The 247,638-nt window shown below is 45.8% G+C and overlaps 4 protein-coding genes across 13 annotated transcripts; 2 read left to right on the top strand and 2 right to left on the bottom strand.

The window, feature by feature from the left end:
- Positions 1–13,083: 13,083 nt before the first annotated feature.
- On the bottom strand, positions 13,084–14,520 carry LOC128833807 (helicase ARIP4-like). The gene is made up of 3 exons (XM_054022001.1): positions 14,133–14,520; positions 13,239–13,489; positions 13,084–13,119 (listed from the first exon to the last, which is right to left on the bottom strand). The coding sequence occupies exons 1-3, from the start codon at positions 14,518–14,520 to the stop codon at positions 13,084–13,086; spliced, it is 675 nt and encodes a 224-aa protein (XP_053877976.1).
- A 12,887-nt stretch (positions 14,521–27,407) lies between these two features.
- Positions 27,408–67,669, bottom strand: FBXO40 (F-box protein 40). Of its 6 annotated transcripts, XM_054042244.1 has the most exons (5): positions 67,555–67,669; positions 41,115–41,216; positions 40,292–40,321; positions 37,307–39,202; positions 32,057–32,209 (listed from the first exon to the last, which is right to left on the bottom strand). In XM_054042244.1, exons 3-5 carry the CDS (start codon positions 40,292–40,294, stop codon positions 32,057–32,059), a joined length of 2,052 nt encoding a protein of 683 aa, XP_053898219.1. In that variant the 5' UTR covers positions 40,295–40,321; positions 41,115–41,216; positions 67,555–67,669. The 6 variants fall into 6 exon arrangements, with proteins under 6 accessions (XP_053898224.1, XP_053898219.1, XP_053898194.1 ...); XM_054042249.1 differs by lacking the exons at positions 32,057–32,209; positions 41,115–41,216; positions 67,555–67,669 and adding exons at positions 27,408–30,764; positions 40,957–41,034; XM_054042219.1 differs by lacking the exon at positions 41,115–41,216.
- Positions 67,670–77,828: 10,159 nt separating this feature from the next.
- Positions 77,829–222,669, top strand: KPNA1 (karyopherin subunit alpha 1). 5 transcript variants are annotated; one of them, XM_054042296.1, is made up of 14 exons: positions 77,829–78,054; positions 89,211–89,352; positions 99,089–99,196; positions 102,423–102,522; positions 111,978–112,072; positions 128,705–128,836; positions 146,728–146,816; positions 158,682–158,781; positions 160,213–160,376; positions 163,412–163,490; positions 171,325–171,450; positions 203,665–203,792; positions 204,428–204,606; positions 218,785–222,669. In XM_054042296.1, exons 2-14 carry the CDS (start codon positions 89,224–89,226, stop codon positions 218,970–218,972), a joined length of 1,617 nt encoding a protein of 538 aa, XP_053898271.1. In that variant the 5' UTR covers positions 77,829–78,054; positions 89,211–89,223; the 3' UTR covers positions 218,973–222,669. The 5 variants fall into 5 exon arrangements, with proteins under 5 accessions (XP_053898271.1, XP_053898238.1, XP_053898254.1 ...); XM_054042263.1 differs by lacking the exon at positions 77,829–78,054 and adding an exon at positions 81,412–81,571; XM_054042279.1 differs by lacking the exons at positions 77,829–78,054; positions 218,785–222,669 and adding exons at positions 81,412–81,571; positions 208,882–209,069.
- A 12,619-nt stretch (positions 222,670–235,288) lies between these two features.
- On the top strand, positions 235,289–237,574 carry LOC128830535 (general transcription factor II-I repeat domain-containing protein 2A-like). The gene has a single exon (XM_054016382.1). The coding sequence runs from the start codon at positions 235,503–235,505 to the stop codon at positions 237,309–237,311; it is 1,809 nt and encodes a 602-aa protein (XP_053872357.1). The 5' UTR covers positions 235,289–235,502; the 3' UTR covers positions 237,312–237,574.
- Positions 237,575–247,638: the final 10,064 nt, after the last annotated feature.

Genomic DNA, 247,638 nt, shown 5'->3' on the forward strand with positions numbered 1-247,638 from the left:
CAATGGTTAATCACCCTCGCTGTTAACAATTTGTGCCTTATTTCTAATTTGAATTTTTCTGGCTTCAGTTTCCACCCATAAGTTCCTGTTCTGCTTTTCTCTGCTAGATTAAATAGCCCTTTAGCACTGAGTATTTTCTCCCTGTGAAAGTACTTAACCAAGCCACATCGATATTCTTTCTGATAAACCAATTGAGCTCTTGAAGGGAATGTCTACACTGCAGTTGGAAGGTTGCTTCCCATTGTGGGTAGACAGACACGTGTTAGCTCTGCTCAAGCTGGTGCACTGAAAATAGCAGTATGGTGGCTACAGAAACACAGGTTAGCCCCCTAAGCACATAACCAGGGGGCTTGGGGTGATTCTATGTGGGCAGCTAGCCCAAGCCACCACCTGAGTGGCTGCAGCTGTACTGCTATTTTTAGCATACTAGCATGAGCAGAGCTAGCCTGTCTGTCTACCCACACTGGAAGCATATGCTCACCCAGCTGCACTGTAATCATACCCACGCTCTCTCACAGTACGGCATTTTTTACAACCTGCAAATCATTTTTGTAGCTCTTCTCTGTACCCTCTTCAGTTTTTCAACATCCTTTTTGAAATACAGACACCAGAACTGGATGCAGCATTCCACTATCGGACTCTCCAATCCCATATACAGAGGTAAAATCACCTTCCTACTCCTATACACTACTCCCCTGTTTGTACATCCAAGAATGTCATTAGTTCTTTTTGCTACAGCATCACACTGGGAGATCGTGTTCCATTGTTTGTCCCCTATGACTTTCTCAGTCACTGCTGTCCAGGATACAGTCCCCCTCTCCATAAGTATGGCCTGCATTTTTTCTTCCTACAGATATAACTTTTTATTTGGCTGTATTAAAACGCATTTTGTTTGAATGGGTCCATCTTACCAAGTGATCCAGGTTGCTCTGCGTGACTGTCCTGTCCTCATAATTTACCACTCTGGCAATGTGTAGGTGCAAATTATATCAGTGGTGAATTTATATTTACTTCCAGATCATTGATGAAAATATTGAACAGCATCAAGCTTAATATTGATCCCAGTGGAACTCAGTAGAAGCATTTCAATTCAATGACGATTTCCCATTGAAAACTACTTTTTGAGATCTGTCAGCTAGTTCTTAATCCATTAAATGTGTGCTCTATTGATATTGTATAGTACTAATTTTTTAATCAGAATGCCATGCAGTACTAAGTAAAATGCCTTACAAAAGTCTAAATCTGTTACATCAGGGGTCGGCAACCTACGGCACGCGTGCCAAACACAGCACGCGAGCCAATTTTGAGTGGTACGCAGCTCCCTGCCATGGTCCTGGCCCCACTCAGCCCCCCCGCCCACCGCTCTCCCCTGCGGGGGCAGGAGGCAGAAGCTTGGTTCTGCGGCAGCCAAGCTTCCCTCCTCCCCTGCTTCTTCCCCCAGTGTGGTGCTTTCCTGCCCCGCCTCCTCTCCGTCCCTGTGCCAATCAGCTGATGGCCCTAGCGAGGGGGAGGGGGATGAGCGTCAGCATGCACACAGCTCCATAGAAGACAGAGAGAGAGGTAGGGACGGAGCCTGGGGGAAGGGGGTGGAACAGGGCATATCCCTTCCAGCCCCCTGCCATGAGCCGCTCAGGGCAGAGGGCTGGGAGCACCCCCACGAGTCGAGCACCCCAGCCTTCTGCCCTGAAACCCCCCACCCCTCTGCCCTGAAACCCCCCACCCCAAGACACACCCAGCCTTCTGCCCTGCACCCCCCACATCCTCCAGCCCTGTGCCCTGAACCCCCCACCCCAACACACACCCATCCCTCTGCCCTGAACCCCCCCACCCCAACACACACCCATCCCTCTGCCCTGAACCCCCCACTCAGCCTTTTGCCCTGCACCCCCCATGCCCCCAGCCTTCTTGACACAAGGAAGAAAGGAGAGCAGCAGAATACGGACCCTGGACTTCAGAAAAGCAGACTTTGACTCCCTCAGGGAACAGATGGGCAGGATCCCCTGGGAGAATAACATGAAGGGCAAAGGGGTCCAGGAGAGCTGGCTGTATTTTAAAGAATCCTTATTGAGGTTGCAGGAACAAATCATCCCGATGTGTAGAAAGAATAGTAAATATGGCAGGCGACCAGCTTGGCTAAACAGTGAAATCCTTGCTGATCTTAAACGCAAAAAAGAGGCTTATAAAAAGTGGAAGATTGGACAAATGACCAGGGAGGAGTATAAAATTATTGCTCAGGCGTGCAGGAGTGAAATCAGGAAGGCCAAATCACACTTGGAGTTGCAGTTAGCAAGAGATGTTAAGAGTAACAAGAAGGGTTTCTTCAGGTATGTTAGCAACAAGAAGAAAATCAAGGAAAGTGTGGGCCCCTTACTGAATGAGGGAGGCAACCTAGTGACCGAGGATGTGGAAAAAGCTAATGTACTCAATGATTTTTTTGCCTCTGTCTTCACGCACAAGGTCAGCTCCCAGATTGCTGCACTGGGCAGTACAGCATGGGGAGAAGGTGACCAACCCTCTGTGGAGAAAGAAGTGGTTCGGGACTATTTAGAAAAACTGGACGTGCACAAGTCCATGGGGCCGGATGCGCTGCATCCGAGGGTGCTAAAGGAGTTGGCGGGTGAGATTGCAGAGCCATTAGCCATTATTTTTGAAAACTCATGGCGATCGGGGGAGGTCCCAGATGACTGGAAAAAGGCTAATGTAGTGCCCATCTTTAAAAAAGGGAAGAAGGAGGATCCGGGGAACTACAGGCCAGTCAGCCTCACCTCAGTCCCTGGAAAAATCATGGAGCAGGTCCTCAAGGAATCAATTATGAAACATTTAGAGGAGAGGAAAGTGATCAGGAACAGTCAGCATGGATTCACGAAGGGGAAGTCGTGCCTGACTAACCTAATTGCCTTCTATGATGAGATAACTGTCTCTGTGGATGAGGGGAAAGCAGTGGATGTGTTATTTCTTGACTTTAGCAAAGCTTTTGATACTGTCTCCCACAGTATTCTTGCCACCAAGTTAAAGAAGTATGGGCTGGATGAATGGACTGTAAGGTGGATAGAAAGCTGGCTAGATTGTCGGGCTCAACGGGTAGTGATCAATGGCTCCATGTCTAGTTGGCAGCCGGTTTCAAGTGGAGTGCCCCAAGGGTCGGTCCTGGGGCCGGTTTTGTTTAATATCTTTATTAATGATCTGGAGGATGGTGTGGACTGCACTCTCAGCAAGTTTGCAGATGACACTAAACTAGGAGGCGTGGTAGATACACTAGAGGGTAGGGATCGGATACAGAGGGACCTAGACAAATTAGAGGATTGGGCAGAAAAAAACCTGATGAGGTTCAACAAGGACAAGTGCAGAGTCCTGCACTTAGGACAGAAGAATCCCATGCACTGCTACAGACTAGGGACTGAATGGCTAGGTAGCAGTTCTGCAGAAAAGGACCTAGGGGTCACAGTGGACGAGAAGCTGGATATGAGTCAACAGTGTGCTCTTGTTGCCAAGAAGGCTAATGGCATTTTGGGCTGTATAAGTAGGGGCATTGCCAGCAGATCGAGGAACGTGATCGTTCCCCTTTATTCGACATTGGTGAGGCCTCATCTGGAATACTGTGTCCAGTTTTGGGCCCCACACTACAAGAAGGATGTGGAAAAATTGGAAAGAGTCCAGCGGAGGGCAACAAAAATGATTAGGGGTCTGGAGCACATGACTTATGAGGAGAGGCTGAGAGAACTGGGATTGTTTAGTCTCCAGAAGAGAAGAATGAGGGGGGATTTGATAGCAGCCTTCAACTACCTGAAGGGGGGTTCCAAAGAGGATGGAGCTCGGCTGTTCTCAGTGGTGGCAGATGACAGAACAAGGAGCAATGGTCTCAAGTTGCAGTGGGGGAGGTCCAGGTTGGATATCAAGAAAAACTATTTCACTAGGAGGGTGGTGAAACACTGGAATGCGTTACCTAGGGAGGTGGTGGAGTCTCCTTCCTTGGAGGTTTTTAAGGCCCGGCTTGACAAAGCCCTGGCTGGGATGATTTAGCTGGGAATTGGTCCTACTTTGAGCAGGGGGTTGGACTAGATGACCTCTTGAGGTCCCTTCCAACTCTGATATTCTATGATTCTATGATTCTTCCCTGCACCCCCACACCCCTCAGCCCTGAACCCCCACACCCCAACACACACCCAGCCTTCTGCCCAGCACCCCCACACCTCCCAGCCCTCTGCCCTGAACCCCCCACACCCCAACACACACCCAGCCTTCTGCCCTGCACCCCCACACACCCCCAGCCCTCTGCCCTGAACCCCCCCACCCCAACACACAGCCAGCCTTCTGCTCTGCACCCCCCACATCCCCCAGCCCTGTGCCCTGAACCCCCCCACCCCAACACACACCCATCCCTCTGCCCTGAACCCCCCACACACTCAGCCTTTTGCCCTGCACCCCCCCATGCCCCCAGCCTTCTTCCCTGCACCCCCCACACCCCTCAGCCCTGAACCCCCACACCCCAACACACACCCAGCCTTCTGCCCTGCACCCCCCAGCCCCCAGCCCTCTGCCCTGATCTCTGAACCCCCCCCCCACACACACACACCCCAGCCTTCTGCCCTGACCCCTGAAACACCACCCCCCCAGGTCTGGGGTCCCGGCCACAGGCCCTGATCAGCCCTCTGCTGGCCTAGATGAACAGAACCCCAGGCTGGCAGTGAGCTGAGCAGGCTGGTGGCGTAAGATCAGCATTTTAATTTAATTTGAAATGACGCTTCTTAAACATTTTGAAAACCTTGTTTACTTTACATACAATAGTTTAGTTATATAATATAGACTTAGAGAAAGAGACCTTCTAAAAATGTTAAAATGTATTACCGGCACGTGAAACCTTAAATTAGAGTGAATAAATGAAGACTCAGCACACCACTTTTGAAAGGTTGCCGACCCCTGTGTTACATCTACATAGTTTCCTTTCTCAATCAAACTTGCAATCTGATGAAAGAATGAAATTAGGTTTGTCAGACAAGATCTTTTTTCCAGTAAAGCCATCTTGACTGACATTAATTATAGTCCTATCCTTTAGTTCTTTACCAACTGAATTCCATATCAACTTTTCCATTATTTTGACCAGAATTGATGTCAGGCTAGCCCGTGTCATAGGGTGCTGCCCTCCAGCATGCCACCCTGTTACCCCTCGTGGTTCTGCAACTGGGGTAATTGAAAGAACCTCTCATCATCATTCTTGGGTTCTTTCAATTACCCCAACTATCCTTGTTCAAAACATGCAACCCCTTTGTGGCATCTGAATTATTAAGACTTTCTACAAAGTGTAACTCACTTCATTTGTTCCCCCAGTTCTCGCCCTCTCTGGGTTGACATAAGAGTCCAGGTCGGTTTTCTTGCCCCTGTTCAAGAGATACCCAGCTCCCTTGGGCTGTACCTTCAAATGGTCACTCTATGAAAACAGGAGTCCCCAGCTCTCCTCATTGGAATTGCACAGGACCTTAGCCAGCTTCTTCTTCAGGTGGCTCTGTGACAATCAGGCTTCAAGCACCCTGAGGTTTAAACCCCCAAAATGAGCAGTTGAACCAACTGATTGCATACTGTATTATTGCACTATAAAGTATATTGAGTAAGGTCTTTTATGAAAGCTTGTAATATTATAAACTTGATGGTCATTATGAGCTATGCATATAGACTATGGTTATGAATTTGTCTTTATGCATACAGAAAATTGTGCTTATAACCTTTACTGCAACTTCAACTACACTTTACAGCAGAGAGGAACATCTCCCAAGCCCAGTGTGTAAACAGAACTGGCTCCAATTAACTATCCGTTGTGTAGTCCAGGAAAAGACAGTAAAGTTAATTGGAAAACATTGAGCCATCAAGTCAAAAGGGAATTTCTCCCACTCTGAATAATGAATGGTCATCATGCAGCAGCGGAGAAATGGGGTGGGGGGGAAAGCCTTTTTAAAAAGAGGCTTGAAACTGGGGTTTTCACCCAGAAACTTAGGGACAGTCTCTGGGTAAGAAGCTGCCTATGAATGCTGGGTCCACCCGTGTGGCTAGGTGGTACGCTGGGAAACTGTTCAAAGGCAAGAAGTAACTTGTGTTAGACAAGGGATTTTTATCTAATATGGAAGTGTAAAGCCTGAGGTTGTGTCTTTATGTTTATTTTCTGTGTAACTTGTAGGGATTTGCTTTCCCTTCCTATGTCATCTTTGAATCTGTGGGTTTTCTATTAAATAAACCTTTTTTATTATATAAACCTTTTTAATTTTTATCCCAAGCAGGTCTCCGGTATACAGTCTGTGAATGGCAAAGTGAACTGAATTCTGGGTGCCTGGGTTCACAGCATTGGGGATGACAGACCTGATGGGAACAGTCCAAGTATCTGATAATTAAGAACTCAGGGAGGACAGATTTGGGGAGACTTGGAACTGAAGGGGCTGTTGGTGTCACAAGTAGTGACTCAGCTGGTGAGAACCAAGATGAGAACTTATACTTGTGGGCTGGCTGCTGGTGTGAGGGATCTGAACTATAGCTGCCCAGCACCAAGACACCCCAAAGTTACAGGTTGCCAACTGTCTAATTGAGCAAACCCCAAAACCCCTGTCTCGCCACCTTCACTGACTTTCACCAGGCTGCGGCAGGGGGTTGGGGTATAGGAGGGGGTGTGGGATCAGGCTCTGGGAGGGAGTTTGGGTGAGGGCTCTAGGCTGGGGCAGAGGTTGGGGTGCAGGCTCTGGGAGGGAGTTTGGGTGCAGGCTCTAGGCTAGGGGGCAGGCGGTTGGGGAGCAGGAGGGGATCAGGGGTCAGAACTTACCTTGGGTAGCTCCCAAAAGCTACTTGGACATCCCTCTGGCAGCAGCTCCTAGGTGGGGAGGCCAGGGGGTCTCTGGTCACCGCTCACCACAGGCACCACCCCCACAGCTCCCATTGGCCACAGTTCCCAGCCAATGAGAGCTTTAGAGTCAGTGTTCCAGGTGGGGGCAGTATGCAGAGACCCTCTGTCCCCGCCCCCAGGGACAGTGCTGGCTGCTTCTGGGAGCAGCACAGAGCCAAGGCATGTAAGGGAGCCTGCCTTAGCTCTGCTGCTGCATCAGACTGTTAGCGCCAAAAATCTCCTGGTTTGGCTGAAGTAGCCTCTGCAAGATTGAGCATGATTCCAAGAGACTCCCAGCAAACACAGGAGGGTTGGCAACCCTAGTTAAAGGGTAGTTGGTGACAGAAGCCCTTAGTCTCCCAAAGATCACACAGGCTCCTTTTCTCCAGTTAGTCCTCAGAGGGTTCAGCAGGCAGCTTCTCCTGCTGTGGTGGGCATCTGCCCCTGGTATGAGGGAGGAGGCAGCATATATGCTGATCCCCTTCCTTAAACCTCCTCCCAATTGGTTGGGTGAGGAGAACCTTGCCATGTCCTCTCTGCAAGGCTCCTGGCCTCAGGCTTTAAAGAAACAGTGGTGGGATTTCTCCCCAGCACCATAAGGGATTTTTAGTTTTCATCTCTTTTTCCCATTCTAGTACTTAGTGACCTGGTGTTTCTGCACTTACTGTCACACAGCTCTTATCCTCAGCTGACTGACATATCCCCAACAGTTGGATATGGGACATTAGATGAGGAGGGTTAGGACTGGGGCAGGTAGGGCTCCCTTTGCTAGGGTTGGGGTTGTAGCAGGTAGGGTACCCTAATTTAGGGCTAGGTTTAGGGGAGAAAGAGCAACCAGTGCTAGGCTTAGGGTTGGGGCAGGTGGGGCCCTCTTAGGATTCAGGTTAGGAGAGGTGGAGCACCCTTGTTCATGTTAGTTTTGTAGCAGATATGTCCCACTAATGGTTAGGATTGGGGTACCTAGAGCTCCCTTGTTAGGGTTAAGGTTGTTGCAGGAAGGCCTGCTGATTTTGGGTTAGGATGATAGGATGTAGGGTACCCTGTGCTAGGGTTAGGATTCTGGGAGTTGGGGCCCAATGACTTAGCATTAGAGTTAGGGGAGGTAGGGCACCTGGTGCTAGGGTAAGGATTGTGGGAGTTAGCCACTCTTTGTCATGGATCCACATGTCCAGTGCTCTGGAACAGCTCTGCAACAGTCCCGGGGAGGACCTCCTCAGCGTGCCACACCCTGTTAGGGTCTTACTCTTTCACTCAGCTTCACCACCTCCTTGGATCAAACCTTGGAGCCTTTGGCATCCCTGCTTCACAACCTGAGCTCCCTTCAGCAAGTCCCCCTAAGATGGGCACCTGAGGGAGACTAATACCCCCAAAGAAAGCAGTGCACCCCCATATTCAGCATCTGCGGCAACTCTCAGCCAGCATTGTAATAACATGAGGATTTATCAGATGTCTGGAAAACAGCATAGAAAGTCCTTGGTGAGCAATGAGAAAAGAAAGTGACAGCATGGTCCATTCTGGTTAGTCAGAGCCCCAGCCAAGCTGTGTGTCCCCCACTTAACTCTCACTCGGTCTCTGAGTCCTCTTCGTTCAACTTCCTGGGCCAGTTCCACTTGGCCCCTCCTCAGTCCTTTGTTGTCTAGCTGGTCAAACGCACCTGGCTGCCTGTGGTGGGGTGGGCCATTCATGATTGTTAGTTGCTAGGTACTGAATGTTCCAGTGATTGGATTTGCCATTGTCTCAGGGGCTCACCATTGACCTGGGCCCCAAACCCAAGACAGCTCACTCCTGTATCTCTGGGCCTTTGCAGAGAGTTAACAGCCCTTTTCCACCCCTAGGTGACAATGCAATATATGGGGAAACTGAGGCACACACAGTATTCATACAAAATATTTACAGAAAATTCCCATTCCATCACACACTCTTGCTAAGGTTAGGATTATGGCAGGTAGAGCCCCCTGACTTTGGGTTTGGTATCTGGGCAGGGGTGCTGGAACTGGGAGGGTTGGGGTATTCTGGCCCCCCTCCACTTTTAAAAGTGGCTCACCGACTTTTTAACATGGGTATAGTTTGGTGGGCAGGGAACCGCATTCCCCCCCAAAACTGCAAGCCTGTAATATTTTGTATGAATACTGTGTGTGCCTCAGTTTCCCCTATGTGCTGCATTGTTAACTAGATGGTGAGGAAAGGTTGTTTGCTCTTGGGCAGGCTATGACAAAGGTGTGAATGGCACCCAGTTGCCTTGGCTTTGGGGCCCAGGTCAATGGAGGGTCCATGAAGTCAATGTCAAATCCAGTCACCAGGACATTTGGTACCTACCAACTAATGACCATGAGTAGCCCACCCAGCCAAGTTTGACCAGCTGGGAACAAAGGACTGAGGAGGGACCAGTGTCACTCACCTGGAAATTTGAACAAAGGGGCACAGAGGGATAGAGGAGGGAGCCAAAGAGGGACACCACTTGGCTGGAGTTCTGGACTAACCAGAATGGACCATGTTGTAACTTCCTTTTCTCTATGCTAACCAAGGACTTTTTACGCTGTGTTCCAGACATTTAATAAGCCCTTCTGCTTTTACAACGCTGGCTGAGACTGACTGCAGATGGTGAAGGTTGCGGGGGTGCATTGCTCCCTTAGGTGCCCATTTCGGGTGGACTTACTGAAGGGAGCTCAGGGTGTGTAGCAGAGTTGCTGGTGGTTTAGAGGTTCAGTGAGAGGAGGTGGTGAAGCTGAATGGCTTTCCCTAGTGAAAGAATGTGACCTTACCGGCTCTGGCACACTGAAGGAATCCTCCCAAGAACTGTTCGTAAGCTGTTCTAGAGCATCGGACCAGTGGATCCATGACACATGGTAGCTGAGGATGGTTCCTGAATGCACCAAGAGGATGGTTGGCTGCTGAATGTACCATGAGTATTTCGCAGTAAGTGACTGGCAGCGGTAAAACTAGGGTAGTTAAAGGAAGCAGCAAGAACATGGCATGTAACCAATTTCCTATGAAGCACATTGCAATCCTGTGCAGAGAAGAAGGGCTAAGCATTGTGAAGCTTAACAAAGAGCAACTCATTACCCAGCTGGACAGAGATGACTAGTCCAAGAAGCAGGTTTTAACCCCAAATGGGGAGTCAAGAAGGTTCGAGAGCAGCAGAGGCAGCAGCAGGGCGTCCACAAGACCCTGTTCCCCATCCAGCAGGGGGGTCTTCACGACCTGGCTCCCTATCAACAGATTTGAAGCAATGGGACTTGGAGATGAAAGCGAAGGAGCTAGAGGACTATGAAAAGCAGCAAAAACACATGGAAGAATAGCAGGAGAAGCAGAAAAAGCATGAACTAGAGATGGAGAAGCTATGGGGCAAGAGGACCCACCAAGGCGTAAGTGGGGAAAGACCAAGCATGCTAATTCCACAGGGAACCTAAATACCAAATTGCTACCCTAGTTTATGGAGGGGGGATATAGATGCTTACCTCACTACCTTTGACAAGGCTTGCAATTTGAACTAGGTTGACCTTGTAGACCAGCTCCTCTGTCTCACCCCCTTACGTGATCTCAAAGCCAGAGGCTTACAGCCAGATGAATGAAATTGATAGCAGAGACTATGAGCTATTCAAAAAGGCTTTACTGCTTACATTGGAGCTGACCCCTGAGGCTTATAGGAAAAGTTTTCAGGGGGTGCAAAAGACTTGGGTTGTGACCTACATGGAACTCACCATGGTGATAGACGAATATTTCCACAGATGGTGTAAGGGAGCAAGGGTCACTACCCTGGAGGATTTGTATAACCAGGTTGGGTTGGAGAAACTTTATTAAATCTGTCCTCGGGACCTTAAAATGTGGTTAGTGGACAGGAAGCCTGTGGATTTGCATAATGCAGACTGGTTGGCAGATGAATTTGTGGACAGCAGGTTCTGGTATGAAAAGAGACCCAAAGGGGACTGGCCTAAGCATGGGGCCAGGGAAAGAGACCCACTTTATGGTGGTATCCCAGAAGTGGAACTTAGGGAAACCTAAAGCTGTTCAATGGGACTCAGAGACCCGAGATGTAATATCTGCAGATGGACAGAATGTAAGTGAGCAGAATGCCCAAGGCTTGCTGAAATAAGGTTTGTCCGGGACAGAGAGGCTGTGTCATACACTGTCCAATCAGGAAGGCAGCCTGTAACTCAGGCTCCAGAGTGAACTGCATGACTGAACTTTCAGAGGAAAGCAGTCACACAGCCAGCTGCTCGGGGACACCAGTGCTAGTGACTAAGGGCATGGCTACACTTGCAAATGTAGAGTGCTTTGAGTTAAACCAGCCTTCAGAAAGCGCAGTAGGGAAAGCGCTGCAGTCTGTCCACACTGACAGCTGCAAGCGCACTGGCGTGGCCACATTTGCGGCACTTGCCGCTGCATTGGGAGCGGTGCATTATGGGCAGCTATCCCACAGAGCACCTTTTCCCATTCTGGCGCTGTGGCTTGTAGGAAGAAGCCGGAGGGTGTGAGGCATTCTGGGTCCTGTCCCAACACCCCGTGATGCATCACTTCGCATTCCAGCAATTCCTCTGCTTCCATCCATATTTGGCGCCATCTTTCAGTGTTTTTTGTGCTGCGCGCTCTGTCTTCCCTTTTCGATCTGCAGGAATGGAGCCCGAACTGCTGAGGAATATGCTGATGAGTCTTGCCAGCACGTCACATTTGGCAGTCAAGTTACTCCTTAACATCCAAACCGACAGTGAGGACTCCAACGATGATATCGACTCGAGTAATGCATATGACACAAGATTGCTTGTGGAACGCTGCTTTTGGGCTCGGGAAACAAGCATTGAGTGGTGGGATCACATCGTCCTGCAAGTCTGGGATGATGAGCAGTGGCTGCAGAACTTTCGGGTGAGAAAAGCCACTTTCATGGGACTGTGTGAGGAGCTCGCCCCCACCCTGCGCTGCAAGGACATGAGATTGAGAGCTGCCCTGACGGTAGAGAAGCGGGTGGCTATTGCAATCTGGAAGCTGGCAACTCCAGGCAGCTACCGATTGTTCGCTAACCTGTTTAGAGTGGGAAAGTCGACCGTTGGAATCATGTTGATGCAAGTTTGGAGGGCCATTAATCACATCCTGCTCAGAAGAACCATGACTCTGGATAGCATGCATGACATTGTGGGTGGTTTTGCACAAATGGGTTTCCCTAACTGTGGAGGGGCGATAGATGGGATGCATATTCCAATTCTGACACCGGCCCATCTAGCCTCTGAGTACGTTAATCAGAAGGGGTATTTCTCTATGGTTCTTCAGGTGCTTGTGGATCACTGTGGGCGTTTCATTGACATTAATGCAGGCTGGCCCGGAAAGGTGCATGACGCACGCATCTTTCGAAACACTGGCCTGTTCAGGAAGCTGCAAGCCTGGACGTTTTTCACAGACCAAAAGATCATCGTAGGGAATGTCGAAATGCTCATTGTGATCCTTGGAGACCCCGCTTACCCTTTAATGCCGAGGCTCATGAAACCCTACACAGGGAGCCTTGACAGCAGCAAGGAGCGGTTCAACAACAGGCTGAGCCAGTGCCGAATGACTGTGGAGTGTGCTTTTGGGCGTTTAAAGGGTCACTGGTGCTCTCTGTATGGGAAGCTGGACTTGGCTGATGACAGCATCCCCGCGGTTATATCCACGTGCTGTACCCTCCACAACATTTGTGAAGGGAAGGGTGAAAGATTCACTCAGGCATGGAACTCAGAGGTTCAACACCGGGAGGCTGAATTTGAACATCCAGAGAGCAAGGCTATTAGAGGGGCCCAGTGCAAGGCTGCAAGGATTAGGGATGCCTTGAGGGAGCAATTTGAGGCTGAAAACCACCAGTAATGTTTGGTGCCCTGCACGGGAATGAGGAGGAGTGGTTCCAATGTTAGTAGGAATTTGTGTTTGCTACACAGACTTGCAGTGCCTGTTGCTTTCCTGGGCTAAGGTATCTTTTACTTTATGCAATAATAAAGAATGTTTTCAAAGCCAAATAATCCATTTATTGAAAAGAAAATTCATTTATTGAAAAGAAACACAACTGCTTGGGAAACAGAAAGGGCAAGGGGGTGGGGTGGGGAACGGTACAATCACAGATTTGCATATGTCCTGTTATCATACTCAGCCTTCCTGTCTGGAGTGCTATGCAATGAGTTCTGCACTTCAGGATGACTACTGCATGGTGATAGCAGCTGAGTGCAGTGGGTAAGGATCGTAGTTTTCAGGGCTGGGTGGTGAAGCTACAGGTGTTGGAAGCAGCTGGTGGCAGTAAGAACCTGGATGTTGGGGAAAGTGGGTTGGAGGTGACATGGGGGCACAAGAGAAAGAGTTTTGGGACAAGGGCTGCAGGGGGGGGGAAGGGGCGGGCATGGTAGTGCTCCGCCTTCATGGCTACGAGTGCCTGGATAGAGTCTGCTTGGCGCTCCATGATGCTTATCAGCTGCTCCGTGCTTTGCCAGTGCTCCTCATTCTGCTGGCGGATTCTCCTTTCTCTCTCCCTCCACTCCTGCACTTTTAGATTTTCATTAAGTGACTGCAGCATTACTTCATGCAGCATGTCTTCTTTGCTTCTACGCGGTCTTTTCCTGATTCTTTGCAGCCTCTCGGCCGGTGATAAGACAGACGGCTGAGATCTCAAGGTTGCATCTGTAAAGGCAAAATGCAACACTTAACAGAGGCAGCATTGTTCACATTAGACAGAGCAATGATTCCCCCGTTCTTAAGGAGGGCAAACACAGTCAACACAATAGCATAATTTGCCCATCCCAAAGCAAGCGCACATAACCTATGGGAGCCCCAAAATGGTGAGTAAGCACAGGGGCAAGGGGGACTGATTGTTTCAGGGCTGTACTGTCCTCTGGGTTTCTGTGCCTTGGGGAGAGCCAACAGCTTCAGGGGGTACCTATACTGAACACTGTCCTCACATCTTCAACAGGAGTTCATCCTGGAAGATATCTCGCTGCTGAGGGTGACCTGGGAAGCAAGGGAGGGCCTTCTACTACAATGCGGCTTCTGCCCTGGCCCATATGCAGCTTGCCTGTGTGCAGCAATGGTCCCCCCACCCCTCACGGCACAGTGGCACGGATATGTTAGCCTGACTGGGACAAGAACCACAAGCTTTGCCCAAGTTCTGGATGAGACTTTTGAAGAGATCACTGAGGCCGATTACCGCGATGTGAGAGAGCACATCAATGCCCTATTCCGTATCTAGGCATGCATGCAGCCCTAACCCTCCTCGCCCCAAGAGCCCACACCAAATAACTTCCTTCCCAAAATAAAAACCGCTTACCGGGAACCTCCTCTGGTGTTTGTCCTTCCTCAAGCACTGGCTGCCATGACTGGCTACCTTCCTCCTGGCTTGAAAACAGCTCCTGGCTGCCTGCATCTAGGGATTCCAGGGTGTCTTCCTCCTCCTCAGCACCCTCACTCCCACTTTCCTCCTCCTCCTCCTGCCTTGTTGAACTGGGTTCTGAAGTGTCCATGGAGGTACTCGGAGTGGAGGTGGGGTCACCCCCAAGTATCGTGTCCAGCTCTTTGTAGAAACGGCAGGTCGGGGAGGCAGCACCAGAGTGGCTGTTTGCCTCGTGGGCTTTGCGGTAAGCATTCCTTTCTCTCTCCCTCCACTCCTGCACTTTTAGATTCTCATTAAGTGACTGCTGCATTACTTCATGCAGCATGTCTTCTTTGCTTCTACGCGGTCTTTTCCTGATTCTTTGCAGCCTCTCGGCCGGTGATAAGACAGATCTCAAGGTTGCATCTGTAAAGGCAAAATGCAACACTTAACAGAGGCAGCATTGTTCACATTAGACAGAGCAATGATTCCCCCGTACTTAAGGAGGGCAAGCACAGTCTACACAATAGCATAATTTGCCCATCCCAAAGCAAGTGCACATAACCTATGGGAGCCCCAAAATGGTGAGTAAGCACAGGGGCAAGGGGGACTGATTGTTTCAGGGCTATACTGTCTTCTGGGTTTCTGTGCCTTGGGGAGAGCCAACAGCTTCAGGGGGTACCTATACTGAACACTGTCCCCAGTCAGAGCGCTCTACATGCCTTGCCAATGTGGATGCATCGTGAGTTAGAGCGCACTGCGCTGCTTTAATGCGCTCTAACTTGTAAGTGTAGCCAAGCCCTAAGGGTATGTCTACACAGCAAAGAAAAACCCTTGGCTGGCCCATGCCTGCCGACTCCTGCTTGTGAGGCTTGGGCTGTGGGCTATTGCACTGCTGTGTATATTGGGCTCAAGCTGGAGCTTGAGCTCTGGCACCCTCCCACCCCACAGGGTTCTAGAGCCTGGGCTCCACCCCACATTCGGAAGTCTACACAGCAATGAAACAGCCCCACAGCCTGAGCCTCACGGGCATGAGTAAGCTGGCCCAGGCCAGCCGTGGGTGTCTAGCCCAGAGGGGCTCCCACTCAAGGCATCAATATACATGTCCTGTTGAACTCTGCTGGGCTCAGATACATCTGATCCCCAGTGGAGTGGAAGGTTAATGGGAAGACATTCATGGGGTGGAGAGATTCTGGTAGAGAGAGAATCCTTGTCAGGTCTTGTGTGGTACAACCCCATCAAATGCTGAAGGGCTGTGTAGTTCGGGTAAAAGTTCCAAATGTGAAGCCATTTGCCCTGCTTATGGCTCAGATCCCTGTGCAGAGACAGGAGGGAGAAGGGTGGCTGGTAGTTGGGGTTCTCCAGGACATTATCTTTGATGTCCTTTTGGGAAATGGCTGCATCACATTAAAGAGACAAGGTGGGTGAGGTGATATCTTTTATTGGAACAACTTCTGTTGGTGAGGGTCCCACCTTGTCTGTCTAATACAGAGGTTCCCAAAGTGGGCGATACCGCCCCCTGGGGGGCGCTGGAACGATCCAAGGGGGCAGTAGTGGCCTCGGGTGCAATTGGGGGGCGTTGAATAAAAATAAGGGGGCGGTGGAAGCATAAAGAAAGAATATAAGAAAATTTTGAAAAACCGTTCGTACATGTTTCATCTGTTGTGTAACATAGAGTTAAAGTTGTAGTGATTACTTTATTTTCCAAATAAATTCACAAATTATAACCGATCAGGTGTCAAGTCCGCCAACAATTCTTAACAAGCAAGTGTTGACAGGCGAGTGTGTCGCGCATTGTCGGGAAGTCCAGCATGCATCGGCAGGAATATGTGCGTGTAATGACTTGTTTACAATACGATACTATAAATAGGCGACATGTATGAAATCTAATTTAGATTGTTTCTTAATTGTGTAAAAAGCAGTTAACAATAGTGCAATAAGTATTTAAAATTTTTTATTCATATTCAATACCTTCGATCTTTACGGATTACGGATCACATACAAAGCAAATTGTATTATTGTTGTTTCAATAAAACAGCAATTTACACGTGAGTATGTTTATACATTTTCTTACATATCTACCGTACGTTTCTGTGTCTCTAGTGCTTACTAATAATAAAATCGTAGCAGGCTTGTGTCAGTACAGTACTATTTGAAGTGTACAGTCAATATATTTGTCATATTTTTTATTACAATATTAACGAAAACGGGAATGAAATCGTAAAAAAACTTAACTATTAACATTTATTTATATCTATCGAATCATCTGTGTTAATTGGTAAATAAGGCGTGTGTTAATAAGGAACAATTATTTAAATAAGGGCAAACTAAATTAAAACTATTAACTGATTTTTAATTGCATATTGATTATTTTTAATTAATTATTTCTTGATAAATTTAGTTTGATATTTGACAATTTAATATCAAATACATATATCTAATGCTGAGCAAAGAACAAAACCCAGTTTATTAGTTTCATTAGTATTTTAGTTTGGTTGTCTTTTGCCATCTTATGCAAAAACCACTGTATACCTGATGTCATGGGCGATATTCTAATAACACATCTTTCTTTACTATATTGTAGGACGTAGGTAGAAATATAGATACATAAAAGAACACAAATTTGTCACTGCATCTTTCTGTTTGTTCGCTTAAAGAAGGTAGATTTCCAGGGGGGCGCTGAGTAATTTTTTTTCTGAAAAGGGGACGGTAGGCCAAATAAGTTTGGGAACCTCTGGTCTAATATCTTGGGACTGACATGGTTACAAGTGCACTCCATGTGTCACTTTAAGACAGGATCCAGTCCCTGGGCCTGTAACAGCCAAGGATTTGAATCCAGGAAACTAGCAGGCTGAGAATGCAGGTGTCAGTGAACATGCAAATAGGCAGTCTGGCAGGGAGGAGGGGGGTTTCCTGTGGCTAGTAACAAGGCTGGTAACAGCACAGGACACCTGTCTGTAACCAGACACTTGTAGCTGAATGGGACAGAGGGATGGTCCCCGCCCATCTCCACACAGGAGATGACTCACACTGGCTTTGATGCTGTCATCAAGGCAGCCAGTGCTCACTGCCTACACCCTCACTGGGAAAGCAAAGGCAGAACTGAGCACAGTGGTAACTGACCCTAGCTGAGCACTGGGAGACAGTGACACTGGCAGGACAGGACGATTGCCAAAAATGCTTGTCTTGTCCAGTGGTGATATAGGCCCAGGGAAGGGGGAAACAGCTGGAAGGTTGCTGCTTGTAACAGACACACCTGCTCAGAGTGGTATGGTGTGTTTTCTTCACGAGACCACCAATCACAACCCTCTAGGAAGGGGGTCTGGGAGATGACTCTGTCCTAGGGTGAGGGCAACAGGTTGACCTCAGGATGGGAGATGGGCTCCTTGCATGTACACAGCACTGGGGTTGGGACACAACTCCAGAGGGGACCTGCCAATGTGCAGGAGCACCCTGCATCCCTCGCCAGGTGCTGGGATACCAGAGCACCAGAGATGTGACTGGGTTAAGAACCAATGCTCACAGGACCACTCCCTGTTCCAACCAATCATAGAATCATAGAATATCAGGGTTGGAAGGGACCTCAGGAGGTCATCTAGTCCAATCCCCTGCTCAAAGCAGGACCAATTCCCAACTAAATCATCTCAGCCAGGGCTTTGTCAAGCCGGGCCTTAAAAACCTCCAAGGAAAGAGATTCCACCACCTCCCTAGGTAACACATTCCAGTGCTTCACCACCCTCCTAGTGAAATAGTGTTTCCTAATATCCAACCTAGACCTCCCCCACTGCAACTTGAGACCATTGCTCCTTGTTCTGTCATCTGCCACCACTGAGAACAGCCGAGCTCCATCCTCTTTGGAACCCCCCTTCAGGTAGTTGAAGGCTGCTATCAAATCCCGCCTCATTCTTCTCTTCTGGAGACTAAACAATCCCAGTTCCCTCAGCCTCTCCTCATAAGTCATGTGCTCCAGACCCCTAATCATTTTTGTTGCCCTCCGCTGGACTCTTTCCAATTTTTCCACATCCTTCTTGTAGTGTGGGGCCCAAAACTGGACACAGTACTCCAGGTGAGGCCTCACCAATCTCAAATAGAAGGCAACTATCACATCCCTCGATCTGCTGGCAATGCCCCTACTTATACAGCCCAAAATGCCATTAGCCTTCTTGGCAACAAGAGCACACTGTTGACTCATATCCAGCTTCTCGTCCACTGTGACCCCTAGGTCCTTTTCTGCAGAACTGCTACCTAACCATTCGGTCCCTAGTCTGTAGCTGTGCATGGGATTCTTCCGTCCTAAGTGCAGGACTCTGCACTTGTCCTTGTTGAACCTCATCAGGTTTTTTTTTGGCCCAATCCTCTAATTTGTCTAGGTCCCTCTGTATCCAATCCCTACCCTCTAGTGTATCTACCACGCCTCCCAGTTTAGTGTCATCTGCAAACTTGCTGAGAGTGCAGTCCACACCATCCTCCAGATCATTAATAAAGACATTAAACAAAACCGGCCCCAGGACCGACCCTTGGGGCACTCTGCTTGAAACCGGCTGCTTGAAACCGGCTGCCAACTAGACATGGAGCCATTGATCACTACCCGTTGAGCCCGACGATCTAGCCAGCTTTCTATCCACCTTACAGTCCATTCATCCAGCCCATACTTCTTTAACTTTCCGGCAAGAATACTGTGGGAGACTGTATCAAAAGCTTTGCTAAAGACAAGGAATAACACATCCACTGCTTTCCCCTCATCCACAGAGCCAGTTATCTCATCATAGAAGGCAATTAGGTTAGTCAGGCACGACTTGCCCTTGGTGACTCCATGCTGAGTGTTCCTGATCACTTTCCTCTCCTCTAAGTGTTTCATAATTGATTCCTTGAGGACCTGCTCCATGATTTTTCCAGGTACTGAGGTGAGGCTGACTGGCCTGTAGTTCCCCAGATCCTCCTTCCCTTTTTTAAAGATGGGCACTACATTAGCCTTTTTCCAGTCATCCGGGACCTCCCCTGGTCGCCATGAGTTTTCAGAAATAATGGCTAAAGGCTCTGCAATCTCATCCGCCAACTTCTTTAGCACCCTCGGATGCTAACCAAGGGTAAGGACACCCCAGGCTGCAGCCAAGATGGCTGACACATGGCGGAATGTGGGGTCACTGTGCTCCTCACTCCTTGGCACACAAGGCGGGAGGAGGCAGTGGCAGGACTCCAGCCCAGTTTCAAACCCAAAGGTTTTGGGGTGGCAAAAGAGCTGAGGGCCACATGAGAGCTCCTCTGCTCTGAGCTGGGGATTGGAAACAGTTAGTGCCCTGGATTAGTCGGGTGCTAAAAGGATCATGGACATGCCTGATAGAACAACCGCCAAGGAACTGGGAAAGATGCCGTAACACCTATGGGTAATATTGGTGTGTTCAAACTTCCCCAGGTCACTGGGTAAAGTGACCCCTCTCAGTTCAGTCTCAAGGGGGAAGAGATGTGATGTGGGAAGTGATGTGATGTAGTGGGAATTTTCTGTAGTACTTTATGAATACTGTGGGTACCTCAGTTTCCCCTATGTGTTGCATGGTTAGCTAGGTGATTGGAAAAGGCTGTTTATGCTTGGGCAGGCTATGACAAAGGAGTGAATGGCACCTAGTTGCCTCAGGTTTGGGGCACAGGTCAATGGAGGTTCCATGAAGACAATGGCAAATAAATCACTGGGGCATTTGGTACCTAGCAACTGATGACATGAATGGCCACCCCTCTGCAGGAAGCCAGCCGAGTTTGACCAGCTAGACACAAAAGACTGAGGAGGGGCCAGGTGTGACTCACCTGGAAATTGGGATAGAGGGGCACAGAGGGACAGAGGGGGAGCCAAGGGGGGGCTAATCAGAGGGGCTCTGGACTAATCAGAATGGACCATGCTATAACTTTCTGGTATTTATGCTAACTAAGGACTTCCTATGCTACGTTCCAGACATCTAATAAACCCTACTGCTTTTACAACACTGGCTGAGAGTCATTGCAGATTGAGAAGGTTGGGGTATGCATGTATTGCTCCCTTTGGGGGTACTGGTCTCCCTCAGATGTCCATCTCAGGTGGACTCACTGAAGGAAACTTAGGATGTGAAGCAGGGGTGCTGGAGTTCCGGTCCAAGGAGGTGGTGAAGCTGAGTGGCTTACTTAGTGAAAGGGTGAGACCTAAGGGGGTCTGGCACACTGAAAGGGTCCTCCCAGGGACTGTTCCAAACTTGTTGTAGAGCACTGGACCTGTGGATCCCGTGACAAGGGTCCCCTGACCAAGGGCTAGGGTTGTCGCAGGTAGGGTTGCCTAACTTAGGGTTAGGGGAGGTAGTGAATCCATTACTATGATGGGGACTGTGGCAGGTAGGGTGCCCTCAATTAGGGATAAGGTTGGGTTACGAAGAGCCCTCTGTGCTAGGGTTACAGTTGGGGAAGGTAAGGCCCCATCACATAAGGTTGGGGTTAGGAGAGGTAGAGCATCTGGTGCTAGCGTGAGGGTTGTGGCAAAAAGGGCCCCATACTTAAGTTTAGGAAGGATCTGCTGTTCTGGGGTTAGGGTTGAGGGCAGGTAGGGCCCCTTGACTTAAGGTTAGGGGAGGTAAGGTACCTGGTACTAGGGTTAATGTTGTGGGAGATATGGCACCTGGACATAGGGTTATGGTTTTGACAGCTAGGGACCCGCTTGCTAGGTTTAGTGTTGTGGGTGGTAGGGCTCCCTAAGCTAGGGTTAGGACTGGAGTAGGTAGGGATGCCCTTGCCAGTGTTAGGGTCGTGGCAGGTGCAGCTCCCTGATTTCAGGATAAGGATAAGGGAAGTAGGGCACCAGTGCTAGGGTTAGGGTTGTACCAGATAGGGTCCGCTGACATAGGGTGATGGTTGTGGCAGGTAGGGCCCCCCTTGCTAGGGTTAGAGTTGGGGAAGCTAGGGACCCCTTTGTAGAGTTAGGTTAGGACTTAGGCTGGCTGACTTAGGGTTAGGGTAAGGGAAGGTAGGGTGCCCCATGCTAGGCTTCAGGCTGTGGGAGATAGGGCAACCTGAACTAGGCTTAGCACTGGGGCAGACATTTCCCCCTTTTGCTAGGCTTAGGGTGGTGTCAGGTGGGCCACCTAACTTAGGGTTAGGAGAGGTGAGGTAAGGTATCTGGTGCTAATGTTAGCGTTGTTGCAGATATCGCCCCCTGACCTAGGGTTTAGGTTGTTGCAGTTAGGTCTTCTCATCCAAACATTAAGATACACAGAGAATACCCAGTGGCCTCATTTCATGTACAGTTGTAAGCATGCACAAGATGGCTAACATGCTGAGTCCATCTAGAGTTCTTTTTGAGATTTAAGGTTGCCAACATTATTAAGCAGGGTCCAATTCAAATATTCAGGCCATGGATCTCCCTGTGGATGATAGGGTATTGTCCTAGATTTTTTTTTTTTTTTTTTTTACACCTACCATAGTTACAAGTTCCTGAATTAATTGTCTCTTGAAGTCCTGTCTTTCAGTGGAGTGCATCCACTTGGGTTACCCATAATGCGCACAGTAGTTTTCCCGAAGAGTTTTAGCAACAGTAGCAGGCTTTTTGGTCTGTAGTGGGAAAAGCCTGTGCCTACCTTGTGAAATGATCAACTAACTAATACAAGTATTTCTGCTATTGGATTCAATTGTGAGAAAATCCATACCAACTAAATCCACAGGGCCTTCACTGTGAAGATGAAACAGTGGAGCAGCTCTTGTGGGTAGAGTCTTTCAGTGTGTACACTGGGCACAGGTCTTACAATACTGATCCCCATCAATCTTCATCTATAGCCAGCAGAATCTGGCTCATACATGCCCATAGGTCTTATCCAACCCAAGATGCCTGAGGTCGTCATGTTTCATTTTAATACAACATTGTGAAATTGTTGAGGTAAAATGAATTGCTTTTTGATGTATTGTTTGGGCTGGTACTAATTCTGTACAAAAGTCAGTACTCCAGGGAAAGTCGTCAAGATTAATTTCCTTATAAGGCTGCGAGGTGGCTTAGGATTCTGACCTATCCAACATTAGCATTGGGATACTGAGGATCTCCTTTACTGTCGACAACATCAGGTGCCTGGGACACCCGGTGAATGTTGCTTCCTCCCGAGTAGCTCAGGAAGGAAAGGGGAGGGGGATTACATTTTGGAGGCACCACTGGACTCCCTCTGCTACCCCAACTTCTGAAGCAAGAAAGCAATCATATCTAATTTTGATGTTATTGAAGTTCTGATTATTTGTCTGAGCCCTGCTGGACTTTAAAGGAGCATTGTGAGCTAATTGTTCTATGTAAACCCAACCAAACCCTTATACCAGCTAAGGTGCCCATAGACACTGAGGATGCTACTATCTATCTGGAGTTGGGAATCATGAAAATCTTCAGGAATACCATAATTTACAGTCGGTGAGGTGACCCCCCCAACAAACAGAGTGTCTATATTTGTGAGAGCAGCTAAGGACTTTGATGCACAATGCATTCCCAAGGAAGTTGGTACTCTGGGTGAAGTTGGCTGCTGGCATGTGTTTCTGGCTGGCAGTTACCCAAAGGAGGAGACTACACTAGCTGGGACCCCGACTTTACAGCTAAATTGAATGCTTTGTTGAAACAGAAGGCAAGACACTACTAGATGATATGAAAGCCATTGTTACACTAACATCTACTCCCTCAACTGCTACCAATGAGGTCTGATAACTGCACGAGGACAATTGGTAGAATGCGGTAATTGGTCACCCTATGAGAGAGTTGTGTACCATAAACTCTTCTCTGGGATTCTTCTCTGGGATAAAACCTACCCCTTTTGGGCGTGACTGGGATCCACTCCAACATCCGTGAGGCTTAGAAACACTTTTAGGGAGAAGCAGCCCCACCTCTGATGAAGATGCTGATAGACATGGCACTGTATGGTATACACAGAGAAGGACCATCACTTTACTCCTTGGAGGTGATTGTCAAGTAACTTGGATCCCGAAGTTCTCCCTTTGCCCTATAAATCAGCTGTTCCTAGGAGATAGCCCTAAAGGAAATCTATTTCTGCATAAAAAAAAATAGGACAAATATTTTTTTGAAAAAAGTCAATATGTACACAATCAAAAATTAAAAAAGAAAAAGATAACTGATTTTTTTTTTTTTTGCAAAAGATAGAAAAATAGGGTCTTTTTGCAAAAACTCTTTGAAAAAAATAATTTTTGGAATAAAAATAAATACATATATATTTAGATATAAAGTTGATTTCTGTTAGAAGCCATAGGACAAAAGTACGTTAAAAAAATACAAAAAGAAATTCTTTATAAAAACTGAAAAACAAATAAATTTTTTTTGAAACAATACTTTCTGCATTAAAACAAATTTTATTTTTCAAAAAACTGTGCAAAAAATAAGATTAATTTATATTTTATTCATGTAAAAGAAAAAATATTTTCTACCATGTTAAAAATATTTTTTCCATCATATAAAAAATTCCATCATATAAAACACATTTTTTTGGTGTATTAAAAAAAATTCCCCCCATGTTAAAAATGTTTTCTTGCTCATGTTAAAAATAATATTCTGTCATGCTAAAAAAATCTTCCAGAGTTAAACAATTTTTTCTCCATAATTTTTCTTTTACATAATATTTTCCCCTCATGTAAAGGAAAAAGATATTTTTTCTCTTAGTCTAAAAAAAAAAAAGTTTCTCCCTCATGCAGAAATATTTTTTACTTCATGTACAAGGTGAACAACATTTTCCTTCATATTAAAAAATATATATTTTTCTCTCTCTCAAGTTAAAATAATTAAATGTCCATCCAAAAAAATTACACTCCTCTGCCCCCCTCTCCCCATTCGCGTTCGGCCCCAGTCCCCCCTCTCTGCTCAGCCTCCCTCCTGCTTGCTCCATGCGTTTCCTCCTTGCGCCTCTCTCCCCCCCTCGCTTGTTCCCCCAGCTGAGCTGCTGCTCGTGGGGAGGGGCAGAGCGCGAGCGGTGGTGGCCTCAGGGGAGAGGAGTGTGGAAGGAAGAGCCGGGGCAGGGGAGGAGGGACGCAGTGGTGGAGAGGAGACGAGACATTATAGAATAAGAGACTCAACTGTTTTCAGTGGATGGGGGATTGCATCTGCCTGGTGACCAATTTCTCACAAGAATGTGGCTACCTGGGTATTTGGTTCCTTCATGCCTGGGGATATAGAGTCTGGTACATAAAGCTGGCACCACCATGCTGCCTCAGTGGGACTTTTTGTTTTCTTGGTTCTGTGAGTGGGTATTATTGTTGTTAAAGTACCAGCCAGCCTTTATTTTACTGCCAGGATTAATGTCTAGTTGCAGCAGCCACTCCTCTTGGCAGTTCTTATTTATTGCCTGAGGTGCGTATTGCTGTTGAAACAATGAACATAGGAAGCTCAAGCTTTGTTTGTGTGAAGAAGTGAAAATGAGATGACAGCTTTTGCAGTCTGATTCCAGCCATTTTCTTCCTGTCAGGGTGCAAATGCCAGCTGAGAGTGAGGCCTGACATCTTGTTTTCTTGTGTGAAGAAAGGAGGACAGAGATTTCTCAATTAGCTTTAACTGCTGCTTGCCATTATATGTTCCCCAGGATCAATGAGATGGGGGTGGGGCACTTGAAAAGGCCATTTTGCAGGATGCCTGCATATCAGCTATCAGGGTATCAAAAAAATCTGTGACTGACATAACTTATTCCCAAATTTAGTGGTTTTAATTAGGTACTTTCTGCATGTCCAGTCTTCACAAACACAATCTGGCACACAGTGGAAAACATGCTCCATTTTCTTTAGAAAGAAATTGCAGAAAAGTGGAGTTTTCTTCAAATATCATTTGCTTGATTTCAGGGATTTGGCTGGAAGGGGGTGCGCACACGGTGAGTTGGGAGAGTGAGCAGGGAGGGGGAGGAAAGCGAGGAGGGAGACATGCATGGCGGGCAAGTGGACCAATTGGGGAGGGGGCAGGGCCTGGGCAGAGTGGGGGCGGGACCTGTGGCGGAGCAGGGGAGGAGTGTGGGCAGGGCCACAGGCAGAAGAGGCAAGGCGGGGAGCTAGCCTCCCCAAGTGAAAGCTTCACCCACCGCCCATGCATGGGAGTGAGGCCCTGGGGATAATTGCTGATGAGTGAGATCACAAGGACAGTGCAGAGGAGAAACATGAGGCCAGACTGCTGATTCAAGATTTGTTTGGCACTCTAGACCATGACCAGGAGACCCTGAAGGATTCAAACGTAGAGTTGTACAGAGACTAATCACAGATAAGTTGTATGTAAGAATGTTTAAGGGATTGGAGTAAAAGCAGTAGAAGAACACCAGCACCATAAATGTGCATGTGGTCAAAAATGATCTCTAAGAGTCCTGGAAAGGGTGGGAGGGAACTTCCTGAGGGATGCAGACTGCTCATTGGAGAAATTAGGAGGGGGGACTAAAGGAGAGTCACTAACATGGGTTCTCTCTTGACTACGGGGCATGGTGGGGGTTTGGAAACCTGTCAAAATTATATGGTGATGGAAGGTGTCGAGCCTATACTATTCACTCACTCCTGACCTCATCTCCATTCAAATTACCTCTCCCAAGCCCTCCTACTCACACACCTCTTTCCTGAAATCTGTCACCACCTGCTTCTCTCCAGTCCATCCTCACCTATTCAGCTTTTCTGTACCCAGTCACTTACCTTTCCTGACTTCAGTCCCCTCCACCTTTCCTGATCCTCCCCATCTCCTCCCTGACCTCTCTAACTTCTGTCCTTTCACCTTTCCTAAATCCCATTACTTCACATCTACCAATTCCCATTCCCCAATGAGAAGAAACTTCTGTCAAAGTTTCATGGTAACTATTTCTGTCTCCCCTCCCCTCCATGGAAAACTTCAAGAGTTCCCAGTCAGGTCTCAAGTCTCCAGTCATTACGTGTCTCTGGGTAAAGACCCTTGTCCCACTCCCTTCTGACAGGGGGTTTTAAGGCTTCACAGCTCCCTGCCTTACATTGTGATATCCCCAGCAAGTCAGTCTGCCTAAAAGTCAGTGTTTGTGCTTTGCTTTCTCTCTAAGGGCTATGAATAGTGTGGCTTTGTCTATACCTAAAACTTAAGTAGACCTTGCTACATCACTCAGGGGTGTGAATTTTTCATAACTACATAACTCAGAGATGTAGTTAAGCTGATCAAAGCCCTATTGACTTAGCTACCACCCTGCTGAGAAGTGGATTTACTACAGCAAAGGAAAAAACCTGTCCGTCGCTGCAGTGAGTATCTACACTAGATGTCACTGTGGCACAGCTGCAGCACCATAGCAGTAGCTGCTGTAGCATCTGTAATGTAGGTATAGTCTACATTGCAGTGGTTCCCAAACTGTGGGTCACAGTGGAGTAGTGCTATCAGCAGATGGGGTTGTGGCAGTCCTGAGTGTGCAGAGGATGCCATTTTACAAAATGAGATCCTCCACACAGCATGACATCTCACACACCATATGTGTGAGGTCAAGCCACACAGAGGATGCTATTTTGCTCTACAAAATGATGCCATCCATACAGTGTGACCTTGCATGCACCATACATGTGCGAGTTCATGCTGCAAAGAGGATGCCATTTTGCTTGACATCTTCTGTGTGATGTAACCTTGCACATATGGTGCATGCAAGGTCACATAAAATGGAGGATACCATTTTTAAATGGCATCCTCCATGCTATCTGGGATCATGGGAAACAATACATCTGAAGATCTGAAGATGGGGTCACGCAGGGAAAATGTTTCCAGCACTTATAGAGAAAACATACATAAAACAATAAAAGAACTTACATACATACTAAAAGCTTACCAGAGGTCATCCTCAGGGCTCTGGTGAAGGTCAGTCTATCAAGCCCCATAGCTGGGTTTGCCCCCTTGATTACAAGTTCATGTCAATTTTTAGATCAGGCACCAGAACCCCACTTGGACAGTTCAGCTGTTTCGTTATACAGGTTGGGCCTCTGATCACCAGTCTCCAGGAACAGGTAATCACAAGTTGATGGCCCTCTCCTCAGGGCGTAGCTTGAAAAGGCAGAATTTTTGCAAAACTGTGGTAGTTGAATTTACATTAACCATTTCTAGCTAACACCTTTCGGAGAAATGGGTTTGTTACAGCAACGGAAAAAATCCTCTTCTATTGCTGTAGTAAATATCTATACTAGACACTACAGTGGCACAGATGCTGCGCCGTGGCTGTGCCGCTGTAGCGCCTGAACCATAGACAAAGCCTGCATTGCCAGTAGTTACAAGTCACCACACAGCTCTTTCTAAGCAAGCACATTTATTGTTAAGGTAAAAAGCATTACAGAGAAAACATATTCAAAAGAATAAAAGTACCTGCATGCATATAAATAACTTATTAATGGTCACCCTAATTCCAATTTAGGGTTCTGGTAGGGGTCAGTCTTGCAAACCTTACAGCTGGATTTGCCCCCTTGGTTACATGTTCATGTCAGTTTTTAGATCAGGCACTAGAACCCCAACTGGAAGGTTCAGCTGCTTCTTTATACAGCTTGGGCCTTTGATCTCCAGTCTCTGAGAATGGGCAATCACCAATTGATGGCCCACTCCTCAGGACATAGTTTAAAAGGACTAGATTTTTGCATAACTGGTGTAGTGGAATTTACATTAACCACTCCCCAGGGATTCCTCAGGAAACCCACTTAACACTTATTGTTCCAAAAGCCAATGCTTGTTTCATGTGTTTAAATATATTCCTTATACTTCCCAGGTCTCATCTATGCCATAACTTCAGTGTAGGGTACTGGGACTGACACATAGTCTGTCAGTCAAGACCCAGAGTAGAATGTGATGTTTACTCTTTGAAAATAATACAGGCAACTAAAATGGGGCCAGGCCATGAAATTCAAGTATGAGATCTGAATCCAAATGTCCTCAGTATTAGAGAAGGTTTGGATTCAGTCTTCCAATTTGAGCCCCTCTATAGCAGACAAGTTGTTTTACAAAAGCAACAGGTGCCCAGCTTCTCCTAGCCAACCCTCCTTGATATTTGTCTTTAAAATGTATCCATGTTGTGCTCACTAAGATAAACAGGGCAGGTTCTAGCTCAGACGAGTTCAGTGAAGCTCTTATCAGATCAGCTAAAGCAAGGAGGCTTCCAGGTTAGACCAGCTCAGCATACCTCTCCTGATTAATTAAATCCCAGCTAGTGCCTGACAGGGCCGGCTCTACTGTTTTTGCCGCCCCAAGCAGCGCGCCGAATTGCCGCTGCGGACGGCGGGGGCAGTCAGTGTGCCGTTAGGGCGGCACGTGTGTTTCTGTGGCGGCGGCAATTCGGCGGCAGCTTCTGTCTTCAGCTGGAGGCGGCCGCCGCGGGCAGCTGAAGACAGAAGCTGCCTCCGAATTGCTGCCACCGCGGAAACACACGTGCCGCCCTAACGGCACACTGACTGCCCCCGCCGTCCGCAGCAGCAATTCGGTGTGCTGCTTGGGGGGGCAAAAACACACGGACTGCCGCCCCTTGCAGATTGCTGACCCAAGCACCTGCTTGGAATGCTGGTGCCTGGAGCCGGCCCTGGTGCTTGGCCACCAGTTAACAAGGACAACATCCTGCAGCATCAAATGAAGGGAAGGGAAAAAGACCACTGTCAAGATGTTCTCTTCTCTAATTCATACTCTGAAGTGCCAAAATTAAAAATGTTGCCCTTTCTCTCCAGTCTGACTCCAGGACCTGCTTTTACAGACAGAATAAAGGAAGAGTCAAGATGACAGGTATGGAATGGGGGGGTGAAACTTGTCGGGGACTCAGAACCCAGACGGCAAGGTTCGTTGTCTGACTGCAGAGAGACAGGCAACACCAGGAAGGTCCAGTGACAAGCTCTTTATTGGGGAGTGCACACAACAATAGAGAGCGGCCCGTCTCCAGAGAGAACCACCCACGGTTTTAACAACTAGTAGGGTTATATAGACAGTTCCATTGCGTCATAGTTAAAACAACCCAACCCCCCTTTATTAGTTAGAAAGCTTCTAATATTTATGCATTTTTTTGACACTACAAACAATTCGTGATGCCTCAGCAACTTCTTATCAGCTTTGTTGTCATGCACTAGAAACTAGGAGAAAGGAGGGAGTTAAGAACAGATGAAGAACAGAAACAGGGAGTGGAGACTGCAAGTCTTCATATGTCCAAACAAACTGTTCCTAGCACATTTGGTACAAGAATGCAGCCCCCCCCTCTTATCTCGTTCTCTGCAGCTCAAGCAAGCATGTCCTCAGGTTTTACAGAGAGACAGGAATGGCCCAGCAACTACTGTTAGCCTAACTTTGGCTAAGCTGGCCAAACAACCTGTTCTATACTTCATTTTTTTGGGCCTAACAAACTGATGTCATAATCTCTCTCACTATAAAGAGAGCTAGAAGAGCAATTTTCTCTGGACTTGACGCAAGCAGACCAGAGCTAGAATAATACCAACACCATTGGGACAGGTACTAATTGTAAAATGGGCCAGATCCTCAACTGGTATAAACTGACTTTCATGGTGCTATTCCACTTTGCATCAGCTGGCCAAATGAGAATTGTTTAGAAGTTTGAGCACAGAAGCCAGGAATTTCTGTTTCTAATGCTGCTGACTCACTGCATGACATTGAAAACAGTATGTCATTTAGGGCGAATTTGTCAAAAAACTGTCTTTAATTTTGGCTGTCATTTTTGACAAAGAATTTTTTTATTTGAACCGTTTCAACCATCTCTACTTTAAGCATGCACTTAAATGTGGTCCAGAATAGGGATATTTTCATGAATCAGGGCCTTAAGTCCTTTTCCCTCAAATATCAGTTTGTTACTGTTTGATGCATTCCTGTCTCCTTGATAAAACATCTACACAGCTGTAACTCATCCACCAATTTGGGGCTTGTTCTCCTGTGCCTATGCACACCAGTACCTTTGCTATCTCCACATCTGTCAGTTTTTAAGTAATCTAGCAAATGTACACTCTAGGAATTTCTCTGTATGCTAGTAGTTGTGGATGATTCTGCTTACTGACAGGGATAAGATTCATCCAAACTAGGTACTCTAGCTGCTCTTTCCTCTCTCAGGGAAAAAGTATGGTGACAGTAGCTTTTCCCTGATTTCCAGACTGCCAACTATAAACCAGTACTCTTATCATTGCTTTTTCCAGGTGGCTGTATTTATGAGCAAGCATGAAACACAAAAAATAAACAGAAAGCCTGTGATATCAGCAATCAGCTGAATGAAGTACTGATTTTTTTTTTTTTTTTTTTTTTTTTTAGTATTGCTAAAATACTGAAGGGAAATGATGCAACATATTCCAAACAGAACTGCAAAAGGTTGATTTTGTGTTTCCAAAGGGAATTTTCTTATGGGGTGTCCACATAATAACCTCTACAACCCAGATCCCAATACTCCTCTGAGAGACCTGGGGGAGGAAGCTGGGAGGATGTATTCAGGATCCATTCCTGAAGGTTGAGACCAAGCTATCTTGAGCCCGCTTTTGGGGTCCACACATGCTGGCCAGCAAGAATGGATTCTTCTTGTGCTCCACATCATAGAATGGACAAATCTTCAGGTGTTCAGACATGGAGGGAATGTCACTGAACTGCCAGTTGTTAACAGGGGAGAACAGGCTGCTAAACTGCCAGATCTAGTATGTGGGAATAAAGGAGAAAAGACCGGAACGTTAATTAAAATGCAAAGAGGTTTTACAAACACATATTATTACAATGGACTGTCATTACTCTTAATCGATTGGACTAACTAGTGGAGTCATGATAGCATAGGATTGGTGTAACAGTGGACAATCAGGTCCTATGTCTTTATATACACTGTCTTATAACATCTCTCTTTGTGTAAATACATACCTGTGTATCCCAAACAAAAAGTAAAGTAAGGTTGAGAATGTACATGAATAACTTATAGGTAAAAAACAATAGATCAATGTTATAATTATTCCAAAACCAAGCATTATAAATCTAAGAACTTCAGAGTTAAAGTTATGTGTAACAGAAATCCAAATAGGTGAAGTATTAGCCAATACATATATGATAGTAGTAGTATACACCATATTACTAGGTATTATACATAGGGCTCCATGTTTGTCACAGAGGCCACAGAAGTCACTGATTCTGTGACTTCCTGCGACCTCCAGGACTTTTCTGCAGTGGCTAGTGTGGCTGATCCCAGAGCCGCCCAAGCAGCTGGCCCCAGGGACTGCCTGAGCAGCGGCCAGTGCAGCTGGCCCTGGAAACCGCCTGAGCAGCAGTCCTGGGGGTGCTGGGAGCAGCCGCAGCTCGGTGGATCCTGGCAGTGGTCCCGAGGCGGCCGGAGCAGAGTCACAACACAGCAGTATGGAAATTCTGGGACAGTGCTAAATTCTTAGCTGTCCATAGGAAGCACCAGAGAATGAATTGTAATTAAAAGCAGGTTCCTGCCTGCCTAAATTATAGTAGGGCTGTTTTGGCCCCTGATCAGCTTAGAACTGGAAGGGAGGAAAGGTGGTTTAAAAGTTCACCCTCTTTCCCTGTATTTGTTAGTGAAGTGCTGGTGAAATGTGCCAGACTGACAACTCTGTAAACTTATGTCCTCTGTCAATAGTCCAAGAGCAGCAGAACAGCAGCAGTGTGAGGTCCCATCCCCAACCTTGCACTCCTTCACCAATCTCCCTCACTTCTCACCTGGAGGAGTGAGAGAGGAATTCCATTAATAGATTCACAGATTTTAAATCCAAAAGGGACCACTGTGATAATCTATCAGAGGGGTAGCCGTGTTAGTCTGAATCTGTAAAAAGCAACAGAAGGTCCTGTGGCACCTTTAACACTAACAGAAGTATTGGGAGCATAAGCTTTCGTAGGTAAGAACCTCACTTCTTCAGATGCAAGTAATGGAAATCTCCAGATGCAGGTATAAATCAGTATGGAGATAACGAGGTTAGTTCAATCAGGGAGGGTGAGATGCTCTGCTAGCAGTTGAGGTGTGAACACCAAGGGAGGAGAAACTGCTTCTGTAGTTGGATAGCCATTCAGACATGGAGGGAATGTCACTGAACTGCCAGTTGTTAACAGGGGAGAACAGGCTGCTAAACTGCCAGATCTAGTATGTGGGAATAAAGGAGAAAAGACTGGAACGTTAATTAAAATGCAAAGAGGTTTTACAAACACATATTATTACAATGGACTGTCATTACTCTTAATTGATTGGACTGACTAGTGTAGTCATGATAGCATAGGATTGGTAACAGTGGACAATCAGGTCCTATGTCTTTATATACACTGTCTTATAACATCTCTCTTTGTGTAAATACATACCTGTGTATCCCACACAAGGAAATAAAGAAACAAATCAACAGAGCCAGACGTGTACCCAGAAGCCTCCTGCTACAAGACAGGCCCAAAAAAGAAACCAACAGAATTCCACTGGCCATCACCTACAGTCCTCAGCTTAAACCTCTCCAACACATCATCAGTGATCTACAACCCATCCTGGACAATGATCCCTCACTTTCACAGACCTTGGGAGGCAGGCCAGTCCTTGCCCACAGACAACCCGCCAACCTTAAGCATATTCTCACCAGCAACCACGCACCGCATCATAACAACTCTAACTCAGGAACCAACCCATGCAACAAACTTCGATGCCAACTCTGCCCACATATCTACACCAGCAACACCATCACAGGACCTAACCAGATCAGCTACAACATCACCGGCTCATTCACCTGCACGTCCACCAATATTATATATGCCATCATATGCCAGCAATGCCCCTCTGCTATGTACATTGGCCAAACTGGACAGTCACTACGCAAGAGGATAAATGGACACAAGTCAGATATCAGGAATGGCAATATACAAAAACCTGTAGGAGAACACTTCAACCTCCCTGGCCACACAATAGCAGATGTAAAGGTAGCCATCTTACAGCAAAAAAACTTCAGGACCAGACTCCAAAGAGAAACTGCTGAGCTTCAGTTCATTTGCAAATTTGACACCATCAGATCAGGATTAAACATAGACTGTGAATGGCTATCCAACTACAGAAGCAGTTTCTCCTCCCTTGGTATTCACACCTCACCTGCTAGCAGAGCACCTCACCCTCCCTGATTGAACTAACCTCATTATCTCCATACTGATTTATACCTGCATCTGGAGATTTCCATTACTTGCATCTGAAGAAGTGAGGTTCTTACCCACGAAAGCTTATGCTCCCAATACTTCTGTTAGTCTTAAAGGTGCCACAGGACCCTCTGTGATCATCTACTCTGCCCTGCATTGCCATAAAATTTAACACAGTAATTTCTGCATGAAGCTCATAAACTTGTGACTTGTGATTTAAAGATTTCAAATGATCAAGCAGAATCCACCACATCACTTGGTAAGTTCTTCCACTGGTTGATTCCCAGCTCTTAAAATATTGTAACTTATTCCTAATCTAATTCCAATTTGCATTTGGCTAGCTTCAACTTCCAGCTGTTCGATTTCATTATGCTAGGTTAAAAAGCCCTCAGCTCTTACCTATCTTCTCCCCATACAGATACTTGTTATAGACAATGATCAGGTCACCTCTTAACCTTAACAGACTGAGCTCCCTACGCCTCTCACTGAAAGTCAGATCTTAAAACCTTTTTGTGGTTCTTCGCTAAACCCTCACCCATTTTTGAAGTCCTTTTTGAAGCACAGACATCAGCCATGGACACAGTGCTACTGGAAACAATGTGGTGGTAGTCCTCTGCTTACCATATACATAGGTAACACTGGTCTACAATTTTTGAGAAGTCGTCTGCTTCAGAGATAAAATGTGCTATTTATTATGTATTTTGATGTGCTGAATTCAAATATGACAATTAAAACAACTGATTGGCTACTGTTTCTAAGATATTTAAGTTTTTACATTTTATGTCTATGTATATTGTGTAGATAGTAGAATTTTAATCATAAATTGTAAACCTAGGTCTTTTCATGTGTTTATGGTTGCTTTACATGATAATATTTCACCTGTCCTGTTTATGTAATACTTTAAAAATCAGCAAAAGGGTTATATAAATAAAATGTATTATGAAACAAAAGGCAAAAAACTATTGTGTACATAGTTTAGTCCTATTCAGTGTCTACTCGGCGCTTCTTGGCTTGTCTCTTGTATTCATTAAATGGAGCATCTCTTGTCACTGTCCACCAATAGTCTGCAAGCATTCGTGGGCTCCATTTGCCCTGATAGCATTTCTCCATTGTTGCAATGTCCTGGTGAAATCACTCGCCGTGCTCGTCGCTCACTGCTCCGCAGTTCGGTGGAAAAAAATCTAGATGAGAGTGCAAAAAAATGTATCTTTAGTGACATGTTGCAACCAAGGCTTTTGTATGCCTTGAGGAGGTTTTCCACCAACAACCTGTAGTTATCTGCCTTGTTGTTTCCGAGAAAATTTATTGCCACTAACTGGAAGGCTTGCCATGCCGTCTTTTCCTTGCCACGCAGTGCATGGTCAAATGCATCATCTCGAAGAAGTTCACGAATATGAGGACCAACAAAGACACCTTCCTTTATCTTAGCTTCACTTAACCTTGGAAATTTTCCACGGAGGTACTTGAAAGCTGCTTGTGTTTTGTCAATGGCCTTGACAAAGTTCTTCATCAGACCCAGCTTGATGTGTAAGGGTGGTAACAAAATCTGCCTTGATCCAACAAGTGGTGGATGCTGAACACTTTTCCTCCCAGGCTCCAATGACTGTCGGAGTGGCCGATCTTTCTTGATGTAGTGGGAATCTCTTGCACGACTATCCCATTCGCAGAGAAAACAGCAGTACTTTGTGTATCCAGTCTGCAGACCAAGCAAGAGAGCAACAACCTTCAAATCGCCACAAAGCTGCCACTGATGTTGGTCATAGTTTATGCACCTCAAAAGTTGTTTCATGTTGTCATAGGTTTCCTTCATATGGACTGCATGACCAACTGGAATTGATGGCAAAACATCCCCATTATGCAGTAAAACTGCTTTAAGACTCGTCTTTGATGAATCAATGAACAGTCTCCACTCATCTGGATTGTGAACGATGTTGAGGGCAGCCATCACACCATCGATGTTTTTGCAGGCTACCTTCCATGAAGAAGAATGGGACAAGATCCTTTTGACGGTCACGGAACATGGAAACCCTAACATCACCTGCCAGGAGATTCCACTGCTGTAGTCTGGAGCCCAACAGCTCTGCCTTACTCTTGGGTAGTTCCAAATCCCTGACAAGGTCATTCAGTTCACCTTGTGTTATGAGGTGTGGTTCAGAGGAGGAGGATGGGAGAAAATGTGGGTCCTGTGACATTGATGGTTCAGGACCAGAAGTTTCATCCTCTTCCTCGTCTGACTTAAGTGAGAATGATTCTGGTGCATCAGGAATCGGCAGACCTTCTCCGTGGGGTACTGGGCGTATAGCTGATGGAATGTTTGGATAATGCACAGTCCACTTTTTCTTCTTTGACACACCTTTCCCAACTGGAGGCACCATGCAGAAGTAACAATTGCTGGTAAGATCTGTTGGCTCTCTCCAAATCATTGGCACTGCAAAAGGCATAGATTTCCTTTTCCTGTTCAATCACTGGCGAAGATTTGTTGCACAAGTGTTGTAGCATATGTGTGGGGCCCACCTCTTGTCCTGATCTCCAATTTTGCAGCCAAAATGAAGGTGATAGGCTTTCTTAACCATAGTGGTTATACTGCGCTTTTGTGATACAAAAGTCACTTCACCACAAACATAGCAGAAGTTATCTGCACTGTTCACACAAGTACGAGGCATCTCTGCTCACTTTGGCTAAACAGAAATGTGTCCCTTTGCAAAATCAAACACTGACAAATAAGAGAGCATGACACTGTATGATTTCTAGAGCTGATATAGGGCAATTTGTTCAGCAGAATTTGTTCAGCAGAGTGATGTTTGTTATGATTGCATCATCCATGACTTCTAGGAATAACATGATGCAATTCATATCATGTATGACGCAATACCAGCTTCAGATTGCATCATTCATTGTTTTGCCTAAAAAGCAAGTACTGTCCAAACCCAGTCATAGATTTATTCATAGATTCAGTCAAAGATGTATTTTAGTCATTTCTGGTTTAAATTGAGATCCCTTCCCTTTATAACTCACTTATCCTCCACCATTCCCAAGTCAAGGGTCGTATATACTGACCCAATAGCATATCTTGAAAACTAGAGCCAATCAACAATTTTAAGCATCATTTTCATTCTCAGTGACCCAGAATTAGTAAAGTTTGACTACATTTATTTCAGAAGCATTTTGGCTGTAAAGCAGTGTAAACATCCCTATTTCTACTCGAGATTTCCTTTTTTATACATCCAAAGTTCATATTAGCTTTTTGGACACAGTTTTAAACTGAGAGCTCATGTTCATTTGGTTATCTACTTTTACGCCTAAGTCCTTTGCAGAGTCACTGCTTTTCAACATGCAGTCCTCCATCCTGTGTGACCCACACTCTTTGTCTCTTCTTGTATGACCTTGTATATACAGTCATATTAAAGGGTTTGTCTGCACAATGTGTTAATGTGCACCAGAGGGGCATAAATTCTAATGCGCACCAGCATGTTTGCACACTAACTGGCTCATGTGACCATGCTGGGACACATTAAAGTTCCCTTGGGCACTCTGATGTAATCCCATTTCAAACACTAATACATTAACACACATGAGAGAACTTTTAGTGCACACCAGCAGGTTTCACACTGGCCAGTTAGTGTGCAACAAGCTGGTGTCCATTAGTATTTACATCCCAGCTGGTGCACACTAACATACCATGTAGACAAGCCCAAAGTTTTAAACTTAGACATGAAGGGCTTCCTATCCCATGCTTGATACCTTATGCAGCCAAGTCCCAACAAAGCAAATTTTCATGAAAACCCTGTAAATTACCAATCAGTGAAAACATTAGGAGTTGATGTGAAAATCTGGGCTCCCTTCACAGTCACAGTTACTTGCAAGTATTTCACTTTTGCCTTACGAAATAGGATGTGGTCGTTTCAGGCTATCTTTAAACACTGTACACAACCCAAAAGAGATACAAGTCTAATTTCTAAAAAGTTCTGTGCATGACCTTTAAGTGTCACATCAAACAGAGTCACATCTTGTGTTATATTTTTAATTAGACAATCCTGCAAATATCTTTTGTTTCCCAAACACCACCTTCACTTGCCTTTTTGCGAGCTCTCCATGAAGTTCCTCTATGGGAATATCTTTTTTTCTCCCACAGCAGGAGGACCATCCCTCTCTCTTGAAGTAGAGTGGCACAGATATCCCTCATCAATACAGACACTTGGGACAGCTGAGACAAGCTGAAGCTGTCCAAGAACCCAGCAATATATTGTAAAAGTTCCAATGGAAGGCTGCTCAGGGATTCTTTATTTTTTCCTTGATTACTTGTTGTAAAATTGCATTTCTGTATTTCAGAGGGCACAGGGTCAACTTCTGGTTTAATAGCAAATGTATCAAGATGCTGGCTGTAGATAATCTTTGCTTTATGACTAGCAGGGTAGAAGCGGTTTTGAACAAAAGTACATCCCAAGTAGGCAAGTGGACAACGATGTTGGAACCATCCGTTTAGACAGGACTGGATATCAGCATGAACATTCTTGAAATGTGAAGGAAACTCATCCCTCCTGAAGAAGTGATTGCAAGTGAATGTGAAGGCTGAGCAGCTTTTGTTATGTCTTCTAGTAACACACTCAGTATGAAGCTCTACATGGAGTTCTGGTGGGCTTTTTATATCCAGAACATCTGCTAGAACAGCTCTAGAGGAGAAGGGTTCCACCTGAAAGCTGTATGTCTGTGTCCCAAAATCCATGAACAGTCCATCAATATTCTTTGCTTCCGAGATCTCATGACCTTTCAGTTCCTTTTCCAATGCACACAATAGTGTACTTCTGGCTGTATCTGATTTAGGAAATTCCTCAAGGCTTATTTGCAAATCTGAAGTATCCACTGACTTGTCCATCGTTGCTATCTTGTATGCCAAGGCATCTCCAAGTCGTGCTCTTTTGCCACGATAGCTAACTGGCACTCTGAAGGTGCACACAGTCTTCACTTCATGAGCCTCTAAGTTCCCATACACAAAGTCTTTCTCTCTTGGTGTGCAAGCAGCAAGCTGACCAAAATGGATGAGCATTCTCCCATGATGCACCAGGTACATGTTATAATCCCCTATGTTAACTTCTTTTTTCAACCTCTCCAGGATCCCATCTTGCCAAGGAGCCAGACCTGTCTTTTCTGCACCTGTAATCACTTGATTATTTTTGTTTTCTTTTGGTTCTTCCACAATAGCTGCTTCCTTTATCTTCTCTTTGGGGTTGCCATCACAAAGAATCTGTCGTGTTTTCTTGTAGCTATCCCCTTCCTTTTTTCCCGAGTTCGCTGAAAAGTCTGTTGCCTTCAATGCTGAAAGCTCTTTGCTAAACATATTCTCCCAGGCTTTGTAACTTACTAGATCCATCCCCTTCTTATCCTTTGCCAAATCCTCACGCTCCTGTTGGGTAAGCTCAACAACTTGGCCATCAGCTTCTTTAGAATCACATGCTATTCCTCCAACGGCTCCTTCTTCCAAACCTGCAGTTCCAGCTATTGGTTCTTCCATTTTATCATCTTCTCTCCATTCTGGAAACAGCTCGATCATTTTCAGAGTCCTAAAAAGAATCTTCTGATCTCTGAGGGCTAGAGCTGTATCCAGACACTGTTCATTATGTGGCTCCTTCATAATGTTCTTATGTAGAATGGTTTCTGAGTCTACATTTGGCCAGCGATTCCATTCCATAGAGCAGTGGACAACACTGGCTGGACAGACCTGAAGGTGCTTTGCCAGCTTAAAACGGGCCATTGAGAAAGGGCAGCCATAAACTGCGTTGAGGCATGAGACCTGCTCTAGGGGACACAGGAGTTGGTGTTCTTCCTGTTTACACATATGAAAGACAGCCCCACAGCGTGAATGGCAGTTGATCACTAAGCAGGAGATGGTGAGCTCGATTGGGACTTGGCATTGCCGGTTGAAACATTTCTCACAGTGCTTGTGCTGTCCAGGACTGGTTTTCTGAGCCCTGCCCTATGAACATCATAGATAAGAGAAGACAAAAAGAAAACACAGTTATTGCCTAAAGAAGCATATTGACCACAGACCGAAGTTGCTTGACTCTTACATGCCAAGTCTAAAATGTTGTTCTAGTCTGAAAAGTGATTACAGAAAAATGACACCTGCTTACATATCAGATCTGGTCCTTGTGTGTATCAGAGTCATATCGGTTAATAATGGTGATGTAAATAAGCCATTACTGCTCTTTACTCTTGTTAGTCCAGCAGAGCAGCACTGCTCTGAAAGAGTGAGCTGGATTCTAGTCCTCCTTGTGCATCAGTAACAGAGCTGTTTATTAAATTCCAATCAGTTGGAGGTAAGGTATGAGAAAGTTCACAGTATACATTTGAGCTCTACAATAAATCTTCCAGCGAAACCAAGGAAGGCCATATTTGACATTTCTGATATGCCTAATCATGGCTGCTTTTGCTCAGGCTTGCTTTATTTTTTTAGAACTTACAAAAAACAAGCAGGTTACTAGGCTACTAGTTTTGTATGAAATGAACTGCTTATCTACCTTTCTTTTATGATAGTGCTTTCAATTAATCTCACAGCTGTAAATTAAATGAGTTTAGTCATATAAAATTAATTATTTGTATTTGTGTAAGACCTTTCCAGGACATTTTTCAAAGTGCCTTGCAAACATTAATGGAGCATGAAAATAATTCTGGGAGTCACCTATTATTATGCCCTTATATAGATGGGGCAACTGAAACACAAAGATTAATGCCAAGCACAAACAGGCCCCATTGATGTCAATGACTTGTCCCAAGGAAGTTGCTGAGACAGGAAGAGAATGCAGGACTTCCCCTGCTCTAGCCACAAGACTACATTTCAATCTGGTTCAGCCCCATATTTCATTTGAGGAGGGAAAAAGCCAATGATCAGGAGGCACTGTAGTTAAATCTATAAACAGTTCCCTTCTCCTTTTCCTTCGATACACAACAAAAAAGATACAAAGTGGGGGGACCTTTTATGTTGTCAGGATGAAGAAAAGGATATGGACAATTTTACTGGTAGTGTCTTACAAGGAAATCACACTTCCTTCTCAAAAGCACCTACCATAATTCCAGCAGACTGTCTTGTTTGTCTCTGAGGAAAAAATGCGAATAATTAGTCAAATAATTAAGACTTCTGGGTTTCAGTAAACTAAACAAATACAATGGTGACAGTGCCTCTCAAGTGTAGTGCTAGCCTTTTGGCTGTCCAAGGTGGAAAATGTTTTCAGCATCCCTTCTGCCCCCAGAAACTGAGCCATAATAAACAAACAAATAAATAAAATAAAAATAATAATAAATAAAAATTATGAAAACTGAGCAGCACAGCGGTCCAATGTCCCCTGGAAATTGGGGCTCAGGGCAACCATTGTGGTTGATCACGCATACAACCAGTGCTGGTGCTGAGATGTTAGTGTTTTGCATTGCTATGCAAGAAACTCAGGTTCTACCATCCTATCCCCAGAACAGCAGATCATAGAATCATAGACTATCAGGGTTGGAAGGGACCTCAGGAGGTCATCTAGTCCAACCCCCTGCTCAAAGCAGGACCAATTCCCAACTAAATCATCCCAGCCAGGGCTTTGTCAAGCCTGACCTTAAAAACCTCTAAGGAAGGAGATTCCACCACTTTCCTAGGTAACCCATTCCAGTGCTTCATCACCCTCCTAGTGAAAAAGTTTTTCCTAATATCCAACCTAAACCTTCCCCACTGCAACTTGAGACCATTACTCCTTGTTCTGTCATCTGGTACCACTGAGAACAGTCTGGATCCATCCTCTTTGGAACCCTCTTTCAGGTAGATGAAAGCCCCCTACTCATTCTTCTCTTCTGCAGACTAAACAGTCCCAGTTCCCTCAGCGTCTCCTCATAAGTCATGTGCTCCAGACCTCTAATCATTTTTGTTGCCCTCCACTCGACTCTTTCCAATTTTTCCACATCCTTCTTGTAGTGCTTTCTTGTAGATGCCTCACAGAAAGTAAGCTCAGGCCCTGTGGGAAGAAATGATACATAATGCTGCCTCACCCACATTCTTTGAATCCTGTGGTTTGTGTCCTTCTCCACAAAGAAGTAGCATTTTCACAATTAGCAAGAGGGAATCAATAATAATACTAAGGGAAGGAAATTGATCTAGATAGGACACTGCTTGGTGGGATCTGTAGTCACTACAGTACATACAACTACAGTAAAATTTGGCCCTCAATACCTCTTCAGCTTAGATTCTCAACTCTCATGGGCTCTGCAGCACTGAACTAGTCCATTGTTGTCTCTGGCAGTGACCAATACCTGTTGATTCAGAGAGGTGAAACCAACACTGCATGCTAGGAGAAAAAATTCATGCCTGACCCTCGGCCTTGTGATCAACTTACATTCTGAATCATTAGTCTTGTTTACCCAATCTGTGTCGGCACATAGGGAAACAGCCAGTTTTAGCAGATTTATAAAAAATTAGGTGTAGTTTATTAATATCTTTTCATTCCTACAAAAGTGAAGACGAAATATTTCCCTCATTGGCAGATGTCACGGGGCCAATGGCCCTTCAGGAGAACTAGGGCCTAACTGGCCCATGACAACCCTGTGGGCTACAACTGGAAGCCATCAGGTGCTCCAGGTGGTGCCCTTTTAGCTAATTAGTAATGGAGCAGCTGAGCTAGATGCCGAGGCAGTTAGAACAGTATAAAGGAAAGGTTGCTGAGAAGGAAGGGGGGAGAGAAAGGCGTTCTGTTAGGAGAAGTGATGCAGCTACTGCAGGCTGGAAGTGAGCCATTATGTAAGCAGGGGAATGGTCCCACTATTGTGGGGAACTTTCCTGGTTCATACACTACCCTGGTGAAATGGGCTAGCAAAAGGATCTCAGTCCACGCTCCCACTCCCTTTACTCAGAGGTCTGCCTGACCTCAAGGGCTACCCTTCCACTCTCCTGTGTGGCAGAGTCTTCATAACCCCAACAACGCTGGGCTCAGGATTCCCGGGGGGGCTTGACCCCCAACCTTGTTGTGATCACTTAGGACAGGGCTAGGATGTTCCCATTCCGAGGTGCTCTCTCTGCTGGATGCTTCCCTGACCCACTGATCATTACATACCGTTCAAAGCAAATACAATTTATTAAACAGCAACTAGTTTAAAAAAAATAAGGAAAAAATGGGAAAGGTTAAAGGAAAACATGTAACCCTGCCATAGGTGCTGGAACTAGGAGTGAGGGGCTGCTGCAGCACTCCCTGGCTGGAAGTGGTTTCCATTACATACAGAGTTTACAGTTTGGTTCAGTGGCTCTCAGCACCCCCCCTCGGTGGGCACAGGGGAACCACAAACAGCGTTGCAGGAATGTAAGGGAAGTTCACGGTCTGTTCCTCACATGTCCCAGGGCTCCTTTTCAGGCCCCGGCTGTGCTGCAGGGATGCTGTGGGTCAGACACCTGCAAGGCCTCTTGGCTGGGGGCATCTCCCTGCACTGGGCCCGCTGCCCAGGGTCCCCACCTCAGTGCTCCCCAACTGCTCACTGCACTGGCTCCGGACTGCTCCAGCTCCTGTCTCAGCCCCAGGCCCAACCTGCCTCAGCCCTGCTGCTGCTCTGCCTTCAGCACAGCTCCCTGGGCTGCTTCTGGCCCCTTTAGCTCTGGTTGCTACAGCTCCCCTCCCAGCACTGAACTACTCCCTGGGCTGCTTCTCTGGCTCTGCTCTCCAGCTCAGCTCGGGCTCCTGCTCTCTCCTTAGCTCAGCCCACTCTGTTGCAGGCAATTCCAGCTCACACAGAGGACAGGACCCCCCTGGGCTCCTGACTCCCTCATTAGCCTGCCCACCCTATCAGTCAGGCTGATCTGGAGCATTGGCCTCCACCATTGGTACTGATTTCCCATCAACCCTTCCCCTTTCTTTTGGTACTGGGAGCTAGCCAACCAACCTGCCCCCCCACCGCCACTGAATTTTAGTAAGGGGCCAAGAGTCCCCTTACACATAGGAAGCAGGGTAGGCCGCTGTAGAGCCAAGCCCTGAAGGAGGGCTTGGAGCTGACAGTGAGAACCCCAAGAGAATTGTCAAGATCTCTGGAGAATGGAGACAGTGGCAGAGCTCTTCTCACTAGCCTCTGGGAAGAGAGCTGGGGTAAATCTCCAGACCAGAGTCCTACAGGTAGAAACTGGCTTTGGGGAAGGGAGCAAGATGGAGAGAGAGAGCTCTGGTAAAGAAACCCCATGGGAGCAGAGTAGACTCCTGTGGAGGAAGCCCTGAGTTAGGCCCATGATGGATAGAAGAAACCCACAGGGAGCAGGTTAGTCTCCTGGGGGAGAAGTCCTGGGATAGGGCTTGTAAGTGGGAACAAGGAGACCCCCAGAGGTAAACTGCCAGAGTTCCTGGAGGAGGGAGGCAGTATGGGGAATCCTGCTGTGAAAGAACTAGCCATTAGTTTGGCTGGAGAGGGGCTGAAAAAGAATTATTACTTTGGATTGTTAGGATTTTTGTTTGGACCTTTTTGTTACTCTGGAAGGGGACTGAACTTGGCTGGAGGGCTGAGCCCCAGAAGACCTGGTGAGAGAGAGATGGCCTCCAGGAGGTGCCAGAGACAAGGGCTCCTTGCAACATCACAGCCTGACACAAGAGGGTGCTACAGGTGGTACGCAGACCACTTTACAGCAGATTATTCTGTAATTGTCCATTATGGAGTCTTCTCCATCTTCCTTGGAAGCGTCTGGTACTGGAACAGGTGGACCACTGGTCTGATCCAGTTTGGCAGTTCCTATATTCACATACTATAGAAGATGAGATGTTTCTTTCTTGGAATTTAGTTTTATCTATATTTGAAGTGCTTACAGGAGCGAGAGACACCAACCCATTTATTTCTCACTGGCAGCAGCACTGCTATGCTAATTCTTGTCATATTTTGCTGCAACTGTAATCTCTGAAAATAGTCTCAGCCATGACTTGCATATGGTCACAGGAGGACTGGTGTTATACACCAATAAAAACAAACATATGAACAATGCTTTCCACTGGGAGACTAAATCCAGGACAGGAATTATTGATAGATACATATATATCTGAATGGGAACCAAAGCACATAAGCATCTATGTCAGTAATAACCTATGCAGGCCTCATCCTGTCCCCCACCAACACAGAAAGTTGTTTTTGGAACATTTCTGGGCCTGATCTTGCTCTCACTTATACTAGGGCAAATCAGAACTCTATCAAAGACACTGGAGTGAAAAATTGGTGTAAGATAGGGTTACCATACGTCCGGTTTTTCCCGGACATGTCCGGCTTTTCGGCAATCAAACCCCCGTCCGGGGGGAATTGCCAAAAAGCCGAACATGTCCGGGAAAAATACCGGCCGGGCACTTCCTCTCCCGTGGCTGCTCTGCTCCTCCCCTGACTCAGACTTCGGCTCTGTTTAAGAGCCAAGCTGTCCGATCCAGCGCTACTGGCTTCGGGCAGCCCCCGTGCCTCCGGACCCCAGCCGCCGGCCGGGCACTTCCCCTCCCGGGCTCCAGCTGCTCTGCTCCTCCCCTGACTCTTCGGCTCTGTTTAAGAGCCAAGCTGCCCGAGCTAGCGCTACTGGCTTCGGGCAGCCCCCTGCCTCCGGACCCCGAGCCGCCGGCCAGGCACTTCCCTTCCCGGGCTCCAGTTGCTCTGCTCCGGCGGCGCAGGGTCCGGAGGCAAGGGGGCTGCCCGAAGCCAATAGCGCTGGCTCGGGCAGCTTGGCTCTTAAACAGAGCCGAAGTCTGAGTCAGGGGAGGAGCAGAGCAGCTGGAGCCGGGGAGGAGAAGTCCCCGGCCGGCGGCTGGGGTCCGGAGGCAAGGGGGGCTGCCCGAAGCCCGAGCGCTACCGGCTTCATGGTTTGCCAGGCAGCCTCCAGACCCTGCGTCCCCGGCTGGGCGCTTCCCCTCCCGGGCTCCAGCTACGCTGGGGAAGTGCCGGCCGGGGACGCAGGGTCTGGAGGCTGCCCGGCAAACCGTGAAGCCGGTAGCGCTCGGGCAGCCCTTTTCGCGTGGCTGGGAGGGAGGAGGGGGAGTTAGGGCGGAGACTTTGGGGAAGGGGCGGGGCCGGGGTGGGAAAGGGCGGGGCCAGGGCCCGTGGAGTGTCCTCTTTTTTTATTTTTTAAATATGGTAACCCTATGTAAGATGAAGAACAGGAGTACTTGTGGCACCTTAGAGACTAACAAATTTATTAGAGCATAAGCTTTCGTGGACTACAGCCCACTTCTTCGGATGCATATGCAGATGCATATGTGGATACAGACTAACACGGCTGTTACTCTGAAACCTATGTAAGATGTTTTCATTAGAAGAAATGGAACTGAATCAGATCTGTGTTTTAATTTGGGCCCATCCCTAATCTTTGTGCTTTTCTATCATAACAATTATTTTATATATCTTTCAGTGAATATCAATTTTTTTTCAATTTACAAGACAAAAGAGGATTTTTTTTATAATTTAGCCGCAAACTCCACCAGGGACTTTCAAGGTGTTTTTTTCCCCCGTCCTTGGACATCATTTTATTAGTAATAAGAAGCTCCATATTCAGATGTTAGCTGATGATGTTGTTGCTGATACCCACGGCACAATAGATCTCAGCACATTCTCCAGTAGCTATATCAGCTCTGAAATGCTAATAGGATATAAAACTTTTTTTGTCAGTAAAGTCTGAAGATAAAATTCTAAGGCACACACAAAGCAATTTTGTTAAATAAGGACACAGTTTTCTAAACCTAACCATACTTAAAATGTAAAATGAGCTTTATTTCCCAGGTTCCCTCCAACTGGCAAATAATTACAGAAGAATGGAATAAAAAATTATAAGTTTACTTGAACCATGCTCAAACTAAAATGGAGTGAGAGGATGTGTGTCAGTGGCCATGTTCTGTCCACTTTGGTAAATAATGTTTATTTCTAGATTGTCATGACAGTAAACCAAGAAGGGTTGAAAAATATACAGCTGCTATTTTAGCAGCAGAGTTGCCTGTCTCTGGGACAAGTCTATTTGGTGTCAATAACACATAGTTTATAAATGAATTATAATTTATTTTTACTGCGTTTATCCTAAATTAAATCAGCTTTAGTTGATGGACCAAAAGTGGTACATTTGTTAGCTATGTGTGGATCACTGATAACTTAAGACATTGAGCTCATATGTCAAATCCAAGATCTTACTGTAAAATCTTATGCAAATTCTCTTCTGAATAAAAGTGTAGCACTATCATCTGAAATCTGATGGCAAATTAAGAGAAAATGATCTTTCAAAAAACGTATAGCATGATCATCAATTCTGAACAGTCAAAAGAAAGTTTGTATGACAGGGTGTACGAGGCACTTTGAGGCCCTCTGCTGGAAGCCTCTTGGTTCAACCACACCTCACCCCAGAAAAGGAGCAGTGAAGATGGGTCCTCCAGGCCTGTCTGGAGAGGCTGCAGGGAGGCAGCCAATCAGAGTGCAGCAGGCTCAGTTAAAAGGGGCTGCAGGGCCCAAGCAGATGCAGCTCAGTTGCTGGCTGATATCAGGAGAGGGAGAGGGAGAGGGAGAGGGACAAGGACAAGGACAAGGACAAGGACTGGAAGGCAGTGAAACGCCGCAAGAAAAGTGGTATGGGGAGAGGTCCTGAGGGAATGGTGAAAAGGAAGGGGCTACATGGGAAATGGAAACAGCTTGGGGCTATTTGTAGGGTCCCTGGTTGGGGACCCTGAGTAGTGGGTGGGCCTGGGTCTCCTCATCAGCCTCTGGCAAAGTGGCCAAAGCCCTGAGAAGGGGATCAGGGTAGGGATAGCTCAGTGATTTGAGCATTGGCCTGCTAAACCCAGGGTTGTGAGTTCAATCCTTGAGGGGGCCATTTAGGGATCTGGGGCAAAAATCTGTCTGGGGATTGGTCCTGCTTTGAGCAGGGTCTTGAACTAAATGACCTCCTGAGATCCCAGGATAGAGGGGGGCAGATGGCTCTGCTGTGCGCTGCCCTGCCTGTGGGTACCACCCCCAAAGCTCCCATTGGCTGTGGTTCCCTGTTCCCAGCTAATGGGAGCTGCAGGGGGTGGTGCCTACAGGTGAGGGCAGGGCATGGAGCTCTCTGCCCCCACCCCCTCCCAGGGGCCACAGGGATATGGTGCCAGCCACTTCCGGGAGCAGCGCGGGGTCAGGGCAGACATGGAGCCTGCCTCTGCCCTGCTGCGCCATGGGGCTGCCAATCCTGTGGCCCAGATTGAAATCCCTGATCTGCTGGATTCTCTCTCTTCCTCCCCCCCCCCCCCCCCCCACCCAGGCCATAGTTTGCCCTCCCCTGGTATAAAGGGTCAGCCTAAACTAGCTAAGAAGTCCCTCATTTTGAACCAAAAACTGACACAAGGCAATATGCAAAAGGCAAACCTTGCTGGAAGGATTAAAAGGAGACTGGAACCTGCCAGGATCTCCATCTGGAAGACATTAGCAGGGAGGAATCTACAGACAGAGCAAGAGAAGCTGCAACTAGTGAGGGTAGACATCATTTTATGATGTTTTGTCTGTAATGCTTTTTCCTAAAATGAATGTACTGTGCTCTGTGAAAGCTGGCTGGTCACTGGTAACCCTGAGAGAGAACAAATAGCCAGGGCTGGACTAACGTTAAACCTGCTAGAACAATCATTGTGAAGTAGAGGCACTGCGAGCCTCAGCTGCTGGTTTGGAGGGAGAGTGTTCTGATACCTGCCCATACAGAAGTGAAGGCTGGAGGTGTGAGACCTAAGGGGGCACCCTTGAGGAGACCACAAAGGAGCAGCTAACTCCAGAACTGAGACAGTAATTTCTAAGTAAGTTGTTTTTTAAAATGAAAAACAAATTCCATTCCTTTCCTTAGACCCAAAGCACAGACCTCACCACATGACAAACGGAGTAAATGAGAACAATAGCAGGCTATTTAACCTCTGTGTGAACCAGGCACAAAAAGGATGAGACAGATTTTGTCAGTAGGAGTCAGAGCTAGCTATTTGCTAGACAGCAAAGGAATGCAATGATTCAGAAATTCTGGGTTCAGTTAGAGGTTCTGGAGAGGAGTGTTCTCCTGAATGTTATAGACCCTTTTGCCCCTTTACCCCAGCTTCCATCCCTGTTTCTAGTTGTCTTTATTCTCTCCTTTGACTCCTGTTCTTCCTTGGTTCCCATTTCCTATCCCCAGCTTTTGTCCACGTTACCATAGCCCCTATTATCCCTTCCCCTCAGCCAGCGGCGGCTCCAGGCACCAGTGCTCCAAGCGCGTGCCTGGGGTGGCAAGCCGTGGGGGGTGCCCTGCCGGTCCCTGCGCCAGAGAGAAAAGAAAATCAGTTTACCCCTTTAGCTGCTCCTAGTCAAATGCTAGTAATTTCAGGACAGTCAGCCTTGGACAAGCCACACCTCTTGCTTGAGTCAATCAGAAGCTATTCTTTACACATGTTCTAAAACTGTATTTTTCTGAACCAATTACTGCACCAAGGGGTGTGGTTATGGACCATTGGCCTGTTTAAAAAAAAAAAAAAAAAACCTTCTTTAAACAAATGAGTGAAAAGACTGACGCTGTACATAAAAGTTTTTGTAGAAATATACTAGCTTTTTTGTTTGTTTGTTTGTTTAGTGTTTACTTGCTTTTTAAAATTTTGCCTAAAGGAAAACTGCTCTAAAACTTATTACTTGTAAACTGTAAAGAAAGCATTAGATACTTTATAGAATATGTACACCCAGGCTAACTTAAAAAAAAAACTGCTTATGTGAAACAGTTGATAACACTTTTTTTAACAGAGATAAGAAGGCTATTTCTTCCCCACATCCCTTCTTTCTGAAATTTTTAAAAATCTAAATGCTGTTAAACCATGTAAACTTTTAACAAACTTTTAAAAGTTTAACATGGGCGAAAAAAACGCATTGGTCATTTTTGACTGAGATGAAAAACCCTGCGACAGGGCATAAAGATCTGCCTTTGTAATCTAAGGGATGTTTTGTGGAGATTTCAGCAGGAAAAAATGTTTGATACACTACCCTAGCCTTTCAAAAATAGTGTTTGCTTATTTTTAAAGTGATGCATCTTAATTGTAGGACTGGAAGAGATCTCAAGTAGATCTCATCTACTCCAGTCCCCTGCACTCATGGCAGGACTAAGTATTATCTAGAACATCCCTGACAGGTGTTTGTCTAACCTGCTCTTAAAAATCTCCAACAATGGCAATTCCACAACCTCCCTAGGTAATTTATTCAAGAGCTTAACCACCCTGACAGTTAGGAAGTTTTTCTTGATGTCCAACTTAAACTGCCCTTGTTGCAATTTAAGCTTATTGCTTCTTGTCCTACTCTGAGGTAGACCAAATGCTATCTGTCTGTATTACAAACTGCAGCCCAGGAAGCAAATTAATTACTATGATTTTACTAGCTTCTGCCCTTTTGTTAACAATACTAATGTAACCCTTCTGTCCATCTAAGTTGGCAGCAACAAGGGCCGGGTTCTGAATCTAGGGGTTCCGTTTCAATAACGCAATGCAAAACCGTCTTGAGCCCCCACCCAGTGACCTGGGACAATTACATACCACCCCCTGGGTGCCTCTAAGAGGCAATACTTCCCCTCTCGCAAGCACGGAGTCTGAGTGTAACAGAAAATGTTTAATAACATGAGGTAAACGACATCAGCATTAAATTGGAAAAACACCACAAACAGGATTCATAACACAAACCATGAGCAAAAAAACCCACCCCAGCAAGTTGGGCTGTGTCCTTTCCCTTGGGTTCTTGAAACCAGCAACCCAAGGATCACCAAAGTCCCAAAAGTCCAACAACCCCTCAAAGTCTCTGTCCCTGGTCAGTGCAGCCCCAGAGTTCTGGGGGGGGGGGGGACACGCAGGGTGTTAAGGGGCACCTTACGTGATCCGAGGCAGACGGGGTTGCACTGCAGCCTTCACCACGAGCCACTCCACTCCACCAGCTGTCCTGTGAGCTGCTCCTGCCGTCCCACGAACTGCTCTGGCAGCTGCTCCACTCTGCTCACTGACCTGTGAGCCGCTCAGCTCTGCTCCACTTCAGCCGTCCCTTGGGTCGGTCCCACAAGGCTCCGCTCTGCTAGCTGCTCCTCCGGCCGCTCCGCTCACCGACCTGTGAGTCGCTCAGCTCCACTCCAACCATCCCCGCAAGGCTCCACTCTGTTAGCTGCTCCGCCAGCCGCTTAGCAATATAGCTTCAGGCTCCCCCACTAGTTAACACGGCCTCAGTGATCTCAGCTCTTAATAATTTTAGCTCTTTTGTGATTTCAGCTCTTAGCAATTTCAGCTCATAGTAGAGGAGCCCCAGTGCTAGTGCACCATTGGCCCAAAGTGAATTCAGCTCAGCAGTCTGTAACTAGACTTCTAATGGAATCAAAGTTAACTCTGATATTCAACAGTGGAGAGAGGAGGTAGTCCAATTGGTGTTTCAACCCCTCAGAGAGGGCCCATACTATCAGGTACAAATACCTGTCCCCATCCTCTGTCCCTTCACTGGGAGTTGTAACCCATGCCCCTTGTCAAGCAAGTGCTACTTAGGTAATGGTGAAGGACTCACTCAGTCCTTCTGTCATACAACAGTTTCACTGGCCTTGATTCACGGAATCAGGGTAACAAAACTTTATTCTTCCTGCCCCAATAACAGAGAAAACTGGGGATCCCACACCAGCCAAAGTAACCACTTTGAGTTGCTGTTGTTTCATGCCAGGCGAGTGGGTGTGCCTATGCAAACAAGATCAGCCCCTGGAGTTCTTTTCCACACTCGCCATAATTCACCACCAGATGTCAGGGTAGAGCTCATCCTGACTCCGCTTACACTAAGAAGTACCCCCTGGGGCATCCTGTCATCGTGTGGGAGGATTTTGGAGATCTCAGACAGTCTATTGGTGTGATGTTCCCCTCTGGTGTTATCTGGACCGGTGATTTGCTAGGTCACTCCAATCCTTGACTCTGGGAGCCAGCCTTACCCTGCTGTGCTGTGAGAACCCCCACTCCTGGGCTGTTCATGCACAGACTCTGGAATGTAAGCTGCTCCTTGGATTGTGCAACCGAATGACCCTAGCCAATATCTCCGGTCCCAGACACAACCCTAGGAACCTCCGTCTTGCAGTGTCTAGTTATGCCCGCTGGACGCGGCAAGCTTATATGAGTTAATCAATTTAACAAATAAATTGATATGTACCAGGCTTGTTATCCCAAGGGAAGTCTCTGACACACTTCAAACCAAACACACTGTTTCAGGTAGAACAAATAAACAGATTTATTAACTATAAATGTAGATTTTAAGTGATTATAAGTCAAAACATAACAAGTTAGATTTGGTCAAATGAAATAAAAGCAAAATGCATTCTAAGCTGATCTTAACACTTTCAGTGCCCTTACAAACTTAGATGCTTCTCACCGCTGGCTGGCTGGTTGCTCTTCAGCTAGGCTTTCCCTTTGATCAGCGCTTCAGTTGCTTAGTGTGGTGTCTATAGATGTAGGTGGAAGAGAGAGGAAAAGCGTGGCAAACGACTCTCCCTTTTATCATGTTCTTTCTCCCCTCTTGGCTTTGCCCCTCCCCTTCAAAGTCTGGTGAGCATTACCTCATCGCAATCCCAAGCTGACCAGAGGAAGGGGGGCAACTCACTCGAGAGTCCAGTAGATCCTTTTGTTGCTGCCTAGGCCAGCGTCCTTTGTTCCTGTAAGGCTGGGCTGGGTTTGTCCCATACATGCCCTGATAAGGTGTGAACTGCCCCTCTGCTCTTGGAGTTTTTGCTTGGGCTTATTTTAAGCCATGAAGACACATTTTTAGCCTCATAACTATATACATGATATTATAACCTATAACATTGCTGCAATAACAATTACTATAACATCACTATAACAACAATATTCAGTGCATCATGAGCCTTCCGAAGACACCCAACATGACAAACTTTGCATTGGATACCACACAATCATTTTACAAGGATGAACATGGGGGTGCTGGATGGTCCCCTGAGGTCAGAGCATCACAATTGGTATTACCAAAGTTAAAGTGTACCTTCCAAGAAGCCTGCAGTTCCTTGTTCTACCATATAGGGTTGATGGTAAAACAGTATTCCCCCATGTGCCTGTTGTGCAGAAACTAGGCGAAAGGAACCCTGCACGCACAGTCAGGAGGAGAGGGCTGTAACAGGGACATGGTGCACGATAGAACTGCTGGAGGCTTTAGACAAAGGGTATAAGATCACTGAAATGTATGAAGTCTGGCACTTTAACTGGTCTTCTGACACATTGTTTTCAAACTACATTAAAATGCACCTCAAACAGAAACAAGAGGATTTTGGTTTTCTTCACTGGCATTCAGATGAGTTGAAAAACCCCCAGTATGTTACAGAGTACTATGAAAAAGAAGGTATGCGTTTACATCTAAGGCTAGGTCCACACTACCCGCCCGATTCGGTGGGTAGAGATCGATCTTCTGGGATTGATTTATCGCGTCTCATCTGGACACGATAAATCGATCCCAGAAGTGCTCCCCTGTCGACTGCAGAACTCCTGCTCGCCGAGAGGAGGAAGCACTGTCGATGGGGGAGCTTGCCTGCGCCGCGTGAACCCGCAGTAAGTAAAACTAGGAAACGTCTACTTCAGCTACGCTATTCTCGTAGCTGAAGTTGCGTTTTCTAGATCGATCCCCCGCCCCAGTGTGAACCAGCCCTAAGTAAGATTAAAGAGAACCCTGCAAAAAGACAAATCTCAAAGCTGTTTTTAAATTCCTTGTAGGGAAAATTTGGCCAGCGAACAAAACTAACACTAGTATACTGACAGACCCCGACAAACTCTTCAGGTACATCTTTGCGTCTTATTATGAAGAGTCATCATGCAAGTTTATCGATGATGATATGGCCATAGTGTGCTGGAAGTATGCAACAGAACGGTGCACGCATTCCAGCAACACTCATGTGTTCATAGTGTGCTTTACCTCCACTTATGCCAGGCTAGAGCTCTACAGGCTGTTAGATAGTTTACAGGAGTGTTGTCTGTATTATGATACTGATTCTGTGATTTTTTTTGTGAGTAAAGAAGGGGAGTGGAACCCATGACTAGGGGATTATTTAGGTAATCTGACTGGCAAGATACCACCAGATGAACATTGTGGAGTCTGTATCTGCAGGGCCTACAACATACAGGTATACACTAGCCGGAGGTAAGGCCTGTTCAAAAGTAAAAAGGAGCATGCTGAACTTGGGAAATACTGAGAATTAATTTTGGGAATTTAAAGCTCTCATCCAGGACTATTGTTTGAACCCTGAAGGGGAGGACCTAAAAGAGATTGTGATACAGCAGCATGGGATTCTGCGAGTGAAAAAACCCTGGTTGATAGAGACAAGAATGCTTTAAAATACCCAGAAAGTCATTTACAATAAAAACTCGCAAGGCAGATTTTACAGCCTTGCCATAAAGGTATTGATTATTATGCAGAATCACATCTAATTTGTCCATCCTTTTTCCTATTTGCTTTGTGGCCCTTCAAATTCAGGAAAATTCTTAAAACAACAACAACAAAAAAATGGTTAGAAAATAGTAATAGACAGTTTTGCATGCCTGAAATATTGGGAAGTGTTAGTTATTGGCAACAGTTGTATAAAGAGTTGTTACATGTCTTTCCATATATCACATTTTTGTAAGGTTTACCTGGTACTTTTAAGAATGAATAAAACAATAGAGTCCGGTGGCACCTTAAAGACTAACAGATTTATTTGGGCATAAGCTTTCGTGGATAATAAACCTCACAGACTAACACAACTACTCCCTGATACTTAAGAATGAATGTTTATTTCCTACTAATAAAGTGAATATGGTGATTATAGATGTCCTGTTGGAATCTGCTTCTGAAAGCAATGAAATCAAGAAAGCCTTTACAAAATACACTCCTCAGGAACCTAAATATTATGTACATTGTGCAAAATATGTGTTTTTTCCAGGGAAAAGAGAGCCATACAATTAATTGAAATATAAAATACATGAGTCTCTTAAAAAACCCACTAAATAAACAGCAAATTGCCATGTTGGCATGTCAAATGTACCCTGGGTAAGACACAATTCTTTTTGAAGGCTTTTAAGGATGCTACTAAAAAAGCCTATGGGCACCTATTGGTGGATTTAAATGCTTCAACCTCCAAATCCTACAGGTTGAAAATAGGCCTTCCCCCTCCTGAGTAGTCCTATGTAAACATTTTGAAAACAGCACATAAAAAGTAGTATTTTTTACCAAGCCCCTACCATTTTAAGAGGCGATACCCCTTAGAAATATGTTTAGCCATGTGCGGAGAAAGCTGGCGCTTTTAAAACTGCTTATCAAAGCCAGACTGTAAATCTTCAAACTCACAACATGAAAGACAGGTCTGGTCATGTTGAAATGTGGTTGGGACACCTCTGGACATGCCTGATTTTTTTTTTTTTTTTTTTTTCTTCCTTTTACAAACTGCACCACCCTGTGGTCATTTTCTGCTAAGTCATCTGTATAAAATTTTAAAATCTGATCAACAGATAACCCCTTATTATATTTCTTTATATGTATATATGTATATATGTATATATATGTGTGTATATGTATTGTAGTAGGTCCTAGCCGGGGCTCGACCCTTCCGGACAGGAGGGGAGCCACACCGACTCACTACGGTGGGAACAAGTAGTCAGTTAGTCCCGAAACTCCGGCTCTTTAGTGCAGAGTCGGAGCAACCACAGTTAAAGCTCAGGCCCTTGACTGCAGGGGCTGAGCGAGCAAATAGTTCAAAGCCCAGGCCCTGGATCAGGGCGGGGCAAACACAGTTAGGCTCAGGCCCTTGTTGCAGGGGCTGAGCGAGTGAATAGTTCAAAGCCCAGGCCCTGGATCAGGGCGGGGCAAACACAGTTAGGCTCAGGCCCTTGTTGCAGGGGCTGAGCGAGTGAATAGTTCAAAGCCCAGGCCCTGGATCAGGGCGGGGCAAACACAGTTAGGCTCAGGCCCTTGTTGCAGGGGCTGAGCGAGCAAATAGTTCAAAGGTACGCCTAGGCTTGCTGTAGCCGAGCGTTGGGTGAGGGGGAAGCCTGCCACCCGTGCAGGGGGTGGCAGGGGGGAACACAGGCCCACCCACTCCACTGCGTTCCAGCCCGGGGCCCTAACAGCGGTTGCTGCCGCTGCTGGTCAGTGGGGTATCCAGGCCGCAACACACTGACATAGGCTCACACTCAGTTGCAGCCGGACCGGGGTCGGCTATCCCCGGGCTACTTCCGTGATCCCCCTCACAGCCTACCTCGTTCGTTACGCCGGGATCAGGCCAGTCCATCTCCATGGGCTCCTCTCTGCCCGGGCTCGGCGGCAAGTCTGGTAGCTCTGCCGGGAAGTCCGGCCAATGGTCCTCAGGCGGCTCCTCTGGATAGCAGCAGGGGCGAAGGGGTTCGGGTCCAGTCTCACCCTCAGGGTTAGTGGGGTCCGGTTCCCAGGGGTTCTCCCAGTGGCGGGCGTGAACGGGCTCCGGCGGCTCCTCCTCGTAGCGGGCCCGGGGTAGCTCAGGCCAGCCAGGGTCCAAGCCCCGGTCTTCGACGGTCTCCTGGCCAAGAGCTACCGGCCGCACGTCTGCTCCCTGTGGTGGCTGGGCCACAACTGAGCTCTGGCGGCCGGCCTTTATACTTCCTGTCCCGCCCCTTGACTTCCGGGGGGCGGGGACAGGCGGTGGTGGTCCCACCCACTCTGGTGCCGGCACGTGGGCTCCCTCTTCTGGACAGGAGGGGAGCCACACCGACTCACTACACACACCCCCCCTTAAGACTGGCTCCCGCCTGTCGGGGCCAGGTCCTGCCATCTCCCCCATGCGGGATAGGAAGTCCGCATTCGTATGGTCCTTACCAGCTCGATGCTGGACCGTAAATGCGTAGGGTTGTAAGGCGAGGTACCACCGCATAATGCGGGCATTATTATCTTTCATCCGCATTAGCCACCGGAGGGGGGCGTGGTCTGTGACGAGGGTGAACGGGGCCCCGAGGAGGTAGAAGCGCAGGGCATCGCAGGCCCACTTCACCGCGAGGGCCTCTTTTTCCACCACTGCGTAATTCCTCTCACGGGGGAACAGCTTCCGGCTGAGATATACTACGGGGTGGTCCTTTCCCTCCACTTCTTGGGACAGGACTGCCCCTAATCCTACGCCGGAGGCGTCGGTCTGCAAGATGAATGGGCGTTTAAAGTCCGGGCTATAGAGAACCGGCTCCTGGCAGAGGCACTTCTGCAGTGTCCGGAAGGCCGCCTCACATTCGGGGGACCATCGTACCTGCCGGGGGCTGTCCTTCGTCAGAAGCCCAGTTAAAGGTGCTGCGATGGTCGCGAACTGGGGGATGAACCGTCTGTAATACCCAACGAGGCCCAGGAACTGCCGAACGTGCCGTTTGGTCGATGGGGTGGGACAGTCCAGGAGGGCCTGGACTTTCCCGACGAGGGGCTTGACCCGCCCGCCCCCGACGGTATAGCCAAGATAGTTGGTCTCTTGCCAGGCAATCCGGCACTTTTTGGGGTTGGCGGTCAGGCCCGCCTGTCGTAGGGACCTTAGGACTGCCGCAACCCGGGGCAGATGATCCTCCCAGCCGCGGCTATAGATGACCACGTCGTCTAGGTACGCCGCCGCATAGTCCTGATGGGGCTGCAGAAGTTGGTCCATCAGTCGCTGGAAGGTGGCCGGGGCTCCATGGAGACCGAATGGCATCCGTGTGAATTGGTACAGCCCCGTTGGAGTGGCAAAGGCGGTCTTCTCTTTTGAGGTCTCCTCGAGGGGGATCTGCCAGTAGCCTTTGCTCAGATCCAAGGTGGTGATATACTGGGCCTCCCCCAGGCGGCCCAGTAACTCGTCTACACGGGGCATCGGGTAGGCATCGAAGCGCGAGATGGCGTTTACCCTCCGAAAGTCGATGCAGAAGCGGCGGGTACCGTCCGGCTTGGGCACCAGGACCACCGGACTACGCCACTCGCTCTGGGATGGTTCGATGACGCCCAGAGCCAGCATGGCTCTTACTTCCTCCTCGACCGCACCCCGCATCCGATAGGGCAGGGGCCGGGTCGTCTCTCGAACCACCTTTCCCGGCTCGGTCTGGATGGAGTGTTTGACCAGGGACGTGTGGCCCGGTACGGCCGTGAAGGTTCGCTTGAAGGTTTGTAGCAGGCAGTTAGTCTGTTTACATTGCTCTTCTGTGAGCGATTGTCCTAATTGGGGTGCCGGGGGGTCATCCGTCGAGGGTACCTGGGGTCCCAATTCCGGCTCGGGCGGGCATGGGTTGATCAAGAGGCCCTCCCGGTCCTGCCACCGTTTCAGCAGGTTGACGTGATACCGCTGGGTTCCCTTCCGCTTGTCCGGTTGCCGCACCTCATAGGTGACGGGACCGACCTTACGCACGACTTCGTAAGGTCCCTGCCACCGAGCTAACAATTTTGACTCACTAGACGGGAGGAGGAGTAGGACACGGTCTCCTGGTTGGAACTCCCGGACTTGGGCTCCCTGATCGTAGGTCCGTTTCTGCCGTTCCTGCGCCGTCTTCAAATTTTCGCGGGCCAGGGCACCGGCCTGGGCAAGGTACTCCTGTAACTGGATGACATATTTCAGGAGGCCCTGGGCTGGGGACGCTGACTGTTCCCAGGTCTCTCTCATCAGGTCTAAGAGGCCCCGCGGTCTGCGTCCATACAGCAGCTCGAAAGGGGAAAATTTTGTTGAGGTCTGCGGGACTTCTCGGATGGCTAGCAGCAAGGGTGGAAGGAATTGGTCCCAGTGGCGGAGGTCCTCTGCGGGGAATTTCCGCAACATGCTTTTCAAAGTGCGGTTAAACCGCTCCACCAACCCGTCCGTCTGCGGGTGGTACACGGACGTCCGGAGTTGTTTGATGCCTAAGAGGGCACAGACCTGTCGCAACAATTGGGACGTGAAGTTCGTTCCTTGGTCGGTCAGTATCTCTCTAGGCAGTCCTACTCGGGCGAAGATTTTCAGCAATTCCCCCGCGATAGACCGGGCGGAAATACTTCGCAGGGGGATGGCTTCGGGGAACCGAGAGGCATAGTCCACCAAGACCAGGATGTATTGAAACCCCGCGGCACTTTTCGGGAGGGGGCCCACGAGGTCCATGGCGACCCGTTCAAAGGGCGTCTCCATCACTGGCATGGGGACCAGGGGTGCCTTGGGGATCCCGGGCGGGGCGACCCTCTGACACTCTGGGCAGGAGGCGCAATATTCTTTCACCTCCTGAGAGATTCCTGGCCAAAAGAAGCGCGCCAGGATTCGAGCGAGGGTCTTCTCTCGCCCCAGGTGCCCGGCGGCTGGCACATCGTGGGCCAACTTCATTACCGCCCTCCGGTGACACAGGGGCACTAACAGTTGGGTTTGTGGTTCCTGGGTGCGGGGGTCACGGTCCAGGCGGTAGAGCCGGTCCCGGCGCAGCTCAAAATGGGGCCACAGGGTGGCCCGCTGGGGGTCCACAACACTCCCATCTACTGCGAGCTGCTCGTAGAAGCGGCTAAGGGTGGGATCCTCTCGCTGGTCCCGACAGAAATCGGTATCGAAGCGGGGCTAAGGGGCCGGCTCCGGTGGCGGTCCCGCTGCGTCCGTGTCGTCTATCTCGGTCGCCGGACCCTGCTCGGGGGTCTCGGAGGAGGACCCCAACCGATCAGCCCCCAGGGCCGGCGTGGACCGTAGGACTTCCTCAAAGGCCGGCCAGTCCCGACCGAGGATCACAGGGTATGCAAGATGGGGAGCTACCCCAACCACCAGGTGTCGGGTGATCCCCGCGATGGTTAGGGGGACCCGGGCGCTGGGGTACGGTCGGACGTCCCCATGGATGCATTGCAGATGAATACATCCGAGGCGGGTATCACCCGGCGGTACCAGGTCCTTACGGACCAACGTCTGACCACAACCCGAGTCGATCAAGGCCCGCGTAGTCCGCCCTCCGACGGCCGCCGGGACGGTCAGCTTGGGGTTCATGGCTGGCCTGGCTCGAGTGTGGCCCGCCCACACTTGCCCATAGCTGCAATCCATCTCCGGACAGTCTCGCCGGAGGTGCCCCATCTTCCCACAACTGAAGCAGGGTCCGAGTTCAGGTCGTCTGCTCCGGGGGCCTTCTCGGCTTGGGCTCCGGGGGGGGCTTCGCCGAGCCCTTGGGGGCCCCTGGCCCGGGGCCACTGGTCCGGTCCAAGGAGTCGGGTCCGCGTGCCGGGTCCGGATCTCGCGGCGGGGGTCGGGCCTCGGTGCGGGGTGTCGTGGTCCGCTCGGGGTTTCCCCTTTCTTTTCGCCGCGGACTGGTTCGGGCCCGGGGCGGCGGAAGGTGGGCCCTACTGCATCTTCGGCGGCCAGGAAGTCCTCCATTAGCGACACTGCCTGGGCCAGCGTCGTCGGCCGGTGGCGAAGCACCCAGGCGCGCCCTCGGGAGGGTAGGGTGTGCACGAACTGTTCCAACACCACCTGCTCGGTTACCTCCTCCGCCGTCCGGGTGCCGGGCTGTAGCCACCGTCGGCAAGCTTCTTTTAAGGTTTGGGCCACTACCCGCGGTCGGGCCCCGGTGGGGTAAGTCTGGCCCCGAAACCTTTGTCGGAAAGTCTCGGGACTGACGTCGAGGGCGTCCAATATCGCGGCCTTCACCAGGTCGTAGTCCCGTGCTTCCTCAGCCGCCAATCCACGATAGGCCACCTGGGCCGCCCCCGTCAGGTAGGGGGCTAAGAGGGTAGCCCACTGGTCCCTGGGCCACCCGGCGACGAGGGCTACCCGCTCGAACGTGACCAGGAATGCCTCCGGGTCGTCGTCTGGGCTCATCTTAGTCAAGCGAAGGGGGGCAGCTAACCGCGGCATCTCCGCAGCCTCCCCTGCCGGCCCCGGTGCGGGGCGAGGGAGCGTGACCAGCAGCTGCTGCAGCTGGACTCCCAACTGCCGCACCAGCTGTTGCTGTTGCTCGAGCTGGGCTGTGTGCTGCTCCTGCTGCAACTGGAGTTGGGCGGCATCTCGCTGCTGTTGCTGTGCGAGCTGAGCGGCCTGCTGTTGCTGTTGCTGCTGCAGCTGGGCCATCTGCTGCCGCTCCTGGCTCTCCGTGAGCAGCTGAAACAGCCGCTCCATATCCATCCTTAGAACGGGGGGGGGGGCAACTGCCACTCCCCCTCTAGCCCCTTCTCACAGGGGCAGGGGCTCGTGCCCCACGTTGGGCGCCAAATGTAGTAGGTCCTAGCCGGGGCTCGACCCTTCCGGACAGGAGGGGAGCCACACCGACTCACTACGGTGGGAACAAGTAGTCAGTTAGTCCCGAAACTCCGGCTCTTTAGTGCAGAGTCGGAGCAACCACAGTTAAAGCTCAGGCCCTTGACTGCAGGGGCTGAGCGAGCAAAGAGTTCAAAGCCCAGGCCCTGGATCAGGGCGGGGCAAACACAGTTAGGCTCAGGCCCTTGTTGCAGGGGCTGAGCGAGCAAATAGTTCAAAGCCCAGGCCCTGGATCAGGGCGGGGCAAACACAGTTAGGCTCAGGCCCTTGTTGCAGGGGCTGAGCGAGCGAATAGTTCAAAGCCCAGGCCCTGGATCAGGGCGGGGCAAACACAGTTAGGCTCAGGCCCTTGTTGCAGGGGCTGAGCGAGCAAATAGTTCAAAGCCCAGGCCCTGGATCAGGGCGGGGCAAACACAGTTAGGCTCAGGCCCTTGTTGCAGGGGCTGAGCGAGTGAATAGTTCAAAGCCCAGGCCCTGGATCAGGGCGGGGCAAACACAGTTAGGCTCAGGCCCTTGTTGCAGGGGCTGAGCGAGCAAATAGTTCAAAGGTACGCCTAGGCTTGCTGTAGCCGAGCGTTGGGTGAGGGGGAAGCCTGCCACCCGTGCAGGGGGTGGCAGGGGGGAACACAGGCCCACCCACTCCACTGCGTTCCAGCCCGGGGCCCTAACAGCGGTTGCTGCCGCTGCTGGTCAGTGGGGTATCCAGGCCGCAACACACTGACATAGGCTCACACTCAGTTGCAGCCGGACCGGGGTCGGCTATCCCCGGGCTACTTCCGTGATCCCCCTCACAGCCTACCTCGTTCGTTACGCCGGGATCGGGCCAGTCCATCTCCATGGGCTCCTCTCTGCCCGGGCTCGGCGGCAAGTCTGGTAGCTCTGCCGGGAAGTCCGGCCAATGGTCCTCAGGCGGCTCCTCTGGATAGCAGCAGGGGCGAAGGGGTTCGGGTCCAGTCTCACCCTCAGGGTTAGTGGGGTCCGGTTCCCAGGGGTTCTCCCAGTGGCGGGCGTGAACGGGCTCCGGCGGCTCCTCCTCGTAGCGGGCCCGGGGTAGCTCAGGCCAGCCAGGGTCCAAGCCCCGGTCTTCGACGGTCTCCTGGCCAGGAGCTACCGGCCACACGTCTGCTCCCTGTGGTGGCTGGGCCACAACTGAGCTCTGGCGGCCGGCCTTTATACTTCCTGTCCCGCCCCTTGACTTCCGGGGGGCGGGGACAGGCGGTGGTGGTCCCACCCACTCTGGTGCCGGCACGTGGGCTCCCTCTTCTGGACAGGAGGGGAGCCACACCGACTCACTACAGTATGTATATATGTATATGTGTGTATATGTATATATGTATGTATATGTATATATGTATATATATACACACTGACAACCACCAGTTACCATGAGGAGGTCTTGTAGGTGTTTCTGGTGAAACACAGTATTATCAGAGTTATGATTCTAAAAAAAGTAATGGTAGTTTTAGGAATCCATAGGAGTCAAAAAAAGCTTGCCTGGCCCGTGTTTCTTCTGACCACATGCTAGTGCACCCAAAGGCAATTCAGGCTTCTTGGAGTCTGTAGGTCTCTTGCAAAAGGTCATGATCACAACCTATAGGCTCCCAGTTTAAAAGCTCTTGCAAAAAAGTATGTTTTTAAAAATGGTTCAGGAAAATGCAATTCTAGGACATGTCTAAAGAATAGCTTCTGATTGGCTCAGGCAAGAGGTGTGGCTTGTTCAACACTGACTGTCCTGGAATTACTGGCATTTGGCTAGTGACAGCTGAAGGCATAAGCTACTTTTCTCTTCTCTCTGCCGCTTGGTCAGTGACACAGGCTTTTCTTCCTTTCCTGTTTTAAACTTTCTCTGCAGCCTCTCTCTCTCTCTCGTAATAGGCTGGAAGGCTTTTGGTTTTCTCGCTGTTCTACAGCCTCTCTTACTTTGTGTCTTGTTTAATCCAACCCCACTTTATTTTCTCTACAAACGCATGTTCTGATACTAATATTTAATGTCTTTATTTCAAAAACATACCATTATTTTTCAGACTTTATTTCAAAATAACCTAAATCCATAACAATTATTATTTCTAAAAATACAAGTTTTATTACTAATATTTAATATCTTTACTTCAAAACTGCATTGCAAGTATTTTTTCTGTAAAAACGCCTATTGACATATTTATGTCTTAACACTTTAAATAAAGTTTAGTAAACAGGAATAAAGTGTGCAAAACCTTTTCTTCTAACCTTTAAAATATCTCTAAATGTGAAAAAACCCACATTCAAGCAGTTCTAATGTTCTCTATAAAAAAGCTTCAAAATGGCCACTGCATCAAATGTGTACATGTCCAAAAATGAGACCAGAGGGTGAGACATAACCCAAAAAGCGAACCTGTCAAAATGTATATAGTGATGAAAGGTATAGAGGTCTTTACTACTTGTCTGGCACCACAATAGCCCCCGCCCCAGCCTGCAAGGACAGTTGCAGAAAAAGTCCTGGTCAGCCCCAGTAATCCATAGGATACAACATGCTCAGTTGCTGTGTGGGACTACCACATGTGTGGCACATTAGGAGCTTTGTGGGGATAAAGCATGCTCAGTGTAGATAGAATCTTTGGCAAATAATGCTCCCAAACTCTAATAAACCCCTGAGGCCTGGTCTACATTACAAAGTTAGGTTGACTTAACTACATTACTCAGGACTGTGAAAAAATTTGTTCTGTGCTACGTAGTTAAACCAACTTAATTTCCAGTGTAGACACTGCTAGATTTATCGAAGAATTGTTCTGTTGACCTACTGCCTCTTGGACAGGTGGATTTGCTCTAGCAATGGAAGACACCCTTCTGTCTCTATAGTACGTGTCTACACTACAGTAACACAGCTGCCGCACTGCATCTGTGCCACTGTAGCGTTTCTAGTGTGGACATGCCCCCAATGTGTGCAAACTGCTTTTTTTTCCAGAGGCTTATAACTTGATCAAATTTTGGCAGATTATATAGGGATGACAGAAGGGACACCTCTGATACCAGGGTGACCCCCCTCTGTCAAATTTAAAATTCCTGTTCTACAGCATTCAGGGGCTTGAGCTTCTCAATAAAACAGCAATAAGAATTTTTTTTTTACATTTATATGAATCTAACAAGAATATTACCAAGATTTTTTTAACCTTCTTTCTAGGGAAGGGGCTGACTGGTTTTGACTGAAACAAAAAAACAAAACAAAACAAAACAAAAAAAACCCTTAGTCTAAGCCAGATACCAGCATGGAAAAGTTTGATCCAAACAGTTAAAGTTTGGCAAAATTATTAATTGAAAATGCACTCTTAACCAACCCTAACTATAGGTGGTGCTACTGGCTTTGCCTATATTTATTATGTTACTTTTAGAATCTAAATTGGGCTAAAAATGTGAGGCTTTGCATTATGGATTTAGAAATGTTTCCCAAACAAAAATAACTAAAATGGATAAATCATGTGAACAGCTTGCTCCAGGGCACCACAAAGCTACTCCTACAAAGGAGCCAGCCAGAGTCTCTACCTGATGGGACTAGAAGCAGCCAAAGCCGGGATTGCTGCTCTGTGAGGAAGGGGTAAAATGGGCCCAGCCAGTGCCATCCATCCCCAAAACACCCTCCTAGATTCAGAAGTGTGCAGGGTAGACCTTCCTTTCCACTGTGGGGGCACTAGGACCCAAGCAGTTCCTCCCTTCCCCAGCACCATGTGAGCTGCAAAGAGGAGTCAACCAAAGCAGAGACTTTTGGTCCCCTGGACATTCCAGTCAAAACTGCAGAATGTTCTGACTTTCTCTGTCCTGTGCTGATTGGCTGTTTGCTCCAACCCTCCCCTGGGGTCTGTTCACCTCAGCTTCACTCCACATCTTTCCCTCCCTTTCCTTTCAGCTGATGCCTTCCTAAGTAAAATCACCCCATCTCCCTAAAAAATCATGGAAGTTACATGATTTTTGCTGCCATCACATTGCTCACTCTGCTTGTGTGTTATACCCTTCTTCCATCCTATGTCTGCCTGGTCTATTTAAATACTATTGTCTCATTGTTTCTTTGTACTCCACCATCAGTCAGTATCCATCTGTTTTCTCTTGTCTTAGACTTTAAGTGCTTTGGGACAGGGTCTGTCTTTTTGTTCTGTATGAACAGAGCATAGCACAATGGGGTACTGGTCCACTCTTAGACACTCCAAAGGGCCCTTCACCTGTCTGTTTCTGCAACCTCATATGAAAATTCCAGTTTAGAGAGGGTTTGAGGATTTTTTTAATCTCAATTAGTGTTGTAACTCTACTGATTTAAACTGAGCTAATCTCAATTTACATCAAGGTAATTGAATTCAGAATCTGACCCTTTAGAAAGGAAAAGTGTTTTGCCATACACACATCACCTATCCAGCACTGTTCAAGAAATGGTGCAATTGTTCTGATCCTTTAAAAATATTCAAATTTTGTACAGATCATGAGAAAAAAAACCAATAAAGTTTAAGACCAATATTTTCAGAAGTGTTCACTGATGCAGGGTGTCTCTGTAATGTAGAATCCAACTTGAGACATCTTATACCTGATTTTCAGAGGTGATAAGAAATCAAGCACAAGGGGCTAGATTCACAAAGGGATGCCTAAACCCAACATTTAGGCACCACTGAGATCCTTAACCCCCCTGCTCAGCTGCCACCTAAACTTGGAGGCACCTAACTTCCCTAGGTGTCACTATTTCTGTGGTATAGTCCCCTAGGTGCCTACATTTCCACAGGTGGTTCTCGGAACATGCTTACTGGTTCAGGCCCCACACTAAAGATGGCTTAAGGCAGCCAGAGCAGGAATACTGGCAAAAAATGTGTGTGTCCCAGAATACCCAAAAGCTCAGGCTTACAGCGCTCACCCAGGACATGGGAGACCTGTTTTCAAATCCCTACTCTGCCTGGTTTGGAGCAGAGACTTAATGGGTCTCCCACCAACCAGGTGAGTGCCCCCAGACACCAGGCTACTGGGTATTCTGGGGGTAGGTCTCTCTCCCCTGTTTCAAATGTTCCACTTTGTGTTAAACAGTTAAATATTACTTGGGCCAAAGATAAAAAGAAAGAGACTGACTCGATAGCCGGGTGGCTAAGGCACTCAGCTGGGCCATGGGAGACTTAAGTCCCTGCACCAATGAATTATTTAATTATTTATACAAAGTGGAGCAGCTTGAACAGGAGAAATTGAGAATAACCTGGTGGCTAGGGCACTCACTGGGGATATAGGAGACCCAAGTTCAAGTCTCTGCTCCAAATCAGGTAAAGCAAGTATATGAAAACAGGTTTCCTGCATCCCAGGTGAGTACTCTAACCACCAGGCTATTGGCTACGATAGCATGGAGGTCTCTCTCTGTTTATTCTTGAGAAAGAGATGATCTGGCTTAGGTGCCTATCTCCATGGCTGTGAATCCTGAGCAGAGATAGGCACCCAAAAAGCTATGTTCAGTGATGAGCTGCCAAAATCTTAACAACCAGTTCCCTTTAAAAAGTTCTGATTTAAGGGATGTTCCACAGTGTGTATTTTTTGTACCTTTCTCCATAAGAAATGGCAATGCATTGAGTCATTATTGGGAGTCAAACATGTAAAAATGGTTTTTTTTATTGTTAAGTATATCAGGTATCGGTGAAGAATAGTTCAGTGATTGATACAAAGGAGAAAAATAATCTTATAATTTATGTTTTAAAATGGCCCACTGGACGAAACAAAACTCTACACGTTCACACTGAGTTTAGGTTTTGATGTAAGTTCTTCTAGAGCTTTTTCTAAGTAGGTGAAACAGGGCTGCAGCTGCAGGATAGGGGAGGGACAGTCCCCCTCCGCCCTTCTTCTGAATAGTGTTGTTAGTTTATGAAATAGAAACACTAGTAATACAGGACTGTAGTACAGGGTAACAGCCACCGGGATAGAAAAAAGCAAGTGCCCTATTATTTTTTAGTAAAGCACTGACCACAGTTTTCCTTGTAACATATAATTATTAAAATACTCACGACCAACAATTCTAAAACATTGTCCTTATAATGGAAATTATATTGTTTTAAATTGCAAAAATATACAACTTTCTCCCAACGGCTGCCTACTTCCCAAGTAACCAATGGAGGGAAGTGACACTATTTAATTAGAAAGCTTACAAGCATATTTGGCTCTTTAGGCTGCCTCTCTGTCCCCCCTAGCTTTCTTCCTCCATCCCCCACAATAATTGTGAGATAGCTGTGGATGTTTTTCTTACACCCGACAAAACGTTGGAGGGTTGCTGAGCAACTGCCGTTTGGCCCGCCAGCTCTCAGCGGGAGGAGCTCAATCCTAGAGACATCCTTGTGGGGCCGGGGGCCCCTACAGGGCCCGGGGCAAATTGCCCCACTTGCCCCACCCCCTCCGGGCGGCCCTGGAGCTCGCAGCCCCACCCTTACCTTGCCAGCAGCTGCTCAAAGAGGCAGGACTCGGGAGCTGAGCTGCCCAGCTGCTGGCGGCTCTGCATGCTGCGGCTCTGCAGGGGGCGGGGGAAACAGGGGAGGGGCCAGGGGAGCCTCGGCCTCCCCAGCTGGGACTCCTGGGAGCTCAGGTGGGGGACAGGACGGTCCGCCTGCGGACCAGAGTTGTTTGCCCACCCGCCCGCCACTTAACAGCCGGTTCTATACCAGTGTCTAATTTTAACAACCGGTTCAGTGGGAACCGGCTCCAGCTCACCACTGCCTATGTTGTATCTAACACTGGTTAGGCCTAACCCCTCTCCTCAGCATTTTCTACTGGCTGTCTGAGGTAGCTATCCACTCACCTTGCTGGCTGCTGTGAACCCCATTCTTAAGCACATAACTCTTCTCATACACTGTGTAGGGAGTCTGCACCCCTCATGCAGAGTGAGAAGACCACTGGCCAGCAAGTTACCTAAAAATTAGGCACTGCACCACTGAGCTTTGCAGTGCCTAAGTCTTTGTGGATCTAGGCCAAGGTACCTCACATTAAGAATCCAAAAGCAGGGCCACCTAGCATGAGTGAACACTTTTGAAAAATTTGGCTGCAAGGTTTTTTTTTGTTTTTTTTTTTTTACTCTAGCCACTGAGATTGTTTTGTAGGTTTCAACCTTGTTTTAGGCTTGGCTGTATAGTATTAGCATAAGCTTTGATTAATAAAAAAAACAAGACTGTTTCCTATTTGTAAAGCCTTACCTTGATCATACAGTCGCTGTGATTGTATCCAAGACACTTGTTCTCTTGGTTTTTCTCAGCTGGGCTGAAGTAAGGTGATTAGGGATAAGTAGACGGTGAGAATGGGGAGCGAAAGAGCAAGCCCAAGTTGAAAGGTATATCAAGTGATTTTGGATGTTAAAAATAAAACTAGCACACTGAGCAACGTGACCACATGGCTCAGCTTACAGCGCTGTCCTTCCACTGTATTTATTAACAGTGTCATTGCTGGAGTGATATTTAGTAAAAAAAACAGGAGAAGAGCTGACTCATTTCTTTGGTACTGGGTGCTTAGAGAAATGGACAATAACATTTCTCAGAGTTTCCTAAAGTACTGTACTGTAACTTTTTCATGTTTCCTGGAATTCTCCAATGAAGATCCTTACTCCTTCACCTTTAGAACTTGATTTCTTATTGCCCATATCATACTGTGCCTTTTACTGGCCTAGTTATCACTATATCCTCTGATCCTATTGCCGTGAACTCCAGTAATAGACACTAAGGGCTTGTCTAGATTACACGTTTTGTCGATGCAAGTTACGCCTACAATCAAAAACCGGTATAATTACATCCCTTGTGCATGTTCACACAACGATCCTTCTGTCAGCAGAGCACATCCACAGTTAGGCTCTAGCATCAACAGTGAGTGCAGTGCATTGTGGGTAGCTATCCCAGAGTGCTACTTGCCACCTTCTGCCGCTAGGAGTTGTGGGAAGGCGGAGTGGATGGCAGTGCATCATGGGTGCAGGATCAATGTCCCATGATGTAGTTTTTTCCATCCCATCATTCCATGGGCTTCTGGCTGTGTTTCATGGCATTTTTCAGAAGCCATTTCTGTCTGAAAGGATGGATCCCACACGGCTCTCTATTGTTGTGGTCACTGTTATGAACACATTATGGTCATGCAGTATATCATGAACTCCCAATCTGAACAAGAATCAGAGTTGCCTGCTCTGCTGTGTGTCATGGAAAGAAACAACTCCAGATTACTTCTGGCATTCACAGAGCAACTGAACATGGTGGAGTGTCAGTTCTGGGCTCAGGAAACAAGCACTGAGTGGTGGGATCACATTGTTGTGCAGGTCTGGGATGACAAGCAGTGGCTACAGAACTTTCAGATGGGGAAAGCCACCTTCCTGGAACTGTGTGCAGAGCTTACCCCAGCATGGTGGTGCAAGGACACCAAAATGAGAGCTGCCCTCTCAGTGGAGAAGTGCATGGTGATCGCTGTGTGGAATGTGGTGACTCAAGACTGCTACCGGTCAGTCACAAATCAGTTTGGAGTCCAGAAGTCCACCGTTGGGGCTGCGTTATCACAAGTGTGCAGGGGCATTAATTGCATCCTGCTATGAAGAACTGTGACTCTTGTCAATGTGCGTGAAATAGTGGATGACTTTGTGGCAATGGGATTCCCTAACTACAGAGGGGCGATAGATGACACGGATATTCCAGTTTTGACCCTGGACCATCTTGCAGCAGAGTACATCATTAGAAAGGGGTACTTCTCCATGGTATTGCAGGCGCTTCTGGATCACTGTGGGTGTTTCACTGACATCAACGCAGAGTGGTCCAGGAAGGAGCATATGACACTCATTTTCAGGAACACTGGGCTGTACAGAAAGCTGCAAGCAGGGACTTCCTTTCCAGACCATAAGATTCCAATGGGGAATGTTGAAATCCTCATAGTGATCCTGGGAGACCCAGTGTACCCCTTACTCCCATGGCTCATGAAGCCTTACATGGAAAACCTGGACAGAAGTAAGGAGCACTTCAACAATAGGCTGAGCAGGTGCAGAATGACTGTAGATTGTGCTTTTGGCAGATGAAAAACATCTAAATCTAAATGAGGAAAATATTCCCATGGTCATAGCAGCCTGCTCTGCACTCCATAATATTTGTGAGGCTCAGGGTGAAAAGTTTCCCCCGGGTTGGAGCATGGAGGTGGATTGCCTGGCAGCAGATTTTGAGCAGCCAGATACCAGGGCTATTAAAGGGGCACAATGGGGGGCTATTTGAATCAAGGAAGCTTTGTGGCAACATTTTGACAATGAGCACCAGGAATGTGCCATGCTTTGTTAACTTGCCGCCTTGCATGAAAATTGTGATTATTCCTGACTGGGATTTGTGGTCAGCAAATGATCAAATTGACACTATGTATTACTACCAGCAGCAACCACCATTTCTAGGACACAAATAAAAGTTGGTTATCTTTCAGATCTTTCAGCCCAGGGGGCTCCGAGAAGCTAAGTTGCTCAGGCTTTGGCTTCAGCCCTGGGTAGCGGGGCTTGGGACCCTGGACTTCAGCCTATGCAGTGAGGCTTTGTCTTTCTGTCCTGGGCCCCAGCAACTCTAATGCCGGCCCTGCTTATGCCCCCCCCCGGGAGGCTGCAGACCCCTGGTTGAGAACAACTGCTTTACAATGCACTCCTTGCTCTCCTTTCTGTCCTGCCTGTCTATTTTAAATTTTTCCTTCAAGGTCTCTCTCCACTCCGTGTTCTCTTTTTTCAGCCTCTGAGGATTGGAACACCTCTTGAAACATGTTCTTTTTGCTCCACCTTGGTCTCTTCCTTATCTGGCTGAGGTGCTCCGCCAGTGTTTAGGGGGTTCCCCCAAAGACCACATCTGCAGAAGTGCAGGAAACAATAAACAAAAGCATGATTGTTAGTTCACACACAGCATTGAATCATTAAAGTAAAATACACCTTTTTTGACATATGAATCACTTTCTCACTGTCCTTTGGCAAGCACACATCTTGGCGAACACCCTAAATGTGGGGAGTGGCCCATGGGGGGAGGAAGGTTGTGTGCTCAAGATGGGACAAGGTGTCTAGTGGTTTTTTTAAGGGGATCAGTGAAGGCGACTAAGGACAATAATATAAATTCTGCCACCATTTTCCACAGGTGGGGGGTCATTGAAGCTGATATCTCACTCCTGAGGGCAAGCAAGGATGCAAGGGTGCATCTCCTGCATGAATGCAGCTTCTGACCTGGTCCCTATGCTGCTCACCTGTGTGCCGCTTCAGTCCTTGCATAAGTGATTGCCAATTGGCACAGGAAAGTTTCCTACAATGGGTGAAGGAACAAAGCAGCTCTGCCAAGGAACCTTCAGCAGAGGATTGGTGAATACCTCCAGGAAAGTTTCCTAGAGATGTCTCTGGAGGATTCCTGTTAAATCTCAGTGTGCATCAACACACTGTTCTGCCACACTGTTTAGCTGTACAGGGGAATGTGAAGCACACACAAACACAGTTAGTCTTGTACATTTCTATCCCTTCACCCACTTCTAGAATATACAGAGCAAAGGTAGAGGTGGTATTGCTGTCGAGGATGGTGTCCAGCTCTTTATAGAAGTGGCAGGTCTTCAGTGCAACACCAAAGCAACGGTTTGCCTCCTTTGCCTTCTGGTACCTGCCTCAGCTCCTTTATCCTGTTCATAGCCTTTATCCAACATGCCATGAGAAATCTGACCATGGGTACTGAAGTTCCTATGGCTGGAGTGGAGCTCGGATTGCACAGCCCCCTCTCCCGCAGTGCCAGCAGATCCAAAAACTCAGGTGTGCTGCAAGTGGGAGAGCATTTGGTGCATGGAGCTGCCATGGTCAGCTGGGAAGATGTGATGTGAGCTGTCATAGATACTAGGACTGGAAGGGACCTCGAGAGGTCATCGAGTCCAGTCCCCTGCCCTCATGGCAGGACCAAATATTGTCTAGACCATCCCTGATAGATATTTATCTAACCTACTCTTAAATATCTCAAGAGATGGAGATTCCACAATCTCCCTAGCCAATTTATTCCAGTGTTTAACCACCTGACAGTTAGGAACTTTTTCCTAACGTCCAACCTAAACCTCCCTTGTTGCAGTTTAAGCCCATTGCTTCTTGTTCTATCCTTAGAGGCTAAGATGAACAAGTTTTCTCCCTCCTCCTTATGACACCCTTTTAGATACCTGAAAACTGCTATAATGTCCCCTCTCAGTCTTCTCTTTTCCAAACTAAACAAACCCAATTCTTTCAGCCTTCCTTCATAGGTCATGTTCTCTAGACCTTTAATCATCCTTGTTGCTCTTCTCTGGACTCTCTCCAATTTGTCCAGATCATTTTGAATTATGACTCTATCCTCCAAAGCACCTGCAATCCCTCCCAGTTTGATATCATCTGCAAACTTAATAAGCATACTTTCTATGCCAATATCTAAGTCGTTGATGAAGATATTGAACAGAGCCCTGCGGTACCCCACTTGTTATACCTTTCCAGCAGGATTGGGAACCATTAATAACTACTCTCTGAGTACGGTTATCCAGCCAGTTATGCACCCACCTTATAGTAGCCTCATCTAAGTTGTATTTGCCTAGTTTATTGGTGCAATGAAATGAATAAACTCAGTGTCTTTATGAAGACAGAACAGAGGAAGGCAAGCTTGATGAGTATTAATTAAAAGAATATTGAAGCAATGATGGTGGGTTGGGGACAGCAGTTGAAAGATGAGTATAGTACCCCTGGATGAGACCATCCACCATTTGTACCCCAAATTCACTTTTGGAACTGTATGATTCAGAGCTGCTTTTGGAATTTTAACTAACAGCTGTAGCTAAACAGGTCTTTTCCAAGAATCTGGATCTAGTTAGAGTGAGATTTTGTTTCTGTTACAGACCTTGCTATAATCACTCACTTCTTTACCACCTTGAGACAAGACTGGTATAATGAGCACTACAGAGGGTTGCAAAGAGACTATTCAGAAACTGGAGCTAGTGCACAATACAGATGGCCATATGATGAGCCAGCCATAATGTAGCAGCATATAACATCAATACTTCCAGGAGCAGCACTGCTTCCTGATAAGTTGTCCATGCCAAGCAAACAGGAAGTGGAAATTCAAAAATTCCTGGGCCTTTAAAGGGGGAGGGACAGATGCCTGTGTACCTGGGTGCAGGGCAGCGGAGTTTTAATTGCTGACCAGAGTGGTCAGGATGGGCATTGTGGGACAGCTCCTGGAGGCCATTTACAGCAATATAACCAAGCATAGCATCTACTCTACTACTTTGCCAGAAAAAGCTTTATGACTCTTGTCAAGGTGGTTTTATTTTGTTGGGAAAGCTGGAGAGTTTTGTCAGCAGAAGGAGCATTGCAGTGTGTACACCTCCACTGTTTTTTGAGGAAATCTGACTTTTGTGGACAAAACTGAGTAGTGTAGACAAGGCCTAATAGTGAGTGTTTGTGTCTGATCCACTGCAGACTAGTCTTATCTCTGCACTGAAGAGATCCTTCCCATTCCTAGAAGGGAAATGCCAGGTTGGTGGTAAGCCAGAAACATTCTGTTAAAATCCAGGCAAAGAAGGCTTATATACCTATTCTCAAAAAACAAGTGTTACGATTAAAACTGGCTTAGCAAAACAAATAGTTAATAGATAGGTGCCAATAGATGATGCTCATGAAGATGCAGTGTTATTTCTGGGTTTTGTATGATCAATACAACTTCTTGTTGTGTCCAGGACTGCAAAAAGAATAAAGAAACAAGAACCGGGCAACTGCTCTCAAAAGTTCATAAGTGTCACATGAAACTGCACAAAACTGTAAGGCATTTTAACTGTACTGTCCATGGGTCAGATCTTTGTAGGTTTCACTCAGGCAAAACTCCCCAGTCTTAGTTTGCCTGAGTAAACACTGCAGAATCAGATTCTGTATCTTGAATTTCTGTGTTCTCTGTTCTGTATAGTATATTTTACTTATTCATACAGTTAGATCTTCCAGGTATGGATATGTTATGGATATATATATCATATATGATATGACAGTTTTTGCACACACACCATGTTACAGATCACCATTGCACAGCTGATTAATTTTGTGCAGCTCCATGTGCCATTATTTGTGAATATGTAAATAAGTGCAGGAAATAATGCATATGTTTGCAAATAATTTGCATATGGCCACAAACTTCAGCCTAAGGTCCATACACCTTGTCCTAGGCAGCAACAAGAGTAAGACCTGGAGCTGCACAAACCTTAGTAGCTGTGGGAGTGGGTGGATGCTAACGAGTGTCTGGGGAGTTAGTGTGTGCTGGGCTGTCAAAGAGGGGAAGCTTTGTTTCTGGGAGTATCTGGATGATAGATAGGTGTGGCTGGGGAGCTACTGGAAGGACTAAATGGGTGGAGGTGGCTGCGGGAAGTTGGACAAAAGGTAATGGAAGTTGATTTTGTGGGAGTGTCCAAGAGAAAGATGGGGATGACTTTGTGGGAGATTGAGGGGGTGTTTTGGAAAAGATGGAGGCAGTTGAGTGGGGTGATGAGCAATTAGGAATTAGGAGAAAGCCTTGGGCCAGTACTAAGTCCCCCTCCCCCCGCTTTCTGTCTAATGTCTCCACTGCTTGCTTTTCCAGCAGGGGAAGCAATGAAACAGAGGCCACTTGTCCATCTACTCAGCAGGCACCACAGGGGCTTCTGGTGGCCAGGGCTGCCGAGAGCGGGTTCGGGCCCCGGTGAAATTTTTTTTCGGGCCCCCCAGCAAGGGTGGACCGGCTAAACAGGGCCGACGACGGGTGTGGGGGGGAAGCCGGGCCCCGGGCTCCCTTCTGGACCGCCGGGCCCCCAGTAATTTGTAACGGATTCCCCCCCTCTCGTTGGCCCTGCTAGTGGCCATGAACTGCACCTGCAAGCTGTTTCTGCAGTCCAGTTGAACGTATTCAGTGTGGTCTGCTGGAATGTATAAGGGATGGCCTGCATGCATGAAGGTAACATGAAATGAGTGACATTTGGCAAGTCTACCAGTGGCTAGGAGAGTTAAGATTGTAAATTGGTTTCCAGTACTGTTATGCCAGGAGCCACCAGATGACACTATTATATAGTCTTACAAGTTCTTTTTCGTAAAGTGCAAGTAGCGTACAGTCTTTGAAAAAAATGTTGTATAGGGGACATAATTAAGGTTGAGAAGCACTTTCTGTTTAAAGGACAACTCCTGTAAGTGCTTTAAAATCCATACTGTTCAAATTGCCTTGAAATTTGGATCGCTGCATGGCGTATGGTTTGTGAAAAAACCAGACACCTGACTGACATAGCTATGCCAACCTAACTTTTATGTATAGACCAAGCCTAAGTGTTTGAGCATAGTGCAAGTACAGGTACCGCCTGTACATTACAGTGAAAAGGCAGAGTATGAGTATGTGCGTTATGGGGCATCGCTCAAAAAAGGGTAGAGTTAAGGCATGGGCCTTACCTTAACTGTGCCTTTCCTAGTTTTCAGGAGTTTGAATTTTGCTGAACTCAACATTCTGAAAGGGTACAAGCTATCATCAGGCACTCTTAACTCTGTATTAATGAAGTTTTTGCCATTTAATTAATTTTGTGATGCAGATTCATTTGGGAAAACCTATTGCAAAACAGCAGAAGCACCCGTACACTTTTTTTTTATTTTTCTCTAAAGTAAAAGATTTAGCAGATATTTCCATTCTTATCCTCTGTTATACACAATTCCTTAACTATGGCTTTGGTGTTACCACTCCACTATAATGTTGTAAGTAGTTAGTTGACAGATATGGAACCAGTAGACAACACTCATGAAGATTCAGTATTGTTCTTGGGTTTGGTAGAACTAATAACATTTCTTGTTATTGTTCATGGCAAATCATTTCTTGTTTGCAGAACATAGTGCCAGAAGTAAAAGTATTTTTACTGCTTTATTTCTTCTTTGTAGCTGACCACAGGCATTGAGGGCTATATTCACAAAGGTATTTAGGCATTATAACTAAAATATAGAAAATATAAAGTAAAAATGCAGTTGCAGAAAAATCCAAAGGTGTTACAGAAAAGTATGGTAACAACGTACAAAGGTTATTTAGAGACTGAAAAATCTCAGAGACGGGCCAGAGACATATTACACTTGCCTCAAATGAACAGTGACATTCAGGAAGCTATTAAGGCTTGTTGCATATGCCAAACATACGGGCCAAATTGAGCAAAACAGCCCATGTTGGTGGCAGAGAAAAAATTAGCCCCTGTAGCAAAGTAGGCATAGATTGGTTTATATTGACTGATTATGTATTTGTCCTAAACTATTATTCTCACTTCCCTAAAATAGCCTTATCAGAAGATACTACAGCTAATCTATTTTTGCTACACATAGCATACCTGACATAGCAATGTGTGACAATAGGCCACAATTTAGTGGGCATGAATTAAAGCATTTTACAATGACGTACAGGTTTAGGCATGTAATTGTTAATCTCCATTATCCCCAATCTAAGCAGCTGATGGAAAACTGTGTGAAAATAATGAAGTATCTACTAAAATAGGTTGCAGAGTTAGACTCTGATCTGTATTTAGCACAGCAGAATTACAGAATGGGTTACCAATACATCATTGGTGCACCTGTTGACATTTTCTTCAACAGACTACTGAAAATAAGAATACCAGCACTGTTAGAAACTGATGTAACAGTCACTGGGGACTTGCAGATGTATAAAGGGACAGACAAGGCAATAAAATAAAATAATAATATGATTTGGTATCCTGCACGCTGCCACTACTTCATGAAAACAATGCTGTGTGTATCTATGATGGGAAACAAACAGCAGTAGTATTAGAAAAGATAGCCCTGTGGTCATTAGAGGTTACCATTCCCAGATTGACACATGCAAAGGAGGAACAGGTGACAAATCCCAGAATGGAGGGAGCTGTGGGGCACCAAGTCAGCTGTTTTGCTGGAGACAGTCTCAGACAAGCAACAATTGCATCACATTGAGATAACTGAGTCCCAGGACATGGAATAACCAGAACAAGTAGATTTGCCACCTCCTGACAGCAGTAGTGCTGATGCTCCTGAGGAGCCCCACAGATCCAAATGATAGTGCAAGGCACCTCAAAAACAAATTGATTATTTTTAATAAGCTTAGCTATTAGGTTGATAATAAGTATTTGTGTGTGTTATATTAATTTTTTTTATTAAATTTTGTGTTGGAAGGGAAGACTGTGGCTTTAAGGGCTGAGCTTTCCAGACAGGGAGTCTGGGCAAGGTGCTATGAAGCTCTTGTTGCTATACACAGCCAGCTGGAATCTGACTCAGAATAAAAAAATGTTCTTGCATGCACCTTAAGTGCTGTGTGATAATAACTGAACACCATAGGACATGAGTTATTTCCTGAGATTCTCAACTTTACTTATTTTTTAAAAAAAAGTTTCTAGCCCCTTATGATTGTAGATTGACCATGCGAATCCGAAGCATGCCAACATTAGAAGGCAACTAAAGAAATGCCAACATTTCATTTTTAAATCTAATTTTAAGGCAATATCATGATTTTTTTTGAGGGCTTGAGTCATGATTTTTGAATGCTGGGGTTTGCTATAGTGCATGCAAGCTACCCCTCATGCATTTCTGCAGACCTTAACGTCAGGTGATCAGCAGGACTGAGGAAATGACCTGCAATTGTAGTTCATAACCACCAGAGGCCGCTGTGTTTCCTGCAGACCAGGCAGCCCACTAGTCTCCAGATCACTCATTTTTGGTTTGAAACAACTTTTTGTTTAGAAATTTAAGCTAATTATAATAAAAAAATTAAAAATGATATAAAGTCAAAATCCAAACAAAATATTTAAATCAACTGGAATCAAAAAAGTTTTTGGATTGTTAGTTTGTGGAATTTTTTGAGATTTTAACTATAGTCTCAGTTCCGACTAGTACAATTTTTCAAAATCTCAAACATTTTTCTGAGCTCAAAGCAGGACCAATCCCAACTAAATCATCCCAGCCAGGGCTTTGTCAAGCCGGGCCTTAAAAACCTCTAAGGAAGGAGATTCCACCACCTCCCTAGGTAACCCATTCCAGTGCTGCACCACCCTCCTAATGAAAAAGTTTTTTCCTAATATCCAACCTAAACCTCCCCCACTGCAACTTGAGATCATTGTGCCTTGTTCTGTCATCCGCTACCATTGAGAACAGTCTCGATCCAGCCTCTTTGGAACTCCCCTTCAGGCAGTTGAAGGCTGCTATCAAATCCCCCCCTCACTCTTCTCTTCTGCAGACTAAACAATCCCAGTTCCCTCAGCCTCTCCTCATATGTCATGTGCTCCAGCCCCCTAATCATTTCAGTGTGTGTGTGTGTGTTGACGCGGCCGATTCCCAGCGCGCCGCTACTCCGACCCCCAGCGACGGTTCCCGCGGCTGGCGCGTGGCCGCACAGAAGCGGCGCGATGCATTCTGGGAAGCTAGTCCTCTCGGCCTGGACATTCCGTGCGGCTGCCTCATGCGGCTGTCGCCGGGTGGGGTTGGTTGGTACACGAGCTCCGCCCCGGGCGGCCTGGGGACTCCCCACCTGGAAGGACTCTATCTCCCAGGGGGCCGTGCGGCGGGGCCGGAAACTACGCGTAGGAAGGAGAGGACAGCCGCGCCCAAGCGCAGTGAACGCTGCTGCGGCCAGCTCGGGGCAGGCGGGAGGGAGGGGCGCCCGCGCGCCTCGGGCCCGAGAGGAGAGACCGCGGGCTGGGCCGGGTAGAAGGTAATTGAGCGGGGAGGGCGTTGCCCCGGAGGGGGGACCGGGCACCGTGGCTGCGACCCACTGGCGGGGCTGGAACGGGGGGTGACGGGCGCGTGAGGGGATCCCGGGGCGGGGCAGCCGTTGGGTGAGGCAGGGAAGAGCCAGGGAGCGGGGCCTGTACTCGGGGCGGCGGGGCTGGGATGCCGGGGGCAGGTGGGGGCAGGGGCGCTGGAAGGATTTGGGTAGGGGGGGAGCTAAGAGCCTTTGCACCAAACTGTAAACCCTGCATAGGATGGGAACCACTTTACCCCCAGCACGCTATGGGCTGGGGGTGTGATAAGGGGAATGACTCCACCTCATTTGTAACGGGGACCTGCTGTGATGGCCCCGTGGGAATCAGCCGCTAAAGACTGGGTAGGCTGTCAGTGCTTAACTTACGCCCCTTTCAGGTACAGCGTGCACTAGTAATGGTTGTGTCAGGTGGGATGTGTGTGTGGTGCCATAATAAGTGGGGGAGACAATAGTTGAGGTTGCAGCAATATTCTATGGTAAACTTCGTGTTTAGCTGCCACATAATTTTGGCTTGGGAAACTGTTAAGGATATAACATTGCCAGATTTATATTTAAGTTTGAGAAGACTTTTGCTAAATTTGAAGAAGGTTGCTTTAACTACTTTTCAGTTACAAGCCATTAGATTTTTTTTTTTTACCATAGGATTGGATACTGAAGGATGGGTTTCAATTGCTTGCTGCCATTTAATTCCAAAACTTCAGTTTTTCACTTTAAAATTGTTTAGTTTAACTTTGAAAAGCTGAATTATTTTGGTGAAGGAAATTGACTAAATGTTTTTTCAGCTTAAAATTTGCAACTTTTTTTGAAATAGAATATGTAAAAAAAAATGTTTTGGTCCATATATCTGGTGACATGTTCAAACTCTACTTTCTAGATTGATAAGGAAAAATAGCTGCCATAACTGTCTCACATTAGGGTTGTTTGAAGGATCAAACACCTAGCAAAGGAGCCCACCACATTCATAATTCACATTTCAAAGTTAACTTTGATTGTGAGTTTCAGAGATCACCATAGAGAAACACAAGGTTGCATGGAGAATTTTAAGCACAACCAATAAGGCATTGAATGAATTTAGGAACTCTAAGATGAAAGGTAAGCGTATGCCATAGAATGGAAATATTTGGCTCAATATTCTGCAGATTTCACAGCTAGTACAGGAGGATTGGGGTCAATAGTCTCCCTTACTTTCTTTGCTAAAACTTCAGTTTCCTGGCAACTTTCATAATGAGCAGCCCTTCTCTTGCTTTGGTCATTGTTGTTAATCGTGCGAAGCACCTTAGGAAGTTAGACATTGGGAGGCTGCAGTAGTAGGATCCATAATACCATAGAAGAAGCCTCAAGTTGAGTATCTCCCAAGAGGTGGATATCTTCATTCTTGCCATATTTTTTCATAAAGATTCAATAATAGCTCCATTTCCTAATAGAAAGCAATAGCCATCTCTGGGGATTAAGGGGAGCATCTGTTTTCCATTTATTTAGACCTAGTATCTTTTTCTTATTCCAGCAAATTATCTCTATTACCAATCCTGTTTAATATGAAGAGCCTTTTCTTTCCATAACTATCTACATGTCTTCCATTTGTATTTTATTGTTATTGCTCTCTTTGTAGATGTATTCATGCTCAACCATGTATATTAGTTAGTGTCTGCTACAGACCACCAAATCACGATAGGGGGTGCATAAGGAGGCGGTTATCCTGGTTCCCTATCTATAATGTGCAGGAAATAAAAACTGTCTGATTATGGGGGTCTTGAATTTGAGTGACTTATGGTGGAGTCTCATGCTGCCAGAACTTAGCATATCCTTGGAGTTTCTAAACCAGGGGTCGGCAACCGTTCAGAAGTTTTTATCAATGATCTGGAAGAAAACATAAAATCATACTGATAAAGTTTGTAGATGACACAAAAATTGAGGAAGTGGTAAATAATGAAAGGGACAGTTTACTGATTCAGAGTGATCTGTGTTGCTTGGTATACTGGATGCAAGCAAAAATATGTGTTTGAATATGGCTTAAATGTATATACCTAGGAACAAAGAATGTAGGCCATACTTACAAGATGGGGGAACGTTATCCTGGGAATCAGTGACTCTGAAAAAGGCTTTGGGGTTTTGGTGGATAATCAGCTGATCATGAGCTCCTGTTGAGACACTGTGGTCAAAAGAGCTAATGTGATCCTGGAATGCACAAACAGGGAAATCTCAAGTAGGAATAGAGAGGTTATTTTACTTCTGTATTTGGCACTCATGCAACAGTACTGGAATACTGTGTCCAGTTCTGTTGTCAACATTTCAAGAAGGATGTTGATAAATTGGAGAGGGTTCAGAGAAGTGCCACGAGAATGATTAAAGGATTAGAAAATATATATTATAGTGATAGCCTCAAGGAGCTCAATCTATTTAGCTTAACAAAGAGATAAGGGGTGAATTGATTACTTTCTATAAGTACCTGCATGAGTAACAAATATTTAATGATGGGCTCTTCAGTCTAGCAGAGAAAGCTATAACAGGATCAAATGGCTGGAAGTTGGACCAATTCAGACAGGGAATAAAGCATACATTAACAATAAAGGTAATTAACCATTGGAACAATTTTCCAAAGGTTGTGGTAGATTCTCCATCAGTGACAATTTTAAATCAAGATTGGATGTTTTTCTAAAAGCTCTATTCTATGAATGATTTTTAGGAAGAGGTAAGACTAGACACTAGACAAGAGTTAAGGCTAGACACTAGATGATCACAATGGTCCCTTCTGGCCTTGGAATCTATGAACTCTTTTTGGGTGGTCTTGTCTATTGAGCTCTGTTGTTTTGTCTTAGATAACTGAGGGATTGTCTACACTAGCCCACTGTTCAGACTATTTCGTGTGTGAATGGTGGTGCATACCAAACTACTGCACTGTAACTTCCCTGTGTGGAAGCTGCAGGTACGAACAAAAAAGTTCCTAGTTTGCGTTAATGTAGTCCTTGGCAAAAAGCTTAGTTAACACAGAGATAAGGATGCTTGGTGATATCTCGTGCCCTTTCAGAATGTCGAGTTCAGCAAAACTCAGACTTCTGAAAACCAGGAAATAGAGAGTGAAGGTAAACACCCATACAGTCTTAACTCTCCCCTCTTTGAGTGATGCTCCACAGTGCCCATATCACACAGTCTAGCATTCTGCCTTTTCACTGAAATGGACAGGTGCCACCTGCATTAGACCTGTGCTCAAACACTAAGCCTACTTCCCCAACAGAATACCATACTTGTCAAATTTAATAACCATTTCATACCCTTTTACGACTTCTTCATATTTGCACCCAGGTTACCACTTAGCCCTTTGCTATGTCCTGCTCATCATTAAATCCACAGACTTCTCTCATATCATACCTTTCTACTGACAATATCTATTTCAAGAAGACTCCAGTGCCCTGCTACTGACACACCCTTCACAATTCTGTATTGAAATGATCCAGACTGGAACCTCGAGGTATACAAGCACTTCTTTCTTTTGATAACATGCTGGGGGGGGGGGGGGGGAGGGGCGCGGCGGCGGCGGCACGGGGGGGCAGGGGTGAGGAGGGAGAGCCTTGGACCCAGATGTCCTCATAACACAATCACAGCTCTTCCAAGCTGCTCCATCATTCAATACAGCTACACGTAACACAATGAATGTAGCTGGAATGCATGCAAATAATTCCGAGTGGGTATTGCCAGCTCCAGGGTGGGTAAGTTAAGATTGTGTGGGTGTTTACTTTAACGCTGTATTTCCTGGTTTTCAGAAGTCTGTTATGCTGAACTTGGTGTTCTGAAAGGACATGCAGTATCACTGGGCCACCATAACTCTGCATTAATGAAGCTTTTTCAATTTAATGTAAATACTAAGCCCTCACCTAGGATATTGTGTGCAGTTCTAGTTGCCCCAGCTGTAAAAGATATAATAGAAATAGAAGTGGGTCCAGAGACAGATGAGTAGTGACTGACGAGATTGAGACTGCTTAGAAGGAAGGCTAGTTAAAAGGAATATGCTAAAGAAATTTAAAATTGGGTGGCCATATTTACCTTTTGTCAAAATACAAGAAAAAGGTGGAATTCAATGAAATTGAAAAGCAACACATTTAAAATTGAGATAGAGGGAAATACTTCTTTACACAATTAATAATATACTTGTAGAACTTGGAGTCACAAGAGAGGGAGACCAAGCACCTTGTAAGATTCAAACAACAGGATTAGACGTTTATTCAGAATAGATTGTCATGGAAGTCACGGTTTCTGTGACTTTGAGAGACCTCTGTGACATTGTCTGCTTCAGCCCTGGGGTGACGGGGCTGGAGCTGTCAGTTGTCAGGGACCCTGGGGCTGTCTGGTGGTGGTGGTGGTGGGCTTGAGGCATGGTGGGGGTGCTGACCTCCTTCTCCCCCCTCAGCTTTCTTCTCCCGGCTCAGGCTTCAGTCATCCCTCATCAGCCCCTTCCCCCCCCATTATTTTTAGTAAAAGTCAGACAGGTCATGGCTTCTGTGAATTTTTGTTTGTGTCCATGAGTTTTACCCGAAAGTAACTGTGACAAAGTCTTAGCCTTAACATTTATAGAGAGGTTTATACGGATTGTTTGTATTTATCTATGTTTTTAAGTATGCCCTGAATGTAAGGAGATTTTGCTGACTTCTAACTGCGAAGAGTTCTCCTATGAGCAGGTTATTTTATAATTGTCTTTCCCTTTCCTCTGAAACACCTGGTACTGACCAGTACCAGAGACAAGATATTGATTAGGTGGACCCCTGGTCAGTCCTGGTATTGGAATTCCTATGTTCCTGTTACCAAACACTGGTTAGGTGTTTCAGTCAAAGGTCAGTGCTACTCCTTTTAGTGGCTTATTGCTACATCAGTGGATATACTTCCTGAATTTTTTTTTTCCATTCAGAAAAGCTCAGCATGAAGCTGAGACACTGGCTATAGCTGGTGGAGTAAGCAGGCTCTAGCTGGATATGGATACACAATGAATCACTTCTGAAACAGCTTCTTGTCAATGCATAAGACCTTTCTAATTCAAGAGATTGGGAGCTTCCCAGATTCATAAATTCCAAGGCCAGAAGGGACCACTGTGGTCATATTGTCTGACCTGTATAACACGGGCGATGGAACTTCTCCAAAATAATTCCTAGAGCATATCTTTCAGATTTAGAAATTGCTCGCAATGGAGAATCCACCACGACGCTTTGTGAATTGTTCCAATGTTAATTACTCTCACTGTTAAATATTTAAGCCCTCTTATTTCCAGTGTATTTCTGAATTTGTCTAGCTTTAACTTCCAGCCACTTGATTGTGTTCTACTGTTCTTTACTAGGAAGGCAGCATATCATCCAGTTGTCCACTGCAGAATATTCTTTCAATTCTGTTGCAGAATATTCTTTCAATTCTTCTGAGTATTGAATCTTTAACAAGGATTGTCTTCCTTGGATAGTTGGAGAATTCTTTGCGGGCAAGCTTGATTTTCTTACAAATTGGGCTGAGCTGCCATCCAAGTATGTGTCCTGTACATCCCTCTATTCCCTTGGACCTGCTGGATCTTGAGAGGTATCTTCCAGAGTTTCCACATTGAATACTTGGTATTGATTTGAAACTTCTAGCTGTGTGGAATTCCTTCTAGTCCTCTTCTCTTTGGTAGCCACAGCCTGTCCATCCTCTTCTGTCTCCAACCGGGTAGAAAGCTGCTGTGACTTCCTGCCTCTGTGGTTACAAACCACCAGGCTCTGTCTGATTTCCTTTCTCTCTGATTTCTGAGTGGTCAGCTCCATTCTTCCTTGAACCTGGGGTACTGTTTTTTCCACAACCTGGCTGTCTAGGAACTCTTCAGGTTGATTCTCAGTAGCATGTCAATTTGCCCCTCCAATCCAAGAATCTTGTCCTCCAGCATATCCACCAGCTTGCACTTCATACATATGAAATCTTTTCTGTCTTCAGGCAGGAAAGAAAACATGGCGCATCCATTGCAGGTTACCCCCACTGGCCATTTTGATATCACACCTAGTGCTGAACCTGGAAGGAAAGCACCACTCGTCAAGGCCCACTACCTTCAAGCACAGAGTCTGCTGCTGCACCCTCTGAAACTCCTATTAGCTGCCTCTGTTCACAACTCTCTTTCTCCATGCCTCTACCTACATGTACGCTGGTAACAGGCATAAATGAAGCGATGCATCTTTTTCCACTAAAAAATCAAGAGGCCTGGTCTCTCTAAGAGGCCTGCCTACACAAACATTTTAGAGCTCAGAGCCATATGCCTGCTGTGCAGGGCTTTCCTACCCTTTCTTCATGTCTCAACAATGAAGTTACTGACAGACAACATCACAGTGATACTCCCACCTGCTGATGTAGTATAAGATCTTTTCCCATCTGCCAAGAAGCCATATATCAGTGGGAGTGGTGCATCTGACATCTCATCTCAAAACAACTACATGGAGCTCGATCCACACAATTAGCACTCGCTATTCCCTACTACAGGCTTCCAGATTGGATGCTAATTTCGATTGGGCTGTCCTGCGATCACTATTCAAGTAGGACATCTCTTACTTACCTCTGAGCAATTAGAGAACTGCTTATTAGTCACCAAGAGTGGAATCTGTGTGGACAGTATATTTCAAAGATTCAGTTTCTGTAGAGTAAGTATCCATTCTTTTCTGTCAGCACCGCCAACTACAGTGCTCTTGGTAAACTTGATCCAAGCAGTTGAAGACTTCTTTGACAATTTGGTTTGGAAATCATTGCCACCGAAGTTGTAAAGGGAAAAGGAACAGGAAAGAGTAGAAAGTAAAGAACAAACATTTGTGACCTACAGAGGAAAGAGAACTAGGAGGCATTCAACCTGGCTAGTAGTATCTAATCGCTACTAGGCATTTAGCGAGGCACTTATAGAGAATGTGTCTGAATGTTCATGCAGAGGAACAGAACAGCGAGTGAGAGTAGCTACTTGCTTTGTACTACAGGGATATGCGAGAGAGTTTTCCACAACCATTTAAACAAGTCCCGTAGTCCTTATCAGCATATGAAGTGGCCAGAGATTTCAGTAAGGGATGCAAGGACAGCAGAATGGTGTGCTACCCCCCAGTGAAGATCCAAGATGTAACTGCAAGATTGGATGGGATTCTGAAGTCAGCTGGCAAGTCTCCATTGATTCATAGAGTTTTTAAGACTGAAAAGGATCATTAGATCATCTAGTCTGACGTTCTGTGTATTTCAGGCCATTTAATTTTATTCTGTTACTCTTGTATTGAGCCCAATCATTTGTTTTGTTAAAGCATATTCCAGAAAGGCATATTTTTCATTTGAAGGCATCAAGAGATGGATAATCCACCATTTGGGTAGTTTGTTCCAGTGATTAATCAACCTCACTATTTAAATTAGGCATTAATTTTTAATTTGAATTTGTCTGGCTTCAGCTTCTAACTATATTATGCTTTTTTGTGCTCGATTAAGGAGCCTTTTTAGTTAGCAGTATTTTCTCCCTGTGCTCATACACAGTAATCAAATCACCAGTTGATTTTTTTTTTGAGAAGCTAAATAAAGTTTAACTTTAAGACTTGTTCTCTATCCTAGAATAACTTTTGTGGCTCTTTTGAGAGATTCCAAGCACAAAAGGGACCATTGTGATCATCTTGTCCAATCTCTTGTATAACACAGGCCATAGACAACCCCAAACTAATTCGTTTTGAATTAGAGCATATCTTAAATTAATATTGGATTTCTTTTAATTGCCAGTGATGGAAAATACACCATGACACTGGGTAAATTGTCACAATGATTAATTACACTCACTTTTAAGAATTTACACCTTTATATTCAGTCTGAATTTGTCTAGCTTCAACTTCCAGTCATAGTACCTTATCTGCTACATTGAAGAGACCATTATCAAATATTTATTCCCCAGGTAGATACTTAGACTATGATCAAATCACTCCTTATCCTTCTCTTGGTTAAGTTAAATCAGTGGTTTTCTCCTTTCTTTAATTTTTGGACCCCCTACAAAATTTCAGTTGGAGGTGCAGACCCCCTTTGGAAATCTTAGACATAGTCTGCAGACCTCAGGTTGAAAACCACTGTTCTATGGCAACGACAACCTTTCACAGACCCTTAGACATAGGTCTGGTCTACACTGGGGGACGGATCCATCTAAGTTAAGCAACTTCAGCTACGTGAATAACTGAGCTGAAGTCGACGTACTTAGACCTACTCCCTGTGGTGTCTTCACTGCAGTGAGTCGACTGCTGCCACTCCCCCATCGACTCTGCCTGCGCCTCTCGCGGGGGTGGAGTACAGGAGTCGATGGGAGAGCGCTCGGGGGTCGATTGCTGCCCGCCGATCCGGCGGGTAGTGTACACATACCCATAGTCTACAGACCCCCAGAGGTTTGCTGACCACAGGTTGAAAGCCACTGAGCTAAATAGACTGAGCTCCTTGAGTCTGTTACTATATAGTATGCTTTCTAATCCTTTAATCATTCTTATGGCTCTTTTCTGCACCAAAACTTGACTTTGGTGGGCTCAAACCCACAACCTTTGAATTGCCCCGATTTCTCTAGAATTCCAGTGCACGATTCATTCTGCTACAGAGACAAGTACTCTGTGTCAGAATTTGGCAGCATGGAAATTTCAGAGATTTATTTTAATCCACATGGAGAATTTATGTACAAAATTGGTGAAGGAGAGAAATGTTTACCAAGGGTATCACAAGTAACAATGTAATTAAAAAAAAAAAAAAAGCATTTGAAAGTTTTATTCATATTTTTAAGACTTCAACATTTTGTATGGAAACAATGTTGAAGTTTCTGAATGATCTGTTTGTGGAACTTGTATTTTAAAAAATAAAATTCCCTGAGGTATGTGAGCAGAGTGAGGTGGGAGTCTAGTCATTAACGATCGTAAATTCAGGTCTTACGCTAAATTCAGTCCAATTTATGACTGACTAATCTTGAATACAGCAGCTCTGCGTGACATTTCTTAGTGAATATTTGTACCTTAATTGCACTCTCTCAGCCTGGAATTCACTCAGAATAATACATACAATGGACCTGAAATGTCTGCGACATGTAAGCTATCAGGGACCCACAGTTGAACCCAGATGCAGCTCATTGTCCTCAGCTGATTCAGCTAATGCACCTGGTCCCCTGATTGGCTGAAGACTCCAGCAGCCTGGGATCTCTAGCCACTGAATAGCATTCCATGCCTGCAGCTGTGTTTCTGATCCTGCGCGTGCTCTCAGCTCCTTCCTTGCTCCTGCCTCGAGCTACTTGTTCCAGGCTCCCACCTGTGGTTTCCTCCCCCCGGTTCCTAGTTTCCTGCCCCGGCTCTGGCTGATACTCTTAACTCTGACCTTTCACTTCTGATTCCTGGCTCTTGGCTCCAGTTCGCCCCCTGGACTTAGTAACTGGGCTTCTGATTTGGGCTGTGGCCACTAAGCCTAGTCACCCCTGCTCCAGCCAGTAGACCAGCCACCTGCCCTGACCATTAGGCATAGCGACCTATGACCTGGTCCTTAACAGAAGCCACTTCTGGTCTCTGGAATTTGTTTAGCATCATTACCAAAAATATTACCAGGTGTTTTTCACTGAGCCCCTTAAGTTACTGAGAGCTGCCTTAATCTGTTTTTAATCAAGTTATGTTAACATCCTCATTTTTAACTGAAACAACCAAAGGTGAGAGTAGACTTACTACTGGCTGGATAATATTTGTTATGTGCTGAAGTGGAAAATGAACTTGTCTTGCACAGGGATGGGAGATTTTCATTAAACTCTTATTTCTCCATTTTAATTCAATCAACAGCCTGCAATATCTGTGTTTGTGAAACTTTCTGGATTTTGGGAACATATTTGCCACAACAGATTAGGCCACTGGACAATAACTAGCGCTTCAGAGAAGCTTTATAAGCTCCCTATAATAAGGGCCAGTGTACTGTGTAATATGAGAACTAAATTCAGCAGTAAAGCCACCTGAATTCTGCAGTGTAATGCTGTTGAAATCTGTGGCATACTGGAAAGTTTTGCATCTGTATGAGAGGCATAGAAACATTCAGAAAATGAGAATTTTATGTTTACCATCTCAAGATTTTAAGTGAAATGTTAGAAGAGAGAACAGCAATGCAGATATAAGATCTGATTCACAGCACAATTTTTTTAAATAGAGTCTCTCCACTGACTTCAGGATTTTGGGTCAGGCTCAGTAATCCCACAGTTCAGCAAATATATATGAAACTCCAATAAACAATGACCACCGCCAGACTGATACCATTACTATTGGTCTTCTCAATTACCCAAGAAGAGAAGATGTATATGTGCTTTGATATCATAAACTATAAACTTCAAAGCTACTCACTGGTGTTTTAGTGAAAATACAGCTTTATTCCTTCCTAGCTTCTTTCCTACAAACTGTATCCCCAAAACTTTAGAGTGTAACTGCAGACTGAGAGAAGGGAAAAGAGATGAAATTCAGATGAAATTTGAAAAGTTGGAGAATTGATTAAATGGAGAGAAATGGGAAAGCTGCCTTAGAGAGAAAGGTATACAGAAGAGAAGGCATTTGTGCTGTGAGTGGGGAGATTGTGTAGAGAGACAGATGTGACAAACAAATTAACATAAGTTTTGTGTGGTTAGCTGGAGCAAGTCCTTTGATGGTTTTTAAAAAGGAGGGAGGACAAACTTTTTTTTTTTAAACTGAGAGAGAATTTCAAATAAACTATCTTTTAATCCATTAACTGCTGTGTAACAGAGTTCTAAAATATTAGTACTGTTTAAGTAAGCAGCTACTAAAAACCTAAATAAACTAGTCTTAAGTATCCACTTTAACCTGCACTCAAAAGTAAGACAATACTGTATTTTAGTATTGGCCTGGAGTATTTCAAACATCCCCTATACTAGTACATTCGTGCTGTTGTGAGTCTGAGAGTGACATATGAAGTGTATGCAAGTCCTGTGAACTATTTCTGCCTTCACTTAATAGTCTCTCTTTCTCCCAGAAGCACTAGTCAGGGTGGGGACAGTGCCTGGAGGTATAGCTAGCTACAGCAGTAATAAAGGAAGAACTGGAAGCAACGTGTTCCTGAAAAGAAATCTCTTGCTATGACCCACCTCTTTTTAATTGCAGTATTCTAGAAATCATGACAACCTCAGGAAAAGAGAACTTCCGATTGAAGAGCTACAAGAACAAGTCTCTGAATCCTGATGAAATGCGTCGTAGGCGAGAGGAAGAGGGCCTTCAGCTACGGAAGCAGAAAAGGGAGGAACAGGTATAGCAGAACTCTTCTCTTGTAACTATAGCCAGTTCTCAAAAGAAGGCTTTTCTTGAAAATGTCTGCCCCCCTAGTTATCCCTGACCTGATAAATTCATGCATGCTAGCATACCGGTGATTCTAGAGCAGACTTCTTTGAGAGTTGCTCCTTGTTCTACTGAAATCACACCTGTGTGCTAGAGCCCTGGTTCTGCCATGATTATGATGATGTAAGTTCACACACTAACCCTGCTCATTAGACTGATATGTTGAATAGGGAGTTTAAAGTTTTTTGTGTCCCCAACTGATTGAGAATCAAGAGAGATGCTGAAAACAACCACTGGACTAGTGGTTTCCTGTTACCTCAGGAGAAGGCAGCCTGGGAGCAGGAACAGTGCTGAGGACCTTTTCTTACCACATTTTGCTATAATTAATAGTTTTTCAGGTTCTTTTAGAAAATTCCGTTTCTGAGGGCTTCATAATTGAAATGTAAAAATTTCTGCTGGGCCAAAACTCATCTCAAAGCCTTTACCCAAGAAAAGCCTAACTCAGAAACCTGCACAGAATTCTTCCCCATAAATCTTAAGAGCAAAGTGGTGTTACGCATTTCTATACTATTTTTCCCCATTTTTTTTGACCCAGGGCTATATCAGTAAACAAAAATAAAAATCTTTATTGATCTCTGAAACATTTTTGTTCTCTTAGAATTTTCCTATTTATTAAAATCCAGTGTGATATATTTTTCTGACATTAATCAAAATCCTATGTGTTAGTAACATCTTAAGCCTGGTCTACACTATAAATATAGGTCAATGCAGGGCAGCTTATGTCGACCTAGTTGAGCATATGTTTACATTTAAATTTGGCTCCCACCAACATAAGTGCCATTTTTTAAACTAATTTTCCTGATTGCCTGGCTTGATGAGCACATCTACCAGCTCTCCATTGTTGAATGCAACTGCCCAGCTGACTATGGAGTAGACAGGAGATATTGGCCTGTGGGTAGAAGAGGCTGTGCAGGCACTGCTTCGAACCAGCCATAGAAACAGTAACATCCTGAGCAATCTGCTCATAGGGATGCAGGAGAAGGGATATGACAGGGACCAGCAGCAACATGTGAAAGCTGAGGAGCTGCAGCAGGCGTGCCAGGAGGCCATCAATTGATCCGTCCCCAAGCTGCAGACCTACTGCTTTTACGCAGAGCCACATGCCATACTCAGTGGAAATCACACCGCCACCTGCCACAGCACCCTGGATAGTTCCAAGGAGCCCAAGTCACCAGCCTCTGCTGCAAACAGCAGTGAGGAGGTGGTGAACAAGGAAGAGGAGGAGTATGTTGGACAGGTGACCAGGGAATCCAGCTGTGCAGCGAGCCAGTACATTTTTTACTCCACTGCAGTCTAACCAGTCCTACCAGATGAGCATGGGTGAGCCAGTGCAGGTGAAGGAACCTCAGGTGAGTGTGTCGTTTAATTTTAAATTACAGGGATGGCATCCCCAAAGTAGCAGGACACTCCTGAGTTATCATTAATTTACTCCTGGTAGAAGAGGTAGTGTTACGGCCGAGAGAGAGAGAGTTGCTATCTGCTTTTCATTCCCCTCTAGAGTTAGGCGGGGTGGGGGGGAGGAGGGCTGCAGAGCAATTTGTTTATGTTCACAGGGATGTTCGAATCCTCCTGAGCGATCTTGATTAAACTTATATGGAAGTACAATGTAATCCTCTGCTGAAGGTTTCTAGGGATGGCAGCCTTACTTCTTCCTCTGCAGTAGAACACTTTCCCATGCTAGTCAGTGATAATTTCAGCAGGCACCATTGCAATACACAGCCCTGCAGCATATAGTCCTGGGCTGCTTTGTGACACCCACAGCAGCTGTTCTTTTTCTGCCTTTGTTACCCTCAGGAGTGAGATATCAGCTAAAATCACCACTGCCTTTTGAAAACAATGTCAGTATTCAGTGGCATTGCCCTATACTTAAGTCCCTTCCTTTTCAGTTTAAACTGATTTTTACCGAAAATTTTCCAGGTTTTACAAAAAGTATAATTCATTTTTTTTCTGATTTTTCACCCTACTTTTGTATCATTCAAATATATAAAAAATAACTTTTTATTAGGAAAATACAATACATTGCGTGAGATCTATGTATTACGATAATACATTAGTCTGTATGTGAAGCTGCCTGTTGAAGTAAGGCTATGTATGAGTCTAGAAGCTACACACAAGAAACAAACAAGTTCTGAAGTGCATGTGCATCTGAACATATTGATGAATCTCACCCCCAGGTATGCATTTCAAGCTGTGAGCAGCTTTAAACCGTAACTGTTTAAAGATTTGACACCCTAAAATGAGAAGAAAACGAAAATCTGTATCAGAATATATTTCACAACACAAGGAAGTATTCGAAAGTTTAAAAACAAAAATAGGAGAAAAGGATGAAGTTGAGTGTATGTGTTGCAAATGGTGTGGCCCAATTATTAAATCTAAATATTTATAGACTAATAGTTCTAAGTCTACAACAGTAAACTATTTATTCAAATGAAAAGTTTTATTTGGGGATTAGAGATGTATTGTTCTTCTTAAACTCAGAAGTGGCATTGTGTTTTGAGTAGGGCTGCCAAGTGATTAAAAAAAATAATCATGATTAATTGTGCGATTAAACAATAATAGAATACCATTTATTTAAATATTTTTGGATGTTTTCTACATTTTCAAATATCTTTATTTCAGTTACAACACAGAATGAAAAATGTACAGGGCTCACTTTATATTTATTTTTTATTACAATTATAAAATGCTGTAAAAAAACAAAAGAAATAGTATTTTTCAATTCCCCCGTTACAAGTACTGTAGTGCAATCTCTTTATCATGAAAGTTGAACTTACAAATGTAGAATTATGTACAAAAAAGTTTTATTTTTGAATGCAGGCTATCTAAAACTTTAGAGTCTACAAGCCCACTGTTATAGCCGGTATTGCAAGATATTTACGTGCCGGATGTGCTAAAGATTCATATGTCCCTTCATGCTTCAACCACCATTCCAGAGGACATGCCTCCATGCTGATGACGGGTTCTGCTTGATAACGTTTCAAAGCAGTGCGGACTGATGCATGTTCATTTTCATCATCTGAGTCAGATGCCACCAGCAGAAGGTTGATTTTCTTTTTTGGTGTTTTGGGTTCTGTAGTTTCCGCATTGGAATGTTGCTCTTTTAAGACATCTGAAAGCATGCTCCATGCCTTGTCTTGCTCAGATTTTGGAAGGCACTTCAGATTCGTAAGCCTTGGGTCGAGTGCTGTATCTGTCTTTAGAAATCTCACATTGGTACTTTGTGTTTTGTCAAATCTTCAGTGAAAGTGTTCTTAAAATGAACAGCATGTGCTGGGTCATCACCCAAGACTGCTATAACATGAAATATATGGCAGAGTGCAGGTAAAACAGAGTCGGAGGCATACAATTCTCCGCCAAGAAGTTCAGTCACAAATTTAATTAAACGCATTATTTTTTTTAATAAGCGTCATCAGCATGGAAGCATGTCCTCTTATCAAAGCATGAAGGGACATACAAATGTTTAGCATATCTGGCACGTAAATACCTTGCAACGCCGGCTACAAGAGTGCCATGTGAATGCCTGTTCTCACTTTCAGGTGACATTGTAAATAAGCGGGCAGCATGATTGCCCATAAATATAAACAAACTTGTTTGTCTTAGCGGTTGGCTGAATTCGAGTGGATTTGTAGGCTCTAAAGTTTTACCCAGTTTTGTTTTTGAGTGCAGTTAAGTAAAAGAAGAAAAATCTACATTTGTAAGTTGCATTTTCATGATAGAGATTGCACTACCGTACTTGTATGAGGTGGACAGAAAGCTGGCTAGATCGTCTGGCTCATTAGGTAGTGATCACTGGCTCCATGTCTAGTTGGCAGCCGGTATCAAGCAGAGTGCCCCAAGGGTCGGTCCTGGGGCCAGTAGATACGCTGGAGGGTAGGGAGTAGGATACAGAGGGACCTAGACAAATTAGAGGATTGAGCCAAAAGAAATCTAATGAGGTTCAACAAGGACAAGTGCAGAGTCCTGCATTTAGGACGGAAGAATCCCATGCACTGCTACAGACTAGGGACCGAGTGGCTAGGTAGCACTTCTGCAGAAAAGGGCCTAGGGGTTACAGTAGACGAGAAGCTGGATATGAGTCAACAGTGTGCCCTTGTTGCCAAGAAGGCTAACGGCCTTTCGGGCTGTATAAGTAAGGGGGTTCCAAAGAGGATGGATCTAGACAGTTCTCAGTGGTAGTAGATGACAGAACAAGGAGTAATGGTCTCAAGTTGCAGTGAGGGAGATTTAGGTTGGATATTGGGAAAAACTTTTTCGCGAGGAGGGAGGTGAAGCACTGGAATGGGTTACCTAGGGAGGTGGTGGAATCTCCTTCCTTAGAGGTTTTTAAGGTCAGGGTTGACAAAGCCCTGGCTGGGATGATTTAGGTGGGGATTGGTCCTGCTTTGAGCAGGGGGTTGGACTAGATGACCTCCTGAGGTCCCTTCCAACCCTGATATTCTATGATTCTATGAATTGAAAAATACTATTTCTTCTGTTTATCATTTTTACAGTGCAAATATTTGTAATAAAAAATAATATAAAGTGACCACTATATACTTTGTATTCTGGGTTGTAATTGAAGTCAATATATTAAAATGTGGAAAAACATCCAAAAATATTTAATAGATTTCAATTGGGATTCTATTGTTTAACAGTGAGATTAAAATTACAATTAATCACGATTAATTTTTTTGAGTTAATCGTGTGCGTTAACTGCGAGTCATCGACAACCCTAGTTTGGAGTTCTGTTTTGTTCTTCAGCAAACCACAGTAATGAATGAAATTGAAAGCATTAATCTATTGAATATTTCCCCCCCCGTCTTTCTGTCTGCCAAAATAAACCCTGATATTTACCCAGAAAATTTTTTTAACTGATTTTCACCTGCTTTTGTTGTTGTGGTAATAAACATTGATAAATTCTTGGGAAAAATAAAATAAAATAAAAACTGAAAATGAAGGGCCCAACCTATACTTTAAGAATCATGCAACTGAGCAATTCCTTCCTCATTTCCCCAACCCCCAGCAGGCCATACTAATTACGACTGGGGCTGGAACTATGCACACTGGAGGAAGGGGACTGAGTTAAGCATTTTGAGTTTCACTTTCCATAGTGAGTACACTGACAATAGTACCTCTTTGTGTTTTATCTGCAGGTGCTGCCATTGCAGCCTTCACGGTCTCTCTCTGCACACCCACAGAATGCCTGAGCCAGATAAGGAGCAGAAAGAACAGGACTCGTGATGACATGTTCCAGGAGATCCTGCAAGCCAGTGCTGCAACGGACAGTGAGCACAGGGCCTGCAGGATGAACACTGGTGACAACCTGAAGAAGCAAAGGCGGGAGAGGAGAAAGGAGCAGGAAAAGGAGAGAGAGATGCATCAGGATATAATAGGGATTCTCAGGCAGAAAACACAGATACTGCAGACTTTTGTGGACTTGCAGGTTCAACAATCCCATGGTCACCTCCCTCTGCAGCCCATTGAGAACTCAATATCAGAACTTCCCATGCCCCCCTCACCCCAACATTCCATATAACATTAGGGGCTGCTGCACTACTGCTCCCCCATCCCAGGGGACATGAAAGACAATCACAGCTTCACTTACACCGACCTGTGAAAGCCACGATTGCTGTAGGTGTAGCTGAGATGGACAAGAATGTTCTTTCCCCCTCATTAGTTCTGTTCTCTTAATTTATTAGGTTTTTTAATTAAGTTTCTAATGTACCGTATATACTCATTCATAAGCCAAATTTTTTTAGTCAAAAAGGGAAGTACCAGAGAAGGGGGTCGTCTTATGAACGGGTATAGAGAGGGAGAGGTGGGACACAGCCCTTCCCCCCAACAGAAGGAGCAAGGAGAGGCAGCACAGCCAGCAGAACCAGAAGGGAAGAGGTGGGGCCAGAGTCTCTCCGCTTCTGGCCACGCTGCTCTCTCCACAGCTTCCAAAGCAGCTGCAGCTCCGGAGCTAGCAGGCTGCAGCCGTGCCGCTCGGCCACGCCTCCCAGAGCAGGTTGTAGCTGCGCGGCCCGGCCCACCTGAGCATGACCAGCCCAGCCCGCCGGAGCAGGCTGCGGCCGTGCTGCCCAGCCTGCCGGAGCAGCTCCAGCCAGGCCAGAGACATCCTCCCCAGATAAGGTGGGAAGGGATAGGATGGGAAGAGTGTGGGGGTCCTGGGCTAGGGGTGGGGTCATGTGGGGGGTGGTCACAGGGGTTACTCCCCTAACCACCAACTTCTTCCCCCTCCCCAAAATTTCCCTACCAGTTGCTGTCCTGGCCCGTCAGGGTAAGCAGCTGGCGTGCTGGGACACTTTGTTTACTTAGGTTTACTTCCGTGCTTGCGGCTGCTCAAGGTAAACAAACCATCTTGGTCCACCAGTGGCTTATCCTGATGGCCCAGGAGCCAAAGTTTGCTGACGCCTGAATTATAGGGTCGGCTTATGAACGGGATATAAAAAATTTCCTTTTTTACTTATCCATCTTGGGGGGGTCGGCTTATAAACGAACCGGCTTATGATCAACGAGTATATACGATGTGTTTTTAAATTACCCAAGGTTTGTTTTTGGTTTTATTTTCAATGATTTTGTTACCAAATAAAATTATTTGAAACATAATTCGACTTTATTACTTCACAACATATGCTGGCTGGTGTTCAACTGTTCTGAAAATGACCAATTACCTGTTTCTGCACAGTGTCATGCAACTCAAGATCATTCACAAACAAAATGAATAGGTGCATTGTCAATGTTATATGCCTACGTGTACAGCAATCAACACACAATTCGTATCAGGCTGCAAAAAAGAGCATGGCCAGATAGAGCACACAACAACAACTTACGCTACTCTGGCTCACTATTAAAATGGTCTTTCAAAGACTCCCTGAGCTGTGGCTACACATTGAGCTCTTCTAGTAGCCCTTGTATTTGGCTGTTCAAATTCAGCAGAGAGCTGCTCCACCTCCACCTGGGTCGACACTTTCCCCCTTTGCTTCACAGATATTATGCAGAACACAGCAGGCAGCTATAACCATTGGGATATTTTTCTCACTGAGGTCCAATCTTGTGAGTAAACAATGCCAGCGTCCCTTCAAATGACCAAAGCCACATTCAGCGGTCATTTTGCACTTGCTGAGCCAGTAGTAAAGCATTCCTTGGTGGTGGTGAGGTGGCTGGATCACTTCAGCATTGTCAATGGTAACCTGCTGGTCAGGAAGAAAAGTCCCTGCTTGCAGCTTTTGTACAGTCCTGTGTTCTTAAAGATGTGAGCATTGTGCATCTTCTCTGAGCAGCTCACATTGATGTCAGTGAAGCATTCCTTGGGATCCACCATATCCACTTGCATAACCATAGAAAAGTAGACCCTTTCTGATCATGTCAAAAATAGAGATATGCATGTCATCTATTGATCCACCTCAGTTTGGGAACTCCATTGCTGCAAATCCATCTGCTATATTCTGCACATTGCTGAGAGTCACCGTCCTGTACAGTAGGAGATGATTAATGGCCCTGCACACTTGCGTGACAAAGGCCCCCCCCAGTGGATTTCCTGTCTCCAAATTTATTCTGGACTGACCAGTAACAATCTGGCGTTGCAAGTTTCCACAGTGCTATCATCACTTACTTCTCCACTGTCAATGCCGCTCTCATTTTGGTGTCCATGCTCTGGAGGGCTGGGGCAAGCTTGGCACACCAAACTAGGAATGTAGATTGTCACCAATGCTCGTCATCCCAAATCTGCAGTATGATGCAAGCCCACCAGCTAGTGTCTGTTTCTTGGGCCCAGAAGTGGTGCACCACCATCTGCAGCTGCTCTGTGAATTCCACCCACAACTTTGAGTTGGTTCTCACGATGGTCTACAGCAATCTGTCCTCCAAGGAATCGTCATGTTCCCTGTGGCTCTCCTTGAGACTCTGCAAATACTTACAGCATCGTGCACCCTGTGCTTGCAGCACTCATGACAACGGTGCAGACCTGTGCAGGCTTCGTGCTAAGCTTGGAGACAGCGAGGACAGTCATGCGGGATTGTGGGATTTTAAAAAAAGATGCAAACATTATGGGATACAGATAGTTGCAAACTGGGAAGCTGACCGTATACTCGCAGTCACCCCTGCACAATTCGTTTCGGCCCCATCATGCATTGCCGGAACTTCCCAAAAGACAGTGCTCTGGATGTTGGCAAATTGCATGCTGGGATACCCACCCATGGTGCACCACATTGCATCAGTAAAAGTGCTCCTGGTGAGTACGAGCACTGCTGACACAAGGCACCAAGTATGCATGTGCACAAGTGATGTACTAACTGGCAGCTGTATGCTGCCATAACTTGAGTCGACATAAGTTTGTAACCTAGACAAGGCTTTAGATTAGTCAGATGAATAAAAGTTTAGAATGTAATCTGCTCATCATAATGTGCTGATTTTCTTTTGCATTTGACTTTGTTTCTGGTCAGTTTCTGATGAGAACAGTTTGTTCTTTTCTATTACAGTCATGCTCTTGGGTTTGTGTTTCCAGCACCTTCAGGGGAAGGTTTTTTTTTTGTTTGTTTTGTTTTTTTTATTTAAATGAAAGTGTGTTTTAGACTTTCCTTACTAGGTTTTGTTAAATCCTTTTTAATCTACTAAACTTTGGTTTTAAATTGAGTTTGACTATTTCCTCTAATGACTCAGAAGTCCATTGACTTACTTGATTCCAGTGTTCTTTTGGAACCACAACTTTTAGCAAATATTCCTTTTAGCAAATCTCAGTTCCTGATTAAATTGTACCTCTGTCCCCCTTATGATCTCCATGAGGGCATCCTTCTTAGTCTTGGGTCTGTAGTTCTTACCTTTCTTGGGCCAGAATCCCATGATCCTCTCCTTTCAGGCTGGAGTTTAGGCTGCAAACTCTTGCAATTAATTGTGATCACCTCAGCAGATCTGACTTCAGTTCAGCATTTGCAGTTATGTTCTCCCAGGGGGCATTGACCAACCAGCTGTTTTATATCAAAATACTGTTTGTTCAGAACAAAAGCATTTTAGAGAAAACATCTTAAAAACAAATAGATTATACGCATGCCTTGTTTACTAGATGACAGTCCATCTTCCATATGGAGATTCTGGAGATTTAAAATGCTCCAGGTCTTTTCCACAGGGCCTGCCTTTCTTCGTCACACTCTCATGTTAGTTCATGGATCAAGTGTGAGCGAACAAGTCCTCTGGTCAGGGCTGATATTTTGTGAAGGTTCAAGTCCATTATCTGTTAAGACCAGGCCATGTTAATCTGTGTGTTCTTTCCACCGGGGGGTGGGTGAAGCTTCATAATTCTTGTTACCTGTATTGATTCAGCATTAAGGTTTTGCATTAATTACCCCTTAATGCTTTTAGTTCCTGTAGAAAGCATCCTTGAGCTCACTCATTGAACCAGGAATACAACTGGTGGCAAGCCCATAAAAGTACATATATCATTTATAAATTTAACATAATGTCTTTGGATATTCTAGGGTTCTATAGCATCTGTCACATCTCAATATAATAGTCTTGGAATATTCCATGTGCACCTGTCACAACTTGTTTCTACACAGTGGTTAGGTGATCATGGATGTCAGTGCTATTGCAGCCTAATGTGCTATTCTGAATGTAAGCTAGCCTTGGTTTCTGTACTGCTGATACTAACTTCAAGTCTTTTCCTTTAGTTATTTAAGCGCAGAAATGTTGCTACAGCTGAGGAAGAAGCAGAGGAGGAAGTGATGTCAGATGGAGGCTTTCATGAAGCTCAACTGAACAATATGGAGATGACTTCTGTAAGTGAGCATGATGCTTTCAGAATTTCTGCATGCATATTCTCTCTCTCTCTGTAAATAAAATGGTTGGTAGGTAGGTGGATAGTGGTAGATAGTTCCATAGGCAGGATTGGCACTAGTCCCAAAGAGCTTATATTCTAAAATGGACAGATACAACACATCTGGTAATGGATCAGATTGTGCCAGAGAAACATGATGGAAAGACTGGTTGGTTGGTTTGTTTTCCAAGAAAACTCTGGGTAAAATATGCTGTCTGAAACAACTCTTTATGGATTTTGTTCTTGAGGCTGTGATGCAGAGAAACTTGCCAATATGTAGTAGTAGGAAGAAGGCCTGAAACTTAAGCCCTTCTATCAGAGGCCCGGGCTAAAGTAGCATTCAAAACTTTGCTGCTATAAAGTTAAGTTGTGAGCAAGAAGTAGGCCCTGCTCACAAAATCTGGCAAGAATAGGACTGATATTGCAGAAACACACATTCCTAAGAAGCGGTAGGCACAGAATACACATGCAAACACATTCCAGAAGGGTGGTACTAGAATACCCCATACCAAGAATGGTACAAACACTTTCCCCAAAGATAATAGGAACACACTGACTCCTCCTAAAGATAAGGTCAGGATGATAGTGTCATTGATAGAGATGTACAAGGTCATGGGTGGTAACGGACTATGTTAATAGATGTTAACTATGTCAGAGGGACAATATGTAATTTGTTTGTACTCAGAGGGAGTGTCTTTGGCCAGTTTAGAGGGCAGTGGGAAGTCCTGCCACTGACTGAGCTGCGTCCATTGTTACGGGCATACATATATTAGTGGTCCAGTACAGTCTTCAGGATACTAGTATCATGTTTTGTCAACAATAAACCTGCCTGGGTGCCTTCGTGCCTTAACAGATCTTGTGGTCATTGGGTGGTTCGCTTGAGGTCTGCTGTGCCAACTGTCTGCGCAGAGCTGGCACGGCACACAGGTACAGCACTCATGCAGCTGAACGTCTAACCACATATGTGATTAAAAATCATGCTTCATTTAGTTTGATACAGAACCCACTAGTCGCTAATATCATTGTGAAATGTGTGAACACATACAATGTAAGGAGTTATGTATGTCTACTGAAAATATGCTTTAAAGTCTGTATCAAGGCAGAGTTGACAAAAGATGTTTATTTACCTGTCTCTGTCAGCATGTAAGTTAAGCATTGTAGGCTAACACAATGGAGAATCATTTGCATGTGAAGTCGTCAGGGGGTTGTGAAATCAACAGGGAGGCAGCATACTGGAAAATAAGCCAGGGTGTGTGTGGGGTGTTATCCTGATTCTGGGTACAGACAGTGAATTCTGAAGGGTATATGGAGAATAAGGAAGATGCTCTCTCATCCCGCACTAAGTAATCGGGCAGTGCGATTTACATTCATGAAAATGGGATTACAACTAGCCTTGGTTAAAATGATGCAGAGGACATTTGGGGTGAGATAAACTTCTTAAGACAGAAGGTTAGCCTGTTCAGCTTAGTCTCTAGAAATCGTGTTATGATTTTGTTGTATATGTAACCTTTTGTTTTCATTATTCTTACTCACTATTTCTTGAATCTTTGATAATAAACTTGTTTTCACTATAAATATATGTAAGTGTCTGATATTAAACTAGGGGCTGATCCTGAGTTGAATCATACAAGCTGGTGTGTTCACTGGCCCTTAGAAACGACAGACCTGGTTTTTCTGTGAATGTTCAGTGGATAAGGGGCTGGACGCTACAGGTGAATGCTTCAAAGGGGCTCAGGGACTGGGGGTACACCTACTGTTAACCTCAAAGGCAACGTAAGGGTTGGCATAGCCCAGAGGAAGGTGCTTGAGTGGCTCTCAGACTGATAGTGTCGGGGAGCTGAAACACAGTTGAGCACAAGCAAGTCTTTCTCACGCTGTATACAGGGGAGGGGCGCGGTATTAAGGTGACTCAGTCTTGGAACCCCGAGAAGAATCACTTTTGATTTTCTAATTTTCACCAAAATCACTAGGGATCTGCCCATTGATGTTAAGAATGTTCTCTGACATTTTGGAATTCAGTGGTTGTAGTTTTCAAAAGTTATTGCATTACATACAGAGGAATACCATTGAAATGAGTGTGTAGATTTGCTTTGCTCTGCCAAAAACTCATTAACAGAGTAACCTGGATGGCTCAGTGGATCCCTAACGAGATATAGAGACTCACATAGCTAGTTCTCCTAAAATTTATCCCAGGTCAGTAGTGATAGAAAGCTGTAACCATTTGTTTTAAAGCTTATGTGAAATGGACCTGGAGAAAAGCATGGGAGAGTGTTTCAGTCTAAATGGGACAGGTGCTAATTTTAAAAACTACAATTGCAAATATCTCAAATTAGCATCCATGAAAATCTGAGAGAGAGGGGACACTTGAAATTTAACTCCCCTCTTCTCCTAAATTACCTATCTTGCAAAATATAGACCAGTAATTCTTCACTAATGGAAGTGGAAGTGCAGAGAAAGCTCAGGTATTTTTATCTGTTTCATCTATAACCCTCCTAGAGTAGGATTTGATGACTTGGTGGTCAGAAAATCTGAGCCCTTTCTACACTACTCCTTCCACCTGTGGACCTGCATGTGTGCTGAACTGTGCATCCTTTTTTTCCTGCTGTAGACAAAGTTTCCAGGTCAAAGTTGAAGGACACTGGTCAGAGTAGTGAAGGAAAGCTAGCACTGCTGCTGTGATGTTCATGCTCAGGAATTCAGTCATCAGGGTTGTCGGTCTTTCATCAGAACTAAAACCATTTATACTTTTTTAAAATTACAGGTTTTGTGTGAATTGAGGTGCTACAAAAGTGGCTTGAAGCAAACATAATGGACAGGTCTAGACAATAACTTATCCTAGCCACAAACACCCATCTATCAATAACTTTACTATTTCAATCCTTATCTTCCTTCTCCTGATAAGATACTGCCAGTTATATGGTGGTTTTGTGATGTGGAAAATGTCTGCTAATTTTGCTCATATACCTTAAAAAAAAATTTGGATTCTAGAGATGAAAAGTTCACAAATTAGCATGCTACCATCTAAAGCCCTTTGAATGATCACACTAACAGTCAATAATACCACTCTTGTTGGCTAGCTTCTTACATAGTAATAAACTCAATAGCACAGTTTGGCAAATGTTGTTATAATCTTTTCTCTCTGAATTCAATCCAAAATTTACTAGTTTGCTTTCCCTATGTAATCCCAGAATGCCATCATCACCTCTGATATGATTGAGATGATTTTCTCCAATAGCCCAGAGCAGCAGCTCTCAGCCACTCAGAAATTCCGGAAGCTACTTTCAAAAGGTGAGTACTGAAGCTACTTAGAGTTGTAATGTTGAGGTGGGGGGATATGTTTTATATTTCAGCTATTATAATAGAATCATAGAAGATTAGGGTTGGAAGAGACCTCACGAGTTCATCTAGTCCAACCCCCTGTTCAAAGCAGGACCAACCCCAACTAATGATCCCAGCCAGGGCTTTGTCGAGCCCGGCCGTAAAAACCTCTAAGGATGGAGATTCCACCATCCCCGTAGGGAACCCATTTCAGTGCTTCACCACCCTCCTAGTGAAATAGTTTTTCCTAATATCCAACCTAAACCTCCCCCACTGCAACTTGAGACCATTGCTCCTTTTCTGTCATCTGCCACCACTGAGAACAGCCGAGTTCCATTCTCTTTGGAACGCCCCCTCTTCAGGTAGTTGAATGTTGCTATCAATTCCCCCCTCACCCACTCTTCTAGTAACGGGATAGTGAACTGTCTTTGTGACATGAAAGATATCTTAGCACCATACTCTTCAAACCCCTGCCAGTCTCACTACATATTCTAGCATCAGGGCAGTAATTCCTTCAGTGTGACAGGTTAAAGTATCTGTGGGTCTGACTGTTCCTGTCTTGGCTGCTGTCTCCTCTGGTTTGGACTCTATAATCCTCTCCCATCCTCCTTTTATTTCATTTGTTATGCTCATTTTTTACTACTTTAAAAGAAAGGTTTTTTTGTTTGTTTTTTAAATTTCTGGTTCCTCCTTGTGTGGCTTGCTCTGTTTCCTGGCATTACTGTTATGGATCCTCACTGTAACCAGTGTTGTGTGTTTTTTGGACACTAACCCACTTCAGGGTCATAGTCAGCTTCATAGCTACTGATACCTCCACTTGAGTGGCTTCCCACCTCTGGGACTGCAGAGTCCCACAGGAAGTTGGGCTTTAAATCTTGTGCCTCTTAAAAGGCTAAAATATTGATCAACTGGTATACCTTTGACACTTGAATAGATCACTCCTTGAGGCGGAACTCCATCTGTGCAAGCTTTATCCTTTCAGCCAGAAGCAAAAGATATTCACTTCAAAGCACTCCTTAGTATACTTGCATTCCTCAGATCCAAATAGTTTAGATTATCATGGGTTTCTTATGCTTTGAGGTTTATGGTACCCTGACTGAAGCAGAGGAATAGGGAGTATGGTCAAGAATGGATAGCCTTATCGTTCAACTTGTGGGTGTGCCACAGGCTTTCTTGTGTAATTTATGGTCAGATCCCTCAATCTGCGTCATGAGTCCCCATCTGTAAAGTAGGGATAATGCTTCCCTACCCTGTGAGGGTAAATTATTCATTTATTATTGTGGTAGCACCTAGAAACTCTGATTAGGCCATTAGACTAGGCACATGTGACAGAACAATCCCTGACCCAAAGAGTTTATAATCTAAGATAGAGAACAAGTGAATAAAACAAAGAAATGGAGTTGGGGAGGCAAGGTAAAAAGTGAAACAATCACATTTAGTCACAATATTCACTAATGTTTGTGGGGACCTCAGCTATGATGGTTTTGGAGGCCATATGAATATCCTAGAATCATAGGTTTTTAGGAGAAGGAACTGTTGTGATCTAGTCTGATTCCTTGTATAACATAGGCCATATAATTTCACTTTGTAATTTCTGTATTAAACTCAATGTCCTCTAGTTGAATTAGAGCCTGTCTTTTAGAAAGACATATATTTTCTTGATTTTAAATATTTCAAATAGAGAATTGTAAATGGTTTCACTTAATCTGCACCTTATTTCCCATTTGAATTTGCCAAGCTTTAACGTTTAACCAGTGACTCTTGTTATGCCTTTGTCAGGTAGATTAAAGATCCCTCTACTCTCACATATTTTCTCCTCAATTATAGTCCATGATGATATCACTTCTTACATTTCTTCAATAAACTAGGTAGTGGTCACTGATGGAGCTGTCTAAGAGATACCATAGGCAACACAGGTTCTTCTTCGAGTGATTGCTCAGGTGTATTCCACTATAGGTGTGCGTGCTCGCCACGTGTACCGGTGCCGGAAGTTTTTCCCTTAGTAGTATCCATAGTGGGGGAGCACCGCTGCGACCCCTGGAGTGGCGACGATATATCGCGCCATAAAGGGGGCTGCGTGCTCCCCCAACCCTCAGTTCCTTCTTGCCACCAGTGAAGGTAGTTGGAACTTGCTCCAGCGTTTATAGCCTTAGTGGTATCTAGTTCACTGAACTGTTTCTTTGCTGGACTTTTCTTTCGTTAGTGTCTGGCTCGGAGCATGCCCCGTGGCCCAGGCTTCAAGTTGTATATGACTCTTGTCACAACTCTATGCCCAGAAGCGATCCACACACTCAGTGTCTTCGCTGTCTGGGCGAGGCTCACATTAGTGAGCATTGTAAGATTTGCCACTCCTTCAAGCCTCAGACAAAGCGGGAGTGTGAAATCCGACTCCGCGCTTTGCTAATGGAGTCGGCACTGGCCCTGGCACCGGCGCGTCGACCCGGCACCACGTCTTTGGTGCGCAGCGAGGCACCGTCGTCGACTTGGCACTGCTCTCCCAGTAAGAAGCAAGGGAAGACTCAGCGGCGCTGAGAGAAGGAGAGGGGTGAGGCCAGACCCGAGTTGGGCAGCCCACGATCCCCGTCGGGACAGAGACCTCCGACTCGTACTGAGCAGAGTACTCCGGTCCTGTCTGCGCGAGCCTCGCCTGAAGTGTGCATGCCTTCGACGCCAGAGGCAGTTCAGGCCGTGACATCCTAGCCCTTCCAGTGCCGGGAGCACCGCTTCAGTCGGGCCCCCAGTCCCGTGGAAAGCCACCTTTGGGCGCCCATCAGCCCTCCCCAGAGGTATCGGAGGTCAAGGTACCTTCCAGGGTCGAGGTGCCGAGCAGAGGCCCGCATCGTACGTCAACTCCGTGTGCCAGCTCTTCTGCGAGCGAGTCCCACTCCTCTGGTCTCGAGCGCTGTAGAGTAGGTGACAAGAAGCGACACCGTTCTTCCTTGAGTCAGTCTGAGAGGAACAGCTCCCGATGCCGTCGGCACCGGCGCTCGTATTCCAGCGCCCGCCGTCACAGAGGCCGTGCTCCCAGTCGTTCCCGAGAGTCCCTGGCACCGAGGCGCCGTGGCCACAGACTCCGCAGGGAATCCAGAGACAGCTCCTCAGACATCTGCCTCTCGACTTCATCCAGGTCGAAGTCTCGGGGCAGGAGCCGTCACGACAGAGACTGTTCCATTCGTTCCTACGGCACTGTGCGCTCCTCCAGGACTTTGGCGTTGGCATGCAGCCGTCTCTTCCCGGGCCGCACTGCACTGCAGGAGCAACCAGCTCTGCCTGCGCTCCAGGCGTCCCAGTTCCATGCCGTTCCCTGGCAAGGACAATGGTGCCAGTGGGTACCGTGGCCTCAGGCACCCTCACAGCTGGGACCTTGCTCCGTGGTGGGAGCCTCTCAAGACCGCCTTGTGTCGCCTCCCCGGGACCGGGATGGTGCTGCGGACGCCGAACAACCGGCACCGACCCCGGGACATGACCTGGACGTCGAGCTTACAATGCTGTTGGTGGCTGAGGGCACCGCACCATCTGCCTCTTCGGCGCCGGGCGATTCAGTTGCGGTACCGCCTCCCTCTTCTCAAGAGGACTTCAGGGCGCACCAAGAGCTGCGGTGAGTGGCAGCAAATCTTGAGCTCCGGGCCGAGGAGATGGAGGAGCCCTCCGACACCTTGTTTAATGTCCTCGTCTCCTTGATACCGGGGTGGGTGGCCCTCCCATTCCATCAGGGGGTGGTCAACATCACCTCTGGCAGACTCCGGCCTCTCTTGGCCCCATTTCCAAGAAGGCCCAAAGGAAGTATTTCGTCCCCGCAAGGGGTCACTAGTACCTATACACCCACCCGGCTCCGAACTCTTTGGTGGTAGTCGGTCCATCACCATGAGCGGAACGGCCAGCCTGCTCCCATACCAAAGGACAAGGACTTGATACCTTTGGGAAAAAGGTTTATTCGTCTGCCAGTTTCCAGCTCAGAGTGGCCAACCACCAGGCACTGCTGAGTTGTTATGAGTTTAATCTCTGGGGATCCCTCCCCAAGTTCGAACCCCTTCTTCAAGACAAGGACAAGAAGGAGTTCTGGGCTCTGGTTGAAGAGGGTGCGTCGGCGGCCAAAGCAGCTCTCCAGGCGGCTTCGGACGCGGCGGGGACAGCCGCTCGGTCAATGGCTTCGGTGGTCTCCATGCGAAGGGCATCGTGGCTCTCGCTTTCGGGGCTGTCCATGTAGTCCCAATCGATAATGCAGGACCTGATGTTTGATGGCAAAGCGTTATTTGCGGACCAGACAGATACCCATCTGCATGGGATGAAGGACTCCTGCACCACCCTGCAGACACTGGGCCTCTATGTCCCACCTTCTAAGGACAAGCCCAGGCCTCAAACCTCTGCTCCTCCGGCTTGGGGCAGATACGAAACCCCGCCTAAGCGGCATAGAGACCAAAGGCGTCGGGCCCAATGCCAATCCCGTTCGGCCCCAAGGCCCGGGCCCTCGAAGGCCAAGAGGCCGGGGAAACGGCGTTTTTGACTTGTTGAGGGGGGTCACCAGACCTGTTGCCAGTGTACCCCCCACCCCCCAGTAATAAAGTTGCGTTTTATCAACCGTTTATAGGTTTTCCGACTGCAGTGGTCCCGTATAACGTCGGACCAATGGGTCCTCAGCACCATCTCCCAAGGGTACAGATTGCAGTTTGTTTCAACCCCTCCCCCAACCATCCCCCGTCCCAGGAGCTGTCCGGGGACCTGGAGCATACCCTCCTCCTCCGCCAGGAGGTAGACCGCCTCCTCTCCCTCGGAACTGTGGAGAGAGTATCTTGGGAATTTCAGGGCAAGGGATTTTACTCCAGGTATTTCCTCATCCCGAAGGCGAAGGGCAGGCTTTGGTCCATACTCGACCTGTGGAATCTCAACCAGTTCCTGGTTCGTTGCAAATTCCGCATGGTGTCCCTGGCCTCTATTATTCCATCCCTAGACCAGGGGGATTGGTTTGCGGCACTGGACCTCCAGGATGCGTACTTCCACATCCACATTTTGGAGGGTCACAGGCGTTTCCTCCATTTCCTGGTGGGTCAGGACCACTTCCAGTTTACGGTCCTCCCCTTTAGCCTCTCTACTGCCCCCAGAGTATTTAAAGTGTATGGCGGTGGTGGCGGCCCACCTCAGGAGAAAAGGGCTGTAGATCTTCCCCTACCTCGACGACTGGCTGCTCAAGGGTCGGTCTCGGTCTTTGGTGCAGCAGCAGATGAATTTCCTGCTGGACACCTGCGCAGCTCTAGGCCTACTGGTAAACGAGGAGAAATCCACGTTAATCCCAGTTCAGCGCATAAGGTTTAAAGGGGCGCTGTTAGATTCCTGGGTGGCCACGGCTTCCGTCCCACGGGACAGATTCGAGACGCTCAGGGCTCTCAGCGCCTCGGTCACGGCCTTTCCGGTAACCATGGCACGGGTGTGCCTTCAAATCCTAGGCCACATGGCAGCATGCACTTATGTGGTGCGACATGCCAGGCTCCAGATGAGGCCCCTTCAGCTTTGTCTGGCCTCCCGGTACTCCCAGGCCAAGGACGGCCTGGACAAGGTCGTCACGGTGCCGCCAACGGTGGTGACAGACCTCCAATGGTGGTCCCTCCCAAGCAACATGCTCCGGGGTATCCCCTTCCAAGAGTCCCCTCCCTCACTAGATCTATTGTCCGATGCCTCGGACCTGGGTTGGGGAGCCCACGTGGGGGACTTCGGGACCCAGGGTATGTGATCACCCGAGGAACTGACCCTGCACATAAACGTCAGGGTGCTCAGGGCCGTATGCCTGGCGTGCGTGGCCTTTTGCAACCACATACAAGTGAAGGTGGTCAGAGTCCTCGCAGACAACACGACCGCCATGTATTATGTCAACAAGTAGGGGGGCACGTGTTCCCGGGCTTGATGCCAGGAAGCCCAGCTCCTGTGGGAATTCTGTGTAGCCCATGACATACTCCTGTGGGCCTTTTACCTGCCCAGCAAGAGCAACACGCTTGCGGGCCACCTGAGAAGGGTGTTCTCCCAACATCATGAGTGGTCCCTGCACAAGGAGATGGCCAGGTGGATCTTCCTACTATGGGGCACTCCCCAGGTAGACCTGTTCGCCACCGCCCAGAATCGCTTGTACCTACGATTCTGCTCCAGGGTGGGAGAGGGTGATGGGGTGATATCGGACGCGTTCCTGATCCCATGGTCGGGGCCCCTGGTTTACGCCTTCCCGCCCTTCCTCGTAATTGGCAGGGTCCTACAGAAGGTGAAGTCAGACGGGGCGAGGGTTATCTTCATAGCCCCGGATTGGGCCCGTCAACATTGGTACGGGACCCTACTGCAACTCTTAGCGGCCCCCCCCTCGCAGACTGTTGCTCCACCTGGACCTCCTCTCCCAGGAGGACGGTCGTCTCCTCCATCCCAACCTAGCCGCGCTCCACCTGACAGCGTGGCTGCTCCATGGTTAAATGAGGAAGGGAGGTGTTCTGAGGATGTGAGAAGGGTCCTGCTGGAAAGTAGGAAGCCCTCCACGCGTCGAACCTACCTGGCTAAGTGGTATAGATTCTCTGGGTGGGCGAGGGATAGAGGTTCTCCCTCTTCCGCGTCTATCCAGCTTGTCCTCGATTACCTCCTGTCCCTTAGGACCCAAGGGCTGGCACCCTCCTCCATCAGGGTGCACTGGCGGCCATTTCGGCTTTCCATCCCCCGGTGCAGGGCCTGTCTGTGTTTTCACATCAAATGACGGTCCGGTTTCTGAAAGGGTTAGATCGGGCATTCCCTTACGCCAGGCCCCCGGTCCCGCTCTGGGACCTGAACCTAGTGCTCTCCCGCCTCACAGGGCCTCCTTTTGAGCCATTGGCCACGTGTTTGTGGTCCCACTTGTCATGGAAGTTGGCGTTCTTAGTGGCTATCACCTCAGCCCATCGGGTTTCGGAGCTCAGGGCCCTGACCTCTGAGCCGCCGTATATGGTCTTCCATAAGGACAAGGTGCAGCTCCGCCCGCACCCTGCCTTTTTGACGAAGGTAGTCTCGGCTTTTCATATGGATCAGGACATTTTCCTCCCGGTCCTTTGCCCTAAGCCCCATTCCTCCAATGAGGAACTCTGCCTGCACATGTTAGACGTGCGCAGAGTGCTGGCCTTCTACCTGGACAGAACCAGGCCATTTAGGAAGTCTTCCCAGCTGTTCATTGCGTCGGCCGAGCGCTTGAGGGGACGACCGGTGTCCACTCAGCGGATTTCCCGCTGGATCACCTCATGCATTCGCACCCGTTACGACCTGGCAGAGATTCCCCCGCCTCCTATTGTGAAGGCTCATTTGACGAGAGCCCAGGCCTTGTCAGCGGCCTATGTGGCTCATGTCCCTATTCAGGACATCTGTAGGGCTGCTACGTGGTCCTCTGTCCACACCTTTTCACTGCACTATGCAATCGTCTCCCAAACGAGGGATGACGCCGGGTTTGGTAGGGCGGTGCTCCGCCCGGGTAACCCTTAAAACTTAAACTTCTACCCGCCTCCATCAGGTATAGCTTGGAGTCAGCTATAGTGGAATACACATGAGCAATCATTCGAAGAAGAAAGGACAGTTACCTGTTCCGTAACTGGCGTTCTTCGAGATGTGTTGCTCAGGCGTATTCCACGTCCCACCCTCCTTCCCCTCTGTCGGAGTTGTCTAGCAAGAAGGAACTGAGGGAGGGGAGAGCACGCAGTCCTCTTTATGGCGCGATATATCGTCGCCACTCCAGGGGTCGCAGCGGTGCTCCCCCACTACAGATACTGCTAAGGGAAAAACTGGCACTGGTGCACATGGCGAGCATGCACACCTATAGTGGAATACACCTGAGCAACACATCTCGAAGAACGCCAGTTACGGAACAGGTAACTGTCCTTTTTGGGGATGTTTTGTAACTGTTGGGAAAGTCTGAACTTGGCACATGAATTGAAGTTCTGGTTTTGATTATAGTTCTGTTGGTTTTCAGCATAGAGCAGGGGTGGGCAAACTTTTTGGCTTGAGGGCCACACCGGGGATCCAAATCTGTTTGGAGGGCAGGGTAGGGAAGTCTGTGCCTCCCCAAACAGCCTGGTCCCTGCCCTCTATCCGCCCCCTTCCACTTCCTGCCCCCTGACTGCCCCTCTCAGAACCCCTGACCCGTCCAACATCCCTCCCCCTCTCCTTGTCCCCTGACTGCTCCCTCCTGGGAGAATCTAGAAATAAAGAATGTAGATCACCCTTAGAAGATGGAATCCTGGAATAAAGTGACAGTGAAAAGGACTTGGGGATAATGGTAGATAACCAGTTGAATATGAGCTCCGGATATGATACTTTATCTACGAGGGCAAACATGATTCTTGGATTTGTAAGAAGTAAAATGTCAAGTAGGAGTAGGGAAGTGTTATTACCTCTGTACGTGGCATTAGACTATTGCTATAGAATAGTCTGTCCGCTTCTGGTGTCAACACTTCAAAATGGATGTTGAAAAACTGGAAAAGATTCAGAAGGTGCTACAGGAATGATCTGAGATCTGGAATACCTGCCTTATCATGAGAGACTTAAGAAACTTAATCTGTTTTAGTTTATCCAAGAGAAAGTTAAATGACTTGACTGTGGGCTAAAAGTGCCTCATGGAGAAGAGATTTCTGATAGTAGATGGCTCTTTATGCATTTTCTGCTAAATGAATGAGATCCAATGGTTGAAAACTAAAGCTAGATAAATTTAGTCTAAAAATAAGGTGCAATATTTCAAATTAGTGTGATCAACCATTGGAACAACTTTCTTATGGGTGAGGTGGATGCTTCATCACTTAAAGTCTTTTAATGAAAAGACCAGATATTTTCTAAAAGATAAACTAAAGGGCAAAAAAGTTATGGTCTTGACGCAGAAATTCCTGTGGGAGGTTTTATGGCCTGTATTATTCAGGAAGTCAGACTCAGTGATTGTAATGGTCCCTTGTGGCCTATAATCTATGACTATTAAATGAAGAGGAGATGGTTTGGGCTGTTTTATCCTCACAACAACAACAAACCTTTGGACCTAGGCGATGTTTGTGTGGCTCAAACATGCTGCTTTCTGGAAAATTGTAAGACAGCTGCTCCACATGCACATGTGTCAGAGGCCGTAGTCTTTCTTTTTCATAAATGAGCCTGTTGGTTTTATGAATTGGCTTCTTTTCCTGTGTGTGTGTGTGTGTGTGTGTGTGTCTGTATGTATGTATGTATATATGTATGTATGTTTTCTCCCCAACCCATCCCCAGAATCATGGTGCTGGAATCCACTTTCTATGGCAGATGTAAATCCCTGTCCTTGATATGGGCAAAGTAATGTTGGTGTAAAATGTAATTTTCTTTGACAAAGAGATAAATTAACATAATGGGATTTTGGTGTAGTCACTTGGGAATTTCTATGCAAAGAGATTCTTGTATCTAATTTCACATTCTATTTTAAACAGAGCCTAATCCACCAATAGATGAAGTGATCAGCACACCAGGAGTGGTGGCCAGGTTTGTGGAGTTCCTCAAACGAAAAGAAAATTGTACATTACAGGTGCACAATATTTCTCCCCCCACCCCCTATTTTATGAATGGAATTGGTGATCATGAAAATTAATGTCGGGATGTTAGTAGCTAAAAGCAGGTACACATTAAGCAAGCCACCACCTTCCTCCCAGGCTATGACAATGAAACTGAATCTTAACTCAAAGGACTCCTGCGATTTCAGCTTTAGGCCTCGGAGAAGAGGCTGAGTATGTCAGGTCATAGTATGGTGGCTAGGATGGGACCACCACATTGACTTTCTTCTGTATCAGAAGCAGGATTTGAATGCCAGCCTGGAAAGGTGAAATACCAGTGAACTATCCCACATTGTCTTGTTTCTCCTTTGTGTGATTGCACATGTCCATTCCACTTCAGGTATGTGCATGCCCAATGCACCAGAGTTTCTTTGGTATGACCTGCCAAGGTGATGCATGCATCTTCTGCTGCCTCGTGTTGCTCCATAATCGTATACAGTGCGGAGCCACCCTAGGTCCCTCTGATTTCCTTCTTACCACTTGTGATCAGTAGTTGGAGCATGTCAGCTTGCTTCTGCAAGATTTCATCCCTTACAGGGAATGTCTTATCCTTCTGTAAATAGTTAATGGTACTTGTTTGATAGTTAGAAAAATAACAAATGAAATTTATATTAATTTTTCTTTTCCTTTGGTATTGGTTCACTATTGTTACGGGGTGCCAGAGCCCAGTACCAAGATATGGCTTGGTCTCCAGTGTTTAAACCTTGTGCTGGCTGCAAAAAATTGAAGCTGGTGAGTGACCCTCATTTAGAGACTGCTGCCAAATTTGCAGAGACTTTAAGCCTTGGATGAACAAAAACAGAGGCAAGATTACACCACATCTTTATGAAGGCCTCCCTGCATCAGCCTTCTGAGTCTTCCCTCTTGGGGCTTGCACTGAGTACTTCAGCATAAGTTGAGAATTGCTCCACTGGACATTGCCTTGGAATGCCTGCACCAATCCCCTTCCCTGGTGACAAAGAAGAAGCACAAGAGGTTGGAATAACCCAAGTTGCTGAGACTTAGCTCCACTAAATGATTGAAGTCCCTGGTAAGTACTCAGGAGGACAGGGAGTATGTCCTCTGGCAAGAGATGCTCTCTGGTACCAATCTCTTTGAATACTTCTGTGCAACAACATCAGCAGCAAGAAAGCCTCTTGGTACCGATGATACTGGAGGCCTACGCAGCAGCGCAAGATCTACTCTGCCTTTCAGTACCCGACTACCCCGTGGTACAGGAGATACTTTGGTACCAGGTGAGCTATCTTCAGGACCTGGGGATGGACTTACCTCAGGCTTGTGGTCAGTCCTTGGTACATTGAGCATCCAATGTTTTCTTAACCGGTGCCATTTAGGAGTGAACCTACTCTGGTACTGATATCCCTGTTACTGCTATATCAGGAATGGCACCCATAGACTTTGGCACTGCTTGATGTAGTGCACTACCATGGTCAGCTGACTCAGGGTCGTCCTCAGAGTCGGAGTTAAATTCTTGTGCCTTTCCCTTCTGAGATAGACGATGACACTCCCCTTTTCATTGAGGGAGTTTCGTTACTGGTGCCTATTGCATGTCCCAAGACAGTCTAGATTAGGGGAACCTTGGAGCACTCATGGCTGTGGTCCTGTGCCATATCCATAGCCCTATTGGAACCCTTGGGGCATGCCTCCTGCTTCCAGATCTTCCCTTTTTAGATCTACTGCCAGGCGGCATGCTAACTCACGTGATGAGGTCCAGGAGTATGTCTTCGGTACTGAGCAAAACACTGTAAGCCTCTGAGCTATGAAACATCCACTCGCTACGATGCAGGAGGATCAGTCTAAGCCTCCTTTGCATTTCTCTTTGTCATTGCCTGATGAGATTGTTGCTCCTGGAGATACATCACTAGTCTAAGATGACTACAGGGCTTAGTGAGACCTTTTAAAGAGAGTAGCTACATCTCTTGATATCCCTGTTGAGGTAGTCCAGGAGAGTCCTCATGGACTTGTGGACATTTTGGAGTTAGCAGGGCATTCTAGAGTCTCTCTCCCGATCAACGAGGCCATCCTAGAGCCTATAAGATCCTTGTGGCGTATGCCATCCTTGCTGCCTCCAACAGTCGAGAACAAAAAGAAGGTACTATGTCCTTTCTCAAGACTATGAGCATCCCGCGTCAGGTTCCTTGGTGTCTTGGCAGTAAATGAGTGTGTCAGGGTTGTCCTTCTTCTACCCCAAAGGACAAAGATGCAAAGAAATTTGACATTTTTGGTAGGAAAATATATTCCATGTTTGGTCTACAATTTCACATTGCTAACCAACAAGCATTGTTGGCCAGATATGACTTCTCTGTCTGGGATAATATGCGGCAGTTCTTAGATAAGTTGTCAAAAGATGCGAGACAAGAATTCCAGGCTCTGTTAGACTAAGGGCAAGCTGGTGGCTCGGACCTCTCTGCAAGCATCCTTAGGGCAGATTTAGTGGCTAAAGCCATGGCATCTGCAGTATCTATGCACAGATGTTTATGGCTTCAGTCCTTGGGTTTTCCACAGGAGGTCCAGCAGAGGATACAGGCTTTCCCCTCTGAAGGTCCTACATTCTTGTAGAAGCTAGATGAGATGCTCCACAGTCTTAAAATTTGAGGACCGCATTGAAATTATTGAGAATTTACATACCATTCCTTAAAAGAAAGCATTTCCACCCTTAGTTTCTACAGATACCTGCCTTTCCCACTGAGACCGCCTGTCCAATCTAGCAAACAAAGAGAGAACCACGGGAGAAGACCAATCCCTTATCAGTTTTCTTCTTCGGCAGATTCTTCCAGACAATCAGGGAAACCCAAACTGTCTGTTGAATGGTCTTGTCAAGCACAGAGTACCAGATCACATCGTTCAAGTTTCTCCTTTCTCTTATTTTTTCCAGCAGGGTTTCCTGCTTCCTATTTGCTTGCTCCCATATTACCACAGATGCTGAGTCCTAAGTAGTGAGGAATGGGGATACACCTGGCAGTATATTTCCATCTCTTCCTCCCTGACCGTCCCTCTTTAGGGACCATTGTCATGAGGGTGTCCTCCTCTGAGAAATGCTGTCTCTTCTCTGTTGGGAGCTCTAGAAGAGGTTATCACCCTCCCCGCACTGAGGGAAGGGTTTTTAATCATATTACTTCCTGATTCCAAAGGCAAAAAACGGTCTCAGGCTGTCCTCCATGGGAAGTTTGAACAAATATATAAAGGAAATAAGGTTTTGCATGGTTGCCCTGGCCACCATCATCCCCTCCCGGGATCCTGGTGACTGGTATGCTGCCCTTGACTTGAAGGACTTCTATTTCTATGTGGCAATCCATCCAAGCCTCCAGAAATTCCTAAGACTTTTGGTCAACAACATCTATTATGAGTTTACAGTTCTACGCTTTGACCTGTCTGCTGCCCCGCAAGTATTTACAAAATGCACAGCAGTGGTTGCAGGATTCCTAAGGAAACAAGGTGTGCAACTATTTCCTCACCTACATAACTGGCTGTTATGAGATCTATCCAGGGTCTGTTGCCTTTTTGGAGTTCGGATCTGTTGATTAATTAGGACTAGTCAGTCTTCTTCCAGTTCAGAGAACGAATTATAGGAGCAATCTTGGATTCTGCAGTAGCCAGGGCATTCCTGACAATGTTAAACATTTCCATAGATCTAAAAGCTCATCTGTTTACAACAGTAAAAAATTGCCTCAGTCTATTGGGACACATGACCTCCTGCATGTACGTGGTTCAACATGCCAGACTTCATCTCGAAGTTGCCAGGCTGGTTAAAGTCAGTTTGAGCTTGTCATGCAGTGACAATACCTGCAGGAGTACTCGCTCTCCATCTGATGGTCTGGATGCTCCATGGATAAGGCAGAGAGTTCAGGGAATGTGCAAAACACCTTCTACTAGATAAACTTATATGTTGAAGTAGAAATGATTCTCCTTATGGTCAAAACAGAAGGGTGTTTCAGCAGTCCTGGCCTCTAGCCAACATGTTTTTTTCTCACCTGAAACAACAAGGCCTATTGATTAGTTTAATCAGAATTCACCTGGCAGCTATTTTTACTTTCCACCTCCAATTGCAGGCTGTTCAGTATTTTCTGATTCTGCCAGTCTGATTCTTAAAGGGTCTGGTTAGGTTATATCCCCACGTCATAGATCCCATTTCTTCCTGGGACTTAAATGTGGTGCTAAGTCAGTTGATGCGTCCTCCCTTTGAACCCATGGCTATTTGCTGCATCTCTCTATGAAAGTAGCATTTTTTGGCAGCTATTACCACTGTGGAAAGAGTGGTGGAGTTACGAGCTTTGATAGCTGAAACTCTTTGCACAGATTTTTATAAGGAAAAGTTATAGTTTCAGCCACATCTGAAATTCCTGACTGAAGTAATATCGTAATTCCACCTCAATCAAGCCATATATTTACCAACTTTCTTTCCTAAGTCCTATTTTCATAAGGATGAGGAGAGACGGCATACCTTGGGTGCTAGAAGGGCGTTGGCTTTTTACTTAGAATGAGGTCTTTCAGATCTTCATCACAGTTGTTTGTCCGTTGCAGACAAGATGATTTCATCCTGCATTATGTATGTGCATTGACATTGCTGATATACTCTCTCCAAGCAGAGTGGTAGTGCTCACTACAAAATCTCAGGCAGCTTCTGGAGCTTTTTTGGCTCAAGTGCCTATAGCAGATATTTGTAGAGTTGCAACTTGGTCATCGGTACCTACCTTTACAACTCATTATGCTATATCTCAGCAGTCCAGAGATGTTGCCAAGTTCAGATGAGTAGTTCTTCAGTCCTCGTTCAGGTAGACTTTGAAACCTACCTCTGGATTGAACTATTTGAGTCACCTGAAGTGGAATGACATGTGCAATCACATGAAGAAGACAATACGGTTACTGACCTGTTCTGTAGCTGTTGTTCTTCGAGATGTTGCACATGTCCATTCCATGACCTACCCTCTCACCTCTATATCAGTGTCTGTCCGGTAAGAAGGAACTGGGGAGACAGGGTCTGTGGTGGCTCCACCTATTATACCATTGTGTAGCAGTATGAGGCAGCAGAGAGTGCATACGCCACTCCGACAGGTATCACTGATTGAAAAATCTCTGTCTCTGGTGCACTGGGTGTGTGCACACCTGAAATGAAATGGACATGGGCAACACATCTCGAAGATCAACAGTTACAGAGCAGGTTAGTAACTGTTTTTATGCCAATCCAGAATGAAAAATTTAGACCTGAATATAGATAACTTCCAAGGTGACAAAGGTAGGAAATCTGTAACTTTTCTTGAGTTGGTTTTGGAAATGTGATTATGGTTTAGAATAGAAGTTAATCTCCTTGTCACAAGCCTATCCCTTGGGAATGCCTTTCACTTTTACTCTGGTTCATTGTAGCTGGAATTTTTTCCTGGCCAGTAGAAAATAGAGGGAAAGGAAGGAAATCTGGCCTAACCATACCAAATCTATACAGATTAATGGTAGTTTAATTTAATAAAATAAGTGGGTTAGAATAAATGTTCTTTCAAAATTCATAAAATAACAGGTACTTTTTCAGTGCAGTGTGCAGGTTAAACGCTGTCTTATGGAGTTCTTCAGTACAGGCCAGGGTTTCTTTCCTCTGTAATAGAAGGGTGTGATAAATTAGGATCTCTTCACACAATACTCTTGCACTAGGTGGCCTCCACTGTAATGGGAAACACTGCTGCTTCTTTGAGTAGTATCCTGATGGATGCGCCACTGTAGGTGTATCTGCGTCCCTCTGCTGCTGATCAGAGAATTTTGGTAGCAGTGTCCATTTGACCCGTGCATGTGCTGTCTTTCGCCCCTCTCCCCTTCTTCCCTGTGGTCTGTCATGAGGCTAACCAGCATTGCGCATGTGAACTCTTCTCAGTTCCATCTCAACTGCCCGTGGCTAGAGATGGAGCTTTAGCTGACTGTTAGTGGATCATTGCATTCTGTAGAATTACTAGTTGGTTCTCTAATCTTTTAGAGCTCCCTTTTCTTTTTTCACTTTTCACTTTTATTTATTTATATAGCTAAAAAACCGCCTTTATGTTAAACTTTGTTTTTCTTTGCCCTCCCCCCTTTCATGGACAGGGTATGTCTGGTTCACTGGGCTTCAAGAAGTGTCTCATTTGCAAAGAATCTATCCCAGTGACTGACTGACATTCACAGTGCGTCTGCTCCCTGAGAGAGAACCACATCCCACAGAAGTGTGGGTTTTGCCAACAATTGAAACCCAGATCCAGAGGGATAGAGAAATGAGACTCAAACTTCTCCTAATGGAAGTGGCCCTCCAGCCACCCTCGAAGCTGCGCCGAGACTCCTGATGGCGAGAATCCTCATCGCAACCCTCTACATCTAAGGGAGATGAGCTTAAAAAGTCAACCATGAGCCACTGTCACAAGACCTATATGAAAAGGCCTGTGAGTCCCCACAGCAAGCCCCGACCGAGCCGAAAAGTATCTCTGGCTCCCTTGGTATCGTTGGTACTGACAGAATTGAAGCCATCTAAATCTGGTACCAAGAGCTCACACAGTACTACCCTGACAGAACATGTTGGGCTACCTAAGGATGCAACAGGCACTGGCAAAGAATCATTGGTACTGCAAGAAAACTAGAGAATCCATCATAGGCAAGGCTCCTTCAGTGCAGACATCAACGTCGGTACCATTGTCGGCATGCCATGCACCAGTGGACCATGTGATCAACCACATCACCAACTCTTTCGGTGCATATGTCTCAGTACTGCCAAATGCTACTGGTACCGCTGACTGCAGCACTGTCGGACTTCCGGCACGCGACAGACCTTTTGTCTGACAAACTGGATTCAGCTCTGGTTGGTACCAGGGCCCCGCTGCCAAGTCCACCCAGAGCTCCAGACTTGCCAGTGACATCATGCCATGCACCCCATTTTTGAGTGCTGAGTCAGACAGTGAACAAGAGGACATAATCTCCCACCACTCCTCTCATGTACCCTACAGTACCCATTTCCAGCATGGACCTCAGCCGTACCACCCATCTGACCCCCAGCCTCCTTGATATGGGCTGCCATGGTACCAATCTCTCTGGGACCCTTCTAGGGTTGCCGACCCTTCTGGTTTTGCCAGGAGTCTCCTGGAATCAGGCCCTATCTCCCAGAGGCTACTGAAGCCAAACCGGGAGACTTTCGGTACTAAAAGTCCAGCAATGCAGCGGGGCTAAGGCAGTCTTCCTGCCTGCTCTGGCCCTGTGCCGCTCCCGGGAGTGGCCAGCATGTCCCTGCGGCCCCTGGAGAGGCCAGGGGGCTTTGCGCGCTGCCCTCACCCTGAGCGCTGACTCCACAGCTCCCATTGGCTGGGAACTGCAACTAATGGGAGCTGCGGGGGTGGCGCTTGCAGGAGCAGTGCGGGACCAGGGCAGGCAGGGAGCCTGCCTTTAGCCCTGTAGTGCTACCGCCCGAGGTAAGCGCCTCACAGACGGAGGCTGCACCCCGCACTCCCTTCTGCACCCCTACCCCAGCCCAGAGCCCCCTCCTGCACCCAAACTCCCTCCCAGAGCCCACACACCTTGCCCCCACCAACACGCCAAGCCCCTCGGCCCCAGCATGGTGAAAGTGAGATGAGGGTGGGGGAGAGCAAGCGACAGAGGGAGGCGGGGATGGAGTGAGTGGGGTGGGGTCTCGGGTAACGAGGAGTGGCAAGGGTGTTTGGGTTTGTGTGATTAGAGAATTGGCAACCCTAGGCCCTTCCCACCCTCTCAGTGGCCTTACTTGGGACCCTTGGCAGGCATATAGACACCGTGCCTCTCGTGGCTCTAGCTTGGCCTATCAGGAGCCCATGAGACCCCTCCTTCGGCTGCTGTGTCGAGGATGTCTGAGTCCCCTGAACAGTTAGGAGAGGAAAATTCAGATTCACCCTAGGCCAGGACCACTACCAGTACAGGATACTCCCTTTTGGCCTCTCATTCTCTCCCCCCCCCCCCCCCCCAAGTATTCTCCAAGGTCTTCTCTGTGATGGCAGCCTACCTACATTTCCAGGACATTATGGTTTACCTTACCTGAGTGAGTCTCCTCAGGGGGCATTCCTTCGTCGAAGCCCAGCGAGTTATCCATACCACTCTGGATCTATTCAAGAGTCTGGGCCTACAAATCCATGCACAAAAATCAACATTAATACTGATACAGAGACTAGAATTCATAGGAGCCAATCTCTACTCTGAGCGAGAGCGCTCCTCCCACAATACAGATTCCTCGGTCTCGCCACACTTATAAAGACAGTGCAATCTAGCCCTCAGATATCGGCCAGACATTGCCTTCAGCTTCTGGGGCACATCAGTGATAGCTCATGCCAGACTTTGCATGAAATGCCTCCAAGCATAGTTCAGTTCGGGTTGCAGACTGAACAAAGACAACATAGACAAACTACTATTGATGCTCACCAAAATCAAACCATTCATGAATTGGTGGAAAGACCCAATAAATGCCTGCACAGTGCTGTCTCGGCTCCACCCCAAGCCCCAGTTTGCAGCTCCCATTGGCTAGGAACCACAGCCAATGGGAGCTGCGGGGTGGTGCCTGCGGGCAGGGGTGGTGTCTGCGGGCGGAGGAAGCACGTGGAGCTAGGAGCTGAGGGAGTGGAACCCCTGTTGCCCTCCCAGGGAGGGCCCCCCCGGTAAGCACCGCCCTAGGCCCAGCCCTGAGCCCCCCTCCCAAACTCCTATGCCTGAGGTGCGGGGGGGCCCAACACTGCCCCAGCAGCAGTCAGTGCGACTGGCCCAGGGGCTGCCTGAGCTGCTCAGGCGGCTCCCAGGCCATCTGGGCCGCTGCAGAAGTTATGGAAATCCACAGAATCTGTGACCTCTGTGACAAACATGGAGCTGTAGTCCTGGTGGACAATATAGCGTGCAAGTACAGGCGAGTTTCATCTTACGCTGGGGTTACGTTCCGCTGTCAGCGTGTAAAGCAAAAATCGTGTATAGTCAGAATTACATTGAGTGTAATGGCGGGCGGAATAGCCCGCACTAAAGGTGCAGTATTTAAATTGTTTTTTTTTCTCTTTTGCCGACCGTGCAAAGCTGAATTTGTGCATGTTAAATGCGCGTAAGATGAGACTCGCCTGTATTACATAAACCATCAAGGAGGCGCCAGGTTGCCCTCTCTTTGTATGGAAACACTAAAGCTCTGGAACTGGTGCATTTCTCACAATGTTGCAATATGAGTGGCTTACCTACCAGGAGTACTCAACACAACAGTGGACAGTCTCAGCCACAAATTCCCACATGACCACGAGTGGGAGATAGACTCAGTGATACTCCATGACTTACTCCGACAACGGGGGACACTGATAATAGACTTCTTTGCTACTTACCAGAACAAGAAATGTACATAGTACTGCTCCAGAGCTGGCATCAGCCAGCAGTCCATGGGGGATGCTCTCCTTCTCTCATAGGAGAAGGGCCTTATTTATGCCTTTCCCCCATTCCCTCCATTGCTGAAAGTCTTGTTGAAAATAAAAAGAGAAAAAGCAAACATCATGCCGATTGCTTCCACCTGGCCAAGATAGTCATGGTACCCTTAGCTGGCACAACTGGTGCTGTGTCCACCAATGACTCTTCTTACTAATGACACCAACCACTTCTTACTCCCTCTCCCAGAATGAGAGATGTACTCTCCATCCCAACCTACAGATATTATGTCTCAAAACCTGGCTCTTTCATGGTTCCAGGACATAGAAACATCACGCTCTGAAGAGGTACAGGAAGTGATATTACACAACAGGAAAGTGACTACTTCTCGTACTTACCTACAGATGTGGACTAGATTCTGGATGTGATGCCAGTCCAAAAGAGTCACCCTGGATACAGTCACTCTACCTGTAGTCCTAGACTATTTGCTGAATTTCAAGAAATCAGGATTGTCTTAGCTAACTGAAAGTACACTTAGCAGCAATAGTGACCTTCCACCAGTAGGTAGAAGAGTACTCAATTTTTTCTCACAAACTATAAAGAGGTTTTTCAAGGCCATATCAAACTTCTTTCCACAATCTAGGCTTCCTACCCGACGATGGGATCCCAATCTACTATTAAAAGGACTGACTAGACCGCCCTTTGAACCCATGGCCACTTGTTCTTCACCTTTCCATGAAGATGGCATTCCTGATCGCCATTACCTTGGCAAGAAGGATAGAGAGAGAGCGGCCCTGATGGCGCATTCCCCCTTCCCAGTATTCTTTCCTGACCGTCACATTTAGACCACATCCAAAGTTCACCCCCAAAGTAACTTCCATATTTCACGTGAACCAACTCATTCATTTTCCAACCTTTTATCCCAAACCTCACCAGGATAATAGGGAAGCCATCTTCCATATGCTCAAGGTAAGGAGAGTTTTAGCCTTTTATTTGAACAGGACAAGAGTTTTTAGAAAATCTCCAAGACACTTTCTCTCCATCGTGGACAGGTCTAGAAGCCCACGATTTCAGCTCAAAGATTCTCTAAATGGGTCTTGGACTGTATCAAACTCTGTCAGATTCACAATTTAGCACTCCCATTTACAATCTGCACACATTCTGTGAGATCTGTCGCCTTCTCCAAGGGTATCCCTATATCAGAAATCTGCAGAGCAGCTACCTGAGCATCTGCACATACATTTTGCAGAACACTGACATCCTGGGGGACTCTGCTGCAGATACCAGATTCAGTGCCACGGTACTGTCATCCATCACAGACTCGACTCCAAAGCCCAAGCCTTCAGTGGAGGATACTGCTTGGGAGTCACCTACAGTGGAGCATTCATAGGGACATTACTTGAAGAAGAGAAGAAGTTACTCGCCCTGTGCAGTAACAATGGTTCTTTGAATTGTGTGTCCCTATGGGTGCTCCATGACTCACCTTCCTCCCCTCTACTTTGGAGTTCTCATCATACACTCTGCAGTAGAGATGGAACTGAGGAGGGTTCACCTGCACAATGCTGGTTAGCCTCGTGGCAGACCACGAGGGGGAGGCAGTGCATGCACGGGCTGAACGGGCGCTGCTACCAAAATTCTCCGCTCAGCAGCGCAGGGACGCAGATACACCTACAGTGGAGCATCCATAGGGACACACATCTCGAAGAACCATCATTACTGCACAAGGTGAATAACTTCTTCAGATTGGCATTTGTAATCTCCATGGACCACTTTTCTATATGTAAGATGAGAATAGGTGAAATAGTGCTTCATTTATGCATAGATGCAGTCCTCCACATCCTGACACGTTGTCAGTGCAGCCCTAAATTGGGCAAAATTTTGGCTCCCCTACTGTGCAAATTACATCTCCTGTGATTAAATCTATACTGAGCATTGAAGGGCAAAATGCAAACTAAATTAAGCCTCTAAATGTGTCAAACATCCCATGAACTGGGCTGTAGAGGGTAGAGATACTTCTTTTCCCTGTGGGGCATCAGGTGCCTCATGCTCTGTTACACCTGGAAAAAGAACGAGGAGTACTTGTGGCACCTTAGAGACTAACTAACAAATTTATTTGAGCATAAGCTTTTGTGGGCTAAGTGAGGACTGGCCTGTCTCCCAGGATCTGAGAGTGAGGGATCATCCTTCAGGATAGGTTGTAGATCCTTGATGATGTGCTGGAGAGGTTTTATTGGGGGCTGAAGGTGACGGCTAGTGGCGTTCTGTTACTTTCTTCGTTGGGCCTGTCCTGTAGTAGGTGACTTCTGGCTCTGTCAATGTTTCTTCACTTCAGCAGGTGGGTATTGTGGTTGTAAGAACGCTTGATAGCGATTTTATAGATGTTTGTCATCAAGGATCTACAGCCTAGCCTGAAGAACGACCCCTCACTCTCAGAGATCTTGGGAGACAGGCCAGTCCTCGCTTAAAGACAGCCCCCCAGCCTGAAGCAAATACTCACCAGCAACCACACAATAAAAACACTAACCCAGGAACCTATCCTTGCAACAAAGCCCATTGCCAATTCTGTCCACATATCTATTCAGGGAACACTATATTAGGACCTAATCACATCAGCCACGCTATCCGAGGCTCGTTCACCTGCACATCTACCAATGTGATATATGCCATCATGTGCCAGCAATGCCCCTCTGCCATGTACATTGGCCAAACCGGATAGTATCTATGCAAAAGAATAAATAGACACAAATCAGACATCAAGAATTATAACATTCAAAAACCAGTCGGAGAACACTTCAACCTCCCTGGTCACTGAATTACAGACCTAAAAGTCTCAATTATTCAACAACAAAACTTCAAAAACAGACTCCAATGAGAAACTGCAGAACTTGAATTAATTTGAAAATTGGACATCATTAAATTAGGCTTGAATAAAGACTGGGAGTAGATGAGTCATTACACAAACTAAAAACTATTTCCCCATGTTAATTCTCCCCCTACTGTTACTCACACCTTCTTGTCAACTGTTTGAAATGGGCCATCCTGATTATTACTACAAAAGTTTTTTTTCTCCTGATGATAATAGCCCACCTTAATCAATTAGTCTCATTAGAGTTGGTATGGCAACACCCATTTTTTCATGTTCTCTGTATATCTATATCTATCTTCCTACTATATTTGCCACTGCATGCATCTGATGAAGTGGGTTTTAGCCGACGAAAGCTTATGCTCAAATAAATTTGTTAGTCTCTAAGGTGCCACAAGTACTCATTCTTTTTGCTGATACAAACTAACATGGCTACCACTCTGAAACCTATTACACCTGAGTTATTCCTCCTCCTCTTCTGAGCAAGGAGCTCTTTTCTTCCTCCCCTCCCCAGAAAAATAACCAAAAATACAGGAAGACTTCCCTCTAGCTTCACAATGTAGTTACTAGCAAGAGAAGCTGTTCAGATAAATGATTGCCTCACTTGAAGAAACAGGAGGTTTCCCTATGCCTCTCTGTCTCCAGGCAAGAGCTTTTTCCATTATTTTAATTTTTTTTTCGTCTTCTTGATGCCCCCAGTTGGCAGAGGGTTTTTGAGAATAGGAGTCTGCCAGACATTACCTGTTTTGTCCTCGTTCACAGTGTAGCAGATCCAGCTAAGATCAAAGGGGCTTCTGCTTGCAGCCCAGCTGTACAATAATGCACTGCCTCTCCCACTCTGCACTCATGTGGTAGGCAAACTTTCAACTGTTTGGAATAGAAATTTGGGACAGCTTTGCAGAATATCCAAGCCAATAGCTCCTTGTTACTCAGTGCCCTCCGCCAAGGTGAAACCTGGCAACAAGGGCTGACTCAAACAGCAGCAACTTAGCAGGCAAGCTTTTAGTTGCTTGGAGTGGAAATTAAGTAGCAGGAGCTGGTATTTTGAAAAAAACAAACTGGGATGAATTATGGTATCCAGGAGTTGCAAACCACTGTGCAGGATGCCCTATCGATTTCAGCCTGCCATAGTAACCAGGTGTGTTGCCCCAGAAAGGGTATGTCTACACAGTAAAGAAAAACCCATGGCTGGCCTATGCCAGCTGACTTGGGCTGCGGGGCTGTTTCATTGCTGTTTGGAATTCTGGGCTCGGGCTGGAGCCCAAGCTCTTGGACCCTCCCATCCCGCAGGGTTCCAGAGCTCAGGTTCCAGCCAGAGCCCGGAAGTCTACACAGCAAAGAAACAGCCCCGCAGCCCAAGCCCTGCAAGCCCAAGTCGGCTGGCACAGACCCACCGTGGGTCTTTTTTTTGTTGTGTAGACATAGCCAAAGAGCCTTAGCTAGTCCTTGTTGGTATCTTGAACTCTCTCCTCCAGTTTAAAAGAAACAAACAAAAACAACCCCACACTCGAATGGCTCCATTCCCCATATTTAGTACCAATTACCATTACATCAGGGAAGGCTGAGGGTTATGTGCACAGATATTTGTTCCCCAGACATCTCCTTCACAAGTGGGTTTATGCAGCATGGCCTAGCCTGCCATTTCTCCATATTTGAATCACTCCTCTCATTGGTTTTGACTCAGAGTCAGCAGAGCAGTCTGGACTATACTGCCAGCCTGCTGATGACAGTTAACCCTCTGTTCCCCTGGCACCCTAACTGGGATGAGGGGGATGTATCTGTGTGGCCTAATCTAGTCCTCCATTTTACGATTGCTTTCTCTGTTTTTTATTTTTCATAATATGCAGCAAAGTGACCTAGCCCACACTGCTAATCTGTCAGTACCAATAGATCTTTTGTTTTCTGTTTGGCCTCTCATAGGTCAGTGTAGTCTAATCCAGACTGCCTTCTTACCATACCTGCTGATTGCTTTTCTTAACAATCAGCCTAGCCAATACTGTCAGCCTGCATGTGCCAGTAGACCACCAAAACAGTTGAACTATTCAGGTTGAGGTGCATCTGCTTCCACTTCCCCTTCATGCCAGATCAGCCTACCCTGCCATCTTATTGAATCTGACAGCAGCTTTCATCGAAGTGCTATTGCTGAGTGTCTAGTTCTTATGCCATCAACCTGACAGCTTCAGAGGACTATGCATCTGCACTAAAATGTCAGCATCAAGGGAGGAGAGTGCGCCATTTTGTTGCAAGATGTAAAACCAATTCAGCAAAGCTTTAAAGCACACACAGCATTATTTCACGAGATTCCAGCATGAATGCTCATGCCCAACTCTGGTCTTCATCATTGCTATCATCCCCTACATTTTTTAAGATTTTTTGTTTGTTTGCGAGGAGTAGGGGGGTGGTATGAGGGAGAGCATTCCTGTTTCTTCTGGAGGCAAATCATAGACTGTGACACTAGCAATAGATGTAGCTATCTACCAAATTCTTTTCTATAGAAAGATGGAAAATCTTGGGATTCCCTCATACCAATGGTTCTGGCTTTGCTGTAAGTCTTTTCAATTTTGTTCTACAATAAGTGAATAAGTAAAAGTACTTTGCCAGGAGATTGCTTAATCATTCATAATGTTTATTAGTCAGGCCATATAACTTCTCAGTTTATGCATTTGGTGGTGGAATTGGAGAGGCTATCAGTGCTCTGAGCAGCTCCACTTGATGGCTGTACATTGTAAAGCTAGAGGGTGTGTGTGTATGTGTCTTTTTGTTTTTTAAAAAAGAGGAGAGTCTGTGCTTGGAAGATGAAGAAAAATAACCCAATTATAATAGATCATGGAGCATCAGGTGCCTGCTTCAGAGAAGAAAAATGACAGGAATGTAAATAAATTTTAATCGGAACTGTCTCTTTTTAAAGAAATTATCCTCCCCTGTTCTGTGAACTCTTCTTGTTGCTTCCTAGTTCACTGAAGATATCTATTGCAGTCTGACAAATACCAGAAGCCTCATTGCAGCCTATCCTGTTTGTTGCATCACAGAATAATGAACATTTATTTGAAAAAAGTTGCAAATGCAAATTATTAACAAAGTTAAAAATTGCAGTTTGAAAACAGACCTTCCTCTTACTTGCTGAGCCCTGATTTTATCCCCTTAAGGTTCTGAGTATGCCTTTACTATATTTGATTTAATCATTAATTCCAGTGTGCAGGTTAGTGACTGTTGCAGGATAGATATGTAGTCTTGAAGTCATGAATAGTAGTATTGGCAAGCAAATTAACCTTTTAAAGAGATATTGTTGAATAAAGAATAATTTATATATTTAAAAATTCATTACTAATGTTAAAATTGGAACAATTTATAATGTCTAGTTTACTTTTCAGCTATTGATGCTGTTTCCTTTTTTGCATTTCAACTATAATTCTTTGGTTGTACTGTAAATTGGTTTCTAGATAATCTTATTTTGACTCATGCGCTAGCACATTGTAGCAATATTTAGCTTTTCATATGACTTTGGGAATCAAATCAAATTGTGGTGGGTGGGATGTTTCCATTGACACAGTAAACATTTCTGATAAAATATGTTTTACCAAACCATAGATTTTAATAAATAATGACATTGTTTTTATTTAAAATATTTGTAATTTTTAAATAATTATGTGAATTTTGTTAATTCAAGATCTTAATTTAACTAAAAGTAAGTGTAAGTGTGTGTGTGTGTGTGTGTGTGTGTGTGTGTTTTAAATAAATACATCATGCACTAATAAATCCTAACAGTGATACAGAACACAGGGGTAACTAAAGAAATATTATACTCCTTATTGTAGAATAATATCAGGTCGTAATTAGAAGGAAACACCATGGAAAGAGGTTAGGAAAATCTTAATATTCGTTCCTAATAGATTCTAAAATGACACCCCTTTCTTCCATGTATCAATAAGCTTGTGTCAAGCAGACTATTTATCCATCTCTGGTTCTGAGTGCGTGTTCGGGTAGATGGCTGACCAGTGCATTGGACGGGGAGACTTGAGAGGCTTTGAGAATTATTCCTGTGTGAAAACTCATATATAAGGATTCCATTCTTGCATATACGTCTGTTTGGCAAAGAGGAAAGGGAATGGAACAAAGTAAAAGCTTCTGTGGAACTTCATAACAAAAATAAATGGTGGCTGAGATGCCATGGAAAATTTGATATTGTTTCTGTAAATCATCTCTCATATTAATATCTTTAAATTACATCCCTATTCTTGAAAATGTTTGCAAATTTAGCCCAGTTAATTTGTTTAGTTACACGATAATTTTCTGTAATGTTTATTTTTTTATAGAAGATGTTTACACTTCCTGCTACTTGTGTATGCTACTGAATGCTGCTAGTGAATGTTGCCCCCTGTATTTTATGTTCTAGTTTGAAGCTGCTTGGGTGCTGACAAACATTGCCTCTGGAAATTCCCATCAGACTCGGATTGTGATTCAAGCAGGAGCTGTCCCTATCTTCATAGAGCTTCTCAGCTCAGAGTTTGAAGATGTACAGGAGCAGGTAAAAAACAACAGTGATATCTTTGAGTCTTCCTAGACAAGGGAGCAGGAGCTAACCTAGCAAGAGTATCAGATGTTTCTGGAGGGAGGGATGAATTGGGAAGAGAGTTCTGTATAATTGCCTGTCTCTGTGATAGATGTGGTAACTTGCTAGCATATGCAGTTGTGACTGCCCCTCTTACTTTTTCAAAATGGTATATTTGACAGTCATATACCTGTTGTCAATGGGTGAATATATGTCATCTCTAAAAATGGATAACACTTTCCTACCTTCCAAGGAGGTTATATTGCTTTGTATTTAAATCGGTACTTTAGAAATGTACAGTATTGATCATTGTATTTCTTCTGTAGGAGTGAGTAACATTAACCAGTGTTTGCTGTGTATCTATTACATGTCTTAAGAGAAACATTCTGAAACAGAATACAACTTTAAGGAGTTAGTAGTTCTCTTTGTAGGATGAGACTAAAATGGAATAATACAGCATTCAATCTTTATTCTGTACATGACAGTTAAGTATTCTCCAGACTAAATTAATATATTTAAAGTCTATAAAGGGCCATTATGATCATCTAGCTTGACTTCATGCATAACGTCGGCCAAAAATTTCACTCAGTTATTTCTGCATCAAGCCCATAACTTGTGTTTGAGCTAGAGCATATATTTTAGAAAGACATCCAATCTTGATTTGAAGACTTCAGGTCATGGTGAATCCACCACATATCTTGATAGGTTGTGCCATTAGTTAATTACTCTATTTTAAAAATGTGCACCTTATCTCTAGACCAAATTGATCAAACTTCAGCTTCCAAACATTGGATGTTGTTTCTTTGTCTTCTCAATTAAAAAGTCTTCTATCTTCCCATGTAGCAACTTATAGACAGTGATCAAGTAACCTCTTAACCATCTCTTGGGTAAGTTATATAGATCAAATTTTCCTAATTCTTTCACTATAGTGTATGTTTTCCCACCCTCAAATAATTTGTCCCTTTTCTGAACCTTTTCTAATTTTTTAAAATTCTTTGTGATTTGAGATCTGGACATGATTGCAGTAATGGTCTCTCACCAATGCTGTATACAGAGGTGATACCACTTCCCTTCTTATACTTGATATTTCTTTGCTTATTATATCCAAGAATTGAATGAAACCTTTTAGCTACAGTATCTCACTGGGAGCTCATGTTCAGCTGATTATCCACCATGACCCATTGTTCTTTTCAGAGTCACAGTTTACCAGGATACAGTTCTCCATTATGTAAGTGTCACCTACTTTCTGTTTTTCCTAGATGTATGACACTGCATTTGTCTGTATTAAAATGCATGTTCAAAAAATGAGCCCATTTTGTCAAGTGATCCAGATCACTTTGTATAACTGACCTGTTCTTATTATAGATGGTGTTGGTAGTACTGCTTATAATTAAGGTTGCCTAACACTTTCCATGAGAAGACCCTCTTTCCAGTTGCTTACAGCTTTCCAGACTTAAGCTGGGCTAAAAAAATTTCATGCTAGAAGGCTATCTCCAGCTGAATTATTCTGGAAAGTTTCAGGTAAAACAATGTAGCTGATTCAGAGAACAAGATTAGGGAAAATGTTATGTTAAAAATCCTTATAACCATTTCATTGAAAAACTCTCGTGCCTCCTGTTTTTTGAGCAATGACTGGAAATTTGATGGGGAGTCCACCCTAATGTCAGGCCTGTGCCTTCTGTTGTCCCTGTGAAAATCCACCCAGATTTGGCTAAGTTGCAAGCCTTTGAAAATCAGTTTGCACATACTCAGAGGTTTGTTAGAGGCTAATGGCATTATTTTCCAAAATTCCATCTTCGCTAGCATTCGCCACCCCTATAGAGCAGTTTAGCGTACTACATCCCAGACCTGTAGGCTGAGCAGGACCTTCCCTGCAATTGTTACTCGTCTCCTATGCTTTCAGTGCCACCCCAGCTGGCACTCAAGCACCAGGGAGGAAGAGAAATCACTCTGATACATATGCAGAGAGATAAGTGGGGGTGATAGATGAGGATAGGGGGACCAGGCAGGAGTTAGCAGAGTGTAGGGAGTACAGGGAGCAGAGAATGTGACAGAAGTTGTTGGGGAAGTGGTGTGGGCAGAGAAGTATGGGACAAAATGATTTATAGCCACTAGAGCAAACACCCATCCAGAACTTGGAATTGAACCAGGATTCTTGAGTTTCTACACGTCTCGGAACATAAGAACATAAAAACGGCCACACTGGGTCAGACCAATGATCCATTTAGCCCAGTATCCTGCCTTTAAACAGTGGCCATTGCCAGATACTTCAAGGAGAATGAACGGAACAGGACAATTATCGAGTGATCCATCCCCTGTCATCCATTCTAAGCATCTGGCAGTCAGAGGCTTAGAGATACCCAGAGCATGGGGTTGCATCCCTGACTATCTTGGCTAATAGGCATTGATGGACCTATCCTCCCTGAACTTAGCTCATTCTTTATTTAATCCAGTTATAGTTTTGATCTTCACAACATCCCCAAGCAATGAGTTCCACACATTGACTGTGTGTTATGTAAAGAAGTATTTCCTTCTGTTTGATTTAAATCTGCTACTTATTAATTTCATTGGATGACCCCTGGTTCGTGTGTTACATGAAGGGGTAAATAACACTTCCCTACTCACTTTCTCCACACCGTTCATAATTGTATAAACTTCTATCATATTCCCCTTAATAATCTCTTCTATAAATTGAACAGTCTCAATCTATTTAATCTCTCCTCATATGGAAGCTGTTCCATACCCTTAATCATTTTTGTTCCTCTTCTTTGTACTTTTTCCAATTCTAATGTATCTTTTTTTGAGATGAGGTAATGAGAACTGCATGCAGTATGCAAGATGTGGGTGTACCATGGATTTATATAGTGTCATTATAATAATTTTTGTCTTATTATATATCCCTTTCCTAATGGTTCTAACATTGGTGTTTTTTTTTTTTTTTTTTTTTGAATGCCACTGCACATTGAATGGATGTTTTCAGAGAATTATCCACAATGACGGCAACATCTCTTTTTTTGAGTGGTAATAGCTAATTCAGGCCCCATCACTTTGTATGTACAGTTGGGATTATGTTTTCCAATGTGCATTATTTTGCATTTATCAACACTGAATTTCATTTACCATTTTGTTGTTCAGTCACCCAGTTTTGTGAAATCCCTTTGTAACTCTTCACAGTCTGCTTTGGATTTAACTATCTTGAGAAATTTTACATCATTTGCAAACTTTGCCACCTCACTATTTACCCCTTTTTCCAGATCATTTATGAGTATGTTGAACAGCACAGGTCCCAGTACAGATCCCTGGGGGACACCACTATTTACCTCTTTCCATTCTGGAACTGAACGACAGGGGATGGAGCTTATGTTATATTACGTTGTTAGCCGGTATCTGTGAGACCCTTTGGTAAAGCCTCTCATATCCGTCTCTTGTGGCTGGTGAGAACAGCCTACTAGTGTTACCACTTATTCTGTTAGCTCAAATGATACCGATCTGTGCTGTGGGTCTAAAGGTCCTAACCCTGCTGATGACCTGTGCAGAAATCATTGTTTCAGCATAGTGGAACTTTTGGTGGTGGTGGAGGTGGTGGTGGGGTTCAGTTTACTTAAACAACAACAACCCCTAAACAACCACCCCCCCACACACACTAAGGAAACTACCAACCAAAAACTGGACACCATATTCCAGTAACAGCTGCACTAGTGCCAAATACAGAAGTAATACAATCTTTCTACTCAAGATTCACCTATTTATCCATCCAAGCATTGTATTTGCCTTTTTGGCTACAGCATCACTCTTCCAAATCATTGACTGTTAAATAGTGTAGAATGAAGAGCCGATCTCTGAGCGACCCCACTAAAAAGCACATGTGCTTCTAGATGATTTCCCAGTTACAGTTACACTTTGAAACCTATCAGTTAGCTAGTTTTCATCCACACTGACTTTGTATTCTTCTAGTTTTTTAATCAGAATGCTGTGTGGTACCAAGTCAGCTGCCTTACAAAAAACTGCTGCATGGACACCAGGGTGTATTTGATTTAAATCATGATTTAAATCACTAGTCAGGAAGACTTGATTTAATCATGGATTTCTACATAGAAGTGCATTCTTGTTGGTTGTTATAACCTTAATACATATTCTTCACAACTCAGAAGTAGATGTAGGTTTCATTTTTAGACGGTACATACTATACATTTTTAAAGTGATTTCTTTTGGAAACTTTTCAGATTAGTTTTACAGCTATACCAGAAAATGAATCATTGTTTGGTTATTTCATTTACAAAAGGTAATTGAAGCAGATAGTTCACCTCCCAGTGACTTCATAACTATCTCCAATTCGCTAATCATTAATATTTGGAGAATTTTCTTGCCATGCTGTGTTAGGAGAAGAACATCACCAGACAGACATTTAAATTGTTTTTTTAAACTAAAACAATAATTCAGCAACTATGGGGTAGGCAGAGTAAAGGCATATATGTTAAGAACGCTTATTTTGGCATTGCTGAAAGGGCAGTGTTAAGTTTGCATAGGCAATCTTAACTGTGCATTTCCTGGTTTTCAGAAGTTTGAGTTTTGTTCGATTCAATGTTCTGAACAGAGATGACATACTACCAAAAAAAAAAAAAAAATTGGATTTTTTTGATAAATGCTTTTTGAGGGAAAAACTAAGACACATTATAGCTCAAAGATATCTCATTATGGAATAGGGATTATAAATTCTAATTCTATAGTATGAGAATATATTCATGTAATGTTTAAAAAAAAGTTTTGTAAATGAGTTCCAATAGTTCATGGAATAGGGACCCAATCTTATGGGGTTCCAGGGGCTTCTGTAGAGATTATTTAGGTTAATCTTTCTATCTATCCAATGGGTAGAAGTGCTCAGTTTAGAAGAGAACATCAGAGATGCTTAATTTTGCAGTTCTCAAACTGTGGATTTGTGTCTCCAGAGATAACATGCTTGTTAACAGCAAATTTTTTTTTAAATAAATAAATAAATAATATATAGAGGTGAGAGATAACAGACCTCAACCCTATTGTCCCTCTGCAATTTGTGTACACAGAGTCAATCCCTTACCTCTCTCTAAAAGTGCAAAGTTTCAAAAAGTTCAATGAATAGAAGATTGTTGTGGGCGGAATAGATCTGGACAAGGAGAAGAAGTCTGGAGATAAATGTGAGAAGGGAGGGACAGGCAGTAGAAACAAAAGTGAAAATGTTTGAGCAGCATATTCCAGAAGTCTTGAGATCTTTCTGAGTGTAGCCTTCATTGATTTCAGATCTACCATACTAGTCTCTCACTAGAAGGGAAAACTTATAATGGCAGCAGGCCATAAAAGAGACCCAGTTTGGGAATAAGAACCATTCAAGAAATATAGGTTTGCTGATGTTTTAAAGAGAGTCACACCAGTGAACTGGTGGAAGTCACTTAAGCACTTGGATTCAGAGAGACTGTTGAAGTGATAATCTCACTTTTAACAGCAGTAGTTTCTTCTGCCAGTGTAGAAAGAATATTTTCTTCCTTTGCAACCCATTTACTTTCACCTACAGGGTTCTGTCTGTCACTATTAAAGGAGAAAAGGGGTGTGTGTGTGGGGGGAAGATTTATAACAGACAACTTGTAGCAAGCAACATGAGTTACATCTATAGTTATATACATAACATGTCTTGTATCTCTGCAAATCCTAGCTCAAATGGCCCAAGGCCTACCCTACCGACACCCTCCTGAGGCGCACCAAATTTCAAAAGAATCTGACACAGCATGTCAGTCTGAGGACTTAGGTCGATCTAGAGACAGCAGTTGTGATGGAACCTTACCTATAGTGGTGCAGCTGTGACACTGTAATAATAGCAGAGACATCTCAGCCCCAAAGAGCTCACAGTCTAAGTGAATTGGTGCATGTGTGCAGGGTTTGTGTATGAATTGGGATGTACTGGCAGCACTGGGGCTGCTGGGGATTTCGGATGCACTGGCAGAGATATGGGGTACAGGAAGGTGGGGATGCAGGGTGATTAGGGTGCATTGGAAGAGCTGTGGAATTCAGGGGGCTGGGGTGCACTGGCAGAGCTGCGGGTGACAAGCCTCCCTCACCTAAGACCCCAACCTCTCTCCCCTTCCCTACCACCCCATCCCCATTTATCTCTGTCTCCATAAACGTCCCTTATCTTGCTGCAGCCTCAAATCCACTTCCTCCAGTACCTCTCCCTTCCCAGGAAGCATTCATATGTCTTAATTATTTCCCCAAATACTTGGATTTCATCCCTGCGCAAAATAAAATTGACGCATGTGACTCATAAATTGTGACAACCTCCAGCAAAAAGCAACAGAGGTTAGTCTCAAAGGTGCCACAGGACCCTCTGTTGCTTTTTACAGATTCAGACTAACACGGCTACCCCTCTGATACTTAACCTCCAGCAACTTAGTCCAAAACTCCTTTTGTTTTAGGTGGGGGCTTGTCATTAACTTCTTCTTAGTTATGTTAATTGAAAGGAGAGTTCACAGCCATCTATCTCAATTAGATAAGTAATTCATCCAATCATTAATACCTATCAGTTTAACAGTACAAGGGAGCGGAAGGAAACCGGTTTTACGGGGGAGGAGCTGTAACCCATGGTCAAATGACCCCAGATGTAGATCACTTATCCTACCCCACACTTTTGAGGAACACCAAATTTCAGAACAATCTGCGTAACTGTTCGGATTTTAGAGCACTTACAAGAATCACCTTTAAAGTATATAAAATGGCAGGAATGGAAATGCTCTAGCTGTTTTTCTGTATTAGCACATGTACACTGTGAAAATGAACGTTTTCTTAAACACCATTCTCAGTGTGGGTCCCCCAAAGATTTAGCAGGCGCCATGTATTATCTTGTGTAAACCTCAACAGGTTTGAGACCATTTTGACCTACATCACGTTAATAGTTGGATCTCTACCTCTGCACAAAAAACCCCACATAGAAACTTTTGGAAAATGGCTGGGGGAGAAGGGGGCCGTATATCTCCGCAACCCCAAACTCAAATGACCCCAAATTTGGGTCACTAACCCTACCCTTCACTTGCCTGAGGCACACCAAAATTCAAAGGAAACCGATCAAGCATGTCAATTAGAGAACTTAGAAAGGGCAACCTTTAAACAGAGATCATGATGCAACATTAACTATAATGGCAGGACAACCTGTTTAATTATAGGCAGGCCTGTTTTCCATTGTTAAATATTGGCACAATATTAGCATTCTTCTAGTCCTTTGGAATTTCCCCAGTATTCCAAAATTTAATGAAAATCAATAGAATCATAAAATATCAGGGTTGGAAGGGACCTCAAGAGGTCATCTAGCCCAACCCCCTGCTCAAAGCAGGACCAATTCCCAACTAAATCATCCCAGCCAGGGCTTTGTCAAGCCGGGCCTTAAAAACCTCCAACGAAGGAGACTCCACCACCTCCCTAGGTAACGCATTCCAGTGTTTCACCACTCTCCTAGTGAAATAGTTTTTCCTAATATCCAACCTGGACCTCCCCCACTGCAACTCGAAACCATTGCTCCTTGTTCTGTCTTCTGCCACCACTGAGAACAGCCGAACTCCATCCTCTTTGGAACCCCCCTTCAGGTAGTTGAAGGCTGCTATCAAATCCCCCCTCATTCTTCTCTTCTGGAGACTAAACAATCCCAGTTCCCTCAGCCTCTCCTCATAAGTCATGTGCTCCAGCCCCCTAATCATTTTTGTTGCCCTCCGTTGGACTCTTTCCAATTTTTCCACATCCTTCTTGTAGTGTGGGGCCCAAAACTGGACGCAGTATTCCAGATGAGGCCTCACCAATGTCGAATAAAGGGGAACGATCATGTCCCTCAGTCTGCTGGCAATGCCCCTACTTATACAGCCCAAAATGCCGTTAGCCTTCTTGGAAACAAGAGCACACTGTTGACTCATATCCAGCTTCTCGTCCACTGTGACCCCTAGGTCCTTTTCTGCAGAACTGCTACCTAGCCATTCGGTCCCTAGTCTGTAGCAGTGCATGGGATTCTTCCGTCCTAAGTGCAGGACTCTGCACTTGTCCTTGTTGAACCTCATCAGGTTTTTTTTTGGCCCAATCCTCTAATTTGTCTCGGTCCCTCTGTATCCGATCCCTACCCTCTAGTGTATCTACCAGGCCTCTAGTTTAGTGTCATCTGCAAACTTGCTGAGAATGCAGTCCACACCATCCTCCAGATCATTAATAAAGATATTAAACAATACCGGCCCCAGGACCGACCCTTGGGGCACTCCGCTTGAAACCAGCTGCCAACTAGACATGGAACCATTGATCACTACCCGTTGAGCCCGACGATCTAGCCAGCTTTCTATCCACCTTACAGTCCATTCATCCAGCCCATTCTTCTTTCACCCGCCAACTCCTTTAGCACCCTCGGATGCAGCGCATCTGGCCCCATGGACTTGTGCACGTCCAGTTTTTCTAAATAGTCCCGAACCACTTCTTTCTCCACAGAGGGCTGGCCACCTTCTCCCCATACTTTACTGCCCAGTGCAGCAATCTGGGGGCTGACCTTGTTCGTGAAGACAGAGGCAAAAAAAGCATTGAGTACATTAGCTTTTTCCACATCCTCGGTCACTAGGTTGCCTCCCTCATTCAGTAAGGGGCCCACACTTTCCTTGACTTTCTTCTTGTTGCTAACATACCTGAAGAAACCCTTCTTGTTACTCTTAACATCTCTTGCTAACTGCAACTCCATGTGTGATTTGGCCTTCCTGATTTCACTCCTGCATGCCTGAGCAATATTTTTATACTCCTCCCTGGTCATTTGTCCAATCTTCCACTTCTTGTAAGCTTCTTTTTTGCGTTTAAGATCAGCAAGGATTTCACTGTTTAGCCAAGCTGGTCGCCTGCCATATTTACTATTCTTTCTACTCATCGGGATGGTTTGTTCCTGCAACCGCAATAAGGATTCTTTAAAATACAGCCAGCTCTCCTGGACCCCTTTGCCCTTCATGTTATTCTCCCAGGGGATCCTGCCAATCTGTTCCCTGAGGGAGTCAAAGTCTGCTTTTCTGAAGTCCAGGGTACGTATTCTGCTGCTCTCCTTTCTTCCTTGTGTCAGGATCCTGAACTCGACCATCTCATGGTCACTGCCTCCCAGGTTCCCATCCACTTTTGCTTCCCCTACTAATTCTTCCCTGTTTATGAGCAGCAGGTCAAGAAAAGCTCTGCCCCTAGTTGGTTCCTCCAGCACTTGCACCAGGAAATTGTCCCCTACACTTTCCAAAAACTTCCTGGATTGTCTGTGCACCGCTGTATTGCTCTCCCAGCAGATATCAGGGTGATTAAAGTCTCCCATGAGAACCAGGGCCAGCGATCTAGCAACTTCTGCTAGTTGCCAGAAGAAAGCCTCGTCCACCTCATCCCCCCGGTCTGGTGGTCTATAGCAGACTCCAACCACGACATCACCCTTCTTGCTCACACTTCTCAACTTTATCCAGAGACTCTCAGGTTTTTCTGCAGTTTCATACCGGAGCTCTGAGCAGTCATACTGCTCTCTTACATACAACGCAACTCCCCCACATTTTCTGCCCTGCCTGTCCTTCCTGAACAGTTTATATCCATCCATGACAGTACTCCAGTCATGTGAGTTATCCCACCAAGTCTCTGTTATTCCAATGACATCATAGTTCCCTGACTGTGCCAGGACTTCTAGTTCTCCCTGCTTGTTTCCCAGGCTTCTTGCATTTGTGTATAGGCACTTAAGATAACTCATCGATCGTCCCTCTTTCTCAGCATGAGACAGGAGTCCTCCCCTCTTGCGCTCTCCTGCTTGTGCTTCCTCCCAGGATCCCATTTCCCCACTTAGCTCAGGGCTTTGGTCTCCTTCCCCCGGTGAACCTAGTTTAAAGCCCTCCTCACTAGGTTAGCCAGCCTGCTGGCGAAGATGCTCTTCCCTCTCTTCGTTAGGTGGAGCCCGTCTCTGCCTAGCACTCCTCCTTCTTGGAACACCATCCCATGGTCAAAGAATCCAAAGTCTTCTCTTCGACACCACCTGCGTAGCCATTCGTTGACTTCCATGATTCGACGGTCTCTACCTCGGCCTTTTCCTTGCACAGGGAGGATGGACGAGAACACCACTTGCGCCTCAAACTCCTTTATCCTTCTTCCCAGAGCCACGTAGTCTGCAGTGATCCGCTCAAGGTCATTCTTGGCAGTATCATTGGTGCCCACGTGGAGAAGCAGAAAGGGGTAGCCATCCGAGGGCTTGAGTCTCGGCAGTCTCTCAGTCACATCGTGTATCCTAGCTCCTGGCAAGCAGCAGACCTCTCAGTTTTCCCGGTCGGGGCGGCAGATAGATGACTCAGTCCCCCTGAGGAGGGAGTCCCCGACCACCATCACCCTCCTCCTCCTCTTGGGAGTGGTGGTCGTGGAACCCCCATCCCTAGGACAGTGCATCTTTTGCCTTCCAATCGGTGGAGTATCCTTCTGCTCCCTTCCCTCAGATGGGTCATCTAGTCCACTCTCCGCATTAGTACCTGTAGAGAGAACATGGAAACGATTGCTCACCTGTATCTCCATTGCTGGTGCATGGACGCTTCTCTTTCTCCTTCTGGAGGTCACATGCTGCCAAACCTCTTCACAATCCTTCTGTCCCTGCTGCGCCTGCTCTGAATCTTCAGAACATTGCGGCCGTAGAAGCATCTCCTGACGTCTGTCCAGGAAATCTTCATTTTCCCTTATGCAACGCAGAGTCGATACTCGTTTCTCCAGCCCTCGAACCTTCTCTTCCAATATGGAGACCAGCTTGCACTTTGTACAGACAAAGTCGCTTCTGTCCTGTGGAAGAAAGACAAACATGGCACAACCTGTGCAGGTTACAACAGCTGATCGCTCACCTTCCATATCACCGTCCTCTTAAGAACTTCCTCAACTGTTGCAGGAACTACTCAGAGAAACCTGCAGATGAAAGCCTCAGTGCGCTCTCCCCAAGCGAGCTCCCAGGCAAACTCCCGCTGTTAGCCTCTGCTGTTCGCCGCTCAGCTGGTTCGCTGCTGACTGCCCTTATATACCAGTCAGGGCCACTCAAGGCCCACCTGGAACAAAGCACTCCCAATTCACACTTTTCAAACAAACAAGCAAGAAATCAAGCACACAGTCAAACTGACCAACTGTCCCAGTAGCAGACACTCAGATACTCACCAACACAGCCCCCCTAATGCAGCACTTAGCATACCTCCTCTCGGACAGCTCCCAGGCAAACTCCCGCTGTTAGCCTCTGCGGCGAACAGCAGAGGCTAACAGACCATATCAATGGTCCAGAGAGGTCTTTGGTAACTCTTGCAACTTTTCAACATAAGTTATCCAGACTTGCTGATTTAAAAACATCTAGCTTTAGTAGCTGCTGTTTCACTTCCTTCTGAGTTACTGTGGGAATGGAAAGTATTTAATCATCATCTCATATGACTATCTGTTTTTTTCCTAAATACAGAATAGAAGTGTCTATTGTTTCCATCTAGTAATAGACCAGTACCATTGTTGGGATTCCTTCTGTTCCACAGTGAGGATAGTTAATCATTGGAACAATATACAAATTTAAGGGTTGTGGTAGATTCTTCATCGCTGGCAACTTTTTAATGACGATTGGATGTTTTGCTAAAAGATATGCACTAGTGTAAACAGGAATTATTTTGCGGCAGTTCTATGGCCAGTGTTATGCAGAACGTCAGAAGAGATGATCATAGTGGTTCCTACTGACCTTAGAATCTATTAATCTAATACACTTAAATGCCTTACTGTGCTTAACCCTGCTGGTCATATATTTCTCCCTGTGTCCTTTTGCTTCCATTACTGATTTCTATGATCCCTCTGATTTATATTCATTGCTATCAACTTCCCCTTCATTCCATTTTTTATTTTTCTATATATCTTTTATATATAAAAGCTGCTTTTACTTCCCCTAAGTCAGGTTTTCTTTTTTGTAACCACTCTGGCCTTCTTCAATTTTGGGATTGGCTTTTGGGGCATCTAGTAAAACTGTTCTTAAACAGTTCCCAATTATCATTCACTTTTTTCTGTTTCAATTCTTTCTCCCAACTCATTTGACTCCATTGTTTTCAGCTTTGTAAAATTGGCCCTTTAAAAAACACTAAGGTTGTATATTACTGTACTGGTTTGGACTTCATTCTGTTTGCACTTCATTCTGTTTGTACATAACAAATATGATCAAGTCATGGTCACTTGCACTACTACCACTAATTTTTAGTACTGCGATGAATTCCTCCTTATCTGTCAAGATGGCATCTAATATAGAAATCCTCTTGCTGGATATGCAACACTTCTTGACTTAGAAAACTGTTGTCTCATAGACTCTAAGGTCAGAAGGGACCATTATGATCATCTAGTCTGACCTCCCGCATGATGCGGGCCACAAAAGCTGACTGACCCACCCACTCCTGGAAGAATTCTCTCCCTTGACTCAGCTGTTGAAGTCCCCAATCATGATTTAAAGACTTCAAATCGCTGAGAATCCTCCAGCAAGCGACCCCTGCCCCATGCTGCGGAGGAAGGCGAAAAACCTCCAGGGCCTCTGCCAATCTACCCTGGAGGAAAATTCCTTCCCGACCCCAAATATGGCGATCAGCTGAACCCCGAGCATGTGGGCAAGATTCTCTAGCCAGACCCTCTGGAAAAAGTTCTCTGTAGTAACTTTTAATATCCCATCATTGACCATTGTTGCTAATTACCAGCGATGGCACGTTATTGACCTATTGACTAAAATCACTTTATCCCATCAAACCATCCCCTCCATAAACTTATCAAGCTTAATCTTAAAGCCAGAGAGGTCTTTCGCCCCCACTGTTTCCCTCGGAAGGGTGTTCCAAAACTTCACCCCTCTGATGGTTAGAAACCTTTGTCTAATTTCAAGCCTAAACTTCCCGACAGCCAGTTTATATCCATTCGTTCTCGTGTCCACATTAGTACTGAGCTGAAATAATTCCTCTCCTTCCCTGGTATTTATCCCTCTGATATATTTAAAGAGAGCAATCATATCCCCCCTCAACCTTCTTTTGGTTAAGGTAAACAAACCGAGCGCCTCGAGTCTCCTTTCATACGACAGATTTTCCATTCCTCGGATCATCCTAGTGGCCCTTCTTTGTCCCCGTTCCAGTTTGATTTCATCCTTTTTAAACATGGGAGACCAGAACTGCACACAGTACTCCAAATGAGGTCTCACCAGTGCCTTGTATAACGGAACCAGCACCTCCTTATCTCTACTAGAAATACCTCGCCTAATGCATCCCAAGACCGCATTAGCTTTTTTCATGGCCACGTCACATTGCCGACTCATAGTCATCCTGCAATCAACCAGGACTCCGAGGTCCTTCTCCTCTGTCTGTAATGTTTAGAAATTTCAAGGACCCTTTAGTACTGAGAGCATGAGACCTTCAGCATATGCCATTTCAACTGAAGTCCCCCATTTTCCTACACATTATATAGTAGTTTAAGGAGCTGGTTACCCTATTCTCTAGTGTGATTTGGTGGTCTATAGGGGACACCTACTGGTACACCATCTTGAACTTTATCTGTTAAAACATTGATTCATAAACATTGAAGACCATCCTCTTCTGAGTTGTCAGTGACTTAGAAACAGGTAATGCCATTTTTGGCATAGAGTGCCACTTCCGCTTCCAATTTTGCCCACTCGATCCTTCCTAAATAATATCCTAATGTGTGAATCCTCCTACCAGGTTTCAGTAATACCAACTAGATTAAATTTAATGTTCATAAGTGAACATTTCCAATTCTTCTAGTTTATTATCCTCCTAGCATTGGTGTATTGGCAATTAAAGAATTTCTTCTCTTCACATTCTTTGGTTTCTTGATTAATTTTGTTCTCAACATCTTTATTTTGTGCTAAACAAGTGCTCATATATTCCCACTTTTCACCCTCCCCTTTTGTTATTAAGGTCCTGACATATCAACTTGTTCTGTTCTGGACAGAGCAAAAATTCCTCTCTTTATGTGCACTGCCCATCACATGGGAGATGAACACCAAGACTTACATGGCAGAAATTGGATTAAGCAGAGTGGAATACCTAGAAGTGGCCTCATACATTGTTCGTCAATTTGATGGGCTGGTGATCTGGAAACAGCAGTAATGTGTCCTGTGGCTTTTCCTTGTGTCAGGACCCAGGATGTGTGGTGGAGAATGACCTCTTGCAAAATTGGGCAATCTCTCTGCTATATGCCATCCAGCTTTTGTATGGTTGGTGGGGAGCAGTGGAAAAGACAGGAACAAGAGATGGCAGGAATATTGTTACAGCTTTCCTAGATGAAGATGCTATGAGTCTCTAACCTGATGAATCTGTCCTTCAAGTGTATGTGTCCCACAGAAGAGGTCTGCTATTGCAAAATCCAGTCCTCCATCCAGGACCAAAATGATTCAAAATGGATACTTGGATGATGTGATTATCACTCTCATGGACCCTAAAAAGAAGATAACAAATAGAACGTATTCTGTTGGATGAAGCAAAATCCATGGAGAGAACCAAAACTATCATATTTAACAAATGAATTATAGCCATGAATTCCTGGAGGAGAGCCTTAACGTTGGATGTATAAGCATTTCCAAGCAAAATATCAAGTCTTTGCAGTGTAATATTATCAGTATGTTCAAGAAAAGGAAGTTAGGTACAAATCCCATTGTTAAATTTTTTCTTGAAGAAGCAACCCTTACACCAATCCCAAAAGATCATAGAACACAACATTGGAACCTCATTTTTGTTCTTCATTAGTATAGCAGCAGCATCTAAGACCCCCTGTCGTGGATTGGACACTGGAACCATTGTGTTAGGCACTGTACAAATTGTGCTTCTTACAGCCCTACCCATATTGAACCCTTGCAAGAGGTGTCCTTATACTTCCTGTCCATTAAAGTAGACCTCCCAATAGCTACTATATCCAGTCAGATGAGTTTATGAAATTGGGAGCTTCCTTGGATGAGACCCAGTATTGTTCTTTTAATTTAGACAAGTGGTCCTCACAACTGTGATAGCATCATTCCAAAAGAAATTTAAAAAATAAAAAAAAAAGACAGAAGTCTCATCTCAGGACAGAGAAGTCACATCTCCTTTATTGACATTTGCTAATGACCACACAGAATCAGAAATTTAGGGCTGGAAGAGACCTCAAGAAATCATCTAGTCCATCCACCCACCCATGCAGAGGCAGGATTAAATATATCTAGACCATGCTGGAAAGGTGTTTGTCTAAACTTAAAAACCTCCAATGATGGGGATTCCACAACTTCCTTAGGTAATCTGTGCTAGTGCTTAACTATCCATATAATTAATAAATTATTCCTAATATTTATCCTGAATTTTCCTAGCTGCAAACTAAGCTGATTATTTCTCATCCTACCCTTGGTAGATATGGAGAACATTGATCACCAACCATCCTTTTTATAGCATTTTATGTATTTGAAAACTATGCCCCCCTCCACCTTTTCTTCTCTAAACTAAACATGACCTGTGCTTTCAAACTTTCCTCCGAAGCCATATTTTCCAAACCTCTTATCATTTCTGTTCTCTTCTGCACTGTCTCTAATTTGTTCACATTTTTCTTAATGTGCGGTACTCGGAACTGGGGCACAGTACTCCAGCTGAGGTCTCTTCAGTGCTGAGTAGAGCAGAACAATTACCCCATCTGCCTTCCCTTCAACATTTTTGTTAACACATCCAAGAATGACATTTACCTTTGTCTCTTCAGTCTCATACTGTTCAAATATATTCAGTTTGTGATAAACTATAACTCAGATCCTTCTCTTCAGTACGACTGCCTAGCCAGTTATTTCCCAGTTTGTATTTGTACATTTGATTTTTTTCTTCCTAAGTGTAATACTTTGCACTTCTCTTTATTGAATTTCAACATATTAATTTCAGACCATTTCTCCAATTTATCAAGATAAGTTTGAATTCTAATGCAGTCCTTCAGAGTGGTTGCAACTCCTTCCAGTTTGGGTGTCATCCTCAAATTTTATAAGCATACTCTACACTCCAATATCCAAGTCATTAATGAAAATATTGAATAGTACTGAACCTAGAACAGACCCTGTGGCACCCCACTTGATACATCCACCTAGCTTCAGAGTGAACCACTGATAAGTACTCTTTGGGCATGGCCTTTCAACAAGTTGTGCACCCACCTTAGTCATTTTGTCTAGGCCAAATTTCCTAGTTTGCTTATGAAGATGTCACATGGGAGTTTCAAAAGACTCACTACATTCCAGATATATCATGTCTGCTTCTCTCTCTCCCCTTCTCTCCCTCCCCATCCACTAGGATGGTTACCCTGTCAAAGAAGGAGATTAGGTCTGATTTGTTCTTGACAAATCTATATTTGCTATTACTGCAGGACTGAACAAATTGTTTGTTTAATAATTTGTTCAAGGATCTTTTCAGGTATCAAGTTAGGCTGACTGGTCTATAATTCCTCAGGTCCCCTTTTCCGCCTTTTTTGATGATAGATATTATGTTGTCCTTTCTCCATTCCTCTGGGATCTCACCCATTCTCCATGACTTTCAAATATAATCTCTAATGGTTCAGAGATTGCTTTGACTAATTTAAGTACTAGAGTGAATTTAATTTGGGGCCTGCCAACTTGAATACATCTAACTTATCTAAGTATTCTTTAACCTGTTCTGTTCTTCCTGTTAATATTATTTTAAGCATCTGGTCTCAATTAACTTTTGAAGTGTAAAAGGAACACTTCAGCCTTCTCTGGCATCCATTATTTGTTCTCCTACTCTAAGTAATGGACCTACACTTTCCTACATTGCTCTCTTACTTCTAATGTATTTATTTATAGAACCTGTTCTTACATCCCTTGCTAGTTATAATTCATTTTGTGCTTCTGCCTTTCTATTTTTGTCTATTCTTTTATACTCATCCTTAGCAATTTGGACTTGTTTCCACTTTTTGCATGATTCATTTTTGATCTTTAGTTCCTTAAAAAGAGTACCTGGCGCAGCCATATTGGTCTCTTACTTCTCTTCCCACCTTTCCTCCAGATCAGGTTAGTTTGCTGTTGTGCCTTTAATATTGTATTTTTAGAAATTATCAGCTCTCCTGAACTCCCATTTCCCTAAGATTTCCTTCCCTTGGAATCATAATTAGGAATTCCTTGAGTGTGTTGACATCTGCTTTTTTGAAGTCTGTCTTTATTTTGCTGCTCTCACTCCTGCCTTTCCTTAGAATCAGGACCTCTATAATTTCATTGTCACTTTCACCCAAGTTGTCTTCCACTTTCAGATTGGCAAGAGTTCCCTCCCTATAAGTCAGAATCAAATCTAAAATAGCCACCTCCCATAGTTACATCCTCCACCTTCTGAAACAAAAAGTCGTCCCGAGTACATTCTAAGAGCTTGTTGGACAGTCTGTCCTGATTTTCCTACCATATATGTCCAGTGTGCAGCTTGTAGGCAATATTTGGGTTCTGCTTCACCTGGCTTTCTTTCTAAGAGTATATGCCATGGGACTTATAAGTTTCTTGAGGCTTGGTCTCTGAATATTGGTTTGGCTATGCATTTGGGTCTTGATTCTTTTCTCCCACTGTTCCTAATATGGTTGTGTAGAGAATGCATCCCCTTGTAACGTTCAGGAAATGCTATTACTGTTTTGGCCCTTGTTAGTGAGAACATCCCTTTGTTGGTATTTCCAGATGAGCCAGTTAGTGAGCCTGGCTGTATATCCATACCTCACAACTGGAATATATTTTCCCTCTGTTGTCAGCATTAGCACAGAATATCTCTTATTCCTACACATACACTATAAAGGAAAACCTTGCTTCAGTCAAAAAAAAATAAAAGCAGGGTGTTTTGTTTGTTCTTTCTTCACAGGCAGTATGGGCACTTGGCAATATTGCTGGAGACAGTACCATGTGCAGAGACTATGTGTTGGACTGCAAAATCTTACCCACTCTATTGCAGTAAGTCTGTTTTGATTTACTTTGTATCTTGTTCAAGATACTGGCAATAGTACTGAAGGACCTACAATGGCCAGACATGACAGGACAACCCTGACAGTTATATATAATATGTGGTATGTGTAACCTTGCAGTTAGACACAGTAAGTTTAGACCTTGATATAGGTAGACATAATTTAAAGTTTAATTCTATATAGATTTATTTAAAAAAAAAATTATTTAAATAAAACCATTTCATTTAAGTAAAAAAATCAGACTTTTATTTAAAAAAAAATATATATTTTTATCCATGTTGATACCGAGGGTAGGTCCAGCTTCTGTGAATGTTCTTGTGTGTTTTCTCTGTTGGTCAGCAGTTCTTATTACAGTGGATTGCAGGAATGAGATTTGGAACTGAATTGTATTTGATGGGCAGCCAGTGTAGAGACCAGAGATATACCTATACCTATTGCATAGAACTTGAAGGGACCCCGAAAAGTCATAGAGTCCAGCCCTCTGCCTTCACTTGCAGGACCAAGTACTGATTTTGCCCCAGATCCCTAAGTGGCCCCCTCAAGGATTGAACTCACAACCCTGGGTTTAGCAGGCCAATGCTCAAACCACTAAGCTATCCTTCCCCCTTGTATTTTCTACCAGTTGAAGCTTTTTCCGATCTCCCTCTCCAGAGAGGGGACAGAATGCTTCTACTAGACTCACCCCTCTCACTGGAGTCCCATACCAGTGCTATGGTACTGAATTCCAAGTCAGTACAGACTGTCTCTTCTCAATCCAAGAACAGCACTGCATCCTGTACTTCTAGGAAGATGTCATCTTCTGCACCAGTCATGCTGGTACCAAGCATTTTGGCACCAGGAGTCATGGCACTGAATGCCCTCACACAAAGATACATAGCACCAACCTTCTTCTCAGCGCTGTTGGAGTCTTTGGTTTGGGTAGTACATACCCACACATGGGTACTGGATTATGCCTAAGACGTCAGAATTCAAGCTCTGCGCCTCCTGCCCGTATTCATTCTCGGTCAGTGACAAGCACCAACGCTGCCTCTACTGCTTAGAAGCCCCCTCCACTCCAGATACTTGTGAGGTGGCAAGGGACCTCATAGAAAGTACTCTGCCCCAGCCCCCTGCTGTCAGAGAAAAGCCTCCGGCACCTCCTACACGTGTGCCATCTAGAGGCAAACCGGGAATGATGAGGCCACCTTCCTCTCCAGAGCGGCACTGTTCACAGTCTACTTCACCACCGGCACTGGGCCCAGTACATGACAGCAAGATGCAGGGAGTGTGTTGCTCGCGAACTCCGGCACCGGGGAATCAGCACTGGTCACGATCGCCTTCTATCGCCAGGCACTGTGATAAGGCACCAGAACATAGGAGCTGCTCTCCGGCACCGGACTTGCGGCACTGGTCTAAGTCGCGGGAAATCCGGCACCATTCTCACAGCACCAATCTCGAATTTCCTACTCTCAGCACCGACCACCGGCGCAGGGATCCTTGGCTCCGCCGTGATCATCGCCCTCTGACTCGGAGGACGGCTCCTGCAACTCATGGACAAGAGTGGGAGACATGCTCCTTCATCCTGGCAGCCTCAATGGCCGCCTGCTGCACAGTGGCCCTTCTGGACTCCCTGGGCTTATCATCAGGCCCAGGGTACGCCTTCTAGGGTTTCTAGGTCTGTTACATCGGGGCATCACCGGGCATGGTCACAGTGGACAGAACCACCCCTCGTACCACAGAGGTGGCTCTATCCAGATCGCCCCCGCATACTACAGAGGGCACATCGGAACCGACCCCAGATCCATCCACATCTAAGGTCCCATCGGATCACGCTGAGCCACTTGGCACCAATGCTGCCCAGGACCAACCTGAGCACATGGTGGGCCATGATGACCCTATGCCTCCACTGGCCTTTTCTTCGTCGTTGCCTGATGAGGCAGTGGCAGGGGCTTCAACTTCAGCAGGTATAATTTTAACTCATGGGACTCCATGTCAAAATATAAGGAGTTACTTCCCACAGAGTCAAAGTCTGAGTTCTCGACACGGAATGAAATGAAACGAAAATGATCAGGGGGCTGGGGCACATAACTTACAAGGAGAGGCTGAAGGAATTGGGCTTGTTTAGTCTGCAGAAGAGAAGAGCGAGGGAGGGATTTGATAGCCTTCAACTACCTGAAGCGGGGTTCCAAAGTGGATGGAGCTTGGCTGTTCTCAGTGGTGGCAGTTGACAGAACAAGGAGCAATAGTCTCAAATTGCAGTGGGGGAGGTCCAGGTTGGATATTAGGAAAAACTATTTCACTAGGAGGGTGGTGAAGCACTGGAATGGGTTACCTAGGGAGGTGGTGAAATCTCTATCCTTAGAGGTTTTTAAGGCCCGGCTTGACAAAGCTCTGGCTGGGATGAATTAGTTGCTGTTCGTCCTGCTTTGAGCAGGGGATTGGACTAGATGACCTCTTCCAACCCTAATCTTCTATGATTCTCAGCTCTGGTCGAGGGGGGGAAGGCAGTTGCTAGGACATCCCTGTAAGCCTCACTCAACTCGTCTGACTCCGTGGCACGTACCATCGCATTGGGGGTGGTCGTGAGGAGAACAGCTTGGCTCCAAGCGTCCAGGCTTCCCCCGGAAGTTCAGCAGACCCTGCAGGAGCTTCCCTTCGAGGGTGCAGGACTGTTTTCTGTCCAAACTGATTCAAGGCTCCACAGCTTTGAGGATTCCAGGGCAACCATGAAGTCTCTGGGGATGCACACACCTGCTACCCAGAGAAAGCCCTTCAAGCTTCAGCCGGTGCAACAGCAGAGGCCATACCAACCCCGGCCAAGGCAGGATAATTACCACCAGAGGGGCAGGAATTCCAGGCATAGACCTTCCAACCCTCCCTCAGGCCAAGGGCAGGGCCCAACCAAGCCATCGTCGGGGACCCAAGCAAGGGTTTTGAAAGGATGCTAGAAGATGGTGTACCAGCCACGATTACGGATCCTTCCCCCCCCCCCTGCCCTCCCATTTTTTGAGCTGTCTATCCCACTTCTACTGTGGATGGTCCCCTATAACATCGGACTGCTGGGTTCTTCATTCGGTAGAAGTGGGGTATTCTCTCCAATTCTGCTCCTCCCCTCCCTCTCACACCCCTTCCCTGTCCCTCTTCAGGGACCCATCTCACGAGCAACTCCTTATCCAGGAGGTGAACACGCTCCTCACCATGGGAGCAGTGGAGGAGGTTCCTCAGGAGCTAAGGGGGAAGGGATTCTATTACCATTATTTCCTAATCTCCAAAGCAAAGGGGGGTCTCTGACCCATCTTAGACCTGCAAGGACTCAATCAGTTCATGGTAAAGTTGAAGTTCCGCATGATCTCCCTGAGCCCAATTATCCCTTCTCTGGATCCAGTGGACTGGTACGCTGCCCTCGACATGAAAGACGTGTGCTTCCACGTAGCCATCTGGCCACCACACAGACGCTTCCTGAGGTTCGTTGTCAACCGCGTACATTATCAGTTCACAGTGCTTCTATTCAGGTTATCAACAGCTCCCTGAATGTTCACCAAGTATATTTCAGTCATCTCAGGCTTTCTCCGAAAGAGACAGGTACAAGTGTACCTCTACTTAGACGATTGGCTCCTGCAAGGCCGCTCCAGGGAGCAGATGCAGTCCTATGTCCCGTTAGTCAGAGAGACCTTCCAGAGGCAGTCTCTCCTCCTCAATGTGGATAAAACAACTCTGTCACCCACCCAATGAATAGAATTGGATGAGGCTTAAACCATGTCAGGCTTGGCTTGCTACAGTCTATAACCTGGGTTAGAACAGTCTAGACTCAGTAGTAACAGTACCACCACGAGTCCTAGACACCCTAGGATGGTGGTTGGACCCTTGCATGGTCTGTGAAGGAGTCCCATTCACCACGCTTCAACCGTCCATGACCTTAGTAATGGACATGTCAGACCTTGGTTGGGGAGCACATCTAGGGTGCTTACAGACTCAGGGCATGTGGTCGCAGTCCGAAATCTTGCTCCACACCAACATAAAGGAACTCAGAGCGATAAGACTAGCCTGCCAGACCTTCCTTACAGTATTGCAAGGTCACTGCATGGCAGTGATGACCAACACCACCACCACCATGTTCTACATAAACAAGCAGGGCGGAGCCTGCTACTCCCCTGTTTGTCAGGAGGCATCCTATATCCCAGGAGCATGCAACAAGCTTGCATACCACCTCAGCAGGTTGTTCCACAGTTACGAGTGGTTTATCCGGACAGACATCATCCACTCCATCTTCCAATGGTGGGTGTTTCCCCAGGTAGACCTATTCACCACAATGAGCAACAGGAAGTGTCCAACATTTTGCTCCTTCCAAAAACACGGCCCGGGATCAATCTCTCATGCGTTCATGATGCACTGGGGGTGCCATCTACTATATGCCTTCCCTCCGATACCACTCGTCCACCAGGTTCTCCTCAAGATCCACAGGGACAAGGCAGAGGTAATTCTGCTCACTCTGGCTTGTCCCTGCCAACATTGGTACACCACACTTCTGGAGCTGTCAGTCAGCACCCCCATTGCGCTGCTGCTCCTTCCCAATCTGATTACGCAGGACCACAGCCACCTGCTTCACCCAGACCTCCAGTCCCTGCACCTCACAGCCTGGAAGCTTCATGGTTAAATGCAAGGGAGCTCCAGTGCACGGAATAGATGAGGGAGGTGCTCCTTGGTAGCAGAAAACCTTCCACCAGGGCCACTTACCTGGCCAAATGGAAATGGTTTTTGTGCTGGTGTAATCTTAGTCGAGTATCTCCACTCCAGTCATCTATACCATTCATCCTGGACTATCTCCTATATCTGAAGCTGCAAGGCCTGGCTGGATAGTCTATCAAGGTGCACCTCGCGACCATCTCAGCGTTCCACCCCGGAAAGTTGGGACGTTTAGTCTTTGCCAGTCCTATGGTGGGCCATTTCCTTAAGGGCCTGGAATGCTTATACCCTCAGTCTTGGCCACCGGTACCGACTTGGGACCTCAATCTGATTCTAGCTAAACTTATGGGAGCCCCATTTGAGCTCCTTGCTACATGTTCTCTTCTGTATCTCTCATGGAAGGTAGCCTTTCTGGTTGTAATAACATCGGCCAGGAGGGTATCGGAGCTAAAAGCATTAACCTACGATCCCCCCCAAACATCCTTCCACAAGGACAAGATACAACTCAGACTGTGCCCAGCTTTTCTGCCCAAGGTGGTATCCCAATTCCACCTCAGCCAGGACATTTTTCTACCCCAAGCTGCATGCCAACATACAGGAGCAGAAGTTTCACTCATTAGATGTGCGGAGGGCGTTAGCGTTCTACATTGAGCGCACAAAGACGATCGGGAAGTTAAACCAGCTATTTGTAGCAGTGCCAGACCAGATGAAGGGACTTCTGGTCTCCTCACAGCGCATCTCTTCCTGGATTACGGACTGTACCCGTACCTGCTATGACCTTGCAAAGGTTCCGGCTATAACGGCCCACTCGACAAGGGCTCAGGCTCTTCCACCACTTTCCTGGCCCAGATGCCCATCCAAGAGATCTGCAGAGCGAGACCTGGTCGTCAGCGCATACCTTTGCCACCCACTATGCCGTCACGCAGCATGCTAGAGACGATGCAGCTCTCGGTAGAGCAGTGCTCTAGTCAGTGATTCCTTAACTCCGACCCCACCCCCGTGGGAGAGCTTGGGAGTCACCTAATTGGAATCTACGTGAACAATCACTCAAAGAAGAAAAGACTGTTACTCACCTTCTTGTAACTTGTTCTTCGAGAGGTGTTGTTCACATCCATTCCAATACCCACCCTCCTTCTCCTCTGTCAGAGTAGCCTGCAAGAAGGAACTGAAGGGGAGTCGAGTCGGCAGGGTCATATATTGAGCGCAGCACTCCAGGGGGCTTTCTGGCCAAGCCGATGGGAGCTGCTAAGGGAAAAAGTTTCCGATGACCGTGCACGTGGCACGCGCACAACTAATTGGAATGGACGTGAACAACACTTCTCAAAGAACAACAGTTACAAGAAGGTGAGTAACATCTTTTTCTTTTCCAAAGCCTTCTGCCTCAGCAGAGGAGCTGAGCCTTCACTTCCTCGACATCCACAGGGCCTTGGACTTCTACCTGCAAAGGATGAGACCAATCAGGAAGTTCCCTAGATTGTTTATCGCTATAGCTGAGAGGATTAAGGGGCAGGCCATCTCCACACAGAGAATCTCCAAGTGGGCTTCAGGGTGCATTGCACTATGCTATCAGTTGTCGGGACTGCCTCCACCTCTTGGGGTAAGAGCCCATTCCACAAGAGCCCAGATGTTGACTGCGGTCACTTTCCACAATGTGCCGCTTCCAGGCATATAGGACAAGGTTCAATTCATACCTTCACTACACCTTGGTGCAGGACTCTGCAACATGCCTCATTCGGTGCAGCTGCCCTCCGCTCAACCATTCCATCCTCTTCCTCACACCTTCCTCCAAATTAGGTACTGCTTGTTAATCGTCCTCAGAGGAATACAATAGGGACTATCACTCGAAGAAGAAGAAGAAGAAGAAGAAGAGGAGGTTACTTACATGTAACTGGAGGTTCTTTGAGATGTGTGGTTTATATCTATATTCCATTTCCCATCCTCCTTCCCCTCCGCTTTGGATCTGTTCAATTTGTGGTGGAGAAGGAACTGGAGATGCAGTTTGTCGACCTTGGACAAAACCATGAGACAAAGCTAGGATGCATGCGTAGACCAATGGATACTACTACTACTTTCAAATTATCCAGCTCTGGACACATGGCACGCACACACAAACCCTCAGTGGAATACAGATAGGGATCACACATCTTGAAGAACCTCCAGCTACAGTTAAGTAACCTTCTCATCTCAAAGGAGAAAAGAGGTTGGAGATCCATCCTCTGTCTCAGTTGTCTTAATACCTGCATCCCTCATTTCTTGGATACCCTTCTGAATAGGATCCCCTCCCTGAATTCCATTGTCTGGTTCCTGGCTCTTCTTCTTCAGACCCTGCCTACTTTTACATCTCAACACATCCAGGGACAGTAAGTATCTGAAGTTTCTCACAGGGACATCAGACTACCAACAGAATCCTACTCTTTGGTGTCTCCATGGCTCCACAGGTGTTCACCAATGTTATAATTGTGGCGGACACCCATCTAAAAAGACCAGGAATCCAGGTGAATCCCTACTTAGAAGACTGGCTAGCTTGGGGAAAATTTCCCTCTACCCCCCAGCAAGTGACTGACTCACTTCAGAGGATACTAAGCCTCTTCACCTCAGTATCAACAAGGAAAAATCCACACTGACCCTGGGTCAAAATATAGAGTTTATCATGGGGCTATTAGATTCCAGCTTGGCAAAAGCGTACCTCCCTCAAGAGATTTCAAACTATGTTCTATCTCATAAACTAACTCCAGACACATCCCAGCAAACTGGTGAGGTCCTGCCTCAGACATTTGAGCACATGTCAAAATGCAACATATCCACCCAGCATGCCAGGCTTCACCTTCAACAGCCCTTGCAAGGGTGATTGAGATGAATGCATCTGCTAAACAGGAACAGCATGAACAGGGTGGTCATGATTCCTCAAAGTCCTATCCTCAATAGATTGGTGGGGAGATCTAACCCAGGTGCACAGCAGAGTATCTTTTTTAGTGCTTCTACCAGCAAAGACTCTATTTATAGATGAATCCATCTAGGGGTAGGGAGCGCATTTCAACCACCTGAAGATTCAAGAGACGTGGTCTCCCCAGGAGGCTATCCTACACATAAACGTTCAGGAACTCAAGGCTATCTGACTAGCATGCAGAACTTTCCTCCTCCTCCTTCTCCAGGATGTAATTATGTGAGAGTTTATGGACAACTCTACAGCAGTGCACTACATCAACAGGCAAGGGGTGCCAGATCCCTCTCTCCTCAGCCAGGAAGCCGTGCATCTCTGGGATTAGTGCATCCATCATCATGTTACTCTGCTATCTATACACCTTCCCAGCCTCCAGAACATGGTGGTGCCTCAAGTCAGCAGAGACTTATCCAAGAGCCTCGAGTGGTCCCTTTAGATTTCAGTCCTCTAAGAGTTAGTAGCAAATGGCAGTTCCCGCCTGAGGACTTATTTTTGGCCAATCACAACAAGAAGTGTTGTGTTTCAGATGTTGCATGAGCTTGGGCTCCTTCTCAGATACCTTTCTTATCCATGGCCTCCTGCTCTGATGTACACCTTTTCAAGGATACCCATAGTACGCTGGGTCTTAAGAAAACCGAAGCAGGATATGGAGTGAGGTATGATAACCCCAGTATGGGCCAGACAATTTTGGTACTAGTCCCTTGTGAACCTGTCAGTACAATGACTCATCACCTTGCTGGTCCAACCAGATCTGGTCTTGCAGAATAGCAGACAGATTCTGCAACCAGATCTGATGTCCTTTGCACCTGCCAGCCTGAATTCTGGCTGACTGACATCTACAGAAAAAAGCTGCTCTGCTGAGGTTCAAGCAAGAAGCCTTCGACCAGACTGACATTTAGAGCCAAGTGGAGAGATTTTCTCTAGGCAATGCACTGCCAGCTTTTGCATGTAGCAGCCCTGATTCCCGCTATTCTAGACTATTTAGTTTCTCCAAAACAATCGGACCAGGTCCTTAGTTTGATACTTCACAGCGATATCTGTAAATCATCCTTCTATACAAACCTACACTGTTGTCTTGCAGCCTGCAGTGACGAGATTCCTTCAGGGGCTCGTGTTTTCCTGCTAGCCCAAGAACCACTCTCCCTCTCTCCTGGTGTTCACTGCACTGATAGGTCCTCCCTTTGAACCACTGGCTACATGTTCCGTTTACCACCTGTTGATGGTCTTTAGCAGGGTAGAGATTCAGGGCCTCATGATGGGTCCTCTGTACACTATCTTTCATGAAAACAAAGTCACAGTCTCAGGCCTCACCTGAAGTTTCTGCATACGGTGGTTTCCGACTTCCACATCAGTCAGTTGATTCACTCCTGGTTTTCATCTCCAAACTGCATTCCACCCCCCCCCCAGGCAAAATTTCACATATAGGATGTCATGAATTTTACTTGCCTAGGACTAAGGTATTCAGATGTACACCTAGACTTTGTGGCTTTTGTTGAAAGGGTTAAGGGATAACTTCCATTGTCTTAGGCTAGGTCGACATTACCCGCCCGATTCGGCGGGTAGAGATCCATCTTCTGGGATCGATTTATCGCGTCTCATCTGGATACGATAAATGGATCCCAGAAGCGCTCCCCCGTCAACTGCGGAACTCCTGCTCGCCGAGAGGAGGAAGTGTTGTCGACGGGGGAGCTTGCCTGCGACGCGTGGACCCGCAGTAAGTAAACTTAGTTCGATCTAGGAAACGTCGACTTCAGCTACGCTATTCTCGTAGCTGAAGTTGCGTTTCCTAGATCGATCCCCTGCCCCAGTGTGGACCAGCCCTTAAACTGTCCAAGGGTATTGGACTGTTATTGTTTTGTCTAAGAAAGATCCACCTGAACAGGTTAAACCTTCTTCTACAGGCTCAGGCAGCCTGTATGGCCTGTGTAGATAACATTCTCATATTAGAGTTGTGTAGGACAGATCCACACCTTTAACATGTATTGTTCCCTGATGCAAGCATGCAGGTTGGACACTTTTTTTGTAGGGGGGTTGGACTAGATGATCTCCTGAGGTCTCTTCCAACCCTAATCTTCTATGATTCTATCCTGAGCAAGATAATGGAGTGGCTGATAAGGAACTTGATTAATAAGGAATTAATGGCAGGTGATGTAATGCAAATAAGCATGGGTTTATGGGAAATAGATCTTTTCAAACTAACTTGATATCTTTTTTGGATGAGATTACAAAATTGCTTGATAAAGATAATAGTGTTGATGTAATATACTTAAATTTCTGTAAGGCTTTTGACTTGGAACGATTTTACATTTTGATTAAAAATCTTGAACAGTATAAAATTAACATGGCACACATTAAATGGATTAAAAACTGGCTAACTGATAGATCTCAAAATGTTTGCAGTGTTGTAGCCATGTTGGTCTCTTTCACCAATGGAAGTTGGTCCATTAAAAGATATTATCTCACCGTCCAACTTTCAAAATGTCATTATAAATGGGAGGTCATCAAGCAGATGTTTCCAATGGAGTCCCACCAGAATCAGTTCTTGTCCCTATGCTATTTAACATGTTTTTGTCAATGACCTGGGAGAAAACATAAAATCATCAGTGATAAAGTTTGCAGATGACCCAAAACTGGGGGAATGGAAAATAATGAAGAGGACAGATCAATTGGTAAACTGGGCACAAGTAGTATACGTTTTAATATAGCAAAGTGTAATGAAGATCCACGAGACTGATTAAAGGATTAAAAAACATTCCTTATATGATAGACTGAAAGAACTCAATCTATTTTGTTTAAGAAAGAGAAGGCTAAGGGGATGACATACTTACAGACTATATATCTACATGCGGAACAGATATTTAATAATGATCTCTCCAATCTAGCAGAGAAAGATATAACATGATCCAGTGTCTGGAAGGTGAAGCTAGGCAAATTCAGACTGGAAATAAGGTGTAAATTTTTAACAGTGAGAGTAATTAACCATTAGAACAGTTTACCAAGGATTGTGATGGAGTCTCCATCACTGACAATTTTTAAAATCAAGTTTGGATGTTTTTCTAAAAGATCCGCTCTAGGAATTATTTTGGGGCAGTTGTATGGCCTGTGTTCTACAGGAGGTCAGACTAGATGATCACAGTGGTCCCTCCTGGCCTTGGAATCTATGAATCAATATGTTGTCCACACAGATTCCACAATCTGCCTTCCAGGCCTGCTAATAGGAGTCCTGCTTCTAATCTATGGGATTCTTATAGGTGAAGGAATGGAGTGCTGCAGATTCCAACCACCCCGCCCTAAATTGTCCTCTGCTATGGGGAACAAGAGAGCACTCAGGCCACATGCATGACCCAAATAGACACTGCTGTTTTAAAGAATCAGATCTTCCTTGCATGGGGCATATTCACACTAAGAGTAGAATGACCACACATCTCGAAGAACCACAGTTACTATTCTTTTGTATTTGGGAAAGCCTAGGCCAAGCCATATATGTTTTTCTCTTTGAAAAGGAACCATGTCGTTCTCCTCCCCCAGCTAACCATTACACATGAGGATTTAGTTGCAATGAATAATGCTGAGAGATTAAAAGTGAAGCTTTGACACAATAATGACTTGTTTAATGAAAACAGATTCCACTTTCATGAAGATCCTGTTTGTCAAAGTAGTGGTTTAGTTGCAGTTTCTGTTCTTTGTGAACTTCTTTAGCTGGCCCATGCTCTGTCAAAGATCTGTTTTCATGAAACTATTCAGCCAGTTAAAGAGCATAGTAGTTACTTTCACGAAGACCAGGATGCTATGTAATTGTTCAGATTATTTTAGGAGTGGTAGAGCTATTGAGCCAGCAGAACTGTTTCATGCAGAACAAGATCTTTAACACAATTGCTGTTGCTTTTCTCAAAGATCCTGTTGTCTATAAAAACATTGTCAGTTGAAGAGCAGAGCTCCTAAATCAATTGAAAACTTTCGTGGTTGATCCTGATCTTTAACAAATAGCAGGTTTTTTTTTGTCAAACAGCTTTGATGCATCAAAAATGCCACTGGACTAGCAAAATCCACAGGGAGTGGCTCTGCAGGTGGGGAGCATATGTCTCTGATTCTTATTTCACCAGTGGACACATGTTTAATGTAAACGTTCTAAGCTGGACTTTAGGCCACCTTAAATGCTTCATGCATCTGAAATAACAGCACTATAGTGTGCTTTGCTCTTGGACTGAGTTTAGAAGTAAAGACCTTGACTGTTTTGTTTTTAATGTTCAGATTACTTTCAAAACAGAACCGTCTCACCATGACCCGAAATGCTGTGTGGGCTCTATCGAACCTCTGCAGAGGGAAGAATCCTCCTCCAGAGTTTGCCAAGGTAAGAAATGTGTTAAAGAAATCAAGGATTTGAGAGGTAGTGAGATGGTGTCCATAAATAAGGAAGAAAGAAAGGCATTGTGATGTGTAGTACAAAGCAGCAGAAACATTTGGGACTTTCAAAATTTCTGTTTGAACAGACTTCTTACAAATCAGGCTTGTTTTTGAGCGTGCTTAGTGCTGTTGAAATGTGCATAGATTGACAGCTTGGGAAGTAAAGTTCTTGATTCATAGAATTAGGTCCAGTATATTGTCAGCTGCAGTGCAAGTTTCTCTCATGTGTACTGCCCTTGCCAATATGTCTCACCTCTAACATGGACACCACCTCTAGAAAAGAGAGGGAGTTCATTTTTCATGACCCAGTTACTCTTTGCCCCCTCTCGCTGAGACTATCAACGTGTGTGTGTGTGTGTGTGTGTGTGTGTGTGTGTGTGTGTGTGAATTAGCACCAACTGAGATGATGATTTTTTGTGATGTGGACAGCTCTCTACAAGGAACTAAAATGGTACCTCCACGTCCACCTCTTAGACAACTGATAGAGGTGGGGTTTTTGAATGGTTAGTGTTTTTCAGAGAAAGATATTTTATGAAAAAATCAGTTTCCAAACTAGTCCTGCTAACATATGAATGAAGACTTGCTATCTTCTGGAGATCAGAACACCAATTATATGAGTGTTTGACACTCGTCGGGAGGTGTTGGTGTTGGTGGAATGGGAAGTATTGAACAAACTATCTGCAATCCTACCCATTATGTCTTCAATACTGTGCCATACCTATTTACACTGAGCAAAGTCTGGCGTTTACTATGCACTCATAGTAACAAATGGTATGTACACAGCATGCACCTAGTTTGAACAGGAGGAGCAATCACTGTTGGCAGGGCTTCATAGGGCACTGCCACAATTGATACAGGCAGGATGGTTGCTGAGTTGCTTAGTCTAACAGGAAGTTGTGGGGTTCTGCATGAATATATTTAAGACCTCTCCCTAATGCCACACTGCTTTGAGCTCATGCCATTTTACTTATGGCACAGGTCTGAAAGTGGGTGGGACACTTATACTAAGCTGGTGACTTTGCTGCTGGATAGTCCAGCGCCTGACAAAGCATTACGGGACACTAGCGGTAATAGCTGCAACTTGTGCAGGGGCTGGAAAGCATATAACTGATTCTGAATGTCACACTGATGTTCCCAGTTTCTCCTGTGGTGATATGTGCTGCTGCATGTCTGACCATGTCTACACTTCTGAGGTTGAAGCAGAATTCACTCCTGCTTCCCCATGTAGATTGGACACTGCATGGAAGTATTTAGGTTCTCCAAGTTTTCTAGAATGCTCAGTAGTCAAAAGCAATACTTGCTTTTAGAATACTCCTACCATCTGTCTTGGCCCTTTGAATTCCACTGTTCATACATCTGCTTTTTCTACTTAATGTAGGTTGCACCCTGTCTGAGTGTGCTGTCCTGGCTGCTCTTTGTCAATGACACAGATGTGCTAGCTGATGCCTGCTGGGCCCTGTCATATTTGTCTGATGGACCTAATGATAAAATCCAAGCTGTGATTGATGCAGGAGTGTGCAGAAGACTTGTCGAGCTGCTGATGTAAGAACTTCACTTTAAACAAATGTATTACTCACTGTTACCTCTTTACAGCTTCCTCACAGCTCAACTTCCTACAATAGAAAGGTTAGGTAGAATTTCTGCAACAGTAGGGTTAAACAGTCAGTTTCCTGGCTTAAAACCAGCTTGTTCACCTCTTGTACAGTCCCTGCTCTTCTCAAAGGCTGCTGCAGAAGAGCCATCAATAGCAAGTGGGTGAACTTGAGGGACTACAGACCAAGAGCAATTCTCAGACTTTGTTGCTACTTTTCTTGTGCAATAAATTGGGGCACAGGAGAATTGAGGGGATTGGGATTTGAAATCAACTTCAGAACAAAGGGGTTAAAAATTGGGATCAACATTTTCAATCCTTGGTGCCCAAAATTAGACTTCTAAATCATGTTCAGACCCCTAAGTAAAAGTGGACTGATTTTTTCTGAAATGCAGACTCCCTGCAGCTCCTTTTGACTTTAATGGGAATTGTCAGTGATCAGCACTTCTATACATTTTGACATTTTATTTTGGTACCTATATATGGATTTAGGAGCCTGATATTAGGCATCCAAGTTTACAAATTTATGCAGAAATTTTCAGAAAAACGTTTAGTCTTTCATACTGAGTATAAACAGTTTCTAGAGTATAAACAATATATTTAAAAAAAAGAAAACTTGATTTTGAAAAATAGCTTTTTAAGATCCCGTTAAAACTGAAATTTGGTACAACAGTTTATTTTATATCGAAGTTACAAAAATGGGACTTAAGCAAATTCAGTCCATACACATCTTAGTCTGTTCTCTAACCTCAAGACATGACTGCATTAATACAAAGCCCTACAAAATGTGTAAAGAAAGAGCAGTAAAGAAATAAGAAAAGAGACAACTCTCTTGCTAAAATGGCTCGAGGATAACCCCGTAATAAACAGAACCTAATAATCACTTACTAAAAATGCAGTATGAGAGAAAATGACTGAAAAAGATGCTACTTACTATTTTATTTTTAATGTCTGTCTTATCATTAGAGGAAACAGTACCATTTCTACTTTTTCTCAGTTTGTTCTTCAATAAAATGGTACCATTGATCAATCATAAATATAAAAAATAGTTTGTGAAACTTCTGGAAAAACAAGTATAACTTGTTCCTTAAGAATGGATCTAAAAGTTGATAAGGTAACCTGATTTCCAGTCACGGTACATGCCAAAATTGAACTGAACCAATAGCGTGTCTTTGAAAAGGAACATGTGGCTCAGGAAAAGAAATAAAGCAAAATCACCTCCTATGGAAGCAATAGATGCATTAAATTTAGGGTAAAGAATAATTAATTATAAACTGCTTTAAAAATGTTTTTGCTGCAGCTCTCCTCTATTCCTAAACTTTTCTCAAATATGCATTATACATTTTCGATTCACTTCTCCATAAATAAATATATGTGGTAGTTGGTAAAACCCTGATTTAAATACTCTAAATTATTTTCCTGACTCTTTTATATTGAGCAGACACACAAAATGGCCAGGAATAACAGCAGGCAGCTCAGCCTGTGGAAGTGTAATATTATAGTTGTTTCATTCTTTCATAGAAAGGATATTGATTTTGCATATCAGAGAGTCTTATACAGTTAATCTCTTAGGAATTATAAAATATTTTCTCCATCCTATTAGGGGCCATATCACCATCCTCTAATGATGGAATCACTAAAGAATGAGAAAAGAGATACAGAAACTTGAGAATTAATCAAACTTTATCAGAATTAACAATTTCAGGTAATTTTAGATGCAGATAATTTCCTAAGGTCCCTGCCACTCCAACAGAAATTCTGTTAATAGGAGGACATTTTGCTTGCCAGAATGTGGTCCAATTGAAGATAGTCCTGAGTCATTTATTTTTTGTCTGGTGTTGAGGGGAAGAGGGAAATTCAATTTCGTATGAAAAAGAAATTCTAATTTACACTCTGACTAATAAAACCCTCCAAACAATTAAAAAAAATATTCTAAGGAACTAGTGACCAAAAATGTGTACTAAAGTTGCCTTTAGAGATTAGATTTTTTTTTTTTTTTTGTAATTAGTATATTTTGTGCATTTGGCAGCAGTTTGTGTGCAGTCAGTTTCATTGTTTCCCTTTTATAGCTAGTAAGTTATTTTCCATGTTGTGAGTATTTCATACAGAAACAAATTTCATACAGGTTACAACACTCCTACTAATACATCCCAGAATGATATTTACCTTTTTTGTAACAGTGTTACGCTATTGACTCATATTATATAAGTACTTTAATTACACTTTTAAAATTAACTAGATTTCAGATGACTGATTTTCAGAGGTTCTGGGCAGCTTCTATCCATTAAAACTGTGGATGTTCAGCACTTCTGAAAATCAGTTAACAAGCTAACAGGGTTCCTTTAAGATTTTCACCCTAAGTTTTTGAGACACATTTACAAATTAGATTTAATCTTAATAGTCTTTATCAGTTTATCTGGAAATTTCCCTTTGGTTTTGATAAAGTTGTCAAGGAAAAATACTGGTACCCCTACCACAGCGAATTATTCTTCTATAGAATATTAAATTCTATAATTTATATGTATTAGATTATAACCTCTGAGAGCTATGTTTCATCATCATATTCCTACATTGCAATGGATTAGACAGCAATGGTCAAGAACTTAGTTAGGTTCCCAAGTCAATGAGAGGAGCCTGGGTGCTTGGTGTTCTTTGAAAACCAGGCCGTTTTTTCAGGTGCCTTTAGAGTTTAGAATTAAGAGTCTAAGTTGAGGCACTTACTTTTTAAAATCATGGCCAATGTGTTGGTCGTTGTGTTTTGTTTAAAGCCTGTGCTCTAGTTAAGTGTCAGACATTTAAAAGCTACTAGTTTCAAATCAAAATGCATTTTAGCTTGCCTCTAACTCTAAAACAAATTCAGTAATTTCAGTCAAACTTGGCAGGAGAATTCTCCTGGGGCTAACAAGGTGGCAGTGGGTCCTGACTAAAAGGTGGAGGTGCAGATACTTTTGGGCTGCTTAATCTAAGTCTTTGCTTTGACTTGTAGGCACAGTGACTACAAAGTGGTATCTCCTGCCTTACGAGCAGTCGGGAACATTGTGACAGGGGATGATATCCAGACCCAGGTATGGCTTCCTCTACTACTGTCTGGTAATACCATCTTCCTTTCTCTTAGTTAGCAGGGGTAATTTATATAGTCACAAGCCTTGACGTTTTCCTTTTATTAAAAACTGTCATTTTTGGAGCTCAAACAGGGAACTGATCGCAGCAGAACATGTTTTTTGTCAAGCTTTCATGCAAACCTCCATCACTGCATTCAATCCTGACCATGCTTTTCCAAGACTGGGTTCCCATATAGGTATGTAGATGCTGGTCAGTCTTGAACTGCAGCACCCTCTAAGTATTCCTGTTTTAGTTCTGTCCCAAGCAAAAACTACCTGTTATGCTGAATTTTGTGGTGGTTCTATGATGTGGCCTAATGTCCTCCAAGTTCTAGGTTGAAAGCACTAAATTCCTTTTTCTTTGTGGTCTGTGCCAAAGCTGAAATCCAGGTGGTTCTTCGAGTGATTACTCATGTGTATTCCACAGTAGGTGTGCGTGCTCGCCATATGCACCGGTACCGGAAGTTTTTCCCCTAGCTGTACCCGTAGGGGGGGAGTGCCCCCCGCAACTCCTGGAGTGGCGCCTAATGGTGCAGTATAAGGGGAGCTGCGCGCTCCCCCGATCCTCAGTTCCTTCTTGCCACCAGTGAAGGTGCGTCGGAACTACTCAGCTCTAGCTTTGCTGCAGCTTGTCCCCAGAAGAACTGTTGTTAGTTCAGTAGTACCTGTAGCCAGTTAGCTTTTCAGTTAAGTTTAGTTAGTGAGCCCGGGCCGGGGCGTGCCCCGGGATTTAAGTCGTGCGGCTCTTGCAGGCGTTCTATGCCAAGGAGTGACCTGCACACAGACTATCTGCGCTGCTTAGCAGAAACCCATATCAGTGAAAGGTGCAAGATCTGCAAGTCGTTCAAGCCCCGGACTAAAAGAACAAAAGGGACATAGACATTAGGGACATTAGACTCTGGGCCATCCTGATGGAGTCGGGGCTGGCCCCAACCCCAGCACGCCGCTCCAAACTGGTACCCAGCACTGCGGCGTCAGTATGTGGAGACTAGTCGACACTGCTCCCCTTGCACGGGGCATGCCAAGAGGACCGGAAAGACTTCCTCTTCGCAACGGCACCGAGGGAAGTCTGGGACAGAGGCTAGGCCCATGTTGGGTAGTCCTCGATCCCCACCGGGCCCTAGGCCTCTGACTCACGTTGAGCAGGGTAGCCCGGCCCCTTCGGAGCAGGCCTCTCCGGATGCCATCTACGCCCGAAGCCCTCCAGGCGGCTATGGACGTTATGTCCATGCTGGTTCCTGGAGCTCCGCCGATGTCGGCCCCACGCTCCAGAGGCAAGCCACCACTGGGATCGCCGCAGTCACCACCGGCCCGGTACCGGTCTCAGTCGAGGCAATATTCCCGACACCACTCACCGTCCAGTGACCGTTCAGGGCTCAGTCCATGTGGATCGCCCTTGACACCAGCCAGGCTATCTGGATGGGTGCCATCCGATCGGGACTCCTGGCACTGCTCATCTTTGCTGAGTGAATACCGATAGGACCGTGGCGGACGTCGCCAACGGTCCTTGTTTCCAAGGAGGTACTGCAGTCGGTCGCAGCACGGCCATCGACGCCCTTCCTGCCCGGGCTCCTGCTCCAAGTTTCCGCCAAGGCACCGTAGCTCCGGGTGTCGATCGCTGGCGCCTTGTGAGACTGTTAGTGGAGCAGCTACTACCGTCGGTGCCGTTCTTCCGCCTCGAGGTCGCGGTCCCGTGGTCGACGTACATCCTGGCACCACCACCACTCCCGGTCCAGAGACAGCAGCGGGTTGTACGCCAGCCTGGCTTCCGCTCACAGTCGCTTGTCTACAGGCCCAGATAGGCAGCCCAATCAGCTGGCCCCACCAGTGCCTCAGCAAGTGCAGTGGCACCGAGGGTCATGGCCGGCCCAGTGGTACCAGTGGGTACCGTGGCCCCTGGTGCAGCTCCTTATAGGGACTCACTCGGTGGCCGAGACATCGGAAGTACCATCGGCCTCAATCCCTAGACCACCAAGAAAGGAGTTGGTGGAACCCATATCCTCAGCGCCATGCCCAGAGTCCAACCAGGTGGTGGATCCTCCGCTGCCAGCTGACACCGAAAGCACCGCACCGGCCTCCTCGCCCTGTCTGGAGGAGCTGATTGCGGCCCTGCCCCCCTCCGTCCCGCAGGAGGACTACCAGGCCCACCAAGAGCTCTTAAAAAGGGTGGCAGTAAACCTTCACCTCCAGGCAGAGGAGATGGAGGAGCACTCAGACTCTCTGTTCAATGTGCTGTCCTCCTTGGCACTGGGCAGGGTGGCCTTTGCCGCTCCATGAAGGGGTGGCAAGAATTTCAAATGCCCTGTGGCAAACACCAGCCTCATTGGCTCCCATCGCTAAAAAGGCGGAGTGCAAGTACTTTGTACCCAGTAAGGAGCACGAAAATTTGTATACCCACCCGGCACCCAACTCCTTGAGTCGGTCAACCACAGGGAGCGGCAGGGGCAGCCAGCCCCGACTCCTAAGAACAAAGACTCTCAGAGGCTGGATGCTTTCAGGAGAAAATTTATTAGTCATCAAGCTTCCAGCTAAGAGTAGCAAACCATCAGGCTCTCCTGGGTCGCTACGAATTTAATCTCTGGGGATCCCTCCCCAAGTTCAAGGACTCCCTCCGGGAGCGCGATAGAAAAGAGTCTAAGGCAGGGGTCTCTAAACTTTGAGACGAGGGCCGTATTAGATTTTTGAAGGGGCTTCGCAGGCCGAAGCGACTGTGAAAAAATAAATATATGCAAAATCATTAAAAAAAGAAATATTATTTTAGGATTAGTGAGAAGTATGGTACTGATGTTTTTCTGACAAAATTGCATTTAGCTGTAGTTCAAAGTTAGTGTTCCCTATCATCATAATTGATTGTAAATGTTCATCAGACAAGGTCAATCTGTAGTTGGATTTCACATATTCCATCATCAAAAATGTTTTTTCACACACATAAGTAGTACCAAACACTGACATTAATCCGCAGACAAAGTTTTTTACATGGGCATAATGATCACTTGGCAGGCATTTATAGAACTCTATCAGATTTCCTTTCTTATATTTGTCCTTCAACAAGTCATTGGATTGCAGGTCAATCACTTCAATTTGAAGTTCAGGTGGCAGTGTTTCAAGTTCGCAATCAAATGGGTTTTGGAAGATCCATATTTCTCCTGCATTCACATCAAGGTTAGAGAAACGCTCCTGGAATTGTAGTTTCAGATCAGAAATGATTTCTTGTGCAAACCTAGTTGGGAATTGTGATTCAGTTTCTTGGTTGAACTTTTCACAACATGTAAAATGAGCAAAGCAGTCCCTCATCAGTTGGGACTCGAAAAGAACTAGTTTTTGCCTGAATGCTTTCACCTGGGAGTACATGTCACAGATAAGCCCATTTTCCCCTTGTAGTCTAAGATTGAAGTCATTCATGTGCTTGGTCAAGTCTACGAAAAAAGCTAATTTCCAGAGCCATTCACTGTTTGTGAGTAAAGGTAGAGGTTGTTTTTTTTTATTTAAGAACATTTCAATTTCAGTTTTAAGCTTGAAAAATCACGACACAAACTTTCCACAGCTAAGTCATCGAACTGAAGTGTGGTAGGGCAAATCATGATATTCTGATTCTATTTCCACTAGAAATGCTTGGAACTGACTATGGTTAAGTCCATGCAAGTAAATGAAATTCACGGTTGAAACTACAGGTTCCATAACACATGACAAATCCAAATATTTCCTGCACAATGCTTGCTGATGAAGAATGCAATGAAAAATCATAGGCTTGGGACAGCCCACACTTTCACAAAGCTTTGTAGATTTGTCCAACCAAACCTTTTTTTGAACCGCACATGTGTCTACTGCCATTGGTTGTAACACACTTAATAATAATAATAATAATATAATAATAATAATAATGGAGATATCCCATCTCCTAGAACTGGAAGGGACCTTGAAAGGTCATCGAGTCCAGCCCCCTGCCTTCCTTAGCAGGACCAAGTACTGATTTTGCCCCAGATCCCCAAGTGGCCCCCTCAAGGATTGAACTCACAACCCTGGGTTTAGCAGGGCAACGCTCAAACCACTGAGCTATCCCTCCCCCCCCCATAAGTTGTTTCCATTGCAGGTTGTATTGAGAAAGTGACTTTTCAATTTCTTTGAAAATCTCTTCACCTGTGGTTGTTCCATGCATACTATGCACAGAAGCTAGTTCTTCCGAAACTTCAAAATTACTGCCAACACAGCGAATAAACAACAGCAGCTGCAAAGTATTGGAAACATCGGTTGACTCGTCAAGTACGAGGGAAAACCACTCAAACTTCTTAGCCTTTTCATTCAGCTGGAAAATTATATTACTGCCAATGTCCTCGATTCTGCGAGCAACTGTGTTCACCAAAAGACTAATTGTCTTAAATAAATCTACTTTTTCTGGGCATATTTCTTCAGCTGCTTGAATCATACATATTTTAACTAGCTCGCCACCAGTAAATAGTTTTCCTCATTTTGCTAATAGGTGTGCCACTCAGAAGCTGGCCCTCATTGCAGCTTCGTTCTCGGTTTTCTTCTTCTTAAATATAAACTGTTGTGATGATAAGCCACATTTCATGGATTCTAATTTATCTGAACGTAGCTTTCCCATAAATTGAGAGTAGTTTGACAAGTGTTTGGTTTCATAATGTCTATGAATGTTGTATTCTTTTAGCACTTCAATAGTTTCGTTACATATTAAACACAATGCTTTACTACCTGATTTGATACCGAAATAGTCCACACTCCATTGTTCTTTAAGCACGCGACATTCAGAATCAACCTTTCTCTTCTGTCCTTTTCCCAACATAATTGCCCCAATAGCAATGGACTTAAACATAACGAATATACGTTTGTCACTAGTCTGATACGTGCTAAGACAAAAACCGAGGGAAACAACAATGACTTATCATACATCCGGTTCCTTCTGCCGCTACTAACCTACCTACTGTGTGCTCATTGGCTCTGCGACCCTGGCAGGAATGCAGTGACATCATGAAGTTCCGCTGCTGCTCTGGGGTTCCCACCACAGGCTCCTGCCAGCCGGGGTCCCGCCACTGACCCCACCCAGCACCCACTGCTGGCCTGGGTGAAGGAACCCAGGCTGGCAGCGGGCTGAGACAGACTGGCACGTGCCCGCGGCGGGAACCCTAGAGCGGTGGTGGGCTGAGCTGCTCAGCCCGCCGCTGCTCTGGGATTCCTGCCGCAGGCTCCTGCCAGCCGGGGTCCCGCCGCCCGATGCGATGTTGGTTGGGGGGCCGGACAAATCGAAGCCATGGACTGTATCCAGCCCACGGGCCGTAGTTTGGAGACCCCTGGTCTAAGGTGCTCATGGAGGAAGGGGCAGCGACCACAAGTGTATCCCTGCAGGCCGCTTTGGATGCAACAGACACGGCCGCTCGGTCCATAGCCTCGGTGGTGTCCATGAGACGGGTGTCATGGCTCCTGCTCTCTGGGCTATCCAGCGAAGCGCAATCGTCCATGCAGGATCTCCCTTTCGACAGGAAGGCGCTGTTTGTGGAGGAGACAGACGCAAGGCTGCACGGCATGAAAGACTCCCGCACGACCCTCCAGACCTTGGGTCTCTATGTCCCTGCTCCGGCAAAACCCAAGTTCGACTCGATCGCAAGGTTCCCGGTGATGACAGTGTGTTCTCCCATGCTATGACCAGCCAGTTGCTTAAGGGTTTGGACCGGCTTTACCCGTATTCTAAGCCCCTGGTCCCACAATGGGACCTGAATCTGGTGCTGGCCTGTCTTACGGGGCCCCCTTGGTTGAACCGTTAGCCACGTGTTCCTGGTCTCACCTCTCGTGAAACATGGCCTTCCTGGTTGCTATCACATCGGCCGGGTGGGTCTCGGAGCTCAGAGCCCTGAACTTCGAGTCGCCATATACGGTCTTTCATATGGACAAGGTCCAGCTCCGCCCACACCCCGCGTTCCTTACGAAGGTGGTCTCTGCCTACCACATGAGTCAGGACATTTTTCTACCAGTCCTCTGCCCCAAGCCTCACGCAACTAGTGAGGAGTGCTGTCTCCACATGCTCGATGTGCGGCGGGCTCTGGCTTTCTACTTTCTGAGCGAACCAAGCCATTCAGAAAGTCCTTGCAACTGTTCATCGCCTCGGCTGAGCGCGCGAGGGGCCAGCCGATTTCCACGCAGTGGCTTTCCAACTCGATCATTTCGTGCATCCGCTCCCGTTACGAGCTGGTGGGTGTCCCGCCACTGCCCATTGTGAGGGCATACTTGATGCGGGCGCAGGCCTCGTCGGCTGCCTTCGTGGCCCACGTACCTATACAGGACATTTGTAGGGCAGCCACGTGGTCTTCGGTTCACACGTTCACCTCGCACTATGCGATAGTCTCCCAAACCAGGGATGATGCCAGGTTCAGCAGGGCGGTACTCTGTCCCAGGAACTTGTGAACTCCTACCCACCTCCAATAGGTATAGCTTGGAATCACCTACTGTGGAATACACATGAGCAATCACTCAAAGAAGAAAAGACAGTTACCTTTTCCGTAACTGGTGTTCTTCGAGATGTGTTGCTCATGTCTATTCCACATCCCGCCCTCCTTCCCTTCTGCCGTAGTTGTCTGGCAAGAAGGAACTGAGGGTGGGGAGAGCGCGCAGCTCCCCTTATACTGCACCAGGCAGGCGCCACTCCAGGGGTCATGGGAGGCGCTCCCCCGCACTGGTACGGCTAGGGGGAAAACTTCTGGCACCGGTGCACGTGGCGAGCACGCACACCTACTGTGGAATAGACATGAGCAACACATTTCGAAGAACACCAGTTACGGAAAAGCTAACTGTCTTTTCCTAACCCAGTAATGAGTTCACTGATGACATATCGTGTATGAGAATACATCATTTTGATATATCTTCTTCAGTTTCATAACACTGAGTTCAGGTAGGAAGACCAGTTAGTAGCAACCAGAAACATTCTGTTTCAGTTTAACGGAAGTAGTACTTGAGACAGTTGTGTGATCTTTCTAATTGTCACAGTGCATTGTTTATAGCCCGTATCTGAGGGTTATGTTAACATTGTTGTATTTAACAACCAGTTTCTTTCGTATATAACTCGGTCACAGAAATCCATTCTGGGGGGAATCTTGGTGTTCACAACTGGAATCCAGGAGTCGGTTATAGTGTGGACCAGGCCTCACAGGCTGAGACAGTGAAGCAGGGAACTAGAGAGCCAAAGAAATGCAGAGCCTGTCTATTTAAGGAGTCTCAGTGCAAAAAGAAAACCAATAAAAACAAAAAACAAAACCTCCTTCATGTTCATTAGGGCCACATTTGGATCCAGGACCTCATATTGTGCTAGGTGCTGTATAAATACGTATTAAACACCTGGTCCCTGCACTGAATCACTTAATTTCTCTGTGCATCAGTTTCCCTGTCCATAAAATGAGGACAACACTTATTTACTTAACAAGGGGATTAATTACTGTTTTGTGAAACATTCTGCGAACATCTGGTGAAAAGTGCTAGATAAATGTTGGTGATGGTCTTCCCTTTTAGGGATTTTTTTTTTTTTTTTTTTATAATATGGAGATGTACCTATCTCCTAGAACTGGAAGGGACCCTGAAAGGTCATCGAGTCCAGCCCCCTGCCTTCACTAGCAGGACCAAGTACTGATTTTGCCCCAGATCCCCAAGTGGCCCCCTCAAGGACTGAACTCACAATCCTGGGTTTAGCAGGCCAGTGATCAAACCACTGAGCTATCCCTCCCCACCTGTGTTCAAATGGCTGTCTTTTCTGGACACAGTCTAAGGTGTGTGTGTCTCTCTCTGTCTCTCTCTTCAGGTAATTCTGAATTGCTCAGCTCTGCAAAGTTTATTGCACTTGCTGAGCAGCCCTAAGGAATCTATCAAAAAGGAGGCATGTTGGACAATATCCAACATTACAGCTGGAAACAGAGCACAGATCCAGGTAACTTACCCAGCTATGTTCCTTTAGTGATCTTTGTCCTTCAGTCTAGGAGGAATGCCCATCAGGTGGCATTGCAATTATAGTTTATATATGACCAGCCTATATTTGTGGAAGGCTTTAACAATGCTGCCATCTCTGCTATGGAATTTGTTAGCTTAAAACATTTTAAAGTTTTTTTTTTTTTTTTTTTCCCCCAAATTCAAACACTTGAGACAGGAGGAAATGTTATGCCAGAAGAAAGCAAAATGCTTTCTATTAAATGCAAGAAAACAACATTGCTACAAAAAATCTGGAGGAAAGCCCGATCAGCAAATAAAACAAAAACCACTAATCCCCTGTGAGCTCATCCCCTCAACACCCAGTGTGGTTAGATACTCAGCCAAATTTTGGTTAAACACACAAACACTTCTTTACTTCACCACTTAATCTGGAAATCTACTGTGTCAAATACTTGCTTAATTTCTTCTTGTCTACATTCCCATTGTACCTCGTTTTAGCCTATCCAGATCAACTAAAATCAAAAACCGTTTTTAGCAAGATATTGAAAAGCACTGATCCTCAAGCTGAGGACTTCTCCTCCCTGACTCTCAACTTTTATTCTTCTTCAAGTGATTGCTCATGTGTATTCCACAATAGGTGTGCATGCTTGCCATGTGCACCGGTACCGGAAGTTTTTCCCCTAGCAGTACCCGTAGGGGAGCGCCCCCCGCGACCCCTGGAGTGGCGCCTCCATGGTGCAGTATAAGGGGTGCTGTGCGCTCCCTTCACCCTCAGTTCCTTCTTGCCGCCAGTGAAGGAGCTTCGGAACTGCTCTGTTCCAGCTTGTCTGCAGCTCTCCTCCAGAACTCTTGTTCGTTCAGTGTAGTAGTACTTGTAATTAAAGTAGTTTGATTAGTTTAGTTTAATGCGCCCGAGCCGGGCATGCCCCATGCCCCGGGTTTTAAGTCATGCGACACTTGGTAGGTGACCCGTGCCAGTGAGTGATCCGCACGCGGACTGTTTACACTGTTTGGGTGAAACCCATCTCAGCGATCGCTGCAAAATTTGCAAGTCATTCAAGTCTTGGACCAAAAGAGAGAGAGACATTCAGCTCTGGGCCATCCTGATGGGGTCAGCGTTGGCATGCCGGAGCTGGGGTCACTCCGAATTGGCACCGGGTACCGTGATGTCGGCGCGGCGACCCCCTGGCACCATCTACCAGTCGGCGCTGCTCCCTGTCTGCAGGGCATGCCAAGAAGGCTAAGAAGAGGCCTTCTCTGCCACGGCACCGGGGCAAAACAGGGGGAGAGTCTAGACCCATGTTGGGCAGTTCTTGGTCCCCATCAGCCTCCAGGCCTCCGACTCAGGTTGAGTGGAGTAGCCCGGCCCATTTGGAGCAGGCTTCCCCGGATGTCCGGATGCCCTCCGTGCCGGAGGCCCTGCAAGCGGGCCCAGGACATTATGTCCATGCCAGTACCAGAGGCACTGCCAATGCTGGCTCCGCAGTCCAGAGGCAAGCCACCGCTGGGATCTCCACAGTCGCCACCCAACTCGGTACCGGTCACAGTTGAGGGAATGTTCCCGACGCCGTTCACCACTCAGCAACCGTCCCATGCGTAGTCGACCCCCACCAGGTTGTTCAGTTTGGTTCCGACTGACAAAGACTCCAGGCACTGCTCTGCCTCGAAGAGCGGACACCGACGAGACTGAGGCAGATGCCATTGAAGCCCCTCAGAGATGAGGACCTATCAGAGCCAGTCACAACATGAACATTGACGCGTTCCTGTTCGTCATCTTGCTCCCGCACTCCTGGGCGTCGATCGCTGTCCCGGAGCTGATCGCGGAGCAGCTGCTACCAGCGGTACCGTTCTTCCACGTCAGGGTCACGATCTCATGGTTGGCACCACTCCCAGCACCGCCGCTCCTTCCGGTCCAGGGACAGCAGCAGGGCATACGCCAGCCAGGCCTCCCTTCGTAGTCGTCGATCGATGGGACAGGCCAGCCAGGCCGAACAGCCTGCTCCACCGGTGCCACAGCAGGTGCAGTGGCACCGGGCTCCATGGCCGGCACAGTGGTACCAGTGGGCCCCATGGCCCCTGACGCAGCCTCCGGAATGGCCGTTGGCCTCCTTCTCCCAGCCTCCCAAGGACGGAGGCAGTGAGACGTGCATCTTTGGCGCTGTGCCCGGAGAGCAATCAAGTGGTGGATCCTCCGGTGCCGGTGGACATGCAAAATACCGCGCCCACCTCCTCACTCTCCCCTGATGTGGCGATTACAGCCACTCCTCCCTCCGTCCTGCAGGAGGACTCTCAATCCCACCAGGAACTATTGAAAAGGGTGGCATCAAACCTCAACCTTCAGGCAGAGGAGGTGGAGGAGCCCTCGGACTCCCTCTTCAACATCTTATCTTATCTGCCTTACCTGTCAGGGTGGCCCTGGCACTTCACGAAGGGGTGGCAAAAATTTAAAATGCCTTGGGGCAAACCCCGGCCTCCTCTTTGAGATGGGGGGCAAGAGCAGAGCGCAAATACTTTGTGCCCGCCAAGGGGCATGAATATCTATACACCCTCCCTGCCCCTAACTCCCTGGTGGTGGAGTCAGTCAACCACAGGGAGCGGCAGGGCCAACCAGCCCCTACTCCAAAAAATAAAGACTCAAGGAGGCTGGATTCATTTGGGAGAAAAATTTATTCGTCGAGTTTTCAGTTACGGGTGGCAAACAGTCAAGCTCTCTCGGGTCGGTATGAGTTCAATCTGTAGGGCTCTCTGCCCAAATTCAAGGACTCCCTCCATGAGCGTGACAGGAAGGAGTTCAAAGCTCTGGTGGAGGAGGGTACAGCGGCTGCCAGGGCAACCCTGCAGGCAGCATTGGATGTGGCTGACATGGCCTCTGCGGTGTCCATGAGAAGGGCATTGTGGCTTTTGCTGTCTGGGCTGTTCAGTGAGGTGCAGGATGTCCCGTTTGACGGCAAGGCTCCGTTTGTGGAACAGACGGACATAAAACCGCATGGCCTCAGTCTCCTGCACTACGCTTAAGACTCTTGGCCTCTATGTTCTGGCTCCGGCTAGACCCAAGTTTAAGCCACAGCAGGCCACCCACGCTAAATACGAGCCCTCTTATAAAAAGTTGCGGGACTATAAGAAATGCCCGTAGAGGCAGTCCCGGTCCGCCCCCTAGCCTGGGTCCTCCAAGGGCAAACAGGCGGAGAAACGGCAGTTTTGACAGGACGCCCGGGGGTGACCTACCAGTTCGTATCAGGGATCCACCCACAATAAAGCTTCCCTTCTCCAATCAGTTGTGTGCTTTTCTCCCGGAGTGGTTGCGGCTGACCTCACACCAATGGGTCCTCAGCACCATCTCCCGGGGCGACACCATCCAGTTTACCTCTACCCCGCCCAACCACCCTCTGTCCCTGTCCCTCCTGGGGGACCCCTCTCACGAGGCTCTGCTCGAGCAGGAGGTGGGGCGGCTCCTGGGCCTCGGAGTGGTGGAAGTGGTGCCAGCGGAGTTCATATGCAAGGGGTACTACTCCTGCTATTTCCTTATCCCGCAGGCCAAAGGGGGGCTCAGGCCCATCCTGGACCTGCGAGGCCTGAACCAGTTCATGGTGAAGCTCAAGTTCCGCATGGTCTCTCTGGCCTTCATCATCCCCTCCCTGGATCCCGGGGACTGGTACGCTGCCCTCAATCTGCAGGACGCGTACTTCCACATCCATATATTCGAGGGGCACGGGCACTTCCTCCGTTTCATGGTTGGGCAGGAACACTACCAATTTACGGTCTTCCCGTTTGGCCTGTCCACTGCCCCCAGGGTATTCACAAAGTGTATGTCGGTAGTAGCGGCCTACCTCAGATGCCATGGGGTCCAGATCTTCCCCTATCTGGATGACTGGCTGGTCAAGGACAGCTCTTGGTCACAGGTGCGGGATCACGTGGCACTCCTGTCCACGTGCACCACTCTGGGCCTGTTGGTGAACAACACCAAGTCCACATTAGTCCCAGTACAACGCATAGAGTTTATCGGGTTAGTTCTGGACACCATGTCGGACAGGGCCTCCCTATCACCGGACACATGTCGGCGTGCACATATGTGGTTCACCACACCAGACTCAGGATGAGGCCCCTCCAGCTCTGGTTGGCCTCGGTGTTTTCCCAGGCCCCAGACATAATGGACAAGGTCCTCACTGTGCCTGAGCCGGTGATCATCTCCCTACAATGGTGGTCCTCCCTTGGAATCATGCTCCGAGGGGTCCCATTCAGATGCAAGCCCCCATCGATGGAACTGGTGTCTGATGCATTGGACCTGGGGTGGGGAAGCCCATTTGGGGGACATTCAGACCCAAGCTCTGTGGTCTGCTCAGGACCTGGCCTTCCACATAAACATCAAGGAACTCAGGGTGGTCTGGCTGGCGTGTGTGTCCTTCCGCTCGCACCTGGAGGGCAGGGTGGTCAGGGTTCTCATGGACAACACGGCCTTGATATTTTACATCAACAGGCAAGTCAGGGACGATCCTCTGCCCTCTGCCTGGAAGCCCTCAGGCTGTGGGACTTCTGTATAGCCCACGACATTTGCCTCCAGGCCTACCACCTACCGGGCACCTGGAACTCGCGGGCAGATCGCTTGAGCCGGGACTTCTCCTCTCAGCACGAGTGGTCTCTCCACACAGAGGTGGTGCACAGACTTTTCCAAGAGTGGGGAACTCCCCAGGTGGACCTGTTCGCGACTTGGCAGAACTGTCAATGTCCCTAGTTCTGCTCTGGGGGCGGGGCTGGGACTGGGCGCTATCCCCAATGCCTTCCTCCTATCCTGGTCAGTCCAGTTTCTCTATGCCTTCCCCCCATTCCCACTGATCGGCAAGGTCTTGGAAAAGATAAAGACGGTCAGGGCCTGGGTCCTCCTGATTGCCCTGGCGTGGCCCAGGCAACATTGGTACAGGACCCTCATGAGCCTGGCGGTTACCCTGCCAGGGCTGTTGCCATCCCGCCCGGATCTGGTCTTCCAGGACCAGGGCTGCCTCCTACATCCCAACCTAGTGGCACTCCACCTCACGGCGTGGCTGCTCAATGGTTAGGCCGGGAGGAAAGGACATGCTCAGAAGGGGTTCAGCATGTCCTCTTGGAAAGCAGGCGACGCTCCATGCGTCGAGCCTACTTGGCAAAGTGGTCTTGGTTTTCCCGATGGGCGGCTGAGCAGGGCGTTTTCCCCCTTGGCTGCCATAATCCAGCTCATTTTAGACTATCTCCTTCACCTTAGAGCCCAAGGCCTGGCACCCTCATCCGTCAAGATGCATTTGGTGGCCATATCGTCCTTCCACACGCTGGTGCAGGGGCACACGGTATTCTCCCACGCTATGATTGGCCGATTCCGTAAGGGATTGAATCGTCTCTTCCCATAAGTTAGGCTCCCAATGGGACCTAAACTTGGTGCTGGCCCGGTTGACGGGTCCCACCGTTGAGCCATTAGCTACATGTTCCTGGTCGCACCTGTCGTGGAAGGTAGCCTTCCTGGTGGCGATCACATCAGCTGGACAGGTCTTGGAACTCAGGGCCCTGACCTCCGAGCCCCCGTACACAGTGTTCCATAAGGATAAGGTCCAGCTCCGTCCACATCCTTCGTTCCCCCCGAAGGTGGTCTCCGCCTACCACATGGGTCAGGACGTTTTCCTTCGGTCCTCTGCCCCAAGCCCCATGTGTCCAGTGAGGAGTGCCGCCTCCATATGCTGGATATGAGACAGGCTCTGGCCTTTTACCCGGAACAGACTAAACCATTCAGGAAGTCTTCACAGCTGTTCATCTCCTCGGTTGAATGCATGGGAGGTCAGCCGATCTCCACTCAGCAGCTCTCCAACTGGATCGTGCATCCATACCTGTTATGACCTGGCGGGAATCCCTCTGCCGTCGATTGTAAGGGCACACTCGACTAGGGCGCAAGCCTCATCTGCTGCCTTTTTAGCCCATGTCCCCATTCAGGTCATTTCCATGGCTGCCACATGGTCTTCCGTTCACACGTTCACCTCGCATTATGCGATAGTCTCCCAGACCAGAGAAGACGCTGCGTTCGGCAGGGCTGTGCTCCATCCCAAGAATTTGTGAACTCCTACCCACCTCCAACAGATATAGCTTGGAATCACCTGTTGTGGATTACACATGAGCAATCACTCAAAGAAGAAAAGACAGTTACCTTTTCCGTAACTGGTGTTCTTCGAGATGTGTTGCTCATGTCTATTCCACATCCTGCCCTCCTTCCCTTCTGCCGTAGTTGTCTGGCAAGAAGGAACTGAGGGTGGGGAGAGCGCGCAGCTCCCCTTATACCACACCAGGCAGCCGCCACTCTAGGAGTCGTTAGGGCGCTCCCCTACAGGTACTGCTAGGGGGAAAACTTCCGACACTGGTGCATGTGGCGAGCACGCACACCTATTGTGGAATAGACATGAGCAACACATCTAGAAGAACGCCAGTTACGGAAAAGGTAACTCTTTTACCATGCTGTCTTCAGTGCTCAGTGTAGGAACAAATTTCATTTAAAGGCCATGTCTACTCTACAGAGGCTGTGCTGGCAAAGCATGTCTATGCTGGTATAGACACCCCCCCCCCCCCCCGCCCCAATGTAATCACAGCATATACCAATAGGAGGATAAGTCCTGGTGGCACAATAATACCACCTTCTCAAACAACATCCACTATGGTGACAGATGCACTCTTCTGTCAGCATAGTTGTGTTTACACTGGTGATTTTGGTGGCTTTGAGCCTGGGTTAGGGTTGTCCCTCAGGAAGAACTTTCCAGAATTGTCTGCCTCCAATCTGCACTTGTAACAGACTGCAGGTCTCACTTTGTGGCAGAGCTTTCACAGGATTTAAAAAATATTTTAAACTAAACGTCTCAAGTTTCCTCATTGGCTTTGAGGTTTTTGTCTCAAAACTGCCTGTGACAAATGGCAATTTCCTGCAGTATCCTGAATAAACTTTATTGAATTAAATTACACTTTATTCAATTAGGTTTAATACCTCTGGGGTCCATTGTATTAAAAACACAATTGTTTGTGTTATTGTAGGATTGTATGCAACTTTTCTAGGGACACGACTAATGTAAATGTTAGGAACGTCAGAGGACTGTTGGGACAATATGTGTGAAGTCGGTTTTCTAGGAGGCCTTTTGAAGCTATCCCCTGAGGAGAAGAACCCATTATATACTGATTACCTGCTCCTGGAAACTCCAGATCAGAGATCCCTGAACTATATAAAGGTGGACTAAACTTTTCATGGGTATGCTAGTTCTGAGCTGAGTCTGTTCTGGACTCTCCATCCTTAGAGGTTTTTAAGGCCCGGCTTGACAAAGCCCTGGCTGGGATGATTTAGTTGGTGTTGGTCCTGCTTTGAGCAGGGGGTTGGACTAGATGACCTCCTGAGGTCTCTTCCAACCCTAATCTTCTATGATTCTATGGACTTGTTGACCACCCCCTTTTGTGTTTGAAAGACTCACCTGGAAGAGCATATGTTGGAGGCAATTGGGGTGATCTCTGGTAAGTTTATTAGTATGCGTATAGGTTTTTATTATTTTAATATGTTTTCTCTGTAATGGTTTTTACCTTAAGAATAAAATAGGCTTGCATAGGAAGTGCTGGGTGGTAATTTATAACTGTTGGCAATTACACTGTGTACCATCTCTGAAGGGTGAAACAAACAGGCCTGTTTAGGCAGACTATCTTTTGCTGGGAATAACAAAGAGAAGGCAGGGAATACTCTAATCAGAAGGGAGAGAGATGTGGGTCTCAACCCATGAGAGGTGGCAGCCAGGGGACCCTGAGAGTGGGTGCCCTTGCTGAACCACTAAGGGGAAATACAGGTGTAGTTGCCCTCAAAAGAAAGTAGGGTTTTGGGTGGAAACACCTTTCTTTCTGAGGACGGTTTGAAGGACAGCACTTTCAGCTTCTCCCCCATCAGAAATGGCAGACAGCAGGTGGTGGTGAAACCAGATCGTAGGCTGTATGTGGATGAGGTCCATGCTGAGACAGTTGAGCAGGCTGCATGGAAGCTCCCTCCTCTGAGACCAGGCCAGAAGCCTGCTATGGCTTCCGTAGTCAGATCAGCTGAAGGAGTATTCCCACCAAACCTACGGAGGAGAATAAGATCATTCAGACTAAACATGGATGCAGTAGTTTGAATCCTGAGAGTTTTGCCTGCAGTTTCCTATTGTGCTGTTCTGTAGACAATAAGGAGCCCATTGTGAGCATCAGCAAAAAAAAAAACCCCTGCATAAACTCTGTTTTAAACTAGATTTCCCAAGCAACATTTTCGGGACTGGTGCTTTACCTGACTCCAGTTTGCTGTATCGTACATTCAAAATTATCAAAGACACATCTTAGGGGCCTATGGCTCCACCTGAAGAAACGGGAATTGCAAGCTAAAATCTGATATCGTTCTCATTTTTTTGTTGGTAAGCTCTTTGAGGAGAGCATAGAGACAAAGTAGACACTGAGGCTGTAGACAAGGGGATAAGTCTGTCTACGCTTCCAGTGAGAGAGAATCTTCAGACTGTCTTATCTCGGCAGGTGTTTGAAGCCACTGCTCCTCCAGGTTCTAGCATAGAGATTATGTGGTAGGAGGATGCCATTGCTGCCTTTCCTGGTAATAGGAAGAGCAAGAGTCTGATTCTCTGGAAAACCATCCAACCCCAAAAGTTTCTTTTGTTTGGGGTTTCCCAAGTCTGAGCAGATTTCCTCACCCCTCACCCCCCCATGAGGGGCACTTCAGGGTGGGCCGTTACCTGAAAGTAAACCACTTCAGGTACTTGAGATAACTAGCGAAGACTAGCGAAGTCAGTAGAATTAGCTCATTGTCCGAGGGACAAGCTTACCTTTTCCCCAAAGTAAGTTAAAGTAAACCAACACATCAATGAAACCATTCATACCATCACAGGATGGAGAGTGCAATAGTCCATCTCCTAGACATTGAAACAACAGAACCAATTCCATGCAGAGACAGATATTTTGGACAATGCACAAGATTTTTTGTGATTCAAAGAGAAACTGGCATGCAACCAACTTTAGATCTCGGATGTCAACATGTCCTTAAGGAGATCAGTATTCTAGGTGGAAATACTTAAATCCATTATTATAGCAATAAGAATACGAAAATACACCTCCTAGCGATCTGCTGAACATCTAATCAGGGAGAGTCACCATAGATAACTTAGCTTCTGTTACAAGAAGCATTTTCCAAAATGTCCAGAAGGGAGGTACTAAATTTCTACATGGATATTCACAAATTGCCATTTTGTCCCTCCCTTCAAGTGAAATGGATACATATCTACTCTTGTCTAGACAACCTTCTCATGTTATGTTGGGTCCAGCAGCCATTGCGAAAAATCTTCAGAGACATGGCTTTGAGTGAATAAGTGGAAGGGGCAATTACAGCCCAGGTTGAGTATAATCTGTCTCACGATATGGACCATCAACTTCACGTCTCCATTTCCAGCACATGATTCTTCAGAATAGCGGTGTGTATATCGTTGTTAAGAAAGTCAAAAATCTTCAGCACTGTCTTATTCATGTCCTTGGCAAAAGCTCTCAGTCGATTACCCAGGGTTCTACATCAAGAAGAAAAGACAGGTTCAGCTGGCTCAGCAAGACACAAGGGAATGCACTCTAGATCATCTAGCCTTTAGGTGCCTCCCAGACCAGGCTGGAAACCTATTTGCATTCAGGTCCAATTGGAAAACCAGAAGAGGTGTGGATGAGAGATGTGAGGAAGACATGCAAAAGCAGAGGCTGTGATCCCCTATCTTTAACTGGAACCTCCTCTCAAACTCTCAACACATAACGAAAAAACATAGTGCAACAGGGACATATCCTAAACCAATATCCAGTGTTGTCCAATCCATTATCAGGGAAGCTGAGAGTAAGGAAACAAAGTCACTTACTTTAAGAAGATGATAAACATCTTCCTAGCATCTCTGAGGAAATTCACAAATAATGTCTATGTATCACTTGAGTTTAGATGACTTTACGGGGAATCCATTATCAGGACAAAGGACATTCTAGTGTTTGTACATGATGGTTTGAGCATGGGAAAGACAAGTTAGTGACTGCAGTCATACTGCATTATAAGAAACCCGGGAGAATCTCTCATAACTGTCATATAACAGAATCCAGAGGTTCGTCACACATATTGGTCCTCTGGCAATATGCAGATTCTTGATCTACATATCTTAATATCCACCTTTCAACTTCACAGTTGGCAGATCTCTTCCTCTTCTCACTGAAAGTGTCATACCCAGTCGACATAGAATATCAGAGTTGGTAGGGACCTCAGGAGGTCATCTAGTCCAATCCCCCTGCTCAAAGCAGGACCAATCACCAACTAAATGATCCCAGCCAGGGCTTTGCCAAGTCTGACCTTAAAAACCTCTAAGGAAGGAGATTCCACCACCTCCCTAGCTAACCCATTCCAGTGCTTCAGCACCCTCCTAGTGAAAAAGTTTTTCCTAATATCCAACCTAGACCTCCCCCACTGCAACTTGAGACCATTGCTCCTTGTTCTGTTATCTACTACCACTCAGAACAGTCTAGATCCATCCTCTTTGTAACCCCCTTTTAGGTAGTTGAAAGCAGCTATCAAATCCCCCCCCCCCCATTCTTCTCTTCTGTAGACTAAATAATCGTAGTTCCCCCAGCCTCTCCTCATAAGTCATGTACTCCGGCCCCCTAATCATTTTTGTTGCTCTCTGCTGGACTCTTTGCAATTTTTCCACATCCTTCTTGTAGTGTGGGGCCCAAAACTGGACACAGTACTCCAGATTAGGCCTCACCAATGCTGAATAGAGGGAAATGATCACGTCCCTCGATCTGCTGGCAATGCCCCTACTTATAAAGCCCAAAATGCCGTTAGCCTTCTTGGCCACAAAGGCACACCTGTTGACTCATATCCAGTTTCTCGTCCACTGTAACCCCTAGGTCCTTTTCTACAGAACTGCTGCCTAGCCACATGGTCCCTAATCTGTAGCAGTGCGTGGGATTCTTCCGTCCTAAGTGCAGGACTCTGCACTTGTCCTTGTTGAACCTCATCAGATTTCTTTTGGCCCAATCCTCTAATTTGTCTAGTTCCCTCTGTATCCTATCCCTACCCTCCAGCGTATCTACCACTCCTCCCAGTTTAGTGTCATCTGCAAACTTGCTGAGGGTGCAATCCACGCCATCCTCCAGATCATTTAATGAAGATATTGAACAAAATCAGCCCCAGAACCGACCCTTGGTGCACTCTGCTTGATACTGGCTGCCAACTAGACATGGAGCCATTGATCACTACTCGTTGAGCCCAATGATCTAGCCAGCTTTCTATCCATCTTATAGTCCATTCATCCAGCCCATATTTCTTTAACGTGCTGGCAAGAATACTGTGAGAGACCGTATCAAAATCTTTGCTAAAGTCAAGGAATAACACGTCCACTGCTTTCCCCTCATCCACAGAGCCAGTTATCTCCTCATAGAAGGCAATTAGGTTAGTCAGGCATGACTTGCCCTTGGTGAATCCTTGCTGACTATTCCTGATCACTTTCCTCTTCTCTAAATGCTTCAAAATTGATTCCTTGAGGACCTGCTCCATGATTTTTCCAGGGACTGAGGTGAGGCTGACTGGCCTGTAGTTCCCCAGATCCTCCTCCTTCCCTTTTTAAAAGATGGGCACAACATTAGCTTTTTTCCAGCCATCCAGGACCTTCCCTGATCACCATAAGTTTTCAAAGGTAATGGCCAATGGCTCCGCAATCACATCTGCCAACTCCTTTAGCACCTTTGGATGCAGTGCATAAGGCCCCATGGAGTTGTGCTCGTCCAGCTTTTCTAAATGGTCCCGAACCACTTATTTCTCCACAGAGGGCTGGTCACCTCCTCCCCATACTGTGCTGCCCAGTGCAATAGTCTGGGAGCTGACCTTGTTTGTGAAGACAGAGGCAAAAAAAGCACTGGGTACATTAGCTTTTTCCACATCCTCTGTCACTGGGTTGCCTCCCCCATTCAGTAAGGGGCCCACACTTTCCTTGACCATATTGTTGCTAACATACCTGTAGAAACCCTTCTTGTTACTCTTAACATCCCTTGCTATCTGCAACTCCAAGTGTGATTTGGCCTTCCTGATTTCACTCCTGCAAGCCTGAGCAATATTTTTATACTCCTCCCTGGTCATTTGTCCAATCGTCCACTTCTTGTAAGCTTTTTTTTTTTTGTCTTTAAGATCAGCAAGGGTTTCACTGTTAAGCCAAGCTGGTTGCCTGCCATATTTACTATTCTTTCTACACATCGGGATGGTTTGTTCCTGCAACCTCAATAAGGATTCTTTATTATTCTTTGTCCCAGACTGTTTTGGCATGCTCTCAGTGAATTCTCAGTTATACGTTTTGTCAAACATGGTAGTTCTTTGAACTAGCTACGTCTCTATTTCCAAGGCACCACAATCTTCCTCATATAATAGGAGGTGGTAGTGCTGCCCTTCTGCTTGAATTCAAATATCCTAAGGAAGTAGAAATGCATATGTTAGATGTGAACAGAGCCTGCAGAGGAATAAAGGTGTATATAGCAGAGGCATTAAAAGTCTGAGGTACAGATCGTCTCATTACTATGCACTCTGCAAAAAGCAGCAATTGGGGTGGGTGGTGGGGTGTTGCAGAGTGATCACACACATTTTATGAGGAGATCTGTAAGGCTACTTCATGGTCTTCCATATCCATACTTCTTCTGATACTATAACATCAGCATCCTCACCCTTGGTGATGCTGTGTTTGGTATAAGAGTGTTAGGTGCACAGGGTGCCCCCATAACCCTTAAGTTCCTTTTCAATTCTACAGGTGTAAATTGATGAACCTTCCTTGGAGGATTGCATTATGTCCTGAGTGTGAAGGGTTTTTTGGTTGATTAATTTGTTTTGTTGGTTTTGGCTTTTGCTTGCTTGTAATATTTGAAAAGAATGTGTGTTTCTTTACCAAATCCCTAAATTTCATGTCAATGCTTTACTGCAAATGGTTTCAGTTGAGTTTTATTATAGTAAAACTTTTTTAGCTTTGGAGGCTGTCGTTTGGAGAGATCTTCCTGAAGGGCAGCCATAGGCCAGACTCCAAGCAAAGATCTGGTCTGCCTGTGGTTGTCATGGAGACAGGAAATACCCCATTGTGAAGGCTGTCCTAAAATCAAAATTCAGAGATAAGACAGAATTGTCCCTTTTCCAGCTTGATTTAAACAGCCCTCACAACTTGTGGTGAGTTAAAATTATTCCCTTCTTGGGATTTGGTTTTATTCACAAAAGAAACTCAGTGAAACACAAAATGCATTACAAACCTCCTCCTCGTCACCCCCTAAGTTTACTTGCTCAAATGCTTCCTTCCACAGGGCTGCTCAGCCTACACCTTGGGTCCAACCTAGAGCTACTCTATCCTCACTTTCTATCCAGATGTGATAATGAGCTAACTGCACCATTAACAAAACTCACATAACTTTTTCCCAGCAAGAATACCTGCTTATAGAGATTGGGGTTTCAGGCAAACACTGCTGACCTGATTTTTAAAGAAAAGATTGTAAAAATGTTCCTATTCATTTTCTTTGTTCTTAATGGGATTTGACTCTTGGGCAAACTTTGCAAAAAATTCATCCTTGGGCAAAAACCAGGCCTAGAAATTTTTAGGCTAAAAAGAGAATTTTTCACAAAGTCGAGTAACTGAATGCATCTTTGTTGTGCTGGAGAGCTTTATTACCAGTGTACCAGGTTAAACTGCACTGGTACAAATTTACGTGTGATTTAACAGGTGGCTAATATTTTAAGTATGAACAAGGCATTAGAAACATTTAGGCACCCCTTAATTAAAGTTCTGCTAGCACTCTAGAAGTAATCCCTCTCAATGCAAAACAGGATATTTTAGCAATCTTCTCTGCTGTTGCACACTGAGTAGAGAATTAAATGTTTCAGTAAACCCAACATCCAGCAGCTTTACCTCAACCATATTAATTAACAAACAAAAACTACATTTAGTGACAGTTAAGAAGACATCAGAACACATCCCATCCATCCAAATTCTTTAAAGCATGGAAATATGAAGTTGAGAGGAAAGACTCCTGCATTCGTGTCCACTTTCATGTTGCCTACCACACGGTCAGTAACACACTCCAAAGGCTTTCACTTCCCAGCTTGAAAAGATACCAAAAATCAATACCTATACCAACTTCATCAAACTAACACTCTATCAAAAAACCTTAGCATTGACTTCATCGGTGTTAAGGTAAATAACTTTCAAAATGCATGAAATGTGACAGTCACATGCACCTATATGTATAATTGATATAACAGTATATGAGGTCACAGTTCAGTCTTATGTTGGAGATGGGAAGTGAATGCCTTTTGGAGTGTTCTGATGTGTTATCAACAACATTGTAGGCAATATAAAGATGGAAAGGAATGCAAGAATTTTTCCCCTTTTTATTTCCATGCTTTTAAAGTTTTCAGTGGATGGGGTGTGTCCAGATGCAACCTTATCTGTCATTAAGCATAGTTTGTGTTTGTTAATTTCTTAATTTTTATGCAGCTTTAGGTGTACCTCAGTGGATAGCTCCCCAGAGTCAGGGAGAAGGGGAGCTGCACCTGGCTGGGAATCAGAAGGAGAAACTGCGCTGCTGAAGCCAATCCTGACTGTCGACCCTTCTGAAGGGTATGAGAGGCTATAACATACCTCGATAAATGTTTTTATAAACTTTTATTCCCATTTAAAAATTACGGAAAGTAAGCATACCAAGAGCAACCCTACATATATATATATATATATATCAGTGATGATGTAACCTGTCGATCTGTCATCACACACATCCTGAAACACACCATAGCTTCTCATTGGACTTCTGGAAACTGGATAAAGCTAGGTGCGGCTGCAGCAGCAGAGTACCTGTATTCCACCAGCAGATCTATGTACTCTGTTCCACCTTCCTCTAGGTACTCCATCCCTGCCACCATGAAAGCATACCTGTCAACCCTCAGTATGTGACACGTGTAAATGTGTCAAATGCCGTCTTGTTCGACCTTGGGAATTGAACCAAGGACCACCAGAATTTAAAAGCACAATTTTTTAAGTTGTGCTAAAGAACAAGGCTATCAATCCAAGAGTAACAACAGACTCATTTTCTGAATTGGGCATGGAGGGGCCCACAGCGGGAGCAACACAACATACAGTTTGACCTGTGGGTTACACAAGTAAAATGTGTAACAAATGACTGAAATGTGAAAAGCATGTATTTTGGGGATTCTTGCACCATAGTTTACAGATAATTAATATAATAAGATTCCAGAAATGTCACTCTGTGTCACACTGATGACTGTTATGTCTATAGAGTCAATGTGAAGGATGAAAACAGCTACAAGAATGTTTGAGGGCTCTTTCTGTTCAGAATATCACCAGGTTGAATCATCACTGGGTTTTGTGCTCTATTACCATCCCAATTTTAAGTTCTTAGCCATTTAGACTTCATGAATTATACTTTTGCAATGTACAGTTACAGTAAGTCATGTTATATCTGTGCCATGCCAAGAGCCTGATTGTTGATATCAGAGATAACTCAACCAATCACTGCTCTTACTCTGTAGCTAATTTGCATGCAGCAGTTTCATTGGTTGTATGAGGGAGACTGCACAGATGATGGATTACTTAACCCAGTTGCCACACCTATAACCGCCACCCACACAAATCAACACATCTCCCATTGCAGCACCTCCCTCCTCCCCCCCACCCTGAAACAAATCTGCACAACCACCCACACAGCAAGCAGATACAATAATCCCAAACACACTTTAGCCTCCCAGGACAGCACACCACTTATTCACCACCCGTACAATTCAATATAAATTTCTCAGCACAACCCCGCTGCCAGCACCAGACACAATTCAACACATCTCCCAGCGCAACACACACACACTTGCCAACCATCACTCATATTTACCATGAAATCACAGATGTGAGCGGCAAAGCCATGGGTCATCACTAGTCACAATTAAGTACAAAACCTGTGTGAGGTCTTCTCACTGTGTGAATCACATGCAACCATAACATGCCCCACATAGGCAAGTACCAGGGTTTGAATCCCTTCACTTTCCATTCCCTAGCATAGACTCTTACTACTTGAACTACATGAGTAGCTTGTATTGCTAATTCTTTTGTAAACAGCCAATGGAGCATTTGATATATAGTTCCTCAGTGGGTTACACAACTTTTTCTAGTCAGTGGTAGAATACTGATGATCAGGAATCCTGGATTGTATTTCTGGCTCCTGGACAGGAGTGTGGTTTAATGTGGTTTGAAATGTGTTAACTAAAACTTGTTCATTCAGTCTGAAAGGCAGTACAGTGCAGTGATGACATTCGTCATGTTTACAGGCCTGGGTTCTATTCCTGGCCGCCTGTAGTGGTCTTGCATATGTTTTTTAGTAATTTACTTTTTAAAATGGATTGGGGTTCATAGGCTTAGTGAATAATAAGGTGTCAAGACCAGATGTGGGCAGTCTGACCTAGTGGTCGGAGCAGAAGTCAGGCTGGATCCTATATCAGGAGGTCGAAGTCTGAGACAGGACAGAGGGCAAACCAAGATCAGGAGGTAGGCAAAGTCAGGTTACCATGAGATCAGCAGCAGTCAGTAGGAGCAGGTATTGCAAGGGAAGCAGTCTGAAGTAGGGAGAACCTTGTTGTGCAGACAACTTTGTGTTTCTCTTCTGGGTTTATATTAGGGCTGTCGATTAATCGCAGTTAACTCACGCGATTGACTAAAAAAAAATTAATTGCAATTAATCACAGTTTTAATCACACTGATAAAAAATAGAATACCAATTGAAATGTATTAAATATTTTGGATGTTTTTCTACATTTTCATATATATTGACTTCAGTTACAACACAAAATGCAGAGTAGACAGTGCTCACTTTATTTTTTATTACAAATATTTGCACTGTGAAAATGGCAAACAAAAGAAATGGTATTCTTCAGTTCACCTCATACAAGTACTGTAGTGCAATCTCTTTATTGTGAAAGTGCAGCTTGCAAATGTGATTTTTTTGTTGCATAACTGCACTCAAAAACAAAACAACGTAAAACTTTAGAGCCTACAAGTCCACTCAGTCCTACATCTTGTTCAGCCAGTCGCTCAGACAAACAAGTTTGTTTACGTTTACGGGAGATAATGCTGCCCACTTCTTATTTACAATGTCATCTGAAAGTGAGAACAGGCATTCGCATGGCACTTTCGTAGCCAGCATTGCAAGGTATTTACGTGCCAGATATGCTAAACATTCGTATGCCCCTTAATGCCTTGGCCACGGTTCCAGAGGACATGCTTCCATACTGATGATATGCATTAAAAAAAATAATGCATTAATTAAATTTGTGCCTGAACTCCTTGGGGGAGAATTATGTCTCCTATTCTGTTTTACCCGCATTCTGCCATATACTTCATGTTCTAGCAGTCTTAGATGATAACCCAGCACATGTTGTTCATTTTAAAAACACTTTCACTGCAGATTTGACAAAACGCAAAGAAGGTACCAATGTGAGATGTCTAAAGATAGCTACGTCACTCGATCCAAGGTTTAAGAATCTGAAGTGCCTTCCAAAATCTGAGAGGGATGAGGTGTAGAGTATGCTTTTAGAAGTCTTAAAAGAGCAACACCCCAATGTGGAAACTACAGAACCCGAACCACCAAAAAAGAAAATAAATTTTCTTCTGGTGGCATGACTCGGATGATGATGATATCAGTCCACACTGCTTTGGATGGTTATCGAGCAGAATCCGTGATCAGCATGTCCTCTGGAATGGTGGTTGAAGCATGAAGGAACATATGAATCTTTAGTGCATCTGGCACATAAATATCTTGCAATGCTGGCTACAACGATGCCATGCAAACCCCTGTTCTCACTTTCAAGTGATATTGTAAATAAGTGGGCAGCATTATCTCCTGCAAATGTAAACAAAGTTGTTTGAGTGATTTGCTGAACAAGAAGTAGGACTGAGTGGACTTGTAGGCTCTAAAGTTTTACATTGTTTTATTTTTGAATGCAATTATTTTTTTGTACAAAATTCTACATTTGTAAGTTCAACTTTCATGATAAAGAGATTGCATTACACTACTTGTATTAGGTGAATTGAAAAATACTATTACTTCTGTTTTTTACAGTGCAAATATTTGTAATAAAAAATAAGTATAAAGTGAGCACTCTACACTTCGTATTCTGTGTTGTAACTGAAATCAATATATTTTAAAATGTAGAAAATATCCAAAACTATTTAAATAAATGGTATTCTATTTTTGTTTAACAGTGTGATTAATTTTTTTAATCGCTTGACAGCCCTAGTTTATATAGAAGCTGTGAACAAATCAGGACACCCAGTATTCTGCCAATTGGATTCTGGGACTGGGGTCTTCTATTCTAACAACAGTTAGCAGGTCACTGGGTGGCAGGTTGGAACTTATTAGCACCAAAGAGTCCTGTCAACCAGGATTCAAGACCTGCACTCCCTGACATCATCCCCTCCCCAAGGGGCACTCTCATGGCGATGTGGGACCAGGCTTCTTGGGGTGCTTCCTATGGGATGTTTGTACAAGCACTGGGGCATGTACATTTTCTGCAGGTTCCCGGTTATGCTCCTCAGGACCATATACCTCCAAGTCAACAAGGTACAAGAGCCTACCACATTTATGTTTAGAGTCCAGGATTTTGTGAGCCACACATTCCTCATGGCCCTGTACCAGTACCTTGGGAAAGTGGCCAGGTCCTGTGAGGGAAAGTCAGGTTACCAGGAGATCAGAGCCCGAGACAGGCCAGAGAGCAAACCAGAGTCAGGTGTCAGGAAGAAAGCAGGGTCAGGTTACCAGGAGATCAGCAGCAAATAGTAGGAGCAAGTATCACAGAGGAAGCAGTCTGAAGCAGGGAGACCCCTGTTGTATGGACAACTTTGTGTTCCTGTGCTGGTTTATGTAGAAACTGTGAACCAATAAGGACCCCAACATTTTGCCAACTGGATTCCAGGGCTGGGGTCCTCTGTCAGAGTTTATCTCCTATTCTGATGAAAATTTGCAGGTCGCTGGGTAGCAGGTTGGATCTTGCTGCCAAAAAGGGTTGACCAGGGTTCAAAACCTGCAGTTTCTTACATAAGGGTAATGAAGTGTCTGTACAGATAAATAGCAATTAGAAGAGCTGAGATATGAACTCCTGTTATTCTCTTTCCCAGCACAAGAAAAGCTAAGCTTCTGTTTTGTTCAGTCTCTCCCTCTGTTTCTCAGTAGTGGCAGAGGATTTGCACCATGGCAGATATGTCATCATATATGGTGGGTTTGGCTTCGTGCACATATTTTCCATTTTTTCTAAAAGTTTATTAAATGCTCTATGTTCCTCATGTGCTGGTTTCAACAACATCAATTATATATAGGTGGCAACAATGTGGAGAAAGATAAATGAGACAATCCATTGAAAAATTGCCAGAAAGGCTGATTTTTGAACTCTTATTATTCTGCCAATCCATTTTTTTCAAGTCACCATGAAAAATTCAAATCATACTCCATTTACATTTTGATTTAATTTCTGCTGTGTCAATGACCTTCGTACAAAATCAAGGCTTAAAGCTCTTGTTAAACTTAAATCTGTAATGCAACTTTAACTTTGAATCATGTAAGAGAGACTAGGTGGGTTAGGTAATATCTTTTATTACACTGCTCTACAGCCAAAATGCTTCTGAAATAAATGTAGTCAAACTTTACTAATTCTGGGTCACTGAGAACGAAAGTGATGCTTAAAATTGTTGATTGGCTCTAGTTTTCAAGATATGCTATTGGGTCAGTATATACGACCCTTGACTTGGATAAGTGAGTTATAAAGGGAAGGGATCTCCATTTAAACCAGAAATGACTAAAATACATCTTTGACTAGATCTATGAATAAATCTATGACTGGGTTTAGACAGTACTTGCTTTTTAGGCAAAACAATGAATGATGCACTCTGAAGCTGGTATTGCATCATACATGATATGAATTGCATCATGTTCTTCCTAGAAGTCATGGATGATGCAATCATAACGAAGCTTACATCACTCTGCTGAACAAATTGCCCTATATCAGCTCTAGAAATCATACAGTGTCGTGCTCTCTTATTTGTCAGTGTTTGATTTTGCAAAGGGACACATTTCTGTTCAGCCAAAGTGAGCAGAGATGCCTCATACTTGTGTGAACAGTGCAGATAACTTCTGCTATGTTTGTGGTGAAGTGACTTTTGCATCACAAAAGCGCATTATAACCACTATGGTTAAGAGAGCCTATCACCTTTATTTTGGCTGCAAAATTGGAGATCAGGACAAGAGGTGGGCCCCACACATATGCTGCAACACTTGTGCAACAAATCTTCGCCAGTGGTTGAACAGGAAAAGGAAATCTGCCTTTTGCAGTGCCAATGATTTGGAGAGAACCAACAGATCATACCAGCAATTGTTACTTCTGCATGGTGCCTCCAGTTGGGAAAGGTTTGTCAAAGAAAAAAAAGTGGACTGTGCATTATCCAAACATTCCATCAGCTATACGCCCAGTACCCCACGGACAAGGACTGCCGGTTCCTGATGCACCAGAATCATTCTCACTTAAGTCAGACGAGGAAGAGGATGAAACTTCTGGTCCTGAACCATCAATGTCACAGGACCCACATTTTCTCCCATCCTCCTCCTCTGAACCACACCTCATAACACAAGGTGAACTGAATGACCTTGTCAGGGATTTGGAACTACCCAAGAGTAAGGCAGAGCTGTTGGGCTCCAGACTAAAGCAGTGGAATCTCCTGGCAGGTGATGTTAGGGTTTCCATGTTCCGTGACTGTCAAAAGGATCTTGTCCCATTCTTCTTCATGAAAGGTGATCTTGTTGTTGCAGGCTACATCGATGGTGTGATGGCAGCCCTCAACATCGTTCATGATCCAGATGAGTGGAAACTGTTCATTGATTCATCAAAGACGAGTCTTAAAGCTGTTTTACTGCATAATGGCAATGTTTTGCCATCAATTCCAGTTGGTCATGCAGTCCATGTGAAGGAAACATATGACCACATGAAACAACTTTTGAGTTGCATAAACTATGACCAACATCAGTGGCAGCTTTGTGGCCATTTGAAGGTTGTTGCTCTCTTGCTTGGTCTGCAGACTGGATACACAAAGTACTGCTGTTTTCCCTGCGAATGGGATAGTCGTGCAAGAGATTCCCACTACATCAAGACAGATTGGCCACTCCGACAGTCATTGGAGCCTGGGAGGAAAAGTGTTCAGCATCCACCACTTGTTGAATCAAGGGAGATTTTGTTACCACCCTTACACATCAAGCTGGGTCTGATGAAGAACTTTGTCAAGGCCATTGACAAAACACAAGTAGCTTTCAAGTACCTCCATGGAAAATTTCCAAGGTTAAGTGAAGCTAAGATAAAGGAAGGTGTCTTTGTTGGTCCTCAGATTCGTGAACTTCTTCGAGATGATGCATTTGACCATGCACTGCGTGGCAAGGAAAAGATGGCATGGAAAGCCTTCCAGTTAGTGGCAATAATTTTCTCGGAAACAACAAGGCAGACAATTACAGGTTGTTGGTGGAAAACCTCCTCGAGGCATACAAAAGCCTTGGTTGCAACATGTCACCAAAGATACATTTTTTGCACTCTCATCTAGATTTTTTTTTCCACCGAACTGCAGAGCAGTGAGCGACGAGCAGGGCGAGTGATTTCACCAGGACATTGCAACAATGGAGAAACGCTATCAGGGCAAATGGAGCCCATCAATGCTTGCAGACTATTGGTGGACAGTGACAAGAGATGCTCCATTTAATGAATACAAGAAACAAGCCAAGAAGCGCCGAGTAGACACTGAATAGGATTAAACTATGTACATAATAGTTTTTTGCCTTTTGTTTCCTAATAAATTTTATTTATATAACCCTTTTGCTGATTTTTAAAGTGTTACATAAACAGGACAGGTGAAACATTATCATGTAAAGCAACCATAAACAAATGAAAAGACCTAGGTTTACAATTTATTATTAAAACTCTACTATCTACACAATATACATAGACATAAAATGTAAAAACTTAAATATCTTAGAAACAGTAGCCAATCAGTTGTTTTAATTGTCAAATTTGAATTCAGCACATCAAAATACATAATATATTTTATCTCTGAAGCAGACGACTTCTCAAAAATTGTAGACCAGTGTTATCATATCTTTTATATTCCCTCACCTACCTTTTGTCTCTTGTATCCTGGGATCGACACAGCTACAATACTGCATTTGAATCATATAGGAAAACACCACCAATGTGGTTGACTTAACATATCCTCTCTACATACATGCACATCATACAGCATTTGAAAGCTGTTTATGTCTATGTTAAGATGAGGTATGGTGTAGAGCCGTTACCATACAAAGAGGAATAAACAATGACATCGTGAACATATTAAAATGACTGCTTTGAAATTTATTTGTATTTATTTCTGTAAGTTTAATGTCTGTGTATTATTTCAAGACCTAAATTGGATTTCTGTCATCTCAAAGCATCACAACAATATAAAGGGTAAAACAAAATCTAATAATTTTGTACAGATATGTACATAATGTAATAAGCACTGGTGACATTGCTAGTCAACATTATTATAATCAACTTGTTCATCAATATGATCTTTGTCAAGAGTCTTCATTGCCTTGGCATGTATACAGTTCTGTGCAGGGAAGATGGTTTGAACTACAGACACAGTTGATTGTGTAGTGACCTCTTCCTGGTACAGGCACAAATAAGGTCTTGTTGAAGTTCAGATGCCTATGGGCCCTTCAAGAATGCCAGAAGTAATTCATTATCCACATTTTTCCATCCATGTTATAATGGTGATCCAATATCTAGTTAATTTATGTGCAAAGACAACCAAATCTTTGTTTACTAAGATGCTCTTTTAACATGCTCTTCAGAACTGTCCTCACATGGTGGAAGTTTGTCCAATGACTTTTCCTTTTTGATGGCTAGATTGAGGTGGTCATGCAGCACTGCTACCAACTTCCATGTTACAGAAATTGCGGCTTTTACGTCACTCTCTCTCAACTGGGCAAGATGGCAGAAGCAGTAAGCTCCCTTTGTTATGACAACATTAAACAGATTTTTTCCCCCAGTACTAAATAGGCATTACACAGAATCACATCCTGTTAATACGTGGTTTTCACAAAATTGTGACGAGACCTCTTTTTAGGTCAACTTTAATGCAGGCCCTTAATCTGGGAATCAGCTACTTGGAAAATCAACTTAACCCCTGTATAGACAGTGCTAGGTTGATGGGAGAATTCTCCCATTAACCTAGCTACCACCCCTTGAGGAGGTGGAGTACCACAGCTGACAGAAGGGCTTTTCCTGCCGCTATAGGTAGCATCTTCACTGAAGCACTATCGTAGATCAACTATAGCAGTACAGCTGCACCACTGCAGCATTTCAAGTGTAGACAAGCCTAAGTCTTTAAACTTATGGTTAACAGGGAAGGGTCTTTAAGGAGAAAAGTTCCTTGAAAAGGTGGTGATTTCTGAGTTTGGAAAAGAAGTTAACTCATATAAATATAAATCCTATTAAAATGGCATTTTATATTAGGAAGTAGTTACAGCAAGGTAATTTGATTCTATATTTCTACATGTAACTGTTGTGACAAAATGGCCAATGTTGGTATGGTGGGTCCCTTGATTTTCTTGGCAGGGGGCTAGGACACCACCCCTTGCTCTTGGGGTTCCGAGGGCCAAGCTAGTGGCCCGGGAAGGTGGTAGAGGAGGGAAGTGGGGATGGGGCCTGGGTTTGCTTCTCACTCTGAGCCCCAGCCCCTCTCAATCCCTGTGAGTTTCTTACCCTCTTCCCCCTTGGGTAGGGTTACCCTTGGTCCTTGACGCTGGGAGAGGGAATCTCCCTGTCCTCCCTCCCTTCCTCTCTGGTCTTTCAATTCTTAGCAACACACTTCCAAACTCCAGTCCTCTCTCCTTCCTTGCATCACTTTGTCTGCCTGAAGCAGGGGTTTTTTATTAGGTTCCCGACAGGGCCTTCATTGGCTACAGGTGCTCCAATTAACCTGTAGTAACCTTCCCTAGTCTACAGGGAACCATGTCTTAAATAGCTTAGGGCTTATATATCTCCCCTTGACCACTCTCCCACAGGCTGAGTCCTTGGGGAGCGGGGTCCTCCCTTAGACCGAGAAAACCGAGAGGTCTGCTGCTTGCCAGGAGCTAGGATTCACGATGTGACGGAGAGACTGCCAAGACTCATCAAGCCCTCGGATGGCTACCCCTTCCTGCTTCTCCACGTGGGCACCAATGATACTGCTAAGAATGACCTTGAGTAGATCACTGCAGACTACGTGGCTCTGGGAAGAAGGATAAAGGAGTTTGAGGCGCAAGTGGTGTTCTCGTCCATCCTCCCGGTGCAGGGAAAAGGCCTGGGTAGAGATCATCGAATTGTGGAAGTCAACGAATGGCTACGCAGGTGGTGTTGGAGAGAAGGCTTTGGATTCTTCGACCAGGGGATGGTGTTCCAAGAAGGAGGAGTGCTAGGCAGAGACTGGCTCCACCTAACAAAGAGAGGGGAGAACATCTTTGCAAGCAGGCTGGCTAACCTAGTGAGGCGGGCTTTAAACTAGGTTCACCGGGGGAAGGAGACCAAAGCCCTGAGCTAAGTGGGGAAATGCGATACCGGGAGGAAGCATGAGCAGGAGAGTGCAAAAAGGGAGGACTCCTGTCTCAGACTGAGAAAGCGGGACAATCAGCGAGTTATCTTAAGTGCCTATACACAAATGCAAGAAGTCTGGGAAACAAGCAGGGAGAACTGGAAGTCCTGGCACAGTCAAGGAACTATGATGTCATTGGAATAACAGAGACTTGGTGGGATAACTCACGTGACTGGAGTACTGTCATGGATGGATATAAATTGTTCAGGAAGTTCAGGCAGGGCAGAAAAGGTGAGGGAGTTGCGTTGTATGTAAGAGAGCAGTATGACTGCTCAGAGCTCCAGTATGAAACTGCAGAAAAACCTGAGAGTCTCTGGATAAAGTCGAGAAGTGTGAGCAACAAGGGTGATGTCATGGTGGGAGTCTGCTATAGACGACCAGATTAGGGGGATGAGGTGGACAAGGCTTTCTTTCAGCAACTAGCAGAAGTTACTAGATCGCAGGCCCTGGTTCTCATGGGAGACTTTAATCACCCTGATATCTGCTGGGAGAGCAATACAGCGGTGCACAGACAATCCAGGAAGTTTTTGGAAAGTGTACTGGACAATTTCCTGGTGCAAGTGCTGTAGGAACTAGGGGCAGAGCTCGTCTAGACCTACTGCTCACAAACTGGGAAGAATTAGTAGGGGAAGCAAAAGTGGATGGGAACCTGGGAGGCAGTGACCATGAGATGGTAGAGTTCAGGATCCTGACACAAGGAAGAAAGGAGAGCAGCAGAATACGGACCCTGGACTTCAGAAAAGCAGACTTTGACTCCCTCAGGGAACAGATGGACAGGATCCCCCTGGAGAATAACATGAAGGGCAAAGGGGTCCAGGTGAGCAGGCTGTATTTTAAAGAATCCTTATTGCGGTTTCAGGAACAAACCATCCCGATTTGTAGAAAGAATAGTAAATATGGCAGGTGACCAGCTTGGCTTAACAGTGAAATCCTTGCCGACCTTAAACACAAAAAAGAAGCTCACAAGAAGTGGAAGATTGGACAAATGACCAGGGAGGAGTATAAAAATATTGCTCAGGCATGCAAGAGTGAAATCAGGAAGGCCAAATAGCACTTGGAGTTGCAGCTAGCAAGAGATGTTAAGAGTAACAAGAAGGGTTTCTTCAGGTATGTTAGCAACAAGAAGAAAGTCAAGGAAAGTGTGGGCCTCTTACTGAATGAGGGTGGCCAACCTAGTGATAGAGGATGTGGAAAAAGCTAATGTACTCAATGATTTTTTTTGCCTCTGTCTTCACGAACAAGGTCAGCTCCCAGACTGCTGCAGTGGGCAGCACAGTATGGGGAGAAGGTGACCAGCCCTCTGTGGAGAAAGAAGTGGTTTGGGACTATTTAGAAAAACTGGACGTGCACAAGTCCATGGGGCCGGATGCGCTGCATCCGAGGGTGCTAAAGGAGTTGGCGGATGAGATTGCAGAGCCATTAGCCATGGCGATCGGGGGAGGTCCCAGATAACTGGAAAAAGGCTAATGTAGTGCCCATCTTTAAAAAAGGGAAGGAGGAGGATCCGGGGAACTACACGCCAGTCAGCCTCACATCAGTCCCTGGAAAAATCATGGAGCAGGTCCTCAAGGAATCAATTATGAAACACTTAGAGGAGAGGAAAGTGGTCAGGAACAGTCAGCATGGATTCACCAAGGGAAAGTCGTGCCTGACTAACCTAATTGCCTTCTATGATGAGATAAGTGGCTCTGTGGATGAGGGGAAAGCAGTGGATGTGTTATTCCTTGACTTTAGCAAAGCTTTTGATACGCTCTCCCACAGTATTCTTGCCGCCAAGTTAAAGAAGTATGGGCTGGATGAATGGACTGTAAGGTGGATAGAAAGCTGGCTAGATCGTCGGGCTCAACAGGTAGTGATCAATGGCTCCATGTCTAGTTGGCAGCCGGTTTTAAGCGGAGTGCCCCAAGGGTCGGTCCTGGGGCCGGTTTTGTTTAATATCTTTTTTAATGATCTGGAGCATGGTGTGGACTGCACTCTCAGCAAGTTTGCAGCTGACACTAAACTAGGAGGCGTGGTAGATGCACTAGAGGGTAGGGATCGGATACAGAGGGACCGAGACAAATTAGAGGATTGGGCCAAAAAAAACCTGATGAGGTTCAACAAGAACAAGTGCAGAGTTCTGCACTTAGGACGGAAGAATCCCATGCACTGCTACAGACTAGGGACCGAATGGCTAGGTAGCAGTTCTGCAGAAAAAGACCTAGGGGTCACAGTGGACGAGAAGCTGGATATGAGCCAACAGTGTGCTCTTGTTGCCAAGAAGGCTAACGGCATTTTGGGCTGTATAAGTAGGGGCATTGCCAGCAGATCGAGGAACGTGATCGTTCCCCTTTATTCGACATTGGTGAGGCCTCATCTAGAATACTGTGTCCAGTTTTGGGCCCACACTACAAGAAGGATGTGGAAGAATTGGAAAGAGTACAGTGGAGGGCAACAAAAATCATTAAGGGTCTGGAGCAAATGACTTATGAGGAGAGCCTTCAGCTACCTGAAGGGAGGTTCCAAAGAGGATGGAGCTCAGCTGTTCTCAGTGGTGGCAGATGACAGAACAAGGAACAATGGTCTCAAGTTGCAGTGGGGGAGGTCCAGGTTGGATATTAGGAAACACTATTTCACTAGGAGGGTGGTGAAGCACTGGAATGCGTTACCTAGGGAGGTGGTGGAGTCTCCTTCCTTGGAGGTTTTTAAGGCCCAGCTTGACAAAGCCCTGGCTGGGATGATTTAGTTGGGAATTGGTCCTGCTTTGAGCAGGGGGCTGGACTAGATGACCTCTTGAGGTCCCTTCCAACCCTGATATTCTATGATTCTATGAACCTTCGGAACTGGCATCCCATCTCACTCCTCAGCATGGACTATAAGGTTGTAGCGAAGGCCATCTCGCTGCAGCTGGGGTCCGTGCTGGCAGACGTGGTCCACCCCGACCAGACCTACACCGTCCCGGGCCGTATCATCTTTGACAATCTGTATTTGGTCTGGGATCTCTTGGAGTTCGGGTGTGGGGGTGGTCTGTCGTTCACCCTTCTGTCTCTGGATCAGGAGAAGGCGATCGACAGGGTGGACCACAGGTATCTCCTGGGCATGCTGTGGGTGTTCGGTTTCGGGCCCCAGTTTGTAGGTTTTCTCCAGGTGCTGTACGCCTCCGCGGAGTGTCTGGTCAGGCTCAACTGGACCCTGACCAAGCCAGTCAGTTTTGGGCGCAAGGTGAATCAGGGGTGTCCGCTGTCAGGCCAGCTGTATGCTCTGGTGATTGAGCCCTTCCTCTGTCTCCTCCATTGGAGGTTGATGGGGTTGGTGCTCCGTAAGCCAGAGTTGCGGCTGGTCCTGTCGGCATATGCCGACAACGTGCTCGTGGTCCAAGTCCCGGGCGACCTGGGTCTGCTGGAGTGTGCCAGGCCATCTATTCGGCAGTCTCCTCCGCCCGAGTCAACTGGGTCAAGACCTCTGGCCTGGTGGTTGGGGATGGGTGGCCGGTGAGCTCCCTCCCACCTGCACTTCAAACCATACGATGGAGCGCGGGTCCGCTGCTCTGTTTTGGCATTTACCTTTCTGCCGCGTATCCTTCTGGAGAACTGGCTGGGGTTGGAGGGCAGGGAATCTGAGTGGCTGCCGAGGTGGATGGGACAACTCTGGTGCCTCTTCCTGCGGGGGAGGGCACTGTTGCTCAACCAGCTAGTCCTGTCCATGCTCTGGCACCGGCTCAACATCCTGGTCCCAGCCCCGGGTTTCTGGCTGATATTCAGAAGCTGGTTCTGGAGTTCTTTTGGCCAGGACTGCACTGGGTCTCTGCGGGGGTTCTCCATCTCCCCCTGGAGGGGGGAGGACAGGGCTGACATGCTTGCAAACTCAGGTCCATGTCTTCCGCCTCTTGCCCCTGCAGAGACTCCTTTATGGTGCAGGTAGTCTGGCTTGGAGCATGTTGGTGCACACCTTCCTCCACCGTCTCCGAGGGCTCCGATATGACCGGCAGCTCCTTTATCTCCATGGGAAAGGTCTCTGGGCTGCCAGTCTACTACCAGGACCTCCTCCAGACCTGGAAGCTGGTTTCGGTGATCAGGTCCGTGGCAGCTACCAAGGAGGCAGATCTCCTCGCAGAGCCCCTGCTACACAATCCCCAACTTCGTGTGCAGGTGGCAGAGTCCCCCTCGGTACCCCAGAGGTTGGTCCTGGTAGAAGTCACCAAAGTTGGAGACCTCTTGGACTACGACCCGGGAGACTGGGTGGATCCCCTGATGTTCACTCAGCGCATGGGGCTCTCCTCCTGAAATACGCCCTGTGGAGTACAAAGGGTGGTGAGAGCAGCCTTATTGCCTGCTGCTTGGGTTTACCTCGACCGTGTCCTGCGGGAGGGTTCTCCCTGCCCACCCTACACTCCACGTCCTCTGGATCTTTTCATCGGGCCCCTACCCCGTGACCTCCCCCCTCCGACCGTCCTACCCGTTCACTGCAAGCCAGCTGCACGATTTGCAGCCAGTTTACTTCCGTACCATGCCGAGGAAACATCTGTGCCCATGCTTGTGATTCACATTCTTCATTTCCTCACTTTCATGTCCTGCCCCGATACGAAGTGGCAGGACCTATTGCCACTTGTTGAGGGTGAGGAACCCCGGTGGGCCAGCCTATATTCTACCCTAGTCCCAAGGCCCTCGGGGATATTAGTTGGTGGCTCCTCCACTGAGCCGTGAGCACGGGCGTGTACTTGGCGTGGTTCACCCCCATCCCTGATGCCTGCTCCTTTTGCAGAGTTCCTCTGGATGTCATCTGCCGGCTCCCTTGACACCTTCGAGGAGCAGTGAGCGCTGTCTGGGGTTCTCTGCTCAGTGTCCCCTTCAGGTACCCTTTATTTGACCCTTCACACCTGCCCCTGTTACATTTTTGTGTCCCCCCCCCCCCCCGGGGTAATTATTTGAGTTCCTGGAACTTAAGGATCCTCCCCTAAGTCTTGGGAAGGGCCCTTTAAGGAACCCAATAGGACCACTCTCCCACTGCTCCCTGGCACTGCTGAATCACACTGTTCACTTAGCAGTGATATCAGGGAACTGTCATATAAAATGTTTCCATTTAAATACAGAATATTTACAAATGACTTAAAAGCTTGTTCTATTTTAAATATTTGGGAGAATAAAGAAGTTTTCACCTTTAAATGGAATCATGAGTTAAGTAATAACTTCTATTAAACATTTCCCAACTATAATTTTTCCCCTTAAAGTCTTCATTCTTTTAATGATTAAATGTTTATTAAAATTAACTTTTTATAAGAATTTCTAGGAAAATTTGTTAGTGAGATGTGTTTTTAAACAAAACTAAGGTTTTTCTCTTTGCAGAGAGGAGGGAAGGGGATGAAGAGTTTAGAAAGCAATAGAGGCCCTAAGCTTATGTTTTATGGCTTTGGTAATACATTCGGCACACCACTTCTTTTCAGAGTACCTTAATTAAAAAAAAAAAAAAAAATCTTTGGCTTATTTTCATATGCAGATCTCGTTCTAAAACATAAATATTTTAGGATGTTTTCTTGAAATAGAGATGGTGTGCCTGGCAAACTGAAAGTCTTTAAACAAGGAAAATGTGTCCTGGTTTTTTTTAAGACCTTTTTTTTTTTTTTAAAGTAGATTGCTCCTATATGTATTACACCTCTACCTCGATATAACGCTGTCCTCGGGAGCCAAAAAATCTTACCGCGTTATAGATGAAACCACGTTATATTGAACTTGCTTTGATCCACCGGAGTGTGCAGCCCTCCCCCCCCCCCCCCCCCGGAGCACTGCTTTACCACGTTATATCCGAATTAGTGTTATATCGGGTCGCGTTATATCGAGGTAGTGGTGTATTTGTAGTAATTACCTTTATAGTTTGCAGTTAAAGACTCCTATCAAATATTCTGTGCAAGGTACAAATTACAGTTATTTATATGTATGTTTTTTTAATATAATATATATGTTAGAAGCAAAACTGAGGTTGTAAAGTTGCATTCCCCGTGTCTGTGTAAATGGATTTGGAGGTCACAAATATAGATTTTTTTTTTTTTTCTAGAGAGTTTTCATCTTTGATATTTTCAAAGCCTTAGGTATATGCCTGCTACTCAAGATATGTCTGGGTATGTCTACACTTCAAACTTGTAATTCTCAGCTCAAGGAGACATACTTGCACTAGCTCTGATTGGTCTAGCGCACTAAAAATAAAGTGTAGCCATGGAGATGCCCTGAGTACAATCCCGTGGTCTCCAACAGGATTGAAGTGTAGACCTACCCTCAATGACAGAAAACGAAAGAAATTCTTAGGAATCCTTTATTAGTTTATACCCTTTTACATCACAGAAGCAACCAAATAAAAACATGGGCATATGAGCTGGCATCGTTTAAGCATAATTTCAATGAACATAATTGAAAGTATCATAAAATTCAGTAAAGGCAAGTTTATAATGTTACTGTTTTTGCATCAATATTGATGCAAAACGTTTTCAAGAATGTTGCTATTCACTTCACGAAAAGAGCAATGGTATCATGGGCAGAGAGATCTTACAGTGAGATCTGCAGGACCACTGTATGGTCTTCCATTCCCATTCTCTCCTTTACAGATGCAGGGATTGGTAGAAGGGTGTTATGGAATGTGGTGCCCTAGTAATCCTTAAGTTTTTCTATTTCTGCATGGTTAAATTTAATCCTTCCTCCATCCCAATGGATGATTTTACTGCTTTCTGCTGTCCACTATGAAGGCTGTCTGATGTGGTGAGGATGGAGAATGAAAAATATCAGTCTTTCTTTGTGAATTTTCTTTCTAGAAACTTTTGTCAGGCTCCCTTGTGTGACTGCATTATGTCCAGAGTTTTTCTGATTATTGCTCATGTGTTAAGTAATTTTGAAAGGGAAGTGTGTGTTCCTAGAGAAAATATTTAAATTTCTTGTCAAGATCATACTGCAAATGGTTTCACTTGAATAGGACTTTATAACATGTATGTGGTTAGTATTTCCCTTTGTTGAAAGCTATCATTCTAGAGAGTTCTTCCTGAGGGACACTCCTACGCCCATGCTCAGAGCCAAAGATCTGGTCTGCCTCCAGCTGTTATAGAGATTGGGAACATCCCCACTGGGAAGACTCTGACAGAAAAGTCAGAGCTAAGGCTGAGTTTTTCCATCCCTCAGCACTGGATTTGGATGTGCTTGTTTAAAAAAAAAAAAAAAAAAAAAGAACAAAGTTGAGTAGAATTCCAGGTTTAGTTCATAGGGTTAGGTGGAAATAGTCTCTGAATATGTGTATGGAATGAAGCAAGGGCTCCTGCCTCAATGATTGGTCATGCTCTGTTGGATTCCTAGAAAATTCCATGCAAAAAATGAGGTGCCCTAGTAACCCTTAAGTTCTTTTTCTATGTCTACGTGGTTAAATTTAATCCTTCCTCCGTCCCAGTGGATGATTTTTGTTGTATTTCTATTTGTAGTTGACACACTTAACTTGTGTGTCATTTCCTTTTGCAGACCGTCATAGATGCCCACATTTTCCCAGCCCTCATAAATATTTTGCAAACAGCTGAATTTCGGACCAGGAAAGAAGCTGCTTGGGCAATAACAAATGCAACATCTGGAGGCTCTGCTGAACAGATCAAGTAAGTAGCAGTGAAAATAGCTCTGAATGTTTAAATGGATTTAATGTTTATGTGAAAGGTACCATACTAAGAACCCTGGATCTGGAAAGCCTCTTTCTTGAGAACAGACAGTTGAAGTGCCCAATTTCCCTATGCTGTCTCTTTCCAATGTATCTCACTCCTCTGGAGTGGTCAGAGACCACTTCTAGAGGTGAATTCAGTTATGAAATTGTCCATTCAATCCTTGGCCTTGGCTGAGAGTGCCCACAAGAGAACCAATTGTGAAGCTGGTGCTTGTAACAGAAATATCTCTCCTTTCACCTTCACCTTCCAGCTCATTTCACAGAGGCCATCACAATCCGAATGTAACAACTTCCAATAAACCTGCACCAGACTCATAACTGGAGAAGAATGGTTCAAAGGCCCATTTCCAACCCCTGAGCCAGCCTGCTCAAATGCAATCTCGATTTCTACGTTTTTAAAGCTGAGTTGGTGGAGACCCACATAGATGATACTTTACCCAAGTGAGTTAGTATCTTACCTAGTTATTTTGGTTCTCAGTCCTCTACACTAAACACTGGACAGTATGGCCTCATAAATTACACAGGTTACCTTAATCCAAATGATTGACCATGTTTATGTATGGTGTTTTTCAGATACTTAGTAGAACTGGGATGTATCAAACCGCTCTGTGACCTCCTTACAGTAATGGACTCAAAGATTGTGCAGGTGGCACTGAATGGGCTGGAGAACATCCTGAGGCTTGGAGAGCAGGAAGCCAAGCGTAGTGGCACTGGCATTAATCCCTACTGTGCTCTTATTGAAGAAGCATATGGTAAGAGCATAATCTCTGTAGAGGATAGGTGTTATGGCAGTAATCAGGAGCCCTTTGGGTAGAAGGGAGAACAGCAAAATAGAGACAATGGATTTCAGGAAGGCAGATTTTGGGAAGCTCAGAGAGCTGATAGGTAAGGTCCCATGGGAATCAAGACTGAGGGGAAAAACAACTGAGGAGAGTTGGCAGTTTTTCAAAGGGACACTATTAAGGGCCCAAAAGCAAGCTATTCCGCTGGTTAGGAAAGATAAAAAATGTGGCAAAAGACCACCTTGGCTTAACCACGAGTTCTTGCACGATCTAAAAAATAAAAAGGAGTCATATAAAAAATGGAAACTAGGACAGATTACAAAGGATGAATATAGGCAAACAACACAGGAATGCAGGGGCAAGATTAGAAAGGCAAAGGCACAAAATGAGCTCAAACTAGCTACGGGAATAAAAGGAAACAAGAAGACTTTTTATCAGTACATTAGAAGCAAGAGGAAGACCAAAAACAGGGTAGGCCCACTGCTTAGTGAAGAGGGAGAAACAGTAACAGGAAACTTGGAAATGGCAGAAATGCTTAATGACTTCTTTGTTTCGGTCTTCACCGAGAAGTCTGAAGGAATGCCTAACATAGTGAATACTAATGGGAAGGGGGTAGGTTTAGCGGATAAAATAAAAAAAGAACAAGTTAAAAATCACTTAGAAAAGTTAGATGCCTGCAAGTCACCGGGGCTCGATGAAATGCATCCTAGAATACTCAAGGAGCTAATAGAGGAGGTATCTGAGCCTCTAGCTATTATCTTTGGGAAGTCATGGGAGACGGGAGAGATTCCAGAAGACTGGAAAAGGGCAAATATAATTCCCCAAAAGGGAAATAAAAACAACCCAGGAAACTACAGACCAGTTAGTTTAACTTCTGTGCCAGGGAAGATAATGGAGCAAGTAATTAAGGAAATCATCTGCAAACACTTGGAAGGTGGTAAGGTGATAGGGAATAGCCAGCATGGATTTGTGAAGAACAAATCATGTCAAACCAATCTGATAGCTTTCTTTGATAGGATAACGAGCCTTGTGGATAAGGGTGAAGCGGTGGATGTGGTATACCTAGACTTTAGTAAGGCATTTGATACGGTCTCGCATGATATTCTTATCGATAAACTAGGCAAATACAATTTAGATGGGGCTATTATAAGGTGGGTGCATAACTGGCTGGATAACCGTACTCAGAGAGTTGTTATTAATGGTTCCCAATCCTGCTGGAAAGGCGTAACGAGTGGGGTACCGCAGGGGTCTGTTTTGGGACCGGCTCTGTTCAATATCTTCATCAACGACTTAGATATTGGCATAGAAAGTACGCTTATTAAGTTTGCGGATGATACCAAACTGGGAGGGATTGCAACTACTTTGGAGGACAGGGTCATAATTCAAAATGATCTGGACAAATTGGAGAAATGGTCTGAGTTAAACAGGATGAAGTTTAACAAAGACAAATGCAAAGTGCTCCACTTAGGAAGGAAAAATCAATTTCACACATACAGAATGGGAAAAGACTGTCTAGGAAGGAGTACGGCAGAAAGGGATCTAGGGGTTATAGTGGACCACAAGCTAAATATGAGTCAACAGTGTGATGCTGTTGCAAAAAAAAGCAAACATGATTCTGGGATGTATTAACAGGTGTGTTGTGAGCAAGACACAAGAAGTCATTCTTCCGCTCTACTCTGCTCTGGTTAGGCCTCAGCTGGAGTATTGTGTCCAGTTCTGGGCGCCGCATTTTAAAAAAGATGTGGAGAAATTGGAAAGGGTCCAAAGAAGAGCAACAAGAATGATTAAAGGTCTTGAGAACATGACCTATGAAGGAAGGCTGAAAGAATTGGGTTTGTTTAGTTTGGAAAAGAGAAGACTGAGAGGGGACATGATAGCAGTTTTCAGGTATCTAAAAGGGTGTCCTAAGGAGGAGGGAGAAAACTTGTTCACCTTAGCCTCTAAGGATAGAACCAGAAACAATGGGTTTAAACTGCAGCAAGGGAGGTCTAGGTTGGACATTAGGAAAAAGTTCCTAACTGTCAGGGTGGTTAAACACTGGAACAAATTGCCTAGGGAGGTTGTGGAATCTCCGTCTCTGGAGATATTTAAGAGTAGGTTAGATAAATGTCTATCAGGGATGGTCTAGACAGTATTTGGTCCTGCCATGCGGGCAGGGGACTGGACTCAATGACCTCTCGAGGTCCCTTCCAGTCCTATAATCTATGAATCTATGAAAAAGAACTTTTCCTAGATAAGTGTCCATCCATCAGTGTGCTCCATCTCCTGGTTTAGCTCTGCCCACATACAGTTTGGAGGAAGTTGTGACATAGCCATGGTACAATCTATAATAATGAGTAGTTTCACTCCTGCCCTCTTACCTTGGGTACCCTTTACACTGCTTTGCTGCTATAGCTTCCAGACTGGACTGATCACAAACAGCATTCAGCATGTAAGTCACTCCCAGCTATGTCTGTGTGTGAGCTGCAGCCAGCCAGCCCCACCTTGGCTCTTACCAGTCTTGGGTATAGTACAGGGTGACCCCAACTCACTCCCAATCTTAGATTTCCCCCCCAGAAATATATTTCCTGTACTGCTCAGCCCACTCCTAGACCATACAAATATGTTAAATCTGTTACTTCTTTAAGATGATATGCCAGTTTATTATGCCAAATAGTTCATCAGACACTTCAATTTAAACATACTGGATTAGATAAAACAGTAAAATAACTACAAAGAGAGAGATTTGAAGTGAATACAAGTAATGAGGCATAAGTTGGAAATGGTTACAAGAAAAATAAAGATAAAACAAAACTAGTGCCTAACTTAACAAACTGTGAAATTCAAAGCAAAGTTTTTCTCACCACATGCTCTCTCAGCAGTCTTACAGGCCAAACTTCATAGATCAGGACCCCTTCTTCTGTTTAATGGCTGCTTCCTTTTGTCCCTTCTCATGTGGTGAATTGATGGATAGGAAGAGAGAAGGGGGGGTCCCTTGGGGCATTTATTCCTCATGCTTATAGCGTCAGTCCCCCTCTTGGAAAACATTTTCAGCTGAGATTCAGAAGACTGTGTGTCTATGTGTAAGGATATTCCCTGCAAGTTTTCTCATCTGTTTGAACTCCCTTCCTGCTTGATGACTCTGTTTACTGGTTAAATGCACATTAAGCAGAACACACATTCTCTTGTTCGAGACAGACCTGTTTGCCAAACTTAGTTTGGAATATGTGTTAATAACATTGTACGGGGAAATCTTATAACTTCATATACACTGTTGCCACACATTTTATCAGGACAATATTGGCCAGCAAATTATGAGTTTTCAGATGGTACCTTACAAGACCCATCTTATACAAAGATTATTACAATAGTGTAGGGTGTGGACACGGATACATTCTGTCACAGCGGTATATGCACATTTACTTTTTACTCTGTGCCAATTATGGGTACGTCTATACAGCATACTAAGTTAGGTCTCAGACTTGGATTCGAAGCCAAGCCCCCCTTCCGTCCATGCAGAAATTAGTTTGGCTTGATCCAATAACCCCTTTTGACTCAGTCCAGTGGACACTGCTGGGGAGGTGGGGGAGGGTCAGAGCCCGAATCCCACTGTGATGTGGTTCAGAGCCCAAGCATTTTGCATTGTGGATGCAGCTCAAGTCTGAGTCACCAGACTTGTCTCTGGAGAGTCCACCAGCACTATCCCTGAATCACCTGGGGCTTTACTTCCCAACATTCAATTCCAAACTCGTTTCCCAGGAACCGGAAGCAACTTCCTGGTTTAAAAACAGCTGCTCAATGTTTAACCCTTCATTTCCATGTGGACTGCTCACCCGGAAACAACAAATACAAATACAGTGAGAACTCATGTGTATTTGCTGTGGCCAGCAGCAAGATGAAGTTCTGCATCAAGTGCAAGGCTAGCTGGCCAGAGGAATGCAGACGGATTCTAGTTAACCTCTGACGTGAGGCAAGCAAGACATTTGACTTCGGTAAGAGCATGAGAAATAACCACGTATATAAAACAATATACGAGGAACTGGCAGCATTGAAGATTGACTGGATGGCAGATCAATGCAGAAGGTGGATCAAGAGGCTGAGACAGACTACCAGAAAGTCAGGAATGCTAATGACAATTCTGGGAATTCCCCTGTCTTCGTCTCTCTTTTACAAGGAATTTGGCCATGTACCGGGAACTGCACTGAGCCCCAGTGGTGCATGACATTGCTGAGTGACAATGGCGACCTTATAACCCCCATGTTACAGGCACCACCTGAGGAGAGCAAGCTGCCAGATAATGAGCAAGAAGTCACACTGGAGCTGAGACCTGTAACCGAAGAAGCCATGGTGCTGGAGCAGCTACAGCACATTGTGTGTCCATACTCACAGGACCTTTTTGGGGACAGCCCTGTGGAGCAGTACCCTGCAGACCTGGCATCAGAACAAGTGCCGGAGCTTGGTAAGTTTCTGCTGCCATATTTGTTTTTATTAATATATGATAGGGAAGGATTTCCAGCTTATGAGCCTATTAAATTATTAATACAACCCAGGATTTCTGTGCATTTCATTCAGGATGGGACCCATGCCATTCCACTTAGGGCCCGCCACCCACCTTCTCCCCACTGCCACATTGGATTCAAAATGGAAACAGCAAAAGGAGGAAAAATTACACAACCAGTTATGAAATTTTTACTAGTTACTCGCTGATTGGTGTATGTATATGGGTTGGTGCTCCACAATTCACAGCCTCACATACCCCTCCCATGCAATACAGCGCATTTTATCAATCGTCTGTGAACAAACTATTCCCAAATGCCTGTGAATTGATTCCCAAAAAACTGGGCTGTTATGAGTCCAAACAAAACTGTGGTGTGTGTTTGGTCCATTGCGGGCTTTAACGCGTGAGTCTAAACTACAGCAGAGCATGTCAGTCTTAGGATTCCCAATGAATGGCAGTATGTCGGGTATTTGCATGGATACAAGGTGCTAACAAGGAGGCTGTACTGCATCTTCATGCAAATTCAGTGTCTTGTTGATTTTTATCACAAATTTTCACCATTTCTGGCTGGTGATCAAAGTAGACTTCTCACGGAAAAGGAACTCCAGACAGTCTGTTATGTTCCAGGACAGGCCATACTTATTAGGTCCCTCTCTATAAGTGATGAGGACCCCTCTCCATTCTGCAATGTGGTATTCAGTCACTAGATGCTGAAATAGTTCCTTAGCACGGATGGCTATCAGAGACCTCCAGACCTTGCCCTGCCTGACAGGATTGAACAATCATTGCTTGTAACTAGATCACTCATAAGTTGTCTCCCCTCCTCCCCCACCCCAAACTTCCCCTCATAGACTCCACCCTCCCTCCCAAAAAGGGGGATATAGAAGTAATTAGATTTTGTATGTGTGTCTTAACATGTCTTCTGGTTTTCATTGCTGTTCCAAAGGATTTCTGAAGTGGACAGTGTTTTATGTAAATAGAGTAGAATACAGCCCATTGATTTAAAAGTATGCATCTTTTGACCATGAATGAAAGTAGTAGTTCCTTTAATAAACTGTGAAATGTATTTTTTTTTTACCATGCTCAGAAAATAATGTTCTTTCTCCTTTCAATGCCACAGGGATAACACATGGCACCAGGAGCCTGGGTCTGCAGACCATCTATAGCAGGGGAAGAGAAAGAGCCTAAGATGAGCGGGCTGAATCAGCTGATCCAGGTCCAGGAGACCCAGCTCAACTACCAAAAAGATAAAGATGCTTTCAGGGTGGAAAGACAGAAAGAGAGAGAGAGAGAGAGAGAGAGGCTGCACAGCGCAAGGAGAGAATGGCAGACAGATTCATCGAGCATGATGGCCGGTTGAGGAAGGAAGATAGAGCGCAGCAGAAGTAGCTGTTCAAGTACTTACTGCAGCTGATAGCTACCATACTGCAGGCTCCAGTACCAACCAGTGTCTTCTGCTCCAGACCCACAGCCCTAGTCCCCTTACCACTATCGATCCCTGCAGAGCACCCATCCTTTAGAGTTAAATGATTCAGGAGGTGACTGGAGCATGTCACAGGCAAACACTGGCACATGGAACAGACAGATGCACCCTGTGCACTCATCCTCTCCTGTTCAGGTGCATCTTGCACATCCAAAATGTTCCAGAAAGGCCAACATGTACCTTTTGAGTGGATTTTTTGGGGTCAAAGTTAGGTTATACTATTGTGCTGCACACCATAATGGCAGCTGGTCTGCATTACTGATTGTTGCAACATTTAAATACCTGTGTGAAATAAAATGTTGGATTTGCACATAAAATGACCAGAACAAATTTTATTATATGCAATGATAACAGGGGCACAAACTTTAATGTATGTCATCTCATACCCAATGGCAAAGTTTCATAATAAAAATTTACAAATTGTCATTATGATAATTCATAAACTGTGCATGGCAGTCCATTGCCAATTTGATAAAATGCATAACATACCTTCATAAACTTCATAAACGTCCTTACAGAATTCATAATGCACAGTACCTACATGATTACAAAAATATCACACACCCAACTTCATCTAGCATTTCATTCCCCGTCATGAATTATGTGGGTGCACAAAGCCTCACTGATTTACATTGTGCATCTGGATCCAGCACCAGTCATGACAGGTGCACTGTCTGGCTGTATATACCAGTTCAGATATTCTGAAATGTCCTGAGTCCGCTCCTGGCAAAAAGGTTCCCCCTTCTCCTCACAAATATTATAGCATAAGAATGGCAATACTGGGTCAGGCCAATGGTCCGTCTAGCCCAGTATCCTGTCTTCCAACAGTGTAGGGCACAGCAAGCCACAATAATGCAGACTGTATTTATGACATTGGCGCCCAAATTATTTTGAAGGCAGCACCAATGGGATTTCAATCTGCCAAATGCACTTTCTATCACCATCCTACAGCAACTGAGAGTGCAATGAAACCTTTTTTTTTTTTTGGCCAGATCCTCTGAAATTTGGGCATGGTTTTATAAGCCATGGCAACAAAGGGTAAGCAAGGTTCCCTAGAATAACAATGGGGACAGTAAATTTATTTATAACAATGTTATTTGGTGGGAATAATACCCTAGTTTCTCCATTAAGGTAAAGTCCCGATCTCTGGAACACACTGGCATCAAGCACCCTGCTAGTGCATCCCATGTTAGTGTCCATGAATCTGCCCCTGTGGTCAACCTGCATAATGGTAGAGTAGTATCCTTTGTGGAATAGTGCTCCTTGCAGTGGGCAAACTATAGGCACATGAATCCCATCAGTGGCCCCATTAGTTTGAAAACCCCATTCTCTGAAAACAGCAATCATTTCAGGAATGTTTCTTATGCTCACTGCCTTTGGGTAAATCACACTCCTGATGGACTCTCAACAATCCCCACAGATGATTTCCCAACTCCAAACTGGTTAGCCATGGAACTGGAGCAGACTGGAGTAGTCAGCTTCCAGATGGCTATAGTGACCTGCTTCTGGTCTGGCATGGCTGTCCGTATGTGGGTGTCCTTGTGCTGGAGGGCAGGGACAAGCTGATCACAAACCTCCAGAAATGTCCACTTCTTCATGCAAAAGTTCTGGACCAACTACTGGTCATCCCTGGTCTGCATGACAATGTGACCCCACCAGTCTGTGCTGGTGGCTCTGCTCAAGAAGTGCCAGTCTGCAGCTAAGGCAACAGCAGACATGAGCAGCATCAGCTGGTTTGGAGCTAGCATGTCAGTATCCTCCTACGAGAGGTGCCTCCCACAGTTCAAAAACTGCCACTGAAATGTCCAACAGCATCTTTCAGATGCGCTTGTGTCCCGAAATAGGACTGAGAGCATGAGATAGAGAAGTTCTTCCACCTGGGTGGAATCCATGATGGCTCCTGGCTGCAGGAAGAGTGCAGACACAAAACAGTTTGTCTGGATGCGTTTGTGGGCTAAAACCACCCAAAACACTTCCAGCCAACTCCCACAGGATGGGCAGACAAGTTCTTCCACAACCCATTATAGAGAAAACCACAGAACATCTTAGGCTGATGAGGGCACAGGAACCTGGGGATACGATAGTATATGCTTACAGAAGCTGAAGCTCTGAGTCAGGTCATGTGCAGTATGGATGCTTCAACACAGTTATAAGGCCCGAATGCGAACGCTCAAGCATGGGCTTGGAAACACGAGCCCACAAGCCAGGGTCTCTCAGATCTGGGCTTCATGTCTTGTGTAGACATACCCTATGAGTTTTGTTGGTGGCACTCAACAGCAATATTTTTCCTTCAGAGCAGACACAGTTCAGGATCTCTGCTCCACTTATTTAATCCTACAGTTACAGGGCCTCTTTCGTTTGTTCTAACCTCCTCCTTCTCCCACCTCTGGTCTGTGGAATCCAGGCAGAAAACAACTCCCTGCCTTGCTTCTAGCATAGCTTATGATCTGCTGCTCTTATTGGGGGTTCCTGGCTGGTACTGATACTACAGCACCAGGATCAAGTGGTAACAGCTCCGTAGATTCAGTGTGGCTTAGTCTCTGCCTCTGCCACCCTTCAGCTGTCTTCCTTATTGGGGGATCCTGGTACCTTCTAGCTCAGGTCCAGACATCTCTTGTCTGCAACTGATTCCTCACCCCCTGGGCAATGGTGAGAGAGATTCTGGAGTGTGACTGTCTCCTACAGTTGTGGGATGGCAGGGATGGGGAGGGCTTGTAAATGACCTGGCCTTTAATACCAGCTCTCTGCTTCTGGGTCCTTCCATACACCCTCCTTTTCCACAAAAACAATGAGTCCAGTCCATACACCCTCCTTTTTCATGTGCCTTCGTTCAGGCAGTGCCAGATATTCTAGTTTTCTTCCTATTCCCTCAGCTTCAGAGGGACAGGGGGGTTAAAAAAAAGGGAAGGAGGAGGATCCGGGGAACTACAGGAACTTCCAGTCCTTGGAAAAATCATGGAGCAGGTCTTCAAGGAATCAATTTTGAAGCACTTAGAGGAGAGGAAAGTGATCAGGAACAGTCAGCATGGATTCCCCAAGAGCAAGTCATGCCTAACTAACCTAATTGCCTTCTATGTTAAGATAACTGGCTCTGTGGATGAGGGGAAAGCAGTGGACGTGTTATTCCTCAACTTTAGCAAAGCTTTTGATACAGTTTCCCACAGTATTCTTGCCAGCAAGTTAAAGAAGTATAGGCTGGCTTAATGAACCATATGGTGGATAGAAAGCTGGCCAGATCATTGGGTTCAATGGGTAGTGATCAATGGTTCCATGTCTAGTTGGCAGCCGGTATCAAGTGGCGTGCCACAAGGGTCAGTCTTGGGGCCAGTTTTATTCAATATCTTCATTAATGATCTGGAGGATGGCATGGATTGCACCCTCAGCAAGTTTGCAGATGACACTAAACTGGGAGGAGTGGTATATATCCTGGAGGGTAGGGATAGGATACAGAGGGACCTAGACAAAGGATGGGACTAAAAGAAATCTGATGAGGTTCAACAAGGACAAGTCCTGCACTTAGGACAGAAGAATCCCATTCACTGTTACAGATTAGGGACCAAATGGTTAGGCAACAGTTCTGCAGAAAAGGACGTAGGGGTTACAGTGGACGAGAAGCTGGATATGAGTCGACAGTGTGCCCTTGTTGCCAAGAAGGCTAATGGCATTTTGGGCTGTATAAGTTGGGGCATTGCCAGCAGATCGAGGGACGGGATCATTCCCCTCTATTCGGCATTGGTGAGGCCTCATTTGGAGTACTGTGTCCAGTTTTGGGTGCCACACTACAAGAAGGATGTGAAAAAAATTGGAAAGAGTCCAGTGGAGAGCAACACAAATGATTAGGGGGCTGGAGCACATGACTTATGAGGAGAAGTTGAGGGAACTGGGATTATTTAGTCTGCAGAAGAGAAGAATGAGGGGGGATTGGATAGCTGCTTTCAACTACCTGAAAGGAGGTTCCAAAGAGGATGGATCTAGACTGTTCTCATGGGTAGCACATGACAGAACAAGGAGTCATGGTCTCAAGTTGCAGTGGGGGAGGTTTAGGTTGGATATTAGGAAAAAAATTTTTGCTAGGAGGGTGGTGAAGCACTGGAATGGGTTACCTAGGGAGGTGGGTCTAAGATTCTAAGGAATCTCCTTCCTTAGAGGTTTTTAAGGTCAGGCTTGACAAAGCCCTGGCTGGAATGATTTAGTTTGGGAGCAAGGGGTTGGACTAGATGACCTCCTGAGGTCCCTTCCAACCCTGATATGATTCTACTACTGTGTGCCCGCTTACCTCCCTATCAGATTTAAGGTTTTTATGTACTTAAATGAGGTCCTTCATTCCATGTCTTTAGTGAAGGCAGGGGCTGGACTTGATGACCTTTTGGGGGAGGGATAGTTCAGTGGTTTGAGCATTGGCCTGCTAAACCCAGGGTTGTGAGTTCAATCCTTGAGGGGACCATTTAGGGAACTGGGGTAAAAATCTGTCTGGGGATTGGTCCTGCTTTGAGCAGGGGGTTGGACTAGATGACCTCCTGAGGTCCCTTCCAACCCTGATAGTCTATGATCAATTGCATGAGGTCAAGGTCCCTCTTCCATCCAGCCGTCTGCTCTGACTTGGTGCATTCTACAGTGTCTGCCTTGAATCTCCTTCCCCTTTAGATTCCTCTGTACTCCCTAACAGGATGTCTAAAACATCCTCAAAAACATGGAAATGCCAACACTCCAAAGGGGCAAAGGTGTTGTCCTTAGGGGATGGAGAACTCACCCCACTCCGAGTCTGATACTAGTGAGGAGTAGGCTTTGATCCTAATGATCTGAGGGCGCTGATGGACAGGGTGCAAAGCACCCTAGATAGCTTGGAGGAATCATGAAGCACTGTTGTGCTTCCTGGAAAAGGGACCTCTTTCTGTCTGTAACACAGTCACTTCCAGTATGTGATATTTTTCTTTTAGCCTATTCTCTTTTCTGAGGATCTTGGAAAATAATATGGGCACGCTCACAATAGCTGTCAGTGGGGGGAAAAGGATCCATATTTTCCAGTATTTAGCCAATATTTAGTATTCCTGGAAGCCTTCCTGGTGACATAAATGGGCAGTTTTGGTGCCTCAAATTTGGTGTTGGGAGAAAAGTTCCCTGACCTTTTACTCTACTGGGCAATCCATTTCCTTACCAGCCAGGGCTTAGTACTACTTCCATCTGACAAGTTTGGTGTTGCCTCCATTGAGTTTCTAGATTGTCAGAATTGGGTTTAGAGAATTTGGACTATTCTAATTGAACCAGATTGATCACAAATGGTTCAGTATATCCACATTAATTGTGTTAATCCAATGTTAAGAGCATCTGCAGGTTTGTTTTGTCTCCACATTAGTACTGTTCTAATTGGTTTCCAGTGCAGTGCCTGTCTTTTAGTTCCTGGCAAGTCTCAAAGAATCTGAGTGTCATCTGTGTATTGCTGGCATTTTAGTTCATGCTGTTTCCCTGCCTCTTAGCATTAAATGCTGAATCCCACAGGTGAGCGATTTGAAGTTGAAGGAGTTAATAGCATGTAGATGAAGTTGGAGTTCAATCTTTGCTGAGCTTCTCAGCTTTCTTAGTAGTGCTTAGGTACTATGGTGATGGACTCTATAAAATGCTAAGATAAATGAAACTGGGATATTAAATACTGAGTGATAGCTGGAGAGCTCAGTTATGTTGAGCAATAATTTCTTAAACAATAGCTGGATTGTGGCCTACTTAGGGAAAGGCTGTACTCAGAGAGGGGGAGGGTATCATCTTATAGAATTGTAGAAATATAGGGCTGAAAGAGAACTTGATAAATCAAGTCCAGCCCCCTGCACTGAGACAGGACCAAGTAAACCTAGGCCATCCCTGACAGATTATTATCTAACGTGTACTTTAAAACCTCCAGTGATGGGGATTCCACAGCCTCCCTTGGAAGCCTGTTCCAGAGCTTAACTACCCTTCTAGTTAGAAAGTTTTTCCTAATATCTAACCTAAATCTCCCTTGCTGCAGATTAATCCCATTGCTGCTTCTCCTACCTTCAGTGGACATAGAAAATAGCTGATTCCCATCCTCTTTTTAACAGCCCTCAACATATTTGAAGACTGTTATTAGGTCCCCACTCAGACTTCTTTTATCAACTAAACATGCCCAGGTTTTTTAACCTTTCCCCATAGGCCAAGTTTTCTAAACCTTTTATCATTCTGTTGCTCTCCAGTTAGTCCACATTTCTCTTAAAGTGTGGTGCCCAGAATTGGACACAGGTGGAGTCTCCTGTCCTAGTCAACGTATGAGAGTCAGTTTGTTTCAGGGTGTCTTTTGTATGAATGTAAACCAATGAGGGCTCCGCAGATATATCCACACATCAGACAGATGTGGCCACACAGGTTTGCCACAGTCTGCTTTCTTTGCTCACTCTTCTCTTTGCCTTTTTCTGTTCTGCTATTCTCGATGGCTCTGCCACAATCCTGATCTGGCAGCAGCTTCTCATCTGTTTGGATTAACTTGGGCAACTTTTAGATGAACTTTGAGTGTGTCCTTATATTGTTTTTACATTGGCCTTCCAGTATACGTGCTCTCTTTTTCAACTGTCCATAAAATATGGCTTGGGGGGAATCACATATCACATCCACAAGGTGACCAGCCCAGCGAAGCTGTGCCTGTATGATTAGGGATTCAACACTAATTATGCAGTACTGGTCCAGGACTTTGATGCTTGGTATCCTGTTCTGCCCGCTTGATGTTACAGATAAGATGCAGACAGCGCTTCTGAAAATGGTGTAGTGGCTTCCAGACTACCAGGCCTGATTTTGTCATGACTCTGTGTGAAATGCACATTTTTAATACTGCCCTGGGGAACTGTCCCTCTGCTTCGCTACTTTCCCTGCTTGCCCAGTTCCTGGGGAAGAGCAGCTAATTAGACCTACTGCAGAAAACAGCCAGAGTTTTCCTCTGGAACCAATACCATTCTCACAGGAGAGGAGGAGGAAGCAGAAAGAGCCCAGCAGCTCTGCTCCCTTCTTCCCCCCTCTCCTGTGAATGATGGGACAGCTCCTCTATTCCTCTCCTGGTCTGGGAAGTGGGAGAAGGGGACCACCACTGCAGTCCTCCCATGGCTGGGAGAGGGAAGTGAAGTACCCAGGAGGAGCAGAGGTGGGGCTGTTTGGGGCAGAACTGATGAGTGGGGGAATGGAGGGAGCAGAACTGATGTGGGGACAGCATTGATTTGGGTGTTGGTTAACAGAATTAAGTGCGGAGCTGGAGGACAGGCAGGTGAGAAGGTGATAGACCCACACACACACTTTTTTTCAGGTCACTTTAAACACTATTTGCAGTAGTTCAGCTGCATTAAACATGCAGAGTAATGGGTCCAGCACACAGAAGCACTGTGTGAACACTACTACAGCAAGCATACTCCCGACACAGTCTAATCGTGAAAATGTTTCCAGGCTTTGCTATTCAGATCCTCAGAGCTTTACCTCATGATCTGGTTGTGCAATGGGAGACAAAGAACCTATGTAATGGAACCTGGTCTTTTTGGTTGTGGTGGGAGAGAGAAGAGCTTCTGCAATGGAGCTCTTTCTGGAGGTGCAGAAGCTTGTTCTTTCTAGCGCAGAGGTGGGCAAACTACAGCCTGCAGGACCATCCTGCCCGGCCCCTGAGCTCCTGGCCTGGGAGGCTAGCCCCGGCCCCTCCTCCACTATCTCCCTCCCCCGCATCCTCAGCTTGCTTGCTCCGCCGCCGGCGCGGCTGTGAGCTCCTGGGGCAGCGCAGCTGCAGAGCCCGGCCTGACCCACTGCTCTGTGCTGCGTGGTGGCAGCGATGCAGCTGTAGCACTGCCAGCCAGTGGTGCTCCAGGCAGCGTGTTAAGGGGGCACGGAGCGGGAGCGTTGGATAGAAGGCAGGGGAGTCCAGGGTGGTGGTCAGAGGGTGGGGGTGTAGATAGGGGTCATGGGGGAACAGGGGGTTGAATGGGGGCAGGGGTCTCGGGGGGTAGTCAGGAATGAGAGGAGGGGCTGGATGGGGCAGCGGGGTCAGGCAACGACCCTCTCCCCTAATCTGCCCTCCATACAATTTATGAAACCTGATGCGGCCCTCAGGCCAAAAAGTTTGCCCACCCCTGCTCTAGCGGGTGGGATGGGGAGAGCATGTCTGTCTGTCCTGGACTGACCTGTGCTTTTTGTTTGCTTCTTTCCCACATAGGCCTGGATAAGATTGAATTCTTGCAGAGCCATGAGAACCAGGATATCTATCAGAAGGCCTTTGATCTGATTGAGCACTACTTTGGGTCAGAGGACGAGGACAGCAGTATTGCCCCACAAGTGGATCTCAGCCAGCAGCAGTACATCTTCCAGCAGTGTGAGGCTCCCATGGAGGGCTTCCAGCTCTGAGGTGCCCCATGCCATCTGTTCCTCCACCCAGACAGTCCTCATGTAAAGCCTTGAGTCACCCTTGGAGTGATTCCGTAACCCCTTACTGTCCCCATCTACCTGAGTTCCCTTCCCATATTCTTCCTTGGGTGCCTCCTTGGATGCCTTTCTGAGCTGCATTCAGTCCTGACATAAAATGTGTCAGATTAATTATTTTGCTTTATGTGCCAGCCTGGGCATTGGCATATGGAACACTTCACAGATATTGGAGTAAACTCTGTCCCCTGCAACTACAGCCTCCAGTGGACATGCTTTCTAGTTACTAGACACATTGAACACAACTGAACCTGTCCCGTTACAAAACTGAGCTCCCTATCTGGACTCCACAGGCCACTTCGGAGATCTGGACTTTTTCTCATTCTCTCCTTTCAACCCAAAAAGGACTTGTGAGTAGGTCAGTCTTATCACCTCCCTAAAAGCAACTTTTGTAACTGGCTTCTAAAATGGAGAAACTACCATACTGCCCCATCCCTAACACAATGTGGCCTCTTTGTTAAAGTTGAACCCTTCCTAACTTCATGCTTCTGATTCTGGTCCTCACTAGCTTAGTCACAGATGATATATCTCTACCCACTCATCCACCCTTTACATTTTTCTATGCAGCTTAACTTGAACTGGTTTCTGTTCTGTAAATTACCTTTTGATGTAAAATCTTAGCATGCTAAACTGTCAGCGCAAGGAGGACTCTGTAGTGATAGCTCTCCTGACTACTTTCAGTCTCATGAAGTAGAGCTTCCTGTTTAATGCCCCTACCAGCCCACCCCATAAAATAGAAACCTCCTGATCAAGGTCTGTTTAACAAATATACTGTGATACTACATCCCATTTTTCCATTTTCCCCTCACTACTCTCATGGCCTCAGATGAATTAGCATGGAATAAATGGTTCCTGTAGGTCGCACTTGTAAGGCATTGCTGAGTGCGTGACTGCTGTAATTTACAGCTATAGTCAGCCCCTCTGCTAGCAGCATGTTTTTGACTCTGCAGCCTGCTTGGATCACAAGCATCTAATGCAAAGGTGGCAGTTCAATTTCTGAATGTAATGGATTCATTGGGCTACATTCTCTCAAGCCATTTGGGACCTTTGGAATACACCTTTTCCCCAGAGTAAATGTTTCAAAAGTTGTCCCTACAGCAAGTGTCATGCATCTGTGGTAAATCCTATTGGCAGAACTGTCTACAAGATCCTTCTTACGGCTTCATTCAATGACAAGTCCCTGCAAGAGCTTCAACCACTCATAGGATACAGGTTTAAAAAAAGCATTTATCAAACTGCTGAAAGGCCTAAGCATTAACTCTGTGTGACCCCTTCTTTAAACATAGTCTTCATTAGAACCTGTGCTTTAGGATGGAAACTGATGTGTGGGCATTGAAGAAAGCCACCTGTTGCCTCCCTTTCTAATCCAATCAGCCTCCACCTTCCCTGTTACTTTCTCTAGTGCTGCTTTGTGCTCAAGGAACATTTAGTTTACTGCACTTGACCTGCAAGTCAAGAATTGACTTAAATTCTTTGTAATTTTAAAGGTTAAATGAGGTGATTAATTTAAAAACAAAACAAAACCCCTCTGTGTTGCCTTTACATCATATGATAAATAACTGTTTCTCTTTCTTGAAGGGTAACTTGAACTGAACTCTTTCTAGAAGCACTGATTAGTAGCAAAATCTTGTTTTGTCATTTGGATTTTTTGTGCTAGATTTTAAATGTAAATTACCAATAACATGTCATTTCTATAGAATTTGTTTAAAATCATGTACTTTTTTTGGATGGTATGAAAATGCTACATATTTTGTAAACAAATCTAGGCAAAGTGTGTGTGTGTATATATATATTGTGTATATATAGATGTATTATTCTGTATGTATACACACATGCACATACACACATACTTCGTGTGTTTTCTCCCCCAGGCTAGTGAAAACAATATGGTGCATTGTTGTATATCCTTGCCCTTCCCCCCGCCACCCTAAGGAAATAATGGCAGTTGCCTCTAAATAAGTGAATTAAAACAAAGTCCATTTAAACTGAGTGGCTTGCCTTTCTATGTAAGGAACCTGGCTAGTGTTTCTGTTACTTATGCCAGTGGGTATGTGAAATCAGAGCAGAAAGAGATCCATTTTTAATGGGAGGGAACATAGTCTAGTGCATGGAAGAGGGGACTGAGAGTCAGGACTCTTGGTTTCTGTTCCCAGTTCTATCATGTAGTATGTGTAGCCTTGGGGAAGTTACTTTACCTGTTTGCACCTCTCTTTATCCATCTGTAAATGGAGGTATTCATGTTTGAGATCCTCATCCAAGTACCCTCATCAGCCTATGGTCTTATTTCAGCTCTGCCTCACTCCTTGGCCTTGCCACTATTGCTCACCTTCTAACAGTCTCAGTGCTTTAAACTGGGCATTAGCCCCACTTCACAGAAGGGAGAACGCAGGGCTGCCAAATGTCACACATCTGGTAACTCTGTCCTCATCCCTGCAGCTCAGCCTGTCACACACTTGACTGAGCTACAGGCGGGAGCTGCGTTTCCTCCTCCAGCCACTAAAAGCTGCTGTGGAACCTGGCAGGAAACTAGGCCCCTGCTTGATCCAAGCAGGGAAGGAGCAGCAAAGGCAGCAGTGGTTGTGGTGGGTGGTTGGCAGGGACAGAAGGTGAGGGGGACTCAAAACTACCCACAAGCTTCGGCCAGCATCCTATCTCCTTGCTGGAGCACAGGCCCTCCAGCTTGCAACTTTTTAAGACCTTCTGTGCAATTTAATCTGTTCCAGGATCAGCACAAGAGTCCATCAGTGCCATCTGGAGTGAGTTTTCCGGGGGGACCCTATGCCAACTTTAGCAATAGGATAGTCTCTTCCCTCTCAAATGCCTGGGTCCTGGAAGGATGGTACACTCTGGCTGCATATGTGGCCATAGGCACAGGGCTCCTAGATTCATGCCTGATATAGGCAGCATGGTTCAAACCTTTAGTTCTTCCACAGCACATAGCTCTGGAAGACACCTGCCACCTTCAGCCAGATGGGGTTATGGAGCATGTGTTGTGGATGAATATTTCACTTCTTCAGGTAAATGTGACCCTGAGCCTCTCTATGGACCAACCAAAGAGCAGATGGATATGAAATAGCATTCTGCAGATGATCTGTGCTCCCCTCAATCAGTTTTGATTTAGAGTTGTAGGCTCAGATAAGGGATTTTGTTGGTGTATTGAGGGTGCCTCCCATCAGCCAAACCAAGTACCTAGGCCAGAAACCCACTTTCCAGCTCTTAACCATTGGTTGTTGAGTAACACTGCCCTGGAAGCCATAACACTAGGAGAGAGGCTATCTTGTTTGAAGACCACATCTGGAAACATGGATTCCTTCATTACCCCCATGAGAAACATGGAGTTTACTTTACCTGTGCTGATGCTCAGGTGCCTGCAAAAACAACACTAAATCAGCAACAGTTCAGAGGAGGAGCATAAGGACAGCCCTATGGCCCAGCCTTTGTTTGAAATTCTAGAACCCCACCAGGACTAGAACATGTAAATATAAAATGGTAACATCTTCTACATTAACATTAATTGTCTGTAAACTAAAATTGGCTTTGCATTATTTTTGTCAGATACGAGAAAACATTGGTATGACTACTTGTGTTTCAGAAAAACAATAAAATAAACTTTATATCTTCAGCTGAAGGTAAGCACTTGGTTTTACATACATTAAGCTGGTACAATTAAATGTTGATTGTACATAGAACATCAAATCGAATTCATTTATCATGTCTTAAGGGTAAACTATTTTAGACACTTTTATTGCAGCATTGTGTAAAAGCGAAACGAAGTAAAACCCTAAAACCCAGGTTGCAGCACACCCATAATTTCTTGTCAACTCATTGAATTATTGCTCTGTAGGTGGTGTTCCCATAAGGGTAGATTGAAACTATGAACCTTGGGGGCCTGAAGATCCAGGCCACATGTGGGATTTTGCTCTTTTTGGCTTTAGAATTTATAGGTTTCCAATGAACAGGGAGGCCCTAGGTCAGGTGGGCAAACTCTTTGGCCTGAGGGCCACATTGGAGTTCCAAAACTGTATGGAGGGCCAGGTAGGGAAGGCTGTGCCCTCCCAAACAGCCTGGCCTCTGCCCCCATCCGGTCCCTCCCACTTCCCACCCCCTGACTGCCCCCCTCAGAACCCCCGACCCATCCAAACCCCCTGCTCCTTGTCCACTGACCGCCCCCCCTGGGAACCCACCCCCTATCCAACCTCCCTTGATCCCTGTCCCCTGACTGCCCTGCCCCCTTCCACAGCCCCACCCCCTGACAGGCCCCCCGGGAGTCCCATGCCTATCCAACCACCACCTGCTCCCTGCCCCCCGGGCCCCCCTGCCCCTTATCCAACCTCCCCATCCCCTTACCATGCCGCTCAGAGCATCAGGACAGGCCGGCGGCTCTCGCAGCCGTGCTGCCCAGAGGGCTGGCAGCACAGAGTGCTGAGGCTGCGGGGGAGGGGGGCGAGCCTTCCTGGCTGGGAGCCCAAGGGTCAGGCAGGATGGTCCCGTGGGCCATAGTTTGCCCTAGGTGGACCAGAAGCGTCTGACTATATAGATCCATAAAGATCTGAGATGCTTGAAGGGGATCCAGGACCTCCTATGAAGGTAAAAGATAAGGATAGGCCATAGACATTGGATATTCATGGTGTATATGCTGGATAAATCTCAGCTCCTGGAGATGCTCCACATAATCTTGGGCATCTCAAGGTTGAAGGTGCCAAAGATGCTAGGATTGAAGGGAACGTTGGAGCATTTGTTGTCTCCTATGTCAAAGTGAACTTTGCGCTAATTTCTCCTTAACCAAATATACCCGAAATACAATAATCAACCTCACAATCATAAGTGTTAACTACAGGTAGAATAGCAGCAGCCATACCCCAATAATAAAAATAATCGTGTCTTAGGGTCTGTAAGTCTTGTGCCCCAAATTTGATCTGCTCAGACTCCATAAGTACTTTGAATCCTTCAAACCTAGCAAAGTGTGTAGTTCAGAGCTTATTGGTACCTTTTGCCCCTTATAAATATCTGCAAGTTGCAGCTTACCTTTCATTGGTTTATGCTCCAAGGAATACAAAATCCTTTTCCCCAAGGTAAAGCAAGAATCCCTTTGGAAGTAATCAGACACACTTCATATGGCAAGGAAATGTTACTTCTTACACCCATTACTTTGTTTTTCATACTCATCTACTTAAAGGTTGTGCTAATTGGCCACCGTTTAACCAGAAGAGAGCCCACTACTCGCTCTCCTTCAAGAGCTTTAGCCAAACTCATTCCATTCTTTTCAACTGTTGCTTGGAAACTAAGACCATATAATGAATCATTTGAATTACCCACACATGGATCACCCTCCTATATCCAGTCCACTGGATTTATTTGCCTCTATGCTTGGAACTAAATAATCCTCTGTGTTATTCATATCTTCACAATGGGCACCCATGCCAGGGGTAACCATCTTACTATGTAGGACCTTGCCATATTCCCACATTATGAACTATTTGGAGCAAGTAAATATTTCCAGGCTCAACATAAGGTATGCTGATGATACATGCAATCTAATCTCTAATTTTCTTTATTAACATAAATGGGTGTCACATCTTCTACCCTGGAGGCTACACCTATTGCTCAAGGCCTATTTTCTTGGTAGTATCTTTACTTACTATTTACTTTATCATCTCAGCCAGTACCCAATATGATGGTATTCAGTTGCTTTTTACATTTTCAATGCTGGTGCTGGTTTGCCTCATTAAATTCTCTGTTAAACTTTTGATTTTCTCCACCTGGGTCCTCTTGGGTAAATAACCATTGAGTCATTTTATTAGCAGTGTTACTTAATGCAATATGGAACCTCTGTCAGATTCTATTCTGAAGGTCCAGAGGTGCCAACTTTCTAATGTGCTGGAGGTGCTTCCCCCTGGCCCCACTGCCACTCCACCCCTTCCCCAAGAACCCACCCATACCCCACCTCTTCCTGCCCTGCTTCTTTCCCAAGCGCGCCCCCACCCTCGTTCTTTCCCCCTCCTCCTGAGCGCCTTCTGCATGCCGCTGAACAATTGATCATCGGCGCACAGGAGGTGCTGGGAGGGATGGGCAGGCGCTGATCGCCAGGGCTGCCAGTGGGTGGGAGGCACTGGGGGGGGAGCTAATTGGGGGGCTGCTGGTGAATGTTGAGCAACACCATTTTTTTTTTAGCAGCCACGGAGTCAGTGCCTATGTCAAGGGCAATCTCTACCTGGTAAAAACATTATTCACCAAAAGAAATGTGATGACAAAAGTTTCACTGGGGGCTGCAAAGCACTCCACCCATTTTGTAAAATGACAAATAACAACTAATAAATATTTGTTTTCCTGTTTGGATGTTGGCACAGGTCCAATCCAATCCACCTTGTTGGGGTACATTAAAAACAACTCAATATTAAAGCCCTAAAATTGAGGCACCCTTCAAAACGTAACACAGCAAAATTCATAATGACTTTTTTTTGTAATAGAGACAAGGTGGGTAAGGTAATATCTTTTATTGGACCAGCTTCTGTTGGTGAATAAGACAAGCTTTTGAGCTACACGGAGCTCTTCCTCAGGTCAGGTTTTTTTGTAATGATTCACAAATAAAACTGGACTTTGAATGAAAAAGGCCTTTGACAAACCTATGTTTGCAGAAGATAAAAGCAATGTTGACATTAAACAATCATAGCATGCTCTCCAAAATCCTCCTTAATAGATTAAAGGGTAGAACAGAATAGCATAATGTGATGGGGTGTATACCCCACACCAGCCCCGATAGGGTTAACAAAGGCCTGAGAGGCCAATTAGATTACCTGGTGTCACCTGCAAGAGGGAGGGCCAACATTAATTGAAAGTGAAGCCCAGCTGGAAATAGGCTGGGACAGCACTGTAAAGCCAGGAGGTTGAAACAGGGAGCTGTAGTGGAAGGAGGATACAGTTGCTCCCTGAGAGAAGTGAGGCTATCAGGAACAAGGAGGCAGTCTAGGGGATGAGTAAGTCCTGGGATCTTACTCTTTTATAAGGAGTTTTGCAAGAAGCTAGGAGGGGTGAAGCAGCTATAGGGAGCAGAGTAAGCTGTAGTAGTAAATCAAAACAAGCAGGATGATAGGCTGAGTAGGAAGGAGGCCAGGGAAACAGCAACAGGACTGGGACTGGGCAGACCTGGATTGCTGATTGTGGGGATCCTGTGCTGGAACCTGGTGTGTTGGATGGGGCTGGGTTTCCCTGCCACCCACTGGTATAGTGGCATAGACCACCTAGCTGGAACAGAACACTGTCTGGAGACAGCATGTGGACAGTTGTGCTGTTTGACTTTGTAACTCCAGAAAGGGTGGGATAAATGGTGACCTAGTCAGAGGACCAGAAGAACAGAGCAAGCAACGAGCACCAAGGGGGTACCTGATGCAGTGAGAGCTACCTTCCAAGACACAAGGAGGTGTGCTAGTGGTGAGTGGAAACCCTGTTACCCAGTCATCTACTGAAACAAAAATGAAGGGTTGCTAATGGTGAGACTGAAAGTGTCGTTAGTTTTATTTTAATGGTTTGTAATTATGGATAGTGAATGAGTTTAAGTAAGGTAACACTTAGGCCGAGGTCTTGTCTGGCTTGAGTGCGCACTTGGAAGTTCTTCTTTGATATAAATTGCTGATTTCTTTAAAATAATATTGTTACTGGCACTATAAGTAACGTCATGTTGGAAGCTGAATGAGAGAGATACAAGCATATAATGATAAATATAAAATCCCTTCTTTCTGGGAATGCACAGGAACAGGGTGACATAAAACAATGTGATTCAGAAACAGCAAAACCAGCAGCAAAAGTGCAGAAATTGGGTAATGAGGCTTGTGCATACTGAAACAGGATCAGGCCAGATGGCTACAGGAGAGTGATCCTATTGGGATCCAGGAAGTGGGTGGATGAAGCCTACAGGAGAATGATAGAAGGCAGATGATAGCCCCAGGTTAAGTAGGTCCCTTTTCCCTGGGTAAGGTAACAGGGAAGGTTCCAGAACAATCAGGAACGTTCTGAAAACAATTAAGGCAGACAAGCTGATTAGAAGCTGCTAGAATCAATTAAGGCAGGCTAATTGGGGCACCTGGGTTTTAAAAAGGATCTCACTTCAGTTTGTGGTGCATGTGTGAGGAGCTGGGAGCAAGAGGCACAAGGAGCTGAGAGTGAGAGGGTGCGCTGCTGGATTACTGAGTACAAGCATTATCAAACACCAGGAGGAAGGACCTGGGGTGAGGATAAAGAAGGTGTTTGGAGGAGGCCATGGGGAAGTAGCCCAGGGAATTGTAACTGTCATGCAGCTGTTACAGGAGGCACTATAGACAGCTGCAATCCACAGGGCCCTGGGCTGGAACCCGGAGTAGAGGATGGGCCCGGGTTCCCCCCAAACCTCCCAACTCCTGATCAGACACAGGAGGAATTGACCCAGCCTGTGGGTTCCACCAGAGGGGAAGATCTCTGAGGCGAGCAAATCTGCCAGTAAGCGGTAGACGAGGAACTTTGTCACAATACGTAATGTCCAGCTTTCATTAAAAAGAAAGGGGTGTTCAGTTAAAAGCTGATTAAGTCATTTTTATCCACTCTGTAACATAAAAATATATAAAAGACCCAAATGAAGACAGCCCAAATTAAAGAAACACCAGACCAGTAACCAAAGAATGGGACTGAAGGATCAGAGGAGATGACCATCCTCAAGAATTCTAGGAGGACTTGCTGGTGCCCTGGAGTGTGGTAACTTGGGCCACTTACCAATTCCATCTTGTCTGTTCAGATAGAATTACTGTCACTTATAATATCTGAAGTTGTATAAATAAAGGCAAAAACTGATTAAGCCTAAATTGGGTGGACAAAGCACTGAGATTCAAGAAGTAGGAAGTAGAAGTATTGGATACAAATGGTTACATATAAAACAATCTTAACACATGTTCTAGAGCCTAGACTTCATTAACAAGATACTCTCATGTATTGTTAAATATTGCTCACCCCAAATCCTAGCAGTGCTTTACAGCCAGGGTGGCTGTGATCCTCTGTTCACGAGACAAGTACATTTTCAGCTCGATTCCCAGATGAAGAATTTGTTGTTTCTTTGCCACCCCCTCACGCAAGATATTAGTTCTAACCTTTGTCTTAATCATAAACAGGATGCCCCCGGTTATATGTTTCATCCTATGGATTTCTTTTATTTTAAAAAGATTTCACAATCTTTCATTTTGCAACTGACTTAGTATGCAGATAAGCATACAATGTGAGGCATACAATACCCAAATGGCCAGAGAGATTAGCATCTGTTACCTCCTGCCTGAAAGGAACATTTCTGAGGTATGTCATCTAATAAGAACATAATTTTCCATATAGATACACAACTGCTTAAATATTATCCAGCCATCCATACATTTTGCAGTGATTATGAGGATGAGCTACTGTGTCTCAGTACAGACATCCCATGCCAGCCTTTGATGAACTACTATGCATATTTCTGACCCAGGGGATCCCTGCAAAACCCTATGCACCTTGTGCTCTCTGCCTATTGACATGAAGGAGTCCCTGAGTCACGTTCTCCTTCCTTTTCAACACATTCATTTGAGAGTCCAAATTAATGTACCCAGAGTTTCTTTTGGCCAGTCCTTCCTGTGCCACCTTCAAAATCCCCTTCATAAAAGCCAATTCCTCACCTTTTTCTCTCAACATCCTTTCTGGTTCTGTTTGAAGTATACCTACTCTTCCTCTCAACCTACAATTCTCTAATATAATCTGTTTCTTAGGAACTGGACAGTGTAACTGACCTCTATGCATCAGGCTGATGAAGAGGTATTAGCTGCCAAACCTTGCACAAACAGCAATCAACTGTTTCTCCTTTTTACATAACCAGTACTTTTACAAAAGTGCATAATTATTCTCAAACAAATATAACTTTTGTTTATGTGCGAGCCATACCTCAACAGAATCTGCATTTCTGGGATCACTCTCGTATACACCCAGGACAAAATTTCCAACTCCTTCTCCAACAAATCCTTATCTGTCCCATCCACCTGAATTAGCTACTATAAGGGGTGAACAGCCTCAGAACTAAAACTGCTTGAACAATTTGAATAATCTTTTAAAGGGGTTACACCTGATGGTAAGGAAATCATATCTCCCTGGACTTCTGGAGCACCAGCAGGAGTTCCATTACTTACTTTGCTCTTTTGAGAGGTCTTTCTGGAGAAGACACTGGATTACAAATATTACGGACTTCAAGAAAGCAAATGGTGCACCAACATTCAAAGTCAAAACACAAGGGAAAAACCCCCACAGATCATAAATAAAAAGGGGAAAAGGAAATAACACTATTTAAATAAGGAAATATTAAAAAGTGTCAAACAAAATGAAAGTAAATCCTTATAGCACTGAAAGGAAAAAGTGTGTCACTCTTTGAATTCCTAATAATTTTCAACCTTTGCTTTCAAGCCAACTCTGAAATCATCCATCTGTTCTGTTTGCTAAGTAAACCAATGGCCGAATATATATTAAATCTTTAAGCCCTCCCAGGGACACAAAAAATGTATTAATTTAGATGAAATGCTATGGGCCCAAAGAGTTAAAGGTGTTAACACTACTCTGAAACTGTCCAACATAAAATAGTTTTAAACAAGGTTTGGGATTTGGTATCCAGAGACCTTGGTTTGTTAGTTTCATGGCAAACTTTAGGAACTTATTAACTAAGTTACATAAACAAAAAAGTTAAAACCAGCTGTAATGCCGTTTAAAATTGAAATTAATTATGCAAAACAAACTATCAACCTGTCAGTCCCTTATTTAGAAACCTCCAGGTCTGTGTGGAGGGGGCTGATCCTCATCTTTGTTCATATATATGCCATGATGCCAGGCCCAGAGTGGGTATGGTTCTATCTGCAGATGTCTACCTTCCTCAGCACCTTGGATCCTCATGAGTGCCTTGTCCTGGGTGGGGACTTGAACACTGTCCTGAACATGCAGGACTGCATTGGGAAAGAGAAGTGCCAGGCTACCACAAATGTCCTCAAGGAGATTGTTGACCATCACTCCCTGTTGGACGTCTGACATGACTATCCTCCAGACAACTCTATCACTTTTACTTATGTCCAGGTAGAGTACACTTGGTTGTGCCACTCCCAGCTGGACTGCTTTTATGTTCCAGGTTTAACATCTTCCAGGCCCACTCCTTCAGTGTCAGGCCTGTGCCATTTTTGGACCATCACTTGGTGGCCATTATGGTCTCATTGACACCTGAGTGGCTGGGACTGGCCTACTGGACCGGTGCTTCATGGCATCCTTCCATGTGTTCTGGCTGGCCAGGTGGGGGCAGAGACATGTCTTTCCCTTGAGGAGGAGGTGCTGGGATGTGGGGAAAGTAAGTGCCCAGCTCTCCTGCTGTGACTACACTCGGGGCAGTCAACAGAAGGGTGTAGTTATGGAGCAATTGGAGCAGGTTTGGGAGATGGACAGGCACTTGGCCTCTCACTTCAGGGACCTATCCTTCTTCAGAGAGTGTCAGGAGAAGTGGGATGATCTTCGGGCCCTCAACAACTATCATGCTCGGGGCATTGTTGTTTGATCCTGCATCCAGTTCCTTTGGGAGATGGAGTGCATTTCTCACTCTTTCTATGCCCTGGCGAGAAAGAAGGATGCCAAAAAGCACATCATGTGTTTCCTGGTAAAGGACAGCACCCCTCTTAAAGATCCAGCCGAGAAGCGGGAAAGGGCCAGGGCTTTCTACACCAGCCACTTCACCCTGGATCTGACTGACAATGATCTTTGTGGGGTCCTGTGGAATGAATTCCATACAGTCAGCATGGGTGACCAAGATTGGCATGTCCTTCCTCTGGCTCCTACCTGGAGGCATGGCAAGGCAGTTCCCGGCCAATGGGAGCTGTTGGGGTGGCCCCTGGGGCGGAGGCAGTGTGCAGAGCCCCTTGGCTGCCCCTACGTGTAGGAGCCAGAGGGGGGACATGCTCCTGCTTCCAGGAGCTATGTGGAGCCACAGTACGCAAGGAGTGGGGCAAGCCCCATACCCTGCTCTCCAGCGGGTGCTCGAGGGCCAGATTAAAATGTCTGAAGGATTGCACGTGGCCCCAGGGCTGTTGTTTGCCCACCCCTGCTGTATTTGTTTTGCTGCTCAAAAAGGGGGACCTCTGCAACCTAAGGAATTGGCACCCAGTATCACTCCTCGGGATGGACTATAATGTCATAGTAAAAGCCATCTCGCTATGGCTGGGGTCTGTGATGACGGATATGATTCACCCTAACCAGACCTACGCTGTCCCAGGCAGGCCATATTCAAGAATCTGCCTATCAGTCCCGGGATTGTCTCCATATGGCATGTAAAGATGGTCTGTCATTTGCCATCCTGTCCCTAGATGAGGAGATGCGTTTGACAGGGTGGATCACTGGTATCTCCTGGGCATTCTGCAGGTGTTCAGCTTCAGTGTTTGCTTTATGGGGTTTTTCCAAGTGCTGCATGCCTCTGCAGTGTCTGATCAAGCTTAACCGAGCCTTGACAAAACCTGTCACCCTCAGTCGAGAGGAGCATGCAGGCTGCTCGCTGTATGCCACAGCCATCAAGCCCTTCCTCCATCTCCTCCAGAAGAGGATGAGAGGGTTGGTGCTTTGAGAGCAGGACTTGCAGGTGGTCCTGTTGGCATATGCCGATGATGAACTCCCAGGTCCTGAGCCACAAGGTGCACGAGTGCGGGCAGAGGCTTGCCAAGCCATCTATTTGGCAGCCTCCTCTGCTTGAGTCTACTGGGTCAAGAGCTCTGGCCTGATGGGGATGGATGGCAGGTGGGCTCCCTCCCATCCGTGCTCCGTGCCAACCTTGGAGAGTACCTTTCTGCCAGTGAATCCTCCCTGTGGGACAATTGGATTTATCTGGGGGCCAGGGTGTCTGACCAGCTGCAGAGGTGGATGGGGTTGCTCCACCCTTTGGTGGAGGGTGCTGGTGATTCAACCAGCTAGTCCTGTCCGTGCTGGGGCACCAGTTCAATACCCTGAGCCCGCCTCTGGGGCCTCTTGCCAGTCTTTATCAGAAGATCATCAAGTTTTTCTGGTTGGAGTGCATTGGGGCTCTGTGGGTGCCCTGAGCCTTCCCTGGGAGAACACAGACCAGACCCTGTCCTGTATCTGCAGTCAGGTCCACACATTTTACCCTTAGGCACTGCATAAACTCCTTTATGGTGCTTATAGTCCAGCTTGGAACATGCTAGTGCAAGCCATCTTCTGCCACCTCTGAGGGCTCCAATATGACCAGTAGCACTTTTTTTATCTCCACCTGAGGCGTCTCCCTCCAGACCTCTCTGAGCTGCTGGTCTTTTACCAGGCCCTCTACAGGATCTAGTTTCAGCAACCAGCTCTATAGCGGCCATCAAGGGGGAAAGTCTTCCATAGGATGCTTCCCACCTACTCCTCACCTCTGGCCCTCCAAAGTTTGTCATTGGACCCCTATCCTGTGAGCCAACCTGGCTGCCCCCCACCATGCCACCTGAGTTGGAGGAACTATATCCAGCCGGTCCATATTTGGACTGCACCCAGAGAACATCTGTACACACTCATGCTCCATACCATCCACTTTCTTGCCTTTCTGTCCCACCCTAATATCAAGTGGTGGGACTTGTTGCCACCTGTGGAGGGCGGGGAGTCCTGGTGGGGCAGCCTGTACTCGACTCTGGTTCTATGGCCTGCTGGGGATATTAGGTGGTGGCTCCTTCATGGATCCATGAGTATGGGTGTGCATTTGGCATGGTTCATCAAATCCATGGACTCTTCTACAGCAAGAAGGAGACCCTGGTGCACATTTGCATAGAGTGTATCAGACTGCAGCTCTCTTTTGGCTCTTCCAGAACTTCTTACTGAGGTTCTGGCTGCACTTCCCCCACTATCACCTGTTTATCCTTGCACACCCTATTTGTGGCCCCACAAAGTTGCAAGACTTCCTCCTCAACTGCCTCCTGGCATGGGTCAAGATGGCCATGCACCAAACCTGCCCACCAGCCCCTTCATATAAACTCACTGCTCCCCTCCCTTGCATAGTCCCCCTTGTGATCTCCCTGTGACATTACTCAGGGTACAATCTGGACAGATGAGCAGCTGGTTCACCTCAGTTCTCCACCCTGGGGTGCCTTTTACACTGCTTCACTGTGACAGCAACCACTCCTGGCCTGCTCACACAGCCACCAGCATGTAAGTCACTCCCAGTGATAATATATGAGTGCTGCAGCCAGCCAATCTAGAATTACACTGAAGAGTGACACCAGCAAACTCCCAGTCTCAGACTTTTCCCAGAAATGTATGTCTTGTACTGCCCTGCTCTTTCCCAGACAACACAAGCTCATATAAAATCTGTCATTTTATTAAGAGCAAATCATATGCAAATCCTGTTTGGGAAATTCTATTTGAAATAACACACTGGTTTAGATAAAACAAACGTATTACATACAAAAGATAGATTTTAAGTGAATATAAATGAGGCATAAAAGTCAGAATTGGTTACAAGAAAATAAAAGTAAAATGCAACGAATGCCTAACTTAACAACCTAGAGTGAATTCAAAGCAAAGGTCTCTCTCACCACATTTCAGCAGTATTACTGGCTGAACTTCTTTCAGTCAGGATCCCTCCCCCAGTCCAATGCTGCTTCCTTTGTTCTTCAGGATGCCATAGGTAGAGAGAGAAAGAGGGAGATAACTTGGGGTGTCTGCTCTCCCTTCTTTCTCTTCAAGAGGCACCTCCAGCTGAGGTTCAGGAGACAGTCTGTGTGGATGGGAACCCCAAACAGCTTTGAAAAGAAAGCTGTTTCTTTGTCAAAATGTAGATTTCCTCCCCACACACACACCCTTTCCTGCTCATGGGTTTGTGCATGAGTTCAAGGAGGTTGACCAGTACATAGAGAGTCATAGAGGAGATTGTTCACGAGGCTGAAAAACAGGTGTGGGCACAGGGCAACACCGGTGGAGCAGAGAGGGCGGGGAGTCATATGAAGCTCAGCAAAGGAATGTAAGTATGGAGGGGCATATTTATGATGATGATTTGATGAAATTACATATGGGAGCCAGTGGAAGGAGCCAGAGAAGGGTGTGATGTGATTAAAATAATAATGGGGCGGGGGAAACTACTTTAGCAGGTCAATGTTTTTACAAAGTTCTTATGAATGTATTGGACAGAGTATTTTGAATTGCTTTTCCCAGATCTGTCTTTCCAGAATACACTTGATATAGGTCCCTGTAGCGGGGTAGTCAGCCTGCTCCTGCCCAGAGGGGTTAAAAACAGCCCTGGGAGAGGGCTGTGGCTGGGAGCTCTAAAAGCTGGGCTGATTGGGGAAGCGGCTGCAGCTGGGGCACATCCCAATCAGGCCACAGCTGGCCTGTATAAAGAGGCTGTGAGCCAGGAGCCCAGATAGTCTCTCTCTACGTTCAGAGAGAAGGGCCTGCCTGTAGGGAGCTTAACCAGGTATCTGGTTAAATAAGGGAGCCGGGGAGCTCTGGCCTAGGAAAGCCCCAGGCTGCAGGTCTGGTAAGGCCTATTAGGTACTGGGTTGCAGGGGGCAGCCCACAGGTAGCCAGAAGCAGCAGGTCCAAACCCCTTTGCCTGTGATGAGTGGCTTATACACTGCAGTCTGCCCCAGTGAATGGGGGCTAGATGAGGACTGGCAGTAGCCAAGACTGAGGCAAAGTGGGGATAGTGGGTGGGGGTTCCCCTTGGAGGGAGAGTCCCAGAGCTGTGAGGGGTTACTGCCAGGGGGGCAGCACCCCAGACAACAGGGCACCGAGTCCAGGAGGAACACAGGGGCCAAGCAGTAGTGGGACACCGACCTGCAGAGGGCCTCCAATGGCTGGAGAGCTAATTCCCAAGACGACCAGCAGTAGATGCCGCAGGGGTGAGTCCCGCATGCTTACAGTCCCTCTTAGATATCCCTCAGACCTGACCTTAAAAAAAATAGGCCACTCCCCCCTCCCATTTTTATTGCTGGAGTTATTTACCTTCTTGTTCTTTGAGATGTTGTGCACATATGCATTCCACTCTCGGTGTATGTGCACCCAGTGCACTTGAGTCAGAGACTTTTGCCAGCAGTGCCATGAGGTAGGGCAAGCGCCCCTGCTCTCCTTATGCTGTCAGGCGAGAGCATGTGTGAACATAAGAATGGCCATACTGGGTTAGACCAAAGGTCCATCTAGCCCAGTACCCTGTCTTCTGACAGTGGCCAATGCCAGATGCCCTAGAGCACATGTGTCAAACTCAAGGCCCGCGGGCCACGTCCGGCCCGCCATACAATTATATCCGGCCCGCGAAATCGTTTTATATATCTGTTTTTAATGGCCCTGTGATATGACGCCCCAATAACACACACTACAAATCCCATGATGCAGTGCAATTGCCGCCAACGGCAAGCCGCGGTTCAAGTTCGCGGTCTGTTGATGTATACAACGCTAATCTCAAATCAAAGCTAGACCCCAACAATGGCCAAGAGAAAAATTGATTCTGAAAACCGAGGCTTTCAAAGCCGGTGGGAGAATGAGTATATGTTTACTGAAATTGCAGGTAAACCAGTGTGTCTCCTTTGCGGGAGTAATATCGCTGTAATGAAGGAGTATAACCTAAGACGGCACTACGAGACGAAACATGAGAACAAATTCAAAAACCTGAGCGCAGGACAGAAGCTACAAAAGGTAGAGGAGTTGAAGAAGAATTTGACATCCCAGCAGACGTTTTTCACCAAAGCAAAATCACAAAGTGAAGCTGCTGTGAAAGCAAGTTTCATTGTGGCCGAAGAGATCGCCAAATCAGGACGGCCGTTTACCGAGGGGGAATTCGTAAAGAATTGTATGATGAAAGTGTGCGACGTCCTTTGTCCAGATAAAACGCGAGCGTTTGCAAATGTAAGCCTCAGCAGAAACACTGTTGCTAATCGGGTTTGTGAGATGGCGACTGATTTGAAAACACAGTTGATTGAAAGAGCAAAAGATTTTGTTGCATACTCCCTTGCCGTGGATGAAACTACTGACGCGACTGACACTGCACAGCTGGCGATATTTATCCGTGGTGTGGATTCCAATTTGTGCGTAACACAGGAAATACTGGACATTAAATCGATGCACGGGACAACGAAAGGAGAAGACATCTTTGGAAATGTATTTCAAAGTGTAACCGACATGAAACTGCCGTGGGAAAAACTCGTTGGACTTACAACAGATGGCGCACCTGCTATGTGTGGTGAAAAAAATGGACTGGTGGGAAGAATGCGCTCAAAGATGCGGGAGGAGAACTGTGCCGGTGAGTTGACAGTGTATCACTGCATCATACACCAGGAATCGCTGAGTGCTAAAGTCCTAAAAATGGATCATGTGATGAACACTGTAACACAAACCGTCAACTTTATCAGAGCCCACGGTTTAAATCACCGCCAATTCCAGTCTTTTCTGCGGGAAATAGATAGCGAGTTTGGCGATATGCCATATCATACGGAGGTCCGGTGGCTAAGTCGGGGAAAAGTTCTCAAAAGACACTTTGAGCTGCGAGAGGAAATCTGCCAGTTCATGGACAGTAAGGGGAAAGACTGCACAGTTCTGCGGGATGAAAAGTGGAAATGTGAGTTGGTGTTCCTGGCTGACATAACGTCGCATCTTAGCGCTTTAAACCTTCAACTCCAGGGACGGGAGCACATAATAACCGATATGCATGATGCAGTGAAGGCATTTCAAGTGAAGCTGCGCTTATGGGAGACACACATGCACCAATGCAACTTGTCTCACTTTCCCTGTTGCCAAGTAATACGGAACCAAGAAAGTGCCACAGTTTTCCCAAATGCCACCTTTGCTGAAAAACTCAGCGCGCTGCGCACTGAGTTCGCACGGCGCTTCAGTGACTTTGAGGCACAGAAAAGTAACTTCGAGCTGCTTCGCAACCCATTTGCAGTCGATGTGGAAACCGCACCTGTAGAAATGCAGATGGAGCTGATAGAACTGCAATGTAACGGGACACTGAAGGCAAAGTACGACACTGCGGGGCCAGCACAGTTCACTCGCTTCATTCCTGAAGCGATGCAACAGCTCCGCCAACATGCGGCTCGAATCCTGTCCATGTTTGGCAGCACATATCTGTGCGAGCAGCTGTTCTCTGTGATGAAAATTAACAAAACGTCACACAGGAGTCGCCTCACTGATGAACACCTGCAATCGATCCTGAGAATCTTCACAACACAGAACCTAACCCCAAACATAAACGAACTTGTTGCAAAGAAAAGACTCCAAGTATCAGGCTCTGACTAAATAGGACAAGAAAATGGAATGTTATGATTTGTTATGATTATACTTTTGCTTTAAATTCAATTTTTTATTTATATTTTCAGATTTTTTAATATTCCAGCATGTACAGATTTTGAATGTATTGTATTGACAGGATATTTTTTTATGAAGAGCAAAATATTTTAAGTTGAAATGTATTTATTTTGGAATGATATCCTGTATTTTGGTTCATATTAATGGTTAAAAAACATAAATATTTAGTCTGTTAAATAAATGGTTATACTGTTCGGCCCACGAGTTTTGAGTTTTGGCCCCCTGTGCAATTGAGTTTGACACCCCTGCCCTAGAGGGAATGAACAGAACAGGTAATCAAGTGATCCATCCCCTGTCGCACATTCCCAGCTTCTGGCAAACAGAGACTAGGGACACCATCCCTGCCCATCCTGGCTAATAGCCATTGATGGACCTATTCTCCATGAACTTAAGAAAGTAGTGTGGAGTGGGATGTGTCTGCCATGTTCCTTCACACCTCTGAAAGCTATTACTGAAGGAAGGTAGGAGGGCCATGTGATGTACATGTGCACAACACATCTCAAAGAATAACAGTTTTTTCTCCTTTGAGTGACAGTGCACATATACATTCCACTGTAGTTGACTCAACAGCAGTTCCCTTTCAGATGGAGGGACTTTGGATCATCTAAACAGACTGTGGCACTGACTTGCCAAAGTTGACTTGATCAAGAGAGGCTTGTGTGATGATGCATAGAAAAGGTTATGTACAGACAACCAGGATGCTGCCTTGCATGTAGAATATTGCTCAGGGAAGCTGAAAGGGAGGACTGAGCTCTGGGGGAGTGAGCTGTTATCCTTGATGGGGGGAGAGACTTTAGCAAAATCTGACACAGGCAGAAATCTAGTGAGAGATTCTCTGAGATGGCACAAGTTAACTCATAGCTCTTTCAGCAAAGGGTACAAAGACTCTTGGGGAAGATCTAAAGAAACGAGTGTGGTCCAAATAATATGTGAGAGCTCTACAAGTGCCTCCTTATCCTTAGATAAATGGGGTTTCGGGAAAAACACCGGAAGGTTATAGGTTTACCTTCGATGGAAAGTGGACATTACCTTAGGCGTAACCTTAGGATATGGCCGAAGGGACAGCTTGTCCTTATGAAAGCCATAAAAAGAGGATCAGCAAGAACAGCTTGAAGTTTTGAAACTCCCTTGGAAGAGAATGACACTAAAAATACCCTCTTCATAGACACAGACAGTGAAGCTGTCGACATGGTCTCAAAAGGGGGACCTATGACTCAACACCAAACAAAAGTTAAATCTCATACAAGCACCAGAGCAGATACAGGAGAGAAAGTGTTAAGTAGACATTTCAAAAATCTAGAAACAAGAGGATGAGAGAAGATGGCATCTGTTGGCAGAAGTAATGCTAAAATAGAAGCCAGGTGAACTCACGGAACTATTTGAGAGCCCTGATTATTTCAAATGTAGGAGTAGTCCAACACATGCATAGTTTCAGTGTGATAGGGTGATAATTTGTGGGATTATGCCCATAGAGAAAAATCTCTTCCACTTTGATTTGCATGGGGACTCCTTCTGCTACTCAGCAAGATGGCTTGGACCTCTTGGGAGCACAGTTTCTCATGAGTGTTCAACCAGCAATCAGCCATGCAGTAAGGTGGAGACATGAAGTTTGGATGAAGAGATTTGTCCTGGTTCTGTGACAGCAGATCTGCCACTAATGGTAAAGTTATCAGTGAACAGATGGAGAGGTGATGTAGAGCTGTGAGTCAATATTATCTTGGCCATGCTGGTGCAATGAGGAGATATAATACTTTGTCCTGTTTCAGCTTCCTGAGACCTCTGGGTATGAGATGAACTAGAGGGAATACATACAGGAGCTGATCAGAACAGGGTAGAAGAAATGTATCTGTGATGGAACCTGGACTGCAGCCAGCCCTGGAGCAAAATCTCATGTATTTGTTGCTTAGGATGACTGTGAACAAACAAACTTTCAGGCACCCCAGCATCAGAAAATCTGGAGGAGGATGTCCTTCCTGATTGACCTGTTATGGTCTGTGAAAACTCTGCAGAGGAAATCCACTAGTGTATTTCTGAAGGTGACTAGCCTTCAGGGAAATGCAGTGAATACACAGATTCCAAAGAAGAACAGCTTCTCAGCACAGCTGAGTCGATCTTGCATCTCCCTTCTAGTTCAAGTAAAAGGTGGCTGTAGTGTTGTCTATGGGAAGTCGCACCTACTGGTTTACAATGGAGGGCATAAATACCTCACAGGCCCAATGAACAGCTGAGTTCCAACATGTTTCCCTCCATATAAACCACCTGAGGTGACCAAAGAGCTTGTCAGGTTTCAGAGTAGCAGCCGTGTTAGTCTGTATCCGCAAAGAGCTTGTGTTGAAGATGACTGATAGAGGTTTTTGCTACCAAAGTCCAGGTCAGTTCTGCGGACAATCCTTGGGTCTAACCACCAACCCAGATAGTGAAGCATCCAGGCAGGTATGCAAGTCCAGAAGATGCCTGAGAGAACAATGCACCAAATGAAGCCAGGCTTACATATAGCAAAGATAAAGTCTGGCATGAGGCTTTACAGACATCCACAAGGCCTTATGGCCTAGGAGCTGCAGACATGTACACGCTGTCATTATAGGGCTGGATCTGAGGCCAGTGGAAAGGGCAGCTATAGTTTGATGCCCTTCTATTGGGAGAAAAGCCATGGCTATTGTGAAATCAAAGTCTGCTTCTATAAAAGGTGTGTGTTGAGTGGGTTGTAATTGAGACTTCTCCAATTTCGTTTCAGGCATAGACAAGAGAATGACTATGACACTGTCTTGGATTTGGTCTCTGGCTGTGTGGGCAGCTTCAAATCATCCAGGTAAAGGAAAATGTCCAAATGGGAGGTGGTCTACTACCACTGACATACACTTGGTGAAGACCCTCCGGGCTGATGACAAACCAAAAGGGAGCACTGTGTACGGATAGTGGCTGGTGCATACAACAAATAGAAGGTATTTCCTGTGGGAGGGAATTATTGTGACATGGAATTATGCATCTTGTAAAAGTGAGGGCAGCGCACCAATCTCCAGGGAAGGAATGACAGAAGCAAGGAAGACCATCCTGAACTTGATCTTTTTGATGACTTGGTTCAGCTTTCTTAGGCCTAGAATAGGATGGAGGCCCCCCAGATTTTTTTCAGAATCAGGAAGTATTGGGAATAGAAGCCTTTCCCTCTGTGTTGGTGAGGAAATTCCTCTATTGCTCCCAGTTACAGAAGAGACTGTAGCTCTTGAAATAACACTGTCTCGTAAGAGGTGTCCCTGAAGAGGAATGGGGAAGGTGGGTTAGGAAAAGGAATTGGATAACAAATTTCTCCTTTACTTTACTGAGTACCCACTTTCTATGATGTTTTGTCAAGCATGGAAAAAAGAGGGATAGGCATGATCCAAAAGGAGAATATATTGTTGGTACATTGTCCTCAATCAAAAGTCAAAGTGACTGCTTTGTAGTTATAAACATCTGATGAGAATGCTACAATCAAACACAGCTGGTGATGTCCAGGATGTCTTGACCTCTTCTTAGGGGGATATTGAGGTCTGTATTGGAAAGAGAAGCTACAGTGATAATGTGGCCTAAATTGCTTTCTTTTCATAACTGGGGTGTAAAACCCTAAAGAGTGAAGTGTCCCACAAAAATCTTAACATGTGCATGGCATCAGTTATTTTTTCAGAAAATAACTTAGACTAGTCTAAGTTCTCTATTGTGGTCTGTGGCAACTTTTGGATGCCAGAAGCTTGCAATCCAGAGGAATGCAGCATGGAGACTGCAGGGGCCACAGAACTAGCGACCGAATCGGCCACATCTATTACTGCCTGGAGGGATATTCGCGCTGTAAGATGGCCCTCAGACACCAAAATAAAAAGCTGGTCATGAAATTCCTCTGGTAGTTTATCAGCAAACTTGAACAAAGCAGAGAAATTAATAAAATTGTAATTAGATTAAAAGCCCGATAGTTGGCGACTCTCATTTGGAGTGTGGCAGTAAAGTTTTACAGCCATAAGGAGCTTAAGAAGCTAGACTCTATTCTTTGGAGTGGATTTAGGATGGGTTTGGCAAGAGTGCTCATTAGCAGCTGCTGCTGCTGCCAGAGAATCAGGAACTGGATGAGTAAAGAAATGCTCGAAAACTTGCTGTGGAGCCTGATACCACCTATTCACTCACTCATCAGTTGGGAGTTGTGACACTGCACCCCATAGTCATCTTAATAATATTACTATAATATGGTTATGGCATAATTATGATGCATTTTGTGCCAGATAAGTCATGTGAGGTGTCATTGGAAAAGTTATGATTTGCTGAATCTATCCTATTTGTATACATGTATCATTTTTGTATCAAGTTATAAATACTGACTGTTTCTGTACCCCAAATGTAGCTACACCTGGGTAACGTCCACTAGACAAGATGCTTTCAGGCTAGATAGCTAGTTGGGAAGGGCCTATTCAAGGCAATGAGCCCTATGAGAAGCTTATCGCCCACTGGGTGAGCCTTCCTGAGAATGCTACACAGAGTCTATAAGTAATGGCTACTATGACTGTACAGGGACATGTGATCACACCACATGACGCTGGACTCTATCTTGGGATGTCAGTATTTTTCCACAAACTGGTCTGGGAACCAAGTTTTGAAACAAAGGGTTCCTGCCATATGCTAAAGCTATCTAAGGCAGGGAGTGACATCATCTGAGGTTCTACACTCCTCACACAAGAAGTCCTCTGGAAACACCTGAGGAACAAAGACTGAACTGGGGGAAGTGCTGGACCCTGGCTAAAGGGATTCCTAGTCTGTGTATGAAACACCTGGGGATTTCAAACTGCAAAGCAAGTGTAGCTTGTGCCTTAAGAATCTGTAGCCTGCCCGTACCATCAGTTTGGATATGAATAGCAGATTCTCACCCTATCTATTTAGTATATTAAGCTTAGTTTGCATTTTTGTTTGCTAGGTAATCTGCTTTGATCTGTTTGCTATCACTTAAAATCTATCTTTTGTAGTTAATAAACTTGTTTTTGTTTTAATCCAAACCAGTGAGCTTTGACTGGAGTGCTTGGGGAAAGTCCCTGCTTGGTTACCACAAGTGTGCATGGTCCTCTTCACATTGAGGGAGGGGCAGACCAGATGTTAAACCCATATACTGGCCAGATTTGACTGGGGCAGGACGGTACTGCTCTGGGATCCGAGGCTGGTGGTTAGAGAGCCTGCATGTAACTGCATTTGGGTGTGTCCCTACCTGTATGAATGCTGGTGACAGTGCAAGCTTTGCAGCTTGTCACAGCAGCACAATGTGAGAGGGAGCCCAGGTTGGTAGGTCAGAGGCTTAGTGGTATCCCAGTTCCAGGTGGTATCCCGAGGGGAACTTGTCACGGGGTGTCAGGCCAGAGTCTGCCAAAGAGTCTTCTCTAGCTCTAATTAATAGGAAAGAAAACCTTTCCTGGATCAGGAGTTTGTAGCATATCCAGGAGGGTGTGTGGATTTTCCTACACAGTCTCTGATTATACTCCCAGAGAAGTAGCAACCCATTTCATGAGATCCTGGGAGACTTTAAACTCATTATTTTTTGGGGGGGGGGAGAGAAAGGATGTTGACTCTGGGTTAACAGCTTCATCCAAGGAAGTAAAGGAGATGTGAGGAAGTGCATCTAATGGTTCCTCTAGCAAGTCACCCCCTTCCATGGATTCCATGACATTGGGTTGAGAGAGAGAGAAGCATTATGTTGAGAAGATGTCTCGGGCGGGGTAGGGGTGACTTCCTCCCAGGAAGTGAATGGCAGGGGAAGTCTCATGTCCCTTGGGATGGCCCAAAACCAGTATGACTATGGAGGAAAAAACATGGACTGAGCTATCCAGGGTGCAGGACCCTAAACTGGAACTTCCCTTTCTGGGACCTAGTCTTGATCTTAAGACGTGGCAGTGGAGATCTATAGGGAGATCGGAAGGATCTTGTAGGAGAGGCAGGTCCTTCCCCTTCTGAGCCTGCAGAAGATGACATAAAAGCCTATTCATGTTGGGGGAAAGATGGGGCATTCCCACAGGTGTTCTCAATGGTCTAAGAATGGGAGATAAGCCAGGGTCACTAGAAGAAAGAGGCCAAAATACTGAAGACAATGTCAGCACACTGTGCTGATGGTGGTATGTCGTTGGGCCGGGTGCAGCAGAGGAGAGTTAGGCAGGGAAAAAACAAAGGAGGCCCCTTGCCGCCAGGAAAGCCTGAGAGAGTAGAGGGCACCTCGGAAGAAGTTGTTGGTGCGGACAGAACCAATGGTGCCAGAGGGTCCAATGTAGTTGAAGGACCTAGTTGAAGCCCCAATAGAGCCATAGTCAATGGTGCTGCCTCTGACGGAACCAATGAGCACTTTGATTTGTGGGGAGGTTCGAACCAGCGCCAGGGGGCTTACTAGATAAGCATTTGGGAGAAGACCTGGCCTTGGAGGTCTTGTTGGGAGTCAATGTTTAGAACACTGACTCAGAGAGTGATGGGGAAGCCTGTTTATTTCTAAACTTATCTTTGGAGTCAGAAGAAGCTGGAGAAATGCTCTGAGACAACTCAGACATAGGTCGTACCTCCTCCTTTGTGAGGTGAATCTTCAAGCAATAGTCTTTGTTTCTTAAGTCAGGTTTACACTACAAACTTACATTAGTATAACTATGTTGCTCAGGGGTGTGAAAAATCCACACCCCTGAGCGACGCAGTTATATTGACCTAATCCCCGCTATAGACATAGCACTGCCTATGGGAGGGTTTCTCCCGTCGCCATAATCCACCTCGGTGAGACGCGGTAACTAGCTACACCAATGGCAGAAGTTTTCCTGTCAGCATAGTAGTGTGTTCACTAAAGTAGTGCCCTTACTTTGGGTGGAAAAGGACTTACAAATAGGGCATTTGTCCCTCACAAATCAGACCATTCTTGTGTCCATCTGATGATGTCACATACCTGCTGGTATGGCTGGCAAAAGCTGTCAACTCAAGTGCATTAGGTATACATACACTTTCAGTGGAATGTATGTGTGCACAATCACTTGAAGCTGGGAATGGGTGACAGGGGATGGATCACCTGATGACTACCTGTTCTGTTTATTCCCTCTGGGGCATCTGGCATTGGCCACTGTTGGAAGACAGGAGACTGGGCTAGATGGACCTTTGGTCTGACCCAGTATGGCCATTCTTATGAAAGAGAACTCTGGAGAACTATGCTAGGACAGAAAGAAACAGTGCACAGCTGTTTGGGAGAGATTCTGCCACGAAAGCCTGTATACTGCACTAATCCATACTTTCAATGCCCTTTCCCCCCCCCCCCACACCCTCTAGTTATGTTTTATCTTTCTATGCTACTTTTTCTCCTAGTCTTATTTCCTATGCCAAATAAATGTTGTTGTATTTAAAAGGTACTGGGATTGTTGACTGCCTTGTTGAGGATACTTTCTTGCTGAGCACCCATGAAGACCCCAAGACAGGTGGGAACAGGAGAAAGATCATGGCCTCAGCACTTGTAAAAAACTGGTCCTATTCTGAAAGTCTGCTGTTATGGCCCCCACTCATCCCCAGAGAGCCCCCTCATGTCACAACACGCTGTTGCAGGGGTTCTTTCACTCTATTGCTCCCTTGTCCGTCCATGGAACCGTCTGCCACTTCCATGGCCTAATCCTACAGCCAGGCCTCATCTCAGTCCATTCCCCTTCTGAGATGAACAGAAAAGTCAGAAGTAAGAAAAAACAAAGTCTAGTGGTCCCTAAGCCCAACCCTTGGCCTCTGTCTGGAATACAGTGACCAGACAGCAAGTATGAAAAATTAGGACATTGTGTGTGTGTGGGGAAGGTAATAGGTGCCCATATAAGAAAAAGTCCCACAGAGCAGAACTGTTCCTATAAAATCATGACATCTGGTCACCCTAATCTGGAACGTGTAGTTTTTGGTCTCTTCCGCTCCTGCCACCTGTACTTTTCCTCTTGATGTGGGGGAGAGATGGGAACCCCAATCCACCCTCTCCTCTGGGTGCTGATTTTAAGTGGCTAAGGCCTGTTCTATCAATCCCTTTCACCACTTTCCAGGGCAGCTCCTACCTTAGCCCTGTTTGTCAGTGTCTTCACCAAGTGTAGCATTAGCAGAGGTCCATGGATTCACATGCACATATAGCAGTGAGGCCTGGATTAACCAAGGCACCCTGGGTGCACTTGCACAAGGTCCCCAACTCAGGTTTGGCCATCATTGTGGAGGAGCAGCTGAGCCAAATTTGACAGAGTGGTGGTGTGACCTGGCACATGGGTTTGGAACATCACTAAGGTTTTGCCCCTGCCACTGATAGTGCAGGGAGCGATTTGTCTGCAACAGCCAAGCCGAGGTCCCATCATTGTGCTAGACTCAAGGGGATACAGGTCTGTCTCATCTTACGCTGGAGTTACGTTCCACAGTCAGCGCCTAAAGCGAAAATCACGTATAGTCAAAATTACATTGAGTGTAATGGCAGGTGGAATCACCCACACTACAGAAACAGTATTTAAATTATTTTTCTCTTTTTTTGTTTTGTTTTTGCTGACTGCATAAAGCTGAAATCGCACATGTTAAATGCGCCTAAGATGCGACAGACCTGTATGTCAGGCTGAGAGCCCAAAGGTAGGAAAGGGGTCAGGGATATCACTCCTAGTGGCAGCAGCATCAGAAAAGGCAAGACTAGGGGTTCTCCCCCCCTCGCCCCCTGCAGGTTTGAGCCCTCTCTAAATGCCCCCACCCTCTCCCTGGCCCCAGTATGCACCCACAAATGCAGAAGGTTACAGCTGCCCTGGGTCCTCACCAAGTCTGCAGACTCTACTACCCCATCATGGATCTGTAGCTTCTCAAGTTGTCTTAACCAACTACAGAGGCACTTTCTCAAAGCTGCTCCCAGCCCCTCTTGCAGCAGCTGGGCTTTATTTCACACAGCAGCTCTCTCACTTTCACCTTAAGGCAGTTGGTATTTTCCTCCTTCCCACAGGGGTCCCTTGGACTGGGACTGTATTTCAAGCAGTCTCTCTGCAGCTTGCTGTAGGGTAGTCAGTATCTCCCTCCTTCAAACTGGAGATCCCCCCCAGCACTGCTGCTTAGAGTCAGAAGAGGCTGGAGAAGCGCTCCAAGTTGATCCAGACTCCCTTGGGTCACAATTGTGAGACAACTCAGACATAGCTTGTATCGCCTCCTTTGTGAGGTGATACAGGTTTTCATCTCTTGCAGGCAGAGATGGCCAACTCCAGGGCTTTAGCCAGCTTCTTCTTCAGCTGGCCTTTCCTCTGTCCCCAGCCCCCCACCCCTATGAACCCTCCTAATAAGAGGGTTAAGCAGGCAGCCTTCTATTGCCAGTGTGGGCCCTACTATGAGAGAGGAGACAGCTTAGAGGCAAGTCCCCCTCTGGAAGTTAATCCCCATGCTCTGAGAGAGGGGAATCAGGCTTGGAAGCAGCTTCCTAATCATTAGGTAAGGGTGGGTGCCACAGCATGGTATCCAAGCAGTAAAGAAAAAAAACTAAAATCCAAGCTCTGTCCCCCAAGTCTGTTGTAGCTTCATAGTGACAGCTCAGCAGCTGAAGTCTCTGAACACCAACATTCACTGTGGGATGAAAAATCCCCTCAAACTTTTAGAGCAGGGGTGGGCAAACCTTTTGGCCTGAGGGCCACACCAGGGTTCCAAAACTGTATGGAGGGCCAGGTAGGGAAGGCTGTACCTCCCCAAACCCTAACCGCCCCGCCCCCATCCAACCCCCCCCGTGCTCCCTGACTGCCCCGACCCCTATCCATACCCCTATCCCCTGACAGCCCCCCAGGAACCTCACCCCCTATCCAACCCCCCCCAAAGCCCTTTCAGAATGCGACCCTGCGAACGTGGGCGGAGGACTCAGGACGAGCAGGGGTAGCCGTGCAGCTGGAGAGAAGTGGCAGGTTCCCCTTCAAAGTGCCGCTTCTCTCCGGCCGGCTGTGCGGCCGCCCGGTGCTCCTCCTGAGTCCTCTGGCCACGTTGGCCGCCCGCCTGCTCCCCTGAACCTGCAGGTGAGCATCCCTTCCTTCTCTTCCCATGCCCCCGCAGTGCAGCCCCCTCCCGCACTGGCGTTGCGTCGCGCTGAGGCTGCGGAGGAGGGGGACAGCAGGGGAGGGGCTAGGGCAAGCCTCCCCGGCCAGGAGCTCAAGGGCCCGCGGGCCGGATGTGGCCCGCGGGCCATAGTTTGCCCACCTCTGTTTTAGAGGAACAGATAGATTGTAGGAAAGAATCTCTGTCTGTAAGAGGTGAAAACCTATATCTTTACTTGGTT

The sequence above is a fragment of the Malaclemys terrapin genome, chromosome 1, assembly GCF_027887155.1.
Source record: "Malaclemys terrapin pileata isolate rMalTer1 chromosome 1, rMalTer1.hap1, whole genome shotgun sequence".
Classification (NCBI taxonomy): domain Eukaryota; kingdom Metazoa; phylum Chordata; order Testudines; family Emydidae; genus Malaclemys; species Malaclemys terrapin.

Coding starts and splice junctions, on each gene's coding strand:
- LOC128833807 (XM_054022001.1), bottom strand. CDS start 14,520: ATGCTGCATGAAGTAATGCAGCAGTCACTTAATGAGAATCTAAAAGTG. Junction 13,490..14,132: donor AACACCAGAGGAGGTTCCCG/GTAAGCGGTTTT, acceptor TTGCCTTTACAG/ATGCAACCTTGAGATCTCAG. Junction 13,120..13,238: donor CAGACTCTATCCAGGCACTC/GTAGCCATGAAG, acceptor CCCAACATCCAG/GTTCTTACTGCCACCAGCTG.
- KPNA1 (XM_054042263.1), top strand. CDS start 81,549: ATGATCCAGACTGGAACCTCGAG. Junction 89,353..99,088: donor AGCAGAAAAGGGAGGAACAG/GTATAGCAGAAC, acceptor CTTTTCCTTTAG/TTATTTAAGCGCAGAAATGT. Junction 99,197..102,422: donor ACAATATGGAGATGACTTCT/GTAAGTGAGCAT, acceptor ATGTAATCCCAG/AATGCCATCATCACCTCTGA.
- FBXO40 (XM_054042249.1), bottom strand. CDS start 41,001: ATGGATCCAGACTGTTCTCAGTGGTACCAGATGACAGAACAAGGA. Junction 40,322..40,956: donor ACCAGATGACAGAACAAGGA/GTAATGGTCTCA, acceptor TTTTTTCCTCAG/AGACAAACAAGACAGTCTGC. Junction 39,203..40,291: donor GACAGTCTGCTGGAATTATG/GTAGGTGCTTTT, acceptor TGATGTTCATAG/GGCAGGGCTCAGAAAACCAG.
- LOC128830535 (XM_054016382.1), top strand. CDS start 235,503: ATGGCCAAGAGAAAAATTGATTCTGAAAACCGAGGCTTTCAAAGCCGG.